Source organism: Barbus barbus, assembly GCF_936440315.1.
Source record: "Barbus barbus genome assembly, chromosome: 14".
Taxonomy (NCBI): domain Eukaryota; kingdom Metazoa; phylum Chordata; class Actinopteri; order Cypriniformes; family Cyprinidae; genus Barbus; species Barbus barbus.
Genome location: NC_136742.1, coordinates 5,106,638 through 5,345,751, shown reverse-complemented (window position 1 = coordinate 5,345,751; position 239,114 = coordinate 5,106,638). Strand labels below are relative to the sequence as shown.

Below are 239,114 nucleotides of genomic sequence, written 5' to 3'. Positions count from 1 at the left end.
CAAGTAAGAAGGGCATTTTGTCAGTATCACTAAGTTCAGTAAATGATGGGATCAGAAATCTGGAGAAATGTTTCCCTCACATTGTGATGTTTAGGACAAATCAGCAGAAAGTGTTTCTCGTCCTCTACTTGCTGTAGATCACAGTGTCTACGGATCCTCTGCTTTTGCTCTGTCCATGTTTGTCTGTCTTCCTCTCTCGATTTCAGGCATCATTGGTCGTACCTCTGTGGACCCCTAAAATGTTTTTGATAATTTCTAGTTGGGTGATTCTCTGAATTGGGTGCCCTTCAAGTCCCCCAAACTTACTTCAAAGATTTTCAATTGAAGGAAATCACAAAATGCATTTTAACGCTGTCAATTAATAGAACCAGGTGCCTTTGCATTATAATGCAACACAATTGCTTTTTTTATTTTAATTTAAATATAATGGGTTGCCTAAGTAGTAGACAACAAGCATGTTTGCATGTCCTCACTAACCATCATTACATTTTCATTGAATATCAAACAAATAAAAAGTGCAATTTATACCAAAATGTTGCTGCTAATATAATCATATGTTGGTCTACTTTAACTAAAATATACATATATATATAAAAATGCATTAATTATATATGAAATTACAATATTTATACACGTCCTCCAGTTTGTTTTCAACCCCGTCACGCCATACTATTTACCCCCCTATAAAAATAATGGATCAATCCCTGTGGCATCACATCCAGGCAGTGACATCACACAAGTCTCTTGAAGAACATGCTGCAAAGAAAGGCAAGTGTCAGTATCTTTTCTTACCTATATTTCATGTTTTTCACTGTCAGATTAAGATTGTCAGGCTCAACATTTCAACTCTGTTATATGACTAAATGATAGTAAACAACGGTTTAAGAAGAATTAAATAATAGTTTTGCAAAACATTAAAATTTTATGATGTCCTAAATGCCATGTGGTGCTACTGTCTTAGCTAAGCTAACTGTTTTAGCTACTGTTAGCCAAAAACTTCAACCCCGTCACGTTCAACCCCATCACATTTTTTATTATAACAGGGTTGAATCGTTGTGACAGGGTTGAAAGTTTGACACTTCTTAGTAGATTACTCAATTGTAGACTTGTTGTATTGTAATGTGAACTGTCAGAAATAATCACTTATGATAAAGATTTGTTCCCAGGAATAATACTTGCGATGGATGAAACGCATGTGCAAGTAAAATGCATGCACCGTGTCGGGCCAAACAGGTTCTTTTGGCCTGCTCGTGAGGATGTGCTTTGGTATGTTTTTGATGATGTGCTTGAGCTCATCCCACCTCCTAAGCCTGTGACAACACGGCACATGGAAATTCAAAAAGATGTTTGGGCCAGGCTTTCTGAATAAAGAATGAATTAATGGACATCTTACAGTCCTGTTTTCAAAGTTCATGTTAATGTTAAAAACTCATGAATTTAATGTTAAAAACAATGTTAAGCACTAAAAACAAGTTTTAATCAAAATGAGATCCCAGCAAGGTAGTTTTCCATAGCCTATGTTGTGTTTATAAGGGATTTTTTGGAACCAAATGGAAAGATCGATTGATGTTAGTGATTAATTAATGCTTAATGCTTTTGATTTAATGTTAAATACTTACTAAAATGTTTGTTTGTTTTTGCCAACTTTAATAAAATAAAATGTTATTGAATGTGATATCATTAATTTTACAGGTAAGAAATCCATACTATATTGAAATAATGATCATCACTTCAACCCTGTTATCATTTTCAACCCCGTTATGCAGAGTTCAACCCTGTTATTTGACAGTTTTTATTAATATTTTCGTGATAAGAAGACAAATTAGGTCAATGTTTGTTTTGCTGTGTGCAGAATTTACAGGACAGTCGGAAAAAATATGAAAGCCTAATTAAATCCTAATGTTAATGCATATTTTGTGATAAGATATGAAGACCAATGTTAGATGCAGTTTTCATGACCTGATTTGGTATTCAAATGGTGAGTATTTAAAAATAAAATTCTACATGCAATAAATTATATCAAACAAGGGACATCTCATTGAAAAGCTTCTACAAAAATTTACTTGAAAATCTTTTTAAATAATATTTAAACAGGGTCCAAGTGGTCTGTGATGGGGTTGAACTCCAAAACAACTTTCAGTAAGAAAAAACACTCAATATCGATTAGAATTTCATGCCTGAGGTGGGAAAATGTATTTTCTTAAAGGTTTGACTAATCCACTATCACATGAAATGATCAGAAATATAACTATTTAAGGTATATATAAAAAAAAAAAGGTATGACCCAAAAGGCACCCAATTCAGAGAATCACCCACTTGTAGTTTTTCTATTGAAGTTTAATCCCAATTTTTTAAATTTACTACTGGTCCCCAAATTTCACTCCCGTACAGTAGAATTTGTTTAGTGATTACGTGATATAATTCAATCCATGTTTTAATTGGTCATTTTAATTGGCCAAACCGTGATTTGATGGCATAAAATGCCCTCCGGGCCTTCTCATACAAGGCCTTCACAGCCAGACTGAAGCCCCCTGATGCAGAGATTTGGATGCCCAGGTAAGTGTAGCTGGTGCTGTGCTCGAGGACTTCTCCTCCATAACTGAACTGGTATCTGCTTCCCTGAGACCTGGCCTTCTTCTGGAACACCATGACTCTGGTTTCGTCCAGGTTGACCGTCAGAGCCCATTCCTCACAGTACTGTTCCAGCAGAGCCAGGCTGTGCTGGAGACCCTCGGCTGTGGGGGACAGCAGAACCAGGTCGTCCACATACAGCAGGCATTTGACTTCAGAGTCGTGCAGAGCGAGGCCCGGGATGCTGCTGGAGCGGTCCAGAGCTTCTGCCAGCTCGTTGATGTAGATGTTATACAGGGTTGGGCTCAGACTGCATCCCTGCCTCACTCCACGACCCTGCTGGAAGAATGTAATTCTAAGATTCCCAATTTTGACCACACAATTACTGTTTTTATACATGAATTGTATAACATCAAATGTTTTTCCACCAATGCCAATTTGTAATAATTTGTATAGTAAACCATCATGCCAAATAGAGTCCAGTATTTTTAGTATAAAAGAGCTGCTCATGTTTTCTTTGAATTTTTCAGCATTAGACTTAGGTTCCAACTGAGTTTTGGTTTTAAAGGGAAAAGTTTTTCATGTTTGAGGGGAGGGGTACTGACCCTGTCACATAACTGTTTCAGGTAAAGGACTGTTTGGCAGTGGTCAGAAATTGGGAGTTGAGGTCTGACTGTGAAAGCATAAATAAAGTTTGGATCAATGTCTGTAAATGATGTTTTATTAACAAAGTTCGGGAGGAGCACGTCAGATACTTAGCCTAATTAAACACAAGTGGTACGCAATCAAGTCAATCAACTCACGGACATAAATACAGCTGACATACCTCCACTCATTTGACGGTCTATCAGCATCCCTCCACCACCCCTTCTCCACCAATATCACTAAGTTCTCACCATACCACGGGGGGATACTCTGGGTTCAGGCCATTCCCGAGCTCAGAGCCCTTCCCCAGGACAGCACGCCAACTACGTATTACCATACTCGCCAAATACGCATTACGTAACTCGTGCTAAATATATGTAAGTGTGAACTCGTGAATTGAGTAATCGACTACACTGGCTCCTAATCTGGAGCAATAGGTGAATCTACCTAAACTATCTCCTCTGGTTCTGCCATTAATGATGTGTAGCCCTAAACCTGTACAAAGTTTTAACACTTGTTTTCCATTGGTGTTGACTAAACTATCATAGCTGTTTCTTGGTGTGATAATTAATGAAGAATGAAACGTGGTGTCATTGAATATGTGATTATTATCTACAATATTTACATAATTTCTCTTCTGGTCCTGGCATTTAAGTCTCCACATTTGAGAATATGTCCTCTTGACTGAAAGTGCAAGATGTCAGCCTGTAACTTTAGAAAGCTTTGCTCTTTGTAACAACAACAACAACCATTCTCATAACAATACAACAGACCAGGCTCCTTAACAAGTCTTTTAGTCCAGACTGACTGCCAAGCCCTTTGCTGCATCATGGTGCAAACAAGGCTGTGTGAATTAAAGATTTCTCAATCGATTTGGCACAATTCTAAAATGTATTTATTTATTTTTGCTTTTTGAACGATAAGTTCAGATGTCTGAACAAGCTTGTTTACATCAGATTTGAATTTCTTACTGATTCAAACCAAAATGTATATGTGTTTTAGCACGTGTGCAAAAGAGTTAGTACAATTGTCTACAGTTTGCATAGTAACTAAATGCATATGGATTGTTGATCAAAACTGATGAGTTGATTCTCAGTGAAACTGTCAAACTCTTCACTACTTCTAAGCATTCTTTCATTGTGTGAGCCATCACAATTATCAAAATCTGTCAGATGCATAATACTGTATATTCCAAATATCTCACATGGAATGTTTGTGATGTCTGCTAAGATAGTAAACAGCCTGTCATTGTAACATTCATCATTTATCTGCAGAAATGTATTACTTGTAAACTGAAAATTCACAGTTGCTTATCGAGGAAGAGCGACAGGAAGATAAGAACGTGTGGGGGACTCTAGCTTGGAAAAGGGAGGGAATAATGGTCATCTTAGATGACCTCTCGGATGTATTTAATTATAAAACCCTTTTAATCTATAATAAGATGTTACGTCCCCGGATGTATTTTCATTGTTATTTATTCTTTTCTGGTACAAATGTGTGGGCGTGGTTGTGTGCCCTGTGTTGTGCTTGGTGTCTCTCTCTCTCTCTCGCTCTGTTCCCTCTCAGGCTGAATCACCACCTCCTGTATCTCGTTATCAGAGCGTGCCAACGTTTACATGGACATCATTACTCCGATTTTAATACGATTAAGACAATACTCTGATTAAGTTTTGTATTAGCAAGTGGCTAATAGTGCTTCTGTGGTGAGCTGTGTCTGAAGATAATACTTGACCCTATTTTTGCTTTGCTGAAAAGCTTAAGATAAGTAGCAGATAATATATTATTTTTCTGTATATTGGTGTGAGTTAAAAGGGAAGCTGTAGGGAGAGAGTGCATTTTTCTTTGGATACTACTTTCATCCCTGTTTTTGGTTCAGTTAAGGAGTTGAGGGAAGTTTTATGTTGTTTATTTCTTTTTTCTTTTGGGCATTTGAGGTAAGTTAGCTGCTCCTAAAATTAGTTGTTTTGTTTGTTATTTTAGGCCTTGCTCTCTCCTGAGCCATTGCTCCCTATCTCCTTATGTTAAACTTCTTGTTTTTTCTTTTTTGTAAATAAATCTAAATTTTTATATAATTGATTTGGTGTTGTCTTCACTCTGGGACAGTGGACTGAATTGTGTTCTTGCCGGTTTCTTTTTAATTTTATGCTTTTTCCTTTGCTACTTCCACTCACAATCCCCTAGACAGGAGGGGAATGTAACGTACTCGGTTACTAACGTAACCTCGGTTCCCTTAGATACGGGAACGAGTACTGCGTCGCTAGACGCTATGGGGAAAAACTCCTTTTTCTCCGAGGACTGAAGACTTTTTCAATCACGCAGTGTGACTGCACGACCATTGGTTCGCGCAGTAATAAAAAACGAACCAATGGCTCGTCAGGTACTGCACGAGCCTATGGCGGCAAAGCCCGCCAGAGCCCGCCAGAAGGGGCGGGGTCATCTGGCTATATAAGCGGGCGCTTCGCCATAGGAAAACAGGCCAATTCGACTGAAGCGACGACCTGAGTCGTGCAGCTGCATGGCATGGCATAGTACGCAGTACTCGTTCCCGTATCTAAGGGAACCGAGGTTACGTTAGTAACCGAGTACGTTCCCTGTCGATACTACACTCGTACTGCGTCGCTAGACGCTATGGGGAACAAATACAATCCCGCCATGCCATGAAGAGAAACGACAACCTTAAAACTGGTCTTTGAGCAGTAAGGCTCAGAGGGACCAATTATGAGCAGGAAGCATCCTGCAGGAGGCATGAGGACCGAACTCTTCAGAGGTCAGTCCAGCCTAGAAATCGTTTCAACGGTCATAAGTACAGCCTCAGCACCAGGAATGGGGCCAAGAGCGTTCTTGGAGAATCAGGCAATGCCTGAGGGGACCGCTTTAAGACAGGTGTGTGCCATCTAAGCAGAGAGAACCCTAGCCTGTAAGGCCGGGACATCCAAGCTATAGAACCTGGCAAATGTGGACGGTGAGGCCCAGCCGGCCGCCGCACAAATGTCTGCCATAGACACACCACTAGACCACGCCCAAGAAGAGGCCACGCCTCTTGTGGAATGAGCTCTCACTCCAATGGGGCTCTGGAGGCCCAGGGAGGAGTATGCTAGTGCGATAGCGTCAACTAACCATCGAGATATTCTGTGCTTTGTGACCGGAGACCCCTTGGTGCGGCCGCCAAAGCAGACAAAGAGTTGTTCCGTCTGCCTAAATGGCGTGGAACGCTCGATGTACATTCTCAATGCCCTGACTGGGCAGAGAAGGCTGAGCTCTTGGTCCTCCTCAGAAGAGGGGAGCGCAGAGAGCGTAATAACCTGGGCTCTAAACGGAGTGTAGAGCGCCTTAGGAACATAGCCGTGTTTTGGTTTTAGGACGACCTTAGAGTCGTTAGGCCCAAACTCAAGACAGGCAGGGTTTACAGAGAGAGCCTGCAAGTCACCTACTCGCTTTACCGATGCTAGCGCTAGTAGCAGAGCAGTTTTGAGCGACAGTGTTTTTAAGCTTGCAGCTTGTAGTGGCTCAAAAGGAGGGCCTTTAAGGGCTCTCAGGACCGTGGGCAGGTCCCATGCAGGGACTGTGAGGGGTCGGGGCGGATTGAGCCTCCGAGATCCCTTCAGAAAACGGACAACCAGGTTGTTCCGGCCCACCGACTGTCCGGCTATAGGAGCGTGAGAGGCTGCTATAGCTGCCACGTAGACTTTGAGCGTGGAAGGGGCGCGGCCCTTATCCAGCAGCTCCTGTAGATATGACAATATCACTGATATGTCACATGTTGTCGGGTCTTTACCGCGGGCTTGACACCAGGCGGAGAAAACCGACCATTTAGAGGCGTAGAGGCGTCTCGTGGACGGGGCTCTAGCCTGTTCAATGGTGTTCAGGACATTCTCGGGGAGATCTACTGAGTCCCATCGAGTGCCCATAGATGCAGGTCCCACAGCTTGGGCTGGGGGTGCCAGATCGTTCTGTTCGCCTGGGAGAGGAGGTCTCGCCTCAGGGGAATAGGCCACGGCGCTGCTATTAGCAGCTGCGATAACTCCGGGATCCAAAGCTGGTTCTTCCAGAGTGGGGCCACTAGAAGCACTTTGTGCTTGCACTCCCTGATCCGCCTGATTACCTGAGGAATCAGAGCGATCGGGGGAAAAGCGTAAAGAAGGAGGTTGGGCCATTCGTGGGCCAACGCGTCCTTGCTCTTCGAAAAGTAAATCTGGCAGTGAGAGTTGTCTTTGGAGGCGAAGAGGTCGACCTCTGCCCTGCCAAAGATTCGCCAGATTTCTTGAACCGTCTGTGGGTGGAGCATCCACTCTTCTGAGGGGACATTGTTCCGAGAGAGCATGTCTGCTCCTTGGTTCAAAATGCCGGGCACATGAGCTGCTCTCAGTGAACGCAGGTTGAGATGAGCCCATAGTAAGAGGCGCTCTGCCATCTCGAAAAGGCGTTTCGAGGTGAGCCCACCCTGGCGATTTATGTACGACACCACCGTCATGCTGTCCGAGCGGACTAGCACGTGGTGACCCTTCAGGACTGGCAGGAAGAACTGAAGAGCTCGACATACTGCTTCCATTTCGAGGCAGTTGATGTGCATTTGTCCTTCTGCGTTCGTCCAGGAGCCGAAGGTCGGCTTGCCGTTGCACAGAGCTCCCCAACCTGTGTTGGAAGCATCTGTTGTAACAACCTTCCTTCTGTAAACCAAACCCATTGTCACGCCTTGTTCGAACCATTGTAGGTTCCTCCAGGGGACCAGGGCTGACACGCAGGCCCGGTTCACCCTGACACGAATGCGTCCATGACGCCACGCATGAGGCGGAATTAGAGGTTTCAGCCAGTACTGAAGGGGTCTCATTTTGAGAAGGCCCAACCGAAGAACTGGCGATGCGGAGGCCATGAGGCCCAGCATTCTTTGAAACGATTTGAGTGGGTAGGAGGCTCCAATCTTGAAGGAAGCCGCGAGCTGCCGTATGGCCAGAACGCGATCTGGCGCAACTTTCGCCGTCATGCAGGCGGAGTCGAAAACTGTCCCCAGGAACGATGTTCGTTGGCTGGGGGACAGGGAGCTCTTGGCTAAATTGATCCTGAGTCCCAAGTTCTCCAAGTGCCCGAGGAGGAGGGACCTGTGTGCTACCAGCTCTGCCTCTGACTGTGCCAGAATGAGCCAGTCGTCGAGGTAATTCAGGACACGGATTCCCATCTGTCTCAGAGGGGAGAGAGCCGTGTCTATGCACTTCGTAAAAGTGCGGGGAGCTAGAGCCAGCCCGAAGGGCAGGACCGTGTATTGATAAGCCACACCCTCGAAGGCGAATCTCAAGAATCGTCTGTGATGGGGGGCTATCTGGATGTGAAAATAAGCGTCTTTCAGATCCAGCGAAAAGAACCAGTCCTCTGGGCGAATTTGCGAGAGGATCTGCTTCACTGTAGTCATTCTGAATGGCCGTCTCATGAGGGCGCGGTTCAGACGTCTGAGATCGAGGATGGGCCGGAGGCCGCCATCCTTCTTGGGGACGAGGAAATAACGGCTGTAGAAGCCTGACTCGCTCTGAGCTGGGGGAACTATTTCTATAGCTCCTTTTGCCAGCATTTTCTGCACCTCGGCTCGCAGAACGTGAGCGTTGCTGCTTCGCACTAAGGTGGGGACCCTGCCGCTGTACCGCGGGGGTCTTCGAGCGAATTGAAGTGTATAACCTCTTTCTATAATCCCCAGAACCCACTGTGACACTCCGGGGATGGCCCGCCAGGCCTTGGCCCGTGTGGAAAGGGGTTGGATTAGCTCGGGTGGTGAGTCGCCTTGCGGGAACCCGACGCACCTGGTATTTGGAAGAGGAAATTTGCTCTCTTTTTGAAAATGTTTGTTTTTTATTTTTCTCGCTATAACAGCGGCTGTATGTGAAGGCACTTCTGGAAAGGGCCTGTGATTCACAACAGGATTTGAAACAAACCGGTTTGCCTTGGCACCCAGAACTGAACGGGGTGCTTGAAGGCATAACAGAGGGCGTTTTGGGGTTGGTCCAGCGTCTGCGGGACATTGACCCTTCCTCTTTCTTCCTATCAGATCAGGACGACGCCGGAGGCGCAGGGTCCAGGGTCAGCCTGGGCCGGGGTCCTTGACGCTTTGGATAGGGGTAGCGTTTGGCCGAGCGGGAGTGCTGCCGAGGCTCAGGCTTCTTTGTAGGCTGAGCGGGCGACGGCGCAGGTTTAGCTGGCTGTTGCGCTGGAGCAGGCTTGGGGCGACTGGTGGCCGTTGCAGAGCTGGACCGTTTAGGCAGGAAGTGTCGCATAGCCTGGGACGACTTCTGAGCCGTGGTGAATCGCTCTGCAAAGCCCTCGACGGCAGGTCCAAAGAGCCCAGCAGGGGAGACCGGTGCGTCGAGGAAGGGGACCTTGTCAGCCTCCTTAATCTCCGTGAGGTTTAGCCATAAGTGGCGTTCCAACACCACTAAGTTGGCCATTGACCTCCCAATGGACTGTGCTGTAGCCTTTGTAGCTCTTAAAGCCAGGTCGGTGGCACTGCGCAGTTCTTTAAAAACTGCGGGATCAGGCCCGAACTCGTCCATGGATCGGAGGAGTTTGGCTTGAAACACCTGGAGCACAGCCATGGAGTGAAGCGCTGAGGCGGCCTGCCCGGCGGAGGAGTATGCTCGTCCAGCGAGGGCGGAAGTCGTCCTGCACGGCTTGGAGGGATGAGCAGCCTTTGCTTTCCATCCGATGGCGGAGGGCGGGCAAAGGTGCGCAGCCACAGTTTCGTCAAGAGGGGGCAACCTCTCGTAGCCCTTCTCTTCGGCGCCATCCACTGAGGAGAGAGCAGAAGAAGAGTTAGAGCGGAGTCGGGCCGAATACGGAGAACGCCACGACTTCGTGAGTTCGTCATGGACCTCCGGAAAAAACGGAGAAGTTCGCTGACGAGGGGCCGTGCGGCGCCCCGGCAGGAACCATTCGTCCAGACGACTACGAGTGGGCTCCTCCGGCGTAGACCACTCCAAACCCAGCTCATCAACGGCCTTAGAGATGATGCGGAAGAGCTCGGCATCCATCCCTTGCTTTGCTTCGCTGGGCTCGGCAGACGAGGAGGGGGTGGGGTCAATGGTAGAGCCCGAGATATCCTCTGCGTCTGACGCTATTAGAGACATGCTGTCATCTAATAGCTCCTCCTCAAAAGCACCGAACGAGATCACGTCACTCGCGCCAACCGAGGGACGTTGATCCGCGTGCTCAAAGAGGACGGGAGAATCCACTCTGCATAGCGGGGGCGAGGCACGCGGGGTCTGAGCCGGCGTGAGCTCGCTCGCCGCTGAGCGCTTAAGCCCTTTACCCCGCCGTTTTTTCCCACCAGGTCCCTGGGAGGAAGAAAACGGGAGAGCGCGAGGGGCGGAGTCGCTCTCTGAAAAGAAAGCGATCCGAGCGCGCAGAGTCACGAGACTCATGTTCATGCAGTATGAACATTCCATCTCGCTCAGAGCGGCTTCTGCGTGGGATTTACCCAAGCAGGAAACACACTCTGAGTGGCCGTCGGCATCGTGCAGCGAAAGCTTGCACGAGACGCACTGACGGCGCGGCATTTGCAACAACGCCGCTTGCTCTTTTAGAAGAAATTTGCTCTTCTTGAAGGCTCGCCGGATGGCAGCAGGGGACGAGCTGACGTCCGCTCTGATCGCTGAAGCGGCTCGGCAAAGCGGGCTGGATCAGCGGGGAGCGGGGAAAAAAGGCAGCCTTCCAATCCGCAGCGATGCGTGTCAACGGCGAGCGTCTGGAGTCCTGGATCAGCGAAGAGGTCGTCGCTGAAGGAGAATTGATCTGTTTTCCTATGGCGAAGCGCCCGCTTATATAGCCAGATGACCCCGCCCCTTCTGGCGGGCTCTGGCGGGCTTTGCCGCCATAGGCTCGTGCAGTACCTGACGAGCCATTGGTTCGTTTTTTATTACTGCGCGAACCAATGGTCGTGCAGTCACACTGCGTGATTGAAAAAGTCTTCAGTCCTCGGAGAAAAAGGAGTTTTTCCCCATAGCGTCTAGCGACGCAGTACGAGTGTAGTATCGACAGGGAACATAAGATTAAACTTATTTCATATTTTCTCTAAACCTTCTTTGATATTAAAACAGGCACCTGCAATTCTGGCCAAATTAAAGACACTTTGTGAGGGAAGATTGATTAGTGAAATGAAAGAATGATTTAATAAAAAAATCAGAATGATTAGTAATTGTCTCTAATGGGCCTGTTTCGCTAAGCCCTCAAAACACTTCTTATTTACTGGTATTGCATGATTTGTAGATTATATTTAATAGTTTACACTTTACATAAACATTTGCAACTAGTTTTTAAAAGGTAACATTACATTCTTAAGGACTCTATGCTTGCATTTCTTTTCAGGAGCACTTGTGCTCCTACTTAAAAAAAATTAGAAACACCTTCTGGTCAATGACAGAAATTAACCTTCCTATTATAAGGCTATATTTGACTCCTTGAAGTGAAATAAATCAAATAAAAATACTTTTGTAATGCCTCTAACTTTATTAAATGTATGCCATCTTTTGTGCCAAAAAATTTAGATTTATAAACTTTTATCAAAAAGTTCAGTTAAACAATAAATTAAATTAAAATATTAAGATCAGGAAAAAAAAAGTTACTAGTCAAATGAAATCAGCATCAACAAGTCAAATCAAGTCACCTTTATTTATATAGCGTTTTTAACAATACAAATTGTGTCAAAGCAACTGCACAATATCAAAATAGGAAAATAGTGTGTCAATAATGTAAAATGACAAGATTAAACACTCAATTTTCAGTTAAAGGCATTTCATTATTTAATTCAGTGATGTCATCGTCCAGCTCAGTTCAGTTTAAATAGTGTCTTTGCAATCAGGTCGACGATATCACTGGAAATGGAAGTGTCCCCAACTAAGCAAGCCAGAGGTGACAGCGGTAAGGAACCAAAACTCCATCAGTGACAATGGAGAAAAAAACCTTGGGAGAAACCAGGCTCAGTCGGGGGGCCAAATGAACCAGCAGTTCAATTCCAACTGCAGCAAAGTCAGATTGTAAGGGCTCAACTGGTTCCAGTGGTCTTTTCCCGATGGCTGTCTAGATGGCGGGGACCTCACTGGGGATCTGTCTCTGGGGCTCGTCTAGGTGTCCTGGTCTCCGCTGACATTCAGGGCTGTAGGGGTCATCTCTGGGTGCTGATCCACCATCTGATCTGGATACGGACTGGATCAGGTGGTTACAGTGATCTCGGAATAAGAAAGAAACAGACTAATATTAGCGTAGATGTCAATCTTCTTACGATGTAACAAGTACATTGTGTGTGAAGTGTTCCCGGTTCCGGTTGACCTAATTAATGCAGCTTAACAATCCTTTAATGTATTTGAATATTAGAAGCGTATTAGTGTATTATGTCTACGCCAGGTTAAAGAGATGGGTCTTTAATCTAGATTTAAAGTGACAGAGTGTGTCTGCCTCCCAAACAGTGTTAGGTAGATTGTTCCAGAGTTTGGGCGCTAAATAGAAAAAGGATCCATCCAGTTTTTTATATCGACTATGCATTCCATAAGTTTCTCAATTTGGTGTGTTTCACCGTGCAGCGAAGAAATATAGAGATGAGTATCATCAGCATAACAGTGAAAGCTAACACCATGTTTCCTGATGATATATCCCAAGGGTAACATGTAAAGCGTGAAAAGTAATGGCCCTAGTACTGAGCCTTGAGGTACTCCATACTGCACTTGTGATCGATATGATACCTCTTCATTCACTGCTACGAATTGATGGCAGTCAGATATGTATGATATGAACCATGCTAATGCACTTCCACTAATGCCAACAACGTTTTCTAGTCTATTCAAACGAATGTTGTGATCGATAGTGTCGAACGCAGCGCTAAGATCCAGTAGCACTGATGGAGAGATACAACCACGATCAGATGATAAGAGCAGGTCATTTGTAACTCTAATGAGAGCAGTCTCAGTACTACGAGATGGTCTAAATCAGGGGTGTCAAACTCATGTTCACTGAGGGCCACTTCAACATTATGGCTGACATCAAAGGGCCGGTTGTAACTGTAAGATTGTACAAATGTTACTACTCCTTAACATATTGTTAAATAACTGTCTCTTTATTTTATTATTAGCTACTTATTTAAGTTACAAATATTGTATATGCATTTGCATAGATGTAAAAATATATGCTATTACTCTGTGTTATTTTAACATAAATCCTTTTAATTTATCAGGTTAAGAAATCCACATTACTCCATAAATCAAAGTAAATCATTAAGTCATTACATAAACTTTGCTAAAAACTTTTTGTTACATTTTTGGTACAACAAATAAGTGTGCGCTGCTAAAAATGTGTGACAGACATGGCATTTAAAAAAACAAATGAGCCCAGTCTCATGAAAATGCATATCAAAAATATTTGGCGTGCGATTTATATGCAGAAATTGACTTTGGCATGCATATGATATGCATGTATTTGGCATACATTTGATACACAATCAATGCTTAAAGTAGAAAAAAAGAAGTGGCCATACTCAACCCCACTCCCCCACCCAAAAATAAATAAATAAATACAAACTAAAGTACTAAAAAAGTACGGTAACACTTTATTTTAAGGTGTCATAATACAGAGTAATTACCTAATTAAGTACTTAGTAGTAGCCATTGACTTATATGAAACAAAATGTACTTATCATGTAACTAAGTTATGGAACAGCCTGTAATTACAGTTTGTAATTATGTAGAAGTAATAGGCAGCTACTGTTACGCATATGTAACAAACCGAGTCTGTTACACCGCTACTAGTACACTTAAGTACAATCTTGATACAGTTTATTTTAAGTAGCTTATGCCTGTGTAATTTTAATGTAATAAGAAAGATATTACATGTATTTAAGACTTGTACTGGTGGGTTAAATCAAACTAAGGTGCAGCTGGATAAGGTGTACAGTATAGATACACATGAAGTACACTTAAGTACAATCTTGATACACTTTATTTTAAGTAGCTTATGTCTGTGTAATATTCTGTCATTTCAGGAAAAAAATCTACTCTGTTTTTCTGAATTAACGAGTTAATTATCTCAGAATTACGAGATAATTTTTCATGAAAAAAAAGTTTTTGCTCTTTTTTTCTGAATTAACGAGTTAATTATCTCAGAATTATGATGGTTTCATATGAGGTGTGCATATAGTATGGGACCTCCTCTATAAGAACTGACCATTCATTTCTTGTACTTATTTAAGTTATTTTTGTAGGAGAACTCAAAAATCTGCTGAAGCCGGATGCCTTAAAATTTTAAATTGGCTCAACTTTTCTCTTTTTTTTCTTTTTTTACAGTGTACTGCACTGTAAAAAAGAAAAAAAAAGAAAAAAAAGTTGAGCCAACAATATTCAAATTTAAAAGGCATAATTTCAGTTAGAGGGAATTTGGCTTCTCTCCTGAAAAGCCAAATATTACTCTCTTACGCATCAGCAAAAATATTACTAATCCACAGTTCTTCAAAGCATAAAATAACACAACTATCTTTGAAAAATGTGCATAATGTTTAAAATAATGTTTAACCATATATAATTATTAATTAAGTTGCTTAAACAATTAGAAACAAAAAAGCATCATATACACAGTTTAATACAAAGCACAGAAAACCAATCACAAAGAGTAACCCACGTATCTGTAACAGCACGGCCAGGCTCTCCTGTCACTCAACTCCCACGATCTGCCTCACCTGACTTCTAATCACGCACACCTGCACCTCGTCATCACCCTCATCACGGACACTTCATAAGCACTCACCCCAGTCACCTCAGTTGTCCGATCTCGTTGCTACCCAACGGACTCTACTCGGAAGACCTCCAGTTGATGAGTATAACCTCTGATTACCTACCTTGTGTACTAACCTCCTGTTCTCCGTCCCGTCCTCTTCTCTGTCTCCAGACCCGTCTGTGTGTGATCAGCAATTCTGGGATCTGACTCCTCTCCGGCCACATACCACCCACCTACGAAGCAAGAAGACACAATTAGCACTGTCATCCGACTCCCGCAAGAATCACTACAAAGAATCTACTCACCTCGTCTCACGATCACCAGCACCCAAGTCCTTTAAATAAAATCACTGTTATTGCACCTACCCTTGAGTCTGTCTGCATCTGTGACAGAAGATCGGACCCGACCGCTAACAGCATGAGCACGCCAGATCCCTTTCAAGAGCTAGTCGACTCATTCAAGAGGTTCCTCACACAAGCTGCCACTTCTTCATCACCCACCGTTCCACCGAATCCACCAGCCATCAGCTCTCCTTCTCCTGTGTTGTTTGCCAGTCCCATGGCCAGACCAGCGCCCTACTCTGGTGAACCTGAAGAATGCAATGGTTTCATTTTGCAGTGTAATCTCACTATCGATCTTCATCCACAAATGTTTACCACTGATCAGTCCAAGATAGCGTTCGTCATCACCTCCCTCACCGGTCCAGCGCTCAAGTGGGCGGAGACTATTATGTCCCAAGCTGGTCCCGCGCGACTCACTCCTTCTCCCAATTTATGACCCATTTTCGCGAAGTTTTCAGCCATTCACCAGGTTACTCCACGGTTGGCGAACAGCTGTATCGGCTGAGGCAGGGCTCTTTATCCACACATGAATACTCCCTCAAATTCCGTACACTCGCGGGCGCGAGCGGATGGAACGAGCCCTCGCTTCTGACTGCCTTTCGCCAGGGCTTAAACCCCTCGGTACGCTTACAACTCGCAGCGTACGATGATAATTTCAGCCTGGAGAGATTTATCCAACTGGCAGTGCGCTGCTCTAACAGAATGCGAGCCTGCAGCCCTGAGCCCAACCAAACCCATAACCCCAGCATTACATCCACTCTGCCATCTTCAGGAAGTAATCTACCTGAGCCTATGATCACGGACTCCTATCACCTCACTCCCGTAGAGCGCCGAAGACGTTTACAAGGAGGTTTGTGCTTATATTGTGGAAACAGCTCTCACCTCATCCTGGATTGCCCTCTTCGTCCCTCGCGGCTGACGGTGAGTGGAATCCGACCCACCTTCCCGAAAATGAAACCTCTTACCACTCGGGCTCAACTAATCACAGACTCCTTTTCCCTGTCAGTCACCATCCTCCTCGACTCCGGCTCTTCGGGGAATTTCATCTCTGGTCCCCTCTGCAAGCAACTCCAGCTCCAGACCACCCCCACCGAGATAGCTTACCAGATCGAAACCATAACAGGTAAAGCCCTTTCCCGTCGTCTTGTGAGACGCTGTGTGGGTCCCTTACTACTACGAGTGGGCATACTACATACTACAGGAAATTCATTTGCTGGTGTTAGAAGAGTCACGGGTTGATATCATCTTGGGTCTCCCCTGGTTCATTCAACATAACCCGACGTTGTCCTGGAGTACCGGTGAGGTTCTAAAATGGGGTAATTGCTGCTTCCCAAGATGTTTCCCATCTTTGCCGTTGCCAGCCTCTGAGACCCAAACTCCTCTCGCCACCATCTTCACCAAACTGGACCTCCGCAGCGCATATAATCTCATTCGGATCCGAGAGGGAGACGAATGGAAGACCGCTTTTGTCACGCCCATTGGCCACTATGAATATAGGGTTATGCCCTATGGGCTCGTCAACGCTCCCTCTGTCTTCCAAGGGTTCATGAATGAGGTGCTCCGGGAGTACCTACATCGATTCGTCATCGTCTACATCGACAACATTTTTATTTACTCCCGGAGCCTGGCCGAACACCGCCAACACGTTGCGGAGGTCCTCCAACAGCTGCGGAGGTTTCGTCTTTACCTCAAGGCCGAACAATTTACCTTTCACCAACCCAGCGTCCACTTCCTGGGCTATATAATAGATAATGGTGGTGTCCGCATGGACAGAAAGAAGGTGGAGGCCATCACCTCTTGGCCACAACCGAGTACCATCAAGGAGCTGCAGCGCTTCCTAGGGTTTTCAAACTTCTACCGTCGTTTCATTGCTCAATACAGCACCATCACTAGCCCTCTCACAGACCTACTCAAAGGTGGAACCAAAACTCTAGCATGGAACACCAACGCCACAACAGCCTTCCTGAACCTGAAGAAAGCCTTCACAACCGCACCACTCCTTGTTCACCCTGACCCGGATCTGCCATTCGTCGTGGAGGTAGATGCCTCCATCACAGGTGTCGGTGCGATTTTGTCCCACCAGCAGGGGACGCCTACCAAACTCCATCCATGTGCCTTCTTTTCCCGAAAACTCAGCCCGGTGGAGAAGAACTATGATATCAGGAATCGAGAGTTGTTAGCTATCAAGTTCGCCCTGGAAGAATGGAGGCATTGGTTAGAGGGGGCCCTTCATCCCTTCCTGGTTCTTACAGACCATAAAAATCTTCAGTACTTGCGTGAGGCTAAACGGCTGAATCCCCGCCAGGCCAGATGGGCTTTATTCTTTACCCGGTTTAACTTCAAGATTTCCTATCACCCAGGACCCCGTAATTTGAAAGCAGACGCTCTCTCTCTCGAGTCTATGCCCCTGAGGAAGGTCCGGAAGAACCAGAGGGCATTCTGCCTACGGAAATGTTAATTAGTCCCATCCAATGGTCCTCTCCACCAGTTGCCTCAGAGAACCCTCCTGCCAATCCGCCGGGCTGCCCTCCAGATCGTCAGTATGTACCTAGAACTCAACGGACCCCGCTCATCTTCTCTTCTCATACCTCCCTCGGTACTGGCCACCCCGGGGCCAACGCCACCCTCTCGCTGCAACAAGATCGCTTCTGGTCAGGGGCGTGCAAAGGTTCGTTCAGGGCTGTCCGGACTGTGCCATCTCCAAAACCTCCCGTCATCTCCCCACCGGCAAACTCGTTCCACTTCCCACACCTAACCGCCCATGGTCACACATAGGAGTGGATTTCATCACCGATCTGCCCGTCTCTGACACATTCACCTGCATCCTTGTCATCATAGATCGCTTTTCCAAGTTCTGCCGCCTAATCCCGCTCACAGGCCTGCCCACGGCTCTACAGACCGCAGAGTTACTCTTCAATTATATATTCCGCTACTATGGCATACCGGAGGATATTGTGTCCGATATGGGACCCCAGTTCATATCACGTGTGTGGAAAGCCTTCTTCACTCTACTAGGTGTAACCGTCAGCTTGACATCCGGATACCATCCTCAGTCTAACGGACAGACTGAACGAAAGATTCAAGAGATCAGCCGTTTCCTAAGAACCTTCTGCCATAGCCACCAGAACTCTTGGAACCAGTTCTTGGGCTGGGCCGAGTACGCGCAGAACTCCCTACGCCAAAGCTCTACAGGTCTTACACCCTTCCAGTGCGTACTCGGCTACCAGCCCCCACTATTCCCGTGGACGGGTATTCCCTCGGATGTTCCTGCAGTAGACCACTGGTTCCGAGAGAGCGAGAGGGTCTGGGACGCAGCACACCACCAGCTGCAGCAGGCAGTGCGCAGGCAGAAGATCCAAGCAGATGCTCGCCGCTCTGCCACACCCTCCTACCGCCCCGGACAAAAGGTATGGCTGTCCACTCGGGACATCCGCCTGCGCCTGCCTTGCCGGAAATTGAGTCCCAGATTTGTTGGCCCCTTTACCATCCTTGAGCAGATCAACCCAGTAACCTATAAACTTCAACTACCCCCTCAGTATAGAATTCATCCTGTTTTTCACGTGTCACTGCTTAAACCCTTCTCTCCTTCTGTCTCCCCAGAGCCTGGTCCGGTCGAGGAACCCCCTCTCCCTCTCATCATAGACGAAGGCGCCATCTACAGGGTTCGAGAGATCCTACATTCCCGGCGCCGTGGTGGCAGGTTGGAGTACCTTGTCGATTGGGAAGGCTACGGCCCCGAGGAGCGCTCTTGGGTACCCAGAGAGGATGTTCTCGATCCAACTCTTCTTTCGGATTTCCATGCCGCTCACCCGGAGCTTCCAGCCCCACGAGGTCGGGGTAGGCCATCATGACGCCGGGGTCGGCCCTCAGGAGCAGGCCGTGGAGAGGGGGGTACTGTAACAGCACGGCCAGGCTCTCCCGTCACTCAACTCCCACGATCTGCCTCACCTGACTTCTAATCACGCACACCTGCACCTCGTCATCACCCTCATCACGGACACTTCATAAGCACTCACCCCAGTCACCTCAGTTGTCCGATCTTGTTGCTACCCAATGGACTCTACTCGGAAGACATCCAGTTGATGAGTATAACCTCTGATTACCTACCTTGTGTACTAACCTCCTGTTCTCTGTCCCGTCCTCTTCTCTGTCTTCAGACCCGTCTGTGTGTGATCAGCAATTCTGGGATCTGACTCCTCTCCGGCCACGTACCACCCGCTTACGAAGCAAGAAGACACAATTAGCACTGTCATCTGACTCCCGCAAGAATCACTACAAAGAATCTACTCACCTCGTCTCACGATCATCAGCACCCAAGTCCTTTCAAAAAATCACTGTTATTGCACCTACCCTTGAGTCCGTCTGCATCTGTGACAGTATCCAGTGGGTTCAACTGGATAGGTAAAAAAAAAACATTAAAATGCAATGACACCTGCCTACATCTTCATCGCATCTCGTGCGCCACTGATAAGGCTGCCTGATGCACACCTAAAATTTGAATGCAATGTTTTGGATTTTTTTTTTTAATTCAAGGAATATTCTAAATTCTGATTTTTTTTGACAGCCCTAGTGTATCATATGCACACCAAAGTCAGTTTCTGTGTCACGAACTCAGCCTCTGTGGCTCCCTCCGATCACCACCAGAGGGAACCCTCACCCGAGTATTAACTCTGTCATTCGGACTTCATTTCCCATCACACCCCGTACCTGAGACTGATTATCTGCACAGGTGTGCCCCATTGACTGGTCTATTTAATCTGCTCCACCCTTGCTCTCTTTGCAAAGTCTTGTTCTTGCCATGCAGACATTTCTGAGCGTTTATCCCGTGTTTAATTTCCTGTTGCCGACCTGGACTGTTTACCCATTTATGAAAGAACTCTGCCTGCCTAATCTGACTCTGCCTGCCTTGCTGATCTGTTTTGTTATCTGTCTGCCGCCTGCTCAGACCTCTAGCCCGAATTCTGTTTGATTCTGCCCTGCCTACGTGGTACCTGACGCCTGTGATTGACTGGTATGACCATTCTTGTGTGATAATAAATCTGCACATGGATCTTAAAGACACTGCCTCCTCGTTACATTCTGCTTATTAATAGAACGCCAAATAGAAACAGAAACTTGTGGTATTGACATGCACTTTCATAATTTACAATATAAAGTAGCATTTTTTTTTTTTTTTTAAGACAATCATATGCTCTGGCGGGCCACATAAAATGATGTGGTGAGCCGGAATAGGCCCGCGGGCCTTGAGTTTGACACATGTGGTCTAAATCCTGACTGGAAATCCTCACAGATATAATTTTTCTCTAAGAAGGAATATAATTGTGAGGATACTACCTTTTCTAGTATCTTTGACAGAGAAGGGAGATTTGAGATCGGTCTGTAATTAACTAGATCTTTGGGGTCAAGTTGTGGTTTTTTAATGAGAGGCTTAATTACAGCCAATTTAAAGGTTTTGGGGACATATCCTAATGATGAAACAATTCATCTTTGCACGACAGAAGAGAACAAATGAGGCATTACAGGCCTACTGACAAGACTCAGAGGTGGCATTAATGCTTTTCATAATAACAATGTTATGAAATTAAAGTTTTAAATATAAAGTTTTGAATATAGATATATTAAACAATTTAAATGACTCAATACTTTAAAAATGAAACTGAAACCACCAGTAGGTGGCAGCAAGTCACTGTCTTTGTCACGGAATCATTAATTCAATCAATTTGTTCAAATGACTGATTCATTTAGGAACAAAGCAAGTGACTCCCTTTATGACTCACAAGATTTGTTCAAAAACACAGATTCATTAATAAACGAAACAGTGCTGTGCTTGATTGGAGATGCGCAGTGGCTTTGGAATTATTTTCATTGACGAAATAGAGCACAATCAGACAACAGTGTTCCTAAAATTTAAGTCACTAACTTATGTATAAAATTTAAAAAAATGTATAGAACCGTTGTATAAATTCAATTTCACATTTGCAAACTCCCCTTATAATCATTCAATTTCTGTCACTCAAATTTTCAAATTTTAATTAATGAGGCTCTCTACACTGCATGCTAAATCTATTACTTACATCGTCTCTACACTTTGTTTGTTATAGACTAATGAATGACAAAAACTGCAGTCTGCTTTCACGATCTGTGCTGTGAGGATCAATAGAGAGGCATTTCCATTGGCTGCAGTCTGCAGGTATTATGGCCAATCACAAAATAGACACATCGCGCTAGGTTTATGTGCAGAACTGGGATCACTTTCGTAGTCGTTTGAATGGATAAAATATAGAAATCACTTTAATTTCCAAATAAACGTAACAAGTTGGAAATGAAACGCCGTCCCCAGTCTAAATTCACTCCCTGGACTCCATCCCCCCGCGTCCCCCCATTTCCAGTATAGAAAGCAGTCAATGTCAAAAACAACAAAAAAGTAGAAAAAACATGTTATTTGCAAATATTGCATGGTGAAAAAGCATCTAAACATGTTGACCAGTGTGGCTCACATCATGACAAAAACTTGGTTACACTTTATTCGATAGTCCACTTTAGACATTCTACTAACTATAAGTAACTACATGTCAACTACATGTAATTCTCATTAATTTGCAACTACATGTCTACTAACTCTCAACAGGGTAGGTTTAGGGTTAGTAGAGTAAGTTGACATATACTTGCAAAGTTTCTAATAGTCAGTATATTGTATGTTGTGGACCAATCAAAATAAAGTGTTAGAAGATATTAAGCAGGCAGTCTACTAATACTCTAATGACTGCTAGTTGACATGTAGTTGCAAAGTTACTTACTGCTAGTAGAATGTCTAAAGTGGACTATCGAAATAAAGTGTTACCAAAAACTTTTTTATTTTGGTGGCACTGGCCAGTTTACTGACACTGTTTTGGGTATTGCAAGCCGTCTTAGCATTTAATCTATAAGCCGCCCTGCTGAAAAAACCAGCTTAAACCAGCCTAAGCTGGCCAGGCTGGTTTTAGCTGGTCTCCCAGCCTGGTCATAGCTGGTTTATCAGGCTGGTTTTAGAGGGGTTTTGACCACATTTTTAGCTGGTCAGGCTGGTTTTAGCTGGTTTCAGCTGGTCAGGCTGGTTTTAGCTGGTCAGGCTGGTCTTGGCTGGTTTTAGCTGGCCAGGCTGGCTGGTCTTGGCTGGTTTCAGCTGGTCAGGCTGGTTTTAGCTTATTTCAGCTGGTCAGGCTGGTTTTAGCTGGTCAGGCTGGTCTTGGCTGGTTTTAGCTGGTCTTGGCTGGTTTTAGCTGGCCAGGCTGGTCTTGGCCGGTTTTAGCTGGTCTTGGCTGGTCAGGCTGGTCTTTGCTGGTTTTAGCTGGTCAGTCAGGCTGGTCTTGGCTGGTTTTAGATGGTCAGTCAGGCTGGTCTTGGCTGGTTTAAGCTGGTCAATCAGGCTAGTCTTGGCTGGTTTTAGCTGGTCAGGCTGGTCTTGGCTGGTTTTAGCTGGTCAGGCTGGTCTTGGCTGGTTTAAGCTGGTCAGTCAGGCTGGTCTTGGCTGGTTTAAGCTGGTCAAAGACCGGCCAGATAGCAGACTGACATGGAATCAGCGTAGTTTCTCGTGGCATCAAAACAATGTTGATTTTCTGCTTTTTAAAAATCTCACATACTTAATAATAGATACATTAGTAATAATTTATTAAACACACCACATTTAGTCATAATATCTTTATTAATACAAAATATACAGTTACAAATACATGTTTAGAGCATACAAACCTTCTGTATACAAAGCTTCTTTATTAGACTAATATAGAAATTAAAATGTTGCAATTAAAACGAAGTTCTTTGCATTATCAGATCAGGGATGTAAACTAATCAGGTCAGGATTGAAAAAGGTGATGAACATGTAACCCACAATTTTAATATCAGTAGACAAAGTTAATTTTCAATAACTCTTTGGGTCTACACGAATCACACAAATGATCTATTTTGTATTCAAAATGAATATTTTCACTTAAAGATAATAAGTTGGCAAGTTGTTTATGTCCCTTTGTTATATTTGCATACAGTGCATCTATTGTATCTAGTATTATTGTAACGAAACTGAGCACTTTTATTTCCCTTAAGAAAATGTTTTAGGAGTTGAAATCTTATATTTTGTTTCTTTCTCTCTCACAAACACAACAAAACAGTTACACCTTCTCAAAATCTCCATTGCAGGTGTATAAATCCTATTCTATAAATCACAAATGAAGAACTTCACAGGCTCAGTTATACCTGATTTATGCAGGGATATATTTCATTTTTTTCAGAATATTCTGTAATATTAATTTCGTCATAATATTTAATTCTTTTTTTCCTGTAATGTGTGTTTATTAGAACTGAACATTTTTTATAGACTTTATTAGAATTTAACTCTGGTATTTTTGTTGTTGTTGTGGTATATCTTTGGTATAAAAAAACAAACTATGAAGTTTGTAAAGAAACATCCATAAAAGTGACTTATATACCTTTAATTTAGTCTAGAATATTGAATGTGAAATAGTAGCACTCAAAAAAAATTGCACAAAAAAAAAATTGCCACTGTACATTTCTTGCCAAAACCATATTTCTACAGTGCAAAGTAATTTCAGGGTGGTGTTGTGTCGATTGAGTAATAATGACACGATCATGTCAGAATTCTGTGTCAAATAAAATGGGTCAAGGGCCACATGCTGTGTTTATCAGTGGATAGAGCGCAGGTATGCATGTGGGATCTCACATACTGATATGTCATGTGAGATCTCGCATATGAGTTCTCATTCTTACAGTCGCGGTCAGAATTATAGGCACCCTTAATAAATAAGATCAAAGAAGCCTATAAAAAATAAATCTATTGTTTATACTTTGCTCTTTCATTAAAAATAAAATAATCACAAAAATCTAACCTTTCAATAAGTAAAAAAAAATAAATAAAATAAAACAGGCATGTGATCAGTTAGAGACAAATAAAAAAAAGCAGGAAAATATCACCACGCCCACAAGCCACGCCCCCGGCACTTATTATTAAAAATATATATTTTAGCACATTAAAAGATATATCTTATATTGTAATACATACTATTGTCCTGTAAAAATAAAAAGCAGCAAAAAAAAATTATTGTTTTAATTACAATTTAAAAAAGTAAAAAAATTGCCTTGACAAAAGGGCACTTTGGGCATCGAGGAGGAAAAGGGGCAGGTGCTCAAGCACCAAACCCCCACCTGCACGTGCCCGACAATGAGTAAAAAAAAGAATATATTTTTTGATATGCAGCAAAAGATTGAAGAGCATCACAAATTGCAAAGTGGCTATAAGAACATTAGCTAAAGCATTGAAAATTCCCATTTCCACCATCAGGGCCATAATTAAAATTTCCAGTCCACAGAAAATGTCACAAATCTGCTTGGAAGAGGATGTGTGTCTATATTGTCTTAATGTTTATTTTCACAGGCCTCTTTTTTCATATTTATCAAAGGTGCCAGTAATTCTGACCACGACTGCATATACAAATGTGCCTAATTTGTTTATGACTTCACATTTTTGATTCGGGTGTATGAATGTGTTTTGCCCCACATTCACTGCAGCAACTCTTTCCTAACTGTGAGCATATGAGTTTCTTAATTTGTGATTTGTAGAATAGGATTTGTGCACCTCAGGATTTGAAATTGTATTACTGTCGTGTTGTGTTTGTGAGAGAGAAAGTGTAAATAAAACATTTGCAACTCCTAAAAAAAAATTTTGTGACTTCGAATTTACTGATACGCATGTGTGACTATTTTTTATAACTGCAAATTCCACTGTCACAGGTGCTCAGTTTTGCTAAAATAATACCTTCATAGAACATGGTAGTAGTCAGCCATCCATGCAAACGCAGAGAGGTCAGTGTGGTGTACTGTTACTGATACAGCTGTCCAGGCCAACATCTGATGTACTGATGTCTTCAACTGGAAACCAAGAAAACATGCAATAAATATAGTACAGTTCAAAATCCATCATACATAACCAATATAACATGGCTGCCTAATCCTGCTCCTGGAGATCTGCCTTCCTAAATTCAGATCTGGACACCCCTGCGTTATGAAGTATCACATCTGGTCTCTGGTATTATAAAGTATCAATCCAAGTTTAATTTAAGATTAGCTAAGTAGAAAATATTTGTGGCATAATACTGGCATTTTCTTTTTCATGCAATTTTCATACAAGATTAACCCTCTACAGTACGCAATATAATATCAACGAGAAAAAAAAAATATTTGTGATGTTTTTCCTGCTTAAAATTGAACACTATAACAAATTCAATAAACATTTTCATTAATTTTATTTATATTTTAAAAGTGTGTTGCCTCAAGGCAACATTGTACCACAACGGACAAATTAAACATTTGACATTTTTATGCATAAAAAATAAATATATTTATTGTTAACATCATTTTCCATAACCAAACACCTGAACAGTTAGTTTTATCAAGTTTTTAAAGTATTGCATATCTCATATTTAATAAAATGCAATTTCATATCCAGGTCTTGCTCTCAGGCAACATTGTACTATCGTGGATCACAAGTATAATCTAACCATCATATCAGTTATCATATCAAAACATTACAATCAGAGTTCAAGTTAAAAAATTAAGGTAAAAAAATCAGCATAACCTTATCCTAATATGCACTTTATCCTTACAAGCATGCACACACACACACACACACACGCACATGCATGTAAAATCTCCTTCCTCACTAATGACACCTCACTGCTTCTGAGAAAGCAATTCCTCAACAGAAAAATCATAATGTGCAGATATAGTATCTGAATTACTATTTTTACAAATGCATTACAAAATTTTGCAAAAATGCAAATACATTTAGATAATTCTAACTCTTTTCCTTACTAATATCATATACTTGTATTATAACTTAGCAGGCCTGCATGGCCTCATCCGATTCCATTACGGTACAATGTTGAGGCAACATGAAGTTTTAATTTCCTAAAATAAATATGATGATATAAAGAAAAGTTTTTGAAAATACTTCTTAACTTAATAATGAAGGTGACTCATACTTGTTGTAGGCAATTATATGGATGAAAATTGATGATATATGCACTTTTCATTGGAGAAAATAGGGAGTCATGTGACGTGCACATGTCCTGACATTAGGTGCGTTCGACTTGAAGCACGGCTACAGACGGCGATCAACGAGAGTAGCCGCTTGCAGTCAGGGGCGGAGTTGAAAACGGAGTCGTCAAGTCGGACACTTCGGGGCTCTCGTAATTTGCTGCATCTACCTCAGTCATGGCAGATCACGTGGCGTTTGCTTGCTTTATTGCAGACGAACTGGAAGCTATAGAAATGCCGTTATTGTTGTATGAAATTGAGCACAATGAGCAACGAAAGTGAGTAAAGGTTCAATGTAATAAGTATTGTTTTAATAAACCTTTAAGATGTATGTAATATTTTGAAAGGGTGTCATCACGACAGAAACAAGTTTTAAGTAAATAAACAGAACATATTGAAAATTTGACTTGTGCAGTATGATTCATTATGCGTGTTTTTGCTACTGCAACTTAATAAAAATAATAAAAAAGCACATTTTAGTAAGACAAAACACCATGAACATTCATACGTGAACACCATGAACAGGCCTACGGATAAGCCCAATTTATTTGCCTTTCTATTATGATTTATACCAGCTTATGAAAGTGATCTGAATGTTGTATTAAGTTGACATCCAGCCAGAGTTGTTGGCAGTAATCACATGCAAGTGAAGATGGATGAACCCAGTAACTAGACAATTAGTATCAATCAGAATCCATGATGACCACATTATATTAAAAATCTGTAAGATTGACATTTGATTTATTCCATAAAAAAATGATTATCTAAATAGGTTATGCAGCTTAATACTGTAAAGGGTCTGTATGAAAAAGGTCCAAAATAAACCTATGCTATACGAATGAACAAAAAAGTGATTGCAGTAAAAATAATTGTAATCTTTTAATAAACATGATTTACGAGATGAAGATGACATGAAAAGTTAATTTATTTTTATTTTTTTGAAAGTCCGTATATGAGCATTAGTGGGACTGAAGTTGTCAGAATAAACCCGAAATACACGTTGGTGTTGTCATGTGGTGAATTTGGCCAATCGTGAAACAGCTGTGTCGTCATCAGCGCTCCCGCAGTCGCTCTGGAGAAATTGCGCCGGCTGAGTCAGCCGGCTGCTCTCGAAACGCTATCGCGGTACTTTGATGCCACACGTGACAGTGACGTGTGGTCGGCGCCGGTTCAAGTCGGACTAAATTTCTAACCGGCATGCACTGCTTCAAGTCAGCCGCCGATCGGTCTGCTAAGTGCTGCATGAAGTCGAACGCACCTATTGGAAGCAAAATGGACCACTGTGGGTCATGTGACCACTTTTTTGGGGTTTTCATTGATTAGTGTTTGAGTTCTACTACCCTGAGATAGCATTTATCAATTAAATGGGTGTCTCATTTTATTAAAAAATCCTAAAATAAAGTATGTTGCCTGGAGGCAACACAGTACCAAACGATGCTAAATATCAAATTAAATCAGTAAATAAGGAATAAATGTGTACTACAGAGGTGGCACAGAAGAACACAAGTGGCTTGTAGGTGTATTTTCAGATGTTTAATGAGGCTCAGAGGTTGCATAAGTGCAATTAAATTCACTGATTTTATCACTGAATCATTAATTGAATTGATTCGTTCGAACGGCTGATTCATTCAGGAGTGAAGTACATGACTGTCTTTATGAATGGGTAATTAAATCATTGACTCATTAATTTAAAAACGCAGTTCATTCTTAAACGAAACACCGCTGTATTTGAATGAAGATGCACAGCGGCTTGGCTGGACTGAAATGGTCGCACTGTAAAGCCCTGCAAAGGAGCATTAGTTCCTCTTCAAAAGTTATAGTACACACCACCACACACAAATGAGACGTGCAATCAACCTTTTGCATCATCTGGCAGAGTTTTGCCTACAAATAAATGGTGATATCTCGGTACATGTAATTTAGAGAACAGGTAAACACTGTTCATTTACATATATTACCAACACTGTAACAATACAAATCTGGTTGAAAATCTGTTAACTTACCTTTTAGGGCATTGATTACAATATAAGGATAATATTTGGCAGCTTTGTATGTTCATTTATAGTTGTCATCATCTGAAGTCATCTTGAGATTTGGCGTCTTCTGAAGTCTTCTCAAGTGAGGCTGGATCCAAACTGGAACTTGCATAATCTTTAGTAACCTTGGGCATGGGCATCCCGAGACAGAAACCAAAAGGAGAAAGATTAGCAGAGGTGCTGTTCGTATTATTTCACACAAAAGATGATCCATTTCTTCACATATAACTGTAGTGCACGATTATGATATGTGTTTTGTGTGAATATCTGTTAAACTGTAAATTATTTCTGTGACCAAAGCTGTATTTTCAGCAGGCGTGGTTCAGCAAGGTCTGCAGCAGGAGAGAGATTTGGGAGACGAGCATTGAGTAAAGTGCAAAATGATAAACACCTGTGTCTAATTGCAGTAATTAGCGTGGATAAGGTTATGCTGATTTTAATTTTTTTTACCTTGAAACAACTCTGATTGTAATGTTTTGCTATGATAACTGATATGATGGTTTGGTTATACTTTGTGATCCATGATGGTACATTTGGCTGGATAAAAAGCCACCGGAGAACGGGAAGGTGGAGAGAGAGTCTGGACTGGGAGCTTGTGCGTGCCTCTCCCAAAAACAGTGGGATGAAACAAGCCCCCTCGCCACAGTTTAAAAGTTATTTTAAAAAAGAAAAGAAAAAAGAAATTCATATTTTTATTCAGCAAGGATGCATTAAATTGATCAAAAGTGAGTGTAAAGAATTTTGCTTAAAATAAATGCTGTTCTTTTGAAATTTCTATTCATCAAAGAATCCTAAAGAAAATTAAAAATAAATATTCAGCAGCTCAACTGTTTTCAGAAATGTTTCTTGAGCAGCAAATCAGTATATTATAATGATTTCTGAAGGATCGTGTGACACTGAAGACTGGAGTAATGATGCTGGAAATTCAGCTTTGATCACAGGAATAAATTACATTTTACTATATATTCACACAAAACAGCTATTTTAAATCGTAATATTTTACAATATTACTGGGGGTTTTTTTGTGCGTTTTTTTATCTGATTTGAATTACCCATTGAAAAAAACACCAGCAAAACTATTACAGAACTGTCAAAAGCTCTCATCTACACATACATATGTAATTAAAATCCCAAACTTTCATAAAGAGCTCAGTCTATGGAGTTAGCCTAATGTTACGTCCTCTGAAAACTGCTAAAATGCTAACGGACATGTTCGAAGACATTAAACCATTTATAAATTAATTTCAACAGACAATTACAAGCAAGAGAAGTGTCAGGGACAGTTGTATGTAATATCTGTGTGATTTTAGGGACTAAACTTACCGAAAACAGTCAAAACAGCAGCGAAAGACGGAGCTTCCTGCTAGTCAGTCGTCGTTTCCATGGCAACTCCCTCTACTCCAGTGTTTGAATGAGACTCGAATGTTCAGCACGCGCGCCAATTAAAACACGTCACAGTCACGAAGAATTCACATAAACATTTAAAATTAGAACATTACATAATAAATAAATAAATTAATTATTATTAAATCATCTATTATTTTTCTATTCTTTTTACTTGTTTTATTTTGTGTTCACGGTGTGTGTGTGTGTGTGTGTGTGTGTGTGTGTGTGTGTGTGTACTTGGATGGGTCAAATGCAGAGCACAAATTCTGAGTATGGGACACCATACTTGTCCACCTTTTCTTTTCTTTTCTTTTCTTTTCTTTTCTTTTCTTTTCTTTTCTTTTCCTCTAACATTAGTGTTCCCTCTTTCAATCAATCTACTTGTTTAATTTTTATTAATTTTTAATTTATTTTATTTATTTTGTTTTATTTTGTGTTCACTCTGTGTGTGTGTGTGTGTGTGTGTGTGTATGTTTATGTGGTTTATGAGGACACAAATTTGTATAATGACATGGGTATGACAGAGGTATTATAATATGAAGGTGGTTTATGAGGACACTGCCTATGTCCCCGTAATTCAAAAGGCTTAAAAAACATACTAAATGGTGTTTTTTTGAAAATCTGAAAATGCACAAGGTTTCCTGTGAGAGGTAATTTTAGGTGTAGGATTGGTGTAGGGCAATAGCACACACAGTTTGTTCAGTATAAAAACCATTACGCCTATGGAGAGTCCCCATAAATAATAAACCACAAAAACCAACATGCGTGTGTGTGTGTGTGTGTGGGGGGGGGGTCAGTAAGTGCAGGGCACAGGTGGGTATATCGATGTGGGAGAAGTGGATTGGGTGAGAGGTAGTTGATGTGAGGGGTGTGGATGGGTGTAGAGGAGGGTGTATGAGTGTGGGTTGGGTGAGAAAAGTGTGGTGGCAAGAGTTTGTGGGATGTTGGTGTATTGCTATGGGAGGTTTGGGTGAGTGGATGTCGATGAGGAAGAGTGGGTGTGTGTATAGCAGTCTAGGGAGGGGGGATTGTAGATGTAGGTGTGTCACAGTGCAGCTCTTTTCATATAGTGATGCTGTTTCTGTGTGACTGTCAGTCTGTTCTCTCCCCTCACTCACCCCCAAACCCCACTCCAACACATACAACCTACACTTTCAGATCTTTCAGACTGCTACTGTCAGTCATGCTTTTGAGAATTGTATGTAACAGTAAGTGGGAAACCTAGTTTTGAACAATGGAAGTAGTTGACTTGGGATTACTTTAGCCTGGACATTTGCCAGGAGTCGACAACAACACGTCTTGCCTTAACTTTAAAATTGTCGGAACAGAGAAAAGATGTTAATGAAAAACAAATGTGAGTTTACATTCTCTATAACAAGTAGTGTTTAATTATTTTACAAACATCACACAATTGAATTCCATCCTTGGAAATAACTGAAGTATATTTAAAATAGTACAAAGTGTTACAGAAAACTAAGAAAATGATATTCTGTACATATTAAACGTCCTCAATCAGTCCTCAATGACTCACACATTCCAGAAGTTATATATGCGTTATGCATTTCTTGTCAAAGATATTGTAAAAATTAAATTTTAGTATATTTTAATTACTGATGACACTAAAATTGTTATATATTATATAAATACCAAATTATATTTGGTCATACAACTATGGTGAATGTATTTCATCAGACAATAATTTAATCTGATTTAAGTCAGGGCATGCTACAGATTTATACTGTATTTTATGCTATAATTTATTTGTGAAACCAGTTTTATAATTTTGTTTTAGACTCCTCTCAGATATATTATATCATTAGCAACTAGAATAATTTAAGATGTACCATCTAGCATGCTTGACTATGATACTAAACTACCCTTGAATTTAACCTTGTCAGAAAGTGGAACAATCTAATTAATTTGTAATTAGGTAAAATAGACACCAGCTTGGCCAGGTTCGGAAACCAGCCTAGACAGGCTGGGAGACCAGCTAAAACCAGCCTGACCAGGCTGGGAGACCAGCTAAAACCAGGCTGGCCAGGATGGGAGACCAGCTAAAACCAGCCTGACCAGGCTGGGAGACCAGCTAAAACCAGCCTGGCCAGGATGGGAGACCAGCTAAAACCAGCCTGACCAGGCTGGGAGACCAGCTAAAACCAGCCTGGCCAGGATGGGAGACCAGCCTGACCAGGCTGGGAGACCAGCTAAAACCAGCCTGACCAGGCTGGGAGACCAGCTAAAACCAGCCCGGCCAGGATGGGAGACCAGCCTGACCAGGCTGGGAGACCAGCTAAAACCAGCCTGGCCAGGATGGGAGACCAGCTAAAACCAGCCTGGCCAGGATGGGAGACCAGCTAAAACCAGCCTGACCAGCCTGGCCAGGCTGGGAGACCAGCTGAAACCAGCCTGGCCAGCCTGACCAGGCTGGGAGACCAGCTAAAACCAGCCTGGCCAGCCTAGACAGGCTGGGAGACCAGTTAAAACCAGCCTGACCAGGCTGGAAGGCCAGCTGACCAACCAGCTAAAACCAGCCTGACCAGCCTAGACAGGCTGGGAGACCAGCTAAAACCAGCCTGACCAGGCTGGAAGGCCAGCTGACCAACCAGCTAAAACCAGCCTGACCAGCCTAGACAGGCTGGGAGACCAGCTAAAACCAGCCTGACCAGGCTGGAAGGCCAGCTGACCAACCAGCTAAAACCAGCCTGACCAGCCTAGACAGGCTGGGAGACCAGCTAAAACCAGCCTGACCAGGCTGGAAGGCCAGCTGACCAACCAGCTAAAACCAGCCTGACCAGCCTGGCCAGGCTGGGAGACCAGCTAAAACCAGCTATTTCCAGCTTAAACCAGCTAAAACCAGCCAACCATCTTAGGCTGGTTTAAGCTGGTTTTTTCAGCAGGGCGTACTAGTATCTATTTTCATGTTACTAGTACTTATTTTTTAGATACTAGTATCTTTTCCATTAAGTACTAGTATTTATTCATTAGGTACTAGTACTTATTCATTAGGTACTAGTACTTATTCTTTAGCTACTAGTGCTTATTCTTTGGGTACTAGTGTCTTTTGTAAAGTTACTAGTACTTATTCATTAGATACTAGTTCTTATTCATTAGATACTAGTACTTATTCCAATAGTAACTAGTATTTATTTATACTCTTCTTGTTAAGACAAAATAGAACTAGTTCTTATTTTTTAGTTACTAGTAACATTTTAGACCAGAGATATCCTGAACTTAATAGATACTAGTACTTTTAAAATTAGCATTTCTGCCCAGTATGCTAATCGTATGTTGAATATTAATGAACCAGCAACATATCGGAGAGAGATTAGACAAGAAACAGAAAGGAGATGCATGTACTTTTTTGTGGAAACCACATAGAAAAGAAACAATCATTTGTACACAAGCACATAGAAAACCTATTTTGTCAGTTTTGTAAGCACTGTAATTACGTAAACACAGTAGTCTAATGTGTTTGTTGGTCATCGAGTGACCTCTAGTGGCAGGATGCAGATAAGACACCAATTTTATTATCTGTGATTTTCCTCTTTTTCCTCCAGTAAAAACAATAAATATCATATCAGGGCTGTACCTTAATGTTTTTGCATATTAGATTAGATTAGATTCAACTTTATTGTCACTGTGCAGAGTACAAGTACAGAGCCAATGAAATGCAGTTAGCATCTAACCAGAAGTGCAAATAACAAGGTTTATAAATAGATATAAAAATGTGTATATACATTGTTTTATGACATATAGTGCAAGTTATGAGGTAGATGGGGAGAGACTAGCTCAGTGCAAATGACTGTACATACAACTTAGGTTGCAAGGAAATATAAACAGATGGTGCATTATAAAGAGAGGTATGTAAGTAGCATATGTTTATATATGGCCAATGACCTTCACGGCATCCGGAGGTAGAAATGTGCAAGGGAATGTGCAAAATTTAGAGGAGTGCAGACAGGTTGTTGAACAGTGCAGTGTTTGTTATGATGGAGGGTAGCACGACACCAGTGGTGTATTGGGCAGTTTTCACCACCCGCTGGAGGGCTTTCTGGTCCGAAACAGTGCAGTTGCCATACCACACTGTGATGCAGTTTGTGAGTATGCTTTCAACAGTGCAACGGTAAAAGTTCAGCAGGATGTGGGGGGACAGGTGAGCTTCCCTTAATTTCCTAAGGAAGTAAAGACGCTGTCGTGCCTTTTTGATCAGGGTGGAGGTATTGAGGGTCCAGGAGAGATCCTCAGAGAGATGGACACCAAGGAACTTGAAGCTCGCCACGCGCTCCACTTCAGCCCCATCAATGTAGATGGGAGTGTGTGTGTGGTCCTTCTTAGTCCGCCGGTGGTCTACAATCAGCTCTTTGGTCTTTTGGGTGTTGAGTGCAAGGTTGTTGTTGGCACACCACATTGCTAGATGCTGGACCTCATCACTGTAGGCCGTCTGATCATTGTCGCTGATCAGGCCTACCACCGTGGTGTCATTTGCAAACTTGATTATGGAGTTAGAGCCATATACTGGTATGCAGTCGTGGGTGAAAAGGGAGAAGAGGATTGGGCTCAGCACACAGCCCTGTGGTACCCCAGTGTTTAGGGTGAGGACGGAGGAGGTGTGGTTATTGATCCTAACAGACTGTGGTCTGTTGGTGAGAAAGTCCAGGTTCCAGTTACAGTGGTAACACTGGTGCTACAGACACTGAATGTTTTTAACATTAATGTTCTGTACAGGGCACACAAAATCCGAACCTTATGGTTTTCAGACAAACATTTTCTTTATTTGGAAAAAAAGGCCAAACATTATTAATAAAAAAAAAAACAAAAAAAACAGGTTTTCTGTATGTGTAGGGCTGCACGATTTGGTCAACAAATTTGTTTTTATATACCAATAAATAAAAACATTAAACAAAATAAGGAATATTACTTTTGTAATAACACTATTTCACTATAATATACAAAACTGAGTATTTAAGTATAAATATAATAATAAATATAGCTGCAAGAAAAGGGAAAAACAATTACACTTCTCTACACTGAAGAAAAACGTAAGGATATTGTGGAAGAAAATTCATTTTATGTTCATTTTATGCTTCTGTATTGCAAAAACCTTTTTGGTATGGCTGTGTAAAATTGGGAAAGGGTCTGGGGATTTCTAGCCTAAGATGTATGGACGACAAGGGAGGGGTCCATAGAGGGTGTTGGGGAGGAAACCAGACCCAGGGGAGATGGGCCAGATGTATGGTAATGACCTGAAAGGTTATTTGGGCCCTAAATATAAGAAGATATGCTTTTGTAGAATGATATAGTAGAATGTTGTTTTTACTTCAACATATGTGGGAAATTACAGCAAAGAGATGTTTTGTAACCTTGTGACCTTGAGTGTCTAGAGTGTGGATATAAGGTGGAGGAGCACCCTCCCCGGATTGTCACACTCTGCAGCAACTGGTGTTTCTGTATGACTGTCTGAACTTCTTTGCAAAGAATTAAACCTTTTAAAAGACTAAGTGTGAGTTTGTCTCTTGACTGATGAGGTTAAGTTAAAATTTGCCACAACAATATGTTTACCTCAAAGTTCTTAATTATTTGAGCTATTTTTACTCGTTATTTTGTGAGCAATAATACTCAATTCATGTAATTTCTTCTCATTCATACTCTTCGCCAGAGGGCGCCCTCACGCAGAAACTCCACTAGTGAGACTCACTTCCTGAAAATATGCATTCGCTGTTTATGTAGCCTAGTAGCTAACATGCAGATAGATGTTTTAATGATGAAGCATAAAGAAAATAAACAATGATTGCGACAATATATGGTTTTATCTGTGTTCTTCAAGCCATCTCGGTATTTTTATAAGAATAAAGTATGTTTAAACATACGACAGCCTTTATCACTGTATAGAATATAAAGTGGCATGATGTCTGCTTCATTCTGTTTAATGAAACCATGTCAGATCACAAAAGGAACTTATTTCAAACGCTCGATGATGTTATGATGTGAATTTGGAGTAAAAACATGTCAATATACTTTTGTTGGACAACAGGTTTGTAATCTTTTCTTTGTGTTTTTATGGTAACCAATTAGCAAGGTAGGCTAACATACAAAGCCAGTTAGCCCTACTTAACAATCAAATTAATTCAGCATATTAATGTATTATATAACCATGTGAACTCTGATTGGACGGTTAAGAGGTAGCTGCTACTCATGTTTATGTAATGACTTGTTTGAATTAAGATGTCTCCAAATACATTCTTACTAGTTCTTTATGAGGTTGAAGATATCTCCAAATGAACAGGTAACGTTACTAGTAGTTATTCTGTTTTAGATATCATCTTTTGATTTCTGACTAGTAAGTATTGCAATAGTGACTAGTATCTATTTAAATATTACTAGTAAGCATTCATTAGATACTAGTACTTATGTTTTAGATACTGGTACTTATTCATTAGATACTAGTACCTATTTAATAGATACTAGTAGTTATTCATTAGGTACTAGTACTTATTTATTAGACACTAGTATCTTTTGTAATAACTACTAGTAACAATTCGTATCTTACTAGTCAGATCTGCTTTTTTACTCGTCTTATGTTATGACTAGTCCAAATGGCTACAGTAGAGTTCAATTAAAAAATTTACTAGTAAAATACAAATACTTACTAGTAACATTTTGAATAAGTACTAGTATCTAATAAATGTGTACTAGTATCTATTGAATAAGTACTAGTATCTAATGAATAAGTACTAGTACCTAATGAATAAGTACTAGTATCTAATGAATAAGTACTAGTACCTAATGAATAAGTACTAGTATCTAATGAATAAGTACTAGTATCTAATGAATAAGTACTAGTGTCTATTTAATTGGTACTAGTATCTAATGAATAAGTACTAGTTCCTAATGAATAAGTACTAGTATCTAATGAATAAGTACTAGTACTTAATGAATAACTACTAGTACATAAAAATTAAGTACTAGTCACTAGTGGAATACTTACTAGTCAAAACTGAATAGTTGATATCTCAATGACGGATCCCCATAGAAGTCAATGGCAAAAATTTTAAATTTGTTACTAGTAACAATATAATAGTTACTAGTCACTATTGAAATAAGTACTAGTATCTAATGAATAAGTACTAGTATCTAATGAATAAATACTAGTATCTAATAAATAAGTACTAGTATCTAATAAATAAGTACTAGTATTTAATCAATAAGTGCTAGTATCTAATGAATACGTACTAGTACCTAATAAATAAGTACTAGTATTTAATGAATAAGTACTAGTACCTAATAAATAAGCACTAGTATCTAATGAAAAGGTACTAGTATCTAATGAATAAGTACTAGTAACTTTACAAAAGACACTAGTACCCAAAGAATAAGCACTAGTAGCTAAAGAATAAGTACTAGTACCTAATGAATAAGTACTAGTACTTAATGGAAAAGATACTAGTATCTAAAAAATAAGTACTAGTAGCATGAAAATAGATACTAGTACGGCTTATAGATTAAATGCTAAATGGCTTGCCATATTTTGGGTGAGTACTAGCCTATATTTTGCAGACATGTTCTGTTGTTCAGGCAAAGTTCTGATGTTCCAGCAAACAGTTTTGATAGCTGCATTTATAAATTAGAGAATGTTAAAATATTATGTTAAAGATATTATTTCGAAAAATGTGCCACGTGAAAAAATCTCTCTCTCTCTCTCTCTCTCTAAAACACTGTTGAATAACTATTTATTAACAACAGCAGTAAATACTGTAATGCAGAGTAGGAAAAAAATCTCTGATAAATCTCTAAAACTAGATAATAGATAAAAATAAATAAAAACAAGTTAGTCAAGACAAACTTTAGGCTGGCTTGAGAAAGCCTAGCCTAAGTAGTTAAAGCAGTTGGGGTTGTGAATGCTCTGTGGACCCCATGAATCATTGAAGTCATGAATCATTTAGCAATTAAACCAGTGTCTATGGTTTATACCTGATCTTGGATCAGTTTTGTAAATCTGTAGACATTTTAATGAGACATTTGTGTAATTAAAAGGAAGAGTAGTTCTCTTATTAATCTGAATAGACAAACCCTAGATAAAACAAACGAAACAAGCCCTGTAGATTATTAAAAGAACACATATATTATACAGACGCTTAATATGTAATGGTATTTGATGATTTGTTAATTAAATTTGATATTTTATACTTCCAATAAAATATTTGCAAAATGTTTGTAAAAGCTGTTTTATGTTTGTTTTGGCCAGAGTTTGTTGCATTTACACAGTTTTGACCAGCAGGCCACATGTGTTGTTTCAAAAGCTTTGAAACAGTGATTCGTTTTGTGAAGCAATAGGTTCAATTCGAAAAGGTTAATTTCTTCCCTCACTACTTAGCTACTGCACTACAAATCACTGCATAATGATTTCGTGGTTAAACCTCACCTCATTGTTTAAAAAAAATCTAATTATTATTTATTATTATAAATCTTTTTTTTTTTTAGATATGAGATTACTGATGACAAATTCAATAACCAATCATAGCAACAATAAATCTATTCCAGCGTCAGGCCGATCTATTAACAAACAACTCACGTTTAAAATATTAGATGCATCCTATTATAGTACACTCAGTATATTCAAAATATTGGAAAAACATTACAACAGATGACAATTTGTTAATCTTTTTGTTATTCTTTGAGATTTTAAGATAATGTAAATTTTTTCGTACACTATAATTCCAATGTTTTTTCTTTGATAGGCTTACAAAAAATCTTTAAAAAGTAAAAAAATAAATAAATAAATACTTTCTATGTTTAATCTTGTATAATGTTTTGTTTGTTTGTTTTTTCCCTCTAGCTTGGTTATTTGTTCTGTAGACTGTAGATTTGGGGGGGTTCTAGTCCACTATACACTATATATATAATTGTATAATTATAATAATTGATGTATAATCCCTACTAAAAACATTTTCAAACGGAACATTTTTGCTGTGTGGTTAGGTAAGGTCTCTCTGAGGAAATGTTGGGTCTGTTTAAGAAAATCTGACGTCACCACCTGCGCAACTCATTGCTCACTTACTGCACCGCACTGAAATATCTATCCCGCACGAGAGAAGGATGAAATAACCGAGAGAGAGAGAGAGATATAAGAGCGGAAAGAGTTTTTCAGGACATGCTTTTACCCACAACATGATGCTTGAAGAATTTGTGAAATGAGCCGAAGTCACATCTGAAGTCTATAGGGGTATGTGCATATAGATTTTTAAGTAGCTTCGTATGATAGCAGTCTTGTTTTGGGCAGAAGTGAACATGAGATGTTTCCTCAGGCATCTAATCACATCACGGCTGAAGTTGTCCGAGCTCACACAACTTTTATCAACTCAGTAAGCAACTCTATTCTTCAGAAGTCAAAAACCAGACGGTCAGGGTTTTGTTTTTGTTGTTTTTAATACAGTACCTATATGGCAGCTTTCAAATACCATAAATGTTAATACACACTCAAAAAAGTGTTAAATAGAGATGCATGCAATGACTGTGCATAGATCAAACGCCAAAATTATAAGTTAAGAGTGATGTTTGGCTTCAAACATGTAGACAGACCATATATAAATAAATTATTATAGAACTCATACAACAAGATTACAGCTGATACTGCAGGCTTTTATTTATTTGTTAATTCATTTTTTATAAACAGTTCTGTAGGCTATTTTGTGTCTGGTGTAGCCTACATTTGCGCAATGTGGTGGTCAACCAAGGTAGTTTAGTGCCCAGGAGCACTGTTCTCTGTGTGAAGTTGGAAAAGATGTTTAGAGTGTAGGAAAAAATGCCAAAAATGCTTGACATAAATCTACAATTGTCTACCAAAACCAGCTAGCCCTGTGGATTGATCAATGTTGTTGATTTATTTAAATTTGATTTATTTCTTGAATAAGAAAATGAGAGGGATTGCTTTTTTTTAATGAAGATCATTATTTTTCAGTATATTTAGATTATTAGATTTAGTAATTCGGAGATGCCTCATTACATTTCTTACATCCAATTAACATTTAATCCTCTAAGATTTTTTTTTTTTTAATTCACTTAACAGTGTACTAGTCAAAGCCCGCTCCACAAAGGCTGTTTAGCTTTAAGAAAATCCTAAAAGAAAGCCACCTCGTCCTCAAGCTGAAAAACCTGGCGGCTCTCAAGGTGGTCCATTCTCAACCAGGGGTATAGTGGTTGCTAAGGAACTGAACATAAAAACAAACAGACCTCTAAAAGCAGTTATTCAAGACCATGCTTTCTTACCCACAATAATTTTAATTTCTGTGTTTGGACATTTTGAATTCTGTATTTGGAAATGATCTTATACTCTGCCTTGTAAATAGTCCCTTATTTATTTACACACCAATTGCTCTAAATTAATTGAATATATGAACTCATGTGAGCAACATTTATGTATTAAAAAAAATATATATATGTATTTGTCAACACTATGCTACTAATAATATTCACTATTGGTTAAAGTTTGGAATAATTTAGGATTTTTCATGTTTTTTGAAAGACGTTTTACATGCTCACCAAGGCTGCATTTATTTGATCAATACAGTCATACGGTAACAGCAATATTGTGTGATATTGATCATGTGACACTGAAATGTCTGCTGAAAATTCAGCTTTGCCATGACAGGAATACATTTTACATTTTCAAATATAATAAAGGAGAAAATTTTATTTTAAATTGTAGTAATATACCACAATATTACAGTTTTTACTGTATTTTTGTTTAATAATTGCAAACAGGGTGAGCATAAGAGATTTATTTTGAAAACATCTTTAAAAAATCTTTACGATTCCAAACTTTGGACCTGTATATACTTATACTATATATATATATAACTTAAGCAAACAAAAAAGACAACCTTACTAGGAATACCAGGAGCTGGCATGCAATTAAAAATGTAAACATAGTTCTATACACACACAGTTATGAAATATACCTATAAGCAAAGCACTGGCCGCTGCTAAAAAACTAGGTGACTGATGCCTTTTCCTCCCTTTCTTCCTCTCACTGAGCTGAAATTTTGAATGAGGTGGGTGGCCTCCTCAGGGGCCTCTGTCTCTCACTCTTTCGCTTTATTCGTGCCACGTGACCATCTGCGAGGCCATTGAGTTCATATGGAGTGCTGCATTGAGCACAGGCTTGGTCGCCCGCCCACTTTTTTTTACTCTCTCTTTTTCTCCCGCAGCGTGGCGGCTTTGGGAGGGGCCGCGCTCAGAGACAAGCTGCAGTGGCAGCACCAGATAGTGAAGCTGACACACATGAGACTTCCCTGGTGTGTGTGGGTTTGTGTGAGACAGACAGACAGAGAGAGACATTAGAGAAGGTAGTTGTGCCTGAGAGTTGTAGGTCTGTGCACCTTTGCATTTGCTTGGCATCATTGTGAGTAAATGGTTCTTCAGTGTGTATTTTTGCGTGTACATGTCTGAGGAATTTTTTCATTACAGCACTTCTCAAAGATTATGTGATTGCATGTCAGCTAACTTTCTTTCTTTCTTTCTTTCTTTCTTACTTAGTTACTTTCACTTGCAGCCATTGCTTTTCGTTTTGCGTATGTGCATGCATGTATATTTTGAGTCAGAGGATTACCTGCATCTCCTAGCTGCTGATCTTTGAGGCAGGGGGAGGGGAAGTTCACATGGGGTTGTTGTTTCAGACGGCTCTGAGGCAGGAGAACGCTGTTCTTTCTCACTGCATTCCAAGCAGCCAGAGGCTACATAGCTGTGGGGTGCATCAAGGGCAGCAGGTTTTAATAGTCAGACCTCAAAAACTACAGTTCAAGCTATTCCCCAATTGGTTTGTTCTAATACTATATTCTAACTGTTGTGACTTTTAAAATAGTGTGTCAAATATATATGCAAAATTTTATCAAATAATTTTATTGTATATGGATTAAATTGTGTATACAATATCCCATTGACTCTTGACTGTGCTTACACACTCTTTTACTGGTGTGAATGAATCAATTAATATTTTTTTTGTATATCAAATGTAAAGCAGTTACATTTGATATACACATACATTAAATCTACTGCTCATGAATGGAGTTAAGCAATTCAATTACTTAATCATTATTATAAAGTAAAAAAACAACAACAAAAAAACTGTATATTTAAGCTATCTTAGTAGTAGATGCGCTGGTATTGGATTGCTATGTTTTCATTTTTACCAACAACAAGGATCTGTAGGTCATGAGAATGAAAAATTCCTTTAAAGGTGCCATAGAATGCATTGATACAATATTTTAAATTGTTCTCTGATATCTACATAGAAGGTATGTGGCTTAGGTAAAAATTCTCAAGAAACAGTTTTACATGTTCATTTACAACCCTTATATTTCTCCCCAGAATGAAACAGTCTGTTATTGGCTTATTTGGAAGGGTCATTAATATTAATGTTGAGCTCTGCTCTGATTGGCTGTTTCACAGTGCGGCTTATTTCAGTAGCTCACAGGAAGGAAACACAGGGGAAAATAGATATTCCAATACTTTCTTGTGCAGTTATATTGTTGGGTAATTATGTTGTAAATAAAATGCGGGCATCAGGGAGTCGCTATTAATATGCGGGGCATTGAAACTGCTTTGGAATGCACGATCGTGTTTTACTTTCGCTTTCGAGATTTGCGATCGCCTGTACTGTTTATACTATGGAGCAGCAGCTCTTACCACACATTACACAAGATCAGAAGCTTTTCAGTGGTGCTCAGGATCTGTAAATCATTCACCATCATCCGCAGGCATCTCTCCTTAATCTGTTTATGTGGTAAGTGAAATGTTATGTACTGTAACAGGCTACAGCTAGCAAGGAGCTAACCATGTCCCTTTAGTGGCTCCCGTTATTTTATTAGAAACTTCTGATGGTTCAGCTGGCGGCTGGCCTAGAACATGGGCGGGTTTATGCAAATGTTAGGGGCATAACTATTAGTGATCCCGACTGTTACTAAAAGTCAGTGTTATGTTCTGATTCGCCTATTTTTCAGTGGTCTTTTTTATTCACAAGATTTACATAAGAAGGAGGAAACAATGGTGTTTGAGGCTCACTGTATGTCATTTCCATGCACAGAACTCTTATTATTCAACTATGCCAAGGTAAAGACAGTTCCCTTTCAGTCTGTCACTCCGAGTCACATCGGATGACCGACGAAATTGGGATCTTGCCAGAGAGACCAATCCACTTCGAGTATAACTAAACGAGCCAATGGACATTGGCATGCGATCATTGCATCCAGCTGCCGCTGATCACAACGTGAGCATAAGAGGCAGCAGGTGCATAGCATTAATTCATCCTTTCGCTTCGGAGCACTGATCACTGCTGCTCTCCTATCCTGCGAGTGAGAAGGCGTTAAAGCGCAGCAGCGGTGGTCGCGATCCCACGGGAAGGAAAAGTAATTTCCGTGAGGACGGTCACACTGGGAGTGTGCGGTGGCCAGCTCCCCTGCGTGCTTCAGCACTGAAAGAGCCAGAGGAGTCAGAGGTAATTTGAGGATCACGGTGAGGGCATTCCCAAGTGGAGCTCCTCACCCCTCAAGCACTCCGCAGCCGGTGGAGCTGCCGAAGGAGCGTGCTGGGCCCTCTGCTGGACGGGGTGCACCAGGCGTTTCCTTCGGTGCCCCCTCTGACGACCAGATGTCAATCGCTGCATCGGCGGGTGAGCACTCTCTCTCTGGGGATGACGACTCGGCTGCGTTACCCCCTTCGGGTGTGGTAGCATTGTCCGAGCCAGACCCAGAGATGACGGCTATGCTTTCCCGGGCCGCCGAGAATGTCGGGCTCATGTGGAATCCTCCACCGCATCCCGATCCTTCGAGGTTGGACGAGTGGTTTCTCGGTGGGGGTCGTGCTGGTTCTCAGCGCCCCCCTCCGATGCCATTCTTTCCGTAAGTGCATGAGGAGCTTACAAGATCGTGGAAGGCACCTTTTACTGCCCGAAACAAATCTTGTGGCTCCTCTTCCCTCACCACCCTCAACGGCGGGGCCGCTTTGGAGTACGCGGGCATCCCCTTGGTGGAGCGGTCTACCACCCTGCGGGGTGACCCGTGTCTCCCCTCACGGGCCTGTAAGTATTTGTCAGGTCTAACTGGCAGTGCTTATAGAGCCTGTGGGGAGGCGGCTTCTGCCCTCCATGCCATGGCGTTATTGCAGGTCCACCAGGCCAAAGCCCTGAAAGACCTGCACGAGGGTGGTCACGACCTGGCGGTTCTACATGAGCTGCATGCTGCGACGGACCTCGCGCTTCGAGCGACGAAGGTGACAGCACAGTCTCTGGGTCGTGCGAGTGGTCCAGGAGCGTCATCTCTGGCTGTGTCTCGCTGACATGAAGGAGCAGGAGAAGGTACAGTTCCTGAATGCTCCCGTGTCACAGACCGGCCTCTTCGGCGACGCTGTTGAGAGCTTTGCCCAGCAGTTTTGCCCGGCTGCAGCCCCTCAGCCTGCTCGTCGCCATGGGCACCCCCCTGCGGCCGCCCCCGCTCCCGCGCAGCCGCAGCAGCCTTCCACCAGGCAGCGTCATGGAGCCGGTCGCAGGCAGGACGCTCAGCCGTCCAGGCTGCCGCCAAACCTGGCGGCAAGTGCAAGAGGCCCTGAGACGGGCGACCCAGAGATGGAGGAGACTGCTCATCGGGAGATGGTGACCGCACCACTCCCTCCCCCGGAGGAGGGCCGGGTGGAGAATTTTTTGTTTAGTTTTGCTTTTGTTCCGCTGCTGGCCCAGCAGCCAGCGGTACCCAAAACATCTATAAAAGAGCGATTTCCTCAATCTCTGGGTCTCAAGAGAAGGAGAGTGGTGAACCGTGCATCACGGGATCACTTCCCTCCTCCTCTCTCGCCAGGCAGCGGGTGGTTGCCCAAGAGCACCCCTCCTGCCCATTCGTGGAACCAGGTAAGGGCGGTAGCACTCGAGTCCCCGCTTCAAGTCGTCAAATGCCGGGCTGTCACTAGCCTCAAGCCGGGTTCCTGTGTTTCCTCCCGCACGAGGAGGAAACACAGGAGGTGAGTGTTACACTACACACCCAGACCCCGGCCCCTGCCGTCACAGGCCCCAGGGCGGGTCCCTGTGTTTCACCTCGCTGCCCCTCCGCGGGTACGTCGGTGGCCCCGCTGGTCCCACTGGCACGGTCTCTCAGAGCCTGGCTAGCGCTCCCCAGTCCGTCTCGGTGGCTCCTTCGGACCATCAGACTCGGCTACGCGATTGTTCACCCAGCGTCCCCCCAAGTTCAGTGGCATACGGTTCACTTCAGTCAAGGCCGTCGATGCCCCTGTCTTGCATGCGGAAATCACAGTCCTGTTGGCGGAAATCACAGTCCTGTTGGCGAAGGACGCGATAGAGCCGGTCCCTCCAGCCGATATGAGGTCGGCGTTTTACAGCCCTTACTTCATTGTGCCCAAGAAAAGCGGTGGGTTACGACCGATCTTGGATCTGCGAGTTTTGAACCGTACACTTTACAAGATGCAATTCAAGATGTTGACGCAGAAACGCATTTTCGGGTGCGTCCATCCCCTAGATTGGTTTGCAGCAATCGACCTGAAGGATGCGTACTTTCATGTCTCGATTCTCCCGTGGCACAGGCCATTCCTGCGGTTCGCGTTCGAGGGTCGGGCATATCAGTACAAGGTCCTGCCCTGAAGTGGAACCTGTTCGTCGATTGGTGTTCCTCTCACCATGAGGACCCCCGGAGATGTTCGATCAGAGCCGTGCTTTCCTTTTTGCAACAAGGGTTGGAGCGTAGGCTGTCCCCCTCCACCCTTAAGGTTTATGTTGCTGCCATTTCCGCTCACCACGACCCCGTAGAGGGGAAGTCGGTGGGGAATCACGATCTGGTTGTCAGGTTTCTTAGGGGGGCCAGGAGGTTAAATCCTCCTAGGCCTCCCTCCCTACCCTCTTGGGATTTGGCATTGGTGCTAAGAGCCCTACAAACTGCCCCCTTTGAGCCTTTGCTGTCAGTCGAGTTGAAGTTTCTCTCTATGAAAACCCTACTCCTGACTGCATTGGCCGCGATCAAGAGGGTGGGGGACCTGCAGGCATTTTCGGTCGACGAATCGTGCCTCGAGTTTGGGCCGGCTGACTCCAGTGCAACACTGAGGCCCCGGCCCTGCTATGTGCCTAAGGTTCCTACCTATCCCTTTAGGGACCAGGTAGTGAACTTGCAAGCGCTGCCCCTGGAGGAGGCAGACCCAGCCCTAGCTTTGCTCTGTCCTGTACGCGCACTGCGACAGTACGTGGATAGAACTCAGAGCTTCAGGACCTCAGAACAGCTCTTTGTCTGTTACGGAGGACAGCAGAAGGGGAAGGCTGTCTCCAAGCAGAGGATGGCCCACTGGATAGTGGATGCCGTCACCTTGGCCTATGAAGCACAAGGTGTGCCCTGCCCACTCAGGTTGCGTGCTCACTCCACTAGGGGGCGCTGGCTTGTGGTGCCTCGCTAGCAGACATCTGTAGAACTGCGGGTTGGGCGACTCCCAACGTGTTCGCTAGGTTTTATAGCCTACGTGTCGAACCGGTTTCCTCCTGTGTTCTCACCTCAAACGGGTAGTGGCACTGAGAGGCCCGGCTCAGAGTAGGCTTGCGGCGTCCTTACGCCTAATTCTCCAGAGAGTTCCTTAACCAGGCAAACCCTGTCGAGTCCTCCAGCACTCCGGCGTCCGGACGTGGCGGAGTGTCCGGCACCAGGCCTTTCAGCCAATGAATTTTTGAAATCTGGTGTGAGGCTAGTGCCCATATGAGAGACCCTGTCAGGATCCCATATGTGTGTCCCACGGTATGCTTATTAGAGCCGTGTTTCCCCTGGCAGACCACGTTCTGCCATCTCTGATGATGCAGTCGAAGCCATCTCAGAGACTTCCATGTGCTATAGGGCCCTACGGGCTTACTTCACATGTCTAAATGTCACTTAACCCCCTCTGGGAGGAGGTGACTCCGCAGTGTGCCTCTTTCAAGCGGAAGGGCACGCTTCCCAGTGCTATCCAAGTCCTACTGGTGGGTTGCTCAAGGAACAACAGTAGTTGACCTTCTCTGTGTAGAGCCCGGTCCTATCGTCTGCCTTATAGGAAGGATCAGGAGGCCTACACAGGGCACTGGAAGGGGCAGCTTCTGTGGCGCTTTGGTAGGGATCCCAATTTCGTCGGTCATCTGACGTGACTCGGAGTGACCGACTGAAAGGGAACGTCTCAGTTACGTATGTAACCCTCGTTCCCTAAAGGAGGGAACGGAGACGTCACGTCCTGTCGCCACTGTGGCTGCCGGGGCACCGGCTCGGCTCCTCAGCGAAAGCATGAATTAATGCGGTGCACCTGCTGCCTCTTATGCTCACGCTGTGATCAGCGGCAGCTGGATGCAATGATCGCATGCCAGTGTCCATTGGCTCGTTTAGTTACACTCAAAGTGGAGTGGTCTCTCTGGCGTCATCCCAATTTCGTCAGTCATCCGACGTGACGTTTCCGCTACATACGTAACCGAGACGTTTTCCATTCTATGGCACCTTTAAATTTGTTGTGTTTTCAAAGTGAAAAGCTCAGTAATGCACGCTTGGCTCTGAAGAAGATAGCTTAATAACCTAGATTGTATAGAAACCCTGTCGAGGTTTGAAAAATCCATTGACCCGTTTAATTAGTTTGATGGCACACTACTGTACAACTGCTGCCACACGTGGTTGTGCCATTTTGTGTGCAGTAGCTTGTCGTACCTTGTGCATACGAACCTGATCACGATGACCATTCAACATGAATATAACATGTCTGTATGGGAATATGCATGTATGTATATTGTATGCTTATGAGATTAAGCATAGCCAAACAAGGCATTGGGGGTTAATAGAAGGAATTTTGTGCAGGTTCTGGCATACCTATGTTTTTATAAATGTTAGTTGATCAGTCAAAGTTTTGTAGGTGAAGAACGTGGCTGTGTTGATCCACCAATCAGCCTAATTGTTCTAACAACATAATAATTACATAATTGTCAGATAAATAGATAATGATAGCTTGCAGAGAAGTATCAGTAGCTGTAAAGTAGGCAAAGGGCTGGTGTAAACACTGGAGATTTCTTCGTCAGTTCTATTATGACAACTTTTTGAAGATTTTAGCATGGTAATGGATAAGACAATGTTTATGTATTTGGTCTTGGTGGAATAGATCTGTAGTTGGAGATTATTGCTGCTGCTGCCAGTGCATACAGGATACAGTGCTGTGAGTATTTAAGACATACTGCTGCTTAGAGCTTGAATGATTCTGGATAAATTGAGTATCACAGTTTTTTGTCTCAAACAGAGATCATGATTCTCACACGATTCTGAACTAAACAAAAAAATGTGTTACAAATATTATTGTTGCTGTCTATTTAAAAGTGTTTCATTTATTAGAATTTTAATATATATGTATTTAAACTATTTAATACACCAATTTTTAATATTAAAATTATGAAAAAGTCATTTGAATGAATGTTTCAATGACTCACTCAAATACTTCACTTGATTACTGGATGAATCAGCGTTTTTGAACAAATCTCTTGAATGAATGATTCGATGACAAATACATTTTTTAAGAATAACTTGTTGCCACCTAGTAGCGAAACGATGCAGCGTGAACGCAGATTTGAATGTTCCGGTAAGACTTTTTCAAAGGGTTTAATAGACACGGGCGAATCATTGTCATTAAAAAATGGGATTGCATAGCTGTTTTTGCGATCTTTTAACGATTAATTATGCACCATCTAGAGTTTCATGACAGAACTTGGCATTTGTTTTTTGTTTGTCTGCAGTGTTTTTAATTATTTTCTTCTTCTTTTTTCCAGATCCAATCTCAGTATATTCTGTAAGAGTCACACTTATGAAAAGTGCAAGCATGCTTTGTGCTAAAACAGTGAGATTAAGTAAAAAAATATATAAGTAAGCTTTATAAATAAGTCAGAAACTTTTTTTTTTCTTCTGTTTCCTACAGACCACCTGTCCTGCTGAATGTCTAGGCTGGAGACATACAACAGTTCCCACCTTCTGGTCCTGGTCCGAGTCAAAGGGACAAGAGGGTTTTCTCTCCGGCCACAATGAGTGATGTTGTCATTGTGAAGGAGGGATGGCTACATAAGAGAGGTAAAAATTCTGTGACACTCTCCTCCAGTTTCAGATGCGATACTTGTGAGAAACAAGCAAAATTTTTTATTTTTGTTTACATTAGTACCGTTAGATCATGTTAGTTATCCAGATAAGAGGTGGTTATGAACCCAGTCCCAAGCAGTGTCAAACATTTTCTAAAAACCTAGCCTGTCTACTCACAATTAAGAGTCCAAACTACATTATGATTTATGCACTAAACCTAACAGAAACTGCACAATCTGCATATTTATAAACATTCAAGACAAACGTCACTACCTGAAATTCACAGCTGTTTGTTGCAACTAGACATTTTGCTCTCTTCATTTGAATTGAGTTGAGCATTTTGACTGCTCTCAGTACTTTCTACAATCCGATGTCACTTCCACAATTCACCTTGCAAGTGTGAAGCTCAACTTCCATTGGAATTAAGTGAAAATGCCCGCTCTGCTCCGCCTCCCTCAGCACAAGTGTAAACACTACGTCAGTGATAATGCAAAAGGCTGCATGTGTCTATAGTTTTTACAAAAGCTGCCATTGTTTCTTTTTTTTAGCTGTTTATTTTAGTGGAGTAGTTTTATATTTTCCTCCTTTTATTTATTTAGTATTTTCAACATGTAATCATTTCACATTCTTCTTAAGTCAATTTTCCTACTGTACGTGTCAGTGAGAGGATATTACTGTGTTGCACTCCTCAAAGCATGGAAATTTTGAGCGCATGTCTGTCCTTGCAAACCACAGAGCATCAGAGTCATTGGGCCAAAGAGGCAGATGCAACAGTTTGCAGAGAAAAAGCCTGAGGGTGTGGAGAGCAGAAAACAGCAAAAGGGTTGAATATCAAGCACTCAGGGTGTTTGCTCGATCCTCATTTTGCCAGGGTTCATGAGGCATGCACTGCCGGACAGTGTAGGGCTGTGTGCTTCTGTAGGCAAGGTCATTCCAGTTCAGCTATGCAGACAGACACCACCCGTAATGACACTCTAGGCCCAGATGAAAAGCAGCACTGCCTTTGCCTGGATTTATGCTGCTTAGCGTGGCGGCAGGCTTGTTTTGCCCACAAGGGATTTAAGGAGGTTTTTTTTTTCCTATATATGTGTGGCCCTGGGGGCATGCAGGACACTGTATTGATATTGTTTGTCCATCTGTTAATGTTTAGCATATTTCTTTTTTCATCAAATCTTTATTTTGCTTATTAGTATAATTGGATTTGCTTGTTTTCAAAGATGCTCACCTGTTTATAATCCCCTTTACTAACAAGAAGTGTTCCTCTGCTCATCTGTCTATAAATTTAGCTGATGTCCTTAAGAAGAAGAAAGTCCTTGAGTGAAAACTGTGTCTGTGCTTAATCTGGAACAGAAGAGAAACTTGCTGATTATGTATACATATAGAGATGAGCTGGTGCTTTTGTTTTTCATCACAGAGAATCGCTTAGATCATATGTCACTAGTGAAAATTTAACTTTCTCAAAGTAAGCTTCTTGATACAAAATGACAGTTGATACAGTGACAGTACAGTAATAAATAATGCCCCTTAATAAATTTTTTTTTTTTTTTTTTTTTTTTTTCTGTCATGCATTTAAAAGACTAACATGCTCCCTGGACGATCATGTGTTATGATCTTACCGTGCGCATGTTTAAGTGTGTATATCAGTGCAGATATGAGTCAGCAATAGCAATAGCTCATTGTTAAACTGCTTGTGTGGCCACACTATCTTTTGTGTCGCTTCCTGTTTTCAAGAATCTGACTCTTAGTTACCAGAAGTCCCACTAATGTGGCGACATTAAAATGAAAATCAACCATGAAACCCCAAACACCAACAGCAGGCATGGCTTCTTACTGTTGTTTTTTGAGTAAAGTTGAGCAGGCTTGTGTAGCTAACAACCACTCTCATCTGATTGATAATGTGAAGGACAATGATAATGTGCATTTGACAGGGACTGTCTTGGTCTTATTTGATGTTAGTATTTTTTTTTTTTCTCTAGTTGAGTTTGTGTGAACCTTATCTTGAGTGAGTTATTCAGAACTAAACAGTAGTTTCCTGTTTGTTTTGATGACTTTAGATAAACTGATTAAATAAAAACTGTTTATGGTGAAACTTCTCAACCTTCTCTTTTTTTTAAGGGTTCAGGGATGCCCCTTTTACTATTTACCTTGAATAAATAGTAGGGTACTTCCCCAACAAGAAGAAATGGACTAGTCGTAGGTGTGGACTTGCAGTCTGTGTGGTTTAGAGGAGAACAGCCTGTGACTTGTGTGCTGTAAATTGAGTAGTTTACCAGAATTTGGTCATAGATATTGACTGCTTGAGTGTCTACATAAGAAGCAGTACTACTCAACACTTAGTTTGTTTACGTCTTATTTCCTGATTGCAAACCTTTAATGCATATTCAGTTAAATTGGAAAGTAATTATTCACTAATCATATTATTCTGTTTGTGGCATGAGTGACAAGTTGTCGTAACTTTAGTGCCCTCTACATTTGGTAATAGAATAAGAGCTATTGCTTAAATTCACAGGGCTCAGACAAAATATTACTGGTGCCATCCCCCACTTTCTGTTATATTAACGTCAAGATTTTAAGTTAAAATAAAAAAATATATAAATAAAAAATGGAAAGTCTTTTTTTATATGATTTTTTTAAGTTTTTATCATTTTGATCACCTTCTCTCTTAAACAGCCTTGCAGTGTGACATTTTTAAAAGCAGAAGTTTTCCAATTAGCCTCTTGATAATTATAAGGAAATGTATAGAATACTAAAGTTTAACGTCACATCACTCCACGTATAAACTTCCTAAACTATACTTCATATAAACTGTACAAATATTTATTATATACACTATCATTCAAAAGTTTAGCATCAGTAAGATTTTTGCTTTTATTTAACAAAATATTTAATTGATCAAAAGTGACAATAAAGACGTTTGTTATGTTATTAAAATAGATGCAGTTATTTTAAACTTTCTATTCAGTTATTAATCAGTTTTCACCATTAATAATAATAAGAAATGTTTACTGAGCATCAAATCAACATATTAGAATGATTTTTGATTGATCATGTGACACTGAATACTGACATACTGACTGCTGATAATACACATGTAATTACATTACATTTTGGTCAAATAAATGCAGCCGTGGTGAGCAAGAGACTTTAAAACATCAAAAACATTTTAAAATGTTTTTTGATTACCACGTATGCCTCCAGTTTAAATGTGTCTTTATAATAATTACATAATAGTGCCTTATGTATTTAGTGATCCATGTTAGCATAACATAGTTTGGATATGTTTTGTTCTACTAATCTATTTATTTCCAGGAGAATACATAAAAACATGGAGACCAAGATATTTCTTACTCAAGAGTGATGGAACATTTATTGGGTACAAAGAGCGGCCACAAGATGTTGACCAGCTGGAAACTCCACTCAATAACTTCTCAGTGGCCCGTAGGTAGCCATTTTGTTTTATCAGTTTGCAGAGGAACACACACACACAAATACTATACTTTTTTGCTGTATTTGTCCCCTTTTGCATCCTTTCCTAACCCCACCTAAGAATACCAAAATAACAAAAAACACTCTTTCTCTCTCTTGTATTCTCTCAGAATGTCAGCTGATGAAGACAGAGCGACCGAAGGCAAACACTTTTATTATTCGGTGCTTGCAGTGGACTACTGTTATTGAACGCACTTTTCATGTTGAGACCCCAGAGGAAAGGTTGGTATGTTGTATTCAGAAGCAGACAGTATACAGTAGTACAGCTTCTACTATTTAGCTTAAATTCCTCAAGTTCCCTAAATTACATTTTTTTTAACTCTTACTGAACAAAAGAAAGCTGTAAAATTAGAGTTCCCCTACATGATTTTCTTGTTTTCGGCAGGGAGGAGTGGACGAAGGCCATCCAGGCTGTGGCAGATAGTTTACAGAAGCAGGAGGAAGAGAGAATGGACTCTTCACCCGACCCTATGGACATGGAGATGTACCTGTCCAAACCTCGACTCAAAGTGGTAGAGAGTTTCTTGTCTTCTCTATTGTTGATTGTACCTTAGACTTGATTTTTAAAATGATATTGGATATTTTAAAACTGTAAGACTTTTCTTTATGCTGTTGTGTAGACAATGCATGACTTTGAATACCTCAAACTCTTGGGGAAAGGCACTTTTGGAAAGGTCATATTGGTGAAGGAGAGAGCCACCGGAAAATACTATGCCATGAAAATTCTTAAAAAGGAGGTGATAGTAGCAAAAGTAGGTCCTTTGCATCTTTCTGTCTACTTTTTTCCAGTAAATTTAAACATTTGCCTGTACAATGTATTTTGGCAAGTTTTATTTATATATGCATAAATTGTAGTTACTTCATAGAGGTTCTAACAAATTCTTTTCATTGCTTTATTTACAGGATGAGGTAGCACACACACTTACTGAAAACCGGGTCCTCCAGAACTCCAAACACCCTTTCTTAACAGTAAGCAAATGATATCAAAGTAGAGCGACTGTAAAGTGTAATAGACATTTTAGAATTAGCGTTTATGACACACTAGTATATGTAATTCATGGAACATTCCAGGTTCAGTTTTGTGACAGGATTTTGTTTATTTTAAGTTTATTTTTAAATAATTTCATCGAGCAGGGGCAGATCTAGAAAATTGTTTATTGGGTGGCATAAGGACTATGAGGGGAGGCATTTCATGCATAGTTGTCATTTTATGGCCTGGCATAAAAATTTGTGTCCATGAATATTCAAAACATTTGCATTACCACAAAATAACCATCTATACTGGTAATAATTTCAAATAAATAACAAAATATCAATATCCAGGGCACCAAGACACTGCCTATTGAACATATCATTAGATTCTAAATGTCTCGTAAGCTTGTAAGAGCAGAACTATCATTATTACATAGCAAAGCTGTTTTGCTAATATTAGTCTATCTATCCTGACCTTCAAACCTCAAACTATTTCAAATTCAAGGCAACATAAAATTTGTCTTTCAAAAGTTTCAATCTAGTTAATGCTTATTAGATTCTTAAATTCTTACACTTTTTCTGATCAGTAATTAATTATTGATTTCAGATGGCAAAAAGTGATGATTTCAGATGCTTTCCGTTATGAAAGCTGCGTGGGCAGTTGAACCATGCCAAAAGAAAATAGTTAGTCACAGGTCAAAATAAATCAGGAGAAGCGTTGTTGAATATAATGTCCCACAATCCCAGGTATCCTGTCTGGATGGGATTAGATTTCTCTGAGGATGTCTGAATTAGCAGAAAAATTCAGCTTTTTCTTAGGGTGGCAGTTGCCACCCCATGAGTCAAATTTGTTTCCACTGATTATCAATATTAAACTAGGGAATAAATGTAAATATTCCTTTAGTAGCGAATGTTACAACACCTAATGTCACCTCTGTGTTTCAGGGTCTGAAGTATTCTTTCCAGACTCATGACCGATTATGTTTTGTTATGGAGTATGCAAATGGTGGAGAGGTGAGATCTTGTAAAGGTGAAGTTTAGTAATGATTGTTTATTAAAATTAATGAAGTAACTATTTATTTAATGCAGTCAAATGCTTTATTTAAATAATGTGTGTACTACGTATAATATATTTTATCCTAGAAGATTCAAAATTCCAGATGGTCTTACTGTATATCATTTGGGATATTTATGGGGTATTTGTTCTTTTATCACAGCTTTTCTTTCATTTATCGCGAGATCGCGTTTTTTCGGAAGAGAGAGCACAGTTTTATGGAGCAGAGATCGTCTCAGCCCTGGATTACCTTCATTCTGAGAAAAACGTTGTTTATAGAGACTTAAAGGTAAGATTAGTGAAAAAAATTCCAAACAAGATGAATCATGTTTAATAATTTAAAAATGACTTGTCAGTTATGTTGTATTTAGTGTAATGCTACTTGTTATATCATTATCAAACCAATATATCACATAACAATAAAATTATTCTGTGGAAGTTGGAGAACTTGATGCTGGATAAAGACGGCCACATAAAGATCACTGATTTTGGCCTGTGCAAGGAGGGAATTACAGAGGGAGCAACAATGAAGACGTTCTGCGGTACACCAGAGTATCTGGCTCCAGAGGTAGTAAAACATTACACGAAAGAAATGTGAAATGAGTTCCATACACTAATAGTTTGTAAATATACTCTGTAATAATCTGTATGAACATAGAGAATAGAGAAGGAAATCCAGGTAGGAACAAAAGACAGATTTTTTCCATCTCTGGAAGCAGATCTTCTCTCAAGGTTGAGGCCCAGAGAATGGATGTTGCCTCCTCAGACCATGATTTTGGCTAGGCAGAGGTGGATCTTTTCATTTTGAGAAAGATAGCCCAGAGTGCCTTTTGGTTCTCTCTTTCTCCTCCATCACCTTTCACTCTGGCTAATGTGTGGCCGATGGCTCTCTTATATGCCTTCCTGCCGACAGGAGAGTGCAGGAAGACAAAGTGAGTCTTCCGCTTTTGGGTTTTTAATCAGATCTGGTCTTTAGAAGACCATTTTGAATGCAAGAGCTCATTCATATGGGAGTGGGTGGAGATGGGGGGGGGGGGGGGGGGGGGGTTGCTATGCACTTTTAAGTGGTGTCAATTTGCATCATGCTCATGTAATGAGATTCTGGAGCATGCAATCTGGATCTGATTCACTGCCCTGTTGGTTCAGTGCTGGCTATCCCTGAAAACTTTTGTCTGTAGGCGGACCCCGGTTACACTTAAGGTGTATGCAGCAGAGTGATGGATAACTTGACCTGTACTTTACAGTGCTATTGTGATTCCTCCAACATTTAGATTTCACAACTTTCACATGTTATATATTTCCTTATCACCACATATCCACATACTCTGCATACATAAGGGTAGCACTACATTAAACTGAAATTGTACAAATCCTTACAGAATTTATACCTTTCAAACCTATCACATTTACATATCACAGTATAATGTATTTATAACTCCAACTTTCAACTGCTAAAAATATATCCAGGTTTAACCACATACTGTGCATGTTTGTCACTACTAGGCTTGGGCGGTAATACGGTAATATGGTATACCGCGGGATCTAAAAATAACAACGGTATCAGTTTCAATACCGTTATTGTTACGAATCCTGGCCATGCACTTCAGTTTCCTCACCACCAGAGGTCACCCGCTCACCACATGGACTTTTACACTACACAGCACACTGGACTCAATTTCCCACAATCCATTGCACTGACGACTTGCACAGCTGTTCACTATTTCGCCCACACCTGATCACCATTTCACAATCACCATCACTCTATTTAAGCCTGGGACTTGCTCACCGCCGAGTATTGTTAGCCTAGTCTGCATACAAAGCGTTTCTTTAGTAGTCTTGTTTGGTTTATCTTGCCGTGTCTGACCCTGCCCGTGTTTTTGGATTATTCTCTCTGCCTTGCCCTGTCTGGATTTGGTACGCTGATCGTTGACCTACGCTTGCTCCACGGATTGCTCTGTCTTGCCTCTGCTATACCTGTTTGCTGTCTCTCGACCCTGCCTGTATGACCACGTCTTTTAATAAAGCTTCGCAAATGGATCCGCACGTCTCACGTCTCGTCACTCCCGTAACAGATTTAGCCTCTGGCAGTTCGGTGGAGGCGTGAAGAGACTCTGGCTGGAGCACTGAGACGTGGTGTGACTCTGGCTGGAGCACTGAGACGTGGTGTGACTCTGGCTGGAGCACTGAGACGTGGTGTGACTCTGGCTGGAGCACTGACGACGTGGTGTGACTCTGGCTGGAGCACTGACGACGTGGTGTGACTCTGGCTGGAGCACTGACGACGTGGTGTGACTCTGGCTGGAGCACTGACGACGTGGTGTGACTCTGGCTGGAGCACTGACGACGTGAGCAGGCTCTGGCTTGGCAGCGACGACGTGAGCAGGCTCTGGCTTGGCAGCGACGACGTGAGCAGGCTCTGGCTTGGCAGCGACGACGTGAGCAGGCTCTGGCTTGGCAGCGACGACGTGAGCAGGCTCTGGCTTGGCAGCGACGACGTGAGCAGGCTCTGGCTTGGCAGCGACGACGTGAGCAGGCTCTGGCTTGGCAGCGACGACGTGAGCAGGCTCTGGCTTGGCAGCGACGACGTGAGCAGGCTCTGGCTTGGCAGCGACGACGTGAGCAGGCTCTGGCTTGGCAGCGAGGACGTGAGCAGGCTCTGGCTCTTTGACGGAGGCTAGGACTCGACTTGGCTCTTTGACGTAGGCTGGGGCTCGACTTGGCTCGTGACTGGCAGAAATGATGCTACAGGGTGGTGTTGTGGCCGCTAGTTTGCGAGTGAGTGCGGTGTTGAGTTCCTCTGCGACACCCACAGTGAATGAAGAGCCCACACACAGCAAAGCATAGTCCATAAATTGAGTGAGTGAAGCACGAGGACCCTCACGGATTAACTGCTGTTTGAGTGGCTGATTAATGCCCTCACAAAAAAAATCTATTAACAGATAGTCCGGTAGATGTGAGTCATTAGCCAAAGCCAAATACTCAGCGATGTAACGCTCTAGGGATCGTGTGCCTTGCTTAAGGGTCAATAATAAGAAGGCTACATCCATACCTGACCGAAGTTCGTCAGAAAAGCTGCTGGATCCATGTTGGGCCGAGTATTCTGTTACGGGAGTGACGAGACGTGAGATGTGCGGATCCATTTGCGAAGCTTTATTAAAAGACGTGGTCATACAGGCAGGGTCGAGAGACAGCAAACAGGTATGGCAGAGGCAAGACAGAGCAATCCGTGGAGCAAGCGTAGGTCAACGATCAGCGTACCAAATCCAGACAGGGCAAGGCAGAGAGAATAATCCAAAGACACGGGCAGGGTCAGACACGGCAAGATAAACCAGACAAGACTACTAAAGAACCGCTTTGTATGCAGACTAGGCTAACAATACTCGGCGGTGAGCAAGAGCAAGTCCCAGGCTTAAATAGAGTGATGGTGATTGTGAAATGGTGATCAGGTGTGGGCGAAATAGTGAACAGCTGTGCAAGTCGTCAGTGCAATGGATTGTGGGAAATTGAGTCCAGTGTGCTGTGTAGTGTAAAAGTCCATGTGGTGAGCGGGTGACCTCTGGTGGTGAGGAAACTGAAGTGCATGGCCGGGATTCGTAACAGTTATAATGTCATAAAAAAACAGTGCACTTATATAGGAGACAAGGATTAAATATTAAATATAATTTATTTAATGCCTAAAAATGCGTATGCGTGGTTGTCATCACGTGACAGCGTGGAGGAGAAAGAGAGAGGGGGAAAGATGCCGAGTCGCGCACCAAGTGACCTGGTCTCGAAAAAGAACACAACTTCTGCAGTTTGGCAGTATTTCGGGTTTCGACCGAACGAGAAGGGACGGGCAATACGGACGAGGCAATTTGTAAATTGTGCAACAAAAAGGTGACCGCGAGAGACGTAAATACCTCGAACCTAAGGTCGCATATATGAAACCACCATCCACTCACTGCTGCTAGGATGGACCTGAGTTCACTCAGTGCAACAGTTTCAACGCCTGGTGTGATTTAATTTAATTGATTTGTGTGTGCGTCTCTGCACGAAAACTGTTCTGGATGTTTATGTTAATTTAATTCTGTTTGACTGTTGTATTTGCACTTTTTTATAAACTGCTATTTGTTGCTAATAAAAGTTGTTAATATTGTTGTGCATGTTATTTTGTTATTGTTTCAGTATTAGTGTTTGGTATTCAGTTTCTGAATGGTTTAGGCACAAGCCAACAGTTTGGTGACGCTGTCTGAGCCTTAGTCATAATTTTTTTATTATTCACGGTAATACCGTATACCGAGGTAAAATAGGGAGGAGGTTTGACGGTATCAAAATTTGGATACCGCCCAAGCCTAGTCACTACACCAAATAGATATAGAACAAAACCTTACAGATTTTATACCTTTCAAACCTTTCAGATTTCCATATCATAGCATAATGTATTAATAACGCCAACTTGCAACTACTTCAAATACATCCAGTGTTATTCATCATGGATAATAATAGTACAGCGAAAGCCATTATAGAGCAGATGGCTCCTTATGCTTTTGAATCACTCTTGTGGTACTTTGATGTCGTACACCGATTGGTCTGCACAGTGCCTCTTCAAATTGAACATAACTAATGGAGATGTTGAGAACTTATGCCATTACAAGCAATGAGATGTGATGTGAAAGGCATATAATGCCTTGTAATGGCGTTCCAAAATTCACTGTTAAAACAGCTATTAAGCTGTAATGAAATATTTGTGATTGTACATGAATTTACATTAATATTTTTTTTTTGTCAGAATACACAGCAGATTTGAAATGGTTTTCAAGTAAAAACAAACATTTTCCCACGATATTGTAGTTATCTATCATGCTTACCAACAAAATCTTGACACCTTGGCCCCACTTTTAGTTCTCTGCTGCTCTTTCTCAGGTTCTTGAGGACAATGATTATGGCCGGGCGGTGGACTGGTGGGGGTTGGGTGTAGTCATGTACGAGATGATGTGCGGCCGGCTGCCCTTCTACAACCAGGATCATGAGAAACTCTTTGAATTGATCCTCATGGATGAGATCCGTTTTCCTCGTACACTTGGACCTGAGGCAAAATCTTTGCTGTCAGGACTGCTTCAGAAAGACCCAAAGCAACGGTGAGAGACCTCTGATTGTTTTGAAGTCACTTCTAGTGTTGTGTAGTCTTCTCCATGTGCATTGTTTCAAGAATTCATGATGAATGATAGATAATTTTCTCTTAAGTAATTGATTCATAACATCACTTGGAAGGTCTGTGAGTCTTTTAATTTATTTGTAATTGATTTTTATTTTTTTATCAGTGCAGTTTACATGCAACCTTGTCCCTGAATGAAGTTTAACAAAATATTGGTCAAATAAAGAGAACATTTTCTCTTGTGCTGGCACCATAGCAAAATATTACTATATTATAATATTTCATTGTCACATTTGAATGAAATCTTAAAATTTTAGGGGAAGCTGAGCTACCTTTGCAGTCTTTACTGCACAAGCAATGCCACTTGGCACCTAATCTTTTGGGAGTGTTTGTACTAAAAATAGCCACATTTATTTGTTTTATTTATTTTTTGCATAGGAATGTGGATTGACTATAATGACCAGGATTTAAAACTGCTAGTGAGAGACAAGAATGTTTTATTTCAAATGTGGTAGAAGAACAGTCTGTGAAATAGAATAGTGAGCAGATGGACAAAATCCCTCTAAAACCAGACAAAATCTCACATCCCTCACATCCAGGTTTTGCCTGGGAGACCATGCAGCATGGATTAGCTAACCAAAATATTGATGGGTACAGTGTGAATCAGATTATGTTTTGAGAAATTGCCATGACAGAGGTGCTTTGTGGTAACATAGTGGCAGTAACTGTTGACTCTTCAGCTAGCCAATAAAATGCTGCTCTCTTGATCACTTGATCAAGTGAAAAACATTACAAGCAAGAAATAAGAACTGTGTGACAAGGAAAATCTAGTTGATTGAAAGTATAGTTTTGTGTGTGTGTTTTAACACATCCAAGAAAGTTGTTCTTGGAAGAAGTCTTAAAGGTAACAAGGGAATGTAGCTGTTTGTTTATCTGTTCTTGGGTTTTCTTTCTTCAGGTTAGGTGGAGGTCCAGATGATGCAAAAGAAATCATGCAGCATAAGTTCTTTGCAGGCATTGAGTGGCAAGTTGTTTATGAGAAGAAGGTGAATAATAATACAACCCGAATTCCAGAAATGTTGGGACGTTTTTTAAATTTGAATAAAATGAAAACTAAAAGACATTCAAATCACATGAGCCAATATTTTATTCACAATAGAACATAGAGAACATAACAAATGTTTAAACTGAGAAATTTTACACTTTTATCCACTAATTGAGCTAATTTCAAATTTGATGCCTGCTACAGGTCTCAAAAAAGTTGACATGGGGGCAACAAAGGGCGGAAAAAGCAAGATATTTTGAAAAGATTCAACTGGGAGAACATCTACCAACTAATTAAATTAATTGACATCAGGTCTGTTACATGATTAGCTATAAAAGGGATGTCTTAGAGAGGCAGTCTCGCAAAAGTAAATATGGGCAGAGGCTCTCCAAAGCTCATTTAAAATGGACTGTTTCAAAGGGGAAGAGTGTTCTATTGTCAGAGGAGACCAAATTTGACATTCTTGTTGGAAATCACGGACGCCGTGTCCTCCGGGCTAAAGAGGAAGGAGACCTGTTATCAGTGTTCCGTTCAAAAGCCAGCATCTCTGATGGTATGGGGGTGCATAAGTGCATGCAGTATGGGCAGCTTGCATATTTTGGAAGGCACTATGAATGCTGAAAGGTATATAAAGGTTTTAGAGCAACATATGCTCCCTTCCAGACAACGTGTATTTCAGCAGGACAATGCAAACATTTGTTATCTATGTTCTATTGTGAATAAAATATTGGCTCATGTGTCAAGTCTTTTAGTTTTCATTTTATTCAAATTTAATAAACGTCCCAACATTTCCGGAATTTGGTTTGTAGCATGTAGTCATTGACAAAATGCTTTTTGTTAATAAAGAGAGGCCACCCAAATATAATATATTTTTTCTGTTTCTCCACAGCTTGTACCACCCTTTAAGCCCCAGGTAACCTCAGAAACAGACACTCGCTATTTTGATGTGGAGTTTACCGGGCAGACCATCACCATCACACCCCCAGGCCAAGGTGATGCCCCTGTCTTACAGTACATGTTAAAAACTCTCACTTAACAGGTATTTGGATAATAACGAAGGCACCACCTAGTGGTGATTTACAAGATTGCTCTTAAATAGAAAATAGAAGAAATATTGTACATTTTTCATTGTCATGCTTTTTATCTGTGTTGTTTTAAGTATTACTTTTTTTCCCCAGATGAAAACATGGAGTCCTTTGACAGTGATAGAAGACCCCACTTCCCTCAGTTCTCATATTCTGCCAGTGGCACAGCATAAAAACTCTTTAAAAGAATACTTGACCTAGAAATTTCTGTGATCATTTACTTACCCCATGTCATTTCAAATCAGTTTGACTTTGTTCCTTATGTGAAACCTAAATAGATTTTTTTAATACCCTGGCAAAACTTTAATTTTGTCATTTTTGGAGCTTGACATCATGTCCACACTACTGCATCAGCTTCAGATTTTCTACACTGGATGTATCAAAGTGAAAGTTTCTGATCCATTCGACCAGTTGGCAGAAGTCATGGAAGTGCATGGAGTACACCAAAGATGGAACAGGGCATCAGTTTCCTGTTGGATATTAGTTGTGAAATTACGTCCAGTGTAGACAGCATCACAATAGGTTCTGTTTGCTTTTGTGGTGTCACATTACAGTGCTTGTGTAGACATGGTGTGACAGTCACCACATTTGGAACAATATGAGGTTAAATAAAGGATGACAGAATTTTGATATTGGGGTTAAACTTTCCTCATTCCTAATAACACATTTTCTACACAAATACACTCCACTGAGACACTGCTAATAACTTATCCATAGCTATTTCTGTACAATACTTCTTTTGTAGTAACACCCTTCTAATACTGGATTCACAATGTAAAGATTTTATCAGTGATCATTATTCAGTCCAATTCTTATATAATATCCAATTCTGCATATTGCTAGGTTTTTTTTAATTCTCTGTTAGTCATTTGTACATTTTTATAAATGCACTGAATCTTACATTTTAAGACCAAGTTCACCAAAAATTAAAATTCTGTTATCATTTACTCACTCTCATGTTGTTCCCAACCTGTATTACTTTCTTACTCACATTTGTCTACTTAAGTTGTACTTAAAATGTGGCCCTTAAGTTTGATTGTAGTGTATCACAGTTGTGTCCTATGAGGATGCAATATAACCTAAAACCAAAGAAGTGATGAATTACAGTTATGTTAGAGACTTATGTTTGAGTGTAATGAGTTTTTTTGAAGATTGTTTTGATTCTCTTTTAGATGAATTGTCTTTCAAAAGATTTGCCAAAATACTCTCCACAAAATACTCTCTACAAACAGAACAGCTAGAAATTCATTATAGTAGATTTTACAGCGATGAACTGAAGGTTTCAGCTAGTGGTAATTAGTTAAAGAATTTTTACGTCAATGCAATTAACAATATTTATAAGATCTGTCCCTGCAATTTATTCACACTTTTCATGACTCTCAATTGTCAAAAAAGAAAAAGCAAAAAAAAAAAAAAAAGGTCTTAATATGAGTTTGGTATTATAGGGGGAAATGGTTATACAGCATAAACTAAAATTGCCAAACAATCAATTTAGTGACCTTTATAGCCTTCTTACATGGTTTTGTAATTTAAAAGTTTTTTATATATATATATATATATATATATATATATATATATGTTGGATGGTACCCAATATTTATTATGTCATTTTAAATGTTATATTTCATGAATTTATTTAAGAATTGTATTACAAGGAATACGTTACTAAATATTCCAGACCCTTCATTTTGTAAAATATGCTGCAGTTAATTCAAGCAAAACTATTTTATTTGGCTTTTATTTCAGTGTGTTTAATGTTTTATTGAAGACATTGGGATAAATTATGATTTTTATTTATTTTATTTTTTTAATTGACGTCAGCAACTTGTCATTGCTGTAAATTCAAGCTGTAAAATTCTGTTTTTTTTTTTGCTAGCCTCTGCAAATGTAGCATATTTTAAAAGTTGCATAATAATATAAATAATATGACAAGCATGTTTCAGCATTTTGCTCCTTATATAAAACATTAGATAAAACTAACAAAAACTGAGCATTGCTGAGAATGGATTTGGTCCATATTTGAATAATGAAATTCTGAAATGTTGGTTGGTTATGTGTATCGCTATATATATATATTTTTTTTCCTTTTTTTTTCTTTCTTGCTTTTATATTTTAGAAGTTTTTCTACTTCACTAAAAATGAAACAGTTTGAATTGGTACACTCCAATTTCAAATTATGAATGTTTATCTAAAAAAAACATGATCTTCAGTTGAGTTATTTTCTTAGCAGAGTGAGGGACAAAAATATTATACAATGTTTAAAAAAAAAAAAAAAAAATCTCTTATCCTCTTGTTTTTGTTTGTGTCATAAAAAATGTTTATTATTTATTATTATTAAAGACCATATCCTCTCGTATACAGGTGCATCTCAGAAGTGAAAAAGTTTTTTTTTTCTTGTAACATATCAAAAAGTGAAACTTTCATTTATTTTAGATTCATTACATGTAAAGTAAAACACTTCAAAAGTTTTTTTGTTTTAATTTTGATGATTAGAGCTTACAGCTCATGAAAGTCAAAAATCAGTATCTCAAAATATTAGAATATTTCCTAAGATCAATCAAAAAAAGGATTTGCAGTTCAAGTTCTTTAAGGTATGTTCATTTATGCACTCAATACTTGGTCGGGGCTCCTTTAGCACAAATTCCAGCATCAGTGAGGAATGGCATGGAAGCGATCAGCCTGTGGCTCTGCTGAGGCACTATTGAGCCTTCAGCTCGTCTGTATTGTTGGATTGACTGTTTCTCATCTTTCTCTTGAAAATATCCCATAGATTCCATATGGGGTTCAGGTCAGGCATGTTGGCTGGCCAATCAAGCACAGTAATATCATGGTCAGCAAAGCAACTTGGAAGTGGTTTTGGCACTGTGGGCAAGTGCTAAAGTCCTGCTGGAAAAGCAAATCAGCATCTCCATAAAGCTTGTCAGCAGATGGAAGCATAAAGTGCTCTAAAATCTCCTGGTAGACGGCTGCATTGATTTTGAACTTGACCAACACCAGCAGACATCACGGCACCCCAAATCATCACTGACTTAGGAAACTTCACACTGGACTTCAAGCAGCTTGGATTCTGTGCCTCTCCAATCTTCCTCCAGACTCCAGACATTGATTTCCAAATGAAAAGCAAAATTTACTTTTATCTGAAAAGAGGACTTTGGACCACTGAGCAACAGTCCAGTTCTTTTTCTCCACAGCCCAGCTCTTTTTCTCCATGCTTCTGACGATGTTTCTGTTTCAGAAGTGGCTTGGTAGCCCTTTTCCTGAAGATGTCTGAGCGTGGTGACTCTTGATGCACTGACTCCAGCTTCAGTCCACTCCTTGTGAAGCTCTCCCAAGTCTTTGAATCGGCTTTGCTTGACAGTTTTCTCAAACTTGCGGTCATCCCTGTTGCTTGTGCACATTTTCCTACCCAATTTCTTCCTTCCAGTCAACTTTGCATTTAATATGCTTTGATACAGCACTCTGTAAACAGCCACACCTTTCAGTAATGACCCTCTGTGACTTACCCTCTTTGTGGAGGGTGTCAATGATCATCTTCTGGGCCATTGCCAAGTCAGCAGTGTTCCCCATTATTGTGATTCCCCACAATTATTCCCCAAATTGTATACTGTATGGATGGTCATTTATTGAAACTCAAATGTAAATATTCTAATATTTAGAGATACTTTTTTTTTTTACTTTCATGAGCTGTAAGCTCTAATCATCAAAAGTGTTTTACTTTACATGTAATGAATCAAAAATATATGAAAGTTTCACTTTTTGAAATAAGTTACAAGAACAAATGAACTTTTTCACCATATTCTAATTTTCTGAGATGCACCTGTCTCACACCTCTAGAAGAATAATGATCATGCTTGGGAAAGTATTAGTTTGAGATCAGTTTGTAGCATCAATTCAAATATATTTAAGACACTAGCCCCCGGTTTCACAGACAAGGCTTAAGCCTAGTCCTAGACTAAAATGTAAGTCTGAGCCGTTTCAACTGAAAGAAACTTGCACTAATTGATCTTAAAATATATCAGTGCCTTTGTTTTGTCTCAAGATGGACATCAGTAATGTTTTTGTTTAAGGCATGTTTATAAAAATTACTTGAATGTCCTAATTGTACTATGGCCTAATCCTGGCTTAGTCTAAAAACTGTCTGTGCAACCAGGCCTATATGAATCAAAGTATTGTGACCTTTTTACAATTATTATAATTTTTTTGAATGCTTACACAGTTTCTGAAACAATGGCTCCTTTTCTCTAAACCTGCAAACAAAACCACAAAATATGCACACAACATTACACATCTCTTGCGAAAGCAAATACTTCTTTTAAAATTATTTTTCTAAAAGTTTTGTTTTTGCATAGTAACTCGTCACAAAAACATCAAATGATGCAGGTACATGCCAAACTACACATGAATATGACAAATGTAAAACACTACTATCTTTTGACTTTGCTTGTTCATTGTGCAGTGGAGTGCACAGGAGTTTGCCATACTTACACGTACAAAAATACACTGTATGTACAGTGTGCATGCAGAATTGATAAATTTTACATTGAACTGATCTGAATTAACACTGAACCGATGAGCAGTACTTGTTCAGGCTTGTTAGAGCTGCTTTAAAGCAGAATTTTAATTACTACTGCTTTGAAACAATCAGAAATAAAAGTAACTGTAACTTGTATGCATCTTCAGTATTTACATATAATTGCACAGTACTAGCCTATATACAGAAATGCTAAAAGTGTGAAAAATGTGTTTCTCAAAACAGTGAGTTTTCATTTCTAAGTGATCAAATTCTGTAAAAAGAAATGCAAGGGGTAAAAATGTATTTCTTCCTCAAAACATTGAGTTTTGATTTCTAAATGAACAAGTTATGTTTAGATGTTTTCACACAGGATCATTGGGTGTGGGTAATCCTTAAATTAGTGTGGCATTTAAATGGCAAACTGAGTGCAAAGCCGATAATGTGCTTGAAGTTTTGCAGACTTGGTCTAAAGAATGGTTTCACTAAGTGTGATTAAAGTAGCCTACAACTTTTAGTAAGCAATTTTAAAACTACTTAAATGTTTAGCATATTAACAAAACATCTCTTAAGCAATATATAATACAGATGTTGATTAATATTACTTTAAAATTTACAACACATATATAAGAACATTGGCTATAAAAAGCAGTATTAAATTTTGACAATTCCATTTTAATGTGCATTAATATGCAGTATTAGCAAACCATCTCTTAAGCTTTATATAATGTAATAATGTTTATTAAAATTCAAAAAAGTGTTTGCCTTTACATTTTTAAAGTACTTCGTATTGCATATGAAAACATAACCTGAAATAGTAATAAAAAGCTATTCAAAATTAATATTCACAGTAAAATATGCACTGACAAATTAGATAAGAGGTTAAAGACAATGAAATTAAACATATGAAAATAGCAATAAAATATTTAATGCAAAATAATTTTCTTTAAAGCTGTCAGTCAATCTTTATTTGACTATGCAGCAGGCTACTTACACCAACATTTCCCCCCCAGCAGTTATTTATTTGTTTGTTTGTATTTATATATTCCCCCCTCTGGAGCCAACGATAAAGCCCGTGTCTTCATACTGGACACCGACTCGGATGCTTAGTGCTTCAGTGGTGTTGCAGTATGCTGCTGTAGAAATGCACCGGTGGCGGCGCTGGACGCAGATGCCATGACAGCATGATCTGTGTCTAACGGGAGAGGGTGTAGTCTACATGGAACCACAACACTGATGACAAACTACGATCTTTTAACTGGATTTCGCAAAATAACATCGTGTAGTCGAGGAAGCGCCTATCGTATCGCGGAAGGGGACAGTCCTTTTGTTTATCTGGGAGAGATCAGTGCATCTGGAGTACTGTAGGTAAGGTCGGAGGATATTCAGCATCATCAGGGACTGAAGATGAAAGGCCAGATTCGCTCTAGATTGATCACATTTCACAGTGTAGAAGGGTTAATGTTTTTGATACGTGAAACAATTTCTTGAACGGAATACTCAGCAGTTTGACATGTGGTTAAATTACGCGAATCATTTCATATCGGAGAGGTGTCTTAATTCAGCCATGAACATCAATATGGCTAAATATTTGTCAATTCGTGTATTTGGTTCATGCTGATGTCACACTGATATCTGATATAGAAAAGGAGAGAAAGACAGCAGAAGGCGGCTCTCTGTGCTGGTGCGACAACAGCTGATCTCTCCATCACCAAATCACTGCTGCTCCGAGTCAATTATGATGATCGTATGAAGCAGACATAGGCCCGATTAACTGCAAATGTGACAGACATAAAACACACAAAACTGTACTTGCATGCTAAATCCTATTGTTCACTTACAATGTGCGTGAATGGCGTTAATGCTTGATTCTACGGTTTTGTAGAGACGAAAAGATGAAAGATTAATTATTTGTGCAGGCCATCTTAAATTTCCTAAGTATGTTCTGCCCAAATTCATCTATCAACTATTTGTGTGTGTGTGTGTGTGTAAATATATATGCATATGTATATCATATGTATGTGTATATCTATCTATCTATCTATCTATCTATCTATCTATCTATCTATCTATCTATCTATCTATCTATCTATCTATCTATCTATCTATCTATCTATCTATCTATCTATCTATCTTTCTGCAGTGTAAATCTCAATTACCCCGTCTCTCACTATCTTTCATTACAGCTGCATTTTATAGAAAAATCCTTAGTGTCCTCTCAAAAATATTATTCCGATGTAACATGTCTAGACAGCTGTCTTATCTAATAACGTGTGTAACACTGTCAGCAAATATGCGACGGTTAAGCATCCATTTTGTGAAGAACATCTGCACAAACTGAACTTCAGTTAAAACAAGAACACTTTATGTCTAATAGCTCTGTCTTAGGGTGCATGAAGTCCTGCAAAATTGTGAGGATTAAATAATGACCATACTCACAGTCTTAATTAGGGTGAATTCTTAAAGCCTTAAGTGAACTGCATGCAGATCACTCACTGCTGTCTAAAAGTTCTGTTGTCATTCACTGGTACAATTCCCAGCTTATTACAGATCCTTTGAATACTTTTTCATCAAATTAACCTGCTTAGGTTTTCAGGTAGAATAGACTCAGATTTTTTGGTGAGTATGGGTTTAAAAGGAATTATCATTAAGGGTGTAAATAAGTGGTTTTGGCTAATAATTGCACTGCATTGAATTTAACCTTTGTGTTATAATGAACTGTGATACATTTTAATTGGGTCCAGTTTTATTTATATAGTCCACTTCTCAAAAACTGAATAATGTGAAATATGTCCTTATGGACATTAACCCAATAAGCTAAATAAAATTTCCCGATAAATGAAAATGAATTAACACTGTCCTATCGTTTAACCTATTAGTGTTTAATGCATTCTTATATAATATGACATCATAAGCTAATAATGAGCTAATTTGACATGACTTAAGAGGTTACTTGACTGTGTTCTACCTCTTATCTTAAAGTATTACATAAAATTTATCCTTAACATTTGTGTTCATGTTATGTTTTTGTGATTTATGTCACAGGATGCAAAAGGGTTTCTCTAAAAAACAAAGATGAGCGTGACATCGTGGTTCCTGGTCAGCAGTTCTGGTACCCGTCACCGTCTGCCACGGGAAATGATCTTTGTTGGCCGGGAGGACTGCGAGCTAATGCTGCAGGTAGGATTTTCATTTGCACTTCCATTGTAATGTAAAAGAAATAAAAAAGTGTGTCTTTACCACATTTGTGAATGCACCAGGAACTGTTGCCTAGCAAGTATAAGTTTATAGTACAAAATAATTATGTTGAATATTGAATATAAATATCATCTTCTGTAAGAAACAGACAAAATGGTCTACAAAGCCATTCTTGCCACTCTATTAAAGTGATAACCAATGATTAATCCGTTTGAATTCAACACACCTCACTTACAACATTATTTGTTAACAATAAAGGCTCTTAAGATAGGTGAAACCAGATTAAATAGCCCCGATAATTTAAATTGAAGTGTCAAGGTAAACTGTACAAAATGGTAAAAACAAGCATTTCAATCCACACAGCACCGCTATTTACCATGCATTTACTAACACTGTAGAAACATGGAATGATGGTATTTATTACTAATGTCACTATAAGTATAGGCTACATATATTAAATATTGGGTAATATAAAGGCAATAAGTCATATTATTTCAATAATTAAGAGCCTGTAATATAAAGGCATATTAATATTGTTAAATGCATTTGCAGTATATTCAAAAATATCTGTTATTTGTTTCTGTCCTTTATTTATTATTAAATAATTAATTTATTCCAATTGCCCTAAGGCAGCAATAGGTTTATGGGGGAATGTGTGGGCCAGATGAATTTTAGCCCAAGTCCAGCCCTGATGATACAATGCAAACAAGCCTGCACTGGCCCTTTACAGGCCCACTTAGGCCTGCCAGCGCAGGGCCCCTGAAAATTTTCTCATTGGCAAAACATTGGCCTCTTAGCACTGGCCCTGCACGGGCAGCCCTCACTTAGCCTCCAGGAAGCCTAAGCACTGTTTTATTGAAAATAATAAAGTTTGAAGCTACCGTTATGGAGATAATTGCTTGCTTTAGTTTGGCTCTTGACCCTTGACTTCTTAAGTTTTTCTCTGGCTGCTGTTTCTGAAACACATTTGTTATAACAAAAGTTGCAAGAAAAAAAATGATTTGATGATTCAGTCATCACGTACTGGCCTGGTTCCCTGATTTCACCCAGAGTTTGATTTCTGAGGACATTATAGTAGCCCTAGAATACAACTGCATGAAATTTTGTCTTTGTTTTAGTGTTGTGAACTTTTAAGTCGTTATGCAGAAATTATTTGGATGGGATCATGTAGACACAGCGTATGAACTTCAACAATGGTGACAGTCAATGAAATATTCAGATCAACTCTGAACATCACAAAACAAGCTTTTTGTTGATTGTCACCATTGTTGAGGTTCATACGCTGAATCTTGATGTCTGTGTGAGATCCTGTCCAAGTAATTTCTGCAGTGGTATTCTAAAGCTAATATAAAGTGAATTTATTAACCTAAATAATGTTTTCAGAGATCAGCCTGGATTAGATCAGTGAATCAGGACACTACATGATGACTGAATCATCAATAAGTAACCATCATCATCTGATCAGTTTGTCTTCTCACAACTTTTGCTATAACAAATTTACTTCAGAAACACATAACTATAACAGCCAGAGAAACATTACAGTTAAGAAGTCAAGCATCAAGAGCCGAACTAAAGCAAGCGCGTACCTCCATAAGGGTGACTTCAAACTTTATTATTTTCAATAAAACAGCGCTTGGGCTTCCTGGAGGCTAAGTGAGGGCTGCCCGTGCAGGGCCAGTGCTAAGAGGCCAACGTGATGATACTACCTTTCCTAATATCTTTGACAGAAAAGCGAGATTCGAAATCGGCAGTGGTGGAAAGAGTACTGAAAAAATATACTCAAGTAAACCATGACCTTCCAAAAAATGTAGTGTGAGTAGAGTAAAAGTACTTGTCCAAAAAACTAAGAGTAAAAGAGTAGCCTATTTAAAAGTAATCATGAGTATTGCATAGTGAGTACTGAGCTGTGGATTCTTCCCCGTCATAAATGCTGTACACTGCAATTTATACATTTAAAAAACAGTGTACATTCTGTAATTCACATTATCTCACATTATAAACAAATCAAAATAGCACAGAAACAGTATTCAGTTGAAGAAAAGATGAAAGTTATTCTCAGTACAATCATCCCCATTTAAATCATAAAGTTTGAAAAATAGATTTAAAATCATGTGTAATGCCACTGAGACAGCATGCTGTTGTTGCACATAAAATATTAATGTTTAGAATAGTGCAAATACAAACACCATTAGAAACTCATAGTTCAGCATCACGGGAGTTAACACTGTACGCAATACCCGCAACCTCACACCCAATTTCAGGCCGTGTAGATAGGCAAGCATATATACAAATCATTTAGTAAGCAGAAATCCAAAATTTACCTTAACGTATTAGAGGAAGATGGGACTGAATTGATGCTTGAAGAATGCACTTCCAGCAGCCATGATAAACAGCAGTTGGCAGTTAAAATTTTCTATGCACAATTTTATTTGACGAAAGTCACGAGACCAATTACTATCTCTCTATCCAGTCACATTAATGGATAAAAATACAATTAAAATAAGCATGTAACGACCACAAACGGAGGAAAATAGCGGCGTAAAAGTACCGATACATCACTTAAAATGTACTCAAGTAAAAGTACACAATTTTTAAACTACTCAAAAAAGTACAATTAAATATATACACACTAAATTACTGTAACGTGAGTATTTGTAATTCGTAACTTCACTCACCTGGAGATCGGTCTGTAATTAATTAATTCTTTGAGGTCAAGTTGTGTTTTAATAACAGCCAGTTCGAGGCTTAATAACAGCCAATTTGAAGGGTTTTGGGACATATCCTTACGACAATGATGAGTTAATAATACTCAGAAGATGATCTATTACTTCTGGAAGCAACTTTTTTAGGAGCTTAGATGGAACAGGGTCTAAAATACAGGTTGTTGGTTTAGATGATTTAACAAGTTTATACAATTCTTCATTTCCAATAGAAGAGAATGAGTGGAATTGTTCCTCAGGGGATCTATAGCGTATTATATGATGGAATACTGTGGCTGACTGCTGCATATAATTTTATCTCTAATAGTTTCGATATTGGAAGTAAAGTAGTTCATAAAGTCCTTACTACTGTGCTGCTGGGTAATGTCTGCAACTGCTGATGTTTTTTTTTTGTCAATTTAGTCAATAATTTAGTATATTTAGCCAATTGAATAAATACTTGGGGCTGTTTGTTTTCTTCTAAAAGAGACGTAAAATAAGCAGATCTAGCAGTTTTAAGGCTTTCCTGTAGGAGAGAGTATTTTCCCGCCAAGCAATACGAAATACCTGTAATTTTGTTTTTCTCCAGCTGCGCTCCATTTTCCGGGCTGCTCTCTTTGGCCCGAGTGTGCTCATTATACCACAGTGTTGGACTCTTTTCCTTAATCTTCCTTAAGCGTAAAGGAGCAACCGTATCTAAAGTGCTAGAAAAGAGAGAGTTCATAGTTTCTGTTACATCATCAAACTGTTCTGAGCTATTGGATATGCTGAGGAAATTACATAAATCAGGAAGATTATTTACAAAGCAGTCTTTTGTGGTCAAGGTGATGGTTCTACCATATTTGTAACAAGGAGTAGGCTTTACAGCTGTCACAAACTAGATATCGTTTATGGATTCTGATATATCTCTGACGCCCCTGTCGCTGTTGACTGATCTCTGCCTGTTTGACCCTGTCTTATCAATAAAGCTGCAAATGGATCCCTCTGCCTCAGACCCCTCATTACAACAGCTTTATCTATATGGAATATACACGAAACTTGATAACGATCTGAGATATCATCGCTCTGCTGCAAAATTTCAGCGCCGCTGACATCCATATGACAGTATTAAATCTAGAGTATGATTTCGACAATCAGTAGTTCCTGACATGTGTTGTTAAACACCAATAGAGTTTAGAATGTCTATAAATGCTGATCCCAATGCATCTTTTTCATTATCAACATGGATATTAAAATCACCAACAATTAGGACTTTATCTGCAGCCAGCACTAACTCAGATAGAAAATCAGCAAATTCTTTTATAAAGTCTATATGGTGCCCTGGTGGCCTGTATACAGTAGCCAGTACAAACATCACAGGGGATTTATCATTAAGACTTGATATGTGTGCGAACATGGTGCTGGTTCATGTTTGGAGCACGGGAGAATATGAAATATGTTCACATAAACTTGAAACACGCTTGCTCCGGTCTGGATATGAACTAAGATCCGCGCAGTACGTGTTATTTAAACCCACTGCGGTGTTCCGCGCTGAAACCGCTCTCTCATGCGCTTTTGTTGTCACGTGTTGTCATATTAAATATTGATGCGGTCACGTTCACAGAAATGAACTGACAGCGCGAAGCTTTTTCATGAGATTTGAATTGTCCACTGTAAGACGACCTCATGCATAATACAGTGCAGTTATTGGATGGTAAGAGTTCATTCTCATGAATAATACTGAGAATAGCTCGGAAAACTGATGGCGTTGAGCGTACTCATTAGCCATGGCAGCCAATCACCACTTCAGATTAACGCATATACGTCACGAGCAGGCTCAACTTTCCTTTTTGAAACAGAAAATGGGAGATGGGAGACCAGATTGTGTCAGTAAAGGTCTACTGGTGTGAGCCGAAACATTTTATTAAATATTTATTAAATACCCTTTAGAGGTTTTGCCAGTCAACGACTATTACAGTATACAACATAATATGCATGTTGTGAAGTTGTGGAGTGTAGAACTAATGTTGCAAGTTTCAGTTGTATGATTTGTCATGATGCAATGAAACATACCAGATTGTGCGGATGACATTTTTGGTCATGCCAAGTGGTCATACCAAATTTGCACTCATTATTCCCAGGCTATAATTCAATAAATCACTATGTGTCAGGTATTATTAGATATTATATTATTAGATGGGCTATGTTATATTATTAGAAGGGCTATATTATTAAATGTTATTTTAGTGGGTTTTAGTGAAAATGGCCAGATGAAAGGAGTCAAGTCAAGTCACCTTTATTTATATAGCGCTTTTAACAATACAAATTGTCAAAGCAACTTTCCAATATCAAAACAGGTCAAAAACAAAATAGTGTCAATAATGTAAAATGAAAAGATGAAACACTCAATTTTCAGTTAAAGGCATTTCATTATTGAATTCAGTGATGTCATTGTGCAGATCAGTTTGTTTTTTTGTTTGTTTTATTTGACAAAATTTAAAACATAATACAAAAAAGCCCAAAAAGAACTAGTTCATACACATTTCAAAACTGTCGAGGATAAAATACACAAAAAAGCCTTCGGCTTATTTCCAATGTGGTCCTCGGTATCTTAAAAAATGGATGAACAAATCATAAATAGAGTGCAATCCACATCAAGTTCAGAAACTCACCACACAACTTCAAAACATCAATGATAAAACAGCCACTTTTTAACTTCCCTTCTAAAAATACTATCAACTTGTATCTCTTGCATACACCCAGGTAATTTATTCCAAGCAACAGAGCTAGTATATAAAAAAAACCTTAAACCTACAAGGACAAATATCATTATTACTTGCCTCTCTTACAAATACATAATATTCTAACAGATACTTTGGAACCATTTTCTTTATTATCTTAAACACCATCACTAGTTTTAAAAAAGTTACCCTTTTTTCGACTTTTAAAAAACTAATTTTCCTATAATGTTCCTCTCGCAAATGCATCAGTGGATGTACTTTCAAAATAACCCTACACAACTTATTTTGAGCAGTCTGCAATTTATTTTTTAATTTCTTTGAAATACCGCCATACCAAAAAACTGCAGCATAATCAAAGTGTGACTGCACTAATGCACCAGCCACCATTTTTAGAGTTTCAGTATGTAAGAAAGCCGCCTGTCTTGCTAAAAATTTTATTCGATTACAAATTTTTGAGTGTGCTAAAGCGGCCATCTTTTCTCCTGTCAAATTACTGTCCAAAACACAACCCAAATATTTTACTTCTCGTTTAGGTGTAATAATTTGATCTCCAACCTTTACCTCTAATCTCAAGCATTTTTTTTCAATTTAACAGCTGAACCAAATAATATAACTTCAGTTTTCCCCAAATGTAAAGACAGTTTATTATGGTAAAACCCCTTCAATCTCTCTACTTAATTCATTTTCAATATCGTCCCTTCCTCTCATGAGAGACAATTATTGCTGCATCGTCTGCATATAATAAAAGCTTATTTGAACAGGCCATTTTTAAATCATTAATATATAATAAAAAAGTAAAGGACCTAATACACTCCCTTGTGGAATCCCATATGAAATGTTCAAACAATCCGAAAACACCCCATTTAAATCTACTATTTGACACCTATTTTCAAGGTAAGACTTAATCCATTTACAGGCCATATTACAAACACCCATCACTTTAACTTTTAAAAACAGAATACTGTGATCGACTTTATCAAACGCTTTTTGCAGATCTAACAGTACCATCCCACTTAACTTCATTTTATCCATTTCTTTCCTTATATAATCCGTTAAATATAAAATTGTTGTCTCAGTGGAGTGTTTTCTCCTAAAACCAGATTGAAACTCATACAATATATTATGTTTAAGAAGATAGTCTTCAATCTGCTCAAAAATAATCTTTTCCATCACTTTTTATAAAGCACTCAGAATTGACACCGGCCTATAATTATTACACTCAAACCTACTACCTTTTTTAAAAAGGGGAATAACTCTTGCTTGTTTTAACTCATTAGGAACCTAATGCTGGGTACACACCACAAGATAATTGGGCTGATTTGGGGCCAGTTTCTTTCCGACAATCCTAGGTAATGTCCTGATTATTTTGGTGGATCTAAAGATTATCTTATCAGATTTTCCTGTGGTGTGTTAAGAGTGACTGAATCTGCTCGTAAGAACGCCGGCGGCGCCCCGATCGCGAATCCTGATGTGTGGTGGGAACCCCAAGGACAAATGCGCAAACAATGTTGAGACTATCATGTGAAATGAAACTATATCCAATCAGAAAGCGAACTGACAGAAGACGGAAGCATAACAAACGCAGTCATGGCGCAGCACAAAAGGATTTGGACACTATCATTGCAATTTCTTCCTGCCATTACCAAAGACTCGGACTTTGCCATTACTTTAAAGCCTTAAATCTATTCTTTGAATAATTTGTAATTATTTATACTTGTTTAAGGAAATCCAATTTTATTATTGCTTTTCCTTTTTTTATTTTATTTATTTTTTATTGTTTTTTGTTTATTATTGTAATTGATGTCCAGAGATTTCACAGTCGGGACTCTGGTTGAAAAGCTGTTGGTGTGTGGTGTGCTTTCTTTGTCACATCGCAGCACACCACACACTATATGAGCAAAACAGTTAAATATAGGATTTTTTTGTCCTCATGTTTGTGGTTTCTTACATTTTGAAGATCTTATAAGATTTTAAAAATCTTTTAGTGTGTACCCAGCATTACCTTGACAAATTTAAAGTGCCATTGGGTAATTTCTTAAAAACGTTACTCTCCTTTACTTTAGTAAACAAAAAAACTCCCAGCATAATAATGCATTTAGCTCCTTAACTAATTTATCATTAAATATAACAATTTGTGCTGGAAGCTCATTTACCAATTTTTCTGCAACCGTTGTGAAAAAATCTATTAAAATGATTTGCTACCTTCATCTGATCAGATATCAAACATTAACAAACAGTACTTTTCTATATGTATCTCTGCGTCCAATATTGAGTCATCCAACCATGTTTTACTGCAACCAAACAGAGACACGTTGGATTCCTGACATAAATGCCACAATTCATTTATCTTTGGAAGCAGACTCCTAACTTTGAGATGAACCATGTGCAATCCCTTCAAAGTACCGGTGTCCCTCATTTCGTTGATCTCCGAAGAAATTTGATCCTGTGAAAGCTGCGCGCCATCCTCAACAGACCCAGCTCTGGGCCTCGGTGGCCTCGAAGTCCTGCCACCTTCCTCAGATGTAGAGAGCCCATCCACCACACCATATTCCATTCGAATTACATCTCTTGTTTCAAAACAAGCAAGCAAATCTCTCCAGCAATCTGCTATAGAACTCCATTCTACGGCAATTTCCGAATTCCGACATTGCTCGACTCGGGGTCTCATATCAAAATCGCCCGAAATAATACCTTCAAAATCCCTCGATACAGGCCCAGGACATTGATGAATATCTTCTGACAAAAGGAGACACATCATTATAATCACCCAGTCACTTAAATGCCTTTTCATTTTTCCGCTGCGTCGTTGTTTCCTTGAACAGTTAATCCAAACAACACTCTTCCCAAAACCAAGATGTTTATATCCACACCGTGTTTGTTTTTCTTCTCTCCCAATATTAAAAGAAAATTCGTCCACTTCCACTCAAACGATTAAAAAGAGTATGCAATAGTGAGAAAATGAACAGCGATATTAACACTCCACACCTGCCTGCTGCCATCTTTGATTATCCAGTTCAGTTTCAATAGTATCTGTGCAATCAAGTCGACGATATCGCTGGAAATTAAGTGTCCCCAACTAAGCAAGCCAGAGGCGACAGCGGCAAGGAACCAAAACTCCATTGGTGACAGAATGGAGAAAAAACCTTGGGAGAAACCAGGCTCAGTCGGGGGGCCAGTTCTCCTCTGGCCAGACGAACCAGCAGTTCAATTTCAACTACAGCAAAGTTAGATTGTGTAAAGGACTCATCTGGTTCCCAAGGTCTTGTCCTGATGGCCGTCTAGGTGACAAGGTCTTCAATGGGGATCTGTCTCTGGGGCTCATCTAGGTGTCCTAATCTCCGCTGATGTTCAGGGCTGTAGAGGTCGTCTCTAGGTGCTGATCCACCTTTTGATCTGGATACGGACTGGATCCGGGTGACTGCAGTGACCATCTGATCTGGACACGGATGGATCGGGTGGCTATGGTGATCTCAGAATAAGAAAGGAACAGACGAATATTAGCATAGATGGCATTTTTCTTACGATGTAACAAGTACATCGGGTGTTCTGGGAAGTGTTCCCGGTTCTGGTTGACCTAATTAATGCAGCCTAACAATCCTTTAACGGATTTGAATATTACAAGCGTATAGAGTGGTGGAACTATGATGTCACTTTGTAGTCGAAAACCCAGAAGCGAGTTAGCATTTTAGCACTTCCGGTTCCATCGTCCCAGAGTCTATGGGTTTTTTGAATGGGATTTTGGTTAAATCTCTTAAATAAGGTCCGTGGTTCACACAGGCTCAAGATACTTTCCATTTTTTTCTATGACATAAAACACACCAGTTACACCCCACTCGTGATTTTTTTAAACTGTTACGTTTCTTAAAAAAGACGGTTGCCAACAATTTGCTAAATGGGACTACAGGCGCTGTCGGAGACATTAAACATCATCACGCCGAACAGTTTATGAATTTACAGTATTTTCCACTTGTAGTATAATTTGTAATTCAATTAATTGTAGAATAACCAACGAATAGTTTCCAGCATTTTATATTGTTGTTCGACAATGTTTTTTTGTTTTTCCCCGAAATGTGACACGTCTTCGGAGAGAAGATGCTCATTTTATCGTTTACTGATGCGGAGACTCTGGGTTCATACTATAAGGTAAACCCATATTACGATTATTACATGTAAACACCTAATTTGCCAGCTTTACGTGGTGAAAGTGAAACTTTAATGATGCATAGTGCTTAAAGCCACATTAAAATCAGATGTTTACAGCCACGTGAAACTGTTAGAAAGCATATAGATAGAGGATTTCCTAGAAGCAATGATAAAATAACATTTTGTGTAACCACCCTAAAAAAATTATAGCTGAAATGCGGTACTTTGTTCACTAAAATAAGTTTGATCTTACCATATCCAAAAACTTGCTCACTCTGCTGTTATTTAATAGATTAAATGCATTCGAATTGTATTGAATAGTATGTGGAGACACATAAAATATTCATATTAATCAAGGATTTATTGACTTTTAATGCGCCTTATTTCAAAATGTACAGAAATACGTGCTTTCAAATGTCCTTTAATTAAGATTATTTCATTCTTTCACTATAATATTTATTACTAATGTCTCATTTCATTTTTAGTTTGGCTCTAGTTTTGTATTTATTTCAGTTTATATGAAAAGGTTCATGTAGCGTGGATTAAAATTCATATACAGCGTAAATCCTTTTCACTGAACATGTTAAAAATAAGTTTGAAAAAGTTGTCGGGAGCACGGTGGTGGTGATGTTAAAGGCGAGCGACCGTGGTGCTGTAGTTCGTTTATAGCCTAAGTTTAGCTTTTTAGGCTTCAAAATTCGCCAAAGTTATATTATTTTGTGAAGATTATCTTGACAAAACGTGTTTCATGAACTATGATTGAACACAGAACTTATTTTTTTGCGATAATCCAAAAGCCTATGGAAAAATCCTATTGGCTTTTTGTCGAGGGAACCAGTGCGATGCTAACAGCCGATCCGCCAACAAAATGACGTCATAGCTCCCCCACTCTATTAGTGTATTATATGTAATATGATACCTCTTCATTCACTGCTACGAATTGATGGCGGTCAGATAAGTATGATTTGAACCATGCTAATGCACTTCCACTAATGGCAACAAAGTTTTCTAGTCTATTCAAAAGAATGTTGTGGTCGATAGTGTCGAACGCAATGCTAAGATCCAGTAGCACTAATAGAGAGATACAACCACGATCAGATGATAAGAGCAGGTCATTTGTAACTCTAATGAGAGCAGTCTCAGTACTATGATACGGTCTAAATCCTGACTGGAAATCCTCACAGATACCATTTTTTCTCTAAAGCCCGGCTCACACTGTGCGATTTTGGCCACGATTTGATCGTCTGAGACAAATTTTGAAAATCCTAAAATCCTAAAAGATTCCTATAATCCTAGGCTAAAATCGGTTGTCTAGATCGCTGGTTTGACATGTTCACCGACAGCCGATTAATGGCCGTTGCGATCAATTTTTTCCTTCAATTAAATTCTGGCAGTGTCAGAAGATTTCAGACACTTTCCTGCAGTGTGACATCTCCTACGACGACCGTCAAACCAAGAACCAATAGGAGCACTGAACTTGATGACGCAATTAGCATGACAACTTCAAACCATTCATTATTTGTAGAAAAAAACAATATATGTACAAAGTAAAGTTTACTTAAAGTTTATTTATTAAGGGGCAGGATGTTTAAACTCGAATAACAAAATTACCTCAAGTTCGCTCTGTAGAACTGGAAGTCATAAAGTCCTCTTTTGCCCAGCCATGACTTGCTCCACACACGTCGTCTTTTTCGTTTTTTTTTTCATCAAGGCATGTAATTAATAAAACTAACGCTACACGTTGCTGTTGTTTGCTAGCTGCCATTATAGCGAGAGAACGCGGGTCACGTATTGATGACGTAAAACTCCGGACAAGTCTTCTTGAGTACGTCCGTTTAAAAAAAAAAAAAAAAAAAAAAGTACGTCCGTTTTTGTCTCGTCTTGACTGTCTGACATTAAGACAACTGAGATCCTACAGTCTGACATGGGGATCATGTTCGTACAGTGTGACAAGCAACAATCGCAAAAGACTATTAAAAATCGCACAGTGTGAGCCCGGCTTAAGAAGGAATACAATTGTGAGGATAATACCTTTTCTAGTATCTTTGACAGAAAAGGGAGATTCGAGATTGGTCTGTAATTAACTAGATCCTTGGGGTTGTGGTTTTTTAATGAGAGGCTTAATAACAGCCAATTTAAAGGTTTTGGGGACATATCCTAATGACAAATACAAATTAATAATAGCCAAAAGAGGATATAGCTCCTCTTTTAGTAGTTTAGATGGAATAGGGTCGAACATACATGTTGTTGGTTTAGCTGATTTAACAAGTTTATACAATTCTTCCTCTACTATAGTAGAGAATGAGTGGAACTGTTCCTCAGGGGATCTATAGTGCACTATCTGATGCGATACTGTAGCTGACGGCGGCATGGCTACAATTTGATCTCTAATAGTATCGATCTTGGAAGTAAAGTAGTTCATAAAGTCGTTACTGCTGTACTGTTGGGAAATGTCAACACCTGTTGATGCTTTATTTTTTGTTAATTTTGCCACTGTATTGAATAAATACCTGGGGTTATGTTTGTTTTCTTCTAAAAGAGACGAAAAGTAATCAGATCTAGCAGATTTTTACGCTTTTCTGTAGCATAGGGTACTTTCCCGCCAAGCAATACGAAATACCTCTAGTTTAGTTTTCCTCCAGCTGCGCTCCATTTTCCGGGCTGCCATGTGATAATATTAAATCTAGAGTATGATTTCGACAATGAGTAGGTCCTGACACATGTTATCTAACCCCAATAGAGTTCAGAATGTCTATGAATGCTGATCCTAATGCATCTTTTTCATTATCAACGTGGATATTAAAATCACCAATGATTAAGACTTTATCTGCAGCCAGCACTAACTCTGATTAAAATTAAATTTTAATACCTTAACAAAATGTGTATTCTTCCTCTCAATATAACATACTCCTCATGTTTTGAGTGTTTAACTGAACCTGAAGTGTCATTAAAAGTAAAGATGCAGAGTACTTAGCATGACTCCAATGACAGACACTTTGTCTTCTCTGCATAATTAGGCCAGGGTCCGTCCCCCTCCACTAACATCTGAGTGTGGGCAAGAGCCAAGAGAAAGGGTTTTTTTCCATAACTGAACAGGGTCTTGCAGAGTCAGCAGACACAAGTCCCTATATTTCTATGAGACATCACCTTCAGCGAACGAAGGGTTTATTAGTTTTCTCTCCTGTACCTTACTCCAGTTTAGACTTTTGACCCACTGTAAGTCTCTGTAACCCACAGGGGTATAATCTTGAATAACCATGACAACCCCTGTGGACATCAGAAAAAAAAGTGTCTGTGTGTGGGTGGGTGGGGGGGGGGGGGGGGGGGGTGTTAAAGCTCCATATGAGACTCCAAATTAAGTAGTTTACTTGCTAAAGTATTAGTTTACTTGCTAAAGTAAAGCATTGCCGATCATACTCAGGGTTGTTCTAATTTGTTGTCAGTTCTGGTCAGCCAATCTTCCTTATAGGACACCCTTCCAAAGGGAGGAATATACACTATTTACTTAAGATTTAGTTGAGCTTTGCTCCTACCAATCTGTTCATATGTGGTACCAAATGAACAAGTTGAGGAATCTGTTAACCAGGCAATGCAAGGAACTATGTAAACAGTGTTGGTGCACTTAGCTTACAGCACTTTCCATAACACATTGTGTCAGTTCAGACATTTCAGAAAAAGTGGAAGGAATCATCTGACACTCTTACCTTAAAAGATTAATTAAACTATTAATTTTTATCATATTAATACAACATATTAATACTTTATTATTTGTTAATTGGGAAGTCGTGGCCTAATGATTAGAGAGTTGGACTCGTAATCCAAAGGTTGCAAGTTCAAGTCTCGGGCTGGCAGGAATTGCAGGTGGGGGGAGTGAATGTACAGAGCTCTCTCTCCACCCTCAATACTATAACTGAGGTGCCCTTGAGCAAGGCACTGAACCCCCAACTGGGCTCTGCAGCATAAATGGCTGCCCACTGCTCCGGGTGTGTGTTCACTGCTGTGTGTGTGCACTTTGGATGGGTTAATTGCAGGGCACAAATTCTGAGTATGGGTCACCATACTTCACTTGTTACTTTAGTGGCCAAGTTTTTACACACAGTATTTGCAAGCCACACACAGGTAAGATTCATGAAGCAGAAATGTGGGATTTGTTTAACAGTGAGTTGTAAATATCCAACCTATGCTAACATTATAATTTCCAGTAGAGTTAGATTCAAGAATAAGCAAGATGTAAACAAGTTTTTCTTCCTTTAGTCTCGTAGTGTGGATAAACAACATGCTGTTATCAACTATAACCCTGCCACAGATGAGCACCTTGTCAAGGATCTTGGAAGTTTAAATGGGGTAAGCAACATGTGACTGAAGCTCAGAATATAAACATGAACATATGACTGCATTTTCCAGACTACTGTGATGTTACTGTTGCAGTACAGATATCAATTAACCCTTGAATCAGACCAAGTCCCAATGACAAATGTTTTATGGTTAGAATAGGAAGCTTTCTTAAAGGGATAGTTCACTCAAAAATTCTGTCATCACTCATATCACCTCATATTGTTCTGAAACGGTATGCATTTCTTTGTTCTGCAGAACACAGAAGTAAATTATGTACTCTGAATGTTGTTAACTCTTGACAGATTTCTTGTGATGATCCTCATTTCTAAGGAACATGTTCTTATTTTCGGCTTTGCATAAAAGCAGAATAACTCTGGCATTCCTGTATCTCAAGCACATATACATTATTTGTTTTTCTTCTCCCATTTTAGACCTTTGTGAATGATTTGAGAATTCCAGACCAAACATACATAACCCTCAAGCTGTCGGACATTGTTCGTTTTGGATATGATATCCTTTTTCCTGGTTAGCTGTTCTAGGTTTTTTTTGGCATGAAACCTTGAGTTCTTGCTTAAGTTTTTCTTGATTATAGTATTGTATACATTAAAGTTTATATACATTTAAGTTATAATGTATTGACTTAACATAAAGAGCACATTCACATGTGTATATTCTTGAAAAGAGTCAACATAAAGTCCCTGAAGAAGCCCTTAAGGTATGGCTTTATCTGTTTGTGTGTGAACATGTGTCTATTTTATGTTCGATGTGATATATATTAATATATTTATTATTTTTGGTTGACTGCCCCCTGCTGTGTCAGCATGAGAAGTACACCAGTCAGCTGCAAATGGGCATAAAATCTACAGAAAGCAAGCAACAGAACCTGCAAGAGGAAAAGTCCAAATTAGAGCGCTCTGAACGCAAGAGTCTCACAGGTGAGAGTGATCAAGTATGACCAAAATCAGGAGAAAAAGATAGAGGTGAGAAAGTGATAAAACAAAATGCTTTGTAACATGGATATCTGACAATAGCATTCTATCTGTTAGTAAAGCCTTTGTTAATCTCTGTTTATCTGTAAGGCTGCAGTACAGTGGCCTGGTTTATTTGTAAACCCCTCCCAGTCGAGCGTTTGGTCAAGTGACAGATACTAAAGATAATCCTTGTGCCTTAGCCCAGCTGATGGCAATGCACTGACATGTCCACATGGCTCATGCACCTCTCATCCTGTAAAGCCAAATGCTGAAATGCTCATTAAATCCATGTGCATAAAAGTGGTGTCTAAAAGTCTGAAATCACTAGTGAATATATTCCTACACATCATATTTATTATTACATGTTATACAATTATATAAAAATATTTAAAAAATAATAATAATTTGGGGTTTTTACTGTTTAGATAAAACACTGAAGTAATAATAACAATAATTGTAATACTAATAATAGATAAACAAATATATTAGTTGTTATTATAATTATAATTAAATAATTATTTAATAATACTAAATTAATTAATAATTACTTATAATACTAATGGACAACATTTAATGTGATGTATTTAATTCCTAGATAAGCTTGCACATGGTTATTGCTTGTTCTATATGTTAACGTATATAAAGACGCTTGAGCATAAAATTCTAATAACGCTCAGTATAATAGACATTAGATTTGACATTTACATTTAGTCATTTAGCAGACGCTTTTTAGAAGCAACTTACAAATGAGGACAATGGAAGCAATCAAAATAAGAGCAAAAGAGCAATGATATGCAAGTGCTATAACAAGTCCCAGTTAGCCTAACGCAGTACATGTAGCAAGGTTTTTATTTTTTATTATATAATAAAGGTCAGGTCATTCCACCAGCAGGGAACAGTTAATGTAAAAGTCTGTGAAAGTAATTTTGTGCCTCTTTGAGATGGCACAATAAAGCGACATTCACTTGCAAAACGCAAGCTTCTAGAGGGCACATAAGTCTGAAGTAATGAATTTAGGTAAAGGGGTGCAGAGCCAGTGGTGGTTTTATAGGCAAATATTACTGCCTTGAATTTTTTGCAAGCAGCTATTGGTAGCCAGTGCAAATTAATAAACAGAGGTGTGACTTGCATCTTGTAAAAAACTTAGGCATTTCTAAAAAGGTAGAAATATATTTCCAAAAAACATACTTTTTACCCACTGAGAGAAGTGTGGAGTGTCATTCTCATTTTCTGGTATTTTGAACACTACTCATAAAACTTGATTGATAATATGAATATTCAGTATACTGGATATTCAGAAATTCTGGATACTTCAGGAATTGCTTGTTGAATAAATTGTGCTTAGCATGGTAACCAGATTTTCATCACACTTTATCCATTATACCCTCTCTCTTTCTGAGTTTTACCTGTGTAATTGTTCCTCTTCAGAGTCACCTGTACCCCGGCCAACACCACTGTATGGCCAGCCATCATGGTGGGGTGAGGAGGACTCTGGGAACAAGGAAGCACACAATGAAGTACGAAGGTCAGGTGAGAGTCATTCAGGTAAGCACTTTTCCTTCCTTACGGTCACTTTTGTGTTTTATTGAAATGGATATTTGTCTTACCATATTTACAGTTTGGTGTGGGTGTCTCTTGACAGACATCACAAAGGAGACCCTGACATCTGAGGATGAATTTAACATCTCTGTTCATGAGATCCATGACGGTCAGGCCAAGTCAGCCTACCCGTACCACAGAGAGCCCAGTTATTTTGAAATTCCAACAAAGGAGTTCCATATACAACCCAAGTCCCCAGCAACAGATTTAATCGACATCCCAACCAAAGACACCAATGTTCCTCTAATTTCTACACCTCCAGTTGTCCAGAGTCACGCTTCTTTTACTATAGAGTTTGACGACTGCATGCCAGGCAAAATTAAAATCAAGGATCATGTGACCAAGTTCTCCTCTCGTCAGCGTAGCAAACAGCAGCAGCAGCCCAGTAATTCACTGGTAGCCACACCCACAGATGTTCTGTCAGCTGAGAGCAAGGTGGCAGATTGGCTTGTGCAGAGTGATGTCAGTATAATGTGCAGGCGGCCACCGTGTGAGGATGTGTACAGCACTAAGAGTGACTTGGCGATGCATATTCGGACGCTCAAAGGTAAGAGACATCTTGCTCTAACATTAAAAATGGACTTTCTGTAAGACTCAGATTAATGCCTAATTTTCTGTGCATAATGTTCTAAAATAAATATATGCGTGCTGTATAAACACCTCATTATGTGGTTATGTTGCCTACTTTTGGTTTAAGCCTGGAATATACACTATTTACAGGCTTTTTTGCCCTGATTTTCCACCGATTTACAGTCTGGAGTCTAGTTCTCTGAAAGTCAAAGCCAGTCTGCAGATTTAAATTGACAGATTCCATAGAAAATTGTGTAGTGTATGATGGTCACAGACTCAATTTTTTAGCTTCAGACTCTAAATCCACCCAGTCGGAGGATATCAAACATGATACCAATTTTAGAGCACACAACTTCAAAGTCTGTTCGTGTATCATCCTCAGTCGTGTAGTGTATGATGGCCAATTTTCCTCTGTCACTATTTACAAAGTCAATAAGTCTATTATGCCTAGTGTTTAAAAAAATCTGTTCAGATTTTAAAAGTCGTGTAGTGTAGAGCCCTGCGCGGGACTGTTTTCTTCATCCCGCTCCCGCCCGCGCCCGCCGAATTTCTGACCATTACCGCCCGCTCCCGCAACGTGTGTGTTACACTCCCACCCGCTCCCGCAATATGTATGTCCACTCCCGCCCGCACCCGCAAAACTCTGAGAATTTATTCCCGCACGATAATAGAGATGCATTGATTTTGTGTCTTCTCCCGTCCCGCAGGAAAAAAAACGTATTGTATTGCTATTATTAAAGAGATTCATGTTTGTTTCTTTCCCTGACCTGCATGTATTCTGACGCACTGGTAGGGAAGATGAATATAGCCTGGGCTATCGGGGACATCTAAAACGCTTAGGCTACCGCGCGTTTCTTTAGACTTCAAGTACTTTGATTTTGTTGACAATGACATCATGTCGCTAGGCTACCTCCCGATCCCGCAGTGTTTTTTTTTTAGCCGCCCATTCCCGCCCGCAGCAAAGTTCAAACCGCCCGCTCCCGCGAGATTTGCGTTGGGTCCCGCGGGACCCGGCGGGTCCCAATCCCAATGCAGCCCTCTAGTGTAGTGTATTCCATGCTTTAATGACGCAGGCTAGCTGCAAACTTCAGAAAATAATTAACAAGCTACTATTCGATACTGTATTCCTGATGTTGTGTCCTGATATCTGCAGAATTCCTTATTACAGAATTGAAATACATGCTACAAAGCATGATTAATTGCATGACTTTTTATAACATTATTTTCTTTTTAATTATTTGCTTTAAGTCAATGCATTAGAATGACAACCATAATTTAAATTATATCTGTAAATGTAATAGGGCACCATCATGAAGATGGAACCCAGAGTGATTCAGAAGACCCTGTAATGAAAGGACAACGCAGCAAGTCACATCATTCCATGCATTCACAATCATCAGTACAGTCAGCTCAATCAAGGAAATCCGAATCAGTTCTGTCCCAAGAGTCTGTCTCAATGCAAAAGTTTCATCATCCCCAGTCAGTCTCTCCACACAAACACCATCAAGGAGAAATTGATGAAAGCGAGGTTCATCCTGTTCAAGAAGCCCCTTCTCCTCCCCAGGCAGAAGTTAAGCCCATTCACCCTGAGCCTTACACCCAGCAGGCCTTCATTATTGAGTTCTTTGATGATAATCCCAGAAAGAAGCGATCACAGTCCTTTACCCACAACTCTGCGCATGCTGACTCCTACTCTGCATTGAAGGCCAAACTAGAGAGACGGAAAGGTCTGGCTCATGGGGAAAGGCCTGCCTCTGTGCACGGGCATGTTCCTCCAACACAGCAAATCACTGTCCCACTGAAAGGTTCAAGCCATGGAGGTTCACAGCGATCAAGCTCACTGAAGAGAGAGAAGACAGAAGACAGTGCAACCAGCACATCTGTATTAGGGACCTCGTCTCGCTCTTCACCAGCTATCACCATTAAGCCTTTTGGGAGTGTCGGCAAGAAGTCCAAACTAGCTCAGGAATTTACCGCAGAGTTCTTGAAGGATACGGGGAAGACTTCCCCACCTCCCATGTCTGCCCCACCTGTGATGATGTCCCCATCACACACTCTTTTACCCTCCCCAGCAGAGCCATCTGCTCCCTCATCTGTATCACACCCATCTTCTCCATCCCAACTACCTGCATTATCCCAGTCTCTTCTTCCAGCAACCTCGCCTGTCTCTGTCCCTTCCCAAACCCCAGGAAGGTGTCCAATTTCTAGTGCCTCCCCACTCTGCTCAGCTGGGTCACCTGTGCCACCATTTTCACCACTGTTAATTAGTGGTGTTGAAACTAAGGGCTCAAGGGTGACACGAACTGAGGAGGAGGACAGTCTGAGTGATGCTGGTACCTACACAATTGAGACAGAGTCACAAGATAAGGAAGTGGAGGAAGCTAGAAGTATGATTGATCAGGTGACAAACCCTTTTTTCTTTTTCTTAAGAAAAGATACACACTGTATTACCATTGGTGTATACCAGAGTCAAAATTCAGAGACAGCAGGTGTAATTTGTAGATGTTAAGCTACTTTCTCCTATCCCGGTTTACTATACAGATACAATAAGTAAGCAAAGTTGAGAAGTGGAAAACTGTGGCTCTATGGCACTTTCAAAGCATTGTGCTGTTTGTTTGAGTGGTCCGAAATGTCAACTTCTGTTTCAACTGCTGGTGTGAGTTTGGGTTGGCTCCACCTGTTTGACCTCTTTGGTCTGAACAATAGAAGACATATTTGTTCCTATTTCACAGGTGTTTGGTGTTTTAGATGCACCAGAATACAGTGGTCAGACACTTGGAGTTTATAGGCCTGTGATTGATGATGAGCAACTATTCTTGAGTCATAGCCATGGTATGGCAGCTGATGTAATGTCATCATCACAGGGCCATGGTGGGGACCAAGTCATCTCACTGCAGGTATTGCAATTACATATAGCTCAGACAGCACTGCCCTCCTTCATTACTGAAATACTGTGCCCCGATTGTGTTAGTAAATAGTGAACAATTGATGAGTAATTGTTACTCTTTTTGATTTAGGCACATCCTGAAGTAGGAGGGCCTAAATGGGTCTCACGCTGGGCCAGCCTAGCAGACACTTACAGTGATCCTGGGGCTACTCAAGGATCTATGGGAATTCCACCCCAAAGTGGACCTGCAGGCAGAGGTATATTCATTGAAAACTACTAGTGGTGTTTGAGCAATTGAGCATTTCAATATAATTTTCAATTTTATGTATAGGCCAGCAAATTAATAACTATTTTCACTATTATTATTTTGAAGATGACAGTGTGACATCAATGATTAGTCAAAGCTTGGATTTCTTTGAGTCAGAGGGCAGTCAAGTTTCCAGGACCAGACGACTACTTCCTCAGGTTCCACCTGGAGAAAAACTGGAGAACACAACCCCCAATATCTTGATTCAGCATGAATCAAACATGGACCATGAGCCACCAGAGAAAGGTTCCCGAGCACCACAGCAGCAGGACTGCACTCAGAGGCTACGTGTCCAAGACGATGTGGACCCAGACAGTCTGAGTGACACTAGCCGTTCAGATGACAGCTCTATCCTTGATAGGAGTGGAAGGAGCCAAGGAAAGAGAGGAACTACAATACATTCACCTTCTGAAAATGTTAACCATTCCAGAGGGTTAAGAGAGTTGCCAACACCCACTCCTAAACCCACCTCATTTTATATTGGTTCTGAGGATGGTTCATGCAAGTCAGATGTGTCCAAAAGTCCAGTTCTTTCACAGCCAGAGAGAGACTCCTCTCCCAAGATACCTCCAACAACTGTCTTGATACGACATTTGAGTGGCCATGAGTCTAGGCGTCCAGTGAAGCCTAACTCATCAGCCCCAAATCTTCAGACGCATAACAGGGATGTGGTGCCCACCAAAGAGACCTCAACGTCATTTGTTCGACAGGAGAGTTTTACCAAAGATAGGCCAAGTGATAACATTCAAGTCAAGAAACTGCCACATATCTCTAGTCATCCTGCTTTGAGAAGCTTGGATACTGAGGAAGCCGTTCGAGATACATTTCCCTATCCTAAGGAAGCAGAGAAATCTTTGACATCACCAGAAGAAAAGTTACCTGAATCTAGTCAACGATCAAAAAAAGGAAGCTGTCCTGCACAAGAGGACTCCCTGTCTGGTGATTCAGATGTTGATACCTCCAGTACTGTAAGCATAATCAGCAATAAAAATGCTCCTGTCAGTGCAAATAAGAAGCACACATCTGCAGGTGATATGCGTAAAGAGAAGTCATCTTCCGGATTACAAGACAAAGCACGACAACCTACAGCTCGTGAACGACTATCAGAAAAACGCAGAAATCATACCCCTGCTGATAATACCAGTAAAGCTGAACTAAGTCGTCGGCTACAGCTTCGTCGCAGTGCTGGTAACCGTGGTTCTTTAGACCTTTCGGATAATCAGCATGGTCAACAGCTGTGGCATGAAGCTGCGGCTTCTGATCATGAGTCAAGTTCACGACCCAACAGTCGCAAAAAACTCACTGCACCCGTGCAGAAGGAGGACCCTAATAAGACGGCCAAAGGAAGCCAGCAGATGCTGACCCGGTCCAATAGCCTTTCAGCCCCGAGACCAACCCGTGCTTCCATGCTCCGCCGAGCTCGACTAGGTGAGGCCTCTGACAATGAGGGTACGGAGACAGATCATGCATCTCAGAGCTCCGACCATAGTAAGACTCCTGCTGAGGGAAAGAAACTGTCAAGACTGGACATTCTTGCCATGCCGCGGAAACGCACTAGATCCTTCACTGTTCCAAGTGACAATGAGTCCACCTCAAGCAAGCATGGCATTTCTAACCGTCCTACAGAAGCAAATAGCAGTGTGAGGAAAGGGGCTTCAAGTGAGGTGAGGCAGGGTACCAGCAAAGGGGCTGCATCAGTAGGGAAGCACTCCACCACTCGTACCCGTTCTAACCATGTTAAACACAGTAGCACAACTGGTGAGTATCTTAAATCTCAGAGATATTCTCTACCTACAGTTCCTCTACAGACCACTAGAATTGAATAACATTGCCATTTTTCAGTATCACTTGTAATTTGATGTTTTGTTTAGAAATGTTAATTTCCCTTTTTTGTTTGCAATTTGAGGTTCCCACCGCAGACAAAAGGATTCAGAATATTCCTCTACCTCAGAGGAGGAGTTTGAGACCAATTCCAAACATAAACGCTCTCATGCCTCAGCTTCAACTCAGACACAGACACCACAGAAGACCATTCAAATGAGGCTAAAATGTGGCTCTTTGGAAACGGAAGAGGACGAAACTCAGAATGAACACTTTCAGAACTGGTCTACTCATAGTGCAGAAATTGCCAGGTTATTTAACTTTTGTTGTTGTTGTGGTGTGATATGCTAATTATGTGTAATATGTGTAATACGCTTTAGTTAGTTTGTGAGTAATTCATTTTTTTTTTTTATCATTTTACATATCTACTTACCTCCTTTAGGCTGAGTCAAGATCTGGCCAAAGATCTCGCCATCCTCGCGCGTGAAATCCATGATGTTGCAGGGGATGGTGACTCCCAGACATCGCCAGGCATGGGAGCTGCCACATCCCCAGGCTCCGTGCCCAATACCCCAGCATCCACTATCTCGACCAGAGAGGAGGTGCACCTAAAGTTTGCTTGCTTGGTTAAATGACATCCCATCATATACATTGACCCATTCCATTACTTTTTTTAATATAAAGCAGAACATGCAGCAAATCTTTATATTTTCCTTATTAGCAAAAGGAGAAAAAATGTAGATAAAATATAGGTAAGCAAGCCTGTTTGGTTTGGAGTCTTGGGTTGCTATACCATGGTACACCTCATAATAATTATATTGTGTCCCAAAAAGGACTACGACTGAGGTAAACGTTTTTGTTTAATCTTGCATACGTTTTGTTGTATATTTTTCTCTTTTGTGCAGAGACCATATGCATCATTACAGAGGTTCCTGTTACCTCAGGTGCTGAATTCATCACTCATTATTACCAAGCGGTGTCCAAAATTAATTAAATAACTTTCTCTGTGAGCCAGTATCGATGTACTAACAACCGTGAAATGTCCAGCTTCGAAACCTGTTGTTTAAACTTCTGCCTTTTTTGTGCATGATGGAATTCCCTAATGCATGGAAACTCACTTCCAAATTCACTCCTAAGGCTGTATGTTCACAAAACAGGTTATGTTCACATTAAAAATATTTTCCAGATGTATATTGAAGAAACTAGGATCAAAGTTGCTGTGCTGACTGTGAACATAGAACCCTTTTCTATTCACCATTGAATTAGCATGATCACACAGATATCTTCCCAGAGATTTACTCCTGGAAGCCTCCATTGTAATCTGAGCTCAGAGATATTTGTCTCTTAACATCAAATTTAACCTGCCATTGTCATGTCCACGTGTTCTTACTGGTGCTTTCCCTACCCTGATTAATCTGCAGCTGGTACAGCATATACCCGAGGCAAGTCTGAACTATCAAAAGGTTCCTCCAGGCTCAACTAGTCCAATAGACCAGGACTCAAATATGAACGACCATGACAGTTCCAGACGGCGTCCCTGGAACCGCGAAGAGGTCAAATTTGGTCAAATCCTTTGCTCATTACACTAATAAACTGATCCATTAGTCATTTACTCAGGGTGTAATAGCCTGCATAGCCAATGGCAGTGCCTCAGAAACTGTATAGAAAAAATGTAATTACATAATTTCTAATTTTAATCTTTGATTTTCTTTAATTGCAGGTCATTTTGGACAATCTTATGTTAAACCCTGTCTCCCAGCTCTCCCAGGCTATCAGAGAGAACACGGAGCAACTAGCAGAGAAAATGAAGTATGAAGAAAAAATTTCATATTTAAAAACAAACTTTGGGTGGGACATCTTGAAGGGATTGTCCTTTCTTTTTTTAAAGGTCATTAGGCTGTATTTACAACATGTCTACAAACTACTTGTTAGCTGTTACAAGGGGACATTTGAAGAATGGAGTCTCATCCTAGAGAAAATGTGACCCTGGATGACAAAACCAGTCATGAGGATAAATTTTTTGAAATTGAGATTTATATATCATCTGAAAGCTGCATAAATAAGCTTTCCACTGATGTATGGTTTGTTAGGATTGGACAATATTTTGCCGAGATACAACTATTATCTAATATCTGGAATCTGAGGGTGCAAAAAAATCTAAATACTTTAGAAATTATAAATACTCTATATACTCTAAATACAAAAGATAATTGCCTTTAAAGTTGTGCAAATTAAGTCCTTAGCAATGCTTATTACTAATCCAAAATTAAGTTTGAATATATTTACGTTAGTAAATTTACAAAATATCTTCTTGGAACATGATCTTTACTTAATAGCCTAATGATTTTTGGTTTAAAAGAAAAATCTATAATTTTGACCCATACAGTGTATTTTTGGCTATTGCTACAAATATACCCATGCTACTTATGACTGGTTTTGTGGTCCGGGGACACATTTGTAAAAAATGTATTTGTATAGAAAATTTGTATAGCCCAGGATAAGTCATCAGTATTTTTGGTTAATTTTACACTAGCATATACAGTAGATAGTTTCAAGACTCGATTGATTAGATCTTTAAAACAAAGAACTAGCACTAATGTCCAGATGTTTTGTCTGTTTAGTCTCAAATAATAATTAATAATATTAAAAAAAAAAAAAATATTATGTCTCTTTTAGAGCTCTGTTTCATAACAAGACAGAGGTTTGGGAGGAAATAGAGGCAAAAATCAATGCTGAAAATGAGGTTCCCATCCTTAAGACATCTAATAAGGTACATTTCTTTCAATGTAATTTCCAAAGACCAAACATTAATTTCAGAAATGTTTCTTTATTTTGTAATATATTTTCCTCACTTTGCAAGCAGGAAATCTCATCCATTCTCCAAGAACTGCGAAGAGTCCAGAGACAACTTGAGGGTGAGTTTATTAGCAATAGATTTTTTTAAACATGTATATTACACATTGTGGTCCTTCCACTGGTGTTTTATCTTTGTCATACCACAGTGATCAACACTATTGTTGAACCTGGAGGAATCCTCAAGATTCACCCAATAGGAACTTCTCCCGGGGGAAAGACCAAATCTGCTTCCAAGGAGTTTACCAGCCCTTCTTCTGCTAATGCCAATGCAAGTGCAAAGCGAGGTCCCAGGGGGCCCGAGGGAGGTCGATATGTAGTATAAGCTTGCTTTGCAAAAAAAAAAAAAAAACACAATCATGTACTGCACATCTCTTTAGAAACTGCCATATTTGTGGCACATCTGTAAAAGTATTGTGAGACTGTTAGTGGTGCAAATATGTGGCATATGCTTTCTCAAAGACTGCGGACACACTTCACAAGCTAAAGCAGGTGTAAACATTGTTCTTTTCAACAGTTGTAATCTGTGGCTTGTTTGAATGATTGTCCATATGCCAAGTTGTCAATCATGATTGAGTGAATGTGTGGGTGTGTTACTGTATTCCTGTACCATGTCTGTTGTGGTCTCATTGATTGAAAACCATGAGAAAACGTAGCATTCAATCCGTGTTCATGGTCAATCATGCAGTGCACTTGGCTGCTACAAATCTTTAGCATGAAAAAAATGGGTGAATACACAATACTAAATAAGTGCTTGCCTTCAACAGGGGCACAGCCATTAGCTTGCTTTGCAGAAAAAAAGATTCATGAGCTGTTTTCAATATAATGCTATCAAAGATAAGAATCAAATATTGGTGCTTCTAAGAATATGGCTACTGTTGAATTCCCAGACATAGCAAGTTAAAATGTTAAAAAGTAAGCAACCCTTGGCATAGATTGTTTCTTTTTTTTGTTTTTGTTTTGCAACTACACCACATATGTCTGCCGTGTCTGGGTGTTTGTTTATGCGTGTAAGCGAGTGCTAGATTATGTAGAATCATGTGTGATGCTGTGAAATATTGTTGCTGTGTGTTACAGGTGAAAACTTGAAAAACGGGTTACCATCACCCTGCCCCTATATATTATGCTTTTATGATTGTATGCAACAAAATGATTGTTTTTAATTTAGGATGACATAAAACTATCACTGGAGCAATCAAAAAGCAGCTGGATGTAACAGGTTATCGCCCTCACATTTTCACCATGTATTCTTTAAATGTCATATACTCTATGTATTTGTGATTTTGAATGTTTTAAAAGCATCAAAATGATGTTGAGATATCCTTTAAAAGAGAATGAAATCTAGAACAATATGTCACACAAATATTTAATTTAGAAGATTGCACATATATTAGCAGGGTAAGACTACTTATTAGCAGGGTAAGATACCCCTTGAGGCAAGATGATTTTTCTCTTGACCATAGATGCCACAAAATGTCATCTCAACACAATTGATTTTCTATGCTCTTCTTAAAATCACTACCTAAAATTATATCACTGGGATAAGAGCCTCCTCCCACAATTGGCCCCAAGCAGCATATTGTTACTAATGTTTTCAATTTAATACATGAATGTTTGTTTATTAATTCCATGAATTCGACGTACATTTCAGAGCTCTTTGCTTCTCATTAAAACCTTTTGGCTGAGTGAAATCATTCAGTTTGAATTTATAGTGTCGCTGTAATGACATATCTTCAATTAAAATATGGGCAACAAAATATGTAAATATTCATATGCTGTATAATGTAGTAAATGCACATTGTTCTTAAGGGTGGCATCTTACCCATCTTACCCTAACTATTTTAGCTTGAGACTGGCCAGTATAGAGTTATTGTGACATCCAGTACCTTATGATGACAAAAATGTGAATGTGCAGTGAATCATACAAACTACATACAAGGACATCTTTCTGTCTACCAGGGTACCATCAACACATTCAGTTATTTAGTAAACAACATGTTAGGATTGTACTTGTTTTGTGACTGTAATTGTGATCTTCCATTACAGCCATATTTTTTTTTTTTACCATTTAATGTTAAAAAGTCTTTGCAATCCTGGTGTTGAGGTAATGTTTCTAAATATGTGCACTAAGAAATTATTGTACACAGCATTAGTTTTATGGTTTAGCAGCTCACCATCAAACAGTTTGCTTTAGTTTTGGCTGTGTGTTATGGATGGTTTGATGTATGTATCAAATGCAAATGAGATAATTATTTTGGAATTATTGCATGTGTGCCATATGTAACGTAGGTGAGCCAAAGCTAGGACTTGTGTACAGCTGTGTGTGTGTTCACTTATAGAGCAGTACTGATGAACAACTAACATTTATAAAGCCTAGTAATTGCACACAAGGTGCAATTGGATGTTTTGTGCTGGAGTACTTATGCTCTCCTCATGTATTTCTAAATTTACTCTTATTTTCTTTGTCACCCACAATACAAGGCCTGTAAATACATTGCCAACGTTGAATGTTTCATTAATATTCAGTGTTTTATTCATGTTGTTGGATATTAATCTGAAAACACAAATTTAAGGATCATTCTTGGGAATTTTCGTTAAATTACTCTCAATGGCTTTGTCCTGTGGCAGCTGCAATTATCTTGTGATGACAGATCCATGTTTCAGTTGTATAAATCAGCTCAAATCAAATCCAAATCCAGCTTTTGCTACCAATTTTTTAGTTGAACAATGTTACTGACATAATTATATCAAGCGTGTTACACTTTTCATCTAATTTGTAATACATTAAGCTTTTACACAAGTACTTTAGTGCAGGAACTATTATTTGAGATGAAAATATGTACAGTATCTCTATGCAATTTTGAAGATTTGCAGTTGAGTACAGTAGAGTGTGCATTGGGAGAGACGTCGATAAACACAATCAATGCATTATTTTCATGGATCCAAATAACGGATAGTGAATCCATTATTTTCAAGTCCACCACACTTTTGTAAGCCTGTTGTTGACAATTGCATACAACTGTTTTTTTAAAAGCTATAATCTATAATTGCAGCAATCCCAAATGAATACCAGGGACCTCATTTATTAAATGTAATAAACTTTTACCGAATTATCTACTGTTTTTTAACAAACACCAAGATCGTGTGGCAATTTAATTGCCGTCCGAATCCACATCTCTGAATTTTGAATTGATTTTTTCTCGTAAACTCAGTGTTTAAACCCTTTTTATTATGGCAGAAGCAGGTATGCAATACAATTTTAAAATGTGTATTATAAACAGATATATAACGCGTATAATTATATACAACTATAGCAAGTCTATTTTCCTATTTTTAAACAGGAGTTTTAAATAATCAAATAATAAATATGATTATATATTATAAAATATGCTTGGAATAATAAGAATAGCTACATTTTACATAAGTATTTTTAAATACATTTTACACAATAATAAGAATAAACTTGTAAATCAAATTTAACCAATTTATTTTACCGTCCGAATCGGGCTTAAGTGTCAATTTTTTTAAATTGAGATTTATACATCAATGGAAATATTATTTATTCTGCTTTCAGATGATGTATGGTTTGTTAGGATCGGACAATATTTGGCCGAGATACAACTATTTGAAAATCTGGAATCTGAGGGTGCAAAAAATCTAAATATTGAGAAAATCACCTTTAAAGCGGTCCAAATGAAGTTCTTAGCAATGCATATTAATCATCAAAAATGAAGTTTTGATATATTTACGGTAGGAAATTTACAAAATATCTTCATGGCACATGATCTTTACTTAATATCCTAATGATTTTTGGCATAAAAGAAAAATCTATAATTTTGACCCTTACAAATGTATTTTTGGCTATTGCTACAAATATATCCCAGCGACTTAAGACTGGTTTTATGGTCCAGGGTCACACACATGTGTATACACTCACCTAAAGGATTATTAGGAACACCTGTTCAATTTCTCATTAATGGAATTATCTAATCAACCAATCACATGGTAGATGCTTCAATGCATTTAGGGGTGTGGTCCTGGTCAAGCCAATCTCCTGAACTCCAAACTGAATGTCAGAATGGGAAAGAAAGGTGATTTAAGCAATTTTGAGCGTGGCATGGTTGTTGGTGCCAGACGGGCCGGTCTGAGTATTTCACAATCTGCTCAGTTACTGGGATTTTCACGCACAACCATTTCTAGGGTTTACAAAGAATGGTGTGAAAAGGGAAAAACATCCAGTATGCGGCAGTCCTGTGGGCGAAAATGCCTTGTTGATGCTAGAGGTCAGAGGAGAATGGGCCGACTGATTCAAGCTGATAGAAGAGCAACTTTGACTGAAATAACTACTCGTTACAACCGAGGTATGCAGCAAAGCATTTGTGAAGCCACAACACGCACAACCTTGAGGCGGATGGGCTACAACAGCAGAAGACCCCACCGGGTACCACTCATCTCCACTACAAATAGGAAAAAGAGGCTACAATTTGCACGAGCTCACCAAAATTGGACAGTTGAAGACTGGAAAAATGTTGCCTGGTCTGATGAGTCTCGATTTCTGTTGAAACATTCAGATGGTAGAGTCAGAATTTGGCGTAAACAGAATGAGAACATGGATCCATCATGCCTTGTTACCACTGTACAGGCTGGTGGTGGTGGTGTAATGGTGTGGGGGATGTTTTCTTGGCACACTTTAGGCCCATTAGTGCCAATTGGGCATCGTTTAAATGCCACGGCCTACCTGAGCATTGTTTCTGACCATGTCCATCCCTTTATGACCACCATGTACCCATCCTCTGATGGCTACTTCCAGCAGGATAATGCACCATGTCACAAATTGGTTTCTTGAACATGACAATGAGTTCACTGTACTAAAATGGCCCCCACAGTCACCAGATCTCAACCCAATAGAGCATCTTTGGGATGTGGTGGAACGGGAGCTTCGTGCCCTGGATGTGCATCCCACAAATCTCCATCAACTGCAAGATGCTATCCTATCAATATGGGCCAACATTTCTAAAGAATGCTTTCAGCACCTTGTTGAATCAATGCCACGTAGAATTAAGACAGTTCTGAACGCGAAAGGGGGTCAAACGCAGTATTAGTATGGTGTTCCTAATAATCCTTTAGATGAGTGTATGTGTGTGTATATATACATATATATATAAATATATAAACATTACTTTAGCTAATGTATTTGTATGAAAAAGGCCACCTTGCCACCTCATACATTTCTAAGATGTTTAAATAAAACAAACCACATTTATGATTTATTTTCACACAAAATCTGTTGCTCCATCACATTCCTTCATTAATAAATCTTTTTTTTTTTTCTGCAGTCATACACTATGGGAGTAGTGAAAAGCTAATTTTTCTGAAGGTGTGCTTGTTGTACATTTCAGAAATAATCTTAGACCAAACATGCAACATTTCATAGCCGAGGCCCCAGGAGACTACTGTGGAGATACTGTTCTACAGTTAATTGCTAGGATGATGTATAATTTTTTCTTTAATACTTAAAAAGTATTAAAAAAATAATAGAATGTATTTTATTTAAATAGTAAATTTTTTCCAACTAAAGTTCGTCTGGTATACAAATGTTATTAAAATCTTGTCTGATACCCAAAATCAGTTAATAAAACTCTATTAACAGTTCTGTATTAAACTTAATTCTAACAAGAGGATGACATGGTATTAAAATGAGTCATAAATTTTGTTGGTTTGACTATATAAGAATTGCATTACGATAAAACAACTCTTTGATTTTGAGGCCTAAAGACCAGTCATTTACATGGGACATAAAAAAAATATATGTGCAAGTCTGCAAGTTGAATTTTCTTTGGTTTTATTATGGAGTGAATTTTCACTTTCACAAGTATTGAATTGTGAATTTGATGCATTCGTAATAGGTCAAGACAGATATGGAAATGTATAGAATCTTAATAAATAACAGAGACAGACGCGATCAATGAGAGATCTGTTATAACGGGCTGCTAGACCAGCAGTTTCAGATGCTAAAACATGTTGGGTTAATATTTGTCTTGTAATTGTGACATTCCCCAAAACCTGAAAATCTGATTTGTTGTGAAGATCACAACAAATCTTAAAATAACCTTAAGTAACATCATTCTGTAAGCTTAAAAAAAATCATTAAAATCATCATCTTTTTAAACATTTGGGTCTGGTCTCCTGGACAAAAGGGATCTATGCCTAAATCCATTAGTCAAAGACTAGGTTTAGGTGCAAAGGAAAAAACAAACAAAAAAGTTTGTTCCATGCATGACATTTACTAAAAAAAACCTTTAAAATGTCTTTCAGTGAAAAGTATAATAAAACCCTGTTTTCAAATGGTCACAGTTTGGTTACAATTGCAGTCTAGATTAATTATGTTACTCTGTCAGGACTTGTTTTGTAGACTAGACATTATGTTTTGCTAAAGAAACCCTTAGCTCAAATATGACATTATTTACATTTTGGGTAAGGTATTTCAATTATTTATAAACAAGAATGTCATTTATGTAAAATGACTACCAAACACATACATGTATATCTACTATATCAAATATGTTAATGGTATAACAGAAAGAAAGAATGCACAACAAAAACTGTACAACAATATTTACACTTTCTCCCTGACATTGACCATTAAAATCCACAGGTTTCTCAATATCAGCAGGCCACAGTGTATACAGTATATACAGTGTCCAAAATACCATATGATATCATGCAAAATGTAAAGAATATTAGTTTTGAGGTTTAAATTTGCTAAGATGATTTATTTGGCTACAGCATGATATATGCTGACCATACTGTACATATTTGTCTTCAGTGGTAAAGACATAAAAGAAGAGAGAAATTAAAGCAAGTATTTCACAGCCAACAATTTCCTAAAACTTTTGAAACATAAAATAGAAGTACCTTAAAACAAGTGACTTTTATCTTATGTTTTGGAATTTTTCTCTGAGATTCTTAACAACACTGTGTTGACTAGAATCAGCCTTTTTCCCAGAATCCAGTGCATTTTTAACAGCATTGTCTAAGTCTTCACTATAGAATGAAGCTTTCTCAGTTTTTTTGCACCTGTCAACCTTAGGTAACTGTTCTGCCTTAGATTCTCCATCTTCCCTCAGACGGTATTCCTCTGACTCCTGATATGCCCGACAGCGGTCAATGACAGCCATGATTGAGATCTTCTCACGAGATGTTGGCGAACGAATTAGGACGTAGCTGTCATCTGTCACATCTTGTGTTGACTGGTCCATCTCTGCTGGTGGTGTAACCTCAGGTACTTTCTCAACCACAATTATATTCTTTTCATTTGGAAGGGTAGCTTGAGCGGAGATATAGAAAGCACTGCTGGCATTTTTACTCTGAAGATCACTCAAGTACAAACTACCCAATTTTTGGTCCAAAGAACCTGCACGCTGGGTCCGAGTGAGCAATTCTCCTGTCTCCTTCCCTGGATAAAACTTGTAAACTGAAGTGTCAGTGGAGCCATTAGAGGTGACTAAGCGGCCAGAAGAGCAGCTAGAACGTCTTCTAGAACTGCCATCAAACATCCTTTCTTCCACAGAATGACTTTGGCTTATTGATGGCTGAGCAGACGAGCTACCGAGGTGTGCATATTTTGAGCAAAGTTCACGAACGTCTGGCCAGTTGAAGCTCTCAGGTGGTGGACTAAGAGGACTCCTGGAATGGGACAGGTGTGGGGACAAGACCTTTGGGCTACTGACAGAATTAGAAGTGTGGTCTGGGCTGGGAGTCATAACCTGGGCCTTCTGGTCTCCGTCATAATCAGGCTGATCATATGGAGCCATGGAGAGCATCAAGTCTGCTTTAACTGTTCACAAAAAATGGCAAATGAGCAGTGAAACATAAGATCATTTTATTTTTAGTATCGCGATTAATCGCATTGCATATATATATATATATAAATACACACAAAGTATATATTTTAAAAATATTTACATGTATATACATTTATATATTTATATTATATATTAATATATTTAAAATATAAACAACATATTTTTCATGCATGTGTTTGTATACATAATAAAAACATATATTATGTAAACAAAACTTTTATTTTGGATGCGATTAATCGCAATTAACTGTTTGACAGCACTAAATTTATATTTGAATATACAAAATATTAAAAATGTAATCTCACAAAACAGAATTTCTACAACTCATTTCTATCAAAACAGACACAAGCAGAGCTTAAAGTTTTATTAGCCATGTCCCAGTTGTCCCAGCTCCATTGAGGCAAGGAACACTAACTTGTCCCAATCCAATCAATGAAGGATTTGATTTATCCAATCAATCCAATCATATTTCAAATGTTGTGTAATGGAAGTAAAAGTAATAGAAAATGCTGTTTCATACTATTTAACTATTTTTTTGGGGGGGATAAAGATATGAGAATATTAAAATATTATCAATCTTACCTTTGGCCTCTTTCTCTGGCTTTTCTTCCACCACCGAAAGCAGGTTCCTCTTGGCCAACCATGTATCTCCTGACTCCTGACTCCTCTGTCTCAACACAGGTTGTGTGCACTTGATACGTTGACTGAATTTCCTTGCCAGGTGGAAAACTTTGTTTTGGGATGAATCTGCGTCTTCTGCTGACTGAGCTCCTGTCTCTCTCTCATCTTCAGTTTCTGCTCTCAACTGGATAACTCGGGGGGCTAGAGCTCTAAGGGGTCTACCTTCATCCTCCCATTTTCTGGGTATGATGGCATCATTCTCACTGGCTGCACAGTTTTCCTTCTCCTTAAAAGCTAATGGTGTAAAGGACTCCTCTCTGATAGTGCTCAGATCTGAAGCTTCAAACATAATCAGTCCATCGCTGCCTTTCATTTCTGTCTTCCTTCTCTGGTTTGGATCCTTCCTGGAGAGGTTGGGACTGGCCCCTCTAAAATAAGGAATTTCTCTGGGCCTCAGTGCTTTGAGGTCCCCTTGACATCTAGTGACCTCTTTTTCCATATCTTGCCAGACTTTGATCATCTCAGAGGAGGGACGGAAAACCTCTTCCTCATGACTCCGATCTATAGACTGAGGTTTAATGAGACCATCTACATCACAGTCAAACAGGTCTCCATTCTGGTCATGCCTAGAGAAATCTGTGGAAGCGCTGATAACAGGTTGTTCCAGGGTAGCTGGATTTGCATTGGTCTCAGACAGAGCTGATGTAACCAAAAGAGATTCTGTGAGTGAGTTATGAGCTGTAACAGGTCCAGATGTTCTGGTGGTCTTCTCTAAGGCAAGGCCTTTATCTTTAGGAATGCTGTTAAAACGACTAACTGAATTTCTAACAAGCCCACTTGGAATATACGTGAGGCTCTCTCTACGCTTTAGGCTAAATGTAGCATCCTGGTGTTCTGCATTCTCATAGTAGCTCCTAATCTTGTCAATGAGTAGCTGGTCTTGCCTGGAAAGCACTGAATCCCTTCTTCTGTAGATGCTTCGATCCGAATCAAAAAGACTGTCCTCCCCTGATGACCCAATCATGAAGTCTGCTGATGCAAGGGCTTCCTGGGTCAATGGAACTCCATGTGACTCAGAGCAGGTGGTAGCAAGGCGATGTTGGTGCTCATGGGCATCTCCTAGACTTACAGTGCTCCCGGTCCTGCTGGGAAGACATGGAGATACGCAACTGAGGGAGTGCATTTCCTCTGTGCTGACGCTACTACGCCGCGCGTTACACACAAAGTGTTCAGCAATGACACTGGCCTTATCAAGCACAGATGATGGTAGGATGCTAGTGGAGTCTGGTTTCTTTTCTACATCCTCCTCTTCCTCTGAAGAATCACCAGGTGTGTCTTCCTGATGTAACAGAGATGAGGCCTCTTCTTTAGAACCTTTCTGAACATATTTGTCGCCAGTCTCCAGATCTTGTATATCTGGGACCTGTTTGTCCATCTCTTGGGACTCTGGATCACAAAACACATCTGGCTTCAATTGCTCAGTGGAACCCCAGTAAGAGGTCATTTCCAGGTTTTGAGATTTGTCCTTGAGAGTGTAAGAAGGGGAAATCAAGATCAAGCTAAAAACCTCATGATACAAAACATATGTCAGGTAACCTGTTACTTACTAAAGAAATTTACAATCAGTAAGTAGAATTTTAATTCCTAGGTGTACTAATACTAATACAATTTTGCTAACATAAATTAAACCCTTTTAATTAAACAACTAACCTGTTCCGAGATATATTTTTCATCCTTGAGATATGCCTCCACCTGTTCAACTGATGGGCCATTTTCTCCTTTGAAATTGTTCTCAGTGTCCCCACACTCCCCTTCCTCCTAACATCAAAACATGTTTTTTTTAGGGATGTTTGACAAAAACAATTAACTTTCAATAAATATTTACAGTGTTATATAAGCAATACAAGTATCAAATAGTAAAACAAATATTCAGACATCCAGATTAAGTTAGAGTCATTAGCAAGCCCAGATGAAACCAGCTTTTTCCATGCTGATTTTGGGAAGAAAATGTGTATTCTTTTATTTATTCATTGTTTGTTTGTTCAACAAAATGAGAAAACAATTTTTACAAAATATTTTACATAATTTTTTTTGCAAATGTGATTTTTTTTAAACCTAATTTTGAACATTAACACAAAAGGTGGAGAATATGTAGAACTTTGTGAATGATGTGAAAATCTGGAGCTTTCTGAATAATTCTGTGCACACAGATTCCATCTGGGCTTGGTCGTTAGTTCAGAACTACTTTCAAAATAACAGATCTTAATAGTTTCAAACAGTTATGTTAATGCAGTGAATAGAACAGCTGCTATTACATGCACATCTTAGTTAACATGTTTGAATTAAAATCACCATTGAACATTTGAAACAATGTTATGTAAACTGGGGTATGATATGGAAAGCGAGTATTCACCATGTCCTAACCAGACACAACGCAATGTAGCGACATGCAATATAATCCATTTTAAAGAGTTTTTGTCCTAACCAGAGTTGGGTATTATTGTAATCTAATTACTTTTCCTGGTAACTCAGTAAAGTAATGAGTTACATTTAAAATGTCAGTAAATTGATTACAGTTACTTATGTCAATAAAATTACGTTACTTAAGTTACAAATGCAGTGTTAAAAAAATGAAAAAAAATGAAGTAAAAATCTTGTTTTGTACGTCACTGTTTTGCACGTTGTTATGCCCTTTAATAAATCACCGGATAATGCGAGCTAAAATAAGAGTCCTACAACATTTAGATGCAATGAATGGTTGCATCATATTTCAAAATGTTGCACTCTACATATTTTAGTCTGACATTATAGTTTGGGAAAAGTTCAACAAGTGAATGTGTACAAGTTTATGTCACAGTAACACTAATAAAGTAAAAAATAAATGACTCATCAGAATGAGATCATCCGCTGGATTAAACCATCACAATCAAGGCTTATTCCTCACAGCTTGTCTTCTTCCAAAAATGAAAAGTAGCCAAGCTGAACTTGAACCTTTCTACAGAGGTGAGGTGAACATTTACCTGTTCGCGTGCCTCAAGCTTGGTTTCGCGTGGATGATTATCTTATAGCACGCGATGTGCCTGGGATTGATCAGGGCTCAGACGGGAAAGACTGTACCTCGCGTTGGTTTCATATGGATTATTTTATCAGAGAATATTTGTTTTCGACATGACTATTTAATAATAGACACTTCAAGCTTTCTTTAGATATACTGTATTTCTAATGTAATTTTCGTTCATTTTAGTGACTCGTTTCAGGAAGATATTCACAGATACTGAGAATGCCGAAACCGCACCCTATTTGTTTTCTTTATTTTACAAAACCAAAAAAAAAGAGAAAGAAAAGTTTGGTTGATATTGGGAATGAATCAGGGTATACAAATAATTTTCAGACAATATGAAATTAATGAAAGAACTTTGTAGAACTTTGTAACTTTTTTCTCTTTGTAATGTATTTTTTAGGTTTGATAACTTAAGTAAAGTAAACTTGAAAGCAACTTGAAAGTAAAGTAATTAGTAATCTGATTACTTTTTAAATGCAGTAATCAGTAATGTAATCAAATTACAATTTTAAAGAAGCAATTAGAAATTTGTAGTGGATTACTTTTTTTTTGTAACTTACCCAACACTGATCCTAACCAACGCTATGTTTTGTTTAGCGCTTGCTTATTTTCGTGACTTTGCATTGGAGAGCCACGTACACACACAAATCTCACAGAACCTGAATTACTACTCCTCATGTATATCAAATATTATGACAAATCCCGCAATTCCATATGCAAAGCCACGAAAAGCATGTCTTCTGGTGAAGCCTCACATTAGTTATTATATATGGTACATGTTCTTTAGCTGTACGTTCCTCATTTGCAGTGCGTTATTCAGTAAATATCATAGTGCTTGCAAACAGAGAGAACAGTTCTGACTGTCACATCACACCCCATTTACATGAGTGTGCATAGACATATTGTTTGTCACTAGAATCTTGTCGTATCATGCCTGGTTAGGCATAATGTTGTTGCCAGTGGAGCCTCAAGGAAATGTTTAATGCTGTGGCCAGCGTTTTTCATACATACATACATACATAAACAAATAAATAAATTAGTTAACCTGCAATTATTTCAAGGATCTAGTTCTACTTAATCTATCCCATACATTTTTTTCCTTTGTTGTATTGTCACATTAAATATTTTTGATTTGGACAACATCATTTCTTATCATCATGTTCTTAAAAATGTGAGAATCAACATCTGAACATTCATGTATGTATGGAGGACCAAACCTGCAGAAATTAAAAATAAATATATAATAATTAAATAACAGGAAAATACAGAAATAAATGACTTGATAAAAACAAATATAGTTCATTTGTAATAAAATTTAATCCTGAATTTATTTTTAAATTACTTTTTTCTTTTATGGATTTTGTTTTAAAAAATTTTTACATTTAGTTTTATTATATTTAACTTTTATTTACATATACTTTCATTCATTTTTGCATATATTTATTTATTCATGTGTTTATTTTTTATATGCATTTATTATTTATTCCCACGTGTTTATTTCCATATTTAATTTATTTCTTTTTACAGTACAAGCCAAATTCCTGCTTTTCAATAAAGCTATTATTACTGATTTGAAAGCAAAAAAAACCCTGTAACAATAAAAAAAAAAAAGAGCGAACAGTTATCATTAATGATCATAACCATTGCTAGATGTCAACAAAGTGACATTTAGCAATACAGTGAAAAAATTTATGAAGTACAGTATATGCGTTATGTGTTGAACTGTAACAAGTTTGTTATAATTTGTTTAGTTCTTCTAGCATTGCTGGACGCTCTACAAAGCTAGCTTCTGCTTATGCCGTGTGAGCTGTTAGTGAATTGAGGCATTCTGTGAGAGCACATGCAAAATGGCGGGAGGTTTGGCAGACATGCAGGTCAAGTTGCAGGTTAGGTTGGGGTATGATAGGATCTCTTTGGTGGCAGAGAACCTCACCGTTGTGAAGTCCATGGAAAGCAAAGCTCTGGCTCTATAGTGCCAGCAGGAAATGGCAGCCAACATTGAACTGGCAAAGTCAGCTACCTGGTTGTCCTCCATTAGAATATCGTCAGAGTCACTTCCCTCCCCTTCTGCTTCATCCCCAACCTCTGGCATCAATCTGGCCTTCAGAGATGGCGAGGCATGGATGGGTTCCTCATTATCACTGGGAATCAGGGCTTCAGGAGGGTATTCGTCTTGTGCACCAGGCTTCTCACATAAGCCAAGGGTGCTAACGCTAGCAGTGGCTTGTAAAGGCCACCTGTCAGCGGCCAATGCCCCCTCACTATCAGAATGCTGGGGCATGAAGTCACAAAGATTTCTTCTTAGGAGATATAAGGACATTACCCAAACCAAGAAAAAAAGAATATCTCTTTGGAAAAATAATTTCCTTTTGGGTATAAAGGTGCCCTACTTCTCACAAGCTGTTCTTTGACATCACTCTAAAAACAGAAGCGGATAGTAACGTGCTACATTTGACTCTGATACATTTACTTACGTAACTTTTTATTTTATTTACTTTTTGAAGTAGGTTCAATGATGGGTACATCTTACTCGAGTACTTTAACTTTAAGGCTAATTCACATCAAGATCGATAATGTTCTTTAAGTTCTTTAAAGCAGGGTTCAATTCTGATAGGCCATCACTGTTTTTATCATTCATCAGCTTCAAATAATTCTGAAGGTTATTCCATTGATATCGATCCTCCTTATTGTTATTGTTCCCTATTTTCATAGAATTAGAAAAATTCTTAAAACTACTTTTATAGTTATTGTCCTTGGTGTGAACAAACCTATACATTGGGCAACTGTACTCTCAGTTCCAATATTTTGACACCATTTCTCACACATGCACAGAGAAACATCCTTTATGCCATACATTCATTATCTTGCTTGCTCCTAATCAAATCCTAAGTAACTATTAACTCACTACCCGAGTAGTCTTTTCATTGGAAACTTTCTCTTTTTTACTTTTGCCTATAAACATTACTACTTCTTGAGTGTTTTATTTTATTTGTCAGTATTTGTACTTTTACACACCCTTCTTCAACATTTCAACAGTCTTGTGGGCCACAAAGTAAACAACACATCAAATAAAAAAAACATAATTTGTACACTTCTGCTAGTGTGATTCCTAGCATTCTTTATGTTTTTTTATATACCGTCTTTGTGGTTTTGTATAACTACATCTAACTCAATTGTTTGATGTAATGGCTTCTTACCTTTAGTATTACTGAAGAATTCACCCAGAGATCAGCCAGATAAAAGAAAGAGAATATTAGTAAATTTGAAGCCAACAGTGTTTATAATTTTGTTCCAAACAATTTCAGTGAAATACAGTATGTGGAATACAAAAAAAAAAAAAAAGTGGGGTCCAGGAACATAACATTACTTCTTTTCTTTTATTTTCGTTTAATACCAAATATGCAAGCACATTTGTGACATTAGCCATACTTTGTAGAATTTCTGGCTTTCACTTAAGCACAATATGCTTGGAACATTGTCAAATAATGCTAGATAACATGAATTTTCAGGTTTGATTTTTTTTTTTTTTTTGAGCCACAAGAAAACAAAGCAAAAACAGACATTAAGATATTTTTGGTTAATATTTTCAGTTAAACATTCTGCTTAAATTAAAGTTAAGTTAATAATACAATTTAAATGTCTTACTACACAAGAAAATGCAAAATAGACACGTTTTCACGTCTGACCCCACTATACCATTATTACATGCCAGCAGCTAACACTTATGAACTTTTTATTTGAATATCGGAAAATATCTTTACCTAAAGTTAAAACAGAATGGACACATGGAGATTTACCTTCAGTGTTCTTTAGGATCTCTTTAGATGGTTCTGTTGGAAGATGAAGTAGTAGACCATCTTTGTAAAATTGAAAAAAGTGTCAGTTAAAATAAGATAAGTAAAGAGCAAGACTTAGATTGGGAACCTACCTGACTGTCTCCGGCCTTGTCTAGAGTTAGAAAACTCCTCTGATTGGCATGACACAGAATTTTTTAGCCTCTCAGGGCTGTACCTATACTTTTTGTCTGAAAAAAGTTGTCCGTCAAAACATGACATTTTTTTTTTTCATAATTAAAAAAGAATAATGCTATGAAATTATGTTTATGAGTGGTTAGAAATATTTACAAATAGAATCCATCTCCAAGATTGCTTCCTTTGCCTAAAACAGAAACAGCAAATCCAAATTAATTTTAGATATTTAAAAAAAAAAAAACTAAAATGTTATAATTTTTTTAAATTAATTCATTGCTTACCTTTTGTGGTATCACAGCCTGATGGTTCTCTAGAATGAGCCGTTTAATATGATGAGCCCATAACTTTTTTTCCTCTACCGTCCTAGCCTATTGCAAATAAGATACTGCATTTTTAGAGTTGTATAACATAAAAACAATACGATTTTTTTTTATTATTATTTACTCAAACCCATATGCTATTATTTCTTTCTGTGAAACATATGAGGAACTCCTTTACTTTAAAGAATTTTCATACAAGCGAAAGCTCAAAGTGAGCATGAGCTTTCAAGGTCCAACAAGAACAACATGACATTAGTCTATCCAGCACAATATGTGTGGTTATTTTAAGTCTTCAAAAGCCAAAGGATAGCTTTGTTTTACAAACAGAAAAAATATTTTTTGCACTCCAAATCAAATATGGCATCAATAATGCATATTGAATGTCAACAGCAACAAATATCACTGGATCTGAAATGTCTTTAAACCAAACATTACAATGTTTTATCATTGATCTAAAAGCTGCAGTGAAGGTGGACATTTGATTTATGACAAATACCTTCGAAGAGTCATTTTAGGGCAAGAGCTGCATAAAGATTCTTTAAAGTCCCCCAGCAGTCACTAATTTTATTCCTTAAAACTCATCTTTGATAATCAAAATTACATATTTAATGTTTTTACTATATAAATAACTTATTTATGCCTTAAAATGGCTTGAATAAAACACTATACCGTAAACCAATTTAGTATATGTGGAGCCATGAATATGCACATTAATTTAATCACACCAGCTCAGACTACCTGCTCCATTTTTACTTGGTTAGCTGAAGTAGTAAATGCTACACAAGTGGCAATATTGGATTAATCTGTTGAATAAATTAATTACATCCTAAGAAGAAGAGGAAGAGTGAATTATACAGGGTTGTCTACAAGGTAATAGCAGAATGGTAATAATAATAAAAAAAAATCGTACAGCAATTGTAAAAATAACTGTCATAGTGCTTTGCACAACACAACAATGTAAAACATTATACGTTATATTGTACGTAAGCATAAGGATATTGAAATCTATACCTGAAAGGAAGCCAATGAAAAAGGGGTTATATGGTCACCAACCATGGCCTCTGATGGGATTCTAGCTGCTGAGTTTTGTTTTTTGTTTTGTTTTTACAAATATTGTGGTTTAATAAGGGAGGATTTAGACACACCAACAAGGATAACAACAGTAGTCTCCTAGACGGTCATCGGGACAAGACCACAGGAACCAGATGAGTCCTTTGCACAATCTGATTCTGCTTTAGCCTAGATTTAAACTGATGATTTTGTCTGGCCAGACGAGAATGACACTATTTCCACAAACTATTTCCCCGTCTAAATACTGTAAAGCTGATATAAAGCCACCCAGCTTTATATCAAGCCGATGTAAAGCTGCTTTGACACAATTTGCATTGTTAAAAGTGCTATACAAAAAAATTCAGCAACAGAAAATGACAGCATATGCAGTAAATGTGCATTATTTCTAAAATGAAAGGAGGAGGTCTTAGTGTACAAAAGCTTAAATGACAGGCTGGCATCAAAAAGGACTCCAATATTTTTTTTTGTTTTCTTTTTAACTCAAAGGCTACACCATCAACTGACAAAGCTATAGAGCCAGCATTACGCAGCTGATGGGGAGAGCCAAAAAGCATTTTAACAGAAAATGATCAGGCATCCATATAAAAAGATGAGAAACGTCCACAAATTACCTTGTTTTTGAATGTATATAAATCTGTATATAATAATAATAATAATAATTCGTTACATTTATATAGCGCTTTTCAAGGCACTCAAAGCGCTTTACATAGTAAGGGGGGTGTCTCCTCGTCCACCACCAGTGTGCAGCATCCACCTGGATGATGCGACGGCAGCCATAGTGCGCCAGAACGCCCACCACACACCAGCTTATTGGTGGAGAGGAGACAGTGATGAAGCCAATCAGTAGATATGGGGATGGTTAGGAGGCCATGATGGTCAGAGGCCAATGGGCAAATTTGGCCAGGATGCCGGGGTTACACCCCTACTCTTTTTCGAAGGACATCCTGGGATTTTTTATGACCACAGAGAGTCAGGACCTCGGTTTAACGTCTCATCCGAAGGACGGTGCTTTTTATAGTATAGTGTCCCCATCACTATACTGGAGCGCTAGGACCCACCCAGACCGCAGGGTGAGCACCCCCTGCTGGCCTCACTAACACCTCTTCCAGCAGCAACCTAGTTTTCCCAGGAGGTCTCCCATCCAGGTACTGACCAGGCTCAACCCTGCTTAGCTTCAGTGGGAAACCAGTCTTGGGCTACAGGGTCAAGAGAGCTTAAAATCTGGCCAAGTGGGTTAATTTAAATGGTAAAAAACAAGGGACAAAGAACTGAGTCCTATGGGACACCAGTAAGCACAGGACAGGACCTACACAAACCATGTTCCCGTTCGGAATCTCAGATAGGTACCTCCTAATTATCAACATCCTTGGGTAGAAATGCTTTGCTAATGATATGAAAAGCTTCACAAGTTGACGGGATTGGTTACATGTTTAACAGTAGGAAATGGGTTGTTTCAAACCACATTTTTAAGACTTTAGTAAAGATTTTAGATCTTTAGTACAATGATGTTGCTGCAATGATGTTAACTAATTAATTTGCACATGGCTTGTCTGTAAGCATATTTTAAAAACCAGACAGGCATGTAAACAATGTTAAAAACTTAATTTTCACCACAGGGGTCTTTTAAAGATTTCCACTTTTTTTGTAGAAATGGAAAACATGTTGACATAGTTTTTTGCAGAACTATTTCTTTATGAATAAAATATTTGTATTTATGTAAAGGTGGTAATCATTGAAGACACACCTGGACAGAATGAGGTTGTTTGGGATGCTTGTAATGAGTGACACTGAAGCACAGAGAATCCTTGGCACTCTCAATCAACATGAGCGTTGAGCACTGCAGTAAATAAAGAGAAACAAGAGAGAAAACAATGGCAGCATCACCAAACAAGAGGCATTACCTCTTATTCACCTCTTAAAATTCATAAGAGATAAAGGCTTCACACTTCATTAGCACTGACTGTTCAGACAATATATGAATGAAAAACAAAGTACTTCTCTCTGAAAACAGATAAAGTCATACCGAGATGTGGGTCTTATAGACGTAATGTTCTCCTCTGCGTTTGGTAATAAGGAGTATGCGGTCAAAGAGAAAGAGCGTACGTTCATTCTTGGCACGATGGACACGAAAGGTGCCCTCGAGAACCAATTCTCCATATGTAGTCAGATCAGGTCCCTTCCAGTTTATGAGCAGAGACTGGACCTCCTGAGATAGATTATGGAGGTACAGAGATCATAAATTGGTTAATATCTTCACTAAACATTGTGAGCAGATAAACAAGAGCAGTGAAACATGCTCATAACACAACTTCTTTGTGTGTTTGCGAGCTCACCTGAAGACGGACTGCATGTTCATGTTTTCTCTTCATGTCGTTTATATACCATGCAACACCAGTCATAGTGTATATGGCCTCCTCCACAACCTCATAACCCTCCTCCTCTGGATCAAAGCGCTTGGCAATCTCCTACAATATAAAGAACATTCATATAAATCCAAAATTGTTTATTGCATAAAAGCAACAAAAATATCACTCATGATATCAACCATGATATTCTTTTAACATTACCTTAAACTGTAGGCCCAACATTATTCACAATTGTTTACATTACAGGCTGAATTTAAAAAGAAATTGTAAATCAATCACAGCAGAAATATGATTTCTTCCCGAGTATCATACTCTATTGCCAAGTGACCAATGGATTTCCAGCAAAATAGTGTAGAGCAGCAGTTCTCAATCTTTTTGATCTTTTCAATTATCCTACAGAAAAGCATTAAAAACTGCTAGATCTGATTACTTTTCGTCTCTTTTAGAAGAAAAAAACATAACCCCAGGTATTTATTCAATACAGTGGCTAAATTAACAAAAAATAAAGTATCAGCAGGTGTTGACATTTCCCAACAGCACAGCAGTAATGACTTTATAACCGGCCGTGTTCTGAGGTCCTGCGCTGATCAGCTCGCTGGTTTGTTCACTTCCATCTTTAATGAGTCCTTTGCTACCTCTGTGGTTCTCACCTCATTCAAAAAATCTGTCATTATCCCTGTGCCAAAGAACAATAAACCCTCTTGCCTGAATGACTATTGCCCAGTTGCCCTCACATTTATAGTCATGAAGGTTTTTGAGAGACTTGTAAAGAGCCACATCTGCTCCTCCATACCTGATACTTTGGACCCTCTTCAGTTTGCCCAAACAGATCTACGGACGATGCCATCTCTCACGTCCTCCACTCTTCCCTCACACACTTAGACAGCAACAATGGGAATTATGTAAGGCTGCTATTCATTGACTATAGCTCAGCTTTCAACACTATAGTCCCCATCAAGCTAGCATCTAAACTCACAGACCTCGGCCTAAACTCCTCACTCTGTGACTGGATTCAAGACTTCCTCACCGGCAGACCTCAAGTGGTGAAAGTTGGCCAGTTCACCTCAAACCCCATCACCCTGAACGTAGGAGCCCCACAGGGCTGTGTCCTGAGTCCCCTGCTCTACTCTCTCTACACGCATGACTGCGTGTCCTCTCACATTCCCACATCTATTGTCAAATTCGCTGATGATACTTTGGTTCTGGGCCTCATCTCCAACAACGATGAGACCGCATACTTGGACGAGGTAGAGAGACTCGCATCATGGTGCCAGGACAACTGTCTCTCTCTGAATGTGAGCAAAACTAAAGAGCTGATCATGGACTTTAGGAAGAGACAACAGCAGCCCTACACTCCTCTGTTAATTACAGACCGATCTCTAATTTCCCTTTTCTGTCAAAGATACTAGAAAATGTAGTATCCTCACAATTATATTCCTTCTTAGAGAAAAATTATATCTGTGAGGATTTCCAGTCAGGATTTAGACTGTTTCATAGTACTAAGACTGCACTCGTTAGAGTTACAAATGACCTGCTCTTATCATCTGATCGTGGTTGCATCTCTCTATTAGTTCTACTGGATCTTAGTGCTGCGTTCAACACTATCGACCACAACATTCTTTTGAATAGACTAGAAAACTTTGTTGGCATTAGTGGAAGTGCATTAGCATGGTTCAAATCATACTTATCTGACCGCCATCAGTTTGTGGCAGTGAATGAAGAGGTATCATATCTATCACAAGTGCAGTATGGAGGACCTCAAGGCTCAGTACTAGGGCCGTTACTTTTCATGCTTTACATGTTACCCTTGGGAAATATCATCAGGAAACACGGTGTTTAGCTTTCACTGTTATGCTGATGATACACAGCTCTATATTTCTTCGCGGCCCGGCGAAACACACCAAATTGAGAAACTAACAGAATGCATAGTCGATATAAAAAACTGGATGACTGCTAAATTCTGAAAAAAACAGAGGTGTTAATTATCGGACCTAAAACCCCCACAAGTAATAACTTAGAACACTGTCTAACACTTGATGGCTGCTCTGTCGATTCTTCATCATCAGTCAGGAACCTAGGTGTGCTATTCGATAGCAATCTTTCCTTTGACAGCCACATTTCTAGCATTTGTAAAACTGCATTTTTTCATCTTAAAAATATATCTAAATTACGACCTATGCTCTCAAAGTCAAATGCAGAAATTTTAATCCGTGCATTTATGACCTCAAGGTTAGATTATTGTAATGCTTTATTGGGCGGTTGTTCTGCACATTTAATAAGCAAACTCCAGATGGTCCAAAATGCAGCAGCTAGAGTTCTTACTAGAACCAGGAAGTATGCCCACATTAGCCCGGTTCTGTCAACACTGCACTGGCTCCCTATTAAAAGTTGTATAGATTTTAAAATCTTGTTAATTACTTATAAAGCCCTGAATGGTTTAGCTCCTCAGTACTTGAGCGAGCTGTTATTGCATTATAGTCCTCCACGTCCACTGCATTCTCAAAACTCTGGCCATTTGATAACACATAGAATATCAAAATCAACTGCGGGCGGCAGATCCTTTTCCAATTTAGCGCCCAAACTCTGGAACAATCTACCTAACACTGTTCGGGAGGCAGACACACTCTGTCAGTTTAAATCTAGATTAAAGACCCATCTCTTTAACCTGGCGTACACATAATACACTAATACGCTTCTAATATTCAAATCTGTTAAAGGATTGTTAGGCTGCATTAATTAGGTCAACCGGAACCGGGAACACTTCCCAAAACACCCGATGTACTTGTTACATCGTAAGAAGAATGGCATCTGTCTCAAACTATACTTACCTCTTCCAGTTTGTCTGATTTGTTGTTGTGTTTTCTGACTTGTTATAATGTTTTCTGAATTGTTGTTGTGTTTTCTGAATTGTTATTTTTCAGAAATAACAGAAATCTAAAATGTTTTTTTTAGATTTGCATTTGAGTTTGTAATTTGTTATTTTGTTTTCAGAATCGTGATTTGTTTTGCACTTCTCAGCCACCATAGTTTTGTCTCATTTTACATAATTTTAAGACATATTGAAACCAACTGGAAGTTTACTGAGGCCCCCTAGTGGGCCCCACTAGAATCACTGCTGTAGTTTGACTAATACACAGCCTTTGATGTCAACAAACAAGGTTGGCAATGTTTTTCCCTTTTAAAAAGATTTTAAAACATTGCCATCCACAATTATATGAATGAAAACAGTAACAGAAATTTACATTTACATTTGGAAATTGGAAAAAAACAATTTCCAAATGTAAAAAACTATAATAGTCCAACAAAAATGATCATGCATGATAAGAGAAGCATTGCTCACGGTAGATGATTTGAAGCATTTACTACTCTCTAGTATTATTCTGAGAGTGGTTGTCTAACCTGTAGTAAAAGATGATATTTGAGGATCCTCTGGACAGGCTTGAGAAGGTAAGATCCCAGAGGCAGGGATCGCTTTAAAGCAGCTTGCCTCTCCCTGAAGAACTTGGCAAGAGTTTTGTTTCTCATGCAGTCTGTTAGAGCAGCCACAGAGCTATGGAGAGAATATGAACAGTCAAAACACAGCACACCACACTAACAAATATCTCACTATACAAACTGCTAACAATAACTCTCTGACAATTCATTAATCAGAGTTTACAAAGGAAATACATAATGTTCCAAATAGAAGTAGCACCTAGAGCAAGACCTATCAAACAAGTGAAGAGGCACTAGTGGCTATTGATTGGTGGATGACTTGTAGTAACGATGACATCTACCATCCATCTAAAACTGTACACTTATGACATAATACACATAACTCTTGATTGTTTTTAAACTGCATAATGATTTAATGTCTGTGCTTGATTTTACTATGTGTTTTGTCTGTAGATTGTTTTGTAACTACTGCTGTTATGGCAAAATAATTCTATGTAATGCATTTTACTGTCCCCACACATTTGTTCAGTAATGTAAGGTATTGAACCCGAATTTGTGTGCTTGTCCTTATCGGTCATGAATTATTTGACCAACAACTGCATTAATATTAGTTAGTGAATTGAAAAACACTTTAATGACGTTTAATGAATATTATTTGCATTAAAGTGTAAATCTCACAACTTCTGTCAAGAAATGTCAGGGTAATATTTTACCTCCCCCCATATTAGACCGAACCCAAAGGTGTTTTTCTTTGGTGCAGGAAAATCACATCTATCTGACCATTTAGCCAGAGGCTCTTCAACATAATACTGTATATGTCGCTTTGGGCATTCAGAGCAGCTTACTTTGGGTAGTTGGTGCAATATTGTGTGTAGATGTCAAAATATTCACGCTAAAAACAGAGAGGAAAACCAAGGTCAGTAAAGTTTTTCTCAACAACACACAATCACATCACATGTGCATCACAATGCAAATATTCAGCTGCAATGAGCCTCATTTACATAATTTGATTTGGAAATCATCATACGCTGTAATTAGAGCACTGTTTCTCTGGAGCTTGAATATTTTGAAGTTGTTTTCAAGTAAAGATGCTAAATAATTTAATGAATAAACAAACACTCATCATTACAGATATATTTCCTGTTTATAAACATTATTCAAATATGATCAGATCTAAAGCCTTGAAAGGCACTGGGTTGGCTTGAACTTCACCTTGATCACAAAGCATCTGGCAATGGCCACAGGATCATTGTCACACATGTCCAGTGATTGAAGGAGTTCACTAAAAGAAAACAGAAAGCATGTTTACAGACCACAAAACATTTACTGTCACTAATGATTACTAAAACACCACATGCTCTGCACACTTCTGTAAAGAAAAACAGCCCCATTAAGGCCATGAGTGTTAAGCTTGCAAAAGGCCTTGTGATACACAGTTAACAGCACATGCAGTCTGCAAGTCAGTCATCCTTCTCTACCTGTGGTCAGTGGAAATAATTTACATCTCTTACCACTCTTTATATTTCCATGGGTGTGATTAATAAAGCAATGCCTTGATGGAGCACCTTAAATCTCTTTTATTGTATTAAAATAAAATCACTTTAATGAACAGCAGCAAGTGGCTTATTCCTCTTAAAAATGAACATGAAAAAAATATATTGCATAGCAAATGATTACATCATAACTAATAATCACCATCCCTTTAAACTAAAACTGATTTTTTTTTTACTGATTTGAAATTTGAAATTGCAAACAACAAATGATTGGATTGCAATATTTTTAAAAGTAAGAATACTTGATTCACCGTATCATCTTTCATTTTCATTTTTGACAGCTTTTGCTTTGCCACAGATAAAAGAAGTCCGAGTCTCCTGTCCATTAAGTGTAGTTCAATCCATGTTTAAACGGATTTGAAAGCAAAACTCAGGGCTTAGCTGACCACAGCAAACACCACAGCATACAGAGGTCTACACTCTCTGTGTCATGCATTTGTGACATACCACAAACAGAAATATGCCAATTATTCACTCACTTACTGTATGGTATTGAGGAGAAAAGTATCTCTCTGCAGTAAGACCAACACCTGACAACAGGTGAGCAGACAATGTTCAAAAACAATATATTGACCATTGGTTAGATTGGGAAAAGGAGAACCCTGTGTGTTCAAGGCTCCATAAAGCCTTTAAGGAACAGCATGAGAAAAAAAAACTGTTAAAAGCGCTAATTTGGGTCAGAGCTTTAAGCCACCTATATGCTTCTGATTACCTAACATTAACAGATATAAGTAGATTTTTGTCCACACAGTTGTTCTTTAGAATGTGAATGTCCCTCTGCTTAACAAATCATAACTGTAAAGTACAAAAACACACAAAAAAAAGAAAAGTGCACCTCATTTCATTGAGTCTTTAATGTTTTAGTCTCCCTTTAGCTCAGGTACAGCATGGCACTACAAACGGAAAGGTAATGTGTTTGATTTTCAGGAAACAGACATACTGGCTAAATGAGTGGACTGCAAGTCACTTTGAATTAAAGCATCTAGCAAATTTATATGCAAATGTAAAGTCAAATATGAAAAAGATTCATGACAAATTACATGAATTTATAAATTCTTAACAATGTTAAGACAGATAAGCTTATTAGGAAAGTTTAGTAGTTTAAATGCGAGTATGAAGGCACATGTGTAACAAATGTGAGAAAGCTACAAAAATAGGTATCAACCCAAGGCTCTACAGCAGGGGTCAGCAAGTAAGTTTGGCATTGGGCCAAAAAAAAATTCACCACTAGATGGCGGGCCAGAACATAGTCAAAGGATAATTTAAGAAATTAATTAATGAAAAATGCAACTAGAATTGCCTGTGACATACTGTTACAGTGTATTTTGTAACTGTGAGCTGTTACTCGTGTTAAATCCTGTAGTAGGACAGTCATTAACAAAATGCCACATTTGTGTGGTGGTGACAGGCAGAGTAGGCTATGTGAGAGGATTTAATAACTCTGCTCCGGGTTCACTGAAATCAGAAACACCGCTCTGCCTTCGCTCCGCGGCTAAAGTATTTCAGTATCACAGTTCTGTTCATAGGCCTATATTAAAAAATAAAATAAATAAAAAGATTGTTTCAACGTGGCTTATTGGAACACTAGTGTGCAAACTTTCCTACCACATGACAAGCTAATTACATGATAGTCAGCATTAAAAGGCATAATTGCTGCTTTTTGCAGTGCAATTTATTTATTTATTTTGTGATGAAAATATCAGTATGTTTTTGTCAGTTATTTTACCTACGGATCGATGCATTTCTTACAGATTTCTGCTCATTCGAAATCAGATACAGATGAAAGATTACATTCGTCTGAATGCATTATCGAGAGAGCGATTGCGTGTGAATAAGTGTTGTAGTAGTTGTTTAAATCATGCTTTCAGCTCAAAATATTCAGTATCTAGAAGATCTAGAAAATTACTGTGCGACTGCAAAAAAGAGAAAAAAAAAGAAAGTTGAATAGTTGCATGAAGAGTGCAAAATTAACATTCGCCAAAGCAGCAAATGAGACTAAAAATGTATTATGTACATTTATAGTCTTGTGTGCAGCGTGACACTGTTCATTCACACGTGAGCAGCTCGTGATTTGTTGTGTTTTCAATGTCTCATTAGCAGTGTCTCAGCTCGCTTCCCAGTAAATGGTGCTTCACATGAACTCCATCTAGGTAAGCGCCGTGAGATTTGGTCACTTATATGACATGCTGAAGGTTTCCTCTGTTCTCACTGGTTCTCTGGCAAAATACATTTTTACTCTGCACTCACTGAGATGGAGTTTGGTAATCATACACTATTGTTGTTGTCTTACAGTCATATTAAATAGATCCCATAAAAACAACAGTTTAAGTGTGGCCTTATACAACTAAAGTGGAGAAAGAAATTAGAAAAAAAGACAAATTAATTGTAACATACCATTCTTGTGCAGCTTTTATACACAAGCATAGCAAACCTGAATGTCTTTACAAAAAAAAAAAAAAAGGAAAAATAAATATTATAAAATTATAAATAGCAATTCTGATTTTTATAAGAGAAATCACAATTTGTTTTCCAAAATTGTTCAACTCTCAGCAAGCCTTGTTTATGTAATGCAAATAAAATCAGTAAAAACTCCCAAAATGCCTTTTATGGTACATTAACACGGTGCGTCAGTTCAGTTCGGCAATGCTTGACATCTCTCCATTCAAAGTAAATGAGAGGCGTTGATGCTGATGACGCTTGTGAATGTACTGTTACTGTGAAAAATTCCTTTTACAGTGATATAAGATTTCAGTTATTCCACCCACCCTAATTAGGGAGTTGGTGAGTAAACAAACATTTTGTGTGGATTTCATTCATCAATAAATACCTGTCAGGAACAGCTGTCATCATTCTTATTCTGTTAATTTACATCATTTAATCATCAGCATTTAGGTGACATAACTGCAAAATGGTAAAAAACCATCCTTTGGTGTGGGCTCTAATAAAATGGTTGCAGCTATCTTTCAGCCATTAGTCCCCATTGTTATTAAATAAGAAATTATAATAACATTAGAATTTTTAAGACTGTTCTTTGTATAGAAAACCTATGCATTCCAGTGTCTGTACATACATACATCAATAAATGACTGGTGCTGGTTTTAGTTATGTTGGGCTGCAAAAACAAGCTAATAATGAATGATTTCTTACCTGTTAAACTCATAAATGTCCTCTATGTTTCCAAACAGAGCACACACCTGTTCTGGCTTGATGGGAAGATCTCCTGTATCTATAATGTGAGCAAGGTAGTCCTGCAAAGAGAAAATCAATCTTGAATACTAAATATTATATTTAAAGAAATTGTAAATATAACTACTGTAAATATATCAAAACTTAATTTTTGATTAGTAATATGCATTGCACTTCATTCGGACAACTTTAAAGGTGATTTTCTCTGTATTTTGATTTTTTGGCACCCTCAGGTTCCAGATTTTCAAATAGTTCAAATATTGTCCTATCCTAACAAACCATACATCAATGGAAAGCTTATTTATTTTTTGAAAAATTGACACTTAGGACTGGTTTTGTGGTCCAGGGTCACATTTCAGAAAGATGGCAGTATCATAATGTTATTTTTAGGCACTTTTGGCATTTTCATTTTTAAGGTCCTATATGGTTTGTTTCCAGAGATATTGGAATTTTAATATGGCTCCAGGAGTAAAGTGTTAAAATGTACATATTTTCAGTGGTCAAAAACCAAATGTGGTTCAATTTGCAAAAATATGATACTTTGAGTGACATAACTATTCTTTTTCCAAAGTTTGCATGCCCACAACTCAAGAAATATTAAAGATATCACAATATGATTTTAGATTCTAGTTCTTAATAAACTTTTCTTTTGGAATCTTCATTTTCAAGGCCCTACATTTTTCAATCCCAGAGACATGGGGACCTCAATGAGGCTCCATTTTCAGATTGTTGAATATTACCTATATTTCATGGCTGAAAAGCAAATGTTGATCCCTTTGTATACAGCTGATACTTATTGTATTTAAAGCAGAATGTCCGAAGAATAAGCAATGTTGAAACTAGGTATGCATCTTGAGATTCAGAGCCAACTCAAATCTACTTAAAATTGGCAAACTTGCAAAAGCCATCTCAATGACTGTAAACAAATCTCAATCGGATTTGAAAATTGGTTCTAAACAATCAAGAGAATTTTTCATGTTATGTCACTACTTTCAGTACTGCATAAAGAAAGGTATCACTTAAGTTTCATTCACAAATGCCACATGGGAGATGAAAGCAGTTACATATATATGACCCACCTCGGTTTACCACTAAAACTATTTATTTTGAGCTCTGATCAGACATCAGCACTATTTAAATTATATATAACCCTTCCCTTAATGTATCCATCATTCAGCCCTTCATTCCAAACTCCTTAATGTAACTTCATAGACTGACATTATATTAGGTATTGTACTAAGCTAAGAATATGCAACCACATTTAGCACCAATCATTACACTCAGTGTTTAGATGCCTAGTGTCCATGGCCAAACTTGGTCCATATTTCAAATCTGGTTCAATGTGGCTCGGGTACAGAGCATTTGGACTGGTATCAACCTGTCGACAGGCTTACACTTTGATGATGGGGAGATCAGTCTGCAAATAGCTTATTTATACTGTAGTTTACCTCTAGCTTACTTTCTTTACATACTAAATTGAGAGTGTAAAACATTTGATATTGCAAATAAAAACACTTTGTTTAAAATAAACACTGCGCAAGTAAAGACAAACAAACAAATGCTGTTAGCTTTAAAGAAAACCAAAAATTCTAAATTGAGAAGGCAAAGAAATGCAATCTGTCTTCCTGTCTGCAAACTGTTCCAGTTCAAGACACCAGCACCACAACTCTCAATTACAAACAGGGGAAAAAAAATCTGAAAAAAGTGACCCAAAAAGGCTAAAAGATACAGAAACCACCAATGAACAAATAAGTATCTGGGCAGGGTTGCAACAAAGCCCATAAGAAATGATTGGATTAAGAATGCCCTTAATGAAAATTCGGTTGAGAAAAAAGGTCCACTAACCTTAAAGGGATAGTTCACCCAAAAACCTGTCAGCATTTACTCACCCTCAAGTTGTTCCAAACCTGTATGAATTTTTGTCTTTTAACGATATTTTAAAAATGAATCAAAACAATTTCCAGTCCCACTGACTTCCACAGTATTTTCCCCCATACCATACCAAATCAATGTAGACCATGTTTAGTTACCCCCATTCTTCAAAATACCTTCCTTTTATGTTCAACAGAAGAAAGAAATTAATTCAGGTTTAGACAGTTTCAGGGTGAGAAAATGACAGAATCTTCATTTTTTGGGTGAACTATCCCTTTAAACTCGTCATTAAATATATTTCCATTTAATTGCTTAATTGTTCCCTAAATTCTGTTTGACTTTGCAACAAAGTTCTCGGTAATCATTTCATCCAAAACAGGTCCATTAAAGTCATCTGCTGGAATCAGATGTAATGTCAGTTAGCACACAGGACAAGAAGAGCCAAGAGAATGAATGAAGGAGGAGAATTAAATGCAAATCGTAATTGTATTTTTTTTACAGTTTATAATTGTTTGTAATCTCACTTCAAGCTGTGTGACATTGTGTTGTACTTGGAGGACTCAATTGGCACGATCCAATTGTCAAACCTGATGTTACATAACGTGATAATCCCAGGCACTGGATGTCTCACTGCTAAGAAGCCATAATACGCAGTACCTACACTTCTGAAGCAATCAACATGTAATGAAAAACATGTATTCAATAGTGAATCCAGTAGCAGGAGAATGAAACAATGTATGAGCCGTGATTGACTAATGTGATGGGTTTAACTACACACCCTCCATGATTGCAGTGCACTGAACTGACCTCCTAATGTAGTAATCAGCTTAAGTTGAGATGTAACAGAAGTATCAGCAGATCTTTATTTCTGTATTGTGTAGCGTAGGGACATGGTTCTATCCATCAGTTGCTGATTGGATATAGATGGATCTAAATGCAAACTTGCAGTTGATTGTAAGAAAGGGGTCGTGGTTTAAGCAGACTAAATGATTAGGGAAGTCTGGTGTCTGTCACCAGAGAGAAGTTGCTTCAAGTTATGCTATTATTAATGAATGAATCATTCACAAAGGGATCAACAACATTTAGAAAATGGGTGAATTTCCATTTCATGCAGGCTTTAAGTAAATAACTAATTAGTGACATTCAAATCAGTCACTTTGGTTTACACTGAATAAACTAGACTGGATAGGGTGGCCATATGTGCAATTTTTACGGGACGCACCCTTGCCAGGATTTTTATATTGCCTAAAACATCCAAATTAGTTTGACCAATAACATGCAGGTATTACACATAATCGTCCAATCGTGGCGCATGAGAAGATGAGAATGATCAATGCAATGCAAATACGCACACATATTTTAGACAATATCGAAATCCTGGCAAGGGTCCGTCCCATAAAAATGGCCCGTATGGTCACCCTAAGATTGGATAGAGTAAAACTAAACTGCTAGACTGAATAGCGTAAACTAAACTCATGCAGTTATATTACGATGCTCTGGACATAACTAACATTCAATGCTTTACAAATAGTGTGGTTTCCACTTAGGACTATGTTGTTGACTGTACTATTTACTGCTTTGATATGTATAAAACTCATTTATAACCAAATTTCATTTTACAGCTAAAATTTGCCATTGAAACATTCCTATTGTTAAATTTGTATTTTTTCCCTTCTTCTGTTATTTATTTCTGTTGTTTGTTTGTTTTTATTTATTTATTTAGTAGCCTGTTTTGTCCCTACTTAACTACTTAAAAATCAGCAATGTATCATGTGTCAGGTGTCTTCCTGTCAGTCATTTTGAGCATTCAGATTTACTGGCATGCTTTTGGAGGAAGAGACTTTTAAGATAATCTACTTATGTGGCTAAGCCTGGTGGACGCTAGTGATGTTGGTGGTTTAATGGTTGATGGTGTTTCTGTCAAGTACCTGGATTAACAGATCTAGAGAACAGTTTCTGCCTGTACTGAGAAGACCTTTTTTTTTTTTTTTTTAATCAAGCAGCAGGTCTGTGAAATAAACCATATCACCCAAAATTATGTTTACATTTACAAAAAAATAAGAATTCATTCGTCACCTACGTTCACAATTTAGTAGATAAAGCACAGCTTGCCGATTAATGTTTGTAATCAACTCTACTGAGTCTACTTGATATTTTTTCACATGCAATAAGATTCAATGTCTTGAGCTTTTCTTAAATTTGAAAGAAGCTCCACTAATGTGCCTTCTTTCCAAAAAGTATTTTTGGCGTAAGTCCATCATAGCTGATCTGTGACTTTTCACTTTTTGAACAGTGTTCACTATACCACAACATTCCCTGCTGGGAATCCATTACTATGACTGACTACACTAGGGGCACAAACAGCTTTTTCAACTCGGAGTTGGGCTTTAATTTCATGAAGTGTAGAAATTTCCATGGAATAATTTCCAAAGGCTTAAGCCGCGGTCACACTAGACTTTGAGCATGCGAAATTCCCTTGCATGCTGCAACGGCCGTGATATGACGTCATGCTCTGCAGCGTCTTTTTAAAAACTTAAATTCAACACATAACCAACAATAATACTTAAAATGTAACATACAATCTACTCCACTTTCCTGCAGCGCTGTGGTTTAAAATTTATGTTCTTTTAATTCAGATAGGAGGTCATGCTGTGAGGTATCGATCTTCCGTTGGTCTCACAGTGTCACGTGATGCGAATTCGCAGGCCAAAGTTCACCAAGCTTGAACTTTGCTACGCAGCGAAATGCGAAAACGCATCACTTTATATAAAGAACAGGTTTATTTTAGGCTTTTATGTATAAACATTGTTTAACACACATAAATATAGCTCATCAAATATGGTAAACACAGAAGCTCAATCAATAGTGCTTGCTTGACACATGAGAACAAATTAAGTTAGTTCTCACATGTGAAGCAAGCAAGGTTGAGCTTCCGTGTTTACTATGTCTTTTCATTCTTTTGATGCGTGAAAGTTTTGGTTGTGTTGTGTGGACCTTTTGTGGGTTTGCCTGCCCATCCAGTTTTAATAGTTAATGGTAAACGAACTTGGCTTGCTGTCCTTGAAGGAGGCTTGAACCCGAAGCTGCAGCTTGAGCCCCTACGTCGTAGGCTACACGTCGGTTTTCATATACTTCTGTGCAGTTGTCTGCGTCGACATGTAATTACAAATGCAGACCACTAGTAGGCAGTGTCCACAGGAATGTTGCTGGTGTAACCCACAGTATCAAAGCAAAAGCTGAAGAAGAAGCAACTTGTTGTGTAGGCTGTCAGGGAAATATCAGCAGTGTTGGCGGCAAACAGACAGCGACTTGCAGCTTGAGTTGTTCGTATTTCTTTGTTTTCACTGTAGTTATGTTTCAAGCAGAAATGCATACAAGGAAATGTGATGCTGTCGCAGATAAAAAAAATTATTTACCCTTAAGTAGGGGTTTAGCACACAAATCGCAGTTCTTGCAGTTTGTGTAGAATTGATATGTTTTTACATTTTTGGAGACGTGCATTTCAGGCTACGTCATGGGCAACATATGCTACACACAGCATACACACTGCTCCGGGTGTGTGTTCACGGTGTGTGTGTGTTCACTGCTGTGAGTGTGCACGTTGGATGGGTTAAATGCAGAGCACGAATTCCGAGTATGGGTCACCATACTTGGCAGTATGTCACTTCACTAAATACTACGTAGCTACGGCGTAGGATTGACATAGAAGTATCAATCAGCCGTTAGGCTCCTCCCGAACTTACGATTGTAACTTAATTTACTGAATAGACAAAAATATGGAAGAATATTAAGATTAAGAATAACTTAATTTGTGCATGTGGAATGACATGAGGCTGAGTAAATTATGATATTATAGTTTTGGGTGAACCATCCCCGAACTCACTCTTATAAGAAAAGAGTGTGTACAAATTTGGGCTGTCAATTCCAAAAAAAAGAAAAAAAAAGAAAGCATTTCATTAAGCCTCCTGACCCATAATCAGTGGTGGAAAGAGTACTGAAAATATATACTCAAGTAAAAGTACCATTACCTTCCAAAAAATGTAGTGTGAGTAGAGTAAAAGTACTTGTCCAAAAAACTACTTGAGTAAGAGTAAAAGAGTAGCCTATTTAAAAGTACTCATGAGTATTGAGTAGTGAGTACAGAGCTGTGGATTCTACCCCGTCATAATAAACGCTGTACACTGCAATTTATACATGTGTGACCCTGGAGCACAAAACCAGTCTTAAGTCGCTGAGGTATATTTGTAGCAATAGCCAAAAATACATCGTATGGGTCAAAATTTTATTCTTCTTTTATGCCAAAAATCATTAGGCCATTAAGTAAAGATCATGTTCCATGAAGATATTTTGTAAGTTTCCTACTGTAAATATATTAAAACTTAATTTTTGATTAGTAATATGCATTGCTAAGAACTTAATTTGAACAACTTTAAAAGGAGATTTTCTCAATATTTAGATTTTTTTGCTCCCTCAGATTCCAGATTTTCAAATAGTTGTATCTCAGCCAAATATTGTCCTATCCTAACAAACCATACATCAATGGAAAGCTCATTTATTCAGCTTTGTATAGATGATATATAGATCTCAGTTTTGAAAAATTGACACTTATGGTTTAGTGGTCCAGGGTCACCTTTAAAAAACGTTGTACATTCTGGAATTCACATTATCTTGTTTGTCATTGTAAGGAATGGTCTGAACGCACACACAGCTAACACCAGACTTCTTGACGCCGTATAGACGGCCCTCCCCTAAAACCTCCTGAGACCAGAAAAACATATATTTTGGGTTTTCGAGAGCCCTTGTCATTTGGAGGAACCCCACAGAGAAACCCCCCCCTGACTTCATGCAGTAAATTCAAGGACATATCGCAAAGGATGACGGTTTTACGGTCGACTCGAAATAAAGACAATTTCCAGACTTTCCAAACCAAAGACTTTTACGACCCTGCATATCACGCACATTCCAAGGAAACGCGCCTTTTCTGTGCAGCTGTATCTAACAAAGAGAACCACACCTTGGAATTAGAAACGAATGTTTTGAAAAGGGAACGAGTTATAATAAGTTCCTGTGAAGCAAAATATACTCGAGAAAAGAAATACTATATCTATACATGTATTAAGAAGTGTGTGTTTGTGACATTTATAAGCTGTTGCATTATTTTAAACCTATGAGTGTCGTAATCTTCCAGAATGTATAAGTTACCTGATCACTAGATGTTTAGTTCACCTGCTATTTGTGTCGTTTAGAATTTGAGGATCTGTTTATCAATGTATTCAACCCAGTAATATCCTCTGTGGTCACGTGTATTTTTGGTGCATATCAAAATATAAGTGTTTGGTTTCTTTAGAAAGCTAACCTTATGAAGAATATTATGGTTGAATGAAAATGATCCGTTTTATCAACCCGTGGTTACAATAACGGATAGAAACTTGCTTGCAATAATTTGTTTTATGTGATGAATAACTGACCAGATAATGTATGCAAAACACGCAGCTACGCAGGGCGGGGCTCCGCCCACAGAAACGCTTGCGATTGGATCACGCGCCCAAAAAGGCGGACCCCAAATCGGCCCGTTAAAAACGGATACTCAACCATGAAAGTTGTGTTGGAGTTGAAAACAACAGGAGGACACGCACGCCTGCGAGTCTCTCGTTCTGCTCACGCTGCAAGCGCTTCAGGCCTCGAACATCACGGCGAAGCAAAGCAACTAACACCAAGACTCAGTTAAACAACCAAAGAACTTTAACATTAAACTTCTAAGACCTGAATAGCCTTCCTGAAAGGTTCACCACGTCAGAAAGAGATAACCAACCACTGAAGAGTGCGCTAGTCACACGACCTCCCAAGCAGCCAGTCCGCACGCGATCCGTCTCAAGCTGAACAAAAGGGACGGACTTCACCTTTGAAGAAAGCCTGAACTGAGTTTGATCGAAACAACGCAAAAGACAAAGTAAGGCAAAATCTCTTTACTGACTGAAACCGGGATTCCTCTCTGTTGCTGTTTAAATATAGCATGGTTCTGTCTATAAGTTTCCTCAGGTTGAAAACGAGCATTAAGTTAGAACCTAAGACTCTCTTAAGATCCGAACAATCCATTGCAACGAATGTGTTTATGTCTGTTTATGTTGTCTAGTTAGTGTTGTGAAAGAATAGTGAATAAAACTTTGACTTTATTAAGAAATCTTTGTCTGTGTTATGTGATTTAACATGTCGTAACTATTTGCCAAAAAGATCGCGTTTTACCTACGCTCAGGAGCTAACTAAGTTGACTCAATTTAACTATTTGATTTATTTTAATCGTTGGCCACGAATGAAATAAACAACGTGTTAAAAGACAACTTGCCGTTATTAATGCTTGCTGGACAAGTCGTTAACAAGGCATAAGTTGTACATTCTGATTAATAACAATTAATCATATGAAGATCAACTCTTAAGAGTGATTCCCTAAAAGCTAAATAATAAATAAATATTTTTGTAGGATTCATTTTCTACATCATAAAGAATGAAGAATATCTATAATCCAGCAGTTTTGATTGATTTTGACTGCCAACTCTTTAAAACACATCAAAACAGCACGGAAACAGTATTCAGTTGAAGAAAAGATTAAAGTTATTATCAGTACAATTATCCCCATTTAAATCATAAAGTTTGAAAAATCATCACGTAATACGCAATGACGTGGAAAAGGTCACGGTTGACTTAGGCGGAAGTACCGAGTCAGTAGGCTTTTTAATATTAAAACACCCAGGATACGCACACGAAATGGGCATTTTAAACGATAAACTGACACAAAGACATTTGAATATGTGTATATGGTCCTCCTTTCGCACATTTGTAAACAATGACTCGGTACTTCCGCCTAAGTCAACCGTGACCTTTTCAACGTCATTGCGTATTACGTGACGTCACAATGTACTCAAGTAAAAGTCCACAATTTTTCAACTTTTTTACAATTTTTAAAAAAAGTACAATTACTGATAAAAACTACTTAATTACTGTAACGTGAGTATTTGTAATTTGTTACTTCACACCACTGCCCATAACCTGCTATAAAGGAGCCATTCACACAAGATGTGTTCTTTCATTTAAGAATAGATTAAACTGAATGGAACTACAAGCAGGGTCTCAAAGCTTGAGTGTATTTTTTTAATTTACAGTTTAAAACTTAACCAGCACTAATGATGTGAGACACTGAAAAACATCGAGACATAAAAAACAGCCCAAGACGTCCATCTATACAACACAGGTGTCAGCAATTTACGGCATGTGTTAAACACTAGCTTGTGAGCAACGGAAAAAGAGTGTATACACAGTATTTCATATACAAGAAGGCTCAGATGAGTCCTCTGCACAATCTGACTTTGTTAAAACCTAGAATTAAATTGCTGGTCTCGTCTGGCCAGAGGAGAATGGCACACTATTTTGACACACTATTTCCCTTTTTTTAATACTGTAAAGCTACTTTGACACAATCTGCATTGTAAAAAGCGCTATATAAATAACAGTGACTTGACTCTTGCATCTACATTGTGAGAAAATCCTTCCTTATAATAACACAGTCGGTTTTATTCAATCAGGAGCTAGAATTACTAATAATTGGAGAGAACTAAGGTGCACTATTCATCAGATCAAACAATTTGCGTGATTACAAGCTGCAATGCATATCAAGGCAGCAGTAATCTACATGTCCACTGACAGAGCTAGCGGAGGTGAGCAGGCATTACCAATAATGTCACTATGGGAGCTGAGCAAATGCTTGAGTAGAGCAAGCGGTGGCAATGATAAAACTGTTCAAAACTACTAAACTAAATGAGATTAACTAGGAAAATAAAAAATGGGAGTGATCCAATGCATATTTACAAAAATTGCAGCCTGTCAGATAACTTACATCTTAAGGAACCAAAACTTTAAAACTAAGGTACCAAACCATAATATTTGTGTACCGTTATATCCCTAGCAGATATTGTAATTAATTGCATTTTTGCCAATTTTTTTTGATTGACAGTTGAATATAACCATTTGTTTAGAAAGGTTAAGACTAATGCTGACCTCTACGATACTCCGCAGATCTCTCACATACATCCGCTCTGTCTCAATGATCTCCATGACCACACGGTCCAGGTAGGTGAGCTCAGGGTTGGGTGCCATGGTGCTGGCAGCAAATGGAGAGAAACTGTTGGAAACGGAGGAGCTGCTGTTGTTGTTGTTAACGGTGTTGCTGCTATTTTGCTGGAGGAAAAGGGTGGTTGTTTGGGTAAGACTAGTGCCCTGAGTCTTATCCGGATCAGCAGCAGCCTTTAATTCCAGATCCACGTTGTCCTCAATAGGCACACCAGCAGATGGGATGCCTGACAGGAGAACGTCTTCCCGAGAAGAACCAGACCCGGATGAGATGGTGGAAGCCACGCTTACGGGCCTCTGGACTTCTGCGAAGTCAGAACAATCAGACAGTGTAGCAGTGGAGGCCCGGTCATTACTGCCAACAGAGGCGGTGGACAACCGAGGTGATTCTAAAGTAGAAATTGCAAAAAAAACAAAGAGAGTGATTTATCTTCACATCATAGACAATCACAATGCATTTTTTACACTCAAATTACTAATTTTCCTTATCACACAATAAGTCAAAAGTAGGATTGTACAAGAATGCAGCAATAATTTTCAGATTTTGAGTTTATTTTTAACAATCAATTTCTTTTAGGGTCATCCAGTCATCAATGCTTGGTAAATACCGCAGGTGTCACAGAAACGAAAATGTACCTTCCACCACGCTGAGTGCACGCAAAATAAGAATCAATAAGTGAGACACTTTTTAAAGTCATTTAAAGTTTGACTGGACATGACAGAAAGTGATGATATATCTACGTAGGTGAGTTTCTATTTTTTTAATAAGTATGTCCATTTACATACAACAATTAGATTCACTCCTGAGTCAGATTGTTTTGTGGATGCAGTATGCTTACAAACATGGGAAGCAGGACTTATTGAATGAAGAGCATAATAGGCCAATTGTAGTAATCTCATATAACTTTTCCCATTTATTCTCAATTACACCCCACCCCCAGCATATCCACATCACGCATTAAGGGGTCTATTAAATCTTTTTGAATTTCATACACTGTTTAATCTCATATTTTGTAATATTTGCTGAGTTTTATTTTTGTACTATTGATTATTTTCTCATAAAATTTTTCAGGAGACACTGCCTCCCTTGCCTCCCAGAGCCCCTCAAGCATATTTTTCAATAAAAAAAACAAAAACAAGATTTTGGTCACACCATCATCCATAATGCCTGTTTTACACATGCTCCGTTTGCAGTGCACGTTAATAGGTTAGTACATTCACACTGCACATGGATGCAGTCTGGCAATGCAGGAGCGGAGAGTCTGTTTTTGATTTGCTGCACACGCTGAATTAAAAGGGCATTGTTCTTGGTAAAAATTAACATGGATTGACACGAAAATGTAGTAATTACACTGTAAATGCTTATAATTAATGCCTACTGTGTTTCACAGTCAACCACGCTTGGCTTTTTGGCTAGGTTAAAAAACAGGAAATGTGCACTTTTAGATAAATGAGGTGACACAATGGATGGTACTCGTAAAGGTAGAAAAACACAACTCTTTATGACCCACATAATTGCTTGTAATAAAGATTAAGTTGCAAAAGAAAAGCCAAGAAAGTCAACTGTTTCTATCAATATTAAGTTTTTATTTAAAATGTTTGTATGTGAGTAAGTCTAAGATGGATGGTATTAATTAGTAGTGCAACGGATCATCATCGATCCGTGATCTGTTCGGATCAATATCTTCGGTTCGCCACACACGTGATCCGCAGATTGATTTATGAAAATTTATGCGCATGTTCATGTTGAACGCCCCGCATCATTTAAATCCCCTGTATGGGAGCATTTTGGCTTCCCTGTCAAATATAATGATGAAGGAAAGAGGTTAGTGGATAAAACCGTGACGGTGTGTAGGCACTGTGGCACAAGAAAGCCATATGACAGTGGAAACACATCAAGCATGGCCACGCATTTGAAGCGACATGTTTCACTGACAGGAGTGAAAACGAAGGCTGCTTAACAACCGCGGCATTTAAGCAGCCCCTTGTTGCACAATCAGACCGGGCTGAAGCCATCACAAACGCTATCGGTGTGTTTATAGGTGCAGACATGACGCCATATTCAGTTGTGCAAGACGAGGGCTTTAAACACATGCTGAAAGTGCTTGAGCCATGTTACAACATCCCGTCGCGCACCCACTTCAGCGAAAAGATTGTGTCAGATCTTTATGAGCAGGAGAAGAAAAAAGTTGTAGATGAACTATCCCGAGCATCCTCTGCTGCGCTCACGACAGACGGGTGGACGTCCAGGGGAACGGAGAGCTATGTGACGATAACCGCTCACTTCATCACAGCAGACTGGGAGATGAGAAGTCCGGTGCTGCAGACGCGCCCCCTCTACGAGAGTCACACAGGCACTCATCTTGCGCAGGTACTGACACAAGCAGTGGAGGAATGGAAGATAAAGAGGCCCAGTACTAATATCCCAGTCACAACTGATAATGCCAAAAATCTAATAAATGCAGTGAATGAGGCAGGACTGGGCCCACAGATAGGGTGCTTTGCACATGCAGCGAATTTGGCATCACAGAAGGGAATCTCAGTCAATAGGATGGACCGCCTCCTTGGGAGGATCAGGAAGGTGGTTTCCTACTTCCACCGAAGCACAACAGCTGCTCATGTGCTTAAGACAAAGCAAGAAATGCTAAAGCTGCCTACTCATAAGCTCATACATGATGTCCCAACAAGGTGGAACTCCACTTATGATATGTTGGAGCGTTATCTGGAGCAGCAGGCAGCTATATACTCTGCATTGACCGACAAGACCCTGAAGAAAAATGTCAAAGACATCATCATCCTGTCTGATGATGATGTGAGAGTGGCAGAGGAGGTCCTTCAGGTGCTTAAACCCCTCAAAACTGTTACATCTCTGCGGAGCACTGAAACTTCACCATCTGTGTCAATGATCCTGCCGCTGAAAACAAGGATTCTACAATCCATGGCTCCAAGTGTGGAAGACAGCACCATCACTCGAGATGTCAAGACTGCCATTAGAGAGGACCTGAAGCCCAGATACACTTCACCCCCTACTCTACAGGACTACCTTCACAGATCTACTGCCCTGGATCCGAGGTTCAAGTCCCTGTCTCACATGGACCCTGTCCTACGCCAGAGGACATACAGTGACCTCACCACTGAGATTGTGAGCAGTCTGGGCACTGAAGACTGTGATGAGGTAAAGAAAAAGAATATTATTTAAAAATGATAAATTTAAATCTAAATACATTTTTTATTTTCAGTAATAATGGCTTTTATTAAATGTTATTGCCACATTTTCATGTCTATGAAACATGAAAATAAATAATAGGCTTAATTAAATCAACTAATTTTTTTCTGCAGGGTCAAGCTGCAGAGCCAACAGGAGCAAACTTGGACACATCTCCTCCACAAACGAAGTCGGCGATGGCAGAGCTTTTTGGAGAGACCTTTGCCAGCAAAGACATGGACAGCAAGACTCCTGCTGACATCATCAAAGAGGAGGTGGCATCCTACCTGGCAGCAAGTGGCATTACAGTGGATGGTGATCCACTGACATGGTGGAAAAGCAAAGAGTGTAAATGCCCTCATATTGCCAAGATGGCAAGATGCTATCTTGCTGTGCCAGGCTCTTCAGTTCCTTCCGAGAGAGTGTTCTCAACAGCAGGTGACATAGTGACTGCAAAGAGGTCCACACTCTCCCCAGACAATGTAGACATCCTTGTCTTTTTGAAAAAGAGTTTGAAATTATAAGCTCAGGTATGCTTTGCTTTCTTTTATTCTTCTTTGATGATGTGGACATAGGCTTTATTTCACTATCCACGTTTCAAGGAAGATGATGTGCCTTCTTATGTTGCACTTTAAGTTGTTTTTTATTAATGGTCATTGGTCCATGTTTAAAGGAAGGAGATATGCCTTTTTATGTTGCACTTTAAGTTGTTTTTCATTAATTATGTTAAAAAGAAGATATTATGCCTTGTGCACTTTAAGTTGATTTTATATATTTTAATTTAATAATTTAAAAGTGTTAATAAACAAAAAGACAAAATTTGTTTATTTGTCGTCTTTTCTTTTTTTTTTTTGCTGATCCGAGAAACGTTCCGAACCGTGAGTTTTTTGATCCGTTGCACCCCTAGTATTAAAAAGTGTACTGTGAATCACAATGCTGAAAAGCATTTTCAGTAACAAAATGTGGATTTGCAATTAAAATAATGGATAAAGGTTGCATTTGTGGTATACAGTTGCAGATCAGTGGTAGACTGCAAACGCGTTGAAAGCACAATGAGCTCGTGGCTCGTGCTGCTTCTGCATCACATATACCACACATGGACTGCATACAGAGCACTCCAAACACAGTACTTGTGAAACAGGCGTAATCCCAAATTATTAGCAAGAAAGAAGTGCATTTGCAATCAAGATTTAAAACAGAAAGAGCAGCTTAATGCATTCCATCTGATAAAGTAATAATGCAAAGCATATTAACGTAGACTTTGACCGGCCAGGGAATGGCCTCACAATCACATCAATCAGAACTGAACCTAACAAAAGAACAATATTGCATGAACGGAAAGGAATACTGCAAGAAAGGAAACTCGTCATTACTGTATATGTCTACTAGAGGAAGACCACCTTCTGAATGAAAATATAACAACAATAATATTAGCTACTGGTGTATTTGCCTTAATGTAACCTTGATTTATTATAAAGAACATTTTCAACATGTACCTCATTTGACCTAAGGAACCGTTTCTCATTAAATTATAGTATTTTCAGATATGTTTTTAAAAGCACTTTCTTAAGGTCCAAATTAAGATTTTTTATAAACTGTCAAAAGACAATCAATAAACACATACTTGCTCAGAGTCAGTGTCTCCCGTCTACCTTTCATCTTATAAAAGTGAACTCGAGGTCAGCAGCAGGACAGAGGGAGGAAACTCATTTTTCTCCCTTCATTCCCATACGAACATTTTGAAAGTAAACACTTTCAAACAGCACTGACGTCTCCTGCTGGCCCATCCCATTTATGCCTTGTTCTGGACTTTCACCTCTATATCTTTAAACCGTTGCTGGTTGGTCAATGTGTTATCATGTGTTATTTTAAATCATGTGTTAAAAATAAACAAAGCTAAAAATCCATAAAAAATTATGTCTTTCTTTTTAAAACCACATTTCCTTAGCCAAATTGTTTACATAAAATAAATGTTATACTGTTTAAGACTCATATTTTTGTGGTGTCTTGACTGGATGATAAGTTCTTCTTCTATCAAGTATGATCATTTGTCTATAGGCCAAAACGAAGTGTATGCTTATGTACAAAAAGAGTATACTTTGGGCTTTAGAGAGCTGCTTAACTAGAATTTCAAAGCAATGCATCATGACACACTCAAAAAAAAAGAAGGGAAAATTCAAGATGGTGGATGAGTTATGATAAATGTTCTAAATGTACGTATTGCCCTAAGTACACTGACTGAACAAAATTATAAACGCAACACTTTAGTTTTTGCCCCCATTTTTCATGAGCTGAACTCAAAGATCTAAGACTTTTTCTATGTACACAAAAGGCCTATTTTTCTCAAATATTGTTCACAAATCTTTCTAAATCTGTGTTAGTGAGCACTTCTCCTTTGCCGAAACAATCCATCCACCTCACAGGTGTGTGGCATATCAGGATGCTGATTAGACAGCATAATTATTGCACAGGTGTGCCTTAGGCTGGCCACAATAAAAGGCCACTATAAAATGTAAACCCCACCGCCACCATGGGCCACTCGATCCACAACGTTGACATCAGAACTGCAGTCAGGTCGAGACCCCGATGAGGACGACGAGCATGCAGATGAGACGGTTTCTGACAGTTTGTGCAGAAATTCTTTGGTTATGCAAACCGATTGTTGCAGCAGCTGTCCGGGTGGCTGGTCTCAGACGATCTTGGAGGTGAAGATGCTGGATGTGAAGGTCCTGGGCTGGTGTGGTTACACGTGGTCTGCGGTTGTGAGGCCGGTTGGATGTACTGCCAAATTCTCTGAAACGCCTTTGGAGACGGCTTATGGTAGAGAAATGAACATTCAATTCACGAGCAACAGCTCTGGTGGACATTCCTGCAGTCAGCATGCCAATTACACACTCCCTCAAAATTTGCAACATCTGTGGTGATAAAACTGCACATTTTAGAGTGGCCTTTTATTGTGGCCAGCCTAAGGCACACCTGTGCAATAATCATGCTGACGTCTGACCAGAGGAGAACTAGCCCCCCAACTAAGCCTGGTTTCTCCCAAGGTTTTTTCCTCCATTCTGCCACCAATGGAGTTTTGGTTCCTTGCCGCGGTCACCTCCGGCTTGCTTAGTTGGGGACACTTAATTTCCAGCAATATCGTCGACTTTATCGCACAGATAGTATTTAAACTGAACTGAACGATGACATCACTGAATTCAATGATGAACTGCCTTTAACTGAAAATTGAGTGTTTACTATTGTCCTTTTGCATTATTGACACTATTTTCCTATTTGATACTGTAAAGCTGCTTTGACACAATCTGTATTGTTAAAAGTGCTATATAAATAAAGGTGACCTGACTTGACTTGAGGCAAAAGGATTTAAGTTAAGCAATCAAGAATGACAATATGATTAACATCATCAAGACTGACCTCAGCTTGAATGAAGGAACATCATCTCCAGCGCAACCTTGCTAAGACGAAGCTCCCTATAATCCCTGCAAACCTGTCAGTTGAGCACAACATCCACTGTTCAACTGGGATCAACAACATCAACACTAACCAGGACAGAAAGGAAGCAGGGGGTAGTGTTTGATGACCAATTGAGCTTTTCAGCTAGCCAAAATTTGAGAATGAAACCTACCTAACATCCCCTGCTAAATTCATTAATGTAATGTAAATAAAAAATGAAATAATCCTACAGTTTACTAAAGTTAATGACTCATGGCAGTAAAGAAAGCATACAAGAAAAGCCTTCAGACTCACCAAACCACCATGATAACCTGAGATTAAATCCAGTGAACCAGCATCTCTCCTCCCAAATACGGATAAGGATAGAAACTTCCACATTTGGTTGGAGAACCATTCCTCAAGAGTTGTACTTGTTATGGCTCAAAAAATGGTGCTGACTTGACTTCAGCTCACTAGGTTTCTTTCTGATGTTCTTATACTGTATACTCTTTTCTAGTTTCATTCAAGTTTTCCCCAACATGGGCTCTACTGTACTGTCCAACACTGGTACTGGCATCTCCTGTGATTCAAAGTCAACTGTTACACATCAGCTCATATGAACAAATAGAGCAAGGAGGGCGGGCCTAGTAGCTGTGCTTGGCTGTACTCATAAAAGGTTGAGAAACTGATAAAAGGTTGTAGCTCAGTAAGACTGAAGGAATGCAAAGAGAGCAATGCATAACTCTTCCATTACAGTATATTTTGCAAGAACAATAATAGGTAGCTGGACTAACTTGATGATGTGTCTATGTAATTTAGAGCTGTATATTCCCATAATTACTCACAGGTTGCCATGAATTTACAGACTTGCAATAATGCAATAAAAATCCAAGTTTACTAGAATGATTTACAATGTTTTAGTTAAATCAACACTCATAAAATAATTCTGTATGTGAAGAATTAGGCAACTCACATGATGTACCTGTATCTGCTCTAAGCTCCATTTGGGTTGTCTGTCTCTCCCCTGAAAAAGACCCCAGACCAGCTGCGGCCAATTACGAGTTTTTAAAAAGAGAGGCCACAGAGGGGGCAAGATAGTCAGAGAGTAAAAAAGCAAACTGAGTTACTCCACAGGATCCTCCGCTTTTGCTTGGGTCATGTCAAAAAAAGGAGGCTAATTATTTTGACAGTTATTCTAAAAATGGGTGCAGGTTCAATCTCCAGTACAATAAATGTTGTATTATACAACAATAACCAAACAACCCTTTTTCACAGATTTTCTCTTTACCCACAGTTCAACTAAATATGATAACAGAATAACATTTGAGTTCACAAAAAAAGCCTAACAAACAATTTAAAAAACTCTTAAGCTTACGGAAGAAGACAAATAAACAGTAAACAAAAAATTAATTGAGCAATAGGACAAATAAATTCAGTATATCAAAGACATAAAAGAAATAGACCTCACCTAACAGATTTTTTAATCTAAATAAGAAATATTACATTAAAAAAGTAATAAAATGTTTAAAAAACCCTGCATAGTCTTCGCTTTATAAATTAAATAGACATTTATGCTTACTAAAGTAAGCCACACCACTGTGTGTAAAATCAACCTACAAATGGTTTCTTAAACAGTAGTTGCTTCTACATATTATGTTAGATAGGAGAAGGTTTTTTAATATAAAAATAAACAAAAAACACTTTTAATTCAGCTTCTGTCTTCCATCGTCAAATTACAACTACCAAAATGTAACAGTATGCCCTGGAATTCAGCATGTAGGACACATACAGTAAAGTTCACCTGTTCCGAGTTAAAAGCAAGCTTTCCTCACTAACCTTTCTCTGAAGCCAGTGGGGTAAAAGATAAACGTCACTGATGCCCTTTTACTAGCTTTGAACTGCCTAGCTTTCCTTAGGGGCATAAATGGCATGAGGACATTGTGTGTGTGGGGTTAAATGTTCACTGTCATGCCACAAAAGGTCTTGGCAAGCCCTGTCCAAAAATCTCTTAACAAGGGTGCCATGAGTACCGGTGATTAGGCACCAAGTCAAATAATAATAATAACAATAATAATAAAATAACAAGTCTTTCTAAAATATGGGTAGTACAGACAGCAAATAAATTCTCACATGTTGATTGTGAAGAAATCTTTTTTTGGAGCAATTTAAGGACAATCTTTTAGGAAACCAAACAATTCTATAAGCAAATCAGCCTAATTAAACAGGACTAGTTCAGGCCACCCACTGACAAGTCAAATTATGTTATAAAAGGGGAAAAAAGCTGATATATTATATTGCTTGCCCCCAAAGATGATTTACTTAATGATTTGACTGGATTTAACACAAATTTTTGAGCATGTTATAAATACAATCAGTCAAAACACAAAACGAGTTCTTCTGAAGGACTTCTGAATATACAGAAGAAATTTACGATTAAATTCCAAAATACATTTAATATAAAGGTGTTTGGGGTGGATAGCAAATTTTGCATATTAAGATTTGCACTTGCACTGTAAACCTTTCTGAATGTTTTTAAGTGTACTTTTAGCTATTATTGACATAGTATTAGACACATTATTGATATAGAGAGTAGTTTTACTGCTCTGATAGGGTCCTTCCAAAGATCCAAAATGGTCTTGCAGATTATTAATCAGGAATGTTAGTCAAAATATGGCATTATGATGCTTGCACAGTCCACAAACCTGTGTACAAAGAGATCAGATGGCACAATTCTAGATCAAGAATAATGTAAAAGGACTGAAAATGATAGACACAGGTTTTCCCTGGGTTAATGTTTTATCTGAGACTGTATGGCTGAAGAGTTCTGATTATTTCATCTGACATTTCTTGGAACAAAGGGAAACATAGCAGTTAGTCTGTGATACCAACCAGAACCAAATTCCTTACAGTAATGTCCCAAATTCCTTTGGTGTGAAAGGAGCCACTGTAGCCTACACTGAAAAATAACACAAATGATGAGGGGCTGAACACTGAAGAAGCTTTAAATAATCCTGATTTCAAACTACAAATGGTAGCAGGTATTTTAAAGTAAAATATAGTAGTTTTGATTTGATTGATACATTACTAAATGTATCAATGCTTAGTTCGAGATGGCGCCGCAGATGGCAGCTACTGCGCGTCGCTCTTCAGTGTTTGTACTGTTTTTGTTTGTTTTTCCTGTTTTTGTTACTCAAATACCATCAGTTTTACCAGGGATGACCTGCTGAACATTCGGCAGAACACACCACAAAATCTTTTACCGGATTTTGTCTACTCGGACGTTTTGCTGGACATTGCAGTTGGCGGAGCCGTAGCTCTGGCCAAACGCTTCAGGAGGACGCACAGACGCGGAAAGCGAGCCGGCGCGCTCGTGAAGCTCTACCTATGAGTCATAACAGCAATCCCGGACGAGAAGACAACAGAAAAACAGCATTTGAAACCTGTAATGCACATCAGATCATATAATTTAGAGATAAATAAACAGACATTATATTTATTAAAATGTGCACACTTTCGGAATAAAAATCCTAATGGAAGATGTTTATAAAAACCCTGTGATCACAACTAAACTGGAGATATGTGTCCTATTATTGTACTGAGTTACTTTTATATTACTACAACAGTTTTATCATAAACAGTATAGTCAAACATCGAAGTTGCAGTCTTAAATCTTTATAATGATACTCAGTTTGTCAAGTTTACATAAGAATGTAATGATAATAAGAGTGCAGTAAATGTAAGCACCAATAATCTGGAGCTGCCGGTGAACTTTGTAAAGAAGTAAGAGTGTTAAAACTAACAGAGCTTCAATGAAAACAATGTGACAGTAACAGCTCATGGAACTCACCGGCAAACATTGATCAAGCCAAACTTGACAAAAACTTTCCAAACGCTCCAAGTGGAGCGCACAAAAACATGTGCAACAAGATATTCCTGCTATTGTAATAGATATTGGAAAAGGTATTCTAAAACTGTGAATTAAATACAAATAATGTGACAGAGAAAAAGCTGTTGTCTTCCCAACTCTCCTCTGTGTTTGACAGAGTCAGTGTTAATATTGTCATGGACTGTTTCTGTCTCCTAGAACTGTATCTGTACTCACCAAATGATTAGCCTCTATGTGTGCCAGAACAAATCAATTGTTATATTAATGATGTATTACATTACCACATGCAATTCTACCCAGTTAATTAGTGCATTTAGTGAGTAATAACTTACAAGTTATTCAGACATTCATTCATGTCACTCTTATGATTATATTGATCACTATTTTATGGTTAATGAATATTGATACAAAATATTAATGTTAATAAATATTAACAAAGACTAATATGGTCTGGACACGTTGAGCATTCCAAATAAATACTTACAATGTAAACTCTGACCTCACATCTAATCACCTTACATGATATTTAATAATGTGTCCAGTATGTGTATCAATGCCGTTATAAACTGTGAATGCTCTGCATGCCCAATTCGAGAAATCGGAATAAAATGACTGTGGGTATTAATATCAATATAACTTTCCTTGTTGTCTTTGTCCTCAAATTATTCCATTATAAAACTGTAGTTTTCTGTAATTTGTTCCAGTTCTGAAAAGATTTAGGTGAGTGGATCCACGGTAGCTTATGTTCCTCAATTGCTTTGAATTGTTGTCATTGTTAAGCACTGTTTGGTTGGCATGTGTCTGATTTCTGCACTAGAAAAGCTGCACCCAAATTGCTTGCGCAAGTGGAAAAACAAAGCACTGTTGCATAATTATACTGATTATAGTAAAATCACCAACTGTGAACCTGGCTGATGCCAAACCAACTCAACTAAATCAAATCAAAAAGTAAACCATAACTGTATATCTTCATGTTTTTCTCAAACAAAACAACTTGTGAAAACCCACAGAAAACCTATTCCACCACTTTTTCACAAACACACATTATGTTGCAACATAAACAACAAACACATCCATTGCATTAGCAGAAGGATCAAAACATAAACTTCATATGTTGACAAATGCACATAAAAATGGATTTACTTTTAAATCCACACCTGCCACCTACACCTGATCTATGGCTTTGCTCTAAGCCAATGTTCTGTACCTTGGTTGGATTAGTTTGGTTGTTAGTGCCACTTAGATGTCTAATAACACGTTTAAACGTTTTCAACTCGTATACATTCACTCCTGCTGGTTGAATTACCTGTAAAAGTCAATGTAATGAAATAAAAAAACGCTCAATCAATTTACTGGGTTGTAAATGTACAAATGTCAATGTAATTGAATTATTTTACTATTACTAGGAATGTGAACAAGTACTCTGAAGGGATCGATAATGTAAACAAACATTGTTCATGATAATGACTTTTTACAACTACAGATTAAACAAAAATATGGTAACAAAAAAATCAAGTCAAATAGGACCTTGTTTTTAATCTTGTTGCATTGTGCTTAATAATTTCTGGATTTGTTTTGGAGTCTTCTATTTGTATGATTCTAGGTGTGGCCTTTTCTAATTGGCTAATAAGCCAGATTGCTAATGTTTACTGGTCCACTGCACATCTTATTATAGCTCTTTAGCTCTCTGCTTGTTGTTGGATAGCTTGGTTAACTCTGCCTTGTGTTACTCCAGTCACAATAGTGAAAATAGTGCACAAGCTCGTGGCAAGAACCACCATACAATCAAAAAAAAAAAAAAAAGTTCTTAAGAATTTAGAATTTATTTTAAGAAATTTAAGAAACTTCTTTCTTAAGATGATTTTGATGAATCCAACCCCAGTACAATAGTATACTATTCCAAACACTGCATTATAAATAATTAAAAACTACACACATGCATACTCCACATATAATTCATCCAAGAGTCGTCAGCTCTAACGCAGCTTGCATAAGATGACATTTCTTACAATCTAGCCATCACCCTAAGATGCGTGCTACAGACCTGTCTATATGACAAGAATACAGCAGAAAGATACAGATACAGTATACACATCCTAGCAGAGCTATTGGCAGGTGACAACAGCTAAGCACCTTAAAAATAGGAAACTGCTTTGTCGCTGACCCCTTCAAATAAGAGAGCTTAGGCAGCTTGATTCCTTTCTTTACCTATGGTAGATGAGAAAACTTTCAAGGCTGCATGCATTTTTCCATTTGTTCATAAAATGCAGCCCAGAAAAAAATGGCAACATGGTTAAATTATTTCTCTGCATCACACAGACTCATTGTTGCTTAATAAAGACAAAGACAGCATTGTGTCCAAAGCAGAACATTACTAACTGCTCAGTGGGCTTGGAATGACCTAAATGACAGAATGTTAACCCTGTCAATTATTGTCATATGATATAATGAAATCAATAATATTTTAAGTCATAATAAAACTTATTTAATCCAAAACTAAAGATTGATTTAGCCAGCTAAATATTTACATACCGTCACTTACAGTTTAATGTTAAACACAGTCTAATCTAACTAACTAAAATAAATCAAAAAGACTGTTTTACACACCTTCGTGTAGCTTTTATCTTTCAAACTGAGGGTTTCCAAGACACCCAGATGCACACAACTCGACGGGTGGAAAATCCTGCTTAACGTATTTAGGGATGTCTACAGACAAACACCATCTCCTGCCACAAAGTTAACAAATCATATAACAGAAAATCCACCTTACAATGTTCACTGCCTGGTCTCCTTCACATCCCAAATGTAGAATAGTCGTAGGGTTAAAAATCTATTCAATTATTAAGAGTTTAGAGGCAGTAGTACCGTCCCACCCCATATCAGAACAGACAACAACACATCACTCGCGGCTCAGCTGTGCAGAAATGACAGCTACAGCACACACACCCACACCCACACATACACACAGGTTAGAGCCTAAGTCCCACGACACGCTCACACAGCCACCACAATGCACAAACAGCACTGAGAGACAACTTAAAGCTCACCTGAGAACTCATTAAGACACAATTTAACTGTTTCTGAGAACATAACACCAACGATAATGAACTGTACTGTGTTGTGTAACATAGGCTGTGTGTTTATGTGTGAGGACCTCTCATGAAAAAAAGTGGTGGTTGCTTTAGAAGGGCACATAAACAAAGACTAGGAAGTAACATAAATTGGGAGTACATAAAGCTCACAGTATGCCAACAACATCACAGCAAAACTTTTGAACTTATCTCTAATGCATTACAATTAAATACATTTTATAATTTCTTATAATTACAGTCAAACTGCACAGTGTGTGCAAATTAATTATTGATGGAAAACTAAAAATTGCCTCTGGAGAAATTCGAACAACTTAAATATATATATATTAATGGGATTATTTTCATTTCAACTTGTGACTGTTTGATAATATATCTATACTGTTTTGTATTTTAAACATACTGCTGTTACCTGTTACTGTTGCACAGCTCACTTCAAACTGTTTTTCACATTAAATCTTTGACATAATCACCAAATGTTTAAATTAATGTTAAAGTGAGTGAATACAATTAAATATCTAATACTGGCAGATAAATATTCAGTAATGGCTGATACCGATAAGGACACAATGCTGTATGTCACTGGCTGCCCTCTCATGTGAAAGCTTTGGTTACACTAACCAGAGGAGACAGTGTGTAAGGTCTCTCCATTCACCTCCAGATAATCCAGTCTGTTAATCCATTTACCTGCTTTAAAAAGAGCCCCAGGCATGTTCACTCTCTTGCACTCATGGCTCAAAACATGCACGTTTCACACCTCCCAATATATTGTCTATGATCTTGCCTTGTGTGTATGCCCTTGGCCTAAAATGCTCTTCATAAAGTTTTGAGTGCTGTTGCTGCAGACCAAAACAAAACCCCACAATGTCCAACGTGATCTCATGAGGATTTATTTTATGTAAAATGTGGTTCTACTGTAATATTGACAGCATCTAAAAATGTAAATGATTATGTATGAACAACCATACCAATCCTCATTTAATCTATGAATATTTATTAATTAATGGAATTAATCAACTGATTCTATTGCTTTTTATGATTAATGAGATTGTTTTCAGTCTCATTTATTAAATGCAGTCGGCTTATTTTCTTAAAATGAAATTGTAATATCTCATTCTGTTTTGTGTGACGTCTGGTGACAGCTCATTTCAAATAAAAGATAAATAAATAAAAGACTACACTTAAAATCTTTAAATTAAATTCTTGCAATCGTTTAACCATTACTTTGTAATATTTGTTTTGCTTGCTGTAGGTCATGGTAGGTCTCATATTCATGACATTATTCTTAGTGGTTTGGTGCAGGAAGAGGGAAAAAAGCCTTAAAAATCTATTACCATAAGGTCTTGTTATTAATGATCAAGAGTGTGTATATCTATCTATCTATCTATCTATCTATGTTCAGTGCTCATGCAGGGCTCGCAAAATTAAAAAATCCCTGGTAGCCCTTTGGGCAGGTACTCTTCAGATTTTCGTAACCCAAATATATATTTTTTTTAAATATACAAAATCAGATAGGCGTATAATCGCCAAACAAAAATATTTTCAATATACAAATATCAACAAATATGAAGGAAGGAATTTGATTTCACTATTTACAAGGTATCTGCAGATTTATGACTCATTTTAAGAGCTGCACAAGTAAAATGAACAGTATGAACGGGGTTGGACAATGTCTATGGTAACATACCGTATTAAGTCATAAAATTACATGATTTACAGTTCAGATACAGGTTTTCACAAAAACAAAAATCTTATACAACAGCATTTCAGCCTTAGACCATTTTTATGAAAAGGGATAAATCAAGCATATAAATTATTATATTAAATTAAAACAAATAAATATCACTGTTTAATTTATTAGATTTTTAGAAGGCACATTAACTTCTTTCTCATTTACAATGTGTTTGCTGCTTGAAAACAATGGCCGATATTTGCATTGATCTGAGCATACAAGAAAGGCTTACTGGAAATGAAAATTCATTCTCTGCCACGAGGTGGCGCTTTAGGAGCGGCTTAATATAGCGGTTTCCAGTACACAATGCAGCACTGTCCGTGCTCAGAAACGCTGTTATCAGGCATTATAGGTAAGATGAAATGAAAATGCCACCAACATGTTTCTTAAGACAGTCGGTTCCCTTCAGATACATTCACATAAAAATATTAGGGTGTAAGAAAACATCGATACACGTGAGCATCACAATATTTTGTTTGGCGATACTGTATCGATTCTCAAAAACGGAATATCGATATTTAAAAAAAAAAATAATCATACAGGATTCATGGCAGTTGTTTCGTTTTGAGTTCATATTCCGACCGCTAGAGAGCAGTCTTCATCTCTGAACCTAAACAGTGACAGGAAACGGGAGGCACGCAACTAATTTTAGCGTTAATATAGTTCGCTGCCAGTAATGGAGGATGAAAGAATTGTTCCAGCTCTCGTTCTGGTGTACAAAGCTGAAGTGTGGTGTCATTTGGGCTTTTGTGGTAACGTCTGCCCTGGGACCACGGCACGAGCGCCACCTCGGTTCCGCCACTTGCCGCATCCCATGTGAACAGCCTTTGCGCGGGGCGCGGCGGGTGGTAGGTAGGTTCAATAACGTTGAATGTTACACGGACTGATTTATGCAAATACAGATCCCAGTGTGTTCTGGTTAAACAATTTTTATTAATTTATTGCTAAGGTTTGCATATGGTGGTGAGCTCTTTATGGCAGCTTTCCTAAAAAATATATCCTATTCCTAAAATAAGAAATATCCCAATTTATCGCTTCGCTTACAATATCGCAATATATCGTATCGCAACCCCTGTATCGTGATACGCATCGTATCGCCAGATTCTTGCCAATACACAGCCCTAAAAGACATCTGTGTCGTGTTTTGCTTTGAAACGTGCAGCGCTCATATTTATTCAATGACATCATTGCCTTTTGAAGTTTAATCCAGCCGTATCACCATTCTTGTCTTTCCATCCGCAACTGCACTGTAAAAAAAAAAAAGAAAAGTTGAGTCAACTTAAAATTTTAAGGCAACCAGCTTCAGCAGATTTTTGAGTTCTCTCAACTTATTTTTTATACAACTTTTTGTTGTATAAACTTAAAACAACAAGTTGAGAAAACTCAAAAATCTGCTGAAGCTGGTTGCCTTAAAATTTTAAGTTGGCTCAACTTTTTGTTTTTACAGTGTGCAAGACCTCTTGAAATTATAATTAAGACATTTCTTATACCATTTAAGGTATTTAAAACTTTTTATGGCCTTAAGTTTGATACAACTAAATTGAAGAGTTTTTAAGGACCTGCGGGAGCCCTGTATTTTAAGATAGCCCGTCGGGCAGGGCAGTGATACATTTTGGTAGCCCGACTGGAAAACACAATAGCCCCGGGACGTCGGGCTAGCGATTTTGCGAGCCGTGTCATGCAAATAGTTTTGCATACACACACACACACACACACACACACACACACACGTGTTTTACATGAATAGTCAAAAGACCTGTCCTGTCTTACAACTTGATAACACAAAACTCAGCATGGATTAATGATTGAAGGGATGCAAATTTCCATTGTTTATCATCATTTATTCATTACAATGGAATTTGACTTCTTGGATTTGCTTTTATCAGACACGTTCCCTGCACTTTACCGTGCAAGGATGGATGTACAAAGCACTTTAATCTAAATAAAGCACATTATAAAACCCATTAACCTTACAGTTCAATGTACACTCACCTAAAGGATTATTAGGAACACCATACTAATACTGTGTTTGACCCCCTTTCGCCTTCAGAACTGCCTTAATTCTACGTGGCATTGATTCAACAAGGTGCTGAAAGCATTCTTTAGAAATGTTGGCCCATATTGATAGGATAGCATCTTGCAGTTGATGGAGATTTGTGGGATGCACATCCAGGGCACGAAGCTCCCGTTCCACCACATCCCAAAGATGCTCTATTGGGTTGAGATCTGGTGACTGTGGGGGCCATTTTAGTACAGTGAACTCATTGTCATGTTCAAGAAACCAATTTGAAATGATTCGAGCTTTGTGACATGGTGCATTATCCTGCTGGAAGTAGCCATCAGAGGATGGGTACATGGTGGTCATAAAGGGATGGACATGGTCAGAAACAATGCTCAGGTAGGCCGTGGCATTTAAACGATGCCCAATTGGCACTAAGGGGCCTAAAGTGTGCCAAGAAAACATCCCCCACACCATTACACCACCACCACCAGCCAGCACAGTGGTAACAAGGCATGATGGATCCATGTTCTCATTCTGTTTACGCCAAATTCTGACTCTACCATCTGAATGTCTCAACAGAAATCGAGACTCATCAGACCAGGCAACATTTTTCCAGTCTTCAACCGTCCAATTTTGGTGAGCTCGTGCAAATTGTAGCCTCTTTTTCCTATTTGTAGTGGAGATGAGTGGTACCCGGTGGGGTCTTCTGCTGTTGTAGCCCATCCGCCTCAAGGTTGTGCGTGTTGTGGCTTCACAAATGCTTTGCTGCATACCTCGGTTGTAACGAGTGGTTATTTCAGTCAAAGTTGCTCTTCTATCAACTTGAATGAGTCGGCCCATTCTCCTCTGACCTCTAGCATCAACAAGGCATTTTCGCCCACAGGACTGCCACATACTAGATGTTTTTCCCTTTTCACACCATTCTTTGTAAACCATAGAAATGGTTGTGCGTGAAAATCCCAGTAATTGAGCAGATTGTGAAATACTCAGACCGGCCCGTCTGGCACCAACAACCATGCCACACTCAAAATCACCTTTCTTTCCCATTCTGACATTCAGTTTGGAGTTCAGGAGATTGTCTTGACCAGGACCACACCCCTAAATGCATTGAAGCATCTACCATGTGATTGGTTGATTAGATAATTGCATTAATGAGAAATTGAACAGGTGTTCCTAATAATCCTTTAGGTGAGTGTAGTAACATATATACTAAATTACTGATGTAATATTTTGACTAAATAGCCAGAAAAGAACTGCCCCCCTGGTATTGCCTTGTTTCTGGCGTAGCCTGGTTTCACTAGGTTTTTAATTTCTTAATTTCTCAAAATGAAATGGAGTTTTTTTTTCTTGTCACAATTGCCATTAGCTTACACACTAGGGGGCTAAACATTATGTACTATGTATTACATACAAGTATTAAGGAATGACTTTCAGTTAACTTTTTACACACTGCACAATTTTAGCCCCGGTTTTCAATCACAGGCAGTTTTGACAGTTTCGTCAACAAAACCAGTGCTCATTCATGCGAGTGACAATTGTTTATCAAAAAATTATCAAAAACACAACCTAAGAGAAGCGCTTATTAGCGCTGGACAAATGGCCAAAATTTATATCACGATATATTTCTTAATTTCGGTCAATACAATATAATTCCGATATCGATATGAACACTATAAAAAAAAGCCTCATAAAAACTACCAAGAATGCCCACAACAGATGTCTGTACCTACAAACTTATGAAAAATGAATTTGCCAAGTCTATGAACTCCTATAAAACTTTATAATATTTTAGGTGGGAAAAAACAGCACAAATAAATTAATGTTCATCTTTTATTTGTATTTAGCCTTCATACAAACAAGAAACGTGAAATCACTGTCAAATAAACATCTCAGACTCACCTTATTAATATTAATATCTTTAACTTCAAACTGTAGGCTAACATGCACTACCATGCAGTCAAAAGTTTTTGAACAGTAAGATTTTTGTTTTTTGAATTCTCTTCTGCTCGCCAAGCCTGCATTTATTTGATCCAAAATACAGCAAAAACAGTAACATTATGAAATATTTTTACCATTTAAAATGACTGATTTCTATTTGAAAATTTAAAAATGCAAGTAATTCCTGTGATTTCAAAGCAAAATTTTTAGCATCATTACTCCAGTCACATGATCCTTCAGAAATCATTCTAATATTCTGATTTGCTGCTCAAAAAACATTTATTATTATGTTGAAAACAGCGGAGCAGACTTTCTTCAGGTTTCTTTGATGAATAGAAAGTTCAGAAAAACAGCATCTATATGAAATAGAAAGCTTTTGTAACATTATAAATGTCTTTATCATCACTTTTGATCAATTTAAACCATCCTTGCTAAATAAATGTATTAAATTCTATAATTTCTTCACCCCCCCCTTGTGTTTAAAAATCACATCAACGTTATTGAAAAAAATTATATCGCGATACACATTGATATTGAATTATTGTCCAGCCCTAGCGCTTATGCATCGTCGATGCCCCTGAGATATATAGCATTCTAAATATCTGGACCTGTCGGAGACTCACAGTACTGCAGCGTGAAATGTGTTTTGGCTGGAAATGACATTGGCAACAACCTACAGCCAATCAAAGAGCAAGATACGGGGCAAGGGAAAGTTCAGAGGGAGGAGTTATAATAGACCTGCAACAGAACATCAGCAAGCAACCATTCTCTCCTTCATATTCTCGTTTATTTTTTATTTTTCACTGCAAATCAGTGTACAGACAACTTGGATTGCTCTGTTTTCAGCAAGCCGTTTTAGTCCATGTTCCTTTAAATCAGGAGTCACCAACCTTTTTGTGAGTGAGGGCTCCCTGAAAGGATAAAATGGTCTCAAGGGCTACTTGTTTAATATACTCCAAATAAATAAATAAATATCATTTATTTATCATATACATACATGCATGACATTTCTCACAAGCATTTTCAATGTTTTCATCAATCCAGGAAAATATTTCCAGAAATTTATAAAAATAGGCTATCACAATATTTTTTTTCATGTCATAAAATATTTATCATGATATTAATTAACCAATAATGGGGAAGCAAATGCTTTCCACGTTTGTTAGACCTTGACAATGAAGGTAAACCTAACTTTGTTCACAATTAAATTCCACAGAGACACACAGAACATGCAGACTTATTAGCGACATGCATTCATTTGTGTTGTGTGATATGATGTTACATTAATCCATATTGAGTAAAAATGTCCAGCTTATCATCATTATTAACAATTTTTATCGTCTGGCGCTAATTCAGGCTGGCGGGCAACTCAGAGACTCCGTGCGGGCTACCAGGTGCTCGCGGGCACCACGTTGCTGACCCCTGCTTTAAATGCTAATGAGCTCTGCTCATCCCGCCCCTCTCTTCGGTGAGGTGACGAGCCGTTCTCATGATACTGTTTACTTTAGCCGCGGAACTTCACGAATGATTCGCGCGAACATGAATGCATTTAGGCAGATCGGAGGATGCATTCCCTTCAAAAACAAAGGTAATCCACTGCGTCTTCAGCGGCTCAGATGTCAGGAGTAAATGTCAATGACGACTGCTATGTTCATTATTACATACAACAACAGAACACCTCAATCGCTGTGGAGCCATTCTTGTCTACATCTGCTCCAGCATAGAAACAATGGAGGACTGATGACAGCTCACTCAGGGGGGACTAAGGTAAAACGCTAGTGTCAATCAACGATCGTGGGAGGGCCTGTGTCTGTGTGACGTCACACAGATAGGCATCTGAGAATGGCTTGATTTGAGAAAGGGGAAATGATTTAACGAGATTATAAAAAAGAAAGACACTGGGTGGATCTTTATCGTTATAGGGTGGTTGTGTACACACACTGCCAACAAACATTTCAGTTGAAACAACTTGTAAAAGTGCATGTCGCATCCGATGACCCCTTTAAGAACCATGAATTTCCTGAATGCTGTTTCGAAATAAAATGTAATGGGAATACAACTGATTTGACTTGACTACATAGATTTGGCATGACGAAACTTAGTCGATTTACTTGTTGCCAAATCAATGCTATATAATATACATACATACATACATATATACATGTATACATATACATATATAAATTTGGTTCTTAACACATTCTAACCAGCTCTCTTGTGCACCTCTACAGGTGTAGTGACTGAAAAATAACCATTAAATGTTTTTGACTGAATTGAATATTCTAGTATTCACAGCAACAATGAACAAAACACATTAATCATCTAACAGCAAAAAATATGAATCTAAAAGATGTTCATGATAACCATGAAAGTTGAGTCTTACCTTCACCCATTGGGACGTTATGGGCCGTGCAATGAGATTTCTCTGGCATGGCACCGAGGCCTCACTCCTGTAAAATAGATTAAAATATGAAGTCAACATATCTCTGAGCTCCATTACACTAAATGCTATTATTCATCAATATGTTTTTGACTTTACATAGGTTACATACATTTTGGTTTTATTAATATTATGTGTTAATTGATCTTTTGAAATCTTGTTTAATACTGTCACACTAATTGGGATCCTCATGGTTTTTGTCTCTGACAAATATTGCCCTGATACAATCACCAGATATATAGCTTTGATTTGGATTCTATTAGTGAACTTGTCTGTCATTAGTCAATTAATTACAGAAAATTAAAAAGAACTAAAGAAAAATGCCTCACACTGAGGTACAACAACCACACCAATGAGCTTAAAAAGGCTGCTTGGAAAATAAAGTTCAGGAGGAGTACAAGCTTAGAGGTTATTGAGGGGCATGGAGGGAATATCGTCTCTAGCTACAGATGGGCTCTGAAAGCTGAAAAAAACACATTTCAGCGCTCTCACAGAAAATAACCAAAACAATGCACAATATGCATTGATAAGGAGTAAGGACTTAATTTGGACAACTTTAAAGGCGATTTTCTCAATATTTAGAATATTTTTTTTTTTTTGCACCCTCAAGATTCCAGGTATTCAAATAGTTGCATCTCAGCCAAATATTGTCCTACCCTAACAAACCATACATCAATGAAAAGTAGGGGTGGGCGATATGGGAAAAATATCATATCACGATTTTTTATAGAAATATCACGATTCACGATTTTTATCACGATTCTTTGTTAGTTTTACTATTTTGGTTTTACAAGTTGTCTGAGCATTACAGCCAAACTAGAAAGACAAAGATGCACGGCAGATATTTAGGCCAAAGTGGGCGAAGATAAAAAATCTTTGTCATTATTTTATTTTTCTTATTAAAAAATAAGAACAAAGATACACATTACAAATACACATAATATACAAATAAAACAAACAGTGCTTTATTTCCAGGTACAATAGGTGTATTTAGCAGAGCATTCAATGAAATTGAATGAACAAATATAAAAATAAAACACTAGATAGACTGATTCCTAAAGCAACTGTATTAAAGTTTTTCAGTCAAGAATAGTGAGTGATTTTTCTATTTTGCGTTTTGTTGTTTTGTTAACGTTAAATGAATAGTTCCCCCCAAAATAAATATTCTGTCATCTGTCTGTCAATTCTGTCATAATGTTGTATTTTTATATCATCATTTACTCAAAAGTTGTTTTAAACCGGAATGAGTTTCTTTCTTCTGCTGAACATAAATGCTATTTTGAAGAAGGAGGAAAACCAAACAGTTGCTGGTCCTCAGTGACTTCCATAGGATTTTTCTTTCCTACTATCAAAGTCAATGTGGACCAGCAACTGTTTGGTTTTCCACTGAGTAAATAATGACAGAAATTCAATTTTAGGGTGAACTATCCCTTTAATGACAGTCGACAGCATGTTTAGTGTCCTGTCCCTTTAAGAGCTGCACGCATCTAATAAACAGGCACGCATCCGTTTCTCTCTTAACTATTTACTTTCATTTTAGAGATAACCAACTCAGTCTGTATGTAAACCTTGTGTGTTTTGACAGTATTAGCGCAAAATATAACTTAGTTGAGTAATCAGGCGCTGTTAGACAGGCGTTTTAGTGCGCGTGCTTCAGGTGTATGTGCTCAGAACAAGCGCACGTCAGACCAGCGCGCGAATGAAACATTTAACCAGCAAGGCTTGTGTGCAAATAATGTACTTTTGCGAACGCGAATAAGTGCAGTGTCCTGTCAGAGTAACTCTACTGCTGTATGTGGTGTTGTACAGTATATAGAGACGGCGGCGCCAGAACTGTATTTGACAATGTGCGCGGTAGCACGATACTACGATATTTCTTCAAAAGCAGATCGTGGAGACATTTTTATCGTCCACGATCAAAAATCGTCATATCGCACACCCCTAATGAAAAGCTTATTTATTAAGATAATGTATAACTCTCAATTTAAAAAAATTGACCCTTATGGCTGGTTTTGTGGTCCAGTGTCATATTTGCCAATATATATATATATATATATATATATATATATATATATATATATATTTTTTTTTTTTTATCATCACAACTATAATGGCAAAGAAATTATATTTATGAAGAATTTTAGTCTGAATTTAGAATCCACCACATCTGAGACAGCACTTGTCAGAGTCACAAACACCCTGTTCATGACATCTGACTATAGCTGCATCGCTCTACACTGTGGGCAGGCATTAGCATGGTGTATGTCCTCGCTATCAGTTTATTTGTGTAAATGAAGACATGTCAGATAAAACAGCTATGGTAAGTTAGGTATGGAGTGCCACAGGTATCAGCATTAGGCCCCCTGCTTTTTTTCATTGTACAGTAAATGTGTTTACTGCCAGGTTTTGTATCAGTTTAATTTTAATTTTGCAAATTACTTACAAAGCCTTGAATGGCCTAGTTCCGCAGTACGTATTCAGTCTTTATCATGCTTTAATTCTTCATGGCCACGGCGATCACAAAATTCTGGTTCGTTGATAGTACCCAAAATTTCAAAAACCACAAAGGAGGTAGATCCTTTAGTACCTGGTTCCTAAACTCTTGAATAGTTTTCCTAGGACTATGCAAGAACTCAAAACACACTCTACATTCACATAATGTTTTTTTTCTAACTGGGTCATTTGTATAGGCTGTCATATTATAAATACAGAGAAAGTAGTTTCATAGCAATATGCAAGAATTAACTGCCCCAACAGCAAGGACAGCTAATTAATCCTGTGATGGACATATGGAAATAAGTCCACTTCCTCTAGTTCAGGACAGGTCATAAAACAAAGGGAACATGATGATCCCACACCCAGTCACCATTTCCTTAGAAACAAATGATTCTGCCAACCAATATACCCTGTCATTTATCCTTTTGTGTATGTGTGGTCATTTGTTTGACCAGTGCATCACTGGTCAGCAGTCAGCATGTGTGTATATATCAGCATTTAAGTCTGCTCTTTCTGTGAATATATCTTTAAGCATTTTCTCTCCCTTTAGTTTTGTACAAGCACTTGTAACTGCTGGGATGCGTTTGAGTGTCCATTAATGATTTCCTTCTATTATCTGACACTGAGGGTAAAAAACTTGCTTAGATCAGCACACAGCTGTGATTTGACCTCTACATGTTGAAACCAAAGCCAATTGCCCCACTCTTAATACTGCAGTATTGCCTAATGTCAAACATAAAAGCAGTAATACAGAATTTACATTTTCATCATCAATATACCATACAGCAATTCTTAGAATTGGTATAATGTGACATGTGTCTTCATATCACACATTAACTAGCAAAAATCTCCTCTGTCTATCCAGACCAGTTACTAAAATTAGGATCAACAATGTTTTTGACAACAACCTCTATAACATACAACAATTTTGCTTCTGTACTAAATGTACAGTATAGCAAAAACAGCCCGTTTAATTGTAAGGAGTTAGGGAGAGAGAAATTATCAATAAAACTAAACTATAGTGCTATGTCAGACTAGACAAGTTTGTATTTCAATGACAAAATTTTCCATTTTCTTATCCAGACAACAAAATCAGTAACAAGTCCAGTTATGGACTGCTCAGAAAGTTCACTATAGAAGCAGTGGGAGATGTTTTTTTTTTATTTTTAATCCTAATGAATTCCTTCCTTTAATTATATAGAAAGCGTTATATTTGTATCACATGTTCATCAGAACAAATATATATTAAGAATATGCTGCTTTAAACACATTTTTGGCAAGTGTATTTGATATGCAAGATGTTTGCATGACTATCCCAGGAAAAAAAACGAACATCCTATTCTTGTATGGCTGTATACTTGATTTTATGCATCTGTAAGTAATGGGTGTATCTGATATTTAAAAACCCGTTAATTAGGAGGTGTTTACATACTTTCGCCCTAGTAGTGTACCTATTATGTAATACATTTGGAAGCTTACACCCTGTCAAAGGCTTGGTAACACCCTTGCTTTAAGTTACTCATTCCCATGTTGTTCCAAATATACAAGAATTTAGTTCATCTTCAAAACATAAATTAAGATAATTTTTAAGAAACCCACAATAGAATCACCAATAACTAGAGCACTTTCATCAGGTTTCTCAGTGGGTGCCTCACTGAGTGGGGAGAACCTGTTTGATGCTTTGATCGGAACGGAAGAGTGGTGTTTTGACCCGCGACTAGGCCGCCTCACAGTCACCCAGTTGCCCTGCTGCACGGGCTCTACCGGAACCGAACAATGTACATGACTCGCTGAGCTAGTTGCATCCAAAGCAGTATCTACAGCTCTCACATTCTTACTGTCCTCAACTAAAGTTTGGATGCGTGTCTCTAATTCTGAAACCTTCTCTCTCAGCCTAACTATTTCCCTGCATTTATCACATGTGAATCCCTCGTCGCCGACAGAGAGAGATAAACTGTACATGTGACATGAAGTGCAAACAACAATAGCAGGAGAAGAAGCCATTACTCACCGTGACTGATGAATAATACCAACTTAACTTACCACTTACCACTGCTGTTTGATGAACTCGTGAAAAACGGAGTGAGAGAGAAATGAAAACGGAGCGAGAAAAAAGAAAACAATAATAGACACGAATAGAACGCTTCACTCGCGGTTTTTAAAAGCGAACGATCAAATTAGTTAGATTAGTTTGATAGATAATACCAGAAATATGGTGGGAATTAAGTTATATATTATCACTTTAAACAACAGAGAGTGAAAGTACGGTAAAGATTCAATAAAAAAGCGGAGCTACAAACGCAAACCTCTCAGCAGCACAACAGACCTATGAACAATGAACTATGAACAAACATTCACCTAAAACTCTTCCACATTTCATTTAAAAATATCTTCATTTATGTTTCAAAGATGAACAAACTTCTTATGGATTTGGAAAGATGTGAGGGTGAGTGATGACAATTTTCATATTTAAGTTAACCTATACCCTTTACCTGAAGAACATCACAAAAATCCATCATCCTTAAGGCTTATTCACACCACACCTGCAGATGCAGAGCAACACTGACAGCTGACCGAGTACAGTCACTTCTCAGACATTGCAAGACCTGACAAACGCCAATTCAAGATGTTCAATTGGCAAAGACAAGCACCGACCAACACCAACAGACAGCAACAGGGGTAACACACTGATCAGACAAAAGTCGACGAACGTGTCAGTTGTAGTTTGTTGGCATGTGTATGAACTGGTCTTTAGCCTCCTTGAAGGTGAAGTGTATCCTTTTTTTTACTGAAAATATTTTCTCCTCTTGTGCACTTTATGCATACCCTAGCCCATGCATGAAAAACGAAGTGTATTTTGGGCTTAAATAGAAAGTGTAAACACTGTGGCTGTATCATGCTATCAAAACACTGCTCTGTTTGTTTGAGCATCCAGACCACAGAGCCATTCTGAGGCAGGACTATCTCTATCGAGCCAATGGCAGACTGGGCTGTTGAGGAAATCTTTTTGAAAACACTCTTTGTTTTTTAATCCTGTCACTAGCATCACAGAACTTACACCCCTCAGCTTTTAAGATGGAAAAGCTACAACAATGACACTCAAACTGAGTCTCTTCTTGTTTCATTGACAATGTTCAGTTAACTATCAGTGTGTTGACTGCTTTAAAGGATGACTGAAAATAGGACTTTAAAAATAGAGCTTAGTTGTCTCTGCATATTAAGCTGGGATAGGAGAAAGAATGTTATAATTTATGCTGTAATTGTTCATGGCAACAAGATGTTTTGCTTTTAAGTTCAATCGATAATTCAGACCTGCACTGTCTTATATGTCAATGAAAAAGGCCATACACTTAGAATCATGATTAAAGGCTAAAGTAGGATAAAGGCTCAAAACTGTGGCTAATCAAGACAAGCCACTTATGTTTTAACCAATAACATATGCAATAACATTAACAAAGTTGTGCATGGTCACATTGCAGCCCATCGTTACACTGAGTCATTACCACTTGCCCATATATAGCATTGGTTATCAAAAAAAGATCATGATCTAATCAAACCCAAAACAAATCATTTTCCTATACTACTGTGGGGGATTTCCACCATTTTTTAAATCTGCCGCCACGGTAATGAGCCATAAGTCAATTTACCACTTTTAGTTTACAAGACAGAGATTTTGAATGCTAATGGTATACTCCTTTCTGAAATCTGCCTGTGGAATTTTTTCCTGTGGTTTGCTGAGGGTGAGATTTTGTCACGGCGAGATGAACTATATTTGCATATGTGGTTTCCAACTATTCTAAATAAAGTTCTCAGTGTTCATCAATATTAAATTACTTTCTCATATTCCATCTTAACATTTAGAGACAACTACAAGTTTATTTTGACTTCCCCAAAAAGTGCCCATGAAATACTGATGCCACTCACCAAGTTGAAGTGACTCCTAAAGCTCCAACAAGCAGGCATGATGTGACATGGAGACATAAGAAACTAAATCTTGCCCTCAGGATTGGCTAAAAGGAGGGATGGGGGTTAAATGACACAGCTGGAGAACAACAATGAACAAACAGCCCCTCACAGCCCAGAGCTAGATCACATGACAAGGCAAAGCACAGATACAAGAGGGCCTATTCTGGGAGCATCGACGTAGCTCCACATTAACCTATGCACACTGACAAGAAGATATACACAAACACAGAATACAAATACGGATGTGCTACATTACGAAGTTGAAGGAATATTTTGAAAAACTAACTTCTCTTCATATATATGCAATAATGTGTCCCTTTGGAATACTTGCATTAATATAGATTGGATTTCTTTATGAACTTTTCAGAGGTGTCATACAGTAATTTTGGTAGAAAAGACTTTCTGCAAAAATGACTTAATTTTGTGTTTTGAATATGAATGAAAGTGTTAGGGGTTTGGAACAACATGGGGGTGAGTAAACAGTAATAGAATTTGTATTTTTTGGTGAATTAATCTAACTTAAGCCTAATTTAGTGTCACAGAAAGTTGACAGCAGTCATTAACTTCCATAGTGTTTTTTTTTTTTTTCAATGGAAAAAATACAGGTTTGGAACAACTTAAGCATAAGTAAATGTTGACAGAATTTTCATTTTCATCCCTAAGTATTCAGTAATTTTTAACAGGGTAATACAATTTAATTACTGCTTCAACTATAAAAGAGGGATATATATATATATATATATATATATATATATATTAGTTGATGTATCAATGTGTCCTATGGTGTGACGGAAAACTGTAAAAATTAAATAAAAATAATAACCTCTAACATTGAAGGTAATCCTCTCTCGTGCTATTTGTAACTCTAAGAATGAAGATATATTTTCTCATGTTATTTGTATGTTAAGTTTTTATTTTCTACATTCTGCATTTTTTTTACATACATCACACCACAGGACACAGCCCAATTTTTATCTGTTAACTACCCATATATATCCTCCCCTGGCAAAAAAGATAATTTATCAAAAAAGAGCTGCAAAAACTTTATATAAAAAAAGTCTCACTCTGAAATTCTTAGATCAAAAACCCAAAACATCTACAGGACTTATCCATATCAACAATATATGTATCAACAGGCTCAGGATTTCATTCCAAAAATTGCCCTTCCCAGTCAGACAAAGTAGGACAGCATACCATGCCTTAACATCAGAAGATAAGAGTCAAATGCATTAAAGTTTGGTTCCCAACCTGATCCTGAAAAAATAAAAAAGTACTCCAGTGTTGACCCGAATAGTATACTTTTAGAGAATGTGCTAAAATCGACAACACGTTATCACTTCTTTGACCCGAATATTCTTTAACCTTTGACATACTAACAACAACTGGGAAAATAAATTACTCAATTTTTCAATCTTTTTTTTTTATTCTGACAACTGCCTGATTTTGTGGCCTCATGGAATAGAAAAATGTCCACTAGTTGCACATTTCAGAATCTCAGTTAAAAAACAGTGTCATCTGGTTATTGTTTGCCTACTATATCATGAAACATCAAATTTGGATATCCTACTTATTTGCCATGTACTGTTTTTTGGATGTGAAGCAAGATCTGAAGACCTAGGGTGCCAAATAAATATCTAAAATGTGTGTTGGGAGACCTCTAGGATAAGGTTTGAGAAACACTGCACCTTAAGCTTGAAAGCACTGTACCTACCTCAATATGCAAAGAGACTTTTTACATATAAATCTTAAAGAGGCAGCAGCAAAAAAACAAAACAAAAACTAATCTCCTGGAGGCTACTAGACATTTTGTATGTCTCCCTCATCTAACACGTCTTTATTTATTCATTAAATGTGAATACAAATAATAATAATAATAATAATAATAAAGGCTATTAAAGTTTTAAGATTTTACACTGTAAATCATGGGTTTATGTTCTTCTGTGCACTTATAAGGTCAATAACATTGACTGGATGAACTATAGCTTTCAACAGGCACACGACCTGTTTTAATAACTGCTTGTCCATCTGTGAAAAGGTCACCATGTAAGTCTGCTCTGTAATAGGTCTAAAAAAGAAAAAAAAACTACTCACCTAAAAAGCTAAATCAATAAAATATTCTCTTCTCTGGTTTAGCCTCCACCCTAAAACCAAATATTGTCATCCTGAAGTTAATTTTAAACTAATCATTTCCTTTAGTTTAAAAGAAGAAAGAATGCATTAGATGCTAAAGTACTGTGAAATTCCTGAACTGAGAAACATCTGTTCCATGCTTTCCAAACAACTTGCTATGGTTCAGGTGGAGCATTACAGCCAAGAATCCACAGGAATGGAAGGGTTAAGAAAGACTAAACACCATCCTATTGTTTTTACTTCCACTGATTGTGTTTCATTGGTCTCATAACTCAGAAAATCTGACACAGCCAATACAACACCACAAGTCAAAGTTTTAGACATCCTTGGTTGAATTAGTTTGTCATTATCTTAAAGACCTTTTGATGTGAATGTTTACACTTTTTTTTTTTTTTTTTTGGCCTGTCAGTAACACAGATAACACATGACAGTACGTATGTGTAGTTATGCTATCATCATTCACAGCCTTTTTTTTTTTTTTTATATTATTTTTTTTTATTAATTAATTAATTAAATTTTATATACCCTTTTATTTAACCATACTATGACCGACAAGACCAGGGGACAGAGAAAACAAGAGAGAGAAAAAAAATAAATAAATAATAATAATAATAATAATAATAATAATAAAAAAATAATAATTATAATTATAATGATAATAATAAAAATAATAATAATAAAAAAAAAAAAAAAAAAAAAGGAATTAGAAAACAAAAAAAAAAAGAAAATTGTGGATAAAGTCAACAGAGAAGGGGGAGAGAGAGAGAGGAAAAAAAAGAGAATGGGGGATAGAGAGAGAGAGGAAAAAACAAAACAAAAAAAAAAAAAACAGACAATTTGCTTCGATACCTGCTGACAAAAAGAGAAAACAACAGAAGACACAACAGAAGACACAACATCAGAGAAACTGCAGCAACAACCAACATCTGTATGAATCACAATAAATTCTAAATGTTAAATGTTATTGAGCAACACGCATAACTAATATTACAAAATAAGTTTTGAAGCAACAGCAGATCAGAACAATGTGTGTCTGTGAGCACCCGTTTTTACACCAATGTGAATGCTTGAGTGTACACCTGTGTGTGTGAGCGCGCTTGTGTTCATAAGGTTCCTCCATGTAAATGTTTAATAGTGTGTGTGTGGGGAACAACAGCCCCATCCCGCAAGGCATGAAGCAGGCATGGAAGAGACCCAGGCCCCAAACATCCGTAGGCCCCCCAGGGCACGGGACCCCCAGGGGAACCACTGCAGGGACAACTGCGGCCCCCACCCAGAAAAGGGCAGAGGAGAGCCCGAAGGTGGGACATCCGACAGCCACAGTGTAGACACCCCAGGGTGCCGTGGCGGCAAGCCCGCAGGCTCCGCCGGCAGCCGACCACACCAGGGCAGACCGAGCCCTGGGCCCGGAGATCCAAGGGCCCCCCACCCCCCAACCGGGGCCCAGCAAGGCCAGTAGGGCCAGGCCCCGCCAAGCGACCGCCGAGAGTGGGCCAGCGCTCACCCGAGCATCCTGCCCCGGCGCGAGAAACCACCAATGCACCGGCGGCATCCTCCACCGGCAGGGCATGGTGGTGGGGTGGGGGTCGACTGAGATGATGAGTGAGGTGGAGTCTAAGGCCCGACCTGACACATAGACGTAGACGAACAAGCACACATATACACAAGCATACGTTCCCACCCTCATGCACGCAACGAATATTCTCACCCTCGCCCCACATGTAGACACACAAAAATGGACATGGTACCCACACTCACACTCCCTATATGCACTCTATACTCCTAGATCCAGGCACCACCACCCCCAGAGGGGTAATCAGCGCCCGATCCCGGAGCTGAACCCCCTTCGCTCTGGCGTGGGGACAGGAAGACCACCCCGGTCCCCGCAGCAGCAGAGAAGACCACCAGCCCAGACCCCGACCGGGCGGCCAGCTCATCCTCGCAGCCCCCGGCCCCGGACAGAGAACAGAGAACAGGGGTGTGAGATAAAAAAAAAAAAAAAAAAAAAAAGAGACCCCATGCTTCACCTCACCCGCTCAAATGTAGTGTTGGTGTGTGTTGTTCTAAGGTGCTTTAAAACAGGGGAGGGGCACCCTCCACAAGCTTGTGTCAGCTCGTCCCCTCCCTAGAGCCCTCAATGTCTATGTGCAACTTAAAATTGAGAAGTGGGCACTGGCACCAGAGGGAAGGCTGAATGAACAGACCGCCCTCCGGATGCCATTCAGTGTGCCCACCCCCAAGGCCCTATATGTATGTGTCATGTGACAGTAAGTAATGAGAATGTCTAAGCTGTAATGTGTGATTGAGATGCAGGTGGCCACGAGGAGACAGAGGAGTACCACCTCCCCCGCATCCCAGCGACACACCCGCACCTCAAAACCCTACCTATGTGTTGGTGTGATGGAGCGGGAGAAGTGAAGCCTTAGGGATGGGGAGGAAAGCATCAGAGGGGGCAAAATACCCCCCCCTTCGGAGCCAGCTCCCCCGCTGACCCCCATAGGCACCCCCGTTACCCCAAATCTGCCCAGGGCGGGGGACCCAGGCCCATCCAGACCAGGGCCCATGGCAGCCCGGGGCGGCCCACCAGACCCCACAGCAGAGGAAAAACTACCCCACCCCATCACTCATTCAACTCCCAGACTACATAAGACAATAAGACACCCAGGTTAGGCCCGTTTTCCCTGCCTCTATTGGATCCCCCCCGCGGAGGCACCGATGCATCGAAGACCCCCACACCAGGGCCGGGCCCAAGCGCATGCACCAACTGACTTAATGTTTACACTTAAATACTTGAAATTAGCTATAGTTAGTGTAAACAATGTGAGAGTCTACTTATAAAATTAGTTGCCCAAAAAGTGCCCAGCATACGTGAGAACTTCTTGAGTAAATTAATAAAAATTACAGTTTTGCTCACTACATAAATACCATACATATATTTATGTCATCACATAGCATACTCTTATTGTAAAATGGAGATAAATAGTGATAATAATGAATGAATGAATATGTCTAAACCTTTGACTGATAGTGTATTTGAAAGAGCAGCAAATTTAACAGTCAAATAACAAGCCTCCAATATCAGGCTAAGGCAAATATTAGTCAATGAACAGAGTTTGTTTAGTGACATCAAGTTGCCCTGGTGATAAAAAAGATGAACTGTGGTACTAACAAGAACCCACTGCTGCATCTTTTGGACTACTCACCCATTCTAGCCATTAGTTATCATATATTGGTAGTCTTCTAGGAGTTGAAAACATCCAGATAGCAACAATAAAAAAACCTTAAGCAAGGAATTGACTACAAACTGGAGACAAGTGCATTTTTTAAACAGAGTGGCCCTTCCTTATAGGATCAGGAAATAAAAGAAGCCGTCTGGCACCCTAGCCGGCCAGAGGTAGGACTGGAAAAGGAACCGGGTGTGTCCACAATTGTATCACAGGTTTAACACACTCTCACATGGGACCCATTACCAAAGACTTCCCCAACCGGTTAGTGCCAAGAATCAGTGGCTATATCTCAAACCTAATGAGATGGCTACCTAGACAGCATTTGGGAGCATCATAAGCTACTGTACATTCACACTGGAGTTCCTGAAATTCCTGAAAACTGCTTCTCCATGAATGCAAAGCCAGAGTGCCAAAACGTGTGTGTGTGTGAACAGAGCTAATGTAGGCTGTGTGCTGTAGTGATAAAAGAGCAGAGCTTCAAGTCATGCCAAAACTATATTTCAACAGAACAACACCATTTTTCCAGAAATATTCCAAAATATCTATGTAAAAGAAGCTTTAGACATACTCGAGTCAACTCAACTCACAGCTTAACTGTAGTTGAGCACTTGTTGCACATAGAAGTGAGTGTTTTGAGGAAGAACTAATCACTGGTTGGGTCTCTGTATATTGTATGTCGGTCAGATGCTCCTTTACTAAGTGGGCGGTTCTTCACCATAATAAACTACAATGAGGACCAGATTTCCTGCACAAGTTACATGTCTGAAATTCCACAAATAATTACAATCAGTTATTGTTGTTGTTTTCTTGACAACTTAAAAAAAAAAGCCAACCAGTAAATGTGTAGCCTACATGTCCCTGGCAGTGAAGTTGGGCGAAAGAGCTTGAACGATAGTCATTTTTTGCATCTTCCGCACATAATCATGATGAAATTCACAAAGCCTTTAGTGACATGATAAGCAAACTGGCAGAAACTTTATTTTTGTAAAGATGTTCTAATAACTGAGAACATTCCTCAGATATTGAGTCGTTAAATCCTGCCTCTTTCACAATTCTCTGGCTGAAATGTATCGTTTACATGTGTTATACAACTGAAGGTCTTCCTGCTGAGCACTGCATTCATTTTTTTGAAGAAACTTGTGAAACAACTGTTATCATGTGTGATAGACTGATAGACAGTGACCACTCTTCATTCCTTGGATCAGAGGTCTTTCTGCTAAAGATACTAAACAAGAAAATGTCCTTTGGATGAATAATCTAAGAATAGTGCAGAATTTGAAACATAGGCTATACCTAATTATACATCAACTTTTCTTTGTTTAAACTTTAATATGGTATAAGACGTTTAGTCTACATTGAGTGTAGATGTTCTTGTGTATATTTGACAGAGCTGCTTATAGTCAGTCGACGATTTTTAATTTTTATTTCCAATAATCCCTTCAAAAGTTTTAATTGAGAAGTGAGTTAAAATAATAAAATACAGATGCATAGTTCTTCTCAGAGCTGTCATCCACACTTCGGGAGACAAACATATGGCAATTTAACGCACACTTTCAACTTTTGTAGTTTGCTTGTGAATACTATGCCCAAATTCTTTAGATTCCTCCCGAAAAAGAAGGTAGATCATTTCAGCAGTGCAATTTTACAAAATGAACGAACGATAACAACTAAAACCTTTCATTTAAAGCATAGTTTAGGAACGCAGGATGTTGTTCGTGCAAACTTACCAATTCAAGAAAAGTTCAAAAACTTCGAAAGACGTCAAGAGAACAATCCGTGATAAAGTTGCATTTATGTTAACAACTCTGTGAAACAAAAAAAATCCTGTCGAATAAAGGAGGACACTAAAAAGCCAGTTCTGTCTAAACTCCTCCGTTTGTTGCTTGTGGCTGTAATGATGATGACAGCCTGATAGTGTTCCACTCCGCTTTTTTCGAAAGTGAACGAGTGCGCATGCGCAAACTTTTTTTTTTTTTTTTTTTTTTTTAATAAAGCTCTTCAAATAACAAACAAGCATTATTATTGTTAAACACTACTATAATAAATCCCAGCAGCATACACTACACTGATAAAAAAAAATATATATATAATACATAGGCACTATATAGCATGTTAAAACAAATCATATAAAACTTAAGGGGAAGATGGCTCAGTAATATTTTAAGTAATCTGGAGAGTATAAAGGCACTTGTCTTTTTCATCTTTTGCTGTAAGGACTGAAATTAAAAAATAATACTTTTTAAATGCCACGAAATTTGGAGCACCCTTCATCTGTGTTAATAAATTTACCCATATATATATCATTGCATAAAAATTCAGTTTTTAGTTTTGAATAAAAACATCAAACCTTACATTTTCAAAAGTTGGTATTACATTCTTTGTAATTAACCACTTCTGAGATTAAATATCGTTTTGACTGAATGTACAAGCATTACGATTAAACTTTACTCTTAAAAATTCACTCGTTGGATAAATATATTTAATTTAGAAGTTTTTTTTTTAAGTTAACTTCCTTCATTTTAAGGTCACAAAGGAAATGAAACATATCTGGTTCTAACTGTGATAAGGTCTGCTTAAGGATGTGTGTGTGCTCATGAAATTCTTTTCCAGTGCATAAGAACATAATTACTTCACTGTAGCCTATTTGAACTGTGCTTTATATTTTATACTTATACTCTTACATTTTTATTGTTAAATATTACATATTCTTTTTGTTTAATTTTCTTTTAAAATGTTTTAGCATAATTTTATAATGACTTTTAATTAGCATGTTCCTATTAATCATCATCATCAATTTTTAATTGGTTATTTATAATAAATAAATAAACAAACATTGTGCTTTCACTGTTAGGTTGTGACATTTCTAAATATAACACCATAGAGTGTAGTAACTGAAATTTTCAGGCACAAATGAAACCATGTCCTTTGAATATCCTAATTTTATGACAAACGCAGACAAAATGCACAGGTAAAAGTTTTTGGAGAATGAACATTTCCATGTAACTATATACTCCTTATGGAAGTATATATCATACTGAGTCAACTTTACCATCATCACAGTTTACTTACACAACATTATTCTTCTCATTATAAATATAGAGTCTTTTCACATAAAGTGAAAGTGAAAGGTCATACGGCCAAGTATGGTGACCCATACTTGGAATTTGTGCTCTGCATTTAACCCATCCAGTGTGCACACACACACACACACTGTGAACACACACCCAGAGCAGGGGGCAGCCATTTATGCTGCGGCGCCCGGGGAGCAGTTGGGGGTTCGGTGCCTTGCTCAAGGGCACCTCAGTCGTGGCATTGAGGGTGGAGAGAGCGCTGTACATTCACTCCCCCCACCTACAATCCCTGCCGCCCAAGACTCGAACCCGCAACCTTTGGATTACGAGTCCGACTCTCTAACCATTAGGCCACGACTTCCCCACGTCTTCAAGTCTTCATTGCAGCAAAACATGCCAAGACATGCCACAAATATGATTGTCAACCAACACAATCTTCCTACAGGTGTGTTAATTCTGTTACCACACCATTTACTGTCTTTAAAACCAGCTAAACAGAAAGACGGTCATGGAAATAAGGTGACATGTCCTTGCAGCTGCTTACAAGAACACAATCCTCACTAATCCTGACTCATTACAAGCAACAACACAAACATCCCACACTGAGAAAGAAAACCTGTTTAAAGGCAAAATTCTCTTCAGCTAACAAAAATGCAAAAGAAAAAAAAAACAAGCAAAAGGGTGAAAAAGAAAGACAACTATCACATGGCATTTAATTTCTATAACAATTACATATTTTTTACCTTCAATTATGCAGTGTAGGTGTTACCCTAGACTTTTAAGTTGAGAGCCAAACCTTTTCCTTCAGTTCAGATTGTTTTGCAATATATTCACTGGGAGAGCAGTGACTGGCTGATCCAATAAATGAATATTATAATGACTGGGTTTTCACCAAGGCATTTCAGACAAAACTGAACAAGTCAAGACTTGCTTGGAAGTGACAGAAGATTCCATGGAAACATTGGGTTTGGCTTTTGTCTAAAATCATAATATTGTGTTGATCAAGTAATTCAAGGTGAAGAATGAATCAGGCATAAAACAACAAGGTATCAAGTCTCATATATAGGCCTATATATATATATATATATATATATATATATATGTGTGTGTATGTATGTATATATTCAAAGTGATGATACAAAAAAAAATGACGTAGTGAATAATTATGACAAAACAATTGTCTTCAGCATTTATACTTAGCATACATTTATGTGATACAGGTGCATCTCAGTAAATTAGAATGTCGTGAAAATGTAAATTTTTTCTTGTAGGTTATTTCAAAAACAGCTCATGAAAGTCAAAAATCAGTATCTCAAAATATTAGAATATTTACATTTGAGTTTCAATTAATGACCATCCCTACAGTATAAATTCAGAGTATCTCTTGTTCTTTGAAACCACAATAATGGGGAACACTGCTGACTTGGCAATGATCCAGAGGACGAACATCGACACTCTCCACAAAGAGGGTAAGTCACAGAGGGTCACTTTTTGAATAAGGTGTGGCTGTTCTCAAAGCATATTAAATGCAAAGTTGACTGGAAGGAAGAATTTGGGTAGGAAAAGGTGCACAAGCAACAGGGATGACTGCAAGCTTGAGAATACGATCAAGCAAAGCTGATTCAAACACTTGGGAGAGCTTCACAAGGAGTGGACTGAAGCTGGAGTCAGTGCCTCAAGAGTCACGCTCAGACGTCTTCAGGAAAAGGGCTACCAAGCCACTTCTGAACCAGAAACAACATCAGAAGTGTCTTACCTGGGCTGTGGAGAAACAGAACTTGACTGTTGCTCAGTGGTCCAAAGTCCCCTTTTCAGATGAAAGTAAATGTTTCATATCATTTGGAAATCAAGGTCCCGGAGTCTGGAGAAAAAGTGGAGAGGCACAGAATCCATGTTGCTTGAACTCCAGTGTGAAGTTTCCATAGTCAGTGATGATTTGGGCTGCCATGCTGGTGTTGGTCCACTGTGTTTTCTGAAGTCCACAGTCAACGCAGCCATCTACCAGGAAATTTTAGAGCACGTCATGCTTCCTTCTGCTGACAAGCTTTATGGAGATGCTGATTTCATTTTCCAGCAGGACTTGGCACCTGCCCACGCTGCCAAAGGTACCAAAAGCTGGTTCAATGACCATGGTGTTACTGTGCTTGATTGGCCAGCAAACTCGCCTGACCTGAACCCCATAGAGAATCTATGGTATTGTCAAGAGGAAGATGAGAGACACCAGACCCAACAATGCAGATGACCTGAAGGCCTCTATCAAAGCAACCTGGGCTTCCATACCACCTCAGCAGTGCCACAAACTGATCACCTCCATGCCACGCCGAATTGAGGCAGTAATTAAAGCAAAAGGAGCCCCTACCAAGTATTGAGTACATATACAGTAAATGAACATACTTTCCAGAAGGCCAACAATTCACTAAAAATGATTTTTTTTATGGGTCTTATGAAGTATTCTAATTTGTTGAGATAGTGAATTGGTTGGTTTTTGTTAAATGTGAGCATATATAAATCACAATTAAAACAACCAAAGACTTAAACTACTTCAGTCTGTGTGCATCGAATTTATTTAATACACGAGTTCCACAATTTGAGTTGAATTACTGAAATAAATGAACTTTTCCACGACATTCTAATTTATTGAGATGCACCTGTAGGCTGTAACTTTCATGAGTTCTTTTATATAAATTTTTTTACAAAGAGAAATCCCCTCCTCTAGTGGACAAGAGAGAAGGAAACATTCATGATGAAGACAAAGGAATATTTTCCTCAAGGGGGTGCTTGATATTTCTTCAAGTCCCGTCGAAGGACATCTAAGTTTGAAAGATCCTCGTTTTGCGTAGCTTCATTGGGCCTGTTTTGAAGGATGCATCAGGTGTATCCTTTGCACACATTCCAATTCATGAAAAAGGTTTCATTTGATGATGCTGTCAACACGCTGTTTTAGCAGCTGTATAGACACCAACGTGGATAATGACACAAAGAAATGTTAGCCATACAGTGAAGAGCTACAATTAGAGAATCCACCTACTACAACAACTTCCTCTTATGACTTTTATTTTTTTTATTCTACCCACTCTTAATTATGAATAGAATTTAGCCTATTTGTACTTGCTAACAGCGTATGATCTATCCATTCTCAAACGCTTAACTCTGCATTTTTGTTTTATTTTTTTATATTTAACAGTTACCTCTACAAAATCTGCGATACTTTTTCCTGTCAATGAGTGGCACTACTGTGCTGTCTACCAAACATATCGGGGTCTATCAGCATGTTTATATTTAGGTCAGCATAATGACAACTCATTGATAACTCACAGCAATAGAAGCTAAATGCTGGTTAATTTAATACAGAACATACCACCGGTTCTTAAAATATGGCATTTTAAAAATAGCATTTCCACATGAGATTGTCACTGTGTCATGGTTATTGTTCATAACATAAATGCAAAATTTAATTCTTAACTCTTTTATTTAAATCAGAGCTCCTGAATCCATGTCCTTATACACCAAATGGCACTTACACGGTTTAAAATACTTAAACATAAGAAAACCAGAAATAATCAGATGCATATCTTAAAGAAACGCACCCACCCACAATAAATTTGACATTTTTAGTCATTATTTGACACTTTTGACCCATATTGAGAAACACAAAAGCATCAAATGCAGGTTTGTTTGTTATGTTTTGTTTTTTCTGCCCAGTGTTTAAGCCTGTTCCATCCCAGTACTCAACTGAAATATCACTCAGAGCACTCATATCAAGTTCTCTTTAATAAATGCAGCAAAAAGCTGGCAAACATTTCAAATTTAGTGCAATAAGAACTCATGGATTTATAGGGCTAATAATACAAACAATCTTACATTCCACATATATATAAACAATTAATTGTCACGCTATAAAAACACGTAATTTAAAATGCAACAGAAATATTAATATAGCCTAGGTAAGTCAAGACATTTCAATTCCCCTCAGAACTAATCAGAATGATCAATTATATGGCTTTATGGGAAACTAAAAGGAAGTTACAACATTTTTTGTCAAGTGCGAGAATGTAAAATTCTCAGATGGTAGAAGATCATCTATAAGGAATGCTTTCTACCTAAACTCTCTCTTGGGCCACAAACACGGGTCTTATCAATGCAATATAATACACTAATTCTAAAAATCCACATTAAACACCTTGATCATTAAGACCTGAGATAAAAGACCTGGTTCAGTGACCCAAAACTTAAAATGGCATTACGTAAAGGTCAGGACCCCTTAACTGAGTTGCTTAGTAATTTATATGGCCCACTCTACACTGCAGTCAGCCTCAGTCTGAGGGGCAGACCATATGGCAGAAAAGATGTTCAAGTTTATGGAGTTTTTAAAGATTAAGTCATGCTTTGGCAGTGGTGCTGTTGTAGACTAGCTGTTGGTCATAGTCACTGTACACTACTGGAGGACTGCTGGTGGCCACAGGCTGATGGCTTTTTCTCTTGTTCTTGAGGTAACAGTAACCCAACACAGCCAGAACAGCCAAGATGGCGACGGCCAAAACCACAGCTAGGGCAACAGAAGCTGAAAAAAAAAAAAAAAAGGCAATCCACAATGCATTCCTTTAATTGAAAGCACAGATCTGTCCTATTCACGTAAGGGACTAAACTATTTCTTCCAATTTGTTTTCTTTTTTTTGAGATGTGAGAGAAATCTCTAAATGTTGTGCTGCACCTTCATCTAGACTTCTGAAGGATCCTATTGATTTTTTTTACAGTATTCTGGATCGTTGAAAATATTCGATGTTTACTCCAATATACTCAAATACTCCTGCATTATGTTTATGAATGTTTCTTTTAAAAATTTTAAATTTACTCAATGTTCTGAAAGTTATTATAATTTTTTAAATGATAGCTGTTCTGCAAAACAACATTCAAACCGGCAAATAAAATAAGCTACAATAAAACAAAATAAAATATGATGTCAATGAGTAAGGATAAGGATTTTTTTTTATTTATTTTTTTTAAAGTCTGTTATGATCAAAAAAGCTGTTAAAAATACCATTAGGATCCTCCCTTCCTCAGAGTAATGATAAATAAGATATATTTGATTTCAAATCCAAAGATTACCTGACTGGCTTTCCCCTAGTTCCTCTCCCTGTTCTCTTACAAGCAATCCTCTGGCAAACACATCATTTTCTATAAAGACAGACAGAAATATACATCAAATACAAACTTCAGCCATCATCACTAATATATCTTGTTGAAACTTGAGCACCATTCATACCCGTGACACCTGAGCAGTTGGCCATGCACTTGTCTGATGTCTCAAAGTTGTTCTCATTACCATCACAGCCACCATAGGTGAAGCGATGGCAATTTTGTTTTAAAGGGTCATAGTACCAACGAGTAAAACTGGCTCGACATGGGCCCACAACACGTGGATCTGTGCAGTGTGCTATTCCATTATAACACAAATGAGACATTAGAAGAGAATTAAAGTGGATGAAGAAATTGTTTACCGCACAAACTGTTGGTGGGATCATATAAAAAAAAAAAAAATAGAACACTCTTTGTTCATAAATAAAGACATGTTTATCTAGAAGCAATAATAAAATGGGGCAATAATAATAGGCACTTATAAATATTAAAAAAGACATAAAATCCACCCAAAAAGTCCAATCTGCTGAAACTCTCATATCTCATTAGCGCTTCCACATATATAAAATGCAGTGTCACGATCAATTATGTAATGAGAACCAATAGCGTTGACCAATCTTGAAATCAAAATTTTTGCAATGCATCTTATGCTATTATTTTTTTAAATATACAATGTGAAAAGGATCATTTGGTCCGTTCAAACAAAGCAACCATATGGCTTCAAAAGACTTGGTAAATGCGGCAAGTTGTTTTAAAGCACTTTTTTTGTTTTGTCTTTATTGCAGTTTGACAGCCCCATTCACTTTTTGTTACATAGACAAGAATAGGAGATTCTACTAAATTTCTTCTGTGCTCAATGAAAGATAGAAAGGTTTAAAATGACATGAGAGCATGTAAATTATGGCAGTTTTATTTTGGGGTGAATTATTTCTTAATGTCAGGCTGCTGGTGCGCAATACAATTTTTAAGCAATGCATAAAACTCACCTTTTTTATTCACTTCAATCCTTAGAAGTCGAGCCAGGCCATTATTCACTAAAAGGTAAAGGAAGGAAGTACATTTAAAAACATCAAGTACGTCATGAGGTGTGTGTGCATGGTAAGTGTCTCACATTGTTCACAGTTCTCCTCATCAGAACCATCGCTGCATTGCTGCTGTCCATCGCACTCAAGCTCTTTATTCACACAGCAGCCGTTAGAGCATTTAAATTGGTCTTCTCCACATGAAGTACAGTCTGGATCACAAAAAAAAATAAAAAAAATTAATCACCAAGAAATCCAGAGGAAATTTTTATACAGTATATTTGGCTGAGAAGAGATCTAAAGTAAATATACCTTCCTTGGGCAGCTTTCTCGTATTTCCAGGTATTACTGCAGACAGACAATTTTTGACAAGGCATTACTTAGTAAAATTCTATAAGATACTGAGATTTTATTTGAGGAAATAACTTGAAGGAATACAGATGGTCAAAAGTATGTGGGCACCACCATCTAATTAATAGGTTTGGTTATGCCAATCATTTCTGTGAGGAGAAATCTTAATGCCACATCATACAATGGCATTGACCCACCGACAGTGCCTGCCCTCACTGATGCTCTGGTGTCTGAATGGAGGTAAATCCTGCATTTATAAACCAGCACATTTTGGATGGACCAAACGAGTGGAAGCTATTATAGTAGCAAAGGGAGGCTTTGCCATGCTTTTGAAATTAAGTGATGCTCCACCCAAAAATAAAAAAATCTCCCATTTACTCGAACTAATACCACTCCAGATGTATATGCCTTTCTTTCTTCAGATGAACACAAACAAAGGTTTCTAGAAAAATAATCCATCTCTGTTTGTCCATACTGGACGTATACGGAACTTCCAAAGTTAGTGCTTCAAAAACCATGCAAAACAAGTAACTGTAATCCATTTAATAATTCAATGTCTTCTGAAGCAAAACGATAAGTGTGTGAGAAAAATAGTAATATTTTAAACTTTTTTTATAACCACAAACCATTGCTTCTGGTCAGCAGTTCATGAGTTTACGACGTAAACATCATTTTTGCAAAGAGTGACATGCTTTGGGACAGCATGAGGGTGAATAGATGAGAAAATCTTTTTTTTTTTGGGGGGAGTATTTAAAAGTTCAAGACACAAGAGCATCAGAGAGGTCAGGCTTTGAGGCGGTCACTACTCTAATTAATCCCAAACGTGCTCTATCGGGTTCAGTAAGGGGCTCATCACCAAGGTCAGTAAACTCTTTCTTTATGGACCCCACTTTTGCACAGGAGCATTGTCATTTTAGAACACAAAAGGACCTTCACCAAAAATATTCTTTCAAATGTATAGCCATTCCCCTTTTCAGCCGTCCTTTTGTTCTGATTGAGGATTGGGGTTGTATATGGTGGGTGGGGTGGTATAAAATGTAAAAAAAATCTATGTATGGCCATATAGAGCAGCACATTCAAAATGTATTATTTACTCAGCCTCATTTTGGACTAAACCTATATGCTATTATTCTTGTTGAACACCAAAGGAGAATTTTGAATTTGTTTTGAAAATGTTCCCATCTACAGCAGCTTAAGTGTAATATGCCACGTTTTATATCATGCTTTATGGTAAACACACACAAAAAAAAGTTATGCTGTTTATTCTTATTGGCGTCTGGCATGCACCACTGGTGCCACATTTAATTTGGGAAATGCAGCGACAAGTTAATCAGTAAAGAACATTAAAATTTCAAGTTGCATGTATGCTTTTCTTATAGTGTGACAACTGACATTCTTGTGTAGTAAAGAGCCAAGTGAAGATTCTTCAGAATTCTCCTTTTGTGTTCCTTTGTGGAAAAAGCATACCGACACGGAATGACACATATAAATGACAACATGGGGTATTCCTTCAAACCGAATGCACCACTGCCTCAGTACAACGAGATGAGCATTACCTATCATGCTTTTACAGGCATTCAAACACTCCTCTTTGGAGACATAGTTGTTGTTATTCTCTTTACATCCTCCAAAGGTGAACTGCTCACACTTGCTGGATGCAGCGTTGTAATGCCATCGAGGAAAAGAACCTCGGCAGGGTCCCACCTTTTTAGGGGCCAAACAGTGACCTAATGGGACAAATCAAATAAATGGTATGTTAATTCAGTTCTGATGAATTAAGGAATCATGAGGTTTTTGGGATCAAATCAGAATAGGTTTCTACTGGACAAATAACAATTTCTATCATTTTAAAAGTACTAAAGCATTATTCAAAATAAAAAAAAAAAACTAAAAAACATTTGCATTTATAGCTGCAGCAGCTCTTCAGTGAAATATGCTGTGTTCGAAGGGAAGGTGTGGCAAGTGAAAAATGCCTTATACACTGAAAAAAAAAAAATTGAGCCAACTTAAAATTAAGGCAACCAGCCTCAACAGATTTTTGAGTTCTCTCAACTTATTTTTGTAGGAGATTCTCAACTTTTTATTGTATAAACTTAAAACAACAAGTTGAGAAAACTCAAATCTGCTGAAGCTGGCTGCCTTAAAATTTTACGTTGGCTCAATTTTGTTTGTTTTTTTTACAGTGTATTCAGATGTGCATAATTATTAGTCAGGTTTTTTTTGTTTTTTCCTACAGGTAAAGATATTTAATTGACACTGAAAGGCCCAAAATGATTAAATGTCAAAGTTGAGAAGAAAAGACTCGTATTAACTGCAAATAAATAAATAAATAAATAACATTTAAGACAAAGAATTAAGCGTGGAACCACCAGGAACTCTTTAGTTTCCAGGGCCATAATTTTCCAGAACTGCAACCTACCTGGAGTGTACAATAGAATAAGGTGTCTGTCTCTGAGACTTTTTCTGTCTGTTGAAGGAGTGAACACAATGGCCACACAATTTTTAAATGATATATGATCCGCTCTATGCTGCTCTAAACAGAGTTTCTTTCAATCACAAGCTCACTGACTGAGCAGTTCTATACACTTCCAAGTCCTCTCATTATAGTATATTACAAATCAGTGTTAGAATACATTTAGTATAGCTATACTCAAGACAAGTCTCGGTCGGTAAAATGTCCTGCTTCAAATGCAATCAATACATTTCTAATTTGACTGCGTTTGCTACTGTCGTGCCAAATCAAAAATCAGTGGGGGATTCCACCTCCAAAATGCCACCAAAAAGAATACAAATAGCCTAAAAATTCAGCTATTCAGATAAAATTTGCAAAAAGATTTGATTGCAAAAAAAATAAAAAAAGTTATTGTATGAGATTTAACATGAAATATTTATGATAAGAGCAAGAGAACTGCTTTAACGAATGAGCATGATTTCAAACCTGATATTGATTTTATACTAATGTTCCATAAGAGTTACGATTAATATTAAGTGACATTTTGTTCATAGACATAATTTTAAACAAGTATTTGATCTATTTGCCAACAAACATAGTTCCAAAGAAATCCACAGCAGAATTGTTGTTTGAGCATTAAGCCAGCTGGTGCACTTTAAGGTTAATCATTCATAAAATCATAAAAATAAATAACTAATTAGTATTGTTTTTTTAAATATAAAAACTACTGAATTTAAAAATTAAATAAAAAAAATTAAAATAATAATACTATAGAGACACTGCTATCATGAAATACTTAAAGACAGATAAGAATAAGAATGACTCTTATAGGACTCATTACTTTCTCTTGCAACACAGTTTGAAGAATGTATCTTCCAGAAACCCACAGTAGTTTTGTAAGAAATTTATCTCCCACGCTGAAAAGTCAGTCTAGCTTATAGTTGCTTACACCTTTACTCCCTCACCACTTTGCTGCTGGTCCCTCAAGAGCTACTCTTAACTTAGCTTTCATTTGTATATACACCCATAATAAATGTGGCCAGACCACACCCAAATCAGTGATCCAGTCACAATCAGATCAAAATGTATCTTGGGAGATGTGATCCAATCTTGGCCCAATTTCAGAAAACAGGTTAAATACAAAATGTAAAGAGTCCATGATATTCGTGTCCCTTCAATGTTAGTCTAAGGGACTTTTTGTTTGTTTTTCGTTTTCCCACAGGTGAAAGTCAGATTGTTTAGAAAAGTAACAGTAGACCTATCCTCATCAAGCCACACTAATTGGGATACCAGCCATGTGCTTATTACTAGGGTTAGCGATTTGAGCAAACTCACAAGTATACGCAATAATAATAATAATAACAATAATAATAATGCAAGCACATCACTCTTAGAAATAAAGCTGATGCCATAGAACCACAATTTTGGCTTCCCCCAAAATATTTTAAATGAATAGTTCTTAAATAATTTTTTTCTTAACGTGAAAAACATTTTAATAACCTAAAGAACCATTTTCCACTATAAAGAACGTTCTGTGCAATTGAAAGATTTCATGGATGTTAACGGTTAACGGTAGAACAATCAACGCCAATGCCTGAGCTTATAAGTGCACTAGTAAGAAAAAGAAAATAAATTGGACAGCACGTGTCAAATATGTAATTACGTGCAACTCAAAAATCAAGCACAAGGAAATGAAAGAAAACGTAGAATTGAGTGTGCAAATACAACAGGGCAAATAGGGTTGGATACATGCAGTTGTTAACATGAATAACAAGACAAGACACGTTCCTTTCAGTTACTTCTTTGTTGAAGTTCAAGTTGTTGTTGAAGCATGCACGTGGGATGAACCTTTTTGCCACATTCAAAATGCAGGGATGTACATAAAGTTCCTAAGGGGCTCAAGGGACTGTCTACATTATTGTTTGACCCAGTGGGTATTTTGAGTTTCACCATTCATACATCCACAGTTTCACCGTATGTCCCAGAAAGAATTCAGAGCCAAACTTTTAGTAAAAAGAGAATATCTTCATTCCTGTGGCATTTCATCACAAGTTCATTCATGACAAAACAATGATCTAACAGGTGCACACGATACCCACTAGCACTGCTAAAATGGTGTTCTTAATCATGTTTACTGAAAACTGACAAATATAAACTTTTTTAAAACAATATGAACATACTTGAGGAGCAAAATTTGGTAAGACTTTATTATTATTATTATTAATATATTGCAAATGAAGTATATTTGTCTTACTCCGTATTATTAAGAGTGCTTGAGAAACTTAAAAAACATACTATAACCATACTACCACTATCACCATTGTTTTTCATACACGCATGAATGAGGTGTCGAATCATTCTGGCTTATTGAGAATTCTGCTACTTTTATAAGCAACAGGGCATATAATGTTTGGGTAGAGCTGGGGGGTATTCCAGTAAGAAAGATAATAACTGGTACTAAACAAGCATTACGCTATCAATTCAGCACTCCCACGCTGTCTGACAGGCTGAGAAAACACGGGCAAGCAAAGTACACTTCTGGCTTCCAAATCAGGGTGCTCCCAAATACACACAATCTGGGCCGGTATTTATGAAAATATTCACAAACATACTTATGGTTATGTCTTCTTAAGTGAATGTAAACAGCAGGGAGAAATTTGGATATCACTATAATGGATCCATGCATTAGATCTTAAAGTGACAGCAGCCTAATTTAGCTCATCGCTTTTGACCGAATAACTTCTCTACCACTAAGTTTAAGAATAAATGTACTTTTACTTTCTTTTGTACTTCCAATCTGAATACTTTTAGATATACTTTCCAGAATACATTAGATATGCATTTTTTTTATTTATTGCCTTTACTTGTTCTAATGTTTGTATTAAACTTATTTTATTGTATTACTGTTTCTTTGTATTAATTAGCCTATAATAGTTTTTTTCTGTTGTATAGAAGCTGCTATTTAGAACAGCCAGTATCGTATTAAAAATTAAAAATAATTATATTGTGATACACATCATTATTGTGAAATAATATAACAATATTATGATATAATATTGAGAAAAAAGATTTTGGTAATATCGCCCATCCGTACAAAAAAATCCCTGAGAAGGAATTAGGCAGACTCTGGATCAGAATGTCATGGAGACTTCGGGCTTTGCTCATTTAACTTACTCTAGCCAGCATCCAATAAGTAATATGAGAGGGATATCTCTGGATAAGAACATTATAGTAGTGGTCTCTTTTAACAAGCACCTTTCAGTCGCATTCTAGAACCAGAACATATAGACAACTAAATATGAACTTGGTTACTGATTCACCCTAGCAACCATCCAGAAGAGCCTAGCAACTGTATAGGAACATAAACAAGCACCAGAATATCACAGAGACATGAGGTTGGGCTCTACTGGCAACCACCCAGAACAACCAACCAAAGACCTAGCAACCACCCAGAACACACTAGCAACAGTCTAGCAACCACATAGCAATACCTAGCAACCACCTAGGGTAGGGCAGCCACTGTAGCAACCACATTTGTAAGCACCCAGAATACCCTATCAACTGCACAGTGTTGCCACGACAGGCACCACTTACATTTCCTTCAGAAAATGTACTTGTCATTATTTTTGCTTTAGGCATAACCCTCTCTAAATTTTGTACGATTTATGACAAACAATTCCCCAAAGTAAATATATGTGTAAAGCTGTTTAATGGAATATCATTATCTTACAAAAATGACATGTTCCATCACACAAATGTGCTGCTGTAGTCATGAACCAGACACGGATGCGTCACATAAACAGGGTGATTAGACCGTGAGTAAAAAGCATTTACATGCAATGATTCAACAGCTGCTAAAACTGACCTCATTTCTTCAGTGGGTTCATTTTATTGCATTTTACGATATCTATTTCCCCTCTTGCTACCCCCCTTTTCCATCTTCATATACTTCCCTCTCCTGTTCTTTTTGCCTCTCTGTTAGGCAAGACCAAAATGTCATTTGCAACATTTACTGAAGGTTGAGAATGCCATGAGTTGATTCATATTCACAGTTTGCTGTAATTCATTAATATTTCTTTGCTGGGGGTGTGTTTTGTGTTTACGCAGATGTTTATCCTTATACTGCGCAACTGTGACTCAAAGCCTGTAGCACGTCAAACCGGTTCTGCACATTTGCAGAGGGAGCAGTAAGGTCTCTCACACAATAAAAACAGAGAAAGAGTCATCCCCAACCCCTGACAACATTACAGAGTTATTTGTAAGCCTAAGACATTTACATGCCTGAAAATGTGCTTTAACTTAATCTCCTTTATTTTCTACTAATGCAGCAATATTCATAGTACACAATGCCATGTTTAAAGTAAAAACTACATTAGTACAAAAATTTACTTTATGTTAAATATATCAACATAAAGCTCTGTTTATTTCCAAGTTTATTTTCCAGGTTAAAAAAATACTATGGTATTCTAAAACATTTACAAAGATGACAGGTAGGAGAACAACAGCATAACAATGACTGAATACTAATAAGTTAGCACTATAGTTTGTTTTTCCATTTACTTATTAATAAGGAGATGACTACTAAGCCTTATTTATAAAAGTACAAGCCTAGGAGTGTGTCAGCAAAGCAAAATAAAAATAATACTCACGCTCAGATTGCTCAAGAGTGAGAACCAAGAGAGTGACTTGAGCTGAATCAGAATTGTCTGCTGAATCTGTCACTGTCAGTTTGAACTTATACACCCCAGGTACCAAACTGGACACCCTCACCTGGTCTGGCAGATCAGTTTTCTGAGGAGCGGTTAATTAGATTCAGATCAGATATTGGGTATTATTATGCTATAAAACAAAAACTGTCAACTAGTGATTCATAAATGACTATGAGCAAATCTATAGCCTCTTGACATCCAGTCTGGGTCTTGAAGCCAAAGCAGTTAAGATCAAATGCTCTAAATTAGCATCTCATCACACTGAAATGATCATTAGTCCTCATTACAGGGACAGTTCATCCTGAAAAGGGTGGGGGGGGGGGGGGGGGGGCATGGAGACATTTCTTTTTATTATTCTACATAAAGTTAGTCATACAGGTTTGAAACAACATGAGGGCGAGTAAATAATGACAGAATTTGCTCTTTTTTAAGATGACAAAGAAACAATCCCTTAAAAGCATCTTAATTGATTTTAACATCATAACCGGAAACATAATTACCTGACAACATTAATAACATATAGACAAAATCATAACATATCAGTTCATATGCTAGAATCCAATATAATACCTCTATACGGACAGATTCATCTCCACTGATGAGGCTCCATTTGTAGTCGATGATCTTCCTATCATCCCAGCTCTCAATGCCATTCAGCAATACCTCCTCATTAGGCTGGACCACCACATCCCGTCCAGCATTGGCAACGGGCTGTTTGTCCTTCCCATCTGAAGAAAAATATCAATGACAGTCCAGTCACTAGTCAGTAGTCACTGCTAAAGAATGTACATGACTTAAAATAACAAAATAATAGTTACCGTGTGATAATACACTTTCATGGTCATATACTTGTTGAAATGACAATCACTCATATTTAAAACATTAAAAAAATATATGAATATAATTACCTTGCTTGCTTAAAGACAAAATATCAATCTTTTATATGCCTAAAAATGAGAAGAAGAAAACACCTGACGTATCTTTACAATAGAACCCTCTCGAGGACCTCTAGGTACCTTTTTGAAAAGAGCTGAGTCACAAAATGGTACCCATAAGTTCCTGTAAAAATTCTAATGAAAGTCAACAGTTCTTCCAATAATGGCATCATAAATCTGAATGTATGAGTACACTATTTTGCTAATGTGGCAGTCTGAGGGACCTTTTAGAACAGATGAATGGAACCAGCCCCTGTCCATGCACAAAATTAAGAAGTTGCATAAAATAAGAAAATTATGATTCTTAAAGTCTTTAAACTGAAGGTGACCTCATGTTTGTTAACATTCATTTATTAATATATATTTTTTTTACTATTGTAACAATAATTAGCTATAGTATACTGATTCTGGAGTACTTGGACAAAACAAGCTGAAATGTTGCAACAAGTTAATTACTGTATTGTGATGTATTTCTAAGTGAAATGACATAAAAAAAACAAAGAGGAAAAAAAAACAGGGTGAGACTTGATTAAATTTACTGGTTATTGACTGGATTGTGAAAAGTGAGCACGGTGTAGACTGAAGGCAGATCTGAGTGCCACTGGCTTAACTGTTGCACAGCATTCATCATACACATCCAGTGAGTCATTTAACAGGAAGAGTCAATTATTATTAAAGTAAATTAATTATTAGTATAATTAAGACATTTTGAAATATATATATATATATAGAGAGAGAGAGCCTAAATACAGAGGGAGAGAGAGCGCGCAGAGAATAAAGTTTACCATTTTTGCGGTTCAGGTAATATTCATAGACTGAATCCAGTATATAATTTGTGAACCCCTTCTTCTGAATAAATCGACAGACATATTTTTGCTTATATAAGCAGTTGAAGAGAAAGCAGCTGTTATTGGATCCCTTCTCGTTTGCGTCTTCTATGAGGGCCAAGTTACATCTGGAATCTCTGCAACACGCAGCAATGCACGCGTTCCTGTGCGCGACGCTCGGGTTTGACAGGAAAACAGCCCCATCCTCAATCGACTCTTCCGTGTCGAGAACAAAGTCATCCCGACCGGGCCTGAAAGGTTGTACACACTGTCCCTGTGCTGATGTGAGTTTGTCCACTGTGTTGCTCTGTGTTTCTCCGCCATGAACACCGAGAATAAAAACCAAGGCAGCGAAAAGAAAACGCCACGAGTCCATTTTTGTTGAATTTAAAAGTATCCTGGTGTCAGGTATGTATTTCTTTAAAATTCGCCAATCAACTTTAGCTGTAGTGTCAGCCGAACCGACAGGTAAAAATGTAGATCACCTGCTTCAGAGCTCAGGTGTGTTGTTTTACCTGTGAAAACGAGGAAATAAGTGACGTAATCTGCGGTCGTGTCTCAATTCTTTGGGATTTGCCCTACATAGACAGCATTTTAGCTAGACACACACTCATGTTTGTTTCTACAGCTTTTATTACATCTTTATGGGGACTCGCCATAGACTTTTATATATAGACAGAATAGCCTATATATATATATATATATATATATATATATATATGTATGTATTCTGAACTAACAATATTTTCTATCCATTAAACCTAAACTTACCCTCACAGAATTTTTACATTTTAAGATTATTAAAGATAATTAATTTTTCCTGACAAAAATGTTAGGTCTTACTATCGTTTTGGGGACATTTGATCCCCACGATGAAGGAAAAACCTTTACACACACACACACACACACACACACACACACACACACACACACACACACACACACACACACACACACACACACACACACTCCAAAGACAATGCTTTTTATACTTTATAAACTTTATATTCTATCCCTTATAGAAGACATTGTTTTTACATTGATATTTTTCATTTGTGAATCAAGAATAAGAATCAAGAGTTTTATTTGTCACATACACAATTATACAGAGTATAACCAGCAGTGAAATGTAGGTCAGGTCCGCTCCAAGGACAGTGCAATTATAAAGAATACAAATATTAAGAAGAAGTACAAACATAAAATAAAAGATAAGATAAGATAAAAAAATATAAATATAAATGTGCAGGTCAGTATTGACAAATAGTAATGAGAGGAATGTGCAAAAAATAATGTGCAAAAAGTTGTACAGGGTATTTGAATAGCAGCAATATGAGGTAGAGAAAAATTATGAAGCTTATTGATATGATATTTACATGGAGAAAAATTATGAATAACTTATTGATATGGTGATATTACATGGAGTCAAGTGATATTATGACACAGAGTTAGAGTTTAGGAGCCTGATGGCCTGGGGGAAGAAGCTCCTCCTAAGTCTCTCAGTTTTTGCCATCAGGCTACGGAAGCGCTTACCAGATGGAAGCAAAGTGAATAGACGGTTACCAGGGTGATTTGAGTCCTTGAAGATTTTAACAGCTCTATTTTTGCAGCGTTGATCAGCGTTGCAGTGAGTGATCTTACCTGCAAATAAAAACATTTAGCTGAAAATATTTATAAAGATTTAAGGTCCAGAAGCTGTGGCTACATTCACACTGCAAGAAAATGTGTTCCAAATTCAAGGATTTCTTTATTTTTTTGCTCATATGTGACTCAAAACGTTTTATTTCATGACAGTGTGAACAGCACAAACCACATGGAATCTGATCGTTTCGATTCTGATTTGGGTCACTTTCATATATGATCCTAAATCTGATTCAGGTCATTGCATAGCAATAGCAGTCTGAACAGGTAAAAATTGACTTTCACGTCACTCTAGATAGACATTCGTCATTATTCCACACTGACGGGATTTTAGGCTACATCAACTTGAGGATTGCGTTTCATACTTTTTAAAATATTTCAAATTCATATGTATTCTAATATTGTGAATGTTGACAGAGCTCGCTAAAAATAAAGATGTGGTGATAGTCCTAAGTGCAGCAACTTGTGTTTATTGAACAAAAATAACTGTGATACAGAACAACCAAACTCACGTGTCACACAAACTGACAATGAACAGAAAGAAACAGAGCTTAAATACACTGAAACAAACCAATCAAACACAGATGCAGACACTAATCAATCAATGAGTAACCTAGTAACAAATGAATGGACAAAGGAAACTGATCTAAAAACTGAGAAATTACAAAGTTCAACTAAATCGAACACAAAACACAAATGACCTGTAGCAGTATACCCCCAACAAAGAGGCCTCCTCATTAAACAAAAGGTCCAACAGAGGAGGGTGGGAGGGTTTAGATGGAGGACACAGAGCCGGGATACAGTGAGGCAGAGCCAGGGTGGAGACAGAAGCACAAGGACAGGACAGAAGCTCACCCAGGCAGGAAGTATGTGCATCTCCATAACTGGGCAATGATACGATACATTAAAGATACATATGTAATAGAAATGCCTATAAATAAAGTATAAAAAAAAAAAGAAAAAGCTATGATGCAGCTACCAATGCAATGCGATATAATTCACCCCATTATGATCCAATGCGATCTGGTTTTGATTCAGCACAATGTGATTCAATGCAATATGATGCAATGGAAAAAATATGATGCTATTTATATCTGTATGGTACATATAGATAGTTCGTTTTTACTTCTTTGGTTCTGACAGACAGCAAATCATAAATTAACTTAAACATGTAACTTAAGTGGCTTCTGACTTCTAACGCCTGGGTCTCTGTAGTGTTGTGATTTCTCATAATCTCGTAGCAGCAGTGGTGATGAGAGAACACACTCTGAGAGGAGATATCAATCTACATATAAAATATTGGTCACTTTCTAAATATTAAAAGTATAGCACATCTACAAATAATTATATATATATATATATATATATATATATATATATATATATAAATTGTTTTTTTTTACTGATGAAAATTTTAGAAACAATGCATCGCGATACAAAAACCAACTTGTATCCGATGCACACTTGTTTTAAATTGATGCATCACATCGTTAACTTTTATGCCGATGCACTGATGCGAATCGGTAATTCTTGCCATCCCTACAAGGCAGAGCTGAGGAGCCATAGAGAACAACACTGAAGGTCCTGGAGACCAAGTTGGTTGAGCCATGGCACTGGAGGACTGAGGCAATGACAGAGCGATCGAGGACCAAGGGAAGAAAGAGCCCGATGGAACCGAAGGGGTGGATGGACGAATCACCGCTGAAGGCCCTGTCTGTTGGGCAGGCAGAGCGGCGACTGACCAAGGCAGAGCCGACTGGATGAGGAAGCCTGGTGGAGCCCTAGGGACGATGGTCCCAGGTGGAGCCGAGGGAGTGAGGAGCCAAGGCAGAGCCGACTAGTCAATGTGCCAAAGTGGAGTGACAGGCTAAGAGAGTAGAGTCTAGGCCCGGTGGTGGCAAACATCAGTCCTGGAGAGCCACAATCGGTGAACGTGATTTCACCAAGTGCAACATGTTCCATGAGCAACATCCATGTTGATCCTGGAACAACATTCCAATCAACCAATCAGAATTGAAGGATAAGTTTACAGGATATATCATACCAATCACAAGTGCAGTATGAAGTACCTCAAGGCTCAGTACTTGGCCCCTTACTTTTCACGCTTTACATGTTACCCTTGGGAGATATCATTAGGAAACATGGTGTTAGCTTTCACTGTTATGCTGATGATACCCAGCTCTATATTTCTTCGCGACCTGATGAAACTTACCAATTTGCAAAACTAACGGAATGTATAGTTGATATAAAAAAACTGGATGACTAGCAATTTCTTACTGCTAAATTCTGAAAAAACAGAGGTGTTAATTATTGGACCAAAAATTTTGCGTACTTTATGATAGCAATCTTTCCTTCGAAAAACATGTTTCTAGCATTTGTAAAACTTCATTTTTCCATGTTAAAAATATATCTAAATTACAACCTATGCTCTCAATGTCAAATGCAGAAACCTTAATTCATGCATTCATGACCTCGAGGCTAGATTATTATAATGCTTTATTGTTTATATTTTATTATTATAATGCTTTATTACTCTGCACATTTAGTAAACAAACTGGCCAGAGGAGAATGACACTATTTCGACAAACTATTTCCCCGTCTAAATACTGTAAAGCTGATATAAAGCCACCCAGCTTTAAATCAAGCTGATGTAAAGCTGCTTTGACACAATTTGCATTGTTAAAAGCGCTATACAAATAATATTGACTTGACTTGAAATTTCAGTTTTAGCCTTACAACCAGAGTTATGTGCTTCTACATCCTTGTTATTCAACCATCATTTCCCTCTGATTTTAGGGATAAATTATGGGTAGGGTTAGGTTTACGGGTGGGGATAGGTCTATATTTTTGAAGAATAATGTTGATCAGGAACATGTCTTACTTGGCAAAATCACATTCACCCTAGAAAGCTACAGGCAGAGGAGTTTTTATCAAGGTTAGAGCAAAACTCTGCATGACTATGGCTCTCCTGGACTGACGTTGTCCACCCCTGGCCTAGGCAGAGCAAACAGGTCAACACTCCAGGGCGGAGCTAAAAGTCAGGAAGCCCAGGGTGGATCCAGGCTGCAAGGAGGAACCAGCGAAGAAGGAGCCAAAGGGCTAATTGAAGCCAGTGGAGACAGAGCTGAAGAACTGGGAAGCTTAGGCTGAGGAGGAGGGAATGGAGGCTAGGCGGGATTTCTGGAGACACTGGGTACTTTGACCTGGGTGGAACCAGCAGTGAGACAGGAGATACAGGGCTGGGCAAAACCAGGACAGAAACACACACTCAGTGTCGGTGCTGGGTGAAACTGACTCGGGCAAGGAAATGAAACAGGCAGGAAAGACACTCTCTTCCAGACAATCAGTGCACTTTACTCAGCTGTTAGCTTATTGCTCCACAACATCCCCTCATACTCCACCAGTAATCCAACTGGCACAGGTGATGTTGTAGCTCACGCACCTGGTCAGACATGGTTGGATCAGGCTATAGAGCCGATTTGTGGCTCTGGTGTTAGCTCTGGCTCTCGTATCGTGGCAGGCTCAGGCTCATAGTCTGCGGTGGGCGCAGGTGTCGCTGTCATTGAGCACCCCCTTCTGGCCTCATTAGCACCTCTTCCAACAGCAACCTAGATTTCCCAGGAGGTCTCCCATCCAGGTACTGATCAGGCTCAACCCTGTTTAGCTTCAGTGGGCAACCAGTCTTGGGTTGCAAGGTGATATGATTGTTTCAATAATGTAAAGGGCTAAGTAAAATCACTTTGGACCCCTCACACCCAGCCTACTCTCTCTATGAACTGTTGTCCTCTGGTTGGCGCTACAGAGCACCAACCACAAGAGCAGCCAGGCACAAGAGGAGTTTTTTTTTTTCCTGCAGACTATATTCAGCCTGAACAATTAAAACTTTCATAACTATGTCCATCATAAATGACACATTTATACATTTGAATCTGAAAATTTAACATTTGTAAATTACATAAACTGTACATTCAGTACATTCATTAAGACAATTGTTTTTTTCCCAAATCCTGTATTATATTGCATTATCTTTTTTTCAGTTTTTCTTATATTAGTGTTGTTATATTTCATCTCTCCTGTGAAATTCCTATGTCTGCACTATCATGTAATGTTTGCACTATGTCTGTACATTCTTCTGTACTGGACGCTCCAGTTGCAAGATAAGTTCCTTGTGCGTGTACACATACTTGGCAATAAAGCTCTTTCTGTCTTCTGATTTTGCATTTTCTTTCACACAGCTATTTGTTGGCTACTTTATCACTTGATTGTCCTGATTTCAATTTCTGTCTTGGCTAACCCTGAGAGACAAGGTGCGAAGCTCAGACATCTGAGAGGAGCTTGGAATAGAGTCCTTCTTGATGCTCCACATTGAAAGGAGCCAGTTTACATGGTCTGTTTAGTCTTCTGGATGAGGTGTTCCAGGCATGTCCAACTGGGAAGACCCCATAAGAATGTAATATATGACATATATTGTCCTATATCAAGAGTGATATTACCTTATATGTTCTCTATAGGGCCATTTATAATTCTCACATATTCCCTGGGTAGATGAAGATATGTTTCTAACATATCCCCATAGTAAAATGTATACGCACATGTATATTCTAATAATATTTATGATTTTTTTTAGATGTATTCACCATATATGTCAAGAATGTATGTTAAAACATTACATATACAAAAATCTGAACATGTTTTGTAATAAATGTTTTGAATACATGAGCAGCACTCGTGTATCACTTAAATTAAATTAGACAACAGGAAGATGTACTGAATTCCAATTTAAAGAAATCTTTCATTATTACTGTCCGTAAGGCCTATAAACTTTCAAAGATTTTTTTTTTCTTCAAAAAAGATTTTTATATTATGACCATTATAGTTTGATTCAAATTGCAATTTTGCATCTTCTTACTACTGCAAGTAAATTCTGATTTAGCAAACAAATTGTTCTAAAAGCTTACTCCGCTTCGCACACCATAAAAAAAAAGTCTGATATATTTAATCACATGGTGTGATTATAATTTCCTGTTGTGCTCCCTCTTTAAGTTTCTCATCACTTCTCAGTATGTTTTCTGCCTTATTCAGACCACCACACTATTAACAGATATACACAAATCATCTGGTGCACAAGCACCTTACTTCTTCCTTTCTTTGTGCTCTGAACTGACTTAAGCTAAATAATGATAGTCATCTTTTATAGCAGAATCTGAACTCCACTGTTGAGTTTCCAACTTTCCATAACCAATTCTGCTGTTTATCTCTGTGAAGCTGCTTTGACACAATATGCATTATATAAAGCAATATAGAAATAAAAGTGACTTGATTCTGCAGTTACAATTATCTTAAAGAGTGTGAACCATCCTTAAGAAACTAACACATCAAGTGAAAAAACAATAGAAGCCCATTGACACAGAAATTTAATGAATAACACAGAGGATCAGATGGGTTAGTAGAGAACATGTAGTGCCTGTGATAAATTTCAATTAAACAACTGACCAGTATCACTCCTTCTAGCACATGCTAAAGATGTTCATGCAGTGAAATTTGCCAGCTGCTTTTTAAAAACACTATAAATTAAACAACCATACATATTTACAGTTTTATACAGGATATATGTGTGTATGCATTGATATTTCTCCTGATATAAACAGAAACTTCCTGTATGCCACATTGTAACTTTCTCACAGTTGACAATGACCTTTGGCTATTTTTAGGTAAGAATCTGTGTGAAATAAGCATGTGTTCTGCATAATTTATGATGTTTTTGTGCATATGGACATTTAACAGTCAATTTAGATCGTTCATCTCATTCAAGTCTATCTAATGGTTTACTTAGTCCAGTTCACATGAGAAAAGAATGGATGAGACTTAATATCCTCCACACCAGCGACTCCCGCACCCAACCGCTCCACTGGATTATACTGTAACAGCTACAGACAGAGGGAAAGAGAGAAAGAGAGAGAGAGAGAGTGGTGGTTACCAGCCCCATTACAATTGGAAATACTTCCAAAACTCAATTCAATAAACCCATACATATTTACAGAGTTCATTTCCAAAGTATTAGTCTGTTTAAAAATACCACCTGTAATATTTCAACAGTTGTTTTTTTTTGCTTTCACAAATTCACTTGTTCAGATTCAGTAGAATAGTCAACATATACATCTGCAGTAGTGCAATAGCAGTAGTGTACCTGTTTTTATTCTTTATAAAACTTGTGTTGAGGTCCCCTCCAAATATCAAAGCAGATTCAAAAACATAATGAAACATCCTAATTTGTCATTTAAAATGGTTAGATTTCTAATGTGAATACCTGGCTGTCAAATAAATTTGACCAAGTTTTTGGTTTGCAATAATAATATAATGTGTTTCTTGTAGAACACTTGCTTGTTCATTGTTCCATAACCCTTTGGTTTTTATTTCAGTGGCATTCATGCCACAGACATTCCATGAAAAGAAAAAGTCTGACTGTGCGTTAATCCTTCTATATCACAGCATTACTGTCGGGTTCATATCTTTCTGTAAAAGTCTGTTTGCAAATCCTGCATCAAAATCAAATTGTGTTGGTTTACCAAAGAATCCATGATAAAATGTACTGAACAACAAATAATGCTCTACTGGGACATCAACATTGAAAATAAACACCCTTTTCCTAACATTAGGATCCTTTGGAAGGTAATGTTATTTTCAGTCCAGTGACCCTAGCATCTCTCAGTCTATTCATATCAATTCACTAACACGCCAGTGGATGGGCCAAAATGACAAAGATGAAGTTAACATTCATATCTATCTGTGTAGGCTGTCTTGTGCTTATGTATTCATCTCTGTTACGTAATAAAGAGATATAAAGAAGTTAAACTCTTTCCCCGTCAGCATTTTTGAAAAAAGTTGTCAGCCACCGCCAGCGTTTTTGCTGATTTTCACTAAAATTTCATGGCCCCCAGAACATTTTGTTGTATGAATATTTGAACATGAAATACATCAAAATAAAGATCCCTCTACTTTCAATCAAAAGAATCAGTTTTATTCTAGCTTCAAGCATTTTTTTTTTTTTTAATCAACACTTGAATAGGTAGGTTTCATAATAAAGCAACATTTTGAGCAAAAAGCTGAGAAAAATCTAATTTTTATCAAATACTACATCTGGACCATATTCAGTAATATTATCAAAGCAAAGATGCAGTAGATGGCTTCCATAAGTATTCCTAAAGCTTGCACAGGCCTTTACCACTTCCTGGGTCGACATTTCACTCTGTAACATTAGGCAGTTTTAATTTATACACGGTTAATGCTGATGATTGCATTATTTTTATGCTTAAATATGAGATTGCTTGTTTCTGCGGCTTCCTGGTCTGTGTTTTTGATCAGCACTTTCTAGACTCATTCAGGAGATGCGTAATAGCACCCCCTAGCGTATAACAGAGAAACCTGGAAAAATCTGTGTTTGGCAGGGAAAGAGTTCAAAAACAGAAAAACTTCTGTTTTGATTTCTGAAACATACAGTATGTTTTTATAGTGCAATGACCTCTTATATGTCAGAAGATCAGGGAACATTAAGCTGTTTCCACCATCGGGCCGAAAGGTTCTATGAATGATAAGGAACAGTTCCAGTTATGGTTCCACTTGAGCTCAGCTCAGCACAACTAGGAACCGTTCTCGGCCTGGAGAATGCACAGTGACATCGCCTCTCAGTATCAGTCACTTGTCTGTTGTCTGGCTACTAGTTTCTCACTGTAGCTGGCCAAGTGCGCTATTTGAGCAAAATAAACAGAAACATTTGATCATGCCGACTGGCCTGAACCAGCACAAAATGGAACAGTTAAGCACTTTGGTCTGACAGTGGAAAAGCGATTTGTTTATTTTAGTTCTTGACCCCTTTAAGAATTACAGGGAGCTGCCTTCAAACAGTCTATTACAGTAAATGCAAACAAGTGAGGTACAGTGCCCTCCAAAAGTATTGGAACAGTAAAGACAAAATTGCTCTGTTGGCTGTGGAGTCAAGACATTTACAAATATGATTAAAAGATGAATATGAGACAAAACTACAGAATGTCACATTTTATTATTGGGTGATTCAAAGTTCACTTTTAGAGTTCATCCCTCTATCTGATGTGAGCATAAGTATTGGAGCAGTTGCCTCACAGGTCTTTTTAAGTGATCAGCTGTGTCCTGTTGCATTAATTCTTCAGATATTAAAAGCAGGGAATGTCGTATCAGTTATATCCATTACTTCTGCATTTGATGATGACACACACAAACCAGGATGAAGATGAGGGAGCTGACTCTGAGAGAAAAGCAAGCAATTTGGATGCTAAAAGAAAAGAGGAAGTCAGTTAGAGCTCTAGCAAAAACAAAGGGCATGGAGAAATCAAGAGTTTGGAAACCACCAGCGACACAAGCAACCAACAACGACCTGATCGGCTGAGAAAACAACAGTAGTTGATGACAGATAAATCATAAAAGCTGTGAAAATGAATCCTAAAAGACGTGTCTGTAAAAGCACCAACAACTTCCAGAAAGCTGGGGTGATGCTCTGACAATTTACTGTCCTCAGGAGACTTTGACACAGAATTACAGATGCTACACAGCAAGATGCAAACCTCTGACCAGCACCAAAAATAGAAAGGCAAGATTAGAGTTTGCAAAAAAGCACAAAGGTGAGCCAGAAGAGTTTTGGCACTGTGTTTATGGACCGACGAGATAAAGATGAACCTTTATCTAAGTGATGGGAAAGCAAAAATGTGGAGAAAAAAAGGGAACTGCATTGATCCCAAGCATACAACCTCATCTGTAAAGCATGGTGGAGGTGGTGTCATGGCATGGGCATGCATGGCTGTCTCTGGAACAGGCCCTCTCAACTTTACTGATGACTTAATGTATGATGACAGTAGCAGAATGAATTTGGAAGGGTACAAAACAATCTTGGCTACCAATATTCAAGAAAATGCCACCAGATTCATTGGGAAGTGCTTCATATTGCATCAGGACAATGACCCAAAACACCCTGCCAGTTCAGTCAAGGAATTTATAAGGGCAAAGAAATGAAAAGTCTTAGATTGCCCAAGTCAGTCTCCAGATTTAAATCTGATTGAACATGAATTTCACCAGCTGAAGAGGAGAAGAGTAAAGGCAGAAACTCCCCAAAACAAGCAACAGTTGGAATTGGCTGCATTAAAGGCTGGGAAAAGCATTTCAAAGGATGAGACCAAGAGTCTGGTGATGTCTATGGGTCACAGACTCACTGCTGTGATTGTGTGCAAGGGATCTGCAACTAAATAATAGCTTTTAATCTTTTATATCTGCCTTATGTTCAACTGTCCCAATACTTCTGCTCACATCAATGAGTGGGATGAACTCGAAAAGTGCTGTTCTTTTTATTTGGCAAAACATGTATGTGTTGAAACGGCTAATAATAAAATGTGACATTCTGTAGTTTTGTCTCATAATAATCTTTTAATCATATTTGCAAATGTCTTGACTCCACAGCCAACAGAGCAATTTTGTCTTTACTGTTCCAATACTTATGGAGGGGACTGTATGTTATCATTTAAACAGAGTAGGGTACAAATCATTAACAGGTTAGACATTTCCCTATGATAAAATGGCCTCAGACACTTTGGTCACTGTCCCCTCCCCCCTCACTTCTGTTCGCTCCGTGGCATATATTCATATCCCACCATGGTAATACGTACCTGTTCCAGCAGAGAGCGTGCTTCCTCCGACACAAACTCTGGGATGTTCAGGGATGAGTGTCTTCCAATGCCAGCAGGATGACACTGAAATAGAGACTAAACGCACACACCAAATTCTACATGAACAACAAATTTAAGTGCTTCAAAACTTAAGTATTTTGTATTTAAGCAGAAGATACATAGAAATCACAAAACCCCTTTATTATAATTTGCCACACTGAAATCAATATACAAATAGATTTTAAATAACGCATCTGTTGATGACATAATCTCACCTTTCCTACTATGAGCTCAAATAACAGGGCTCCCAAACTCCACCAATCACACGCTAATGTCTCTTCACAGATTCCGCCAACTTCTAAATGACAGAGAGAAAAAAAATGTTGAATTTGGGACTGGTCTCCCCAAACTCTCTGTAACTGAGCAGGAAACGAATGAAATGTATCTTCCACATAGGGCTGGGCGATGTGGCCAAAATATTATCACAATAAAAATATTCATATCAGCCGATATGAATAATTATCACAATCAATTTCAAATCTTTATTTCTTTCAAGTTTAAAGGCTTCCACATCAGAAAGATTTTTTTTGCTCGTAAGTGAAGTTCAGAATTCAAAGTTCAGACTGTTCAGATCATGACAGACATTTAATAATTACAGACAATTATTGTCAATTACAGACCGATCTCGAATCTCCCTTTTCTGTCAAAGATACTAGAAAAGGTAGTATCCTCACATTTATATTCCTTCTTGGAGAAAAATGATGTGTGAGGATTTCCAGTCAGGATTTAAACCCTATCATAGTACTGAGACTGCTCTCATTAGAGTTACAAATGACCTGCTCTTATCATCTGATCGTGGTTGTATCTCTCTATTAGCACTGCGTTCGACACTATCGACCACAACATTCTTTTGAATAGACTAGAAAACTTTGTTGGCATTAGTGGAAGTGGAAATCACTTAATGGAATTGACCTGACAATGTTTTTGAATACGTTAATAATAATAAACTTTATTGTATAAAGCGCCTTTAAAAGCAGCTACTCAAAGCGCTGAACACAATGTAATGAAATACAATAAAAAGCAAAACAAAATCAACAAGCAAATGCAAGTTTAAAAAAATATGTCTTAATTTGAACTTTAAAACCATCATAATTCTGAACTCCCCTAAGTTCAAGAGGCAGAGAATTACAAAGGACAGGGGCATAGAAAGAGAAAGTCTTGTCACCCATAGATCTTAGACCAACAAGTCTGACTGAGAGGAGTGTATGGATGCAACAATTCTGTGAGGTAATGAGGTGCCAGGCCATGTAATGCTTTAAAAGCAAGCATCAGAATTTTAAACCCCACTCTAAACCTGACCGGGAGCCAGTGCAAAGATTCTAACACTGGAGTAATATGACTGCCAATCCTAGTCCCAGTTACAATCCTGGCGGCTGACTTTTGAAAGTATTGCAGCTCATTAAGTGTAGATTTAGAAGCTCCGGCTAAAAGAGCGTTACCATAGTCTAGCCGTGAGACGACAAAGGAATTTACCAGCATTTCCGCGACTGTGAAATTTAACTTTACACTTTTCCAGTCATTTAATCCTTAGAAAAATAAATATCTTAATAGAAAAATGTTCTGATGAGTGATATTGTTTCAAATCATGTAACAGATTTGTGTTGCCTGACTTATATGTGTATTTTTTTTTTTGTCTCTTAGAAATGCATATTTGACAGTAGCTTGAGTTGACAGTAGTAGTAGCTTTGCGTTAGGATGCAGATGAAAACTTATATTCATTATCAAAAACAGCAACATCTGTAAAAATGGTAACAACCTAATTTTACAATTAGGTTTACACATTTAGATCATGATAACCACAGATACTGTAGCACCTCAATACCATGGTAAAAATGTAACTATATGGTTTCTAGGCATATGAAAAACAGTACTTTTAAAGTTGTTTACGTTCAGCATGCGCACGCGGTCTACTGATCGTAAACAACACTGATTACGTTGATTACGTTCTGGCGGAAGACGGCAACTCGGATAGAAGAATTGCTGAATAAATAGTTTTTATTGTTTTCTTTGCGCACAAAAAGTATTCTCGTAGTTTCCCTGATGCCACATGGACTGTTTTACTGTCTTTGCTATGTTTCTGTGCGTTGATCGTGGTAATATCCTTGCTGTCTATGCAGGATCAGAGAGCTCTCAGATTCCATCAAAAATATCTTAATTTGTGTTCCGAAGATGAACAAAGGTCTTACGGGTTTGGAATGACATGAGGGTGAGTAATTAATGACAGAAGTTTTCATTTTTGGGTGAACTATCCCTTTAATACTGTTTGTTTACTAATATTTGGTGTTCTGTTTGTTAGTTAGTTCCAGTAAGTTCTGTTGCTCAAGTCCAGTCAAGATTCTGACAAATTTCTGTCACTTGCCCTGGATTGTGTTTTTCCCCCTTGACCTAGATTTAGTTAGGTTTCTTTATTGTTGCAAGTAAAATGCCTACTGCATTAAAATGGACTACCTCTCTTCCTGCACCCTCCCCCAACAATTGAAAAACCAGGAAGAATCTGCCTGTACTATCCACACTAGCCTAAATACAGTGTACTGTATCTAATGAAAGAGAACAATTACAGCACAGACTGTGCCTATAGAATGTGCCTATAAGTCGTGGCCTAATGGTTAGAGAGTCGGACTTGTAATCCAAAGGTTGCGGGTTCGAGTCTCGGGCCGGCAGGGATTGTAGGTGGGGGGAGTGAATGTACAGCGCTCTCTCCACCCTCAATACCACGACTGAGGTGCCCTTGAGCAAGACACCGAACCCCCAACTGCTCCCCGGGCGCTGCAGCATAAATGGCTGCCCACTGCTCCGGGTGTGTGTTCATGGTGTGTGTGTGTTCACTGCTGTGTGTGTGCACGTTGGATGGGTTAAATGCAGAGCATGAATTCTGAGTATGGGTCACCATACTTGGCAGTATGTCACTTCACTTCACTTCACTATAAGATTAAGACAAGCTGACCTGGTGCACAGTACATCTTCGAGATGGCGTTAGCATCACATGACTCCTCTACATCACTCCAGCTACAAAAATAGGTGAGCTGCACACGACCTGAGAGAGAGACAGAGAGAGGGTTAGGGTGTCAATAAAACTTATTAAAGACTAATAAAGTTTTAGTGTGTGCTAGTCTCTTTAGTTGTAATTCAAGACCCCATTAAAATGATTTCATGAATATGTTGTTTACACACATTTATTTATTTAATGTAAGGCAATTAAAAAAATATTATTATAAAGTAATATTAAAACAATAGTTATTATCATAATGTAATGTATGAGTGCTGAAGGTGTGAGGGGTTGTGCTTTATCAATGGTGTCAATGTCACACACCCACAAAAACTTGAAACAGAAGATGCTAGCCTCTGCTCAATCCATGACTAAACAGCACATTTTTCCAAATCCTTTGATGGACAAGGATTTCACAGATCCTTAAAACACTTGTGGATTGTTTGGTAGAGACAAGTTGAGCAACACTCTCCATTAAAGATCAGGGAGGTCATCTTCCAGGAGTTAAACAGAACAGATGTGACACTCAGTGTCAAGAAGGGTCAGATTAGAATACTTGATCACGGAGGATATATTAAGTACTAGAATACCTAGCTTGTTTGTTATTTACTCAAGTAAGTTACTTATTTGACATCTTTATTTTGCCATCTGTGTACTCATTTATGCCCAGTACTGTACATTATATATAATATAATATATACCATGTACAGTATATATACACACACCCAATGAACCCAATGGAATTGGTTGGTTTTCTGTATTTATTGGCAGCGCTAGGTAGATTACATACAAATTGTAATTTTTTACTGATTACAGATTACACGATGAAAGCTGTAGTTAGTAAAGTAATCTAGGTTACTCATTTTGTGTAATATATTCTGACTACTTTTTAAGATTACTTTATTTAACTTGTTACAAACTCACCATCAAACATACCATATTGATATAAAAAAAAAAAGCAAAGAGAAAGAAAATATATTCCATTTTGTTTTTATCTCAACTACACTTGTGTCAGATGACATTTCCAATGGGTTCACATACTTTTTCTTACCACACATGGTTATGCTATTTACTCTCAAATTATAATTTAAGTAAAAGACAGCCAACAAAAGTTGAATAAAGAAGAGAGAACTTGGCAACTAGTTTTAAAATAAATAAATAAATCTCCAGTTCTCCCGACTGAGCCTGGTTTCTCCCAAGGTTTTTTTCTCCATTCTGTCACTGATGGAGTTTTGGTTCCTTGCCGCGGTCTCCTCTGGCTTGCTTAGTTGGGGACACTTCATTTCCAGTGATATCGTCGACTTGATTGCAAAGACACTATTTAAACTAAACTGAGCTGGATGATGACATCACTGAATTCAATAATGAAATGCCTTTAACTGAAAATTTACATTATTGACACTATTTTCCTTGTTTGATATTGTGCAGTTGCTTTGACACAATTTGCATTGTTAAAAGCGCTATATAAATAAAGGTGACTTGACTTTTAAGATAAATGGGGGACAAATCAATATAATAAGAACACAAATACATTTAAATAGTAGATCACATGCTGCATTTGTCACATTTGTGAAATACAGGAAGGCAAATGTAAAAAAAGGATGAAGGGCTTTTTTATGATAAAACTGAACTGCTGTGTGATCAGAGCAGCAGATGAGACAGCAAGACATGTTCAGTTGAATTGCAAATATGGGTAAAATGACCATTGCAGGAGCATATACCAGTGGGCATTATTGAACTAAATATGCAAATAAACATAAGAATAAATGTATAAATAAATGTAAGAATAAAAAAGTAAAAATACATTTGAAAACGTATACATTTATGGCTTATTACAGTACAGTTTCCTCACTAGATCATTAATGTATTTATATTTTATTTTGCTTTTGATTTTTTTTGCTTTGCCTTGTAAAATTGTATTTATTTATGTTTGTTTAAACTTTTGATTCCCTAAGGTGAAATTTGCAGTCCTGCCATATTATCAAGCAGCCACGGTTCTTTACACTATGGGCAGATAACTGGTCATACCGCCCAGTACGCTACCCAAGACCTAGAAAGTAATTCAATACCAAGTCGTATTCATCAAGAAATATATTTGGAGGTTGTAATCTTTGGGGTGATTTTGCAAATGTTTGCTATGCTTTTGCAAACCTATTATCATGCACAGTGAAATGTACCAAAGAAACAAATAATGCTAAGGAATTCCTATGATCCTTAGAAGGTAATGTTACTTTTAGTCCAGTAAATAATTCAAAGGTATACTCATAAGACTGGTTATTACTCAAAAAAGTAATGACCAAAGCACTCAAAATGCTGGGTTATTTTTTCTACCCAACTGCTGGGTTGAGCCTGTTGGGTCATATGTTGGGTAGTTTTTGTGTTACCCAGCCACTGGATTAGAGGCTGGGTCAATCACACCGAGAGCTCAAACTATACACCCCCACCTCCACAAATTATTTTATTTTACGCAACATACATAGACGAGATGTCAGTCAGCTAAATGCATCAGCAACGGTCATTTCACACGATGGAAATGCCTTTTGTCTTGCGTAATATAAACTGCTTTTATTTGTTTTAATACTAATTTTTATTTATTTTGATGTTTAAATATGTTCTCTGATCTCAGTACTGTTTGTTTAAGGGCAAGTTATGGAGTCAGTCATGACACCTTTTCAGCTATGAATGAAATGCGAGGCAGCGGTTTGAGGTTCGCAGTTCCCCCCCGAACAGCATCTCAGATTTCGGCGATTCAACGGTTAACAGAGAACAGATTAATACACGAACTAAAATGTTAAATATTTCACGTTTCTAAAATGCTTGTTATATGAGTTTAAATATGTAATATTGTAAACTGTGCTGTATTCATCTAAAAAAATAAATAAATCAATTTGTCTTAAAAAATAAATAAATAAATTTTTCATCCATGGGTGTTCTTGCTTATTAATAAATGTTCACTTTTTGATTATTATTGTTGCCTCTAATAATTCTGTGTGTGATTTTGAATTTCCAACCCATTTTAAGCCAGCAATAAAGTAATTTTTAAACAATAGTTGAGTTAAATGAAACAACCCAGCATGTGTTCTGTCCAATATTTAACCAGACTGGTTTGCCAAATAACCCAACAAGCACTCAACTGTTAAATTTTAAAATTGATATCAACTATCAGGAGTATTCGAACACATAGATGCTATTCTCAAAAGCCAATATGAAGTAACACGGGTCTTGAATAGTGTAATGGAGTAAGATGGATTGATTCACCTGCGTGGTTTAGCAGTATGTTGCTGGGGTTCAGGTCTCTGCATATAATGCCCTCGTGATGCAGAGCATCCAGAGCCATAACCATGTCAGCAGCCCAGTTCCTCACTAGAGCCTCTGGGATGCGTGTGTCTAATGAAACTGCGGCCAACTTATCCAGCTCTTGAAACAACTTGGACACTTCCTCATCCTCCTGTTCTCCTCTAATGTCTTTGGACCTCAAGCCCACTTCTTTGTGTTCGACAAAGGCCATCTGAGTTCTGGGAACAACTGCATCCAGCGTGCCAGAGAGCTCAGGGGAAGACAGAGTCAATGAGTCTGTTTTAAAATATGTTTTTGATGGTCTTTGTAGAAGAGATAAAGTTGCCACATCAACGGACTGGTCCAACTCCTCTTTCTCTCCTCTCTGTAGAACATCCGGCCTGCCAAATGTAGGAGAGGTTTTGGCCACTGCAGCAAAAGCGATGTCTCCAGTAATAAGCTCTTCATCCAGCGTGTCCACTGTGCCATCTTCAAGCACTGGCAGATTGACCAACAGATCAGGCGGTTGTTCCTCAACAGCAAAGCTGACAGTGGCATCCTCCAGTACAGCCTCTTTAAAGGAAATAACCGGCACCAGATCATTCGAGCATTGACCACTATCAGACCTCCAGAGATCGGACACTTCCTGTATCATCTCCACTGCAGACTCCTCTGTGAGCTCTACACCATCATCTGAGGCTACAAACGTGAAGGCTTCTTGCCTGTCACTGTGGAAGTGCTCCGTGGGCGGTGACTGGTCCGGATGGTCAGGTGAATGTGTGCATTGATCCACAAAGCCGGCTAGTTGCTCTTCCTCAGTGAAGAAGCACAGCTCCTGCATCGATATGGGAGAGCACAGACTATCAGTGTTCAACACTGAGCATGTATGTTTCTGTGTTAACACAGGAGCAAGTGAGCAGTGGTCCTCGTCCGTCTCCAGCTTCTCCTGCTCATACTCATTGCACAGGTTCAAGTAGCTGTTAGTGCACTCCTCTTCAGAGGTGGCACCAGAGTCTGGCAGTTGGGCTGCTGAGGGATTCTCCCCGAGGCTTAGGCCCCGAGAATCCACACTGCTGGAAGCGGTGTGCACAGGGTTTAGGGTTGAATGTACCGCTGTAGAGTGAGCTTTCTGGATGAAAGGGATGTTGAAGCTTTCTTCTGGACTGTTCTCACGCAGATACTTGCAGATATGAGACCACAATTTACCACCTGAGGAGACAAAGAGGAAGTACTACTCAACATCCTGTTTACACAATTAGGCAAAAAGCAAAAAAACAATCAAAACAACTCACCCTCAGCATACTGCAGTAAAAGAAAGATGGAGTCCTCTGAGATGATGTATTTCTCCAGTTGTACCATGTTTGGCACAGAACGAGGCACAATAGTCTTCTTAACACGTCCACACGCACTGCTTTTCCTTAAACCCTGAACACACACACACACACACACACACACACACAGAAGTCGTATCAGTATAAAATCAGGGGTCCACCAGCCTGCAGTCCAAAATCCCACAAAAGACTCAGCAATATATGTATGTTTACATGCTCATGCACTACAAATCATCCTGCACTGTTCCCCAACCAGCTGCTGACTCAAAATGTCTCTCTTTGCACATGTACAGTATTTGTGAAGCATTCGTATAGTTTGTATTTTTTATCTTCTATTTTTTAGTTTGTATAGGGTAAATATTTATGTGAAGCATTCGTATAGTTTGTCTTTTTTATCCTTTATACTTTTAGTTTGTATAGGGTAAATACTTATATAGTATACTTATAGTTAAATCTGTCAGTAGGTTAGTTGTGTATAGGTTTATAGTGTTTTTTATAGGTTTATAGTGTTTTTTACTTCATTGTTGTATGTCTGTATTTATGTAGCACCGTGGTCCTGCGAGGGACGACATTTTGTTCCACTGTATGTCCCCACATGTAGCGGAACGACAATAAAGCTCAACTTGAACTCGAAAATACTATTGGAATTGTGGTTTGAGTCAGATTTGAAAATAAATCTGATTTTTGATTTTTTACTCTTTTGCTGTCCAGACTTTCAAAAACCCAATCTGGATAACATAAGCGTCTGCTAAATGACAAAAGTAAAGTAAGTAAAAGTAAGTACTGTAAGTGTAATCTGGCCATGTCTTGTTTTGTCTTTAGAAAAGGTTGATGCTTTTTTTTTTCTTTTCTCTTGGTTCTTATGGTGTGTAGCTCCCTCAATGACTAATCACTGTTTAAATGTTTCGTGTGCATAAGTCCTTGCTTTTTTTTATAGGGAGATGCTACAATACTGTTAAAAAAAAAAAAAAAAAAAAAAAACTTTCTGGTTGTCAAATTTTGTAGAACTTTTAATGTATTTAGCTAGAAAAACTATTCTGCCACAACACCTGTGTCAACTTGAGGGCAACCGACTTTAAACACCCTCGAAAAATGACCCTGAGACCAATAAGAAACAGAGGTGCAAGTGCGTAAATAGAAAAAAACTACCACAAAACCCAATATAATAAAGGAAGAGATAAATGTGACATTGAAGGGGAAGTCGTGGCCTAATGGTTAGAGAATCGGACTTGTAATCCAAAGGTTGCGGGTTCGAGTCCCCGGCCGGCAGGGATTGTAGGTGGGGGGAGTGAATGTTCAGCGCTTTCTCCACCCTCAATACCACGACTGAGGTGCCCTTGAGCAAGGCACCGAACCCCCAACTGCTCCCCGGGCGCCGCAGCATAAATGGCTGCCCACTGCTCCGGGTGTGTGTTCACGGTGTGTGTGTGTTCACTGCTGTGTGTGTGTGTGTGTTCACTGCTGTGTGTGTGTGTGTGTTCACTGCTGTGTGTGTGCACGTTGGATGGGTTAAATGCAGAGCACGAATTCCGAGTATGGGTCACCATACTTGGCTGAATGTCACTTCACTTCACTTCACTATTTATTGTAATTGGTTTAAGTGAACATCTTTGTAAGTTCAGTTAAAATCATTTTTATAATATTTTTCATGATTCTGTAATTAGTAGGTAAGTAGTAAGTAGTAAATAAAAAATATTATAATTTGCAGTTTATGCCTACACTTTAATGTAATGTTAAATCTCTTCTAATGTTGTCTTTTTCCACATTAATACAAAATCCCAAAAAAAAAAAAAAAAAAATAATATATATATATATATATATATATATATATATATATATATATATATATATATATATATAATTGTAATTAGAAATTGTAATTTTAAGGTTAACAACTTTTATGACAGTTTGGTAAAGAATATAATGCAATAGTTTACAACTATTACGGACCCATTTTATATTAGGTGGCCTTAGCTACTATGTACTTGCATCAAAAAATATGTACTTATTGTGTTCATATTGTATTGCAAAACACTTTTGCTGCTATTGAGGTGGGATACGGGTGAGGTTAGGGACAGGTTTGGTGGTATGCGTAGGTTTAAGGTGGGTTAAGGTGCAAGGGATGATTAACAGTGTAACTATAAATGTAATTACAGAAATTAATAACAGATGTAATTACATGCAGGTATTTTTCAAATATAGTACAATGTAAAAACATGCATGTACACAATAAGTGCACTGTACCAAATGATTGATTTAAATGTAAGTGCATAGTAGTTAAGGCCACTTAAAATAAAGTGGGACCACTATTACTTGTAAATAGTAAATAAAAATTAAACAGTCAAATTAAACAGAAGCACAGCATAACTGTGACTGTAAATGGACCACTTACTTTCACAATAAACGTTTCCTGTGTTCTCCTATCCATCACCAACAGTACCTGCACATGAATTACACAAAGGCATCAGACAATGTTTAAAAACAAATACTTTCTTAGAAAAGTGTTGTGTAATTCTCTGCTGTAACCATTTCATCATTTCATACAGTCTGTGTCACTGAATCGGTTCAGTATTGATTAAGTTCAGTTCAATAACTGTTGTTGTCAGGTGTGGGTGAGGGATGAGAGCAAGGTCTCAATTGCAGGAGGCAAAAGGGCTTTATTAATACAAATAAATTAAATGAACAACAAAAACTACCCCATAGGGGAAAACAGATTGGCAAGGCAAGGTAAGGCAGGACTTCAAACCGGGTAAGATCGACGACGAACTGGCACAGGACTGCAAACACAAGGAGATTATAAAGGGAGCAAATGAGGAAGGTAACGAGAAAAACACACATGGGGCAAATTAACCAATAATCAGGAAACAAGGTGGATGGGGTCAAGACAATTGACATGAGAGCACATGGAACCAAACAAGACAAGCCATGTGCTCACACAAAACAAAAACACAAGCACATGGCCAGCAAAACAAAATCACTAGCCATGTGCAAAACAGGACATGAACTAATTTTCTCCTGCAATAATGAGCCGCGTTTTCACAAAACATGACAAACATGAAAGCACGCAGCCAGTGAAAAAACACAAGCTGCGTGCAACACAGAACAAGACAAAACAAGAGAAAGCACGCAGCCAAAGAATGAGCTGCGTGGAATAAAACAACGAAAAAACAAACAAAACACAAACACGGACAGAGGAGCGCACGGCCGGAGCGAAGTCGAAATCGCACGCTCCCACAGCAAGAACAAACCTGGAGCGTGAGTGTCCAAACCCCGACACGAAACCAGAACAAGACAAGAGTGCCGGGATCCGAACCCCACGCTCCAACATGAAACCGAGCACGCAGACAAGAGAGCGCACGGCCCGAGCACACTTGGAGACGAGTGCTCACCAGAAAACCAGACAAGAAGGGAGTGTCAGGGCTCTGTCACAAAAACATGAATAAACTAGACCGAAGTGACAAAACCCTGACAGTTGTATTTCAAAATTTACCAAATTTGAAATGAAGACGATTAAGCACTAAAGCAGTTCTACAGATGACAGTACTGTCATTATCCAGCTCAATTCAGTATAAGTTTAAGTATTCAGTATAAGGACGATTCTAAGGGCCCAACGATGGAGGGGGACCCCCCCGAGGGGGAAACTCGATTTCTACGGAGGGGGACCCCCCCCCGGAATGCGATGTACTGAGGGGAACGTGGAACACCATCTGTACGGAGGGGGAAACCCCCCCACCCCTAGAGTGTTGGGGCCCGAGTGAATATGCTGTTCAGGGGGCCCAGAAACCATAGCGGCACCCCTGTGTGTGTATATACATATATGGGGAATCTGTGTGTGTATATATATACACACACACACACACACACACACACACACACACACACACACACACACACACACACACACATATATATACATATATATATATATATATATATATATATATATATATATATGTAACACACTGCCCTCTCACAATATACTGCAAGCTCAGAAATGTTCATGCAATCGTGCTGCAGGTATCAGAAGTTCAGAGCGCCGACATTACATGAGTACCGCCTCCGAGCCCAAGTGAACCGTACTCTGGCCCACCTCTTCCAACCGGGCCTGGGACGGCTAAACAAACCGAGCGCGGCACGGAGCGATGACACACTAGTCAAACGAACCAGGCTTTGGGGGTCAAACGCGCTCGGGCACGGTTAAGATTGCCTAGTGTGAGTACACCCTTATTCTCCCACATCCCGCACACATGGGTCTCTACTCGCCTGCACCCGCCCACGCCCATCAAATCTTGTCCCGTGCCGCACTCTGTTGCGTTGGTCCCGCGATAGTGCAGGTCTCTACTCGGAAGGTGCCTATTATAATGTTATGATCGAGGCTCTGGACTCTGAGCATAACTTGTTTTTCTATAACAAACTATAAAATATGTTCTATAAAAATTGTAATGCCCTGGCAGTGGCAAATACTTTAATATTTAATAGTTTTATATTTAATTTGATTACATTAATGTTTAAGTTGAGATTTACAAGAAATATTGTAAATCTATAAGGAATACTGCTATAAAAAGCACCTTATTTGTTTAAAGTGTTTGCAAACCAAATGTTATTGCACTTTTGTTCATATAGCAGTACTTTTAAATGAAAAAGTGTGCAATACACTACTTTTGAATTCGTTATTGAATTTTGTGCATAACGTGATTAATCGCAGAAAAGTCATGCGATTAAAATTTGTTATCGTTGCCCAGCACTAATATATATATTATAGATATATATATAATCTGCTACTATTCTCTTCCCATTGACTCCCCATCTCAAGAGTTCCTCACACTAGACCTAGCAATCTTCCTCCTCATATTCTCAATGTTGTTTTACATAAACTCTCTCTCCAGGTAATTGTATTAAAGCTTGTTTTTTTTATGATTCAACTTCACCCTACTAAATGTGACATACATCGTAAGTTACCATTAACTCATTAGTCCAATATATTCATTTTGCCTCACATACAAAAAAAATTATTAAATAAAAAACATATAGCAGGTTTGGAATAACTTGAGCAATAAATAAAGACTTTAATGAATTATTCCTTTAAAAATTTGTGTTGTATGCAGTAACGGTCATAATGCAGTTTTAATATTGAAACATAATACTGTACCTTATCAATAATGCCCAGCACTCTGTAATGTTTCAGCTCATCAGAATGAGTCTGCTCAGCCCACAAGCCACCGCAGCACTGCGAGCCCAACGCCTGAAGTCACAACCAACAATGACACGAAAAAAACAAAAAAAAAAAAAACATGTAAACAACACAAATAGTACAAGCAACATGAAACAACAATAACAGGCTAATGGAAAAGTTTAAGAGCCTCATTCATAACATGTGTACTCATTCATAAATATGTTCACTCACTTGTTCGGTTTTACATCATCAATTAAAAGTAACTGTAAAAATATGCATTTTGTAAATGAGGCCTCATGTTTCATTGTGAAGGTGAAAGATCACACACACTGACCCTGCTTTGAGTGGAGCTCTGACCCATGCTGTCTTTGAGCTGCCCAGAAATGAGCTCGGCACGCATCAGATATTCTGCTGTCTTTCTCTTCACAGCCTCCCTTCTGCTGGGACTTACCTCTCCTGAAATATACAATACATACGCTCACAATAAACTTGCATGTCTGTTAAACAGTCCACTCCAAAAGTTGAGTTTGGTTCAATTGCTTGGTATGAAAACCGCTTTTCAAACATGGATGTGCGCAACCTCACAAGTATGAAATTTTGAGAGAATGAACCACTACTAATAATGTATAATATAAAAAAATAACAAAATTACAGTTTATCCATTGTAGACAGCTACAAGTTCTAATTAAGCTCATGCTAAAGTGCCCCTATTATGCTTTTTCATACATGTTGTCTGTCTGTAATATAGCTGTTTGTGAATTTAAAAGGTCTACAAAGATTCAAAGATCAAAGTGCATGAGCTATGATTTCCCAAAAGAAAGTTTATAAAGTTTTAAGAATCAACATTTTTCTTAAACTAACGCATCGTTTCGCATCAGAAGGCCTAGGTACTTTTTGGATAGGTACTTTTTTTTGGATTCAGAAACAGGTATAATTCACTGCAATTATACAGACTGGAACAGACAGGACAATTTCAAATATAACTCCGAATGTGTTCGTCTGAAAGAGGAAAGTCAGGCATGCCTAGGATGCATTGAGGGTGAGTAAATCTTTGACTAATTTTCATTTTTAGGTGAACTATCCCTTTAAGTTTTGGCTGTATACAAAATACTGTGAACTGTGAACAACTGGGTAACTGGCAAATTTCTGCCAATAGTACTCACCGTATGCCACATTTTTGGCAGAAACCTAGGTGTGTTAAACTGTTTTCTCTTAATTGTGGTCAAGAGAAACAGGCTTACATGACTTTGTCTGAACCATGAACTGCTTTTTCAGAAGTATTTTTTAATCTAAGATTTTAAAAAAAAATATTCTAAAAAATGCAATTATTGCTTATAAGACTAACGGTCTTTGCACACTGAGTCCGAAATTCTCGCACATTAAAAAATAAATACGAACTCACGTTATGTCAATCACGTTTACACACTGTCTCTGAAATTTTCGTCTGTCACAAAAAAAAAAATCGGATTCGATTTTTTCAATTTTTCACATCCGTAGCAAGCCTTTTGAGAGGTGTTTTGACAGTTCAGAGCAACCAAAATCCAGAATGGCGATTGTCAAGTTCATCCACTTTGTCTCGCAGAACAAAGCACTGTATATAGATACTTGCACTTGGAGTTCACAGAAATTGGTGGTCTTCTTTTTAATATGTGGCTCTAGTATCGCTAGCAAAGCATCAAACTGAGCCACTGACATCCTGAAGTAAACTTTGAATCGCCCGGGATAATCCCGCTACTCCTTAATATGAAGGGGGAACTCTCCGTCCTCTCTATATCTCAGGATTGGATGGACCCAATATTTCCTTTCTTTTTCTTTTTTAAGAAGCGAGAGGACAACAAAATCATCCTCAATGCTTGAAGGCTCATTTAGCAGGCTAATTTTTTGCAATTTTTTTCGCAATGGATTAATTAATACACATCGGACTCAGTGTGCAAGGTTTCTGTGCATGATGAATTTTTAGGATAATGAATACGAAAAAAATGCATACGAAAATTTCAGACTCAGTGTGCAGAGACCTTAAGAGTCCAGAAGAGAGCACTTCCATGACAAAGTTTATCCTTCAAATGAAATTTGCATTTACATGACATTACATAATGCCACTTTCTGTTAAAACCCTGGAATAAGCCACATGCAACCAGTTCTGCATATTGAAATGCAGAGTTATGCATTAAATTATATACCTTGTACACCCTGCAGCAGAAGATCTACAGCTCTACGGTAATAGGAAAATGCCACTGCAAAGTCCTGCTCCACTTCTTTCTGAACAGCTAGAGTGATCTGCTCACTGGCCTCTTCCAGGTAGTCCTTCTCGGAGTAGTTCCTGAGGCTGGAGGCGAAGCTCAAAGCCCCACTGCTATGGCTGGACTCTACTCCCAGCCAGCTTGGGGACTTCTCTGGCTGTTGGATAGGAGACGAGTTGCTTTGTGTTGCTGTGTGCCTGATGCTGCCTGATGCCACTCCATCATCCACTGCAGCCAGAGTGTCTCCATCAACCCCCAGAGAATTCAGCTCACTGTCACTGCTGCCACCTGTCATTAAGGACACAAATCTTGCATGAATTCAAAATAGCTGACTTCCTGTTGGGCAGAGCTAATGACTAATTTTGAAAGTTGTATGGCTTTACAACAACAATATATGTGAGTCTGGAGACTGTAGGACAATCCTGCTTCTGCAGGGCCCTATTCAAGCGGAGTTTAGCTCTAGCCCCAGTTAAACACCTAAACCAGCTAAGGTCTTCAGGATCACTAAAAACTTCCTGGCAAGTGTGTTTAAACTAGGGCTGCCACCTAATAGTCAACTAATTGTTAGTCGACCAGAAGAGGCTTGGTCGACCAAAATTTTATTAGTTGCTTAGTCACATGAATGAAACGTGAATGAAATCTAATCTATGATGCGACTGTCGTTCGGCACACTGCATTGAGCTGCCGCGTTCAGTTTTTAATTGTAGTGTCTCTTCTCTAACCGAACTAAATAATTTTTATTACTATAAAAAAATCTAAACGACGGTGGGGGACAGTGGGCAAGTGACATACCGGTGTTGCAGCTTAACCGGTATCACCACCAACACAGTCTATCGCAGCAAGCCTACTATGTGGTAATACAGTACGTTGGGCAGGACATCCAAACGCTCGCCTATCATTCATCGACCTCAAATATGACTTATCATCTGAAATATGTAAGTAGCAGCAACTTTACTTGGCCGCTCAATCTTATGTTAATCTAGAGAAATGTGCGCTGTTCAAGTGTCTGAGCGGAGTGTGAAGGGTAACGCGCTCACTGCAGGACAGATGGAGACGCCGGTGCACTCACTTGCTAATTTTTAGTCATACAGATATACATCTTTCAAATCTGTAAAGACTCTACGTTTATTTGTGTGCACTCACAATAACAACAAAATGTGCTTTTGTAAAATAATGAAAGCAAACAGGAAGAGTTTTCTGCCGTCGGTCTCTGCGAACTTGAGCGCGAAACTCTGTGTATATCTTTGCCTTACAGACATTAAAAATATATCTATAGAGAGTGAAAATGTCTACTTTCAACTGAACCAATTCAAATGAAAAACAAAAATTCTCAGATTATGTAATCCGTATGAAACATGCATACAGGCACATCCACTAATATGGAGATGACGAGTCAGTGTCGCCCACTTTATCTTTTAAACCGAAAACAAAGAAAGCATTAGTTTATCAAATTATTAAAATGTTAATGTAGTCTCCTTAGTCTTTTTCCCTGACACATTCATAATCTTTACTTCTGCTGGTGTGCTGTGGCAAACTTTATGCGTGTGCTTGAGCGCTTATTGCTACGTAGGCAATTCATGATTTAAATGGATTATTAATAAATGTGCGATTAGTGAAGTGAAGTTAAGTGAAGTGAAATACTGCCAAGTATGGTGATTCATACTCGGAATTCATGCGCTGCATTTAACCCATCCAACGTGCACACACACAGCAGTGAACACACACACACCGTGAACACACACCCGGAGCAGTGGGCAGCCATTTATGCTGCGGCGCCCGGGGAGCAGTTGGGGGTTCGGTGCCTTGCTCAAGCGCACCTCAGTCGTGGTTTTGAGGGTGGAGAGAGCGCTGGACATTCACTCCCCCCACCTACAATCCCTGCCGGCCCGAGACTCAAACCCGCAACCTTTGGATTACGAGTCCGACTCTCTAACCATTAGGCCACGACTTCCCCCCCGTGGGGGAATTTAAGCATTAGTCGACTAATGCTTAAAATGAACGACTACTAATCGACCACAAAAATCCTTAGTCGAGGGCAGTCCTAGTTGAAACTACCTGGAGTTAAACTCTGTTGGACAGTGGTCCTCCAGCAGCAGGATTGGATACCCTGCTGTAGCAAAGCTGACCCCCTCCCAACTTTAGTCAAAAGGGGGCGCTACAGAGTCCGCCTATACGGTATGTCCATGCTTTAGTTTTTGTCTATGCCTATGACTGACGACTCTGATATGTGCCCTGAATATCATGAAATTTTAAGCATGTCAAGAACCTCAAAAATACACAAAGAAAAGATTTTCAAAGAATGATGCATTACCCTCCATAGACAGCAAGGGTCCTAACACGATCAAGGTTTTCTTTGCATACAAAAAGTATTCTCGTAGCTTCGTAAAATTACGGTTGAACCCCAGATGTCACATGGATTATTTTACCGATCTCCTTGCTACATTTCTGGACCTTGATCGTGTTAGGACCCTTGCTGTCTATGGAGGGTCTGAGAGCTCGCAGATTTCATCAAAAATATCTTAATTTGTGTTCCGAAGATGAACGGAGGTCTCACGGGTTTGAAACAACATGAGGGTGAGTAATTAATGACAGAATTTTCATTTTTGGGTTAACTATCCCTTTGAGATATCGAGAAGCCTTTGCAAATTTATATAAGCCATGTATTGAAATTACAAAGTTTGAAGCAATTTTGTTGAATATAAAGATACTATTTAAAAGCCTGTTGTATGTCTCAGTGCAATGTCAGTTGATATGAGACACTTCTTGTTTCCATTTTTCCCATAAATGTATTGCCTCGCCATGACAAAACCATTTAAGATAACAAAAATCAATTTGAAATGTATCATCTTCAATGTCAATGCCAAGATGTTGACCAAGTAACACTTACATTTACATTTATTCATTTTGCAGATGCGTTTATCCAAAGCGACTTACAATTGAAGAACACAACAAGTGATTCATCATAAACAGGCAAATAAACAAAGGAAGTGCTCGTAGTACAAAGTTTCAGGCATTGTACAGATTAGTACAAACTAGACCGGGAGAGATTAAGGAGAGAGAATGCAAAGGGTTTTTTTTATAGGATGAAGCCAAATAGGATGAAAGAGATGAATTTTCAGGTGTGGCTTGAAAATAGTCAGGGAATTAGTTATTGTCATTAGTTATTTTCAGGGAATTAGATAATTTGGTGATAATCTCAGTACTCAGAACGGAATTTGAAACCACAGCAGCTCACACAGTGTCCTCCATTATATTTCAGAGTCTCTAAAGAATGTGAGCACAATACTTCTAAAATATACATTTTGTTAAAATTTTTGCCATCCAAAAGCGGAAGCACTTGAAGTATCTTCTTGAAAGCTTCAGTTATTTTTCATGCTGCTAAGTACACCTGCAAAAGTTTTGGGATTGACAAAATCTCAAATTAAAAGTGGGCTTAAAAGTGATAATCGCAACCGGCACAAAAATATACATACTTTTTTTTTTTTTTTATCTGTGCAGTATAAAATGCAGACTAATACGTTACATACCAATGCTTTATTTAAAGGATTAGTTCACTTTTAAAAAAACTTTTGCTGATAATTTACTCACCCCCAAGTCATCCAAGATGTCCATGTCTGTCTTTCTTCAGTCGAAAAGAAATTAAGGTTTTTGATGAAAACATTTCTCTATATAATGAACTTCAATGGGACCCAAACGGTTCAAGGTCAAAATGACAGTTTCAGTGCAGCTTCAAAGGGCTTTAAACGATACCAGACTATGAATAAGGGTGTTATCTAGCGAAACGATCGGTCATTTCAAAAATAAATAAAAAAGTTTAAGTTTTATAAGCACAAATGCTCGCCTTGCTCTGTTCTGTGATGCGCGTTTGTGACGTCACGTAAAACGCAATTACGTGGAAAAGGTCACGGTTGACTTAGGCGGAAGTACCGAGTCAGTAGGCTTTTTAATATTAAAACACCCAGGATACGCACACGAAATGGGCATTTTAAACGATAAACTGACACAAAGACATTTGAATATGTGTATATGGTCCTCCTTCCGCACATTTGTAAACACTGACTCGGTACTTCCGCCTAAATCAACCGTGACCTTTTCCACGTAATTGGATTATTCATCGTCTGGTATCGTTTAAAGCCCTTTGAAGCTGCACTGAAACTGTCATTTGGACCTTGAACCGTTTGGGTCCCATTGAAGTTCATTATATGGAGAAATGTTTTCATCAAAAACCTTAATTTCTTTTCGACTGAAGAAAGAAAGACATGGACATCTTGGATGACATGGGGGTGAGTAAATTATCAGCAAAAGTTTTTTTTAAAAGTGAACTAATCCTTTAATTTTTACATATAATTATTATTAGCATTAATAATTAATCAATTTTGTAAATGCATTTTATTTTCACACAGTTAAATAAAATAGTTAACTAGCTAAATAATTTTAACCATAAAAATGTTACTGGTATTAGTACTGAAATTTTGGCATCATGACAAGATTATTCACACATTTGAGAAGAGCTCACTTACGCTCATGTTCACATGGGTTGGCTACAGTCAAATCATCCACCACACTGATATCTTTAGGATCTACAGAAAGGCAACATAGAAAAAATACAAAATCAGATTCAATCAAACTCCAATATCAAGTCAATCAAAAACTTTTACCGTTTTCTGAGACAGTATGGAAGTCATGAAACAGTAAGATAATAAATATGCAGATATTAAAATAAGCTAAACATAAATGTCATCACAATATCAATATTTCTCAAATTAAATGGTGAAAAGCTTGTGAAGTGACTCTCAGAGCAGCTCTGGAAAACAAGTTAATGTCCTCACATACTGAGAGAGCAGACATGGAAAAGCATAAAACCTGTGCACAGAAAAGTAGCTCTTTCACGTCAGCTGTCAAGTACACATGAGGTTATTTCAAAAACACACCAAATTCATAAACACAGTCTGTTATGTCTGCAAATGTAAACAGCTGCATTTATATCAGTATATTAGATCTATGAAATGGACATGGCCACACACTACAAACTCAACTCAGTCCTTGCCCCCTCATATTTTTTTTTTTAATGTATTTCATGGGTAGGAATTATTTAAATGAGGGATACTGTGACATTCAAGTTCCTGGAAGAAAACGCAGGACTATAATCAAGGTGGTATGAGGGAGCTCATTAACAGCACTAACTAATAGGGAATAACTCACTTTGTTGTGGACTTTGTCCCTTGTAACTTTGCAGAAATGTTTCATGCACAAACAGCAAAATTACGCACTAAAGGAAGTTGAAAATGTAAAAAAGCATAAATACTAATAAATTAGTTACCAGGAACCATTGGAAAAACAAAATGTATGGTGGAAATATGGTTGAACACTGGATGAGCGCCACGTCTTTAAAATTCAAACATTCTTTTCTATGAATCTACACACAGCAAATGGCACCACTAGGCTTGTCAAAGGCCACCTTTTTGTCTGCAGATTACCGTAATAATCATAAAAGCGTGCATACTATTTTTTATTGTGACCTGCGTGATGGGTGTTTGGCGTTTGGCCGTATGTTGTTTAATGTGCTGTGTATTTAGAATTACAATTAAAAACAAGCTCCCTATTTGCCTGGTTGGAGAATCATTACTGAATTTTAAAATCAGCAAAAAGTTGCAAAAACATGCATAATCATGACTGATCACTGTTTAAATTATTCACTGGTGTCACTTCAGAAAAAAATATGCACATCTCTAGTACAGCAACATATGTTATATTATGTTGTAATGCTTAATTACAATAATTCATTTGAAATAACCCAATACATTTATTAAATATATTTTAAAGGGGTCATGAGCTGCCTCTGTTTTTTATTTTGTTCTCTGAGGTCCACTTATAAATGATCATGTTTTTTTTATTAAAAAATCTTGATAACTTTATAAGTAATAAGCTATTTTTGTCCTGTTTTTGACCCCCCTCATCAGAACGCTCTGAAGAGACGTGACAGATTGTGGACTCGGAAGTTAACGCTCACTGCTATGACTGACTAGCACTTTTAGTGACAGTCCAAGTCCTTCATAGATGGACATTGCAGTGATTTAGGTAAAAAAAACACAAACAAAAAAAATGCATAAAAACTCAAATCCAGGGTGCGATTTGTGAAAAAAGCAGAGGGGGGATGCTTTTGAAAATAAAAATTCTCTCGTTCCTAAGTAACCTAATGTTAGTGTAATTTATTAATAATGCACATCATAAACCCGTATTTTTAGGCAAGTATATGGGTGTAATGTCATGAAATGTTTTTAATTCGACTGAAACAGTCTATTAAAAACATTGTAAGTTAAGCCTATTAATTGTAATGATCTCATTTCCACGGTTATTCAAGCAACAAATAAATCATATAGAGAAAGCGAGCAAAGAACACAACGGAGCTTTTCCGAAACTCCGAATCAGTTAAACCATTGAGTTTCGAAGCACTCCAATCGGATCGCGTATCGTGAATCATTTGATTTAAATCGGGGCTTCGGAGCGAGATCGCAGGATGTTTTTATCCACACCGGGGATGAAAATAATTCAGCAGAGGCAGGGATGCATAAACCAGAGGGGGGGGGGGATCGCACCCTGCTCATATCAAACAAACAGTTACTCACACTTGTGTTGCGACATTACTGTTGGATCCAATATATCCAATATAGTTGGCACAAAATTGTCTTTTAGCTTAAATTTTTTTGAAAATCCTGTGTTGAATTGTGCTTTGCTTGTAAACGTGGTAAAATGAAGTGAACAAAGAGCCGAGTTCTTACTGAATCTTCATTAAAAATAAAGTTCATCCACTCTTTCCTAAGAGGATCAGAAGGAAGGCAAAAGCAAACACTGTTTTTCAACAACTTGGCACTGAACAGCGTCTTGTTTTCTTCGGAGCCATCTTTATCATATTGGTTTCTGTGTAGACCTGCACTTTCGCCGCTCTCGTAAACACTACATGCGCAAATTGGTGGGAGGGGCTAAACAGACAGTGATGTCAATCTTCTTCTGTGGAGGCGGTGCTTATCCACACTATTACATCATAGAGTAGAACATTCCACAAGCTCTCATTTTGGCAGACTGCCTTCAATATAATCAATATAGACTAACAAAAAAGTTTTGAGTTCTGAAACTTACAGGATGTTTTTATAGTACGATGATATGTGAAAAGGTCAAGGGAATTTTAGTTTCTCAGTTCATGACCCCTTTAAGACAATCTTAAAGAAAATCTTGTAATGAATTTTACATTTGAGAATACAAAAATTTACTTTGTTGTATGTAGGACATTGTTTAAGTAGGGCTGAACGATTTTGTAAAATAATCTAATTGCGATTTTTTTTACCAATATCGCGATTTAATATGCAATTATTTTTAAAGCTCTTTAAATCATTATATAGTATGGCCAATACAATATTGGATAGATTAAAGCATAAATGTTCTTTTCTGTAGGCCAGGCCTGTATGTTACGATGAAATTAGGTGATGCATGAATTGATATGAATGACATTTTTAACAACTACAATCGCAGTAGTATATTGAGTGATTTGTTGAACTTAAAGCCTTGTAAGCATGTTATAATTATGACAACATAAAGTACTGACAAATAAGCCTGGTGTAAACATTATTATGAAAGTTAGTAACAAATTACACAAACTAAAGTAGATTGCAGAAATATAAAAACAAATCTATTGCTTTACCACACTCGGTATATAGGTAATTAATTAAAAGTCACTGTAATAAACATATATGTAAACATGTGGATTGCACTTTTGATCACGTTTTTTCATATCGCGATATTACCGGAAATGCAATTAATCGTTCAGCCTAGGGGTGGGCAATATGGAAAAAATATCATATCACAATTTTTTTTAGAAATATCACGATTCACGATTTTATCACGATTCTTTGTCATGTTGGTTTTACAAGTTGTCTGAGCATTACAGCCAAACTAGAAAGACAAAGCCTTTCAAGGTAACAAAAAAAAAAAAAAAAAAAGACATGGCAGATATTTAGGCCAAAGTGGGCGAAGATAAAAATCTTTGTCATTATTTTATCTTTCTAATTAAAAAATAAGAACAAAGATACACATTACAAATACACATGATATACAAATAAAACAAACAGTGCTTTATTTTCAGGTACAATAGGTGTATTTAGCAGAGCATTCAATGAAATTAAATGAACAAATATAAAAATAAAACACTAGATAGACTGATTCCTAAAGCAACTGTATTAAAGTTTTTCAGTCAAGAATAGTGAGTGATTTTTCTCTTTGCGTTTTGTTGTTTTGTTAACGTTAAATGAATAGTTCCCCCAAAAATAAATATGTCATCTGTCTGTCAATTCTGTCATGATGTTTTATTTTTATACCATCATTTACTCAAAAGTTGTTTTAGTTTCTTTCTTCTGCTGAACATAAATGCTATTTTGAAGAAGGTGGAAAACCAAACAGTTGCTGGTCCTCAGTGACTTCCATAGGATTTTTCTTTCCTGCTATCAAAGTCAATGTAGACCAGCAACTGTTTTGTTACCCTCATTCTTCAAAATATTTTATTTTGGGTTCAGCACAAGAAATTAATAGAGGTTTGGGACAACATGTGAGTGAGTAAATAATGACAGAAATTAAATTTTAGGGTGAACTATCCCTTAAATGACAGTCGACAGCACGTTTAGTGTCCTGTCCCTTTAAGACCTGCACGCATCTAATATACAGGCACGCATCTGTTTCTCTCTTAACTATTTACTTTCATTTTAGAGATAACCAACTGAGTCTGTATGTAAACTTTGTGTGTTTTGACAGTATTAGCACAAAAGATAAGTTAGTTGAGTAATCAGGCGCTGTTAGACAGGCTTTTTAGCGCGCGTGCTTCAGGTGTATGCGCTCAGAAAAACAGACCGTCAGACCAGCGCGCGAATTAAACATTTAACCAGCAAGGCTTGTGTGCAAATAATGTACTTTTGCGATTGTATTTGAAGTTTGTTAATGAAGTGCAGTGTCCTGTCAGAGTAACTCTACCGATGTATGTCGTGTTGTACAGTATATAGAGACGGAGACGTCAGAACTGTATTTGACATAATGTGTGCTGTAGCACGATACTACGATATTTCTTCAAAAGCAGATTGTGGAGACATTTTTATCATCCACGATCAAAAATCGTCATATCGCACACCCCTAGTTCAGCCCTATTCTTAAGTGTGACTTTAAATTTAACAAAGCAAGTTTTTGACAGTTTACTGATTAACTTACCTTCAGAGCTGCTATCTAAGAGGCTGTCAGCTAAGAAATCAGAGAAGGGCTCGGCTGGGCCGATGAGCTCAGAGCTGTCTTGCACCTCACCACCCTAAAACACACACACACACACACAAACCATTTGAGGTTACCATGTTTAATTCCTGTGAAATGGGGAGGAAATGATAAACAAGAAATTCATGAAAGGAAACCTGTGGTTATTCTGTCTGTATAGGTCTTCCTGAACAAAAAAATAAATAAAAATACACTATCAGCCAAAAGTTGACATTCTTTATACCATATTTTTTCAACATTACAGACTAAGTTTTTTAATCATTACAACTGTAAAATAATACAAATGAAAGTATGAAAAAAGTCTAATAAAACAAACAATACTATAGTTGTAAATTGCTAGGGTGTTACTAGACTAAGAAATACCCTCATTAGACACTGTTAGATCTCACCAGACCCTGTTTCTCAATTTTTGGATGCTTGACTGCTCTCAGCACTTTCTGTTATCAGTCCCACTGAAAACTGAAATCACCCTACGTGCTAGCGGATAGAAAAAAAGGAAGAGACAGGAAGCGTCTCATATCTTCCGCATGCAGTGAATGATTTAGAACAAACTTGAGGCATATGTTAGGTCAAGTGGGCTGATTGCACAGATGTGGCTATTGTTAGTCAAGGTCACAGCACCACCAACTGGCAGCAGTGTATCACTCACAGCAGGCTTCGAAACAGTCCACTTATATTAACCTCACTCACTTGAAGCTTGGTCAGAGTAATGTACAGACACAACTGATGTAAAATTGCAAAATAATATTATTAAAGTGCCCCATTATAGATTTTTGAAAATTACCTTTCATACAGTGTGTACACAGCCCTAAGTGAATGAAAACATCCTGCAAAGTTTTAAAAATAAACGTGCACAGTGTATAAAGTTATTGTCTCTAAAAAGAAAGAGTCGACTCTGAATCATTTTACCGAGTCATTTTTAAAACGAATCCCAAGTCGTTTCATGTTGACATCAACATGAAACATTAGCATATTGCCCGCCCACTTGATGGTCTTTTATGTGTGTCTCGAATGAAAAGGCAAATTCATTCTTTGCCACTAGGTGCCACTTTTGAATCAGGGTATCTTCCGAATCAGGGTATCTTCCGTCCATTCCATATCCGTTTTCAAAGCAAAAAACGGAAAACGAAAAATGGTGATGATTTTTTTAAATGAAAAATGATTTTTTTCTAAATAACAGATTTTAGAATAAACGGAAAACGAAATTGTGGCTTGATTTCTCATGTTTCGTTTGCGCTTCACAAATCGGTTTATAGCTTTGATATTTCGTTTGCACACGTGGGCGGCGCTGAAACGCCCCTTTCATCTGATTGGCCAAATCGCTCCGCCTTCAGTACAGGCTTTAAATTCTCTCAGGCAGAATAAAAGTCAGTATGAATGCGGCGCAGAATATCGCACTTTAATAACACATTGTCTGAAACCACCTCTCACTGTTACCTACGTTGAAGCAGAAATATAATAATGTGAGCTAGCCTATATAGGCTATAGTATGCTAACACATTATTTCTTGGTTATATAGCATTGTTTAATAGTCGCATGTCCCATTGATAAATTATGTGCAAAAATTTCTGTTAATTTGGATAAAAGTGAAGTGCAAATAAAAATCAATATCGGGCTGAATAGTATAAAAATGTGTCCGTAACATTACTCACTCTTGTCCTTTATTTATATTAAAAGGCATTAGGTGTGTGTACAAGTAATTGGAGGAGCATGGGCCCACCGCCCACAAATTGGGTTATTTCGCACACTGATGGTGTACAGCTACAGCTTATAGCCTACTGCTATTTCAGCTATTAAAATAGTTCAGTTTTGCATGTAATGGAAAAGTTATTCATTATTATTATTATTATTTAGCCTATTATATTTTGTTTCGTTTTTTTATAAAGTTAATTTAGAAAATCGTTTGGAGCATTTTTTGTTCGTTAAATGTAGGCTTATTTTTTTTTTTTTGGTAACGACCAAGGGGACAGCAGTTGATCACAAGTCATCAAAACGACTTGCCTAAAATAAAATCTATAGATATAAAACAGTTCAAGCATATCACAAGGTTAGTTTAAATGTTTAACCCATATACTGTACATGCGCTGTTAGACAGTTTGTGCGGAGAGGAGCTAAAGCATGCTTTTATATGACATGGAGGCGCGCGGTCACTTGCATTTTTTTCTTACAGTAGAAACAACTTAAAATACGCCTTAATTTTTGCTCATAAAGGTAAGAAGTAATATATAATTCTGAACTGTAAAGGTTCTACCTTTTTTGTTAAATATGCTTACATTCACAATATCAAAAAAACTGTGCTTTTATAAAATTAATAGGAAAACAGAGTAGGCCTAGGCCTATGCGCTTTCTGTCTTCAACAAGAGCGCTTCACAATTGATTGAATTGACTCACAGATATGATAAACATATATACAGAAAGCTTTAAATTACTATTTTAAAATGAAATCACTCAAATCGAAAACAAAAACGCTTTCATTATGTAACCGTAAAGATGCATTTCTCTCTAAAGGCACGTCCAATGAGGAGATGGCGAGTAATTTTTTTCATCACCGTCTAAGGCTATAAAAATAAGAAAAAGCCTAAAACAGGCCCGATTATAATTTGCGTTTTATTTTATAATTGTGTATAAAATGAAAAAATAAAACACAAACATGGGCGGCGCTAGGATGGGGCTAGCAGGTGCTCCAGCACCCCCATAAAAAATTAAATAAAATAAAAAAAACATTTGACTCATTAAACATGCATAACCACTGCAATGCAATAGGCTACAACGTGACGTGATTTGCAGTCGCACATAATGTCAGCATTTTATTTTAAAATTGTATCAGTTCAATTATGCCAAGTAAGCGTGCGGCCGACTAAAGTTTGTTCTAGTCAACTAGTCGCACGTTTATTTTAAATGGATTAGTATAACAACCTAAGCCATCCTTTAATATAGGCATTGAGGCCTATTAACCTATTTCGCGCTCAAGCGCACGAATAAAACTTGCCGCAAAGCTCCATGCACGTTTTACTTTCTCTTTCAAACTTGCGCTATTCAGTGTCAAACAGTTGTTTGTTTTTTGTTTGTTTGAGTTTTCCCACTTTCCTTTGCCTTTGCTCAAATAGCTTGTAAAAGCACTGTGCGCATTTTACTTTCACTTTTAAATTAGCAGTAAATTCGGCAATCAATTCAAGCAACAACAAAATGCAACGTAGAACATAACTTTTATTAACAAAACGAATATAAATGCACCATGCTATATGTCTAATATAAAATAACAATTAACTTACACATTTTAAAAAGGTATACAAAACTGAAAATCAGTAAAGACTGAGTAACAAATAATTATAAAACATAGAATATTTTATTAGCAAAACGATTAAGAAAGTTTGGAAACATGGACTGCATACACCTTGATGTAATATATATATATATATATATATATATTTTTTTTTAATTGGTTTTCAAGATTTCTGCAAATTTATTTCTTATGTTGTGAGCGCTCCATTCATGCAGACTGCATGCCATGAAAGACAGCACATCCAAAAATGATGGGAGTATTTTGAGCTCATTCCGAGGAGAAAAAAATAAAATAAAATAATTGCGCGGGCGCCCCCATGTACAGTAGGCTAAGCGCGACAATATACGTTGAGGATTGATATAAAAGCAGACTTCTCCTTATCGGTGTTTTATGGCGGATGGCAAGCCAACTTTTGGTGCACTACCGCCACCAACCGGACTGGAGTGTGAAGCACTAATGGGCAGTGGGAAACAAAGAAACAAACAAAACTAAAAAATAAATAAATGAATAAAAACAGCTAAATTCTCCCTTTTAATCCAATATCATTAACGAATTTCATTATTGTACTGTATACTTCATATTGTCCTGCATTTTCTTTCCAAAGGCTGTGCATACTAAATGTTTCTATGCCCATTCTGCATATTGCCTTGACAAGTTTTAATCTATGAATTAAGTTTTTTTTTTTTTGTGCACCAGGACAACAAAACAAACCAAAAATAAAAAAAAACCTTGAATACAAACTTTTGTTCTAAATATAGCTTAAAGAACAGTTTAAAAAATGTGCCATTATTTGGATTTAAGTAGCTGTATAGAAATCCAGAAGGCTGCATGTCTCATGTATGCCATATATCCATTTCAAATGTACAAATTTACACAGTACTGTAAGTGGGATATTGATTTAAAGAGACTGTTTCTAAATGTTTGAATTGAGGATACAGTTGATCTCCCAATACTTGGCTGCATGCTTCAACCCCCCTCAGCCATTGTAAGGCCATGATTGACAACATGGTCCACAATAGTGGCCCTTATTTGATCTGATATGCATCTGTTTTGCCTCTGTACCCTTCCACCATGCATCCTAACTCCCCTTCTTCCTCTCGGCTGTTGACCCTGATCATTTCCTGGATGTCCATCCATTGTCAGAATGTGTAACTCTTGTGTTGTCCTCTGTCTCTATTCTTTTCAATTAAAGGTTCATTAAATGCACCTTTGAGCAATTTCAGAGAATTGGTTTATCATTGCTTGATTTACATTATTTTCATTACTGAAAGTCAAGATTGACCTGCACAATTCATGGCAAATTTACAAAAAGTCAAATAGAAATACTTTACAGTTTATGACAACTAGATCCAATGTTTTTCATTTAAAGACTTAAACGATGAACTAATGACTAGATCTTTTGAGGGGTAGGACTATTGCACACAGAGCAACACGTTTTCTAAACACACATTTTGAGCAACAAGACATTAGCAACTGATGATGCAGGAAACCGCAGACAGATGTACATAAGCAATTGCATGAATGCACAAAAGCAATCACAACGTGTTCAAAAGCTTTTATGATGTGCTGTTCATTGCACAGTTAAACAGTTATCCCAGACACATTGCTGCTATGAGTATTGGAATTTTGTAATCACAGATAATGGACAGAAGTTTTACACATTGGGTTGTTGGATTTTAATGTTTTATGGGAAATTTCTATAGACAAGGGTTTTTATACTGTACCATACAGACCATAAAATGTAATGTATGCACTGTATACCACGGACACATTTTTATACTATTCAGCCCAATTTTGATTTTTATTTGCACTTCACTTTTATCCAAATGAACAGAAATTTTTGCACATAATTTATCAATGGGACATGCGACTATTATACAATGCTATATAACCAAGAAATAATGTGTTAGCATACTATAGCCTATATAGGCTAGCTCACATTATTATATTTCTGCTTCAACGTAGGTAACAGTGAGAGGTGGTTTCAGACAATGTGTTATTAAAGTGCGATATTCTGCGCCGCATTCATACTGACTTTTATTCTGCCTGAGAGAATTTAAAGCCTGTACTGAAGGCGGAGCGATTTGGCCAATCAGATGAAAGGGGCGTTTCAGCGCCGCCCACGTGTGCAAACGAAATATCAAAGCTATAAACCGATTTGTGAAGCGCAAACGAAACATGAGAAATCAAGCCACAATTTCGTTTTCCGTTTATTCTAAAATCTGTTATTTAGAAAAAAATCATTTTCTTGCAGAATAGAAAAACATAGTTTTAAGTATATATCTGAATAAGGCAAAACATGATAAATGAAAAAATGATCCGTTTTTTCGTTTTCCGTTTTTTGCTTTGAAAACGGATATGGAATGGACGGAAGATACCCTGATTGATTACAAAGGGTCCGTGTACGTTTTGATAGTTTGTTTTTCAATTTGAAATTAAATAAGCAAAAATAAGAAATTGGACGTTTTTTCGTTTTTGTTATTTGTAAAAAAAAACAAAAACAAAAATGGAAAAATTAGATTTTGGCTTGATTTTAATTTTTTAGTTCACGGGTAGAAAATGGATAAACAACTTAAAAATTAGTTTTCCCTTTGTGGGCGGTCATGACACGCCCCTTTCTGTCAATTGGTTAACCAAATCTGAGCCCGTGATGTCATCCTCAGTTTGTTCAGCAAAATAATAGTCCTCTGCTGCTGTACGGGGCAGGTTCTGGATCGGGCTTTCTTCTGTGTAACGCGTTTCACAGAAATAGTTTTTTCAGAAATTTTCATCAGCACCCAGCCTGTTTTATTTAGCTGTGCTCGTAGTTAAATCTGTATGGTAAAGCTGCGCTACAGCGCAGAATGGATGAGAAGTCCAAAACGAATAATTTTTTCGTTTTTTTATTAACAAATGAAAAAAACGACTTCTCGTTTCTGCTTATTTCATTTGAAATTGAAAAACAAACCATCAAAACAAACACGGACCACAAAGCAGAACTGCGCTCACAAACACTGCTTTATCAGGCATTACATGCATGATGAAACGGAAATGAGACTAATCGGACCAATCACCGCAGATTAGCGTCACGCAAAGGAGGGGTTTGGAAAAATGAATCGTTGAGCGAATCGTTTGAGCAAGTAAGGTAAAAATAAATGCATATTATAAGACAATGAAAGTGTTTTTTGACCTTGCATGCATGTCAACCTGTTATTGGGGACTTCCAAAGCCAAAATACGAACCTTTCATTACCCATAATAGCGGCACTTTGAGTGAAAAGCTGCAAACTGCATCTCTCGTTCAAACTCTCTTTCAGCCCGTCAGTCCTCTCGTCATTTCCTCTTTAGCATGTTTACACTGCATATCAAGCTATTTATTAGATTATATGCTTCCGTTGATTGACTGCCCTCATTCTTAATAATATAACCATCAGTAGTGTAGTGTCAGTAGAGTAACATATAAATTAAGCACCAAGTAAAATTCAGTGGCAAAACCATAAATAGTTGAATGGTTTTCCAAAAGTTGTCAGAAATTATTTCTTGACATTCACAAGCAAAGTGTGAGTCTGACACCTCCCGCATGACAAAATCATAATCAAATTACTAAGGAACCACTTAATGGAATAACACAAAATAGGTATCATTTTAAAGCTTAAAATTTCAGCTTTTTAATGAATGTAATTATTGTGATCAGCTCTTAACAGTGCTGCGTACTCCCTCTAAATCGCAGGCAGGATGCCCCCCACCGCCCCCCTCTGTGAAAATATTACTAATCATATTTTTCAAACCACTGCCTTGAACAACACAAAATAGGTGTCATATTTGAAAGCTCAGAGCCAGAGCTTTACAATGCATGTGGCCACTTTGATTAACTCCTAAGCAGTGCTGAGTTATTTGCAGATTAATAGAAAGAAATGTTTTCATAATTTATGAAATGTTTTTTGTGCCATGTACTCTAATATGTCAGAAACATCATAGAGCTCAGATAGTAATGTGTCATATCAATTGAAAGGTCTCGCAGTGTAGAATAAAACGGGTACAATTGTTCGGGGCTTTGACTAAACTTGAGTGAGGCATCACTTCAAATTCAAAACAACAATTTTAAAACTGTCTACCTTGGTTCCAAATGCTGTAACTTTTGATTACTTCATGATATCACCACAAAATTTAATTTACATACAGTACACATATGTGGGAACATCACACACACACAAAAAAACATTTTCTCCTAAAACATTTTCTTTCTTTCCTGAGATATTGAATGTCAAATAAGAACGATAAGAAAAAAATTCCTTGACCACACTAATGTTTCTTACATTTTTATCAGCTATTTCTCAGCAGGATAATGTCCAAATCAAACTATTTTTTACCCTGAAAGTACAGAATCATTCTATAAAATGATCCCAACCTTTTGACTCTCTTTGCTAGAGTCTTGGAGTTATGAGTCATTATTTTTGTGTGTCACTCAGAAAAAAACGAAATGCCTTCAGGACTCAAAGGGTTAAAACCTTCAAAATACATAGTTAATCCCTGTAACAGTACAAATGGACCTAAATGACATGTAACTAGAGAGTCAATGGCATGAGAGATGATTTTTGATGAATGTATTAAACAGGGAAAAGTTTTCCAGGGAAGAGTTTAATTGCTGATTGCTTACAGTTGATTTATGCAACTTGGCTTACGTATTAGTGTCTTGTTTTTGTCCTACATTTATCTAAAATGTCAATAGGCTCAACATACAGTGCATTCAGAAAATACTTATAATCCATCTTTTTCAAATTGCGATATATTACAGCCTTGTGCTGAAAAACTTTTAAAAAATCCACATCACTCTACACACCACACCCCATAATTACAAAGCAAAACCAGATTGGTGATAACTTAGCAAATTTATAAAACATTTTATTAAACAAAAAAGAGACCATGCCATGAGGTCAGAAAAAATAACTAACTAACTAACTAACTAACTAACTAACTAACTAACCTAAGAAACAGGATTGTGTCGATGCACAGATCTTGGAAAGGCTGCAAAAACATTTGTTACATTGAAGGTTTCCAAGAGCACAATGACTTCCATAATTCTTAAGTGAGAGAAGTTTGGAATAACCAGGAGCTGGCTGTCTGGCCTAACCAAGCAATCGAGGGAGAAGGGCCTGGTATGAGAGGCAACAAAGTACTCTGGTTGAGCTCCAGACAATATGTATGAAAATAGGGGTGGCCGATATGATCAAAACCTTTCATACGAGTAATTTTATATCATGATAACTAATATATATATATTTGCTTTTAATAAGTTATGAATATGATATCAAACTTTTTGATACCACAGAATTTTCTGAATTCTTGTCACCAAGCAATAAGACCCCTCTCTGCAGGACATCTACCTCAAACGCTGCAAAAATAGAGCTGTCAAAATCATCAAGGACTGTAATCACCCTGGTAACCGTCTATTCACTTTGCTTCCATCTGGTAAGCGCTTCCGTAGCCTGATGGCAAAAACTGAGAGACTTAGGAGGAGCTTCTTCCCCCAGGCCATCAGGCTCCTAAACTCTAACTCTGTGTCATAACATCACTTGACTCCATGTAAATATCACCATATCAACAAGCTATTCATAATTTTTCTCTACCTCATATTGCTGCTATTTAAATACCCTGTACATACTGACCTGCACATTTATATTTATAATCTTTTATTTTATTTTATGCTTTTATTTTTTCTACTTTTCTTTTTCTTAATATTTGTATTCTATATAATTGCACTGTCCTTGGAGCGGACCTTACTTACATTTCACTGCTGGTTATACTCTGTATAATTGTATAGTGTATGTGACGAATAAAAATCTTGAATCTCTTGAATCTTGAATAAGACAAAAAATCTAATAATTAATGCTACATACATTGTTTAACTTATTCAAAAACACTGCATAGTTTTCACTGTGTAAATTTCTTATTATTAAAGATGCAAAAGTGATTTATTTAAGAGCAGGGAGAGATTTTCTCTCACTGTTGTTTGATTAACCTGAATGACAGACAGGAGGAATAATAATAGGCAGCTTCCCCTTTAAGACTGAACATCAAGATCCAATATACTGCCACACATGCGTTTTTCCTTCTCAGCTGTTTACTTTCACTTAAGACCTAAATGACTGTTTTTACGAGGATACTTGCAAAGACGGGTATTTTGACACTATTAGTATGTGTATTTAACCGTTCAAAGCCAATAAAGCAACAAAAATTCTCACGCGCTTTATGAGCAGCGGATTCATGTCTCACAGAGCTTTTAACCGAGTGGCCAGACGGAAACCTCTCCTGAGCTAAATTAAAATGATAACTTATAAAAGAATTTTAGCATATGAAAACTGAAGTGTAAATACTTTCTGAATGCACTGTAGTTGAAGGTGAAATATCTCTGTATAACGTAATGTTAAACAAATGTTCATGTGACCCTCTCAAATCTAGCACTGTCTATTCTAATTATCTTTTATCTACTTGATTTCTTTTTTATTTAAAAATAGTGTAAGAGCATAGAATAGAAAAATAATAAAAAATGCTATCTACTTTTTTCTTTTTATTTATTATAAAAATTACCTTCTAACACTAGCATTTTCTATTATTTTTCTATTCAATCTACTTTTCTTTTCATTTATTATAAAAAAAACCTTGCTACATGTACTGCATTAGGCTAACCGAGACTTGTCACAGCACTTTCATATTATTGCTGTTTTGTTGGTTTGATTGCTTCTATTGTCCGCATTTGTAAGTCGCTTTAGATAAAAGCATTCGCTAAATGACTAAACATTAATGTATTATGTGATGTCCTGTTACTTATGAAACGTTTCTTATTGGAATTCATCAAACTGAAGGCCCATATTTAAAATGCATATCACTGATTGATAGATGAATAAATGCAAATATCGAAAACAACCTGACAGCTCTGATAGCTATGCCAGTTCATATACATACCTTAAAGAAATCCTGCATGTACTGGCTGCCATACAGAGCAGGAATATTAGCACTGAACTGCAGCAAATCCTCTGAGCACTGCCTTCTCTTTTCAATCACAGACTCATCAAAACGACCTTCAAACACAAATACACAAGTTAAGCTAGAAATATCATAATTTAAACAAACAACACTCTCAGGATATTTCTTTGATTTCAGTCTTTTACATTTATCTATTAAAAGGAGTTCCCATGGCGGAAATTTCTTGGCATTTGCAGATTTTTTGGCCTGCGATATTTCACTGGATAGATAGATAGATACTAACAATACAAATACTGAAACTGTGTAATTGTTTTAACTGAAAACCGTTTCCCAAAAGCAACTATGATCGCAAGTTCCGAGTTCAATGGAACTAATGACCATAGTTAGCTAAGGATGGTTTTGGGAAACGCACCCCAGAATGTTACTTCAATAAGTAAATAAATACACAACTTAAAAAAAACCTTCCCTTACAACACAGCACACTCTGTCACTCTCACACACACTTACCAAAGACTTTAGCTTTTGCGAAGGGAGGGAAGAGCTCTGACTGCCCATAGAGGTTTCTGTGTATCTGCCAAAGGTTTTGATGAAGCTTTTTGAAATCACTATACCTTTTCCACACTGTGATCTAGTGAGAGGAAGTCAGACAAATAAAGACCGTTAATGAGTGCCAGGTAACAACTCAGTACAGTGCTCACTGAACATGATACTAAATTTCGCTATGCTTTGAAGAGTTTTCCAAACATTATTGAACTTACGTCTACATGAAATGGCATTTGCATTTCCTTTTACTTCTGCAATGTGACAAATTTAAGTCAAACAAGATTCAACAAGATCAAAAACCATTTATTTAATAACTGCTGTAACCTTCATTAAATTAACATGCATTCAATTACTATAACCACTTGCAAGATTTCAGAGAGGTTGCATCGCCTTCAACAGTAGCATAGAATAATGCTTCAACAGCTATTTGGATATTGGTCAACATCAACCAATGCCAAGTGCAGCCTAAATGACAACACCTTTACATACAGTGCTATGCATAAGTTTAGACACCCATGCTAAAGTTGACTAAAAAGAGAAATAAAAAAATCATCTTTTGGAAATTGAACTTAATGCCTTAATTTAAAAAAAATAGGAAAAATCCAACCTTTAAGGACACCAATACCTAGAGATTGGCATGGTTTTATTTCAGTTAGCCTAATAGCTGGTTTGATTTGCATTGAGAGATGATCTTATGGAAAGTACTCCATGCCAATCTCTAGGTATGGTGAAGGCTATGTGATGATGTGGGGCTATTTTAAATCCAAAGGCCAAGGGAACTTTATGATCCATGAAGTAACTGGCCTTTAAAAATAAAAATCTGCCTGCCTCTATGGGAATTTAACATAGGGGTGCCCAGACTTATGCACCCTGTATTTTAAGGAAGAACATTTATTTATTTACGATACATTATTCATTCACAAAGAAAATTGGTGTCCTTAAAGGTTGGATTTTTCCAAATTTCTTTAATTAAGGCATTAAGTTCAATTTCCAAAAGATGCTTTTTTTATTTCTCTTTTTAGTCAACTTTAGCCTGGGTGTCTAAACTTATGCATAGCACTGTATATGTTGTGGCAGATCAAATTATTGCATTTACAGTTAGTCATTTAGCAGACGCTTTTATCCAAAGCGACTTACAAATGAGGTTAACAGAAGCAACAAAAGAGCAATAATATGTAAGTGCTGTGACGAGTCTCGGTCAGCCTAACCTTTGGAATCTGTGGAATAATGTGCACTGATGAACCATTCACAATTAGAGCAGTGACATCATGTATTATTATAGTAAATAAGTTTTTTTTATTTTATTTCAAGAGTGAATTTGTTTAGGATTCTCACCTCCTGAATGTCCTCTGGGTTCTTCCGTGAAATAATCTGTGGAGAAACAGAATAATACCATCACTACTAGTACTAGTCAATTCTGGTTTAGTCAGCTCTTTATTGTGTGAATGTATAAGAGAAGAAGAAGAAGGAAGAGAATACAAAAACTGAAACAAACAGCAACATCTAAAAACATCATAATTAATAACACATTAACTGACTTGACATTACATCTGTGTCAGATTCAGATGCATCTAATCTTACATTTCTGTTGACAGGTGTCAATCAAAGATTGAAGACTATAAACAAGAGCGTTTTCCTCAAAGTCAGTAAAATAATAACAGGATTATGGATATGATGTGACCGGTTCAGATGTGTCAGATTTACTTGACATGCATGTTTTGGGTTGTGTTTACTGATGTCATCACAGATATGACCAAGTCATGCACTCTGATGTTTTATTAGTTTGTGTTAGTGTTCCTGATAAACATTAGCGTTAGCACTTGTGATCTACACCCCGGTAAAATGCGCTTATTCTCACCCGAGCCGTGACTTTATACACCGTGTAGCCTTTCTTGTGTGTGGTCGGGTCGGTGACCGTGTAGAATCGCACAATCTCGTCTTTGTTCCGCGCGGAGATCATCCTGAGACGCGCATCTCCATAACAGGACACTTAGACACCAGCAGTGCTACAGATCCGCTCATGAATAACAATCAGGCCGTGCTGACGCTGCGTGCAGCCTTCCGGGGAGCGTCAGTACACTGCAAGCCATTTTAACATTTAAAGGGATAGTTCTTCTAAAAATGAAAATGTAATTTGCTCATAGGCGTAATTTGCGGGTGGGACGGGTGGGACATGTCCCCACCACTTTTTACCAGGCTCGATATTGTCCCCACCACTTTTAAAAAGTAACTGAAAAATAGATTGCGTAAGGTATGTATTAAAGGAAAAGCACCATCTACAAATCGTCACTCTTCATAATCTAATTCATTCATTTAACAATTTTTTCCGCCGGTCAGAAGCTTTTCAACATCCTCAAAGATGAATATTAAGTCTCGTTGTGAAACTATCGCGAGATACGCGATATGCGTCATGGGATATGTAGTTTCCTTTCCCTATAATTAATTAGTCTACAGATCCTGTACCTCTTTTAAAATTTATTTGTAGTCTACAATGTTAATACTGTATTTTAGTCTTAAGGTCTCTGCACACTGAGTCCGAACTTTTCGCATGCGTTTTTTCGCATTCGCAATCTTAAAAATTCGTCACGCACAGAGACCTTGCACACTGTAAGTAAGTCGTGACGTATTGTCAAGTACGTCAAGTATTGTCACTGAGTCCAATGCGTTTTAATTAATCCGTTGCGAAAGAATTCGCAAAACTATACAAAATGTCTTCAAGCAGTGAGGATGATTTTGTTGGCCTCTCTCTTTTTAAAAAAAGAAAAAGAAAAAGGAAATATTGGGTCCATCCAATCCTTAGATTGCGCAGAGAGGAAGGAGAGTTCCACCTCCTTATCAAAGAGCTGCGGGATTATCCCGAGAGATTCAAAGTTTATTTCAGGATGTCAGTGCCTCAGTTTGATACTTTGCTAGCGATACTGAATCCACATATTAAAAAGAAGACCACCAATTTCCGTGAACCAATTTATCCTGAACAGAGACTGTCTGAGGTATGGATACACCAACAGACACACACACCCCGAACTGCGGCATCGGAAAGGTGCGCGCCAGGCATAAAAAAATAGGCAACAGCAGTTCTTTATATTCTGTATCTTTGTATTCCGCAATTTGTTTGTCATAAAGTGCTCTGTGCTGCAAGAGGAAGTGTATTAATTTGTCTGACACCATTTTGGATTTTGGCTTTCGCTGTGGCTTTTTTTGTACGGTGGCTCTGAATGGTCAAAACACCTTCTCAAAGCATCTCAAAATGCTTTATACGGATGCGAAAAACGCAAAAAAATCGAACCCGATCCGATTTTTTTTTGACGGACGACAATTTCGGAGGCAGTGTGCAAACGTGATTGACAACGTGAGGTCGTATTTATTTTTCAACGTGCGAAAATTTCGGACGAAAAATTCGGACTCAGTGTGTAATGGCCTTTACTGTGCGTGGCTGCTTCACTAAAAAGCTTCTTATATCACTTCCACGCTTTCTTTTGGACATTTTGTTGATGTTTTAACATTTATGCTATAGGTAGCAACATTTACCGTTAACTAGCCTTTACATGTGGGGTGGGGGAGGAAAAATAGAGCTTTTATAAAAACGTCATAAAAAAAAAGATTCGTCAAAACAATTTCATTTATTTAATTAATAAAGGTAGTTTAACTATTTCAAACACAAATTAACTCTCATTCATGTTTTACACAAGGTTTTGCGTAGTTCAGGATTGGTTAAATTATTTGATTGGATGAGGAAACATTTTGTGGGCTTGTCTTGACTCTTGACGTAATGTTGATTCTTCGTTCAGCGCGTGCATTGATCACACCTACTTTTAGCAAGTTGTCCTTTTAGCAAGTTGTTCCACATTGTGAATGTTACGTTTTTCTTATTTGGATGTTTGTAGACATATTTGTGAATGTGATGCATGTGTGGAAATTAAGTGCATTTCCAACTCTGAACTCAGTCCCCAAGTAAATTCGGTTATTAAATAAACAAATAGCAAAACGTTTTGTGCGGTGTCCCCACCACTTTTCAAAGCAAAGTTACGCCACTGAATTTGCTAACCCTTATGTCTTTTCAAGCCAATTTAACAAACTTTGGTTAATCTTCCAAATACGAATGCGAATTGAGATCTTCTTAATAAACCCTGAGGAGGTTGATCACATGATTTCCAACCAGACGGGAACGTGTTTAAACTTTAAAGATTTCGATACGATTAAAAAATGATTTAATCTCTCCTCCCTCGAAAAGCTAAAGAGGCGAGCTTCAAGATTCTAAGTGAGAACACATTAAGACTGAAATTTAATTTTGATGTAAATAACGTTTTATTTTTATTTATTTATTTTGTGAAACAAGGATTGAAACTTTAGATCATGTTTTGTTTTTGGAGAGAGATGCAAAACTGGTTATGTTCCAGGGATGTTGAATTCCCACCACTCAATGTGAAGGTGGTCGTGCTTTGTATATTTCTTAAAAACAAAGATTTTGAATTTATTATTAATGTCCTGTTATTCAAAAGTGCAGATGGTTTAAATCTAAACTCAACTTTATCAAATGGTGTAATGAGGTAAAACTCTTATAAAAATCTGTAAAATTGGTAAAGAACAAAGCCCCTAAATTGACTTCTCTCTTGGATTTGTATAATTTAAAAGCCGATTTTGTTGTATTATATTTTTGAAGCATCTTATTTTTATTTCCTTTTTTTTTTTTTGCTCTTTCTGGTTTAGCTTAGTTGATTTGACGCTTCATTTATTTGTTTATTTATTTTCTGTTTTTGGTTATGCTCAACCAAGGCGGATTAAGATAAGGTTATTGTCACGTTCCCTCTCGGGATACAAGGAGGTGCGGAGACGTGGAAGTTTCAATAATCCCTTTTATTGAACACACCGTGAGACGAGGAGCTTGGGGAGAGACGAACATCAAATGACGTTAATGACGATAAGACCGGACACAGGGGCTAGGAAACACAGGGCTTATAAACACAGGGGCTGTATCCGAAATCGCCCCCTATACCCTCAAATAGTGCACTATTTGAGGGGACGGCCATTTTAAGTGGTGTTCGAAACCTTAGTGGATGTTCTCGAGTGCACTCATTCAATCCCACAATGCACCGCAAAAACGAGTGTACAAGCGATGTACGCTCAACGGCTAGAGAATCCCCAGAATGCACTGCGAGAGTCGCGCGCCGAGTGAATTCCCGCTTCTCACCAGAAGATGGCGCCCGCAGCTGATTCATCCATTCATTGATTTTAGAAGCGCTCGTCCACGGCGTAATACAGTACAGAATACAACAAAGGTACAAAATGAATTGTAAGTTGACTATTAGGGTTTGTACATAATTTCCGTGACAGAGTTCAAGATAAATCCTTCAATCTTACTATTGGAGCTGCCCGTTTCGAATGATTATTTAACAGGAAGCAAACTATGCAAAAGCGGCAGTCCTTCCGGTGCAGTTAGTGTCCGAATTCACTCACGCGTTTTCATTCACTCCTTCAAGTGAATGACATGAGTGGACTAATGTAGGGAATAGTGAATGAGGGTATAGGGGGCGATTTCGGATACAGCCAGGGAAATTAACGAGGAAGAACAGAAACAGGTGAGGGCTAATCAAACGCAGGGCTGGGGACACATGAACTACTAATTAAAGGAACGAGGACGGCCAACTAGGGATACGAGAGGAGGGGAAACACAAGACAAGGACTGACATTACGCCCCCCTCCGGAAGGCGTGTCCTCACGCCTAACACCATCCAATGGGGAGGGGGGTGGGCGCTCTGGAGGCCTCCAGGGCGGTGTCCGTTCCAGGGGCCATGGCGGGTCAGGGGACTCGGGAGGCCAGGGCGGGTCAGGGGACTCGGGAGGCCAGGGCCTATTTTTTTCGGGCCCGAGGGGTTCTGTGGCCTTGGCCCGGACACACAGGCTGTGACCCTCTTACCCCCCCCAAAAATTTTCTTGGGGAAGCTCCCCCCTGGGAGCCACAGAGGCGCGGACTCTGTCGGGCGCTCTTGCAGCGCGGACCCTGTCGGGCGCTCTTGCAGCGCGGACCCTGTCGGGCGCTCTTGCAGCGCGGGGCTGGACGGAACCAGCGGGAACTCAGGAGGGCTGGACGGAGCCGGCACGGGAGGGCACGTGCGTGGAGCCGGCACGTGGGGGCGCTCGGGAAGCGCGGACACTTGGGGGCGCTCGGGAGGAGCTGAGCTGGTTGGGACCAGCGGAGACGCAGGAATCCACCTGCGAGGAGCAGGCACTGGAGGGCGCTCTGGAAGCGCGAGGTCGCTCTGGAAGCGCGAGTTCGCGGGGGCGCTCTGGAAGCGCGAGCGGCGGCGGGCTCGGGGGAGCCGCTGACGACGGCGGGCTAGCTTCGACTCGGGCCCGGAAGTCTCCCAGACACCGGTATATCCCCAGCCTCCAGGTCAATCCAGCGGTGTCAGGGAGGTCGATGGGGGAGTGGAAACCGGCTCCGAGCCGGAACAGGTGTAGAATCGCCGCGTCATGGAGCTCCGAACTCCGCGCGAGCCCGCAGAACTCCTCTGCGTACTCCACGAAGGGTAGCTCGCGGAGTATCAGGGCGCGGAGGCGGGCGGCGAACTCCATCGCTGTGGAGGGGGGAAAGAAACTGGAACAAACAAACTTTCCTCAAAACGGAAAACAAAACGGGGGAAGGAGCGCCGCTTACTTTGTGGGTCCGGTCTTCTGTCACGTTCCCTCTCGGGATACAAGGAGGTGCGGAGACGTGGAAGTTTCAATAATCCCTTTTATTGAACTCACCGTGAGACGAGGAGCTTGGGGAGAGACGAACATCAAATGACGATAAGACCGGACACAGGGGCTAGGAAACACAGGGCTTATAAACACAGGGAAATTAACGAGGAAGAACAGAAACAGGTGAGGGCTAATCAAACGCAGGGCTGGGGACACATGAACTACTAATTAAAGGAACGAGGATGGCCAACTAGGGATACGAGAGGAGGGGAAACACAAGACAAGGACTGACAGTTATATACTGGAATGTGATTATGTACCTTATAAAGTTGATGCGAAAAGTCCTTGCACAGGCAGGTTTCATGTAATGTTAAATTTTAAAATTCTCATGCTTGCCTACAAGGTTTGGCATGCCCCTAAATATATGTCAGAACTTTTAACCCCCCATATACTCCAAGCTCTAAATCTGTTTTTTTTTCTTTTTCTTTCCCATCTACATTCTGTGGGTGACCGGGACTTTGTTGTTAAATTGCTTTGATGCATGTTTTCATCTTGGTGTTTTGTATTTCTATTTATTTTGACTTTTCTAAAGTACTTTGAGAAGTAACTTCTAAAGGTGCTATAAAAATGTAGTTTATTATTATTAAAATTACGTCGTTAACATCTTAATGCCTTATAGTCACATTCAGCAGATTAGACCAATAATATAGTTTACATTTTGCAACAATATAAACTATCAAGCAGTTGAGATTTACTGTGGTTAACAACATGGATCTCCATTTCGCAACGATGCTCTACACAAGTAAAAGCGATTAACTTTAGTCAGGATATTTATTTATTTATTTGACAGGAATGAAAACAAGCCAAGGCTGTAAGAGCCGTGTTATATTAAGATTATTTTTAAACAATGACATTTGCAAACATTGACTTTTTCTTACAACAATAATACCAACAAACACCAAGCTTGTTTAGAAAATAACAACTACTTCAGTGAAAAGCATAAAAGGTGTTATTATTGCTTATTAAACTTTGTTTAATCATTGTTTATTGCAATGCAAAAGTATTGGTATGATGATTTTAAATAAATAATCACTGAAGGAAAGAGAAACAAGGTCTACTGGGAGGTTTGTATTTATGAGTTTGGAAGTTGCAATTATGAAGTCATTTGGCGGAAGCAATAGTCTCGTGTAGCCAGACCTTCAGACTGTTTAGCCAATGTTTCTTGGGCCAGACGTCTGAGGCTGAGACTAAAGCAATGGTGATGTATCTTCTTTCTTTCTTACATCTCTCTTAATGCAGTGAAGGGGTGCCATCAGAATAAAAGTTCAAACAGTTCATAAAAACATCTCAATAATCCACACAACTCCACTCTGATGCTTAATGTCTTTAAGAGAAAAGCTAGCATGTTTGTAAGAAACAAATCCATCAATTAAGGTAATTTAACTTTTTTAAATTTAAAAAATTTAACTACAATTTAACAATTGTAGGCCTATTTGTTTTTCTTTTATTGCATAATAATAATAAAAAAATAACAACAAAAAACTTATCTTGGAGAGCAGGTGAACTATAATTTTATAGAATATATTATCTGTCAGTTGGTTCAAAAATAACTTTAATATTAATTAAATAAATAATAATTTATATTAAATAAATTTATACTATTATAGCCTATTACTTACAAATGGTCCAAAGGCATAAAATAATAGACATGTGCATATGGGCAAATTTATGTCTAAATTTAACATAAAGGTCAATAAGCATGTTGATAGTTTGTAAATATAGCAGGTCAATGTTCGTTCACATGATTATTGTTATATGACTTCGATGTATCAGATAAGGCGAGCAGCATGAGGACTCTGCTGAGGCTGAAGCGGCTAATGCCAGAAGGTGAGATTAGTGCATTTTAATCAGTGATACACTGCTATATTTTAATCAGTGATACACTGCTATATTGGTATTGGAACACTGCAGAACATCAAAACAATATGAAGTGTGTAATAAATGTTTCAGACAGTAGTGTGCATCTCTTGTTATGATCTCACTGCGAGTATCACATCCTCGGCGGAAAATAAAACATTTCTTAACTTTTGGCATTCAGATCTAATAACTGTTAAATATTGTGTATACGGAAAATACACCGCTGGTTAAATATGTGTACATATGCTACTCCGAAACTTG

The 239,114-nt window shown here is 38.3% G+C and overlaps 4 protein-coding genes, 1 long non-coding RNA gene and 1 pseudogene across 36 annotated transcripts; 2 read left to right on the top strand and 4 right to left on the bottom strand.

The window, feature by feature from the left end:
• Positions 1 to 22,955: 22,955 nt before the first annotated feature.
• LOC306880651 lies at positions 22,956 to 29,808 on the bottom strand. The gene is made up of 3 exons (XR_013785095.1): positions 29,735 to 29,808; positions 28,379 to 28,536; positions 22,956 to 25,208 (listed from the first exon to the last, which is right to left on the bottom strand). It is a non-coding gene; the product is annotated as an uncharacterized lncRNA (long non-coding RNA).
• An 8,965-nt stretch (positions 29,809 to 38,773) lies between these two features.
• LOC306880649 (RAC-alpha serine/threonine-protein kinase-like) lies at positions 38,774 to 62,793 on the top strand. 29 transcript variants are annotated; one of them, XM_079434320.1, is made up of 18 exons: positions 41,014 to 41,195; positions 41,330 to 42,575; positions 47,936 to 47,989; positions 48,594 to 48,661; positions 48,740 to 48,888; positions 51,010 to 51,091; positions 52,204 to 52,332; positions 52,491 to 52,602; positions 52,766 to 52,892; positions 53,001 to 53,132; positions 53,284 to 53,349; positions 54,298 to 54,366; positions 54,570 to 54,695; positions 54,846 to 54,974; positions 59,309 to 59,523; positions 60,499 to 60,586; positions 61,475 to 61,577; positions 61,764 to 62,793. In XM_079434320.1, the coding sequence occupies exons 8-18, from the start codon at positions 52,502 to 52,504 to the stop codon at positions 61,841 to 61,843; spliced, it is 1,236 nt and encodes a 411-aa protein (XP_079290446.1). In that variant the 5' UTR covers positions 41,014 to 41,195; positions 41,330 to 42,575; positions 47,936 to 47,989; positions 48,594 to 48,661; positions 48,740 to 48,888; positions 51,010 to 51,091; positions 52,204 to 52,332; positions 52,491 to 52,501; the 3' UTR covers positions 61,844 to 62,793. The 29 variants fall into 29 exon arrangements, with proteins under 29 accessions (XP_079290439.1, XP_079290449.1, XP_079290442.1 ...); XM_079434321.1 differs by lacking the exons at positions 41,014 to 41,195; positions 41,330 to 42,575; positions 47,936 to 47,989 and adding exons at positions 38,878 to 39,017; positions 39,100 to 39,156 and having other exon boundaries at positions 48,594 to 48,613; XM_079434326.1 differs by lacking the exon at positions 51,010 to 51,091 and having other exon boundaries at positions 48,594 to 48,613.
• Positions 62,794 to 69,255: 6,462 nt separating this feature from the next.
• LOC306880644 (centrosomal protein of 170 kDa protein B-like) lies at positions 69,256 to 96,765 on the top strand (the record flags this gene model as incomplete). The annotated part of the gene is made up of 19 exons (XM_079434293.1): positions 69,256 to 69,360; positions 83,195 to 83,284; positions 83,707 to 83,782; positions 83,929 to 83,990; positions 84,096 to 84,210; positions 85,675 to 85,791; positions 85,889 to 86,392; positions 87,717 to 88,816; positions 89,148 to 89,312; positions 89,433 to 89,559; positions 89,676 to 91,367; positions 91,516 to 91,741; positions 91,873 to 92,032; positions 92,336 to 92,374; positions 92,852 to 92,983; positions 93,151 to 93,239; positions 94,107 to 94,200; positions 94,294 to 94,345; positions 94,433 to 96,765. The coding sequence occupies 19 exons, from the start codon at positions 69,256 to 69,258 to the stop codon at positions 94,606 to 94,608; spliced, it is 5,121 nt and encodes a 1,706-aa protein (XP_079290419.1). The 3' UTR covers positions 94,609 to 96,765.
• Positions 96,766 to 99,621: 2,856 nt separating this feature from the next.
• Positions 99,622 to 167,213, bottom strand: LOC306879938 (pleckstrin homology domain-containing family G member 3-like; annotated as a pseudogene). The gene is made up of 18 exons (XR_013785878.1): positions 166,999 to 167,213; positions 153,396 to 153,462; positions 131,654 to 132,114; positions 121,694 to 121,794; positions 118,206 to 118,275; positions 117,839 to 117,885; positions 116,958 to 117,108; positions 113,526 to 113,657; positions 113,216 to 113,398; positions 112,937 to 113,029; positions 110,083 to 110,169; positions 109,955 to 109,988; positions 109,759 to 109,854; positions 109,616 to 109,660; positions 107,764 to 108,102; positions 104,480 to 104,587; positions 102,731 to 104,294; positions 99,622 to 102,120 (listed from the first exon to the last, which is right to left on the bottom strand). The product of XR_013785878.1 is annotated as a pleckstrin homology domain-containing family G member 3-like (transcript).
• A 4,457-nt stretch (positions 167,214 to 171,670) lies between these two features.
• spint1b (serine peptidase inhibitor, Kunitz type 1 b) lies at positions 171,671 to 184,311 on the bottom strand. 2 transcript variants are annotated; one of them, XM_079434299.1, is made up of 10 exons: positions 183,733 to 184,311; positions 182,583 to 182,740; positions 181,953 to 182,094; positions 176,408 to 176,578; positions 174,813 to 174,848; positions 174,590 to 174,712; positions 174,465 to 174,512; positions 173,606 to 173,776; positions 173,449 to 173,517; positions 171,671 to 172,903 (listed from the first exon to the last, which is right to left on the bottom strand). In XM_079434299.1, exons 1-10 carry the CDS (start codon positions 184,148 to 184,150, stop codon positions 172,722 to 172,724), a joined length of 1,518 nt encoding a protein of 505 aa, XP_079290425.1. In that variant the 5' UTR covers positions 184,151 to 184,311; the 3' UTR covers positions 171,671 to 172,721. The 2 variants fall into 2 exon arrangements, with proteins under 2 accessions (XP_079290425.1, XP_079290426.1); XM_079434300.1 differs by lacking the exon at positions 173,606 to 173,776 and having other exon boundaries at positions 171,778 to 172,903.
• A 5,945-nt stretch (positions 184,312 to 190,256) lies between these two features.
• LOC306880645 (ribosomal protein S6 kinase delta-1-like) lies at positions 190,257 to 232,298 on the bottom strand. 2 transcript variants are annotated; one of them, XR_013785094.1, is made up of 17 exons: positions 232,114 to 232,298; positions 231,591 to 231,626; positions 230,220 to 230,340; positions 229,692 to 229,807; positions 219,411 to 219,504; positions 214,685 to 214,744; positions 210,105 to 210,452; positions 208,259 to 208,380; positions 207,901 to 207,993; positions 205,144 to 205,191; positions 202,713 to 202,845; positions 201,403 to 202,629; positions 198,103 to 198,192; positions 195,374 to 195,456; positions 195,099 to 195,194; positions 192,932 to 193,156; positions 190,809 to 191,339 (listed from the first exon to the last, which is right to left on the bottom strand). XR_013785094.1 is itself a non-coding variant. In XM_079434294.1 (16 exons), exons 1-16 carry the CDS (start codon positions 232,213 to 232,215, stop codon positions 191,238 to 191,240), a joined length of 2,871 nt encoding a protein of 956 aa, XP_079290420.1. In that variant the 5' UTR covers positions 232,216 to 232,295; the 3' UTR covers positions 190,257 to 191,237. The 2 variants fall into 2 exon arrangements, 1 of the variants encoding a protein (XP_079290420.1); XM_079434294.1 differs by lacking the exon at positions 192,932 to 193,156 and having other exon boundaries at positions 190,257 to 191,339; positions 232,114 to 232,295.
• Positions 232,299 to 239,114: the final 6,816 nt, after the last annotated feature.

What these genes read in the sequence shown, in the direction of transcription:
- LOC306880649 (XM_079434323.1), top strand. Translation starts at nt 48,843, where the DNA reads ATGAGTGATGTTGTCATTGTGAAGGAGGGATGGCTACATAAGAGAG. An exon ending in GGGATGGCTACATAAGAGAG is followed by an intron (nt 48,889 to 52,203) that starts GTAAAAATTCTG and finishes ATTTATTTCCAG; the next exon opens with GAGAATACATAAAAACATGG. An exon ending in CAGAGTATCTGGCTCCAGAG is followed by an intron (nt 54,975 to 59,308) that starts GTAGTAAAACAT and finishes GCTCTTTCTCAG; the next exon opens with GTTCTTGAGGACAATGATTA.
- spint1b (XM_079434299.1), bottom strand. Translation starts at nt 184,150, where the DNA reads ATGGACTCGTGGCGTTTTCTTTTCGCTGCCTTGGTTTTTATTCTCGGT. An exon ending in TTACCTGAACCGCAAAAATG is followed by an intron (nt 182,741 to 183,732) that starts GTAAACTTTATT and finishes ATTTTTCTTCAG; the next exon opens with ATGGGAAGGACAAACAGCCC. An exon ending in ATGAATCTGTCCGTATAGAG is followed by an intron (nt 182,095 to 182,582) that starts GTATTATATTGG and finishes ACCGCTCCTCAG; the next exon opens with AAAACTGATCTGCCAGACCA.
- LOC306880645 (XM_079434294.1), bottom strand. Translation starts at nt 232,215, where the DNA reads ATGATCTCCGCGCGGAACAAAGACGAGATTGTGCGATTCTACACGGTC. An exon ending in CAACCCATGTGAACATGAGC is followed by an intron (nt 210,453 to 214,684) that starts GTAAGTGAGCTC and finishes CCTTAATGACAG; the next exon opens with GTGGCAGCAGTGACAGTGAG. An exon ending in GAAGATGTACTGTGCACCAG is followed by an intron (nt 195,457 to 198,102) that starts GTCAGCTTGTCT and finishes TCTGTCATTTAG; the next exon opens with AAGTTGGCGGAATCTGTGAA.